The sequence below is a fragment of the Emys orbicularis genome, chromosome 8 (genome assembly GCF_028017835.1).
Source record: "Emys orbicularis isolate rEmyOrb1 chromosome 8, rEmyOrb1.hap1, whole genome shotgun sequence".
Classification (NCBI taxonomy): Eukaryota; Metazoa; Chordata; order Testudines; family Emydidae; genus Emys; species Emys orbicularis.
This window is the reverse complement of record NC_088690.1, coordinates 68,956,749-69,245,106: the sequence shown is the minus strand read 5'-3', so window position 1 is coordinate 69,245,106 and position 288,358 is coordinate 68,956,749. Positions and strand designations below refer to the sequence as shown.

General features: G+C 46.4%; 1 protein-coding gene across 1 annotated transcript; it reads right to left on the bottom strand.

Moving 5' to 3' along the window:
* Nucleotides 1-47,393: 47,393 nt before the first annotated feature.
* On the bottom strand, nt 47,394-268,565 carry TEDC1 (tubulin epsilon and delta complex 1). Its single transcript, XM_065409430.1, has 10 exons — nt 268,443-268,565; nt 266,098-266,176; nt 260,123-260,179; nt 252,883-253,085; nt 203,792-203,962; nt 191,299-191,397; nt 123,047-123,133; nt 103,639-103,851; nt 57,700-58,068; nt 47,394-47,489 (listed from the first exon to the last, which is right to left on the bottom strand). The coding sequence occupies exons 1-10, from the start codon at nt 268,563-268,565 to the stop codon at nt 47,394-47,396; spliced, it is 1,497 nt and encodes a 498-aa protein (XP_065265502.1).
* Between the last annotated feature and the right edge of the window lie 19,793 nt (nt 268,566-288,358).

Below are 288,358 nucleotides of genomic sequence, written 5' to 3'. Positions count from 1 at the left end.
AAAATCTAACTGGAATATTTCATTTGGGGTCAGACTGTCCAAATCCAAAGTTTGTTTCATTCTTCTTCGAGTGATGGTCCCTATGTGTGTTGCATACAGGGGTTTCACACACCATGCGCCTAAGTCCAGAAATCTTTAGTAGGCAGTGTCTGTGATCCACACATGCAGTAGATCTCCTCGTGCTCTGAACTGAGGATATAAAGGGCAGTATGGACCAACGCCTCACCACTTTTTTCTTACCACCGCATAGCCTGAATTGGAATCCCATCTGCACTTCTTTCTTCCTCTTCTGTGAGCCCATGAATACAATTTGTAAACATTTTAATACTTATGTGTATTAGTCTTTTGAGTTAGTTTAGTTACTCCCTGCCCTGGAAAGCTTCTCCCACCAAAGAAGGACCATGCCCAGAGTTCTGGGATTCAAGATCTGTGTCTCCTCCCCGCATTCCTTCTCCATCAGTAACAACCACCAGTACTGCCTTTATTGCCTTGGGGAGGCTTATACTGCCACCAACATCAGCAGTTGCACTCCTTCCCTTCCTGAACTCATGAGGAATGAGTTCCTCCATCTGCAGAAGCACCTCATGGAGCAGGCTATGAGACCTCATTAGGATTCAAGATGGGGAGGCCCCCCTACAATAGCCTCAGATGGTGAGCAGCGCCCCTCCAAGCACAAGCTCCAGAGTCCAAGCAAAAACTCTTAAGCCTAAGAAACTCTCTCATGAGAGAAGGTGACATGAATATAAGGACAGATCTTCATCCAGATCTATCTCTAAAAGAAAGGATCCCTCCCAATCTCGGTCAAAGTCATGTGAGCCCTCTTGCACGGGTCCTGAACAATTAGGTTTGCATAAACCTTCTGTCCAAGAAGGAAAGGCATGAAAGAAGGATCCAATGGTACCGGCTTCAGCTCCACCCCACAAATCTAATGAGTGGTACCCAATGGTTCCCTCTGGGGCATCAATACTGGGATCCAATCCAACAGCTTAGATATTCTCATTTTGGGATCCCCTGAACAGTAGATGACTCTGATCCACTGCCACCCCATTCATGGGCCCCACACACGAGGGAGGACCGAAAACTTTACCTCGCTGGAGGATGCTTTGCCCTACCCATAATCTCTTCTTAGACACATCCCTACTCCCCCAGAAAGCAGCTTGAGGGGAAGAATATCACCCCCGACTCCAACTAATGTCCTCCCACTGGTACCGCCGGTGCTCCTGGTAGAACAGGAACCTATCATCTTCTCAAGTGAATCTGATGCTCCAGATGACACTCCCCCGACAAGCGAAACAATCCCAGTCAGAAGCCATGAACCTGCCACCTCCTTCCGAATACAGGTATCCAGGTACCCACTGCCTTTCATCCTCCCCCTCTGGTCAATCCCTTACTGGGGCCTGTGGGATCCATGCAGCAGAAGACAAGGATCCGTATGGGTATCACACCGATCCTCATCTCCCAGACGCTACCAAACAGCTTCATTAGAAGTTGCAGAGGAGGAAAAGATTGAGTCAATTCTGCCGGTTCCACCAATTCCAACTGGTATATCGCCCTCCTCACCAGATGAGGTGATTGCTTCATCCACCCGATGACCACAGACAATACCAGGAATTGTAGCAGAGGGTGGCCACCAAGTTGCAGATACCTCTTGATGAAGTGCCTATTGGACATCCTCCAGCCTTCTAGCCCTTCAAGGGTGGCCCTTCCAGTTAACCAAGTCATCCTGGAACCTGCCACATTGGTGTGGCACACTCCTGCCTCTTGTGCCCCTACCCTGAAGACAGCTGAGAAATGATATTTTGTACCAGATGAAGAGGCAGAGTTTGTATTCCCCTATCCAGTAGCCAACTCCTTAGTGGTGAAAGTGGCTACAGAAAGGTCCTGGGTGCAGTACTCCAATACTACCCAAACTGACAAGGATTCTAACCACCTTGACCTTTTGGGTAGGAAAGCATTCTCATTGACTAGTCTACAATTCAGAGTTGCTAACTACCAGGCACTGTTAGCAAAATACGATTTCCTTAATTAAGCCAAATTTACAGATTTTAAAGACAAACTTCCCCAGGAAGACAGGCCCAGTTCCAAGACCTCATTCATAAAGGCAAGCTGGTGGCCAAAACATCATTTTAAGTGGAAGTTGACACAACTAAAACTGCCTCTAGAACCGTTGTCACAACTGTAGTCATGAGGCATAAATCTTCGGGATTCCCCAGGGAGGTCCAGAATACCATTGAGGACCTTCCCTTTGATGAGTCTCACCTTTTTAATGCAAAGACCAATACAACTTTTGACACTTTAAAACAACCTTATGCTCCCTGGATATTTACATCCCGGCCCCAAAGAGGAAGCTTCATAAGCAACCCTATAGGCCCAGACCACCTCCTCAAGTGTTCTATCATCAATGCTCATATAAACTCCCACATAAGCAGCAAAGGACTCAAAGACCCAAATATACAGCTTCTTCCAGCTCTACAACCACCACCCGACCCCACCCCACCCACCACACAAGGGGTTCTTTTAATGGTACCAACATTGATGCAATGCCTCATTACTCCCCGAACTTTTGGTGGCTGCTTTACCCACCTTCTCTCAACTGGGAAGCAATAACTACAGACAAGTGGGCATGATATCATCCTCCAAGGCTACACAACTGAGATTATCTCACTTCCAAACCACAAACCCCCTTTCCAGGCCCTTTTCAGGGACCACTCTCAAGAAGAGATTCTGAGTCAAAAGGTAAATTCTCTTCTCCAGAAAGGGGCCCTAGAACTGGTGACCCTTCAGCAACAGGGGTAGGGGTTCTACTCCCTATATTTCTTGGTCCCCAAGAAATCTGGTAGATGGAGATCAATTCTTAACCTATGCCACCTAAATGTATTCATCTGAAAATTAAAATTCCACATGGTCACATTGTCATCAATAATCCCCTCTCTGGAAGATGGCATTTGGCTCATGGGCCTTGACATAAAAGACACTTATTTTCATATAGATATTCACCCATCCCACAGACGTTCCTCAGACTTCTCATTGGGCAGGACCACTTCCAAATTAGATTCCTTCCATTCAGACGGGCTATGGCACCCATGGTCTTCACAAAGGTCCTTTCAGTAGTGGCAGCTTGGATGAACAAACACCTTTCCATATCTCAACCACTGACTTCTGATGGGCAGGTCCCGCATGGAAGTCCAGTTGATAACAGCATTCCTACTTAGTCTTCTGTCTTCCCTAGGAATATGCATCTACTACAAAAAGTCTATTTTGACCCCCACAAGGTCCATAGACTCCACAGGAGAAATCTTGGACTCGACTATAGCAAGAGCCTATCTTCTGAGAGATTCCACATCATGAGCGACCTAATAAAACACCCTCAAACCCTGGGATGCAGTCAGGACTTGCCTTTCCCTCCTTGGCCACATGGCATCATGCGCCCATGTTACACCATTTGCCTGGCTCCATCTCTGCTGCCTACCGACCTGGCTTCAGTCCATCTATTTACCAGAAAAAGACAACATCAATGCCAAAGTAACAATTCCAGCCAAAGTTTTGGTCTCACTCACCTGGTAGACAAAGCTGAAGAAAGCTGGGGTGGGAATTCCTTTCCTCACCCTTACGCCCAAAGCGACTATAGTTACAGATGCCTCCCTATTGGGCTGGGGAGCTCATATGAACGATTGCATCATACAAGGTATTTAAACCCCTTGAGAAGCAAGGATGCACATCAACTTACTAGAATTAAGGGTCATCCATCAGGCCTGCAATGCATTCCTTCCACTCATCTGATCCCTTCATATCCAAGTAATATCAGAAAATATGATGACTGTCTTCAACATAAATAAGCAGGGGGGAGCAAGATCCATTCCCATGCGTGTAGAGACATCGAACTCTGGAACTGGTGTCAGATATCACATCACTCTCTCAGCAGTATGCCTTCCAGGCACACAGAATGCTTTAGCAGACAGTTTCAGCAGACATTTTTCAATAGACCACGAATGGGAGATTCTCGAGTCCATTCTCAATGACATCTTCAATCAATGGGGAACACCATCCTGGGATCACATTGCCTCACAAGAGAACAGGAAACTTCTCCTGTATTGCTCCAAAGCAGCTCTGGTATGAGGCTCGAAGGGCAATGCCCGTCTGTTACTTTGGACATACCACCTCAGGTATGCCTTTCCTCCCATCCCACTGATATCACAAATACTGCAAAAGATCCATCACAGCAGAGCTCAGGTCATGCTCATTGCACCCAACAGGCCGAGACAGTTCTGTTCTCAGACCACCTGAGGATTTTGACCTATCCGCTCATCAATATCCCCCCATTTCTGGATCTGCTGATGCAACACAGTGACACAATCAAGCATCACAACCAAGGGCCACTGCAAATCAAGGCCTGGCATTTGGATTGACATCAGATGTAGAGCACTTGTAGTAGGAAGAGGGCCTGAAACATAAGCCCTTGTATCAGATGCCTGGTATGGGGCCTAAGGCCTGAACTAAAGTAGTGGTCAAAACTTGCTAATATAAAGCAAAGCTAAGTTGTTAGCAAGGGGCAGGCCCTGCTCACAGAATCTGGCAAGAACAGGGCTGATATTGCAGAAACACACATTTCTAAGTAGTTCTAGGCATATATATATGCAAACACATTCCAGAAAGGTGGTACCAGAACACCTCGATACAAGTACATCCCCAATGATAACAGGAACACACTGACCCATCCTAAAGATAAGGTCAGGATGACAGCATGATGGATAGAGATGTTTTGATCGAACCAACAAGTACAAGGTAATGGGTGGTGGTTAGCTACGTCTGAGGGTGGCACCTAACTACGTCAGGGGAGTAATATGTAATTTGTTTGTATCTGTGTATAAAGATGTATCTCAGAGGCAATGTCTTTGTGTGGCTGAGGGGAGAATGGAAAATCCTGCCATTCGCTGAGCTGGTCCATTGTCACAAGCATACATGTGTTAGTGTACCTGTAACCATGGAGCCAGAACATTACAACCGTGCTTTGTCAGCAATAAACCTGACCAAGTTCCTTCACTGAAAACCGAGTCTGGATTTATTGGGCAGTTCGATCAGAGCCTGCTGTACAGGCTATCTGGCCAGAGTCAGTACAGCACACAGAGAGAACACACACACGCAGCCAAACATCTGACCACACTGGTGACCCTGACCGCTGATCTGGTAAATAAGCGAGCTTCCCTCTGTAGGAATTGCATCTAACATGGCGGAAAACTATGTGTTAGGGCAGGGGTGGGCAAACTTTTTGGCCTCAGGGCCACATCGGGGTTCCAAAACCATATGGAGGGCCGGGTAGGGAAGTCTGTGCCTCCCCAAACAGCCTGGCCCCCGCCCCCTATCCACCCCTCCCACTTCCCGCCCCCTGACTGCCCCCCTCAGAACTCCCGATCCATCCAACCCCCCCTGCTCCCTGTCCCCTGACTGCTCCCCCCAGAACCTCCACCGCATCCAACCACCCCCTGCTCCCTGTCCCCTCACTGCCCCCAGGGACCCCCTGACCCTTATCCAACCCCCCTACTCCCCGCCCCCTTACCATGCCTCTCAGAGCACCAGGACTGGCAGCCGCGCCACCCAGCCACAGCCAGCCCCGCCGCCGCGCAGCCTAGAGCACCGGGGCAGGCCGGCAGCTCTCACAGCTGCGCTGCTCAGCAGGAGCTCACAGCCCCGCCGTCCAGAGCGCTGGCAGCACAGCGAGCTGATGCTGCAGGGGAGGGGGGACAGCAGGGGAGGGGCCGGGGGCTAGCCTCCCCGGCCGGGAGCTCAAGGGCCGGGCAGGACAGTCCGGCCTGCGGGCAGTAGTTTTCCCACCTTTGTGTTAGGGAATCCTCTTAACCCCTCCCTGAAAATCCCCCAGGGTTTCATAAGGTATGTAGCCTTTAAATGTAGAATATTGCAAACTATAACCATGGTTGTTAAATGGTTAAAACAACATGCCACAAAATTGGCAGAGCAAGTAACAGAAACAAAGAAAGAGTTAAAAAAGCAGGAAAAGTTACAGAGCCCTGGAATGCTCCCGCTCTCCTAACAGGGCAGCAAGCAGTCCAGAGACAGCAAGCACAGGAACACAGTAAAACTTTGGAAACAACTGTAACAAACCTACAAAAAAGAAATGTGCTGTCCTCTGTTATAAATAATGGTGGTCAACAGCAGGCTTCAGGTAGCTACCCTATGCCTGAAGAATGGGGAAAGAAATGGAAAAAGGTGGCCTTAGCAAAATTAACTCTTAATTAATGGAGCCTGCTCTATGGGCTATCTGGCCAAAGTCAGTACAGCACACAAAGAGAACACACACGGAGCCAAGCATCTGACCACAGCACTCATGCTCAATAGCAGTTCAGTTCATCCTCAACCAGAGCAGGAAGGATTCAACCAAAAATCTTATTCAGCTGAATGGAAGTCTTTGTCTATTTGGTCACAAGACCAGTTATCTCCAGAGTCCACTGGGAACCCTGCTACCCTAGATTACCTACTTACCCTTAAGACGTCTGGTCTCTCTATCAGTTCCCTACAAGTCCATTGGGCAGCAATCAGTGCTTTTCATCCTCCTATTGAGGACCACATCATCTTCACTCATAACCCCATATACATCCTTAAAAAGATTTGTCCCTTTGGAGAGACATTACTGGCTCCAGGGGCACCTCCTCAGCTGATATAAGTTGGCCTAGCTCCTGCTGAGGATCTGGCATCAAGACTCAGACCAGCAGCCCTTCCAAATGGACGGAGCTCTTTCAGAGGCTTGGGTGGAGCATGGGACTAGGGATGTGTGGTGTGGAATGAGCAGAGAAGTGATTCAATTGTAGCTGTAATGAGTTGGGTGAAATGCTTCAGGTTTCTGACCCCGAAAAATGTGACACATTTTTCACACACAAAAAATCCCAGCTCTAGCCATACCCAAGACAAGTCATTGCCACTTGGCTAACTCACTTATACTACATGCACGTGCTGGAAATCTTCCTCCAGGAAATCTCAGTTCCAAACAAGACCCCAATCATGGTCGCCCTCCCGCCCCCGCCCCCAGGTGCTACACATTACATAGCAAGCGCCTGTCCCTGCCCCAAAGAGTTCACAGTCTCAGGGCAAGATGGCACCCTACTCTATGCATAACCCACAGTCCTCTCTGGCATTGTGGCTCCATCTCCAGGTTCTTCTTTATCTCTCATCAGGGCCATCCCTCACCTCACCCCACTGGTGGGCCATTGTGTCCTGCCCACCACAGGAGTGGGGAGAAAAAGGAGGACGGAGGTGGAGCAGTTTTAGAACACACACAAGTGGCTGTTATACCTGTGGCTTTGCCAAGCCACACCTAGTTCCACTTCCCTGAGTACTGGTGCCCCATGTCTTTTTCCTCTGGAGTGTCGGTAAGTTCTTGAAGCAGACAGGTCCCTTGATGTAAGGCCTCAGTTCTAAACCCTATAGCTCCTTCTCTTGGGCTGCCTTTCCTAACACTCTCCCAGCACTCTTTTCTCTGGTGCTGCCTCCCCTACCACATACTGAAAGGCCAGGAAATGGGTGGAGCCTTGACTGCATCCACAGATACTGCCCAGAACAGTTGAGCCAGTCCGAGGTGGGAAATAACCCGCTGCAGGGACAGACAAGGTCAAGGGAAAGCTTTTGCTCAAATAATCTGAAACACATTTACAGCAAACAAAATAAGATGGAGGCTACAAGTGTTGTAAATCAGAAGGTAAACAATGGGAATATTAGTTTAGCAGTCTGCACACTAATGAGAGGTATACGGGTAATGAACAATAATAATGATACTTAGCTTTTAATTACCGCTTTTCATCAGTAGATCTCAAAGCACTTCACAAAGGAGGACAGTAGCATTACCCCCATTTTACATATGGGGAAACTGAGGTACAGAGTGGTGAAGTGACTTGCCCAATCACCCAGTAGGCCAGTGGCGGGAATAGAACTCAGTCTCTGAGTTACAGTCCTCTATCCACTAGTCAACACTGCCTCAAGCACAGTTAGAAGGGATAAAGAACTGCAATCTCCTGGACATATCTGAAATATGGGGAGCTGGTTAGTGTGACTACCACGCCAGCAGAGAGAGAGAGAGTGTAAGGAAAAATGGAGGTGGAATAATAATACAAAATTATATAATTATATTAGAGAAGTCAACATTCTATAGAACATCTGCTCTGGGACATCGCATGAGCATCTGCTGTGGGTGAACTCTTTGGCCTCTGAGTATGGCCAGCACCAGAGTGTGTGCACACTTGCAGTTGTTGGTGAGATTAAGTCTTTTCCAATGCTAATGAATTAGGAGGACTCCACAGTTTATTGGGCAAACTCCGTGTTTCTTGCTCTGCTCTCTTATTGCCTTTCAAGATGACCAATTTTTGAGCAATTGGAAAACTGCAGGGGCAGCATCTCAATTCTTTTCTTTTCACAATGAAAGCCCCCGTTGCTTCATCGGGGGTACCAGGGGCACCCAGCTTCAGCAGAACATCTACCAAAGACTATAGCCCAGACTGTACTCTATTGGGTTCAAATGGAGTCTATCCTCAAACATATTCCTGGGGCAGGCATCTCTGGAAGGGCTTTTCCTCACTACTTGGAGACCAGAGGCAGAGGCAGGGGCTGGAGCAAGGCTGTGAGGCGGTGTGATAAATTAAACACACAATGTTTTTCATTCAGCCGTCCTAGGTACGCTAGAGAAAAGGAAAGCCAGCCCCCTGCCCCTACCATGTACAGCAGCCAGGTCTGTGCTGTTTGGGGAGGTTTAAATGCCCCAATGGGAGGTGGGTGCCTCGCTCATGTGATGACTGTGCTCTCTGGCTACAAACAAACTATTGATACAGCTAAAGGGCCAGAAGCTGGTGCTCAAGAATAGGTTTCACGGACCTTGGGCTTTCAGCACCAGCAAACCCACTGTCATTATGCACTGCAAAAGGCTTGCCCTGTGCAGATCTTTCTACCCACTTTTAACCACTCCCTGAGGCACCTTTGATCATTTTGGCAGCCTATATAGGATGGGATTTAAAAGGCACCTGAGTCCCATTGATTCTCAATGGCACTTCTGCTCCTTAGCCAGCTCAGTGCTTTTGACAATCCAGCCCCAAGACCCAGCCATAGATCGCAGCCCTGCACTGTGGGGTGAAATCCCGGTGTCCTTACTCATGTTTGACTTTCTCAGACAAACTCCCATTGCCTGTGTGCCCCAGTAGGGCCCTAGTGCTTAGCCTCATGTAACTGGAACGTAGGGTTCACTGAGCAGTGCTCCTTTGCAGTGCACCCCATCGCCACCCTCCCGTGCAGCGTGAACACAAACTCAGGAGGAAATTCACCAGGGTGTGGAGACCCTATGCCATGCCCTCTGCATTAGTGACATTCTGAGGCGGGGCTGTGCAGGGGGACACAGCTACAGCTCCATCTCCCTGTGTGTCGCAGGTGGGGGCGGGTGCATCTCAGCACCAATTCCTGTTAGGCTAATATGGAGGAAGCCATTGGGGGTGACATGGGGAAGGACCAGGAGAATCCATCCCTAGGCAAACCAAGTGGCCCATGACCCCTATTGGGGAGGTGCAAAGGGGAAGAAGCCAGGCACCTAGTGGCTGTAGAAGGTGTCTGCTGCTTGCCTTGGGGATAGAAGTGAATTCCATAGTCATGACCCCTCACATAAGGCCCAATTACTATGCAAGGCCAAGTGTAATTTCTCTGATTAATTATCTGTAGTCATTTCTTTGTTAAACACTGACAGCGTGTTGGTGTAGTGGTTCCTATGTCTGCTTTCCCTGTTAAATGCAGGAGTGTGTTTTTAACATACAATATCCTCTCGAAACAAAATTAAATACACAGCACAATTTGAAAGCAAGTGCCTATTGAGTTCTCGGAGCATAAATCACTCACTTTCTATCCCTGTCATGCTGCAGAGAAGGGATAAAGTGCTGCAGACTAGGAATGCAAAAGAAATCTATTGCAGAAAAAAATCATCCCCCCAAATATACATTAGCCAAACCACAAGTGGTTTCTTCAATTTTTCCTTGAAAGTTTCATAGATTTGTGAGCTGATCTTACCGTCAATTGCCCACACAACTCCTGGACTACATTAGGAATTGCAGCAATCAATCTACATTTATAAATCACCCTTCTTGCACAGCACAACTTGCAGCCTGGCACTGAGACACATGGTTAAAAGTATTGTCAGTGACAGACCCAAGGGCCAATGCAGAGCACATGAAATAGATCACAGCACCTTGCACAAACCAACAAGGAGCTGGGGTGTGCAAGGTGGTTCACTTGTGTTGACTTGCCATCTAGAGGGGTCCCCCAGCCTTCCTCATGCCAGCAGTCACTGAGGCAGCACATTCAACCCCTGGGAGGAGGCGTGGTGCACCAAGTAGCATCTGCACATTCAGAAAGAAGTCATATCCAGCCCTCTTTGGTGCCATGGAGAGGATGGCTGCAACACAAAGAGCTCTTTCGGGTAGGTGCGGGACTAGCCAGGGGCCCTGCAGAGCTCTATCCTGGCCATAGGAGCTGAAAGGCTGCAAGCAATCTGAAAGAGCTGCTCCAGCTACTTTATTTGCTCAATTCAGGGCCTTTTCCATACACCTGAGCAAGCCAGAGGGATTAGAAGAGGGAAGGGCTTACTGACTTTCTGGGGCAGAACAGAGCACCACCCTCAGAGCTGTGAAGATAGATAGATAGATAGATAGATAATATGAATATGAACAGATGGACTACCCTAGTTCACCTATCAGCTTGTGTCCATTACAATATTAGTGTGGCGTTCGAGCTGTGGAACTGGGTGACTCATTTCCAGGCGAGTTGAGCTCTGCTCCCAGAGCTGACACACCTTGGGGTCTGTGACATCATTTTTGCAGACGACTCCAACTTGATGTTCAGAGCTTTAATGATTGATGGTTTGTGTCGGCAGGGCACTGACCCCTCTGCCTTGGGGACGAATGACAGAGAAGGTGGAGACGGAGGGGAAAAAGAGGGAGAGCGAATTCACTTTGGAAGAGGTGGATTCTCCATCACTTGGAGTCTTCCCATCAGTATCGGGTTGCTGTTTCTGCTCAAGCTCAACCAGAAGTAATGGGCTTGAGGAAGGAAGCCCTGAGTGGCGTACTCTGGCCTGTGCTATGCCGGAGACTAGATAATCATAATTGGCCCTTCTGGCCTTAAATCCTGCGAATCTCTGAAGATAACAAAGGGAGGAAGGGGCCAGGGTTAAAACGACTCAAGATAACATAACACATGATGTTGCAAATGTCATTCACTGAGGCAATCGGCCCCACGTCATTGAACAATGATTGGCTCTAGGAGATAATTTGGTCCTTATTTTTCACATCACCATGTTCCATAGCTGGGCTACTTTAGCATCATTAATTTTACCTCCTCATACACCTGCTTTAATCTGGGGCTTCTTTTCCCAGCAACATAGCACAAAAGCCATTTGTATTTTCCTGAGCCCCCTGGCAGCACTAACACGCTCTGCATTTCTGCTGCCCTTCCTCTCTCCCTGCACCTTAGCTGACCCCTTCTTCCCCAGAACAAATAGAGCCCAGGCAGCAGCACTTCAAGCATTCTTGGCACTATTTGTTCATAAACTTGCCCTGCTGTCTCAGGAACCTCTTTTCTTGCCTTGGTAAAATGAAAGATGTTGCATTCCAAATTTGGACTTTGGAGGTGCAAATTTGCGCACCTCAAATGCCGCCACAAAAGGCATGTTCTTTAGTCAGTCATATGAGTAACAGCATGCTATATTAAAAGCATGCTTTCTAGGGCAAATGCTGCTTCAGTGGCTAGTCAGAAGCGTATTTCCTTCACTGAGAGACCAAATTAATATTGGTGCCTGGCAGACATAATGATGCTGAGTAAATAACCTGCAATTGAGTTTCATTGTTATGATGCTTTTTGTTGCTGTTTTAGCCCCAAGAGAATGGCAATGAAATGGAAAGAAAGCAAATAGAAATCGGTAAGTGCCTGAAATAAATGTGTGTTTTGAGAGAGAGAGAGAGAGAGAGATTAATACTGAGTCATTTAGGGTGCATAGGAACACAAGAATTGCCAGACAGCATCAGACCCAAGGTCCATCTAACCCAGTCTTCTGACTCTCACAGTGGCCAGCAGATGTGGGGTAATCTTCCCCCCACATTACAATTCATTCAAATTTCTAATAGTTAGAGATTGGTTAAACTCTGAGAAAGGAGGTTTAATATCCCTTCCAAAGTGTTTGTTAGCATTAACTGTTGTAACATCTTACCCATGTAAGTATCCAATTGTTTTTTGAATCATGCAAAGTTCTTGATCTCAGTGATATCCTGTAGCAATGAGTTCCACAGTCTAATGACATTCCACAGTCTAAGAGCAGACAATGAGTCTGTGGGTTTGGGATCTCTAAGTACTGACACATCAGAGAAGCCATAGTAATTCCAGTTAACCAATGGAGTGAGTCTGGATTGAAATTGAATTTGGCTCAGTGCAGTTAAAGCACAGAGATGGAAACAACGTGGCAAAGGGGGACATGGTCTAGTGAATAAAGCCTGGCTAGCACCGTAGCATCTAGTAGCTCCCAGCACGGGCCAGGATGCCATTGTGCTGGGCAGAGACGGGCCCTGTCTCAAGGAGTTTACAATCTAAGTATATGACAAGAGACAACGGCTGGAGACAGATAGGGCAGCACAAGGAAACAATGAGACACTGCTGCTGAGCAGGGTGGGCAGGGCTTTCTGTCCCTCAGCAGCATGACTGCTGTCAAGTTCTTTGTGTTCTGTTCTTGGTACTGCCACAAGCTTTTGTGTGACCTTGAACCATTTGTAACATTGGCCTACGTCCATCACTATCACTGGTTTGAGGGGGCCCAGTTCAATTCTCACAGGCCACCAAATAGCTGCCATTTGGGTGGTTTTCAGTCACTGCTCAGCAGGGCTATTAATCTGTAATCCAACCCAGTTCCCTTTCTGGGCTGATTTTTCTACCTGTGGGTAAGTGCTCTCTGTTTAGCAGCAGGAGGTGTATTTGGCACATCTGAGCTAATACCAGTGCAAGAGGGATTCTACCCTTTTGTAGAATACACAGGCTGGAGGTCAGTCAGGCATTGATGTGCACAGCAGTCATATTAATTTACGGTGTGTTATCATTCTAAAAAGTTGTTTTAAAGACATAACATTATTGCCATACAAGGTGTGATTAGTCAAGTAGAATAGAAGCATCTCCATATGGGAGGTTAACATTACAAAATACACATTAGGGTTTTTAAAATTAATCAGTATAAGCAAGAAGAATGCATTTAAAAATCTAATTTGAAAGCTCATTTACTTTAAAGAACCAGAGCGAATTAATATTAAATCCCAGAGCCATAAAGTCCATAGAGCAAACTGCCATGAGGTGAATGATGGGCGCTTCCTTTCTTTTAAAGAGTCACTTTGTGAAAATGCAGAAGAGATGTCATGATATTGTTACCAGATTTGCCAGTTACTTTGGGGTATGCTTATTTATTAGGGTTACTCTTTTGGGGCGGTGTTATGTAATTCTATCAATGTACTGCTTGTGTCACTTGTGTTCTCATACGAAGCTCTACTTCTCCCTTCTGCAAGTTCCCTTCCAATGGAGCTATCCTGCAGGACCTAGGTTCCCCAGGGCTGAGTTCTTCCAGCCCCAGAATCAGACAAACCCACACACACATTAAGAGAGCACATCTGAGAGGACCGGGTTAATCAGCACTTCCAAGCTGTCACCCTCATATGCCCTTGGACTCAGTAGGCTGGGTCAAACAGCACCTCCAAGCTGTCATTCTCATATGCCATGGGCACCGCACCGGAATAGAGTATGCCTGAGCAGACTGGGTCGAGCAGCACTTCCAAGCTGCCACCTCATATGCCCCAAGTTCAGCACGTCCTTATCCCCACGTTCAGTTACAATTATTTCGGTAGTAACCCACTTGATGAGCAAACCCTACAGGATTTTTGGGCACTGCAGGGATCTTTCGCTTAGGTATGAGAAGCGTTGCTGCAGAGTGAATGGGGAAGCCCAAAAACACCCACGAGGAGTGGGAGAGAGAGAGAGAAGCAACCAGATTAACCAAGACATTTATTTATTGCCAGGTAATAACCATACAGGGGGAGCCAAACAAACAAAACAGTTATAATATTAAATCTAACTTAAATCTGATTATAAAAGTCAGGTTTAGAAAACTATAACTGATCACACAAATCAGCATCAGAACAGAGAGAGCGAGAGCGCTGGATTCTCAATACTCCGTGAAGCTTGAATCGATTGGGGTTCCCAGGTGGTGGTGGTAGCTGAGGGTCCAGAGTGCTGGAGATAGGCAGAGCCCCCAGCACAATCAGTCAGGAGAAGATGAAGTCCCAATGGAACTGATGCAGATTTTGGATCCAGGTATCAGAGCACTTACTTGAGCATGGGTAGGGGTTTTTGTAGGGAAAGAACAATGGTTCAAGGGAGAACACTAGATTTGTTTATGGGTAAACTGATGGCTCAATGGAGAATACCAAAGAATACTGATCATTCCTGACTATGGGAGGTGTTCCTTCGAGGGAGCTCACAATGCAATTAGGCAGCTTCAGTACTTTGGATACCAATAAAGAATTCATTACTAGAATTGGTCTGATAACTACAGTAACTCCTCACTTAACGTTGTAGTTATGTTCCTGAAAAATGCGACTTTAAGTGAAACGATGTTAAGCGAATCCAATTTCCCCATAAGAATTAATGTAAATAGGGGGGTTAGGTTCCAGGGCAGCTTCCCCTACTCTGCAAGCACCAGGGGCGGGGGGTTCAACCTTCAGCCCGCCCACTCCACTCCTTCCCCCAAGCCCCCACCCTTGACCTGCCTCTTCTCCCCTCCCCACCTCCTTCCCCTTTACTTCGCTTGCTGCATCCTGGCTCCTCCCCCCTCCCTCCCTTCTAAATGCCGCAAGCCAGCTGATTGCCGAGTAGGGGAGGGAGGGGGGAGGCGCATCGAGTCCTCGCTCCTCCCCCCTCCCTCCTGCCCGGGGCAATCAGCTGGCTTGCCACGTTCGGGAGGCAGGGGGAGCCTGCGCGCCGAGTCCTCGCTCCTCCTGCCTCCCTCCTGCCTCCAAAACGCCACAAGCCAGCTGATTGCCGCCGGCAGGAGGCAGGGGAGGGAGTGGAGGTGCGCTGAATCCTCGCTCTTCCCACCTCCCTCCTGCCCAGGGCAATCAGCTGGCTTGTGGCGTTTTGGAAGCAGGAGGGAGGGGGAAGGTGCAAGGACTCAGCGCACCTCCACTCCCTCCCCTGCCTCCGGCAATCAGCTGGCTTGCGGCGTTTTGGACGCAAGTGGGAGGCGGGAGGAGCGAGGACTCGGTGCGCAGGCTCCCCCTCCCTCCCCTGCCTCCTGAACGCCGCAAGACAGCTGATTGCCTCTGGCAGGAGGCAGGAGGGAGGGGGAGCCTGCACGCCAAGTCCTTGCTCCTCCCCCCTCCAAAATGCCGCAAGCCAGCTGATTGCCGCAGGCAGGAGGCGGGGGGAGGAGGGAGAAGGTGCTGATCCTCAGAGTCTGCCGGCGGGCGGGAGGCGCTCGGGGGGGAGGGGGTCATAGGGAGGCTGCCAGCTGTGGAAAAAGCAGGCAGCCAAACAACATAAGAGTGGAGCATTGCACAACTTTAAATGAGTATGCTCCCTAATTGATCAGCAACATAACAACGAAACACCGTTAAGCGGGATGACTTTAAGTGAGGAGTTACTGTACTGAGCTGGGTGTGTGCAGGCATGGGTTCATTAACATCTGGAGCAGAGATCCCCCATCATGCAGTGCTTCCCTGCTTTTCTGGTCCCAGAGTTCCGTGCGGTTCTTGCCTTGGAATCTCTGTTTTCCATTCTGTTTGCTAATGCAGATGCCTCCCTGTCCCATCTTTGATGCAAATGAGGCTAGGGGAGTTTCCTTAATCCTGTCACCCTTGTCCGGAGGGGTATAGGTGTGTCTTTCACCGCCTTTTCATTGCTTTTTGTAAGACTTTCTTCTGATCGGCTTTGGTTCAAGCAGAGGCTGGGAGGTGGGGGGAAGGTCTTTCATGAGTCAGACAGGCTGGGTACTGTGCTCTGATTCCCCAAGAACACAGAGCTGACAGGCAACAATATTTGACACCCTCTCATCCTGTATTTCTAAAACCAATCGTGGGTCTTTCTATAACCTTACAGAATAAATGAGGAGGAGACATCATCTTCCTACCTGTCAGGATGATTAAGCACTGGAATAAATTGCCTAGGGAGGTTGTGGAATCTCCATAATTGGAAATTTTTAAGAACAGGTTAGATAAACACCTGTCAGGAATGGTCTAAATAATACTTAGTCCTGCCATGGGTGCAGGGGACTGGACCAGATGACCTCTTGAGGTCCCTTCCAGTCCTATGATTCTCTGTCTCTCTGCGTCCTGTGAAATAATCAGCAAACTTGTATCATTCTAGGTCAGCAACTGTACCTGTGTTATAGCAATTAGAAAACAAAATAAAATACAACACAGTAGAGAATCGATACAGTAAAACTTTGCCACTTGTGAAAATGCATTGAATGTTTGCTATTTCAGCTGGGATGGAAGGAACTGAATGGTAGAAAATCGAGTTTTGTTAGTTTAGCTAGCAAATGAGTTTGGATGAGATAATACTTATGCCAAGTCTTTGGCCTAGCCTCTGCTTGGCATGAGTGTTGTCCTTCCAATTATTCTCTTACATAGATTTGTGCAGCTACTGCTTTTTGCTGACAGGACGAAGGCGATGTTTTGTTACTGCATTGGAAGATTTAGATAAAAGGAAGTAAATTAGTATAACAAATACACAAAATTGTAATGTTAAAGTCCCGATCCTGGGAAAACCAGAGCAAGATGGCATGGAGACATAATGAGATGAAAATAGTGTAAACAGCAAAAGTTGTGTAAATTGAAGCTTGTGCAAACGTATTGTACAGGTCTCATAAGACACAATGCTTAGTGCTGATTGGAGAAAAGCTAATGAATATGTACTGTGGAAATATATAAGAGGCCAAAGGAATGAAATACCAGAGAAATACCAGACCAGAAACTGAAGGAATGAGCCTGAAGGGCCAGACAAAGGATCAGAGGTGCAGGGCTTTCTGGAATCCCAGAACTTGGTAACTTGGGCCCCAACCTGTTTTGTCTTATCTGTTCATTCTTGGGCATAAATATATGTCCAGAAAATGCACATGACAATAATTCTCTCTGAAAATGTGTAAATAAAGGTGAAAATTGATTAAGCCTAGATTGGGTGGACTCGTAACTCCATTTCCCAATTTATACTTCCAGCAAGTCCGTGGCCTGTAAATTCAGGGTGACCCACTCATTCTGGGCACATTCTGCCCTGTTCCTATTCCCCTTCATGAGTACAGCCACAGTAACAACTGGTTGTCATTTATACAGTCAGAATACAGACAATTTCAACCACACACAGTATATGGAGCTGTAGGTTAGCAGCATTATAAAACTGGTGTAGCCTAATTGATGGATAGGTGTATTGTTCATTGACTAATTTCTTAGACTATAAGGATTCCGTCTTCTGAATGGGTACAGCACCAGGAAGATTATTACCAATGTTATTCGAATGAGACACCTGAGGAGCACGTGAGAAACAACTGCAATTTATCACAAGTCCCTTTATTAACAAATCTACTCAGCAGATAAACAATCCCACAAACACTGAAATACCACAGCAGAGAGAGAGTGCAAACCTACGACTGGCGTCACTGTCATCTCCTGCTGTGGTACCCTCAGTCCTTGTCTTCCTCATCATCACCATCTTCATCGTCACCAGCAGCAGGTGTCATCCTGGCATCTCCCACAGCACGCAGGCCAGGACACAACTTTTACGTGTGATGCTGACACCCACTGGGATTCAGACATATTTATAAAGGTTTCAATCCCCTTTTCCGCATTTGAACTTTCACACACTACTACTTTTGCTGTGTCCTGTTTTTCATAAGCTAGCTTGTTAATTCCCCTCATACAAGTTAACATTTACATTATACAATCACAATAACAACTCGTGGTTAGCACATTGCTGATACCTTCTGTCTACCAAAAATCTCCAAAATACGCTCACTATCTTTGACCAGCACATTGCAGTGCATATTTCCGAAATGTCAGCAGTTTAACACACTTCCTTCATGCAGCATTCTCTCTTAGGACATCCTACACTATAGGTCATTGCTATCTTGTGACAATTTATCATCTAGGGTCACTTACTCGTTAGTTGCTTGTTTCACATCTTTCTTTAGGCCTGAGGCCTTGTTTGCCTAACCTAAGTATCTTACTGGCCTGAAGACTGTAGACCCTGGCTTACGAGGCCAATTAATACTTATATTTCACCTTTACATCCTAGATATACCTGATACCTTTTATCCTTGGCTATACTGGCCATCTGGCCTCTCCCCTTTTTTCCTTATTATGGGAATGGGAACCCCCATCCCTCTAAGCCTAGGGTTCTCAAACTTTTTTACTGGGTACCCCTTTCACATAGCAAGCTTCTGAGTGCGACCCCCCTTATAAATTAAAAACACTTTATATATATTTAACACCATTATAAATGCTGGCGGCAAAACAGGGTTGGGGGTGGAGGTTGACAGCTCGCGACCCCCCCCCCCCCCCCCGTGTAATAACCTCGTGACCCCCTGAGGGGTCCCTACCCCCAGTTTGAGAACCCTTGCTCTAAGCAGTCTACCTCTAGGGGTTACATTAGTAACCAAAAAATGAGGGGATATCATAGAAGTTTCAGCCTTACCTCTTGGAGTCCCTCACTCCTGCTCTGATGCACGTAAATCTTGCCACACATGGCAAGAGTGCAGGATTGCCATAAACTAGTGTGTGATATCCCAGCTCAGTGCCATGCTGTGGCTGACACCTGGTGGCTTTGCTAGAGACTCATCTACCTTCCACTTGACACACACACATTGAGGATCCTCCAGTACTCTGTTTGGAAAACAATCCCAGCCTGCAGCTTGCATACCTGGCCCTAGGGCATTGCTCTCAAGTGCAGGATCAAGGGGTAATAGCTATGCAGCAGCCACGAGCCATCTCATGCCAAAAGGGGGTGACTTACACTTCTGAGCTGATTTATTGTTGCTCCTGACTGTTATGCTAAGCCCTTGATCCTGTACCAGGAACCGGGCAGCCGGGGGTGGGGGGGCGGTTTCAGTGTTAACTAGGACGCGGATTCATCCCCATGTTCTTCCTGTCGCTGGGTGATGGAACAGTGTGAGGGCTGGAGGTAGCTATTTCAGTGGGAATGGAAAAATGCCCAACACTTTCTCCAGGGCGCTATGGACCAAGCGAAATAGCACCCAACAGACTATAGGGGAGGCCCTAGTGGCACTGAAATCTCCAGCTTTCTAAGCTGCACACATCCCCAGGGTAATGGGGCTCAGGGCCAGCGGTTCACTATAGTCCCGCATTAGCAAGGCTAGGAGCCATGGTTCACCCAGTTCAATCGCTGGCTCTGAGACCCTCTCCCCTTGGGCCAATCCTTTTAAAGAGTCCCAGGAAATACCCACCCACCTGTCCTGTTGGATCTTTTCTCCCTCCCTTCCCCAACTGACCTATGGACTAATGGGTCACTCCGGGATGGGGAGGGCAGACTGCAACACCTGATACATGGCATGGGAGAAAGTGAAACGCGATAACGCTCCATGGGTCTGTGGCCCATAAAGAGGTGACCACTGGTTTATCTTCAGATGGTCTCAAGGAAGCTCCAGGCAGGGGCTTGTCTCCATGGAGTGACATAAATGGAAAGCGTACTGGACTGGGACTCGGGAGCCCTGGATTCTCTTTCCTGGCTCTGCCACTGATTTGCTGACACACCTCGGTCAAGTCACTTCCCCGCTCTGTGCCTCAGGTTCCCTATCTGGGAAACGGGGCTAATGGCGCTTTGTACAGCACTTTGAGATTGAAGTGGAAAGCATTAGGGCATATCATTAAATCCTCCAGAGAAGTAGGTGATCGTTTGATGCATCTCCTCAGTATTTCTGGGGTAACTCATTGGGGCAGGGAGCGCTGGGCTGGTAGGGACCACAGCTGAGACCCGGTCGCCTTGGTGCTGGCCGTTCTTCCAGAGGCCCAAGAGCCCTCCTGTGGAGGTGGATAGAGATGGAGGCTGGGAGGATTCGCTCCTTCCCCTGGCTGGAGCCAGCTCAGCAGGTGCAGAACAGAGTTCCTCCAGTGGGAGAGAGCATGACAAATGCTGGGAATAACAGTCTGTGACAGTTCATATCCATCAGGGACAGGAGCAGTTACAATTACATAGTCCCGGGCACGGCCACTCCCTGCTTGTCTTGGCGCGAGAGCAGGTAGGGCACAGCAATGCCCATAAAGCAGAGTGCAAAACACTGACTCCAGTTCAGAACTGGCTTCAAGGCATGGGACAAAGCTGGGACCCTCAAACTGCCCCCCAGCCAGGCCAGCATCTGCTACTTGTCAGCAGCCTCAGAGCCACCTGTCACTGGCAGAAACTGAGCCCAAGGCAACTGCCTTTATCTCTCTCACACAGCTGCAGCCTGTCTGTTCGGATCAGACCGGGGCATTGCATGCTGGGATCTGCACTCTGTCGCGCTCCCTGAGCTGGGTTAGGCCTCAGAGCCACTTTGGAAATGGGCTCTGTGGGAAGAGAGGCTGGGTGAAATCTGGCTCCCATGCAGTCCACAGGATAACTTGAGCAGACCTCAGCACAGCCAGGATTTCACTCTTTCTGCACACAGCATGCCTGTCATGGCCATCAACAGCGTGCAGCACTGCAAGAGATCACTGCAGCCGACTGGCCACGGAACAGGCACCACTAAGCTATGCTGAAATGCCCTGCTCCCCAGCACCCTCAAGCCCACTTGTTTGTCTCTTCTCTTGTAGAGCGCAAGTCCTCTGGCAGGGAGTAGCACTTCCTAAGAGTTTGTACAGCACCTAGCACAGTGACTGCACCATCGAGATACAACTAGACTCACCCTCCTGGCTGGCTGAGTGAAGCAAAGCCCTACACTCACCTCAAGGGCCTATCTCTATCTGTCTGTCTACAATGCAATGACATACAAAATCAGCATCTGACCAGTTCCAGCATCCCAGGGCATGTTCTAGGTATCAGTGGGCAGACCCCTAGTGGTTCAGGAGGAAATTGGAAAACCAGAAGAGCCGGATTTTTTAGGAGGGGGGACCCAGGCGTAGCTGGGGAGATGGGCCTGGCTGGGTGTGCACATTGGCCTGTATAAGCAATGAAGTGTGTGACTGTCTATTAATAACACAACCTAGAGCTTATCTAGTGCTTGTCATCAGCAGATCTCAAAGCAGTTTACAAGGGAGGTGTCAGTATCATTATCCCCATGTTATAGATGGGGAAACTGAGACACAGAGCAGGGAAGTGACTTGTTCAAGGTCATCCAGCAGGCCAGTGGTAGAGCTGGGAATCGACGTCACGCCTCCTGAATCCAGGCTCTATCTGCTAACCCGGACCATTTATAATAAAAAACAAAAAATATCTAATAAAAATCTGACCATTTTCTGTCACAGGGGACCCACTTTGTCAGTTTCCCACAAACTAAGCATGTGCCCAGCTCCTGCACTGACTAGGAAGGGAGCTACAGTTCGTTGGGCAGCGATGGGATGACGTTGCCCAGGACTGAGCCGCCAGATGGACAGGCTCCCGTTTTGCACAGCATTGATACTGTCTATAGAACAGGACCACCCCCATATGTGACATAAGCAAGCAGCTTGCAAGGGTGCAGGGGCTGCTGGGAGCAGTAGTTCACCAGCAGAGCCCCAACCCCTGCAGGCATGGTAGCAGCTGCTGTGCTAGTAGTTGAAAGGTGGGCACTGGGGAGAACAGCTGAGGAACCAAACTGCTGCCATCCTATGGCTTACCAGCTCCAGGACAAACAGTGCATGTACATTGGGGGTGGGGGGAGGTGTGACAAACTCATGGCGGGGGAGAAGAAAATGGAGCCCTTAGATTGGCCCATAAACCTTTCTACTTGTCTCCTTTGGGAAGTGATATAAGCTGGAGCTGTTCTCTCAGAACTGGAAGGCGGTAGGATCCAAGCACCAGGCTGAAGGTAGTTAGTGCCTTGTCCCATGCTGGCCAGGAGAGCATGAAAGTGCCCACCGGCATGAAATCATATTGACACCTTATAAGTCCTTCCCAAGGGCCTGGGAGGAGGAAACGGTTGAGGGTGTGTGTTTATTCTCTGTTTTTCCCAAGAGTCAGCGGGAAGAAAAAATACCAGACAGCTAGGAACAGGCTCACAGTAGGTGTGAGTTAGCTGTAGGATCAGAGAAATTCATCATAGGAGTTCTCTCTGGCTGCCAAATTCAACACAGTCTTTCCCAGAGAGTGCAGCTGCAACTTCCTAGAGATTCCTGTGACTTCTTCCCCCAGTATAACCCCCCAGCACACTGCCTCTCCCCAAGGAAGCAGAATGACAATGGGGGAGAGGATCAGACACAGGAGGCAAAGGGATTAGGACAGGCGTGGGCAAACTTTTTGGCCCGGGGGCCACATCTGGGTGGGGAAATTCCATGCAGGGCTATGAATGTAGGGCTGGGGCAGGGGGTTGGGGTATGGGAGGGGATGCAGTGTGCAGGATGGGGCTCAGGGCAGGGGGTTGGGGTGCAGGAGGGAGTGCAGGAGGGGGCTCAGGGCAGGGGGTTGGGGTGTGGCAGGGGGTTGAGGGCTCAGGGCAGGGGGTTGGGGTGCAGGAGCAGTGTGGGGTGCGGGCTCCGGCCCGGCGCCACTTACATGGAGCGGCTCCAGGGTGGCAGCAGCACACAGCAGGGCTAAGACAGGCTCCCTGCCTGCCCTGAGGTTCCCCATTCCCAGCCAATGGGAGCTGCAGGAGGTGGTGCCTGCAGGCGAGGGCAACACGCAGAACCCTCTGCCTTCCCTCCCCCCCCCCCCCCCCCCCCCCGCCAAGGGAGTCAGGGACGTGGTGCCGGCCACTTCTGGCCTGCGGCACCACAGGGGTGGCAATCCCGTGGGCCAGATCCAAAGCCCGGATTCGGCCTGTGGGCTGTAGTTTGCCCACCCCTGGATTAGGACATAGGCCAAGGCAAGCACTGGGAGTGAGGATGGTGTAGGGCAGGAACTGATGATCCATAGCAACAAGCCACAGAGGACTGTTTCTTCCTTTGAACTAACCAGAGGGAGATGAGGCGGTGCAGCGCAGGGTGAGCTTTCGGGAGCCGCATTCACTTTCCCAGGTCCCTGCAGATTGGCAGCCAATACCTCCCCATGGCTTCACTCTCCATCTCCAACTCCAATCACATCAGCAGTAAGTCACTCCAGGCAGTTCCTGCCAAGGACTTGACAGAAGGTCTTGGCTGGCTGAGTCTTGTGCGCTATAACTAGAGTGGGTTTGGTTTTGCAAAGCTAAAAGCTGCCCTGGCACTAGGTCTGGGCTGGGGCCTGGTTTGGGATTTACATTGGCAGCTTATAAACACAACACAATGAATAATTATTATATAGGAATGTAGCACGGATCTAGCCAATCTTGCCCCATACGTTGGGCTGTTCCTTAGCTCTCTGGGGCAGCAACTGTCCTGTTCTGTTTGTAAGGCACATAGCCCAACAGGGTCCTGATCTGGGCTGTGGTTCCTAGGAGGTACGACTTTAATTGGTTGAGCAAGGCATGGCCAGGAAGCCTTACAGACAGAGAGAGGCCATGGGGCTGCAATGGCTTTTGAAATCCGCATTGGAGAATTGCAAAAGTTCAGGGAACCGTCTAGGTATCAATGAGCAGAACCTTAGTGACTGAGGGGTGGAGGGGCTGCCTGGAGTTGGGCAAGGGGCTGGGTGCGCGTACAGTTCAGCATACCTAAGCAAAACAGTGTGTGAACTTCTAGTACAAATAAATAACAATAATAATGATGATAAAGGACAGTTACCTGTTCCGTAACTGGTGTTCTTCAAGATGTGTTGCTCAGGTGTATACCACAGTAGGTGTGCATGCTCGCCATGTGCACTGGTGCCGGAAGTTTTTCCCTTAGCAGTATCCATAGAGGGAGCACCGCTGCGACCCATGGAGTGGAACCTCTATATCGCGCTATAAGGGGAGCTGCGACTCCCCCCCACCCTCGGTTCCTTCTTGCCAGCCAACGCCGACAGAGGGGAAGGAGGGCGGGATGTGGAATACACCTGAGCAACACATCTCGAAGAACGCCAGTTACAGAACAGGTAACTGTCCTTTCTTCTTCGAGTGATTGCTCATGTGTATTCCACAGTAGGTGACTCCAAGCTATATCTGATGGAGGTGGGCAGGAGTTTAAGGGTTACCAGGACAGAGTACCGCCCTACCAAACCCGGCGTCATCCCGTGTTTGGGAGACAATCGCGTAGTGTGAGGAAAAGGTGTGAACAGAGGACCACGTGGCAGCTCTACATATGTCCTGGATCGGGATGTGAGCTATGTAGGCGGCCGACAAGGCTTGAGCTCTCGTAGAATGCGCCTTCACAATAGGCGGCGGAGGAACCCCTGCCAGGTCATAACACGTGCGTATGCATGAGGTGATCCAGCGGGACAAGCGCTGGTGGACACTGGGTGCCCCCTCATACGCTCAGCCAATGCAACAAACAGCTGCGAGGATTTTCTGAACGGTCTGGTTTGGTCCAGGTAAAAAGCCAGTGCCCTACGCACATCTAGCGTGTGTAGGCGGCGTTCCTCATTGGAGGAATGGCACTTAGGACAGAGTATTGGTAGGAAAATGTCCTGATCCATTCGGTAGAAATGCAGGGTGTGGGCGAAGCTGGACTTTATCCTTGTGGAAGACCGTATACGGGGGTTCCAAGGTTAGGGCCCTAAGCTCCGAAACACGACCAGCTGAGGTGATAGCCACCAAGAATGCCCCTTTCCATGACAGGTGGGACCAGGAACACATGGCCAAGGGTTCAAAGGGAGGACCCATGAGGTGGGATAGCACTAGGTTCAGGTCCCATAGCGGGACCGGGGGCCTGGCGTACGGGAAGGCACGATCTAGGCCCTTTAAAAAGCGGGAGGTCATATGATGGGAAAAAAACCGAGTGTCCTTGCACCAGAGGGTGGAAGGCTGATATGGCAGCCAAATGCAACCTGACGGAGGCAGGAGCTAGCCCTTGATTCCTAAGGGACAGGAGGTAATCTAGAATGAGTTGGAGTGATGCGGACGATGGGGAGATTCCCCACTCCCCCGCCCACCTAGAAAACCTAGACCATTTGGCGAGGTACGTCCGACACGTGGACGGCTTTCTGCTTTCCAACAGAATCCGTCTGACGTCCTCCGAACACCTCCCTTCCTCCTTGTCTAACCATGGAGCAACCATGCTGTCAGGTGGAGTGCGGCCAGGTTGGAGTGGAGGATGCATTTCCTCTCCTGGGAGTGGAGATCCGGGCAAAGCGGCAGCCTCCACGGGGGAGCCGCTAGAAGTTGCAGGAGGGTCCCGTACCAATGCTGGCGGGCCCAATCCGGGGTTATGAGGATGACCCTCGACCTGTCTGCCTTTACTTTCTGCAGGACCTTGCCTATTGGGGGAATGGTGGAAAGGCGTAGAACAGTTGGCCTGACCACCGAAGGAGGAAGGCGTCCGAGATCGCCCCCCTTTCTGCTCCTGCCCTGGAGCAGAACTGGGGGCAGCATGGGTTTTGGGCGGTAGCAAAGAGGTCGACCCGGGGAGCTCCCCACTCTCGGAAAAGTTGCCGGACAACCTCCCAGTGAAGTGATCACTCGTACTGGTGGGAAAAAACCCTGCTGAGGTGATCGACTCACACATTGCGTGCGCCAGGTAGGTGAAAGGCTCTCAGGGAGATATCGTGGGCTATGCAAAACTCCCATAGGTCCAGGGCTTCCCGGCACAGGTCCGAGGAGCATGTACCTCCCTGCCTGTTGATGTAATATATCGTGGCCGTATTGTCCGTGAGGACTCTGATCACCTTTCCATGAAGGTGCAGACCGAAAGCTACGCACGCCAAGTGTATTGCCCTGAGGTCCCTGACGTTTATGTGCAGGGACAATTCCGAGGTTGACCATCTCCCTTGGGTTTGAATGTTCCCTATTTGGGCTCCCCAGCCCAGGTCAAAGGCATTCGACATGAGGTCTAGTGAGGGGAGGATTTCTCGGAAGGGGATCCCCTGTAGCATGTTGCTCGGGAGGGACCACCATCGCAGGGCAGCCACTACGCTGGGTGGTATCGTGACAACCTTGTCCAGGCCGTGCCTGGCCTGGGAATACTGGGAGGCCAACCAGAGTTGGAGGGGCCTCATTCTGAGCCTGGCATGTCGCACTACGGATGTGCATGCTGCCATGTGACCTAGGATTTGAAGGCACACCCTTGCCGTTGTCACGGGGAAGGCCGCGACTGAGGTAATGAGACTTTTGAGTGTCTCGAATCTGTCCCAGGGAAGAGAGGCTGTGGCCTCTAAAGAGTCTAGCAGAGCCCCTATGAAATGTATGCACTGAACCGGTACCAACGTGGACTTGGCCTCGTTCACCACTAGGCCTAGACCCGCGCACATGGACAGCAGGAATTCCATCTGGGCCCGTACCTGGGACCGAGAGTTGCCCTTGAGAAGCCAATCGTCCAGGTAAGGGAAAATTTGCACCCCATTCCTCCGGAGGTGGGCTGCTACCACTGCCATGCATTTGGTAAAAACCCTGGGGGCCGTGGAGAGACCAAAGGGAAGGACTGTGAACTGGTAATGGTCCCCCGCTACCAGAAAGCGGAAGAAGCACCTGTGACCCTCGAAAATATGGATATGGAAATACGCATCCTGGAGGTCCAGGGCCGTGAACCAATCCCCCGGGTCTAGGGAGGGGATGATGGAGGTCAGGGATACCATACGGAACTTGTAGCGGACCATAAACCTGTTGAGATTCCGCAGGTCCAGGATGGGTCTGAGCCCGCCTTTCGCCTTTGGGATCAAGAAATACCGGGAGTAAAACCCCTTGCCCTGGAATTCTACCGGTACCCTTTCCACCGCCCCCAGGCTGAGGAGGCGCGCCACCTCCTGGCCTAGAAGGGGGGCATGCTCCGGATCATAGAATCATAGAATATCAGGGTTGGAAGGGACCTCAGGAGGTCATCTAGTCCAACCCCCTGCACAAAGCAGGACCAATTCCCAACTAAATCATCCCAGCCAGGGCTTTGTCAAGACTGACCTTAAAAACCTCTAAGGAAGGAGATTCCACCACCTCCCTAGGTAACCCATTCCAGTGCTTCACCATCCTCCTAGTGAAAAAGTTTTTCCTAATATCCAACCTAGACCTCCCCCACTGCAACTTGAGACCATTACTCCTTGTTCTGTCATCTGGTACCACTGAGAACAGTCTAGATCCATCCTCTTTGGAACCCCCTTTCAGGTAGTTGAAAGCAGCTATCAAATCCCCCCTCATTCTTCTCTTTTGCAGACTAAACAATCCCAGTTCCCTCAGCCTCTCCTCATAACTCATGTGCTCCAGCCCCCTAATCATTTTTGTTGCCCTCCGCTGGACTCTTCCCAATTTTTCCACATCCTTCTTGTAGTGTGGGGCCCAAAACTGGACACAGTACTCCAGATGAGGCCTCACCAATGTCGAATAGAGAGGAACGATCACATCCCTCAATCTGCTGGCAATGCCCCTACTTATACAGCCCAAAATGCCGTTAGCCTTCTTGGCAACAAGGGCACACTGTTGACTCATATCCAGCTTCTCGTCCACTGTAACCCCTAGGTCCTTTTCTGCAGAACTGCTGCCTAGTCACTCAGTCCCTACTCTGTAATAGTGAATGGGATTCTTCCGTCCTAAGTGCAGGACTCTGCACTTGTCCTTGTTGAATCTCATCAGGTTTCTTTTGGCCCAATCCTCTAATTTGTCTAGGTCCCTCTGTATCCTATCCCTACCCTCCAGCGTATCTACCACTCCTCCCAGTTTAGTGTCATCTGCAAACTTGCTGAGAGTGCAGTCCGCGCCATCCTCCAGATCATTAATGAAGATATTGAACAAAACCGGCCCCAGGACCGACCCTTGGGGCACTCCGCTTGAAACCGGCTGCCAACTAGATATGGAGCCATTGATCACTACCCGTTGAGCCCGACAATCTAGCCAGCTTTCTATCCACCTTATAGTCCATTCATCCAGCCCATACTTCTTTAACTTGCTGGCAAGAATACTGTGGGAGACAGTATCAAAAGCTTTGCTAAAGTCAAGGAATAACACATCCACTGCTTTCCCCTCATCCACAGACCCAGTTATCTCCTCATAGAAGGCAATTAGGTTAGTCAGGCATGACTTGCTCTTGGTGAATCCATGCTGACTGTTCCTGATCACTTTCTTCTCCTCTAAGTGCTTCAGAATTGATTCCTTGAGGACCTGCTCCATGATTTTTCCAGGGACTGAGGTGAGGCTGATTGGCCTGTAGTTCCCCGGATCCTCCTTCTTCCCCTTTTTTAAAGATGGGCACTACATTAGCCTTTTTCCAGTCATCCGGGACCTCTCCCGATCGACATGAGTTTTCAAAGATAATGGCCAACGGCTCTGCAATCACATCCGCCAACTCCTTTAGCACCCTCGGATGCAGCGCATCCGGCCCCATGGACTTGTGCTCGTCCAGTTTTTCTAAATAGTCCCGAACCACTTCTTTCTCCACAGAGGGCTGGTCACCTTCTCCCCATACTGTGCTGCCCAGCACAGCAGTCTGGGAGCTGACCTTTTTCGTGAAGACAGAGGCAAAAAAAGCATTGAGTACATTAGCTTTTTCCACATCCTCTGTCACTAGGTTGCCTCCCTCATTCAGTAAGGGGCCCACACTTTCCTTGACTTTCTTCTTGTTGCTAACATACCTGAAGAAACCCTTCTTGTTACTCTTAACATCTCTTGCTAGGATCCCCTCCCGGGGCAGGGGATGGTGGAGGGGGAGTGAAGCAAACTGCAACATGTACCCTTGGAAATAGTGCTGAGGACCCACTGGTCCGACGTTATATGGGACCACTCCACTTGGAAGGCAGATAAATGGTTGCAGAATACAAACTTTATTAACTGGGGGGCTTCCCTGGCAACAGGCCCGGTGGCCCCCCGCAAAGAGTCAAAACTGCCTCTTTCCCAGCTTCTTGCCCTTCGAAGGGCCTGGTCGCAGGGCCGAGCGGGACTGATGCTGTGACCTGCGTCTCTGCTCCCTCGGTCTTTTAGGCGGGGGTTCGTATCTGCCTCTAGCGGGAGGAGCCGAGGTCTGCAGCCTGGGTTTGCCCTTCACTGGCGGGACATATAGGCCCAGGGTTTGCAGGGTGGTGCGTGAGTCCTTCATCCCTTGCAGCGGACATCACTTTGGTCTGCAAACAACGCTTTCCCGTCGAAGGGAAGGTCCTGCATCACGGACTGGGACTCCGCAGACAGTCCGAACAATAGAAGCCACGATGCCCTGCATATGGATATGGCCGAGGCCATTGAACGGGCTGCCCTATTGGCAGCGTCTGACGCTGCCTGGAGGGCTGCTTTCGCTGCAGCTGCTCCTTCCTCAACCAGAGCCCTGAACTCTTTTTTCTTCTGCTCCTGGAGAAGAGGCTCGAACTTTGGCAGGGACCCCCATAAGTTGAAGTCATACTGACTCAATAGGGCTTGGTGGTTGGCCACCCTGAGCTGGAAGCTAGCTGAGGAATAAACCTTCCTGCCAAAGGTATCCAGTCTCCTGGCGTCTTTGTCCTTGGGGGTTGGTGCGTGTTGACCATGGCGCTCCCGGTGGTTCACTGACTCCACCACCAATGAATTGGGTGCCGGGTGGGAGTACAGGTATTCGTGACCGTTAGCCGGCATGAAGTACTTCCTCTCTGCTTTCTTGGAGATGGGCGCCAAGGAAGCCGGGGTTTGCCATAGGGAAGTTGGTATGTTGGCTACCCCCTGGTGGAGAGGTAGGGCTACACAGCCCGGTGCTGAGGACAACAGCACATTAAAAAGGGTGTCCGACAGTTCCTCCATCTCCTCAGCCTGGAGCTGGAGATTTGAAGCCACCCGCTTGAGGAGCTCTTGATGAGCCTTAAAGTCCTCTTGTAGGATGGGAGGCGGTGCCACTATGGTCTCCTCCAGTGCCGGCGAGGGGGCCGGCCCGGCTCCCAGGGTGTCGGGTGGTACCGGTGGGTCGATCCCCAAGTCCAAATCCAGCCGCGGTGCCGTCGGTTCGGTACCCGCCGACTTTTCCCTCTGTCGAGGAGGGGAGGCGGAAGGGGCCTGGGACACTCCGGCCACCGAGCGGGGTCTTGCCTGGGCGGGCATTTGCGGCCATGGTGCCCATTGACACCACTGCCCCTGCCACAGAGTCCCATTCCACTGACCAACTTGGGTGCCGAGCGGCGCAGTGTGCTCTTGAGGGGCAGCGCGACCCGGGGACGGGAGGCTGTGTGCCGATGCTGAGGTCGCCATTGACCGCACGGAACATCTATGACCGCGGCGGTGCCGACCCCGAGACCAGGACCTCAACGACGAGGACCGGTACCCGTCCGAGGTGCTGCTCCTGTAGTCGTCCTGGCGGCCGGAGCTACGATGCTTCGGTGCCGGTGACGCTCGAGGGGAGCTCCGAACATGGTGCCTAGCGGAGCAGGAATTCGAACCCGAGTGTCGGCGACGGTGGCGTCGGGATCTGCTCCGATAGTGTCATAACTATAAAGGGAAGGGTAACAGCTCTCCTGTGTACAGTACTATAAAATCCCTCCTGGCCAGAGACTCCAAAATCCTTTTACCTGTAAAGGGTTAAGAAGCTCAGGTAACCTGGCTGACACCTGACCCAAAGGACCAATAAGGGGACAAGATACTTTCAAATCTTGGGGGGGGAAGGCTTTTGTTTGTGCTCTTTGTTTTGGGGGTTGTTCGCTCTTGGGACTAAGAGGGACCAGACATCAATCCAGGCTCTCCACATCTTTCTGAACAAGTCTCTCATATTTCAAACTTGTAAGTAAACAGCCAGGCAAGGCGTGTTAGTTTACCTGTTTTCTCAACTTGTAAATGTGCCTTTTGCTAGAGTGTTTATCTCTGTTTGCTGTACTTTGAACCTAAGGCTAGAGGGGGGTCCTCTGAGCTCTTTAAGTTTGATTACCCTGTAAAGTTATTTTCCATCCTGATTTTACAGAGATGATTTTTACCTTTTTCTTTAATTAAAAGCCTTCTTTTTAAGAACCTGATTGATTTTCCTTGTTTTAAGATCCAAGGGGTTTGGATCTGTATTCGCCAGGGAATTAATGAAGAGTCTCTCAAGGCTACCCAGGGAAGGGAATTAGCATTGAGAGTGGTGGCAGCTGGTAGTTAAGCTTAGAAGTTTTCATGCAGGCCCCCACATCTGTACCCTAAAGTTCAGAGTGGGGAAGCAGCCTTGACAGATAGCTACGACGCGAGGAGGAGCGTCGGCGCCCCTTGTCTCGGTGCCTGTGCCCCCGGTCGTGGGGTGTGGAGGATCCTCGAGACTCCTGCGCGGGCGAGTCGGCCAGCCAGAGTGGAGGGCTGGCGCGAACTATGGGAGGACCTCGTCGAGCAGGGCGGCGCACGGTCCTCGGAGCGGGGAATGTGTTGCGCCGGGGAGGGCTGATGTGCTCCCAATGGCGGCTTCCCTTGGGACCGGGGGCCCGTCTCAGGCGGTGCTCCCAGCACTGGGAGGGAGAGGATGTCACGTGCGGCCTGTGCAGCCTCCAGCGTCAACAGCATTCTCACCGTGGGAGAGGCACACGCGGACAGGACCGGGCTGCTCCGCTCAACGCGAGTCGGAAGTCTGGGTCCCGAGGGGGAACGTGGGCTGGCCAACTCGGGTCCGGCCTCACCCCTTTCTTTCTCTCGGCGCTGCTGAGTCTTTCCTTGCTTCTTTGTGGGTCAGCAGTGCCGGCTAGTGGAGGGAGCTTCACTCCGCATCGAGGACGCGGTGCCCAGCGCCGAGTTGGGTCGGCGCACCGGTGCTGGGGCCAGCGCTTATTCCATTAGCAGGGCCCGGAGCCGGATATCTCCTCTCCCTCTTAGTTCGAGGCTTGAATGACCTACAGAACCCACTTACGTGGGTCTCGCCCAAGCAGCAGAGACACTGAGCGTGTGGGTCACTTCTTGGCATAGAACTGCGACAGGAGTCGCAGGACTTGAAGCCTGGGGCACGGGACATGCCCCAAGCCCAGACGACTAACTAGAGAAGCTAATCAACTATTGAAGAACTGTACTACTAAGGCTAACTAGAAAGGCTACAGCAAGGCTGGAGCACGAAGTTCCGACTACCTTCACTGGCGGCAAGAAGGAACTGAGGGTGGGGGGAGTGCGCAGCTCCCCTTATAGCACGATATAGAGGCGCCACTCCGGGGGTCGCAGCGGTGCTCCCCCTACGGGTACTACTAAGGGAAAAACTTCCGGCACCGGTGCACGTGGCGAGCATGCACACCTACTGTGGAATACACATGAGCAATCACTCGAAGAAGAATTAACTATTTTTACTACATCACTGATGCTTATGGCCTGATTCAAAGCAAACTGGGTCCATGGAAAGACTCCCAAAGACTTTAATGGGCTCTGGATCAGCTCCTGGTGCCTGGACAGACAGATGTTAACATACTGGATAAATCCAAATAAACATGCATCCCAAGGGAGGAGTGCGTTCCCATGGGGGAGGGAAGAAGAAAGCATGGTGGATTCAGTCCTTACCTAGCCCCAGAGGAGCCAATCCCACCCAGAGGGGGGAAGTTGAGACAAACACCTGCAGTTCCGCAATGGGACAGCAGCTGGAATAGCCAAAGCAGGGAACTTTTAGCTCGCATTACAATGATAATCATAACTTGGAGGAATTGCAGGCTTTTCACAGTTCCATAGGGCAAAATCAACAGCATGGATGTTGCTGCCAGACTGACTAGCTCTGCCAATGCTGCATCCCTCACTCACAGCACTCCAGACTGAACACTGATCAGTGGGGTATGTGACCCCAGTAGCGTAGCTAGGGGGGGTGCAGGGGAAGCAGCCGCTTCCCCTCAGCACATTTTCCAAAAGCGGCACCTTAGTTAGGGGTTACCATGGCGCCAGCGGGCGGGGCCCATGCTCCGCTCTGAAGCTTGGCCTGCCGGGCCGGTGCTGGGCTCCTGCAAGCAAGGGGGGGCAGCACGGCCGGAGGAGCCATGGGGGGGAGCCGCGGGGGCGGCACTGCACGGCCGGAGGAGCCATGGGGGGGCAGCGCGGCCGGAGGAGTGAGGGGGGGCGCAGCATGACATCCTGCAGCACGGCCGGAGAAGCCATGGGGGACGCGGCACCCTTCATAAGGGATGTTGACAAACTGGAAAGGGTTCAGAGAATAGTGACAAGAATGATTCAAACTCTGGAAAACCTGCCTTCGAAGAGAAAGTTAAGAGGTAACATGATCACAATCCACAAGTCCTACATAGGAAGATTTTTAATACCCAAGGGCTCTTTTACTTGGCAGAAAAAAGCAGAAGAGAATCCAATGGTTGGAAGTTGAAGCTAGATAATTCAGGCTAGAAATAAGGTGCAAATTTTAACAGTGAGAGGAATTAATCAATGGAACAACTTACCATGGACTGGGGTGGATTCGCCGTCACTTGGAGTTTTTAAGCTAGGAGGTCAAATGCTTTGTTGCTTATGCAAGCCGAGCTGGCAGGCGATGGGAGAGCAGGAAAGTAATGTCTATCCCTGCCTGAACCTGTATCAATTTAACAGGATACTGCCACTACACATACATTTGCTTGTCTAGTTGCCTAAGCCACTCACCTTCTTCTCACTTCCCTTTGACAGTGCCCATGTGGTTCTGCAAGCAGAGGAGCCTGAACAGCAGCATTGTGACATCAGAGGTAACTCAGCCAATCACCACTCCTCCCTCCAGTAACCCTAACCTTAAACCCTGCCACCTGCCTTCATCATCTCACCCCTTGCCAGAGCCCACTTGATGCTGCAGGTGGAGAAATCCCTCTGCCTGCTGCACCTAATGGGAGCTGCCTAGATAAACAGTTCTAACTGAGCAAAGGTCAGTGACCTCGCCTGAGCCAGGCATAGTGTGAAGACAGCCTCACTCCTACTCAGCCAATACAGCTCCTGAACTGAACCAGCCCCTGCCACCCCCACCCTGAACCCCTGACCCCACCCCACGCACACAAAGCAGCTCAGTCCTGACCTGCAGTTTCATCTGCTGACTCATTTCAATGGGACTGAAGTATGCAAGTGAACTGCGGGGGGAGCGAGTGATGAGGGGCTGTTACCCCTGCAGTCACAATGCTCCTTTGCCCACAGCACCCCCAGATGGGTACTGTATGGAAATCAGGCCTTACCAGTTTTTACCAGAATCCACAGGGTTCTTCCCACTGATGTCTTGAACGTTCCCTGAAACGTTACAGCCAGACGTGCCCCTCCGATGAATGATGGCCGTACTTTGCTCTGTGAATCAACACTGGAAGCCTCTTTCTTAAAAACATGCTCTAACCGAGACTGCAGGAGGTCAGACTCGATGGCCCTTCTGTCCTTAAAAACCCATGAACTAAAATCAATTGAGCTTGGTGTATTTCACCTTTTTAATAACTGCTGCCCAGATACTTTTCTTGTCGGCTAGCTCGGGCCTGGGCTGTTTTAAAACATCAGACTTGGCACGAGATGGGCTAAGGTTTTTGTCTTGTTCAAAGACACTGGCCAACATTTTTTAAAGGGGGGAGGCCTAACGTTAGGTGCCCAAGTCTGTATTTAGGCTCCTAAATAACTGGCCTGGCTTCCAAAATGGCGAGCTTGCTCACACTGACCTAATGGGCTGCCAGCCTGGTGTAATGGGGAGTAGAGGAAATTTGACACTGCCAGCAGGAGAAGGGCTTTGGCTTTTGGAAGGAACAGAGAGACTGAGCAGGGAAGAGATGTGTCCCGGCATGGAGAGAGCAGGAGGGCAACAGCAGTGCTGTCAGTGGAACTCTCTGCAATGTCTCTGCAGCCTCCTGCAGTGCTGTGTGTAGGGGGGCTGGGAGCTGTTTTGACCCTGGGACGCCTGGGACTGTGTGACCCTCCCCACTGCCTAGGCTCTCATGGCAGGCGGCTGAGTCGTGAAGTGGGGGGAAGCGTGAGGATTGGGGTGTGTCGGTTTCTATTTGGGATACACTCCTGGTAAAAGAACTCCCCACCAGGAGCACTCAGAATAAAGCCTGCAGAGGTGAATGCATCCACTAACCACCAGCTCCCCCAGCTCAGGGGTGCAGTACAGCAAGGGCCGGACGCAGGAAACCCAGAGGGAACCAGAGACATACTTGGCTGGAAATAACTACTCCCAATTGCCCTTCTTTACCAGCAGGCACAATATTGTGGGAAGCAGCTATTGCAGATGACTCACTCGCTTTCTGCAAAGTAAGCTTCCCTTGTTTTGGCTTCAAGTAGGTTGATGCTCTGTTATTTTTGGAGGAGTATTTCTGAATATGAAATGCAACCCAGAGTTACCAGCTGCTTAAATATTCAGGGGCAATTTCATTTTCCTAGCAAGATGTTTGAAAAGCAAATAATTTGGTCAGCAGGCACCAATTACAACAGAGAAGCGGGTTAAACAGCAGCCATGTACAAATGGTATTGCATTCAATAGATACACATGAAATATTTACACTTGGACGGCACAGATTCCATTAATAGCCTCCTCCTGGGATACGCTTGGAAAGAGCTCTTCATCCAGTAGTGGTGTTTTTGAGCTCTTAAACAAAGAACATAAACTGCAGGTGGAAAAGCGTAATTGAAGGAGCCTAAAGAAACACTGCATGTTTCCAAGTTCCTAACAGTGGGGCTGGCTGCAGAGGAGTTCCTGTTAACAGGACTAGCTGCAGGCTGCTATCAGCCCAACATCTGAGATCCATCTCAAGTCCTGAATCTTGATATGAGTGACCGGTCAGGTGCTTCTCACCTTCCAAGTCCTCCTGTAGCTTCTGTGTTGTTCATCATTTTAGATAGAGGCACCAACTTCCAAATTAGCTGATCTCCCCATACCTAATCCTCTTTCTGAGAACAGCCAGGAGGTCTCAGCCTCAAACCCAAACAGTTCTGTTTAATTCCATGCTCAAACACATCAGCAACATCTTGGCATTGTTCTTCTCTTCAAGGGATTTTTGCTTGGCTCCTTCTAAACAACTGTTCATAATACCTGCCACTTATCTCAGATCTGGAGTCTTCTCCAGAGACTCTGTTTAGTCAAATCCAGTCTATTCTCTATGACAGTCCATATCCCTCTTCTCCCAAAGCCATCAAAAGTCTTAGTAGTGACACATCTGAAGAAGTGAGGTTCTTACCCACGAAAGCTTATGCTCCCAATACTTCTGTTAGTCTTAAAGGTGCCACAGGACCCTCTCTTGCTTTTTACAGATTCAGACTAACACGGCTACCCCTCTGATACTTGACAAACTTATATGGCCTTGAACAAATCACTTTAACCTCTGTATATCCCTGCTGCCTGACTGCAAAATGGGGATTAGAACACTTCCCTCCTTCACAGGAATACTGTGAGGCTTAACTAACGTTTGCAAAGCACAATAACATCAGCATATGAATGGCGTTGCTTGAATCTTCTTTCTGCTGTGGCAGCACTTTTCAGTGGCCAACCTTTACAAACTTCTGGTGACCCCGAGGAAGTCTTTGAAAACTTGTGGTGATCGGGGAAGGTCCAAGACGATTGGAAAAAGGCAAATAGAGTGCCCATCTTTAAAAAAGGGAAGAAAGAGAATCCAGGGAACTACAGACCGGTGAGCCTCACTTCAGTCCCCGGCAAAATCATGGAGCAGGTCCTCAAGGAATCCATTTTGAAGGACTTGGAGGAGAGGAAGGTGATCAGGAACAGTCAACGTGTATTCACCAAGGGCAAGTCATGCTGAACAACCTGATTGCCTTCTATGATGAGATAACTGGCTCTGTGGATATGGGGAAAGCAGTGGATATGATATATCTTGACTTTAGTAAAGCTTTTGATACAGTCTCCCACAGTATTCTTGCCAGCAAGTTAAAAAAGTATGGATTGGATGAATGGACTATAAGATGGATAGAAATCTGGCTAGATTGTCAGGCTCAATGGGTAGTGATCAACAGGTTGTCTAGTTGGCAGCTGGTATCAAGTGGAGTGCCCCAGGGGTCGGTCCTGGGGCCAGTTTTGTTCAAGATTTTTATTAATGATCTGGATGATGGGATTAATTGCACCCTCAGCAAGTTTGCAGATGACACTAAGGTGGGGGGAGAGGTAGATACCCTGGAGGGTAGGGATAGGGTCCAGAGTGACCTAGACAAATTGGAGGATTGGGTCAAAAGAAATCTGATGAGCTTCAACAAGGACAAGTGCAGAGTCCTACACTTAGGAAGGAAGAAACCCATGCATCGCTACAGGCTAGGAACCGACTGGCTAAGCAGCAGTTCTGCAGAAAAGGACCTGCGGATTACAGTGGACGAGAAGCTGGATAGGAGTCAGCAGTGTGCCCTAGTTGCCAAGAAGGCCAACGGCATATTGGGCTGCATTAGTAGGAGCATTGCCAGCAGATCGAGGGAAGTGATTATTCCCCTCTATTCGACACTGGTGAGGCCACATCTGGAGTATTGCATCCAGTTTTGGTCCCCCCACTACAGAAGGGATGTGGACAAATTGGAGAGAGTCCAGCGGAGGGCAACGAAAATGATTAGGAGGCTGGGGCACGTGACTTATGAGGAGAGGCTGATAGAACTGGGGTTATTTAATCTGCAGAAGAGAAGAGGGGGGATTTGATAGCAGCCTTCAACTACCTGAAGGGGGGTTCTAAAGAGGATGGAGCTAGGCTGTTCTCAGTGGTGGCAGATGACAGAACAAGAAGCAATGGTCTCAAGTTGCAGTGAGGGAGGTCTAGGTTGGATATTAGGAAACACTATTTCACTAGGGGGGTGGTGACGCACTGGAATGGGTTACCTAGGGAGGTGGTGTAATCTCCATGCTTAGAGGTTTTTAAGGCCCAGCTTGAGAAAGCCTTGGCTGGGATGATTTAGTTGGTGTTGGTCCAGCTTTGAGCAGGGGATTGGACTAGATGACCTCCTGAGGTCTCTTCCAACCCTAAACTTCTATGATTCTAAGTCACTTGGTGTCTCTGTGCCTCAGTTCCACATCTGTACAATACGGATAACAGCAGCAGCCTGTCAGAGGCCTGCTTGTGAGGATAAACACATTAGTGATTGTGAGGTGCTCGGGTATAACAGAAGTGGCATCTCAGTTTCACCCATTCTATGCCTGGAGGACACAACAGATAAGTCTCCTGAGGACTGAAATGCTTTAGTTTAACTAAAATCACTAGGCTCAATACCCATATATCTGAGTGAAATGTAATGGCCTCTGATATACAGATCAGACTAGATGATGTAATGGTCCCTTTCTTGCTTTTAATACTCTATGAAAGATGCTCTATGAAAGTATCTAAAATAGATAATTAAACTCACTTTTCTTCCAAACTGGCTGATCTCCTCTGCTATGGATTCTTCCATATTGCTTTCTTTAGTACAATCATCTGAGATTGAGTAGGCTTTGCAGTTTTGGAACAAGTGGATTACACTTACTGGTGGTTAAGAAAATAACAGAATAAAGTCACCCTCAGCAAGGGAAGGACGACTCTTAAGAGGCCCAAATAGCTAGGATTTTCCAGGCTACAAACTTACAAAGGCATCTGTGCTTGTTCCTGTTCTGGTGGGCTGGTCTTGTATTTCTAAACTGCCAGTGAAACAAATTTAAAAGGACCATATCAGGTGCTTAAGACCCTGATATTGTTTAAAAACTTTTAGAAATCTAGTCTGACTAGATATGGTTCCGTGATTATTTGATTCAGTTCAGTGAATAGTACTTTTATATGTGATCTCTCACCAGTGCTGTAAATGGAAAGGCAACAACTTTGACCAACTCATGAGAACCAGAACGCACATCTCTCCACTTTCAAACCTGCCAGTGTGTGTTACAAATAATTGAAGAATATGACCAGTCATTAAAATGTAGAACACCTGGGTTTTGTTGTATGTTGCATCATAATTGACAGGCTATACTTTAACTATAAAACCTACTTTAAAGGAGATTTTCTTACTGTGCAAATTAAATAGAAGAAATCAGGAAGAACAAATTATCTCACTTGTACCCATGAGTTTCCATCACATGATACTCCTAGGGGAATTCTGGTGCCACTGAACATGCGCAGAATTCATGTCCCCCACAGATTTCTTTGCTTCCCAACAGAAAAATGACTTTCTGACAGGGAAGCAAAGGGAAGCTGCAAGAGCAGTCACACACCACTTCCTAGTGGCACAGGTACATCATTTCAAGCACCCAGAGCAGCTGGCAAAGAGGTAAATCACCGCGGGGCTGGGGAAACCCCAGCCAGTGGCTCCTACCCTGAGCTGGGATCAGCTGCTGGTCCCAGCTGCGCTGGAGGCAGGAGAGGATGGGACTTCCTCTTCCCCTGCAAGGAGTGGCTGGGGCTGTGTCAGACCCACCCCTAGAAACCTCCCCCAGCTGCAGTAAGCTCAGCATCCTACCCTGCTTCCTGTCCTCATCACTCGTCAGCTGCAGGGGGAGGGATCACTGTAGGGGGAGTTGTTCCCCCATCTGCCCAACCCCCAGGCATCCGGACCTCCCATACCCAGACACCCCCACCAAGCCTCACTCGATACACCCAACCCACCCACCCCCAGCAATCCATACCCAAACCGCACCCCACTGAACCTCAACTCCTGCATCTGGAGCCCCCTGCCTCCAGACCCCCCCACCCCTGCATCCAGACCACCCTTCTGATGAGCCCCACCCCCCTGCACCCCCGAGCCCCCACATCATTGACTCCCAACTAGTTACATCCAGACCCCCACCCCACCAAGCCCCACTCCCCTCAGCACCCAAACTCCCCCGCTGATACCCCCTCACCCAGACCTCTCCACTGAGCCCCAACCACCTTCACCTGGAAGCCCCTGCAGAGTCCCATTGCCCCTGCACCTGGTACCCCCCCAACGAGCCTCTGTGCATCCAGATCCCCTCACACCTAGACCCCCACACTGAGCTGCCTGCACCTAGATTGTCCCAAACAGAACCCTCTCACCCCACACCTGGATCCCCCCACAGAGAGCCCCTTCACACTTGGATCCTGCCAGGTTGAGCCTGCCTGTCCCACACCTGGTGCACCTGGCGCAGAGGGGCGGGGCCCCAGGGCCAGGGCCAGGCCTTGTGCTGTGTCAGGGTTGGGTGCAGCCTCACCACTGAGTCCGTTTTCCAGGGGTGGGGGTACTCTCCCACCTTCATGTAACCAGTGGCCTGTGCTCCCCACTGCCATGCTGGAGCCTCTGCATTTATTTATTGACAAATAAAACTTGCAGAATTTTAAAATATGATGTGTAGAATTTTTAATTTTTTGGCGCAAAATGCCCTCAGGAGTAACATGAGCTGCCAGCAGGGCTTGAATCCTGGACCTTCAGATCCCCAGCACAGACCACTTGAGCCAGAGGAGTAACTGTAATCTTCTATTTTGTGCAGCCACCAAAGACAGATCTGATGCACACTTTGCCAGTAGGTTACACAATTATTTGCTAGACAGAAGTTTAATACCGGGGATAACAGATCCGAGGTTCTATTTCAGGCTGAAAGGAGACTATGGTCAACTGACAGAGTCAGAGGTTGGGCATGTCTGAAAATTTTACCTAGAATAACCCAAGCACATATATTTGGAACATTCAATCTGAAAAGCAGTGTGGTAGAGTGAATAAGCCTTGAGTCTGCCATAAGAGGCCTGAGTTCTATTGCCATCTCTGCCTAAGGTTTCCTTGTACAACTTCTGCCCTCTCATTTTGCAAAGCAGTTAACAGAGGGTATGAGGCCTTAGCTAGCAGCGAGCAGCGGTCGGCAAACAGGGCGGCTAACAGGGGAGTTTAAGTGGGAGTGAGTCTCATTGGAGGAGAAGGTACCTGTACTTGCGTCTGTCTTTGTGGTGCTTGTGTGTGTAGAGGCCTGTAGGGGCAGTGTGCTGAGCCCCGAGCCCTGATTAGGGGGCGGAGCCTGGCTGATTAGGGGACCTATAAAAGAGGCCTCCCAGCCAGGCAGCGAGCAGCTAGCAGCGAGCAGCGGTCGGCAAACAGGGGAGTTTAAGTGGGAGTTGGAAGGGGAGGCAGGAGGGCGCGGCAGTCGGTGTGCTTTGTTCCCTCAGAGGCTGCAGGCAGAGACCATAGCGGCCATGAGCCAAGCAGCAGGGGACACAATGCAGATGAAAGCATGTAGCAGCTGCGGTATGTATATAGTCCTAGCAGGTGCAACGGATCAGAGGTATGTTTGTATGAAATGCCGCCTACTTGCTCTGTTAGAAGAAAAGGTTCGGGGGTTGGAGATGCAGGTAGAGACCCTGGTAGAGTTTAGAAGGGGGTTTGAACAGCTAATGGAGCAAAGGCAAGGGGTAATTGAAGGGGAATGCTCGGGGGTGCAGGTGGAAGCGGGGGCTATGGTCTGTGAGGGGGGAACGTCAGGAGGACAACAAGAGCAGTGGAAGCATGTGACCGTGAGAAGCAGGCCAAGGAAAAGGAGGGCTAGTGAGGGGGAAATAGAACTCAGGAACAGGTTTGGGTGTTTGGCTAACGAGGAGGGGACGCAGCAGCTGGTAACTGATGGTGGGAGGCAGAGGAAGAAAAGAAGGGCAGCTAGTCCAATAGACAGGGGGGAGGAGTTGATGGAGACAGCACCAATACTCGGCCCCGGGAGGATACAGGGTGGCAACAGGGGGACTATAAGGGTAAATGGAGACAGACAGGACTTACGGCCGCAGGGAACAGGGGATAGACTGGTAGATTGCGCTGCCCCTAGGCAAAGGCAGGTGTATGTGATTGGGGACTCCTTACTGAGGAGGTTAGACAGGCCTGTGACCAGGGCGGACCCGGAAAACAGAAGGGTGTGCTGTCTGCCGGGCGCTAAGATACGGGATGTGGACCTGCGGTTGAAAAGGATCCTAAAGGGAGCGGGTAAGAACCCCTTGATCGTCCTTCACGTAGGAACGAATGACACGGCTAGGTTCTCGCTAGAGAGAATCAAGGGAGATTATGCGAGGCTGGGGAGGACGCTTAAGGAAGTTGAGGCTCAGATTATCTTCAGTGGGATTCTGCCTGTTCCTAGAGAAGGACAGCAAAGGGCAGACAGAATTGTGAGGATAAATAGCTGGCTGAGGGAGTGGTGCTATAAGGAGGGCTTTGGGATGTATGGCCACTGGGAGGCTTTCGGGGACAGACAGCTGTTCTCGCGGGATGGACTTCACCTGAGTAGGGAAGGAAATAGACTTCTGGGAGGGAGGCTGGCTCATCTCATCAAAAGGGCTTTAAACTAGGAACTTGGGGGAGACGGTTGGGAGATGTCCAGTTAATCTCCACGCCAGATTCCAACACTGAAAATGAGGGCAAAGAGATAAGCGCAAATATAGATAGGGGTAGGGAATTGGACACTAGAAGGAGGGGGCGGATGGACACTAGGGGGTCCGTACCAAAATGCATAACTAAGGAGAAAAAGGACAGACAGCATACGGTAAGATGTTTATACACCAATGCGAGAAGCCTAGGTAACAAAATGGAGGAACTGGAGCTCCTGGTCCAAGAAATGAAACCTGATATCATAGGAATAACCGAAACATGGTGGAACGGTAGTCATGACTGGAGCACAGGTATCGAAGGGTATGTGCTGTTTAGGAATGACCGGAAAAAAGGTAAAGGTGGGGGTGTGGCACTGTATGTGAATAATGAACTAAAATGTAAAGAAATAATAACTGATGGAATGGATAAGACAGAGTCTGTCTGGGCAATGATTACACTGGGTAAAAGAACTACTAGAGCCTCCCCTGAGATACTGCTTGGGGTGTGCTATAGACCGCCGGGATCTAGCCTGGATGCGGACAGAGAACTATTTAATGTTTTTAAGGAAGTAAAAACTAATAAGAGCTGTGTGATCATGGGGGACTTTAACTTCCCAGACATAGATTGGGGAACAAATGCTAGCAACAATAATAGGGCTCAGATGTTCCTAGACGTGCTAGCAGATGAATTCCTTCAGCAAGCAGTAGCTGAACCGACAAGGGGGGATGCCATTTTAGATTTGGTGCTGGTGAGTAGTGAGGACCTAGTTGAGGAAATGATAGTAGGGGACAACCTTGGCTCGAGTGACCATGAGCTAATTCGGTTTAAACTAAATGGAAGGATTAACAGAAATAAAACTGTGACTATGGTCTACGATTTCAAAAAGGCCAACTTTAATAAATTAAGGCAACTACTTAGGGAAATAGATTGGGCTAACATACTTAGAGAGCTAAAGGCAGATGAGGCCTGGGATTATTTCAAGCTGAAGTTGCACACGCTGTCCGAGGCCTGTATCCCGAGAAAGGGGAAACGGTTAGTGGGCAGGAGAATTAGACCTAGCTGGATGAGCGGGCGTCTCAAAGGGGCGATTAAGAAAAAACAGAAAGCGTACAAAGAATGGAAGAGGGGGCTGATCGGTAAGGAAACCTACCTTATTGAGGTCAGAGCATGTAGGGATGCGGTGAGAAAGGCCAAAAGCCGTGTAGAGTTGGACCTCGCGAGGGGAATTAAATCCAATAGTAAGAGGTTTTATAGCCATATAAATAGGAAGAAAACAAAGAAAGAGGAAGTGGGACCGCTGAAGCATGTAAATGGAGTGGAGATTAAGGATACTCTAGGCATGGCACAATATCTAAATGAATATTTTGCGTCGGTATTTAATAAGGCTAATGAAGGGCTTAGGAATAGAGGGAGCGGGATAGAGGGGAATAAAGGAGGGGCGATTGACATTACAGTATCAGAGGTGGAAACCAAACTTGACCAGCTAAATGGGACTAAATCAGGGGGACCAGATGATCTCCATCCTAGAATATTGAAGGAGCTGGCGCGAGAAATTGCAAGCCCCTTGGCGATAATTTTTAATAAATCTGTAAACTCGGGGGTGGTACCGATGGACTGGAAAATAGCTAATGTGGTTCCTATTTTTAAGAAGGGGGAAAAAAGTGACCCGGGTAACTACAGACCTGTTAGTTTAACTTCTGTAGTATGCAAGGTCTTGGAAAAAATTTTGAAGGAAAAAGTAGTTAAGGACCTTGAGGTGAATGGCAATTGGGACAAATTACAACATGGGTTTACGAAAGGCAGATCGTGCCAAACCAACTTGATCTCCTTCTTTGAGAAAGTAACAGACCTTCTAGATAAAGGAAATGCGGTGGATCTAATTTACCTTGATTTTAGTAAAGCGTTTGATACTGTCCCGCACGAGGAATTATTGGTTAAATTGGAAAAGATGGGGATCGATATTAAATTCCAGAGGTGGATAGAAAACTGGTTAAAGGGGAGACTGCAGCGGGTAGTACTGAAAGGGGAACTGTCGGGTTGGACGGAGGTCACCAGTGGGGTTCCTCAAGGTTCGGTTTTGGGTCCGATTTTATTCAATCTATTCGTTACTGACCTCGGAACCGAATGTAGGAGTGGGCTGATAAAGTTTGCGGATGACACGAAGTTGGGAGGTATTGCCAATTCGGAGAAGGATAGGGATATTCTGCAGGGAGACTTGGATGACCTTGTAAATTGGAGTAAAAATAATAGGATGAGATTTAATAGTGAGAAGTGTAAGGTGATGCATTTAGGGATGACTAATAAGAATTTTAGTTATAAGTTAGGGACGCATAGGTTGGAAGTGACGGAGGAGGAGAAGGACCTCGGAGTCCTGGTTGATCGTAGGATGACTATGAGTCGGCAATGCGACGTGGCTGTGAAAAAAGCTAATGCTATTTTGGGATGCGTTAGGCGAGGTATTTCTAGTAGGGACAGGGAGGTGCTGCTTCCGTTATACAAGGCGCTGGTGAGACCTCATTTGGAGTACTGTGTGCAGTTCTGGTCTCCTATGTTTAAAAAGGATGAACTGAAACTGGAACGGGTACAGAGAAGGGCCACTAGGATGATCCGAGGAATGGAAAACCTTTCCTATGAAAGGAGACTCGAGGAGCTCGGTTTGTTTAGCCTAACCAAAAGAAGGCTGAGGGGGGATATGATTGCTCTCTTTAAATATATCAAAGGGATTAATACCAAGGAGGGAGAGGAATTATTTCAGCTGAGTAGTAATGTGGACACGAGAACGAATGGATATAAACTGGCCGTGGGGAAGTTTAGGCTTGAAATTAGAAGAAGGTTTCTAACCGTCAGAGGGGTGAAATTTTGGAACAGCCTTCCGAGGGAAACGGTGGGGGCGAAAGACCTTTCTGGCTTCAAGATTAGGCTTGATAAGTTTATGGAGGGAATGGTTTGAAGGGATTATGTGATTTTAGTCAATTAGTCATTAACGTGCCATCGCGGGTAAAATGAGGGTCCGGCTGTAGACTCTTGCCTGTATGCTCGGGGTACTGCTGATCGCCATATTTGGGGTCGGGAAGGAATTTTCCTCCAGGGTAGATTGGCAGAGGCCCTGGAGGTTTTTCGCCTTCCTCCGCAGCATAGGGCAGGAGTCGCAGGCTGGAAGATTCTGTTGTGGGTGGGTCAGCTTTTGTGGCCTGCATCATGCGGGAGGTCAGACTAGATGACCATATTGGTCCCTTCTGACCTTAAAGTCTATGAGTCTATGAGTCTATGAGTCTTAGCCAGTAATAAGGACTATGAAGTCTACAGAAATATGAACAATAGTCAGTGAAGGTGAGACCAAAACTCAGAACCGCGTGACTGCTATCTTAGTGCACCTTCCCCAAGGCCACAGGGTACCTGGATGCTCTCCTGTGGAATGCTGCCAGATTTGGCAGTGCAGCGGCAAAGTCCCCCTTCAAAAGGAATGCTCTGCAAAATCTGGTATGCTTTACATCCAGGCACTTTCACTAGAAACACAGGGCCTGATTCTCCCCTGCCTGGCCCTTTGTGTTATTCACACCTGTGCAGAGGGGCATAAAATGCTACCAGTCAGAAAAAACGGCTACTCAACTTTCGTAACTGTTGTTCTTTGAGATGTGTTGCTCATGTCCATTCCATTGTTGGGGCGTGTGCTCGTCACATGCACCAGTACCAGAAGTTTTTCCCCTCAGTGGTATCAGTAGGAGACCAGCTCTGGCACCCTCTGGAGTGGCACGCATATGCGCCAGTATAAGGGGCGCTGCCGGCTCCCCCCTCCCTCAGTTCCTTCTTTCCGGATCTCCGACAGAGGGGTAAGAGGGTGGGTCATGGAATGGACATGAGCAACACATCTCGAAGAACAAAAGTTATGAAAGGCTATTAACCGTTTTTTCTTCGAGTGCTTGCTCATGTCCATTCCATTGTAGGTGACCCCCAAGCAGTACCATCAGAGGTGGGTAGGAGTTCATGAACGTGTCAATTGCAACACAGCTCTGCCGAAGCCAGCATCATCTCTGGCCTGCTGGGTATTGGCATAATGCATCGGGAACGTGTGCACTGAAGACAACACCATGGCCCTGCAGATGTCCTGTGCCAGAAAAGCAGCTGAAGACACCTGAGCCCTTGTCAAATGAGCCTTCCCTATTGGTGGAGGCACAGCCTGCGCCAACTGGTAACAAGTACGAATGCCGATTCAATTTGAAATCCTCTGAGAAGACACTGGAAGGCCCTTCATCCTGTCAGTGACTGCAATAAAGAGCTGAGTTGATCTGCGGAAGGGCTTGGTGCATTCCAAGTAGAAAGCCAGGGCATGCCTGACATCTAGAGTGTGCAGACATGTCTCCTTTTTGGTCATGTGAGGCTCTGCACAAAACATCGGGAGGAAGATATCCTGGTTGACATGGAGATGCAACACCACCTTTGGCAGGAAGGCCAGATGGGGACACAGTTGGACCTTGTTACCCAAAGGGGACTAAGGCAATGCTTCAGAGAGAAAATACTCGAGAAATGGTAGGGGGGCAGACAGAAAAGGAAAGCCCCTTTTCTCAGAAGAGCAGACTCGGCTCCCTTCCGTGTCTGTCACCGGTGGATTTCGCTTACAATAAGGGTGTCCCTCCCTTCCCTGTGTGATGTAATAAAAATGAAGAAAAGACAAGGTAATACAGTGCAAACAAAGGTAAGTGTATTAAGGGTAAAGGTACAGAAAACTGGGGAAAATGGGGGGAAGAAACACAAACTTAACGATACAGTGATTCAGTGACTGGCTTTATGAGCTTGAAGCTCAGACACACAAAACCTCCCTTGGCATTCAGAAAAACAATAAATGAAACCCCAATACAGAGACCTTTCCTACGATTTAGGCGCAGTGGACACAGTGGACAGGTGCAAAACCCAGGACCTTCTATTTTCCGGCTGATTTAGAGCTTTCGAAGAGGACTACTGGGGAGTCCTGACGACTATTGGATTTTGTCACAGGCGGGGAGACCCTCTGGGATGATGGACACCAGGAAAGCAGGACCCTCCACAGGTAAAATGGATTCAGTTCACTATGGTGGGGATAGTGATGACATGCCTCTCCTTCCTCAACCTCGCTGCGGGATAGATGGTACTCTTCTCTCTAGCTCTGGAGCATTAGGAAGACCCGACCATGCACACGCTGCTGCTGGAATGGACAGTCCTGTGCAGGCTCTGAGCAAGATCTTATATAATCTCTAAGGCGGGAAAAGCTGGTTCAGTCCGGTTTCAGCCAGAGGACTCCAGTGTCTAAGTTGTAAACAAGTTTGCTTACTAAGATGGAGTCCAAGGGTCATAGTTCATATACTCCATATTAAATTCTATTGAAGCCAGTTATTTACTTAACCTTATTTCAAAAATACATTATTAAAATACCTAATTGAACATATTAAACAACACCAACATAAATATATTTTTTATACCTAACAACCTTGTCCTTGTAGAACATCATGTACGTGAAGGCTTTAATCTCGGAAACTTGCCTCGCCGAGATAATAGCTACAAGGAATACAACCTTCCACGACAAGTGGGAAAGGGATCAAGAAACTAAGAGCTCAAGGGGAGGGCCCGTGAGCCTGGCGAGGACCAGGCTGAGCTCCCATTGGGGGACTGGGTCCTGGATCTGCGGAAAGAGAGTCTTTCAAGGCCTTTCAGGAACCTGATTATCATCTCATGCGAGAATACCGATCTACCCTGGATGTGGGGGTGGAAGGCCGATATTGCCGCCAGGTGTACCTGGATCGAAGAGAAGGCAAGGCCCTGGTGCTTCAAGTGAAGCAGGTAATCCAGAATGGACTGTAGAGACGACTGGGTCAGGGAGATATTCTGTTCTGACGCCCAGCAGGAGACTCGCTTCCACTTTTCCAGGTAAGTTGCTCTGGTGGAGGGCTTTCTACTCTCCAAGAGTACTTGCTGCATCTGATTAGAGCAGGCTTGTTTCTCTGGATTCAGCCACATAGCATCCAAGCTGTGAGGTGGAGAGAGGCAAGGTTCAGGTGCAGCAATCAACTGTGATCCTGCGAGAGTAGTTCTGGGTGGCTGGAAAGTGCCCATGGGGCTGTTACGGCTAGGTCCATGAGCATGCTGAACCAATGTTGGTGAGGCCAAGCCGGGACAATCATAATGATCTGTGCCTTGTCCCTCTTGATTTTTCAGAGGATCTTGCTGATGAGCAGAATTGGTGGGAAGGGGTACATCAGTTCTCCTAAGACAGGAGAAAGGCATTGGAAAGCGAACCCCTACTGAGACCTTGCAGACAGCAGAGCTGATGACATTTTCTGTTCTGTCTGATGGTGAACAGGTCCACTTGGGGAGCTCCCCACTTCTGGAAGAGCATCCTGATGACCTCCGAGTGAAGGGACTACTCATGGTGAGAGAAGAAGGACCTCCTGAGGCGAGCCGCTAGCTTGTTCCAGACACTGGGGAGGTGTAAGGCTTCCAAGTGGCTCGCATGCTGAATGCAGAAGTCCCACAGCCAAAGGGCTTCCTGGCACAGAACCAATGAACGAGCTCCCCCTTGCCTGTTGACGTAGAACATGGAGGCTGTGTTGTCCGTCAACATCTGCACCACCCAACCAGACGCACGGGAAGGAACACTCCGCAAGCCAGATGGATGGCTCTGAGTTCCCTGACGTTTATATGTAGCACCAGCTCCTCTAGTGACCATAGCGACCGAGATCCCTTATTGAGATTGGACGCATCTAATATCAGGGAGACTGCGGGTCGCGGGCTTGCAAACGGCATACCCTATAACACTTAGCACCGGGTTGGACCACAACTGCAGGGAGGTAAGTATTCGCATCAGGATCATGAGGAGCTTGTCCAGGTGATGCCTAGCTGGGGAGTAGACCGATGCCAGCCACATCTGGAGAGGACGTAGTCTGAGCCTCGCGTGCCAATAGGCCCAGAGCTTGACAGGTGGCTTGAAACGTCTCGACACTGTGCTGGACATGGACTCTGGAGAGGTCTTTGATGAGCCAGTCATTGAGGTATGGGTAGATCTGGATACTCCAATGTCTGAGGTAGGCCGCCACTACCAACATGCACTTTGTCAACACCCTAGGCGCCGTTGCTAGGCCAAAGGGGAGCACTGTGAATTGGTAGTAGGCAGTCCCAACCACAAATCATAGGAACTTTGTGTCCATAAAATATCAATATGTGAAAGTAAGTGTCTTTCAGATTGAGGATGGCTGAATCCAGAGGAACAAACCTTCCGGATCCAGGGAAGGAATGATGGAGGCCAGGGAGAACATGCAGAACTTCAACTTTCTGACATACCTTTTGAGGTTTCGCAGGTCGAGAAAGGGGCACAGACACGCCCCCCCCTTGGCCTTTGGGATCAAAAAAATAGCGGGAGTAAAACCCTTTTCTGCTCAGGTGTAAAGGGACTTCCTCCATGGCTCCCACCTGCAGGAGGCCTTGTACCTCCTGAGCGAGCAGATGCTCGTGAAAAGGGTCCCTGAAGAGGGATGGGGAACGAGGATGGGAGGGAGGGATAGAAGTAAACTGGAGTGTATATCCCCCTGCTACTGTGCTGAGGACCCATCGGTCTGATGTTATAGAGACCCAGGCAGGGATGAAGGGGGACAAACGGTTGGAAAGTAACAGGGGTGTTGCATCCAGGATACATGTTGGAAGGTCGCCCTTGAGGCACCCTCAAAATGCCTGATTGTTACCCGATTTGCTGCAGGTAGTGCTCGAGTGAGCTGAGGGGGCAGGTTGACAGTCTTGCCGGTGCTTATAACCCTTTTCCTTCTTGCGGAAGAGCTCCAATTGGAATTGGCTCCCAAACCTGTGGAACTGTTGCAGCTTGAACCACTTTCTCACAGGCGCCGGTGTGTAAAGGCACAGAGAGCGCAAGGTAGCCCTAGTGTCTTTCAGGCCATGTAATTTGCTGTCTGTCTGTTCCAAGAACAGTGCCATGCTATTGAATGGGAGGTCCTGGATGGACTGCTGAACCTCCACTGAAAGGGCCGATGACTGTAGCCAGGATGCAGGCTTCATGGAAATAGCCAAAAACCATGGTCCGGGCCACGGAGTCTGCCGCATCTGAGGCCACTTGGAAGCCTCAGCCCTGACCACAGCCCTGCCCTCATCAAGGATCGCCAGGAACTCCTTCCTGCGCTCCTCTGGCAGCGAGTCCACAAACTTGGCCATGGACTGCCAAATGCTAAAATCATAATGGCCAAGCAGGGCCCGATGGTTGGCCACTCTCAGCTGGTGGCTGGCCGTAGAATACATTTTTCTGCCAAAGAGATCGAGCCTCTTTGCCCTTCTTATTCTTAGGCGTTGATCCCGGTTAGTCTTGTCTATCGCGCTCACTGGTTGTTGAAACAACCAGTGAGCTTGGAGCAGGGTGGGTATACAGGTATTAAAACCCCTTAGCAGGGATGTAGTACTTTCTCTCCACCTGTTTGGAAATGGGGGGCAGGAAAGGGGGTTTGCTGCACGGCCTTGATCAGTTTCACCACCCCCTTGAGGACAGGCAATGCCATCCTGCAGGAGGCTGCTGCACTTAACACATCAAACAGGGAGTCAGAGGGTTCAGCCAACTCCTTGGCTTTCAGCCCCAGGTTCAATACCACTCTCTTTAAAAGCTCCCAGTGAGACCTTGCATCATCCTGGAGAACCATGTGGGAAGGCCCCGGTATCGCCTAATCGGGCGAAGACAAAGATGATGAGGGTCTACCAACTCCGCTGCCTCTGCCAAGGGAGCCTCAGCTGAAGCTGGCTGTCCCTGGGGACCTTGCTCTGACTCCGCTTCCAAGTTAGGGGGCAGGCGGGAGACTGTCGCTGACCGTCTTTCACATGCCCCTGAGACTAACCGATGCCACTGCGTCGGTTGGAGAAACTCCCAGGGGTTCCATAGCTGCCATGTGGCCTCAGGTGGCCCAGAGGGAAATGCCAATGCCCCCGGTGGGTGGCCTTGGCCTGCAGGCAGATCTTCCTCCTCACTTTCAGAGCCTAAAGAGGGGGAGACTTGTCTGCGGGACCAGGACAGTCCCGATGCCACCTGTCTACCCCGTTCCTGTCGGCCCTCTCCACGGACCTCTGCCGGGGACCTGCACAGGGATGATGGCTCTTGGTGCCATGACTCTGGTGACCGTTGTCATCGTTTGGCTGATTGGTAATGGTACCCTGGTGATCGACACCTCACGCTTTGAGAGCAGTGCTGTTCAATGGGTCGGGAGTGAGAACGGGAGTGAGAAAACCGACATCTTGGAGACTGTCAACGTGCCCACGGAGATCCGTACTGGCGATCCAGAAACCTGTGACAGGACTCTGGGGACCAGCGTCTCGACCATCTGGAGTGGTGTTGTGAGTTTGGAGACTAACTTGGATGCTCCAGGCACCAAGACTCTGGGGACTGGCAACGTGCCTCCACAGGTCTGTGCCAGACAGCCGGTGATCAACGCCGGGACCCCGGGGAACGCTGCCTAGAGTCCGGGGTACGACGCCAAGCACTCTGACAGGTAAGCCGACCTGTATCCGGGGGCTGGTGGTGCTGTTCAGGCAAGCGCTGGCGGGGCACCCCCTGCGGCAGAGAGCGGTGCTGCACGGATGGAGACCGCTGGAAGGGTCCCAGGGCGGGTATACCCCACGAATGGGGCACTTCACTGGCCGACGTGGGCGGCACCAGAAAGGACAATATGTCCTTAGTGGCCTGAAAGGCCTCCAGCATGGATGGCACAGCCAGGTGCTGAGTGCTTCTGCCGCTTCCCAGGGTGGCAGGCAGGTCTCGAAGAGGGCTCGACAACTCAATGGATGCTGAAGCCTGGCCACCGTCCACAGGGAAGAACTGCCCCGCATGGGTCTTTGCTCTCCTCCGATTTTCTCCTTCCCTTTACGGGAAAGTGAATGCTCTCTCCTGGCCTTTCTTTGCTTTTTAGAAGGTACCGGGGACAGGGATCGGTGCCAGTGAGAGGTCGGTGCCAGCAGTGCGCTCTGCCCCGAGGCTGCAGTGCTTGGAGCAGAGGCTGATCTAGCTGGCTCTGAGGCTGGTGCAAGGGCCGACTCCATAAGGAGCGCTCTAAGTCGAATGTCCCGCTCCTTTTTGGTTTGTGACCTGACGCTCTTACAAATGCGACACTTGTCGCTCACATGGGTTTCCCCCAAGCACTTTAGGCAACTTTGATGGGAATCACTGACTGGCATAGATTACACTGGTCTACAATTTTTGAGAAGTCGTCTGCTTCAGAGATAAAATGTGCTATTTATTATGTATTTTGATGTGCTGAATTCAAATATGACAATTAAAACAACTGATTGGCTACTGTTTCTAAGATATTTAAGTTTTTACATTTTATGTCTATGTATATTGTGTAGATAGTAGAGTTTTAATCATCAATTGTAAACCTAGGTCTTTTCATGTGTTTATGGTTGCTTTACATGATAATATTTCACCTGTCCTGTTTATGTAACACTTTAAAAATCAGCAAAAGGGTTATATAAATAAAATTTATTATGAAACAAAAGGCAAAAAACTATTACGTACATAGTTTAGTCCTATTCACTGTCTACTCGGCGCTTCTTGGCTTGTCTCTTGTATTCATTAAATGGAGCATCTCTTGTCACTGTCCAGCAATAGTCTGCAAGCATTGATGGGCTCCATTTGCCCTGATAGCATTTCTCCATTGTTGCAATGTCCTGGTGAAATCGCTCGCCGTGCTCGTCGCTCACTGCTCCGCAGTTCGGTGGAAAAAACTCTAGATGAGAGTTCAAAAAATGTATCTTTAGTGACATGTTGCAACCAAGGCTTTTGTATGCCTTGAGGAGGTTTTCCACCAACAACCTGTAGTTGTGTGCCTTGTTGTTTCCGAGAAAATTTATTGCCACTAACTGGAAGGCTTTCCATGCCGTCTTTTCCTTGCCACACAGTGCATGGTCAAATGCATCATCTCGAAGAAGTTCACGAATCTGAGGACCAACAAAGACACCTTCCTTTATCTTAGCTTCACTTAACCTTGGAAATTTTCCACGGAGGTACTTGAAAGCTGCTTGTGTTTTGTCAATGGCCTTGACAAAGTTCTTCATCAGACCCAGCTTGATGTGTAAGGGTGGTAACAAAATCTTCCTTGATTCAACAAGTGGTGGATGCTGAACACTTTTCCTCCCAGGCTCCAATGACTGTCGGAGTGGCCAATCTTTCTTGATGTAGTGGGAATCTCTTGCACGACTATCCCATTCGCAGAGAAAACAGCAGTACTTTGTGTATCCAGTCTGCAGACCAAGCAAGAGAGCAACAACCTTCAAATCGCCACAAAGCTGCCACTGATGTTGGTCATAGTTTATGCACCTCAAAAGTTATTTCATGTTGTCATAGGTTTCCTTCATATGGACTGCATGACCAACTGGAATTGATGGCAAAACATTGCCATTATGCAATAAAATAGCTTTAAGACTCGTCTTCGATGAATCAATGAACAGTCTCCACTCATCTGGATCGTGAACAATGTTGAGGGCTGCCATCACACCATCGATGTTGTTGCAGGCTACAAGATCACCTTCCATGAAGAAGAATGGGACAAGATCCTTTTGATGGTCACGGAACATGGAAACCCTAACATCACCTGCCAGGAGATTCCACTGCTGTAGTCTGGAGCCCAACAGCTCTGCCTTACTCTTGGGTAGTTCCAAATCCCTGACAAGGTCATTCAGTTCACCTTGTGTTATGAGGTGTGGTTCAGAGGAGGAGGATGGGAGAAAATGTGGGTCCTGTGACATTGATGGTTCAGGACCAGAAGTTTCATCCTCTTCCTCTTCCTCGTCTGACTCAAGTGAGAATGATTCTGGTGCATCAGGAACCGGCAGTCCTTCTCCGTGGGGTACTGGGCGTATAGCTGATGGAATGTTTGGATAATGCACAGTCCACTTTTTCTTCTTTGACACACCTTTCCCAACTGGAGGCACCATGCAGAAGTAACAATTGCTGGTATGATCTGTTGGCTCTCTCCAAATCATTGGCACTGCAAAAGGCATAGATTTCCTTTTCCTGTTCAACCACTGGCGAAGATTTGTTGCACAAGTGTTGCAGCATATGTGTGGGGCCCACCTCTTGTCCTGATCTCCAATTTGGCAGCCAAAATAAAGGTGATAGGCTTTCTTAACCATAGTGGTTATACTGCGCTTTTGTGATGCAAAAGTCACTTCACCACAAACATAGCAGAAGTTATCTGCACTGTTCACACAAGTACGAGGCATCTCTGCTCACTTTGGCTAAACAGAAATGTGTCCCTTTGCAAAATCAAACACTGACAAATAAGAGAGCACGACACTGTATGATTTCTAGAGCTGATATAGGGCAATTTGTTCAGCAGAGTGATGTAAGCTTCGTTATGATTGCATCATCCATGACTTCTAGGAATAACATGATGCAATTCATATCAGGTATGACGCAATACCAGCTTCAGATTGCATCATTCATTGTTTTGCCTAAAAAGCAAGTACTGTCCAAACCCAGTCATAGATTTATTCATAGATCCAGTCAAAGATGTATTTTAGTCATTTCTGGTTTAAATTGAGATCCCTTCCCTTTATAACTCACTTATCCTCCGCCATTCCCAAGTCAAGGGTCGTATATACTGACCCAACAGCATATCTTGAAAACTAGAGCCAATCAACAATTTTAAGCATCATTTTCGTTCTCAGTGACCCAGAATTAGTAAAGTTTGACTACATTTATTTCAGAAGCATTTTGGCTGTAGAGCAGTGTTGCAGCGGTCACAAGGTTTGAAGCCCAGGGATTGGGGCATGCCCTGTCCCGAGGCTAAGTCTTGTATGAAACTATTTCTAACTTTGGCACTAAGGGAACTAATAAACTCTACAAACTTTCTAATAACTATCCACAAAAGATTCACAACTAGGCACAGTTGAGAAGGTAAGGAGGCAAGGAGACAAGCCGAGGCAAGGAGACGTTCCAGCACCGACACTGGCGGTAAGAAGGAACTGAGGGAGAGAGGAGCTGGCAGCACCCCTTATACTGGTGCATAAGTGCACCACTCCAGATGGCACCAGAGCTGGTCTCCTATGGATACCACTGAGGGAAAAACTTCCGGCGCCAGTGCATGAGGCGAGCACACACACCTACTATGGAATAGACATGAGCAATGAGTTTCATTGCCCAGATGGTCTCAGGTGCAAAAAGTAACCAAATGGCAGCAATGGCACAAAGACAATTAGTTTTTCAGATGATTCCAGTTTTAACATTGCTAGGTGACAGTGCCAGCACCAGTAATAGTGGATTTAATGTTTGTTCTGACAGCATCCCTTCAATAACACAGCTTGTTTGTGAATATGATTTGCTTGTGTCATGCAGTAAATACAGCTGCCCAGGACTCTCTGTAGCTGTTTTTATAGCAACACAATTTTTACATTTCTCCAGAGAGAAAATAATCAGGATCAAGCAGGGCACCCATGCTCTGTCAGTTCCAGTCTAGACTGAAATGGGATTGTCAGGTGAATATTAAAAACACACTGCATTGTAACTACTGTGTACTGACAAATATTTGCAGTTAGGAAATGAGTTCATGTCCTGGTATTAAAACCAGAGTGATGATTGCTAGCTTAAGTGGACAGAAGCGTGGCATACAGCAATATGACAAGATGGGTGAGCAACAGGCTAGAGATGAGCTAGAGCTGCAGAGTGCAGAACCAGCTCTGTGCAGGGCATTTGGACATGGTTCAGTGGGGCGTATCCCCAGGAGAAGAGTTTGAGGGTTTAGTTTAATACAGTCATTCTCTCTACTTCATTGGGGCTCACGCACAGAACTAAACTCTCTCTCAGCATCGGCTAGTTTCAAGGCTGCACTATGGTGAGCGCTGGCAATAGTATGGGCAGAGCCCACGTTATCCTTGCCACAGTAGCTGGATTACTCTATTAGTGCACTCAGGTACCCCAGTACATGGGAACCCAGGCAGCCTCCAGCATGGCTCACAAAGGCTTCACACACCACTGCACCCCACTCTGCTTTGGTCTGTGGGGAATGAGGTGGGACCTCCGTACTGAAGATATTGGTGGCTACACTCTGGCCCACATTATGCAAATGAGGTGCACTCCTGCGGTCCCTGGTAGGTTGATGACATGGCTTTCAGTTGGGCCAAGGCTGGGCACCCACCTCTTGTTCTCCGCTGTCTTACACCTGGCGTCGTCATTGACACATGTGCACAATGCCTGAGAAATGCCAATGATAGTGCGACTCAGCAGAGAATTCAGATCTGGCAGCATTTTATACCAACTTTGCATGGTAGTAAATGACTCCCAAAAGGGCAGCGGAATGAAGAGTCAGCCCTTGCTCCTCTCTCCCAACCTTACTTCATCTCACAAAAGTGATGATGCTAATACAAATACATGAACAAGATGGTGTCCTTAAATGCACTTTTACTTTTGGTTCTTGAGTCACAGGCAACTGTTAATCACCCAAACAGAAGAGCTGGGAGTAATGGACAGAAATCCAAACCAAGGTAATCCTACTGCTCATTGCAATTCACAAATCAAAAGCAAATTGTGTTTTTATTTCTGAAGGAAAATCACAAGAATAAAAGCAGTTTCTTACTGAAAGCAAGCAGAAAGGGATGAAAAGCTAATGTCAAATGAAAGGCTTTACATTCTGGGGGGAAGTCTCCAAAGGTAGACCATGGGGTTTCTTAAAGCCTGGAATTTAAGGCCTTATTTCTATTTTACAGAAGCATTCTCTAGTGAATATATAAATTATATTACTGTGCTTCATAACTGAATACACAGTTTAATAAAAATGGGTGTTTCCCTAGAGAATCTGATCATTTGAAGTGCATTATGCCTGTGAATATAGAAGATGTCACTTTTATTTGCTACTAAGCATTTTGTATCTGTTTTGTGATAATTGTATGTATTCTGTGCCTTGCCACACAATATGGAATTAGCTGAACTAAACAGCAGCCTTTCCTGCACATTTCATTCTTGGTGCTTTGCATACCTTTCAGCATCGAAAGCCGCACTCATCTCTGCTCAGTTCCTGGTTTTTTATTAGTCATAAATACTCTCACTTGCTGATAAATGCTGAATGTAATTAGTATTTCAGTCTGCAGACCTGGCAAATACCGTGTGTCTAGAAAGGGAGAGTTCTGAAAGTGAGCCTGTGCCTGGCAGAAGCATCAGAAATCTAGATGAAGGAGAGATTTAAACCACCCCCCCCAACACCTGCTGCAGAATTTAATTGGTAAGGTAAGTAATAAGGGGCAGCAGACAGAACCATTAAGGGTGCAGTGTTCTGGCCCCAATGCATATTATAAAGAAGTGACAAATTGTGTTTTCAAGGCTGAGAATTAGAACCACATTCAGATCTTCATTTCACCCACCCTCAGGGCACGGTTTATAATATGTCTTCTGATCAAACAGCTCTATTCCCTTGTCCTTTCTTGATGAGAACTTATCTCTTCATAGGTGGGATACAAATCACTCCAACTAGCCCTTCTGCAATCTCATCTAGCTTGTGTCTGCACTCTTCCTGCAGCCGCTTCAGCTCCCTCTTCAGAGTGCCCTCTTCCATTTGCAGTTCACTGATCACCTCTGTGGCGTTAACAACATTTGTAATGGGCTCCTTCGATACCGAACTGAGGAAACCTGTTTTGCTAGCAGAACACTTGTCTTTAAATACCAGCCTGTACAAACCATGCATTCCATTTTTTTTATGGGCACAATGGTATTTAAGATCTGATAGTTTTAGCTTGACAGCTTCTGTTATTGTCCTGACAGCAGCACAAAACTCCCTTTCATCTGGAAGTGTTCTCTCTCTTGATTTGACCTGTAGAGAGAAAAACATGATCAGGCTTATGTGCAGAATTCCTCACTCCAGACACCAATGCAAAATGTCAAGGCTGGAGTGTGCTGTACTGGAAATTCTTTATTTCACGATCAAATGTAGCAAGTAGAAGCAGTGACTGAACTCGGCGTGTAAACCTCTGTGCTTTTAAGAATAAGAGACTGACAGATCTTCAAAGCCCTTGCTCCTCTGATGACTGACATATGGCAATTTCCTCTCCACTCCACTCCTTAGGGCAGTTACAAAGTGTGGGCAGTTTGAGCCTGGAGTCAGATGAGATGTGTGAAAAAATGCGCATGGCCTGTTTCTCCATTCACGCCTGTACAAAGGATGTGTAAAACACTACTATTGTGACAGTGTAGTGGGTAACACCTCTTTTGCACAGGTGTGATTGCACAAGGGGCAGGACAGTGAGGAACCATGTCTGTGGTGAGAGAGCTGAGCCAAAGATGGATTCTCTATAAGGCTTTAATATAGGCCAACTGAGAATATTGTACGAGACAGGGCTGTGTGTGATACTAACTGTGCTGTAACTGGCTGGTGATACAATGATGTGATAACTCCAGATTTGACAGTGGCCAAACTAATACAAGATACATTAATGACTATGGGCCCAAACCTCAAATGGATACAAAAATGAGTAACTTAACTCACATGAGCAGATCCACTGAAGTCAATAATATTAAGTATACTAATCAAGTTACTCAAGCATGTGCTTGCAGCAAGGGGCCCTTCAACTGCAGCTTCAGGCCTCCTGGCACCAACGGGTAAATAAGGACTTTTAGGGAGATGCAGGCAGAGAGTGAATGCCCCTGCTGTTTGCAACAGATCCCCCAAATAGACTATGCATCACAAAACTAACATCACAGCATGTCTTCAGAAATTGCTCACACACTAGGAAAAAAAACATGCAAGACTATGCAACAGTGTCACCTGGTGACTCCTGGCACCCACCGCAAATGGACCTTACACCTCTTATGACCATAGTTTATCTTTGCCATGTTTCATTTGGCTTAATTTCTAGAGTATGTGTTTTGTGATGGGAAAGGAGAGCAGGCAATAGCCCACTGCTCCCCAAGGTTCAAGAGAAGACATTAGTGCTCATGTCTAGAAGAATAAAATTAAAAGGCCTAGACATGCTATGCAGAACTTGCAAAAAATGGGAAATAATAGAATTGTTCAAAGTTGGAGCGAGATCGACCCAAGTGCTTGATTCTCTTCCAGTGCTTGCATCAGTGAGTCATTCAGTATAATGCATTTGGTTCTGCTGTTGAACTCTGTGCCTTCACAAGAGAAGACTCTTCAGGCAAAGAAAAGCACAGCACTCATTTGATGCAAATATCAAATCTTTGCCCTTTAAGCAAAAAGCCTTTTTATAGCACTCCCACCTCAAAGCTAGGATTTTTTTCTCCACAACAAATGCCTAGCAGTTGAGTTTCAATCTAAGTCTCGGATACAGTTACACACACTCTGTGCTCACTGTGGTTTGTTATTCCACAGAGCCCACCTTCAGGAGTTGGGATTACCTATATTTGATTCCGACTTAAGGTGCACTGGCCTAATAGACCAACCACACCTACGAGGGATGGGTTTCTGGAAGAGTGACATTTATTTTCATTAGGCTAGACATCACCACATTCTTTCAGTAGATTATTTAATTACCTTCTGTTTAACAATGTTACTTCAATTTGCAAATACATCTGTATGGTATACAAACTCAGAGTACCTGGTGCCGCTAAACAGTGTGGATGCGAACAGCTACCTACAGATTCATTAGTTCTCGTTACAGATTCCTAACCAATTTGCTAATTGTCTTGCTGCAGGTGACAGTGTCCTATTTTTCCCAAAGGGTGCCCATACCTCAGCTCAATAGGCCGTAAGGGTGTAATGAAATTTGGAAGAGGCCACAAGCAAAAATTAAAAGCAGATCTCTCCCTAAATGCAGTGTCCCCACAAAAGTAGCTGCAAGCATATGCAAAATATTTGAAAACAAGTCAATTTTCAAGTTAAGAAAAAAGTACCAGTGCGGTAGTGGGTAAGGGCAGGTATGTGATACACTCAAACGTGCATGCAGCAGGTTTAATACAAACAAGAGGAAATACTTTTTCACACAATGCACAATTAGCCTGGGGAACGTATTGCCATGGGATGCTGTGAAGGCCAAAACTATAACTGGGTTCAAAAAAGAATTAGGTGAGTTGATGGAGAATAGGTCCATCCATGGCTAATTGCCAAGATGGTCAGGAATGTAGCCCTGTGCTCAGAGAAACCCTAAACCTCTGACTGACAGAAGCTGGGAGGGGAAAACAGGGGTAGAGTACTCCAAAATTGCCCTGTTCTGTACACTTTCCCTGAAGCTCTGGTATTGGCCACTGTCAGAGAGAGGATACAGGGCTAGATGGATCATGGTCTGACCCAGTATGGCCGTTCTTACGGTTCTTAAATTCTTATGCATGATAATCCATTTATCAAATTGCTCTAGGTTTCTTTGTGGAAATTCCCTCCACTTATATCATGTGTATTATAGCAATAAGCTTGTAAGAGTTTCTGGCAGGTTTTCCATCAAGGTATCAATATAGAGAAAGAGTTAAGTTAAAACTCCCCATCCATTGGGGTGTGTTGGTGTCAGCACTATTAATTAACCGTAGTTAATGATTCCCATATTTCTCATTAAAAAAGTGATGTGCATAATGCTACATGTCCTTTGGACTAGACTGAACAACCTTAACTATCATCTAACATAGTTTGGGAACAGAAGTATAAATATTTAAGATGAAACAGCTAACTGTGTTCTGTGGCCACTAAAGGATTACTCCCTGAAGCACATTTTCTAGCATTTATCTAATCTACTTTTAAATAGGTCTGTCAAATGATTAAAAAAATTAATCACGATTAATCGTGTGATTCAAAAAAATTAATCATGATTAATTGCGCTGCTAAACAATAATATAATACCATTTATTTAAATATTTTGGGATGTTTTCTACATTTTCAAATATATTGATTTCAATTACAACACAGAATACAAAGTGTACAGTGCTCACTTTATTTTTATTACAAATACTTGCGCTGTAAAAAATAAAAGAAATAGTATTTTTCAGTTCACTTAATACAAGTACTGTAGTACAATTTCTTTATCTTGAAAGTTGAACTTACAAATGTAGAATTATGTATAAAAAATAACTGCATTCAAAAATAAAACAATGTAAAACTTTAGAGCCTACAAGTCCAGTCAGTCCTACTTCTTGTTCAGCCAATCGCTCAGACAAACAAGTTTGTTTACATTAGCAGGAAATAATGCTGCCCGCTTCTCGTTTATAATGCCACCTGAAAGTGAGAACTGGTGTTCGCATGGCATTGTTATAGCCGGTGTCGCAAGATATTTACATGCCAGATGCACTAAAGATTCATACATCCCTTTATGCTTCAACCAACATTCCAGAGGACATGTGTCCATGCTGCTAATGGGTTCTGCTCGATTATGATGCAAAGCAGTGCGGAACAGTGCATATTCATTTTCATCATCTGAGTAGACGCCACCAGCAGAAGGTTGATTTTCTTTTTTGGTGGTTCAGGTTCTGTAGTTTCCACATCAGAGGGTTGCTCTTTTAAGACTCCTGAAAGCATGTTCCACACCTCCTCCCTCTCAGATTTTGGAAGGCACTTCAGATTCTTAAACCTTGGGTTGAGTGCTGTAGCTATCTTTAGAAAAATCTCACATTGGTACCTTCTTTGCATTTTGTCAAATCTGCAGTGAAAGTGTTCTTAAAATGAACACATGTTGATTCATCATCGGAAACTGCTATACAGACGCCCCCCGGGTTATGCAAACCCGACTTACGCAAATCCGCACTTAAGGAAAAAGTTCCGTAAGCTAGAAATAGGAGTGTTGGGGGTTTTTTGTGCGTAATGATCGGGTATACGTTTCCGACTTACGCAAAATTTGAGTTACGCAAGGCGTTCCAGAATGGAACGCTTGCGTAAATCGGGGAGCGTCTGTAACATGAAATATATGGCAGAATGCAGGTAAAACACAGAGCAGGAGACATACAATTCTCCCCCAAGGAATTGAATCACAAATTTAATTAACACATTATTTTTTTAACAAACATCATCAGCATGGAAGCATCTCCTTTGGCATGGTGGCCAAAGCACAAAGGGGCATACGAATGCTTAGCATTTATCTGGCACGTAAATTCCTTGCAATGCCTGCTACAAAAGTGCCATGCAAATGCCTGTTCTCACTTTCTGGTGACACTGTAAATAAGAAGGGGGGCAGTATTATCTCCTGTAAATGTAAACAAACTTGTTTGAGTGATTGGTTGAACAAGAAGTAGGACTGAGTGGACTTGTAGGCTCTAAAGTTTTACATTGTTTTGTTTTTGAGTGCATTTATGTAACAAAAATAAATCTACATTTGTAAGTTGCACTTTCATGACAAAGAGATTGCACTACAGTACCTGTATGAGGTGAACTGAAAAATACTATTTCTTTTATTATTTTTACAGTGCAAATATTTGTAATAACAAATAATATAAAGTGAGCAGTGTACACTTTGTATTCTGTGTTGTAACTGAAATCAATATATTTGAAAATGTAGAAAAACATGCAAAAATATTTAATAAATTTCAATTGATTTTCTATTGTTTAGCAGTGCAATTAAAACTGTGATTAATTGCGATTAACTTTTTTGACAACCCTACTTTTAAATATTCCAAGCAATGGAGTCTTGAAAATTGTATTCATCCCTCCCCATGATAAATTAAACACCCTTTAATCCTTCTCCCATACTGAGACTGGGCGAAATTCTAGCCCCCTTGAAGTCAATGGCAGAAGTCCCATTTGATTTCAATGAGGTGAGGATTGCACCCAATGCATTTATATCAAGCCTTTCATCTGATTTTAAAGTGCTCTGCAGATAATTAATCTATCCTCTCCACACTCCTGCAAAAGTGAGCATTAGCCCCATTTCTGATATGAGCAGTGAAATCAAGTAGGAAAAGTTCCTTAGAATACACAATGCAGACCCTTTTACTAAGTTGGTCCCTGTGCTTGTTAAGGGGTTTGCTCAAGTACAGAGGGACTTGATTTTGTAAAAAAAATAAAAATAATAATAAAAAAAAACAATAAACAAAAAAAAAACCACCACCCACACACACCACTATCACAAACACTGATGAATCCCAGAAAATATCTTGGCTAAAAGAATGTCTGAGGACCAATTTTCTCACGCAGATTTAAGAACAGATCTGAAAAAATAAAGAATTCATGTGCTATTTGGTCACCCCCCACTGTATGTGATTAAACAATACGTGACGTCTGTACATAGGGAACTTAACAATATAGAATACTGGAGGAGAAAAGCTCCTATTAGTTATATAAAGTGAAGTCCCCAGTAACTGGAGTGTAAATCATGATATTCTAGAATGACAGAATCATGCAGGACATTTGCTGGCCTGGACATTTTCTAAATGGAACACTTGTTTTTTCATGCTCTTTACTAACTAAAAGGAAAGAGTTTTTATTAACTGTTATGGGTGACACATGATAGCCTTACAGGACTTCTTGGAATATCTTGTTCATTCCAGTAGAAAGAGCAATGAATTTCAAATGATTAGAGGAATGTTTAATTTTACTGCCATGATAAAGAGCCTGCTGTAATGACACAGACAACACTATATTCTATCTGCAAATCACCCAGGACAGCAAAGCTGTAACAAGGGAAATGCCCTATATATTTATTAGTGAAGTGCGCCTAAATTCTGCAGCAAGGCCCCTACTTTCTCGGACAGTGTTAAGTGGATTCAAAAAGGGAGGTTTTCAAAGAATTAAATATGAAAACAGATAATGCAACCAGCACAGCACTACTCATGTCATTTATGACTGGTAGGGATTAGGAAGGAAGTTTTGAGTTTTTTTTTGCAATGAGGGGGCGCTAAAGTCTTTGATAATGAGTAGCCTGGGTGGCAAAGTCTATAGCCATGGAATTGCAGAATGCACTAGTTGCTGTCTAGAGATTTTACTGGTTAACAGATATGAAGGTGAGTTGCCTGACCTTAAAGTAGTTTGTTTCTCTCCCTTTTTGCACCTTATGTGCTCAAGGCAATTTCATCAGCCTCCTCCTGTATACTTAGTTAATTGCTGTTCCTTAGGCTCTCAGTGTCTCTCATTAGTCAGCAAATCCTGTTATTCTGGAGTGAAAACAATCTCAGCAGACCACTTTATATTAAACAAACATGTTTGAAGAGATAAGGATCCTCAGCATTTTCAGTCATCAGAATCAGATAAGTAGCTCATCTAGTCCAGAATTCTGTATCCCAAAGCTCTGTCTTTCAATTTAGATCTACCAGCTGTAACTGAAATCCACAATGTGCTATGCAGCACAGTATGACAGCTGCTGTGCATCCTCTCTGAATAAAATAAAGTGAGAATCATAGTTTCTACATTTCTAGAGCCCAGTTCACCCCAAAGGAGTCCAGAGTGTTTTAAAGAATCATACAGTGAATACATCACCTAACAGTGACACTCAGCCACCTCTGGAATGGAGCAAAGCATGCGTTGAACAGCTCACAGTGATACTTTACAAGAGATTAGTATAGGAAAATAGGGAAAGAACAGGTTATAAAATATTTAGGTAAGTTAGATGTTTTCAAGTTGGTAGGACTTGATGAAATTCACCCTAGGGTATTTAAGCTGAAGCCACCTTGGAACTGTTAGTGATTATCTTTGAGAACTCATGGCAGACAGCTGAGGTCCCATAGGGCCAGAGGAGGGCAAACATAGTATCTATCTGTAAAAAGGGGAACAAAGAGGACCTGGGAATTATAGACGAGTCAGCCTAACTTCGATACCTGGAAAGATACTGGAACAATGATTAAACAAGCAATTTGTAAGAACCTAGATGATAATAGGGTGATAAGGAATCGCCAACATGGATTTGTCTGGAACAATTCATGCAAACCAACCTAATTTCCTTCTTTGACAGGGTTACTGGCATAATGAATGGGCGGAAATAGTGGATGTGATATACCTTGATTTTAAGTAAGGCTTTTGTCACAGTCCCACATGACACTCCCATAAGCAAACTAGAGAAATGAGGTCTAAATGAAATTACTACAAAGTGGGTGTACAGTTGTAAAAGGTACTCAGAAGAGTTGAAAAAAGGTACTCAGAAGAGTTATCAACAGTTTGCTGTCAAACTGGGCAGGCACATCTACCAGGTTCCACAGGGGGTCTGTCTTGGGTCCTGTACTATTCAACAGTAGAATAGGTGGAATACTGTGTCCAGTTCTGGTACCCACAAATTCAAGAAGAATGTTGATAAACTGGAGAGGATTCAGAGAAGAGCCAAGAGAATGATTACGGGATTAGAAAACATGCCTTATAGTGAAAGATTCAAGGAGCTAAATCTGTTTAGCTTAACAAAGAGAAGGCTAAGGGGTGAATTGATCAGTCTGAAAGTATCTACATGGGGAACAAATATTTAATAATGGGGACCCTTCAAACTAGCAGAGAAAGGTCTGACACAATCCAGTGGCTGGAAGCTGAAGCTAGACAAATTCAGACAGAAAATAAGGGTAATTAACCTTTGGAACAACTTATCAAGGGATCATGGTGGATTCTCCATCACTGACAATTTTTACATCAAGAGTGGATGTTTTTCTAAAAGACCTGCTCAAGGAATTATTTTGATCAGTTCTCTGGCCTGTGCTATGCAGCAGGTCAGACTAGATGATCACAACGGTCCCTTCTGGCCTTAGAATCTATATTTTACTGCTTTCCTCTAGTCTAGCTTTAAATGATTTTTAAAAATCCACAGCTAATTAAATCTTTTACATAAATATAATCATTAAACTAATGTTAAAATTTGACCACTTCCATTGGGATATTATTCCAAAGGCCACTATTGTTTAGTCAGGAAATGTTCCTGACAGCCTAAACTTTCTCTTCTTAACTTCATCCCATGACTCCTCTATAACCCCTTGTACCACTCTCTACAATAATTCCTCTCCTCTTTTGGTGTTTGAACCCTTCAAATTTTCATAGGTGCTTATTACAGGGACAAAAGGATTGCCATACCGAATCAGATCATCTAGTCCAGCAATCTCTCTCTGACAATGGCTGGTGGAAATGCTTCAGCAGAATGTGCAAGGAGCCCCGTAGCAGACAATTAATGGGATACCTTTCCCAAAATGGAAGTTTCTCCCTACTCCCATCAGTTGGTGGCTAGTTTATGCTTTGAAGCATGAGGATTTATAGGCTTTGATCCTGTCAACATTTGTGCATGTGCTTAACTTTACTACCACAAACAGGACTACTCATGCTAGTAAAGGGAAGCACATGCTTGTTTGCAGGATTAAGGCCACATAGCCCTTCCAAAAATATTTTTATCCTATCTAACATAACTCTGGATGTTCTCATTATCCATATAAATACCCCCTTTTTTAAATATCCTGATAAGTTCTTTTCCTCAAGGTCAGCATGTGGCAATGAGTCTACAGCCACATCATGGACTGTGTTATACTTTTATAATTTTTAAAATTTGCTGCCGTTCATTGAACATTCCCTTGGTCTTGTTGCATTAGAGATGGTAACTAGGAGCACCTGATTTCCTCCTCTAAACCATTTATTATTTTCTCATTTCACCTCTCCTAATATAAACAGTCAGAGTCTTTTTAGTCTGTCCTCCTAGCAATTGCTTAGACAAGCTATACATTTAGCTCTTTTAATCTTTCCCCAGAAATCAGCTCTTTTTTGCAGTGCTTTTCTGAACTCCCTCATTTGTCTGCATCTTACTGGTAATGTGGTGCCCAGAACATAGTGTCTGATCCTGGAGGGTGCTGAGAGATTTCTGAGAGGAGCTGAGCTGCCTCATCAGCATTTATTTAACCAGCTCAGTATGCAACACTGACAGTCATGCAGAAAATGGTTCCTTTTCAGCTAAGCTCACATTCATCCTGCTTTTACTTACACAGAACTAGGTCAACATGTGAGATATCCCGAAGAAGCGCTGGGGATTAGGCACCACCATATGACATCATTTAAATCATTTTCAATAATAAGTGTAAACCTTCCAGCTGCAGAAAGACAAGTTAACATCTCAGCGTGTTCAATAGCATTTCACAAGGTAACCTGAGTACTGAGGTGTGTAGCAGAGCACCCTTTGCATCTCACAATTGTGCACTTGAATGCTGATGCTACTAGTTAAGAATGAAGTTTAAATCTGAGCAGCAATGCAGGTCTTTGAGTTCCCATCACAGGAAAGGACTTGCGTGTGGGTGGCTAGGTGTGGCTCTATTCTGCAAGTGAATCATTGCCAGTTTAAGGGAAGAATATGTAAAACTGTAGTTAGTGTCACGTGCGAGAATAACTGGAGAGCTCTGGGAGAGGACTCACTCCTTTCATTTTTAAAGTGCATTCTCTCTTACCAGCTGAGCCATTCCCAGGACTTTTGCAGCAAATTATTTCAGAATATCAAAATGTTATTGTTCAGAAAACAAACTGCCGCAAGCCGAAAAATAGTAAATGTCCCACCTCTAATGATAATCATCCCCTCATTGTCACTGATCTTCCTCTTACCCCACTGCCTATGACATGAAAAAAATGTATGATTTCCTGTTCAATACATGCATTACAATTGTACTATTTGTCTTTTGTGTGAACAATGATGTAACCCACCGTCTACCCTTCAGGTCTACCTTTTGAGGTTTGATGACATTTGGGGAGTGCATAGCCATTGTATCCAGGGTGGTCATGGAAAAAGTTATTCCCTGATCAACATTAGGGAAGTTGAGGAAGTTAGATAGAGTGAGGCACCCAGCACAAAGTCACATGTGGATAGGATAGGAATTTCCATGGACCACATGCAAACAGCAACAACATCAGAGGTTGTGGACTATGGCCTCACGTCTTTAATCAGAATTCAGAAACAGCAAAGAGCTACTAGGTCGTAGGACTGTTCCTACAGCATATTTAAAAATCCTGAACAATGGGCTTTCTGACATTGCCTTTGGGATACTATGCCATAAGGTACAGGATCCTACCGTCAGAGCCTTCTCATGACATGTAGTTGACAGGTTCACAGTTACAGGCCAGTATTCTGTTTTTTTTTCCTGGGACAGCAGGAACCTGTAGCCCAAAATTAGGCTTGGAAGGATTTGATCATTATTGCTACATGTTGGTAAATGTCGATTTCACTGTACACGCAAAAAACAATGAAAATATTTCCATCCCATAATAAAAATGTACACATAGGCACGGTAAGAAAAAAGGCTGCTTGAGAACTCACTAGAGTTTGATTTAAGGATGTTTACTTTGTATATTTTGATATGTGATGTTGACAATTTGTGTTTTCATGTTATAAAACTTTACTTTTTGAATCACGTCTACTGTCACTAAATAATTGTCTGATCCTCCCCAGAGCGTCCGATAACTAAAAATTTAAAATGATAAAAATAGGAAAAAAATATTTAAAAATAAACATCAATATTATCAGTAAAAAATTACAAAGAAATAAAAATCAAATTCTGCCACATTGGATAGCACTGAGATACTACAGTAAGAGGTGCTCAAGGACTGGGGATGGGTGCACTAAAAAAAGTTAGATAAATGGATGTGGGAGGGGAAGGTGTTAGCGTTTAGGCTAACTTACTGATTTTCAAACATTTGTGTTTAATAACTGCAATGTTCAAATCATATTGGTTTAAATTAACTGATAAGTATTTTCAACATGAATTCTGCCTTCAGTTTGTGTCTAGGAATTTATTTTTCTTTAAAGAAAAGCTTCTGGAATGTTATTTCTATTTCTTATTAACATTATTTTTAATTATTTTCTCAAAAATTATTTTAGAAGAAAATAAAAGAAAGTTCTTACACCTTATAGACAGCATGCACTTCTAAACCAATCTTCCCCATGTGTGTTTAAACCACCCTGCCCCATCCCTCCATTTATATGCAAATACATAAAGTAGTGCCGAGCTGGGGTGAGGGAGTAACAAGATGCGTCACCATGAACAGTGTGCATACAAAAACTTTGGCAGACATTCCACTCCTGCTCATCTAAGAAGCTCTGAATGGCTCTTCCAGACTGCAGACTGTTCATCCTGCCACACTTTTCATCTTCCAGTCCCTAGTCACGGCCTTGCTCTTAATCTTTAAGGCCCTGTAGCGGGGTGGACACCCGCTCCTGCCTGAAAGGGCTTGAAAGCGGCCCTGGAGAGGGCTGCAGCTCTAAAAGCTGGGCTGATTGTGGAAGCGGCCGCAGCTGGGCCTCACCCCAATCAGGCCACAGCTGGCCTGTATAAGAGGCTGGGAGCCAGGAGCTCAACAGTCTCTTTCTGCATTCAGAGAGAGAAGGGCCTGGCTGCAGGAAGCTAGAGACAGGGTACCTGAGTGGAGCAGGGCTGGGGAAAGGCAGAGGAGCTGGGGAGCTCCAGCCTGGAAAGCCTCAGGCTGCGGCCTAGCAGAAGGTCAAGGGGTACTGGGGGTTGCAGAGGGCAGCCCAGGGGAAGGCCAAGGCAGCAGGTCCAAACCCAACCTTGCCAGTGATGAGTAGGCTGATACTGCAGTCTGCCTCAGGGCATGGGGCTAGACGATGACTGGCAGTAGCCCAGACTGAGGCAAGGTGGGGATAGTGGGTGGGGGTTCCCCAGGGAGGGGACACCCTGAGACTGAGGGGTGTATGGCCAGGGGGCAGCACCCCAGCTAACAGGGCACCGGAGTCCAGGGAGGGACATGGGGGCCAATTGGCAGTGGGACACTGGCCTGCAGAGGGCGCTCCGGGCTGGAAACGAGCTAATTCCCGAGACGACCAGTAGGAGGCGCCGCAGGGGTGAGTCCTGCTCCGCTACAGGCCCTCAATAAGCTGGAACCTGGCTACATAGGAAACTGCTTCAACAACCCACCATAACACCTCCATTCCTCTGAGACAAAGGAGCAAAGCGAATTCAGGACAAGGCTTGCCAAAGCCAGAAATACAGGGAGTCAGTTGAGAAGTCCCTGCCTCTGGCATAATCTACAGACCAACAACAGAGTTGGGAGCTAAGCATTTGCCGACCAACTGTAAGAAAGCCTTCCTGCCATAACTAGGGTTACCATATTTCCACAATCAAAAAGGAGGACACGGGGGGGGGGAGCCCCGCCCTAGCCCTGCCCCATCCACTCCCTCCCACTTCCCACCCCCTGACTGCCCCCTGCTGAGAACCCCCCACCCCAACTGTCCCTCTAGGACCCTACCTGTCCCCTGACTGCCCCAACCCTTATCCACTCGTATGGGTGGCAGGGTTGTAGAAATGTTGGTGGTGCCCAGAACCCTCCCCCCCGACCTGCCTAAGGCTCTGGGAGGGGGGTTGGGTGGGGGGAGGAGGTCTGGGGTGCAGGTCCTGGGCTGGGGATTAGGGTGCAGGAGGGGTGCAGGCTCTGGGATAGAGTTTGGGTGCTGGATGCAGGCTCCGGGCTGGGGCAGGGGATGAGTGTGCAGGAGGGGGTGAGGGGTGCAGACTCTGGGATGGAGTTTGGGGGTGGGAGGTGGTGCAAAGGGAGGCGGTGCAGGCTTTGGGAGGGAGTTTGAGGGCAGGAGGGGATGTGTGGGGAGGGGGTTTGGGAGGGAGTTTGGGGATAGGAGGGGGTGCAAGGGTGAGGGCTGTGGGGCTGAGGATGAGGGGTTCATGATGCAGGAGGGGGCTCAGAGCTGGGGCAGAGGATTAGGGTGTGGGGGGATGAGGGTTGGGTCTGAGGATGAGGGGTTCATGATGCAGGAGGGGGCTCAGGGCTGGGGCAGAGGATTAGGGTGCGGGGGGATGAGGGTTGGGTCTGAGGATGAGGGGTTCATGATGCAGGAGGGGGCTCAGGGATGGAGCAGAGGATTAGGGTGCAGGGGGATGAGGGTTGGGGCTGAGGATGAGGGGTTTATGATGCAGGAGGGGGCTTGGGGCTGGGGCAGAGGATTAGGGTGCGGGGGGATGAGAGTTGGGGCTGAGGGGTTCATGATACAGGAGGGGGCTCAGGGCTGGGGCAGAGGATTAGGGTGTGGGGGGATGAGGGCTCTGGCTGGGGCTGGGGATGAGGGGTTCATGATGCAGGAAGAGGCTCAGGGCTGGGGCAGAGGATTAGGGTGCGGGGGAATGAGGGCTGGGGATGAGGGGTTTGGGGCGTTGGAGAGGATCGGGGCTAGGGTGGATGGGCAGGGTAAGGGCAGCCTGTCTTGCCATTAGTGGATGGGGGGCACTAGGACCCGGGGGCAGCAGACAGCAGTTGCTGCCGGCTCTGGCAGTACAAGCAGGCAAGGGAGAGGCAGGCGGGGTGGGACGGGACGGACCCATGGGGGGGAGGATGCGCGGAGGGGGGGTGGCAGGTGGAGGCCGGGGACCCATCCAACCCTCCCCCTTCTCCCTGACTACCCCCCGGGACTCCCCTTACCATGCCCATGTCCACGTGTAGGCAAAACACGCTGCGGGGAGCAGGGGAGGGCTCTGGCTGCTGGAGGCCAATGGGAGCGGCTCAATCAGGCCCAGCCGCCCAACCAGCAGCCGCACTCTGCATGGAAGGGAGGGAGGGAGGGGAGGGGAAAAATCCCGGACCTTTTAACCTTGTTACCAATTCCTCCTGGACTGCTATTTAGAGACACAAAAGCCGGACATGTCCGGGGAAATACGGACGGATGGTAATCCTAGCCGTAACTGAAGAAATTACAGCAACAAGCATGAAAGAAGATGGAGGCAGAAATAAACCTGACAAATCCAGGAAAGGAGGAGAGTAGAGTCCACTAAACAACTCAGTGTAAATAGTATCTGCTGTAAAAATGGTCTCCCTGGAAATACCACAGATAGCTCAGATAGCTATGTGAGGAGGAAGGCCTCAAAAATTATTCTGCTGCAATCAATTTGTGGGAGAAGTGTGATACGGTAAAGTCACAACTTCACATTAATGAGCTGTAAGATATGCACAAAATCATATAGGCTTATACATTTGATTCTAGGTTATATTAGCTCATATTATTTTATGGTTGATTGTTTTATTTCACGAAGCAGAGAAGTATAAAACAAGCAGGAAAGTTCCCTTTGGAAAACTCTCAACCTATTTTCTCCCAAAAATGGTGATGCCAAGCTAATAAAAGCAAGAAACTCTGGTCATAAACCTTCTCTCTCCTGGCTCTCCTGCAGTCACCGCTGATAATTACTTTATTGGTCACCCATAAGAGTTTGTATTTTGCTTTCTAAAATGCTGACCAGATTTTACTCATTCAGGGGCCTACCTCCTGCTCAACTAGCCATGCCTGGAGCTGGGGAGCTGTGTAGGGTGCAGAGCTACTCTGCAGAAGCTATTCCAGCCCATGGCCCATTCAAGGTGGGAAGAGAAGAGATGGCTTGTAAAGCCGCAGATTTCCTCTCCCTCGGTCTAACCCAGTTCCATTCCCTATGCCCTGCCTGGTGCACATGCACAACAGAGTTTGCACTGGTTCTGCTGCACTGGACTCTGCAGCCCTACATGGTGGCCTGCATTTTCCTAAATGCTCATTGATGGGGGGAAATCTCACTACATTGTACCCGAGATTTGACCACTGACCATTTCCAACATTTATTTGAAAGGCAAAATAAAAGCATCATCTGAGGACAAACGTGTGCTGTCAGCAAAGGCATCTGAGAGATGTAATTCTTTTCTCAAGGGCGGAATAATATCATCCACAATTTGCTTGTTAAGAGAGAACTGGTTTTAATTTAAACAAGGGAGTAAAATGGTTGATTAAAACTCCATGCTATCTGTTTAAGCAATAAAAACAAGGTAATAAAAATTAGGCCTTCTTTCCTCCCCACGTCCCCTAACGAGACTTAACTCAAAGCCACAACAAACGCTCTCTCTCATTTGCAGGTTTTCAGTACTGCACAAATTCTGGAATAAGTGTTTAACCAGTAATCTTACTAACACAAACTCCAAGAGCTGAATCAAAATTATTTGAAATCCAGAATATGCTTAGACTTAAGTTAGGCAGTGTTTGTAAAACTTTATCCAAATTCATGTTTTTATTTAACCTTCTGCTCTTACTCATTAATGTTTATGAAGTATATATGTAACCTTTCCTTTAAGGGTTTTTTTTTTAAATACGTTTTGGAACAGACACTGCTTATGATTTCTATGGAACCAAACACTTTGTTATGATTGCTTTAATATTTCTATGATTAACACTTATGAATTTACTCAAATATGTAAAAATATCACTAATTCATGAACTATTTAATTGGTGTGTTCGTGCAATTTATTCTCCAAACACAGACAGATTCAGGAAGAATCCTGAAGAATTAAAAGAAGAACAGGTTACTCACTTTGTGCAGTAACTGGTTCTTCAAGATGCATTTCCCTATGTGTGCTCCACTTCAGGCACATGTACCTCTTGAGCCCTTGATCAGAGATATTCTGTTAGTGTCCAGCCCACAGGTGTCCTGTGACTCCTGATGTTGGATACTGAGGCTATACCGGGGTGCACAGGCGAACCACCCTCAGTTCCTTCTCCACCCAAATGTCCCCTAAGGAACAGTCTGAAGAAGAGGGAAAGGAGGGCGCACCCATAGGGTCACACATCTCAAAGAACCGCACTTACTGCACAAAGTGAGTAACCTCTTCTTCTTTGAGTGTCGTCCCTATGGGTGATATACTTCAGGTGACTTCTGAGCAGTATCCCCAGATGGAGGAGGGAGCTTCACAACAGAGTCCAGAACTGAAGACAATACCAGAACCAAGTCCAGCATCAGATCTGACAGCATGGATCAGGGCATAATGTTTCAAAAACAAATGTACTGAAGTCCACGTAGCAGCGCATCTTATTTCAGGGTACATTCTTCAGTGATGCCGTAGATGTTGCCTGCAATCTGGTTGAATGTGCTATCACTGTGTGGGGGATGGATGTCCGCAGCACTATAGAAAATGATAATGCATCCAGAAATTCATCTCGTAGTCTCTGAGTAGAGATTGAGGACCCCGTGGATCTATCCACGAAGGAAATGAAGAGCCTAGGAGACTTCCTAAATTGCTTGTCCCTATATAAAAAGAAGGCTAATGCCCTTTTAATATTCAGGGTACGTAAACATAATTCCTGTAGAGAACTATGTGGCGTCGGCAAAAACAGTGGCAGATGAATGGATTACGGTGGAACTCTAACAGAACCTCAGGTAAGCATTTCAGGTGTGGACATAAAGAAACCTTATCCTTGAAGAACACTGAAAAGGAGGGATCAGCCATCCAGGCTCCAGTCTCACCAACCCTACAGACCGATGTGGTGGCTACTAAAAAGACCGTTTTCCTACATAAATGCAACAGAGTACAGATTGCCATTGGTTTGAATGGAGATCACATACGATAATTGAATACCAGGTTGAGGTCCCGATTCAGGGTAAGGTTTCTAATCTCCAGATAGAGAGTCCCCAAACCCTTAATAAATTAGACAATACCTGAAGAGCAAATATGGAGAATCCTTCTAGCAGAGAATGAAAGGCTGATATTGCAGCCAAATGAACTTTAATCGAACTAACTGATAACCCTGATTTCTTAAGATCCAACAGATAATCCAGGATGACTGAAAATAGCTCCAAATAGGCAGGTGGCAGTGACAACTCTTCCATTTCTGCAGGTAAGTAGTGTGGGTTGATCTCTTTTTACTATTCAGTAACATCTGTTGTACTTCTCTAGAGCAGGAGGATTCTAACCCCATGAACCATCGAGGAGCCACACCCTGAGCCAGAGAACTATTAGGTTGGGATGAAGCACATGACATGCATCCTGTGACAGGAGATGAGAAATGGTCAAGAGCTTGAATGACAGTTGGACACACAGGGGAAGCAGGTAAGGATACCAAGCTTATTGGAGTCAGGTTGGTACTATATGGATAACTCTGGCTCTGTTGTGTCTGACCTTGTTCATCACCCTTAGTATCAGCAATGTTGGAGGAAACACATAGAACAGACCATTATTCCAAGATAGAAGAAAGGCATCTTCCAAGGAGTGATGGCCAAGACCCTCTCTTGAGCAGAAAAGAGGACACTTCCTGTTCCTTGGAAGAAGGGGAGAGGGGGCAATTGGAGCACGCCACAACACCGCTCCCTGGGGAGGAGACCCAGAACCCACTGGGTGGTGGGGGGAAACTGAGGCACAGAGGGTCCCGCAGGATGCTGGGATAGATCCTGACCCCCCACCAAAAGTAAAGGCGATACAGAGGACGGAAGGCCTGCAGGGGTGCGACTGGTGTGATGACGTGTGGGCAGAGGCGGAACTATGGGGGCAGCCATTCCCCAAGCAATGTACATTTTGCGGGTGGGGGAGGAAAAAAAACCCAGGAGAGGATGCTGGGGATCACCTGGCCAAGCGCGGGGAACTTCCCCAGAGGAGCCCCCGGGCAGAGGGCGGAAGGGCCGAGGTTAGACGGACCTGGTGGTTCATAAGGGGGGAGGTGTGTAACAGGGTGCTGGCCAGGAGGTCCTGAGCCAGCCCCCTGTTAGCCCAGCTCCAATTAAGAAGCATTAATTGAGGCTGGCTGAGTATGCCACATCTAATTGATAGAAGGGAAGCACCTGCGGGCCTTATTAGCCAAGGGCTAGTAGGGCTAGCAGGAAGAAAGTGAAGGGGGGGAGAAAGGAAAGGGAGGAGCCAAGGGCTGTGCGTCCCTGCTTGCTGGAGAAGCAAGCTGTCCCCCAGGTTGCTAGTTTGGAGCAGTCTGTAAATAGAAGGCAGTGGGACCTGGCACTGTAAATAAAAGGCCCTGATGATTGCACCCAGGAGAGGTCTCTGGCTGATTTGTGGGCGCAGGGGTCCAAAAGTGCGAGGGCGAACGGGAGAACCTCATTACACTACATAAGAGCCAGCCACAATGTGGCCCTAAATTAGCTGGTAGGTTCAATAAAATTGGAGAACAGGAGTGCTCTACAATTAGCTTATTGAAGTAAATAAAAGCTGTGCATTACAGAACTGCTCAAAGAAAAGTGGGTGATGCAATGTGCACAAAACTTAAGCAAGATCAATCACCCTTTTCCAGTTATAAACTCTTTAGATTATCCATGACAAACAGGATTTACCTGTATTAGGAATCTAACTTCCTTCAGACACCTATAACTTGTCACATATATTTAGTTGAGAAACAGATAAGAATAATTACTGATCTGGTGTATAATCCACACTTGTTTCAGCTTGCCTATGAAAGAATGTCCCCAATATAGCTCAACTTGGAAACTCTCAGCAAGAGACATACAAATGACATTGTCACCTCCATTGGCTCCTGCTAAATCCTGAATGCCTGGAATGTGAAACTTTGGTTCCTGCTATCATCCCCTCCCTTGTGTGTCATTTTCTTTCATCACTTTATTTCTTCTCTTTCCTCTCTCTCTCATGTTGCCGTTTGTATGATAGAAGTCTGGCTTAGCCAGCCAAGATTGCTGTAAGACTGTGACCAAAGAAGCAACTAAAAGCAATGCCCAAAACAGCTTGACACTGGAATAAGTTTGCGAGATTTTGGAGGCTGAGACAAGACCATATGCTTTGCCTGTTTTTCTCTAGAAGTGAGGCTGCAAGCACACCACAGACGAAAGCTGCATTTTCTGTTCTTTTCTCTCCCCTTTAATGTGTGTTTGGCTTGTTTTGTTTTAAAGAAGGAAGGACTGGACTTTAACAGCAGCAGCAAGAACAGCTCCAGACCATCTCAACTAACAACTTCTCTTCTCCCCCCCACCCCCTCACCCCCCGAAAAAGACAGTGATTCCCATCTTTAATACCATCTAAGAAACTGTCAGACAGGGATTGTTTTTCCCCTGAAAGCTTTCTACTGCTTAAGAGAAAGGGACTAAGGGATATTGTTAAACTGGAAGCCTCACTTAATACTTTATATTTCAACTGCTATTCCTTCTGTTTTTCCTTCTCTTTCTGCATCTTCCATAAAAGAGTAAAGGTTTTTAATGGTGTGTTTGCCATGGTCTGTGTAAACAGGCTCAATTCTCTGTATACAAAACTCTGATCCACATTAACTGTTTATTACTGTATGGTGACAAAGTCATGGTAACAACTTTGACTCTCTGGGTCCATTTATTCCATCAAGATTAGTACAACATACTCACCCAGTAATTTCTGCACCAACCCGATATGCTATAGTTCAACTGGAAGCTATCTTTTAGAAAGGCATACAAACTTGATTTACAGACTACAAGAGATGGAGAATCCTACCACAAACCTAGGTAAATTATTCCAGCAGTTAATTACACTCATGGTTTAAAAATGAGCACCTTGTTTATAGTCTGAATTTATCTAATTTCAGTTTCAACCACTGGATCTCATTATGTCTTTTTCTACTAGATTAAAAAGCCCTCCACTATCAGACATGTCTTCCCCATCCAGGTATTTGTAGATAATGATCAAGACACCTCCTAACCTTCTCTTGGATAAACTAAACAGCTTCTTTAACCCCTCACTCTAGGGCAGATTTTCCAGATCCTGAATCACTATTATCGCTCATCTCTGAGTCTTTTCCAATTTTTCAACAACTTTCTTGATTTTGGTGGGTTTTTTGTGATGTGTAAATATTCCACTGAGTCCTGTTCTGAGTCCACCGTGTATTTCTCACAGAGAACTTAAAAACTATGAGTGGGTAATGGATAATGACTTTTAGTTATTGTCCAGCCTAAAGCCAATCTCTCGAGAAACACTCACAAAAACACACACATGCTACTATAAATCCAAACTGGTTTTCATTTCGGAGAAGAGAGTGAAGTGTGCACTTGTTTCCCAATAAAAAACAAAGCCACAGAACAACAAAAAGGTTGTTTAGGTTGTGTATGCAGAAGAAAACTTCCATGGCTTGATGATAAAGATGATCGCTGAGGGAATGTTGATATAATTATTACTTTCTAGCAAATATTAATGTACAGAAGTAGCAATAAATTTAGGCCCTGGGAATTAATGGGGAATAAATGAAAGGGATGCTCCAAAGCTAATGTTTATAGGGGGTATTATTTGCACTGTAAATTGTGAAGACATTTTAGAAGAGTTGTAAAGCTGAGCTACAGCCACTAATGGAACGTATACAAGCAGCTGCATCCCAAATTTTGCCAGGACTTCCAATTAGTGTAGAATGTATGCATCTCTATCTTATGCATTTTAAACAAGACATTCACTATTCAAAAGCTAGCTCCCAGGTGTCATTCCAAAACAAACTGTCAGGGAAGCTGCAGCATTCCAAAGTACCTATTTTAGCTAAAGCAGAGTCACCATCTGAGCGGCAGCGGACAATGAGAAAGGGATCCTCCAAATACAGAAGAGCTCCATGTAAGCTAGAAAGCTGACACTTTTTGAGAAAAAAATTGTTTAGTCAAAAACCAATTTTCCACTGAAAAACAGTTTGGATGGAAAAATGTTTGAACGGGCCAAATTGGAGGTGAGGGACCTCTCAATCACCAAGATCAGTAGCAGGGAGTCAGGACTGGGGCTTACATCTGGACTGTGAGGGAAAATATTTTGTTACTTTTCTGGGGGAGGGAGGCAGAGGGTTGTGTTTGGGGCTCAGAAGGGTGAGTTTTGAGGTGTCTCTGTGTTCAGGGTTTGTTTGGGTCTGGCTCTGAGTGAAGGAGGATTGATGATATTAAATTATGGATCTGCCAGCAGCCTCACTTTATGTCATCTCTTATGCCAGCCTCAGTGGCCAGGGGTCTTGGATGAGCTGAGTATTGTTTTTCCTGTTAGGGTTGGGGGGGGGGACAACCAGCACATTGGAGTGGGGACTAATTGTCCTATGCTGGGGAGAAAACCTGTGGGGAGGTTTAGTATCTCACAGCAGTGTGAGACCCTGCAGCATTTGGAAGAGATCTGGGGAGTGAGAAGCTGAAGGATTATGGGGGCGAGGAGCTGATTGTGTGCATGTCCATATGTATGCATGACTGGGCGGTGTTGGGCTGGGCGGGTGAGCATGCTGTGTAAGAGACTTTTGTAGCCTGCCCTGATGTCTTCATTCTGGCATCCCACTACAGCAGCAGGGTCCCATAAGGCTGAAAAACACTGCTGGGTGCTGCTGCTAAGGAGGTCCAGTTGAAGGCAGGAGAATCAGTGTAGTTCTGGTTCCCTGAGCCATGTGGAGACAAGGCAGTAAAAGACCATGACCAAGACTTTTAAAAACTGTCCTAAAGTTAGGCTTCACAATAATTATTTGAGCACCTAAAGAAGTGGCCTGTTTTCCAGAAGCGCAGAGAACCCACCAGCTCCCACTGAAGACAATAAGAACTGCTGGGTGCTCAGCACTTTTCAAACACCTGTCACGTTGGGACGAGGGACATGTTCTGATGGTCTGTCCTTGACTGTAAAGGGCACCAGAAGGCCATTACTGTTCTTCTAAAAAGCCACTATTAAGAGATTATTGGGATGTTATAACAAAATTTTAGCCTGGGGACTACTTTAAAGTACAATAGCACGCAACAAGCTGTTTGCCAACTGGGGATTGCTGTAGCACAGCAATACTTTGGAAATGTCCCTGACAAACCACCTATGCTGGGGGATGGCGTAGGAGCCAGTTATGCTAGCTCTGCACCAGCTGGTGACTCCTCCATGCAAAGGGGATCCCTGTCTAGCATGATCTAGCAGCTTTCTGGCTCTTGACACCACCAAATTTGTGCCAAGGGGCTGCAGTGGGAGAAAACCCTTGCTCTACAGGTCCAAACATTAGTCTGAGTGCAGACGGCTCAGGTGAAGATGGAGCATCCCATGTTGAGCTCTGTCTCATTCATGGGTCGCATGATCATATAAAATGAAGGCAACATTAATTTGCCTATTTTGTGAGACCCTCAGTTGGGCAAAATTTATCCCAGGTTACTGTACAAGTCATAATATCGTGTGACAAATGCAAGTAACCTCACTGACTTCAAGGGAGATAGCCCATTGTGTAACTAGCAGCAAAGTCTGGCTCTGTGTGCGCTCATTAAAGATACATTTATCAAAACCAATATATACTAAACTCCATGCCCCAGTTATGATTGACCCTAAACTAAACTTGATTTCTCCAGAATAAATAGGCAAGTTGCCATGTAAAGCCGGTAATTTCACCTTTTCAAGCACCTAACCACTTTTTTCAATTCTCCTATCACAGCATGTGAAACAGTCTATCACTTTCCAAACTTCCCAGAGTAATCAAACAATATGGCATGAAATGATATTTATAAACTGATATTTGCAGTGATCTCCTCCACCCCATACACACCTAAAGCCTTTTAGATTCAAATGACAAAGGTAGAGCTAGAATTTTGCATACCTCACACTCTGGAACCCCACAGAACCTCTCTACCTTTATCTCTAGATATTACATTTTAACTGTGAAAACACAAGTACACTCTGCATACTTCCTAAACAGGCACTAAAATATTTACAATGCCTAATAAACGAGTTCCCTCATTGGAATGGGATTTCTTACAGTTTACTGTTAAATAAAGCTCATCCAAGATTTATTGAAACATAATTTTTCAGCTGTGTTCACATGTTTTATTGACGTGGTCAGTATCCAACTTCTTAGCAAACAACGTGGATAAAATATTAATGTTGGTTATTGATTACATTATAACTGACTTTGGCACCTGAGTCAGCATGCTGCATGTCCAAAGGAGAGCAGCACCATTTGGTAAGCAGGAGAGAAACTTTCACAGACTCACTTGAGACTGCACAAAATAAAAGACAGCACTATGTTTTTAAATGTTTCCTTTTTCCTCCCAAGAAGCCTGTTAAGGGTACGAGTGAGCCCAATGGAAAATGTCAGGGTGGGTAACTTATTTTCAGTTTTACAGCTTTTGAGTGTGTTCAGAATTGGTTTGCAATTTAACTACTAGTGCTTATAGCCCCACTCTCATGTGCTTCAGCATTCTCACTTCAGCTATCTGCACATCAAATTATATCTGCAAACAAAGAACAAATCCTTAACCTTTTTTTACTTTCTTGAACGCCCCAAGCTGGTTAACACTGACTCTCTGTCCTAGCATGCAGGGAAAAGTCAGTTACTCACCTTTTGTAACTGTTGTTCTTCGAGATGTGTTGCTCATATCTATTCCAGTTAGGTGTGCGCGCACGCCGTGTGCACGGATGTCGGAAACTTTTCCCTAGCAGCTACCCGTCGGGATGGCTGTGGAGCCCCCTGGAGTGGCGCCGATATGGTGCTCTATATGTGATCCTGCCGGCCCGACCCCCCTTCAGCTCCTTCTTGCCGGCTACTCCAACAGAGGGGAAGGTTGGGGGGAATGGAATAGATATGAGCAACACATCTCAAAGAACAACAGTTACAAAAAGGTGAATAACCATCTTTTCTTCTTCGAGTGCTTGCTTATGTCAATTCCAGTTAGGTAACTCCCAAGCCATACCTTGGAGATGGGGTCAGAGTCAAGGTATTGCAGACTGAAGAATCACCCTGCCGAAGGCCGCATCATCACAAGATTGATAGACGATGGCGTAGTGCGACATGAAGGTGTGCACCGAAGCCCATGTAACAGCCCTGCAGATTTCCTGGAGAGGTACATGCGCCAAGAAGGCTGCAGAGGAGGCTTGCGCTCTTGTGAAGTGAGCCGTAACAGCAGGCGGAGGAACATTCGCCAAGTTATAACAAGTGCGAATACACGCGGTGATCCATGAAGATATCCGCTGGGAAGAAACCGGTGCACCTTTCATTTGCTCTGCTATGGCAACGAACAACTGGGTTGTCTTGCGGAAAGGTTTTGTTCGATCTATGTAGAAGGCGAGCACTCTTCTAACATTCAGTGAATGCAGCTGCTGCTCTCAGAGGTTAGCATGTGGTTTTGGGAAGAAAACCGGCAGGAAAATGTCCTGGTTACCGTGGAAACGGGATACAACTTTTGGTAGGAAAGCTGGGTGGGGCCGCAGCTGGACTTTGTCCTTATGGAAAATGGTATACGGTGGTTCACATGTGAGAGCCCGTAGCTCAGAAACACATCATGCTGAGGTAATGGCCACTAGGAAGGCGACCTTCCAGGAAAGGTAGAGGAGCGAGCAGGAAGCTAGCGGCTTGAAAGGGGAACCCATAAGACGGGAAAGGACTAGGTTAAGGTCCCTGGCCGGTACAGGGGGCTTCATTGGGGGATGGACTTTTTCTAGGCCTTTCAGGAAACATCCCATGATGGAGTGTGCAAACACAGAACGCCCGTCAGCCCCCGGGTGGAATGCCGAGATGGTTGCAAGGTGTACCTTAAGCGAGCCGAATGCTAGATTCTGGTCCTTCAAATGTACTAGGTAGTCCAGGATGCATGGAAATGAAGCTTGGAGGGGGAGTACCTGCCATTGAGCGCACCAAATGGGGAACCTTTTCCATTTTGCTTTGTACGTAATCCTTGTACAAGGTTTGTGGCTTTCCAGGAGCACCTGTCTCACCAAGTCCGAACAGGCGCGCTCAGCCTGGTTCAACCACTGATCCTCCAAACCATGAGATGGAGAGACTGAAGGTCCGGATGGAGGAGACGACCGTGGTTCTGGGAGATGAGGTTGGGGGCGAGAGGTAGACGCAGCGGGGCCAAGAGAGTGGGGCACCAGCACTGGCAAGGCCAAGCTGGGGCCACCAGTATGACATCCGCCTTGTCCCTGCGGACCTTGAGGAGCACCTTGTGGACTAGGGGAAATGGCGGAAAGAAGTAAAGTAATGGGCCGGACCATGGAATCAGGAAAGCATCTGCGATCGAGCCCAGGCTGTGACCTCGGAAAGAGCAGAAGGTTGGGCCGTTCCTGTTGGTCCACGAAGCGAACAGATCAATTTGGAGAAACCCCCAGCTGCGGAAAACGGAGTGAATAATGTCCAGATGAATCAACCATTCGTGTGTAAGGAAGCGTCTGCTCAAGCTGTCTGCCAGTACGTTCTGAACAGCCCGGCAGGTATGAAGCTTGGAGAAGGATGGAGTGGGCTAAATGGAATTCCCACAGTAGAAGGGCTTCCTGACAAAGAGGAGATGACCGGGCTCCGCCTTGTTTGTTCAAGTAAAACATGGCCGTGGTGTTGTCCGTCAGCACTGCTACACAACTGTTCTGTAAGTGGGGCAGGAACGCTTGGCACGCGAGGCGGATAGCCCTGAGTTCTTTGATATTGATATGCAGGGTCAGTTCTTCTACCTGCCATAAACCCTGAGTTGTCAGGCTCCTGAGGTGCACTCCCCAGCCCAACGCGGCCGCGTCCGTTACCAGGGTCAGAGTGGACTGGGGAGCGTGGAATGGGACTCCGGTGCCCACCATGTGGGGGTCTAGCCACCAATGCAGGGAATCGAGGGTACGTCTCGGAATGGTGAGCACCATGTCTAGACTGTCGCGGCCCAGGCGATACACAGACACCAACCATGCCTGTAGGGGCCTGAGCCTCAACCTGGTATGTTGTACCATGTAAGTGCAGGATGCCATGCGACCCAGCAATTTGAGACACTGCCTCGCTGTGGTAGTGGGAAAACTGCACAGACCGGCAATTATGTGTGCAAGGGCTAGAGATCAGGCCTCTGGGAGAAATGCTCTCACTTCATTTGCATCCAGGACTGCCCCAATAAACTCTATTGTTCGGGTTGGGGTGAGAAAAGACTTGTTGACGTTCAAAATGATGCCCAAGCGGTCGAACGTGTCTCTGACCATTCGCACCTGAGAATCTACCTGCTGGCAAGATCGGCCTCGTATGAGCCAGTCGTCCAAGTACAGGTAGACATGTATGTGATGGCGGCAAAGAAAAGCTGCCATGACCGCCACGCATTTGGTGAAAACGCGGGGGGCTGTGTGCAGGCCGAACGGGAGAGCTGTGAACTAATAGTGCATCTTGTTCACCACGAACTGAAGAAAGCGTCTGTGAGACGGAGTGATTGAAATGTGAAAGTAAGTGTCCTTCATATCGAGGGCGGCGTACCAGTCTCCTGAATCCAGGGAGGGAACCATCGTGCTCAGGGAGACCATGCGGAACTTCAGATTGACGATGTGTCTGTTGAGCTCCCTGAGGTCCAGAATGGGCCGTAGGCCTCCTTTTGCCTTGGGGATGAGGAAGTAACGCGAGTAGAAACCCTTGCCTCTGAGCTCCTGAGGCACCTCCTCCACGGCTCCTAGAGCGAGGAGGGACTGTACCTCCTGAATAAGGAGTTGCTCGTGAGAGGGGTCCCTGAAGAGGGACGGGCAAGGGGGGTGGGAGGGCGGAGTGGAACAGAAGTGGATAGAATATCCAACCTCTACCGTGCGGAGGACCCATCAGTCCGATGTAATAAGGGACCATGCCTGGTAGAAGCGGGATAGATGGTTCAGAAAGGGAGGAGAGCTGACTGGGTTGTGGACTGGTAATCCGTCCTCATGCGCATCTTCAAAAGGTGTGCTTAGGGCCTGGACTGACCCTGACCAGGGTGAGGGTGTGATGGCCTGCGTCGAGAGCATCTGCTCCTCCTACGGGCGAAATCCTGCCTGGATCTAGCAGGGAAGGAATGCTGTTGGGTGGGCTGTGGCTTGAACGGCTTTCTCTGAGTTGCCTGGGTACGCATGCCTAAAGAATCACAGAATATCAGGGTTGGAAGGGACCTCAGGAAGTCATCTAGTCCAACCCCCTGCTCAAAGCAGGACCAATCCCCAATTTTTGCCCCAGATCCCTAAATGGCCCCCTCAAGGATTGAACTTGCAACCCTGGGTTTAGCAGGCCAATGCTCAAACTACTAAGCTATCCCTCCCCCCAATTTAATGGTGTTGCGCGAATCTTTCAGGGTATGCAGTCTCGAGTCAGTCTGTTCGGCGAACAGGCCTTGGCTGTTAAATGGAAGGTCCTGGATCATTTGTTGTACTTAAGGTGGGAGACCCGAGGACTGGAGCCAGGCGTTTCGTCGCATAGCAATGCCAGACGCCAGTGTGCGCGCTGCCGCGGCATCGAGTGAGCCTTGAAGAGAGGTGCGGGCCACTAGTCTGCCCTCCTCAGCAATGGCCCCTAGCTGCGTGCGTGACTCAGATGGAAGAAGCTCCTGGAACTTTTGAATAGCAGACCAAGAGTTGTAATTGTATCTGCTAAGGATCGCGAGTTGATTAGCGATCCGAAGGGAAAGACCACCGGTGGAATAAACCTTTCTCCCAAAGAGATCCAGGCATTTTTGCGCCCTTTGATTTAGGGGCGGGCCCCTGCTGACCCTGCCTTTCTTTCTCATTTACCACATCCACCACCAGGGAACATGGGGCGGGATGGGTAAAGAGGTATTCATACCCCTTCATGGGGACAAAGTATTTCCTTTCAGCTCCCTTGGCCGTGGGGGGAATGGAGGCCGGAGTTTGCCAGATTCTTTTGGCATTAGATTGAATGGTTTTAATCACCGGCAAAGCTACTCCAGAAGGCCCTTCTGGTGCCAGGATGTCCACCATAGGGTCCTCATCCTCTACAACCTCCTCCACTTGGAGATTGGTGCCAATATGGAGAGCGGTGCCGTGAGTTCGGTGGGTGCTGAGAAGTTGGATCTCGCCTTGAAGGAGAGCGGCATTGAGAGAGTGACCGGGACTGGTGCCGTCATGGCGAGCGGTGCCGTGACGGAGACCAGCGCCGCGATGGAGACCAGTGCCATGCAGGAGAGCGGTGCCGAGCCGGAGATCTGCACCGTGCCAGAGAGCGGTGCTGCGAAGGAGAGCGGTGCTGCGGTCGACAACTTGGAGAGGCGCGGTGCCGCAACGGAGAGCGGTGCGCTGAATGACATCGGTCCAAGCGGTCCCGCGAGGTGTCAGAGCACGACCTAGACTTCGAGTGGGACCACGACCTGTCAGCCGACAACCATCTCGAGTGGGAACGCCTCTGAGGATCGGGGCGGCGAGACCACTGCCACGAGTCGGACCGCGCCATGAGTCAGACCGGCACATAGCATACGTGCAGTGCCGGGACTCGGAGCGGCGCAGTGATGCTGGCCTGGGGGCAGACTGTCCAAACTTTGCTGGTTTGCCCCTCGACGGTACCAGGGCTCGGGATACTGGAGGCCTCGAGACCGGGGACACAGGCGCAGTCATTTCAATGAGCCCTCTAGTGGCCTCAAAGGTATCTGGGGTGGAGGGCAGCGTGACCTCCTCCACTTGCAGGGGTTCCGGTGGTGCAGGGCTGCTCGGGGGCCCGAGGGCCCGTGCGGGCTGAGACCTAGTGGAGAATCTGTCGGTCTTAGGGGCATGGTCTGCACCCTGTCCTGGAGGGGCCTCGGTGTCCGCTTCAGGCCTCTGAGGAGGTCCTCCCATGGCCTGTTTTTTACCGGCAGCCAGGGAGTGGGAGCAGTGTCATGGGGAGTGCTTCTGGGCCCCAGGAGATCGTCGAACCCTAGGAGGGCACGCCGAGTCCTTTTGCGGTGCTGTAGACAGCACCGCTGGAGGAGCGCTCCGCACCGAGGCGCTTGGGCCCGAATCTTGTGAAGGGCGGAGAGCAGACTCCATGAGGAATGTCCCTTTCCTTTCTTGTGCGGAGTTTAAACGCTTTGCAAATTTTACACTTGTCAGCCTGGTGGGCCTCTCCCAGACACCAAAGACAGGAGTCGTGGGGATCGCCCATGGGCATAGGCTTACCGCAGGAGCTGCAGGGTTTGAAGCCCTGGGACGGCATGCCCTGGAGCACCGCGGGGCACTCGTTGAAGGGGAAGACCCCCCTAAACTGCTATAAACTATACTTAACACTAGATAACGACTAACAATTAACTAACAATGGTAACTATATACAGAAATGGGAAGATAGCTAGGGAGTAGTGGAGCACTTGATAACAAGAGACCACCGTTCCAACAACCGTCACTGGCGGTAAGAAGGAACTGAAGGGGGGCCAGGCCAGCAGGGTCATATATAGAGCACCATATCAGCACCACTCCAGAGGGCTCCACAGCCGGCCCGACGGGTAGCTGCTAGGGAAAAGTTTCCAACATCCGTGCACGCGGCACGCGCACACACCTAACTGGAATAGATATGAGCAAGCACTCGAAGAATGAGCAGGATTCGATCAGGATCCTCTGAGGAATGTTTCTCAACAATAATTTTCCACATGATTTTAGAATCATAGAATCATAGAATATCAGGGTTGGAAGGGACCTCAGGAGGTCATCTAGTCCAACCCCCTGCTCAAAGCAGGACCAATTCCCAACTAAATCATCCCAGCCAGGGCTTTGTCAAGCCGGGCCTTAAAAACCTCCAAGGAAGGAGATTCCAACACCTCCCTAGGTAACACATTCCAGTGCTTCACCACCCTCCTAGTGAAATAGTGTTTCCTAATATCCAACCTAGACCTCCCCCACTGCAACTTGAGACCACTGCTCCTTGTTCTGTCATCTGCCACCACTGAGAACAGCCGAGTTCCATCCTCTTTGGAACCCCCCTTCAGGTAGTTGAAAGCACCTATCAAATCCCCCCTCATTCTTCTCTTCTGGAGACTAAACAATCCCAGTTCCCTCAGCCTCTCCTCATAACTCATGTGCTCCAGACCCCTAATCATTTTTGTTGCCCTCCGCTGTACTCTTTCCAATATTTCCACATCCAAGCTAGGTCCTAAGCCAGGTTAGCTAGGTGATCAACCTTGATTGAAGAGGAGGTATGTGTGTTTGATCAGAACCACTAGGGTATGTCTGCACTGCAATAAAACTCCCATGGCTGGCCTAGATCAGCTGACTCAGGCTCACAGGGCTAGAAAAATGCAGTGTAGATGTTTGGGCTCGGGCTGAAGCCCAAGTTCTGGGACCCTCCCTCAGGGGGTCTTACCCTCCCACTTCACAGGGTCTGGGACCCTCCCACCTCATGGGGTTTGGGCCCAAGCCCAAACATCTACACTACAATTTTATAGCCTTGCAGCCTGAACCCCATGAACCCACATCAGCTGACCCAGGCCCGCTGCAGGTGTTCTACTGCAATGTAGACAAACCCTAAGAAAACGAATGGCAGAACCTGCTGTTAGGAGAAAGTTGTCCCATTCGTCATTCTCTCCCCATCTTCTGCCCTCCTACCAGCACAGCGGAGCACATGATATCCTTAAGAAATGACTGGCTAAGTCTGCTGTATGTTTTATGTACATGTTTATCAATTTCCTTCCTAGAAATATTGGGAAATGAGTCACAACAATTAAACCAGGGACAATGTACCAAAACACAAGAGCTTTGGAACAACAATTAAGGAATTTCTAAATCCATTACTTTATACAGGGCCAAACTCTCTGCTAACACAACTCCACTGAAACCAAGGGAGTTATGTCAGCCGAGAATTTGGCCCAAAATTTAATTTATATTAAAATTGCACATAAAGCAAAGGTCTCCTTTGCTGTGCTGCTGCCCATGTCCTCCATTGCTCTCTCAGAGGCCTTGGCTACACTTGCAGATGTACAGCGCTGTGAGTTAAACCTGACTTCGTGCAGCTGAGTAGGGAAAGCGCTGCAGTCTGTCCACACTGATAGCTGCCCAGCGCACTGTCGTGGCCACATTTGCGGCAATTGCAGCGCTATTGGGAGCGGTGCATTATGGGCAGCTATCCCACAGAGCACCTTTTCCCATTCTGGCGCCGCGGCTTGTGGGAAGGGGGCGTGGGTGCGGGGGATTCTGGTCCTGTCCCAATGCCCCGTGATGCATCGCTTCGCATCCCAGAAATCCCTTTGTTTCCGTCCACCTTTGGCGCCATCTTTCAACGGTTTCTGTGCAGCGCAATCTGTCTGCGGGAAATGGAGTCCGAACTGCTGAGGCGTATGCTGACGAGTCTCGCCAGCATGTCACGTTTGGCTGTTGAACTATTCCTTAAGATCCAAAGTGACAGTGAGAGTGAGGAGTCCGACGATGCTATCGAGCCGCGTAACGCGTACGACACGAAATTGCTTGTGGCATTCACGGACATGCTCAGCACCGTGGAACGCCGCTTCTGGGCTCGGGAAACAAGCACCGAGTGGTGGGATCACATCGTCATGGAAGTCTGGGATGACGAGCAGTGGCTGCAGAACTTTCGGATGAGAAAAGCCACTTTCATGGGACTGTGTGAGGAGCTCTCCCCCACCCTGCGGCGCAAGGACATGAGATTGAGAGCTGCCCTGCCGGTGGAGAAGCGGGTGGCTATTGCAATCTGGAAGCTGGCAACTCCAGACAACTACGGGTCGGTCGCAAACCAGTTTGGAGTGGGAAAGTCGACCGTTGGAATCGTGTTGATGCAAGTTTGCAAGGCCATTAATCGCATCCTACTCAGAAGAACCGTGACTCTGGGTAACGTGCAGGAAATAGTGGATGGCTTTGCACAAATGGGGTTCCCTAACTGTGGAGGGGCGATAGATGGGACGCACATTCCTATTCTGGCACCACCTCACCTAGGATCCGAGTACGTTAATCGGAAGGGGTATTTCTCTATGGTTCTCCAGGCGCTTGTGGATCACCGTGGGCATTTCATTGACATTAACACAGGCTGGCCTGGAAAGGTGCATGACGCACGCATCTTTCGGAACACTTGGCTGTTCAGGAAGATGCAGGCCGGGACTTTTTTCCCAGAGCGGACGATCACGGTAGGGGAAGTTGAAATGCCCATTGTGATCCTTGGAGATCCCGCTTACCCGTTAATGCCGTGGCTCATGAAACCCTACACAGGGAGCCTTGACAGCAGCAAGGAACGGTTCAACTACACGCTGAGCCGGTGCCGAATGACTGTGGAGTGTGCCTTTGGCCGTTTAAAGGGCCGCTGGCGATCTCTGTATGGGAAGCTGGACTTCGCCGAAAACAGCATCCCCGCGGTTATATCCGCGTGCTGTGCCCTCCACAATATTTGTGAAGGGAAGGGTGAAAGCTTCACTCAGGCATGGACCTCCGAGGTTCAACACCTGGAGGCTGAATTTGCACAGCCAGAGAGCAGGGCTATTACAGGGGCCCAGCGCGGGGCTGCAAGGATTAGGGATGCCTTGAGGGAGCAATTTGAGGCTGAAAACCAGCAGTGATATCTGGTGCCCTGCACGGGAGTGAAGTGCAGTAGTTCCAATCTTTAGGAATCAGTGTCTGCTTAGCAGACAAGCAGACTTGCAGTGCCTGTTTAATTCCTGAGCTAAGGAGTCTTTTACTTTATGCAATAATAAAGAATGTTTTCAAAGCCAAAGAATCCATTTATTGAAAAGAAAAAAAATTTATTTATTGAAAAGAAACAAGGGGGTGGAGTGGGGAACAGTACAATCACAGATTCGCGTATGTCCTGTCTGGTGTGCTGTGCAGTGAGTGCTGCACTTCAGGATAGCTATACTGCATGGTGATGGGTGTTGAGTGCAGAGGGTAAGGGTCGTGGTTTTCAGGGCTGGGTGGTGACGATACTGGTGTTGGAGGCAGCGGGTGGCGTGAAGAACACGGAAGTTGGGGAAAGTGGGTTGGAGGTGACAGTAGGGCACAAAGGAAAGAGGTTTGGGACAAGGGCTGTGAGGGGGGTGGCGTTTCCATTTGCGGTACTGCTCCTCTTTCTGCATGGCTACCAGCTCCTGGATAGCATCTGCTTGGCGCTCCAGGATGCTTATGAGCCTATCAGAGCTTTGCTGCCGGTGCGCGGTGCTTTGCTGCCGGTGCACTGCGTTTTCCTGGCGGATCCTGCTTTCTCTCTCCCTCCAGTCCTGTGCTTTCTCATTCTCTTTAATAGATTGCCGCATCACTTCTTGCAGCATGTCTTCTTTGCTTTTTCGCGGTCTCTTCCTGAGTCTTTGCAGTCTCTGAGCAGGCGATAAGAGGGACGGCTGAGGTCTCAAGGTTGATGCAGCTGTATAGGCAAAATGCAACATTTAACAGAGGCAGCATTGTTTATACCAGACAGAGTAATGATTCCCCCCACACTTAAGGAGTAGAAAACACACAGGGTCTACACAATAGCATAATTTTCCCGTCCGAAACAGAGCACACATATCCCACAGGAGCCTCAAAATGGTGAGTAAGGGGGACTGATTGTTTCAGGGCTGCACTATCCTCTGGGTTTCTGTGCCTTGGGGAGAGCCAACAGCTTCAGGGGGCACCTACACTGAACACTGTCCCAACATTTTCCACAGGAGTTCGTCCTGGACGATATCTCGCTGCTGAGGGTGACCTGGGAAGCAAGGGAGGGTCTTCTACTGCAATGCGGCTTCCGCCCTGGCCCATATGCAGCTTGCCTGTGTGCAGCAATGGTCTCCCCGCCCCTCGCGGCACAGTGGCGCGGACACGTTAGCCTGGCTGGGACAAGGACCACGGTGGCTCTCCCGATAAACCTGCGCAAGCGCATTGCACACGTTCTGGATGAGACATTCGAGGAGATTACCGAGGCCGATTACCGCGATGTGATAAACCAAATAAATGCACTATTCCGCATCTAGGCATGCATGCCTAACCCTCCTCTCCCAAAGAGCCCGCACCAAAAAAATTCCTTCCCGAAAAAAAAAATCGCTTACCGGGAACCTGCTCTTCTGTTTGTCCTCCACCAAGTACCGGCCGCTGCGACTGGCTACCTTCCTCCTGGCTCGAGAAGAGCTCCTGGCTTCATGGCTCCAGGGATTCCAGGGTGTCTCCATCCGGCCCACCACCATCACTCCCGTTTTCCTCCTCCTCCTCCCCCCCCCACACCGGCTCTGAAGTGTCCATGGTGGTGCTCGGAGTGGAGGTGGGGTTAACCCCAAGTATCGCATCCAGCTCTTTGTAGAATCGGCAGGTCGCGGGGGGAGCACCCGAGCGGCCGTTTGTGTCGCGGGCTTTGCGGTAGGCACTCCGCAGCTCCTTCACTTTAATCCTGCACTGCAGGGCGTCCCAGTCATGGCCCCTTTCCATCATGTCCTTTGATACCTTCCCGAAGGTATCGTAATTCCTACGGCTGGAGCGCAGCTGGGACCGTACAGCTTCCTCCCCCCAAACACTGATGAGGTCCAGCAACTCGCCATTGCTCCATGCTGGGGCTCACTTGGCGCGTGGAGGCATGGTCACCTGGAAAGATTCGCTAATAGCACTCCACACCACGCCGGGCTGAGCAAACAGGAAGGGGATTTTTAAAATTCCCGGGGAATGTAAAGGGTCGGTCACATGGTTGGTTACCTGAGGCCAGGGCAGTAGAGTTTGAACTGATGACCAGAGTGGCTAGAACAGGCATTGTGGGATACTGCCGAATAATTCTGGAGGCCATTCACAGCGCATTGGGCGGCCACACTGGCGCGGCAGCGCAATACTCGCTATTCCTCTCGGAGAGGTGGAGTACATGCAGCGCTGCAACCACGGAGATACAGCGCTGCAAATGCCTTGCCAGTGTGAGTGACAGCGCTGGGGGAGCCTTTACAGCGCTGTAACTCGCAAGTGTAGCCAAGGCCTGAGTGTTGTTGTTTTTTCCTCTTGCCTCTGGGTTTTGTTCCCACACCTCCATATCTGAGGCCCGGCCAGTCAAGCATTTTCCAGAGTGCCTCCTGTAGCACCAATAGTTCTTCAGTTCCATTTTGCAGGTGTACTTGGTCTTACCTCAGCGTAGGAGACTGGACTTCATGACCTCTCGAGGTCCCTTCCAGTCCTACATTTCTATGATTCTATGAAAAAACTCAACCGACAACTGCTTAGTGCTCCAGATGGAGGTTTTTAATTACCAAGTGGAATATACAAGCGCTCTGGGGCTATGGTGAAATGGGGGGAGGGAGTACTGAGGAAATATCCTGACATGCTTTGAAGTTTTTAACTAGCTTTTTTCCCCAAATGAAGTGCAGCAACAGGCTTCCCCCCAGCGTTCTTGCTCCTTCCTGCACCCCAAGTGGCTTGTGTCATTAACTATTCATTTTGCTCATTTACTTTATATCTTCATATTTGCAAAGTCCCGATGAACTATACTAAATGGCACAAAAATCAAAGAAAGAATGTTTACTTCAAAATGGAAAAGAACTCCAGACAAACATTCTATTTTAGAGTCCTCTGGTGAAGGCTCAATCATGGCTTTGCCCTGTTCATGGGCCCTGTTTATGGGGCAGCATGGAAGCAAAGTCACAGTCTACTCCCCAGCTCCCTACTGCTCCAGGGGGAGGGGACGTACCCTGGGCCAGCCCTACACCTGGCGCAGGGCATATCCCCCAGTGTGCAAGCACGTCTGTGTTGCCCAGTGCACATGTGGGAGCAGAGTAGTCCCCACCCAACTGCATAGGAGTGGTGGCTCTTTGCAAGCTGTTCTCCTCACCCCATAATGCAGATAGCTGGCACTTAAGGTGAAATTCAGACTCCACCTCAATAAGACATTTAGGATGAGGCTGCAGAACCATTTTATCCCTGTGGAACACTGGAGCATCAGCCACTGGAGCCTGAGTCTCACCTACCCCCCTTTATAAACGATACAGGATCAACTTTGCATCCCACAGACATGAGAGCACCACATAGCCATCGGTTCTGTATGGAAGATAAGGCTCTTCAAAATCTCTTTATTTCAGATTATGCCAATCCTACAGCAGGGTGCTCTGCTGAGATGGCTGCTACAAGAAGTCTGAGGGAATGCAAAAACTATTTAGATGGTGTGAGACACAATAAATCTGACTATTACTATTAGACCATGCCAATGGAGCATAATAAAGCCAACTTCCATATAAGGGTCTACATTTCCTCATGGAGGTACCTTGGGCAAGTCACATCACCTCCCCATACCTCAGTTTCCCCGATAGGTGAATGGGGATAATGATACTGACATCCTTTGTAAAGCACTTTGAGATCTCTGTATGAAAAATGCTATACAAGAGGTAGGTATTATTACCCCAGATCAGAGTTAATCCACGTTCCAAGTCAAGGTGTCACTCAAAGGATATCTGAAGGGGTAGGGAAGTAAAGAGGATATGACAATGAGAGTGCCAAAAGACCTGAGAACCAATATTGGTGAGCCTGCGTCGGGGTTTCTAAAATCACTTGAGCATTTTCTTGTTTGATCTTTCAATTACTCAGTCGAAGGTACTGGAGGTAAGGCATAATAGGGTCCAGAAAACGGGAGCCCAAAAGTCTGGATCTAGCCTGAATGTCAAAGAAACCCCAAGCTATTCCACCATGACGTCAGTACTGCGACGACCTCAGAGACTGCACATCAAGCCACAACATCAGACACATAACAGGCTGTCCTTGGGCATGTCTGGATACTTGCCTCAGCTGGAAGCTGATCTAAAACAGACAGTGATTTATTATAGGAAATAAAACCATAAAGACCCTTGGGAAATGACTTCTTTTCAAGGAAGATCAAATACTGAGCAAGCCAGGCAGAAACAAACACTATGCTGTCACAAATGGAGCACCTCTCAAACACCAACTGCTTCAACCTGGAGCATGGTGATGAGGCCCGGTCAAGAATGGAATAGCCCAAAGCCAACTGGAACAGCATCCTTATTCTTTGTATTGGAGTAGTGCTTGATTAAGTGGGTCCCCAAATAGGACTGGAGTCCTACTGTGCTAAGCACTCTACACACACAGAGCGAGAGGCAGTCCTACCCCAAAGAGCTTGCAATCTCAACAGCCAAGACAGACAAAGGGCAAGTGAAAGAATGGATTATCGTCACCCTTTTACAGATACGGAAAGGAGGCACACAGAGATAAAATGATATGCCTAACGTCTGTCCGCAGCAGAGCTGGGAAATGAACCCAGATCTCCAGAGTCCTAGTCCAGTGGTTTAACCACAAGGCCAAAACATGTCAAAGATGCACATCTTATTTTAAAACAAACACAACAAAACAAAAAACGGCACCGTAATCCCATCTCCCACTGCCCCGGTGGCCCAGCTATCCTGTGTTACAATTGCTAACCAAACGTTCTATCCTTATTCAACCCTGTGCACCCAAAAGAGAAAGATGCACCACCATCATTGCTGCCACCTCTCCTTGAAAGAGGTGAAAAATAAAGATTACAGAGATGGTGCTTGTGTGACTGAACCTCTCAACAGGAACAGCCTCTCTTGTCCCAGTTATCCTGTACAGGTCCAGCCTCTCCCCAGCAATCCCATGGAGAGAAGGGGGTTGTAAAGAGTTCTGTGTGTTGGAGACAGGCTTTACCTTTTAATAATGCAGCAATAACACTGCACATTAGCAGAAGACAGAGTGGCACTCAGTCAGTGATATACATAGATTAGATTAGCTAGAAATGGGGTCATCATGGGGAATTAACGGTGCTTTAATGGGAAAAAACAATTCTTTGCACTCGATGGGCACCATCAACATGGGGAAACTGACCATGTGCTGAAATTATTTTCAACAACTGATTTTAAAATGGTTTCCACTAGCACATTCAGAGCAGTGGGACATGACACAGCTCTGCACTCAAGAGTCCTGGAAATATCACTTTCCAAAACATATTGAAAAGATCTGTCCAGCCAGCCCCCTCTCCAATCCCAGGTCACTTCATAGATCACTGGTTTCAGAACAAAAATGGCAAGTTCCCACCACACCTTCCTGTACAGTCCTAATCCTGTCCTTGGATGCATTTACATGAGTTCTTCCAAACTCACCTGCTTCCGATGCTCCCCGGAGCCAAATGTGATGAGGAGGGCCCCAGACCTCAGCAGAGAAGATGATGCAGCAGTGTTGTAATGTCACCAACTCAGGCCTTAAAAAATTTTGGCCCCGGGGGCAGCAGGAGCAGGTGAGTCTGGGAAGCTGATGTAAATGTATTCAGCGACAGGATTAGGAATCCACAGGAAGGTATGGCAAGGAGGGTTGGATATTCCTTGGGTTTGTATGATGGCAGTATTCTCTTGTTTGTTCCCCAGCCCTGGGAGTCACCTTGGCATGGCAGCTGGCCTTCTCTGCTATTTCACTTCTGAAACAGACAGCACTAAAGACTTCTGCCTCCATCACAGCTGCATGTGTCTGTGTAGAATATTCAAAGTAAAAGGGAGTGATAAAATAAGTAATTAAGAGGTTCCAGAATGGGCACCACTACTTATAACAATACAAGTAGTAGTCCAGAAGAAGAGATGGTCATATTTGGGGCATCTTTTAAGAATGCCTGATTATAGGCTACCTAATCAAGCATTTCTTTGGTGACCCCAGGGCAAGAGATGGCGAGGCCTACCTAGAGCACACTCCATAGCACAATGTGCGACAATCCGGTTCTCGGGAGGAAGGGGGTAATTACATGGGATGTCCAGTTCCAACCAATGTCCATGTGTATCCATAATAAGGAGCACGTTCTGAGACAGATTAAATGAGGCACAGCTCTTGGGCTTGTGGGATATGCAGGGGCTCACTACACGAGCTGACCTTCAAGAGATCCAGTCAGCGCTTACACTAGTTTATTGCAAGTGGCCCTATTCCACAAGGCCCTATTCTTCCTCCCTGCTATGTAATGAGACACCTCTCAGAAAGCAAAACCATCAATCATAGCAGAGGGAGGCCCACCACCAACTCAACCACTCAAGCGTCAGCAGGTTTCACTCACTGGACTTTTGGAAGCAGTTGAGGAACTTAGGGCTGCCACCTGCACCTTAGAGCCATGACTCATGCCATTACATTCCATAAAATATTACAAAGAAGAGGCAAAAGAAAAGAAAATATACATTGAGAGATAGACCTCGAGAGAGGAAAGACCCAGCAGATACTGTTCCGAATGAGCAAGCTGAAGAAACAGGAAAAATACAAAAGCACAACTACCAGTAGCCCTAGATGATACCTGAACTGAATGGGAATATGCACCACAATGTAGACAAAGAAAGTAGTGGGTTCCAGTGCTCCGTACAGTCATGGTTGAAAACTTATGGCATGGGCCTGGAGCAATAATCTCTAGTATACTCATAAGCCTCAATATTTAGATCCATGACTGGGCAAGCATGCAACCACAATGGGTTATATGGAGGGGTGTATGCAACTTCACATGAGCAGATTTATTCAATGCGAGCTCATCCTCAAAGGAGACTCATTAGTAGCAGTACAGCATAATTATAACCATAACCCCAAGGGATTCTGGCTTGACTTGGACTGCTGAGGAACACGGAAGACTCCCAAGTTGCAGCATCACATGCCTCACAGAAACTCAGCAGGCTGTAAGTGTCTATCTGAATAAAACTAAAGAAATTATCATCCACAGCCAAACATCCTTCAATGTTTCAACATGCATTTCTGAATGTTTAACTCAGCTTGAAACCAAATCCCCTCTCAAATTGGGGAGTAAATAATAAATGAAATGCTCAGAAAAGAAAAAACAAACAACAATTTCTCCTTTGGAATAAGGACATTTCTGCTTTTACAGTTTAATTTATTTCTCAGCTGAGAGTCATTTTTAAAACGTAGTCATTTCATACAAGTTTTTGATCCTTTGCAAACCCTGAAAATGTCTCCAAAGAACAAAGTTTTTGCCTGATTCTAGATGGAACAGAATAAAGCCGAGAATTCATATCACATTTCTGGCTGCACGGGTATGTTTTCTCTCTCCCCTCCTTCAAGTTTCTGAACCCATTACTCCCTCACACACAAGTATCAGTAAAACTGTCACATCAGTCGAGGTGGCAGAAGTATGCCAGTTGGTATTTATGCACAGAGAAATTCTTTCAGAGTTTGGATTGATTAAAATGTCATTCCAACCACATGTTCAAAGAAAGAGCTGCAGGATGACAAAAACTTCTCACCCAAGAGATAGTTTTTAATTTTAAAAAGGGATTTAGGTAGGGTTACCATATCTATTAAATAAAAAAAGAGGACCCTCCACGGGCCCTGGCCCCGCCCATTTCCCCACCCCAACTCCACCCCTTCCCCGCCCTAACTCCGCCCCCCCCTCCTTCCCACTCCCAGCCACGGGGAAAGGGCTGCCCGAGCGCTACCGGCTTCACGGTTTGCCGGGCAGCCCCTGCGCCCCCGGCCGGCGCTTGCCCAGCGCAGCTGGAGCCCGGGAGGGGAAGCGCCCAGCTGGGGGCGCAGGGTCTGGAGGCTGCCCGGCAAACCGTGAAGCCGGTAGCGCTTGGGCTTCGGGCAGCCCCCTTGCCTCCGGACCCTGCGCCCCCAGCCGGGCACTTCCCCTCCCGGGCTCCGGCGGCGCAGGGTCCGGAGGCATGGGGGCTGCCCGAGCGCTACCGGCTTCGGGCAGCCCCCATGCCCGGCTCTTAAACAGAGCCAAAGAGTCAGGGGAGGAGCAGAGCCGCGGAGGCTCTGCTCCTCCGCTGACTCTTCGGCTCTGTTTAAGAGCCGGGCTGCCCGAGCGCTACTGGCTTCGGGCAGCCCCCGTGCCTCCGGACCCTGCGCCCCCAGCCGGGCACTTCCCCTCCCGGGCTCCGGCGGTGCAGGGTCCGGAGGTATGGGGGCTGCCCAAAGCCCGTAGCGCTCGGCTCTTAAACAGAGCCGAAGAGTCGGGGAGGAGCAGAGCCGCCATTTTCCCGGACATGTTCGGCTTTTTGGCAATTCCCCCCGGACGGGGGTTTGAGTGCCAAAAAGCCGGACATGTCCGGGAAAAAGAGGACGTATGGTAACCCTAATTTAGGACAAATCATTTTAACTAAAAGACCTGCTGTGTGCAAACTAACTAAAAAGTCAACCATATGAGTAGCTGAATTACTTTCTATGTCACAATTATAATCAGCCAACAAAGAGCTGGTTTTCTGATGAAAAGCAGACATCACATCATAGCAGTGACATTACTATTCACTGAGAAATGCCTACAGTCAGCTGCCAATAATTTTTTGTTCTAGAAAGCCTTTTTCAGATGCTTATTCCTTTGCTAATCTTTTTTTACTTTGGGGCTGAAGTTTGGGAAGTTTCTCCTCAGGTTTTTCTTTTTATTTTGAAAGTTTCAGCAAAAATCTCTAACCCTTTTCAAGAAGGAAGAGAGTGGGGAAACATACTTTTGCATTTATTAATAAAAAGCTTGGGAACTTTAAAAAAAAAGACCTAAAGATTCAATGGGAGGTGACAGGAAATTGAAGTTTACAAAGGAAATAAGCTATGAAAGTTGGAGATGTGCCTTTAGTGGTTGGATGAAAACCGATTTTCACGTGACTGAGATACAGTGGTTCAAATAGCATACTTGTGGATGCACACATTTTTGTCATACGATACAATCTAAGCAAGTTGGCACAAGGCTGTAATAAAGGTGTGACACCCACCCATGGGAGTCTTCTTAAGAGATCCAAGATTATTTCTGGCCTCTTTAACCCAGGACCGGCCCATATCCAAGACAGATCAGTCAGTATCCACTGACTCCACTGGCTACTGTACATCATCTCTTTTCTGACACATCAAATTCTTCATTCTGTAGTCTTTTTTCACAAGAATCTCATTTCTTCTGGGGAAGAGGTAGAAGATTGTTTGAGTGGGGGCTAGAAAAGGCTCTGCATTCAGCATGCTTGCAGGAATAAGATAGACTGAGGGGAGACAGTATTTTGCATATACACACACCTATCTCATAGAACTGGAAAGGACCCCGAAGGGTCATCGAGTCCAGCCCCCTGCCTTCACTAGCAGGACCAAGTACTGATTTTGCCCCAGATCCCTAAGTGGCCCCCTCAAGGATTGCACTCACAACCCTGGGTTTAGCAGGCCAATGCTCAAACCACTGAGCTATCCCTCCTCCCCTGACAGCTGGGAGGACTGCTATAAGAAAGACTGATGGAGAATCATCTGACCTTCTGCTTCCCGAAAGGTGCTGTTATTTAGTATTACAGAATGGTTCTTTGTAGGATGTGGAAGGGGAGGCACTTCTGATAAACCATCCTTTTAACACCACATCCTGCTGCACTGCCTTTGTTTCAATGGTTATACCTTCCATTACATTCACTGAATCTCAGATATACTGCAATGTATGACCAGGACATCAATCAAGTACACAAATTCAGGACATTTATTTCAATGTGCAATTAATGATTCCTTACTTTTTTCTTTTATAAAAGCAAGGAAATGAAACCCCAAAAGTTACATTAAAGCAATAGGAGAGATGAGATTTTAAACACGCAAAGTTATTAAGGCATTAATATGATTTAATATGAAGGCAGTATTTAACAGCATTTATGGTAATATACACAGAAGTCAGAGTTTACTGGAATTTTATTTTTTGAGTGTTCAAAATCTCAGCGCTCCTATTGCTTTAATGTAGGTTTTCCCATTCAACAGAAGAATGCTATTGGTTGGCCAATGCAATCACAGCTTTAGAAACTGTGGGTCAGCCCGTACAAAGCAGCCAAACAAAGGGAAAGAGCTAGGTCTACCCCATGCAAAACTACAACCATCTCCCCTGCTTCTTGATCCCACATGACACTCTCTCCACAGCTGCTCTCTCCTGTGGTGACCTCTCCTCTCACACCCATCATCCCAAATGGTCCATGTACCTGTTATCCATATATCAGCCACTTCTACCTCACTCCCTTGAGCAACACTCCATTAGCCTCTATTCTCCCCATGCCCTGTTGTCTTTCACACTGCAGTTTTTCCAAACAACTTCTTCTTGGATTTTGATTGCTGTCTCTTCCTCTCATGACAGTCATCCTTCATGACTTCAGCTTCCTGTCTGACACCTCAACATCCTGTCTTCCTCACTCTCACTCCCTCATTTGACCTTCAACTCTGGATCAACCCCACTTGTCAAAAGGGCCACTTTATTTAATCTATTCGTTACTTTATTTAATCTATTCGTTACTGACCTCGGAACCGAATGTAGGAGTGGGCTGATAAAGTTTGCGGATGACACAAAGTTGGGAGGTATTGCCAATTCGGAGAAGGATCGGGATATTTTGCAGGGAGACTTGGATGACCTTGTAAATTGGAGTAACAATAATAGGATGAGATTTAATAGTGGGAAGTGTAAGGTGATGCATTTAGGGATGACTAACAAGAATTTTAGTTATAAGTTAGGGACGCATAGGTTGGAAGTGACGGAGGAGGAGAAGGACCTCGGAGTCCTGGTTGATCGCAGGATGACTATGAGTCGGCAATGTGACGTGGCTGTGAAAAAAGCTAATGCGATCTTGGGATGCGTTAGGCGAGGTATTTCTAGTAGGGACAGGGAGGTGCTGCTTCCGTTATACAAGGCGCTGGTGAGACCTCATTTGGAGTACTGTGTGCAGTTCTGGTCTCCTATGTTTAAAAAGGATGAACTCAAACTGGAACGGGTACAGAGAAGGGCCACTAGGATGATCCGAGGAATGGAAAACCTTTCCTATGAAAGGAGACTCGAGGAGCTCGGTCTGTTTAGCCTAACCAAAAGAAGGCTGAGGGGGGATATGATTGCTCTCTTTAAATATATCAGAGGGATAAATACCAAGGAGGGAGAGGAATTATTTCAGCTTAGTAGTAATGTGGATACGAGAACGAATGGATATAAACTGGCCGTGGGGAAGTTTAGGCTTGAAATTAGACGAAGGTTTCTAACCGTCAGAGGGGTAAAATTTTGGAACAGCCTTCCGAGGGAAACGGTGGGGGCGAAGGACCTCTCTGGCTTCAAGATTAGGCTTGATAAGTTTATGGAGGGAATGGTTTGATGGGATAATGTGATTTTAGTCAATTAGGCATTAACGGGCCATCGCGGGTAAAATGAGGGTCCGGCTGTAGAATCTTGCCTGTATGCTCGGGGTTCTGCTGATCGCCATATTTGGGGTCGGGAAGGAATTTTCCTCCAGGGTAGATTGGCAGAGGCCCTGGAGGTTTTTCGCCTTCCTCCGCAGCATAGGGCAGGGGTCGCAGGCTGGAAGATTCTGTTGTGGGTGAGTCAGCTTTTGTGGCCTGCATCATGCGGGAGGTCAGACTAGATGACCATATTGGTCCCTTCTGACCTTAAAGTCTATGAGTCTATGAGTCTATGAGTCTTATCCATCCTTGTCTTCATTACACCTCCCCTCACCATTTCTGAATACCCGAGTTCCCCCTCTACGACCACCACCAGATCCTTAACACACACATCCCCTGATTCACCTACCTCCACCTAGCCTTGTCATGAGCTCCAATCCATCAACTTCTAGGACTTCTCTTCCACACTCCCACCCATCCCCAGTTCTCTCATCCCTCTCCTCAGCAGTCAGAAGTCCAATCCTTCCACTAAACCTGATTCCTTTGCCTGTCCCACCACCAAGTCCATCTCATTAACCCCACAACCTTGGCTCACCCCAATGTCCTGCTGCTCCTGTGCCACTGAATGCTCCTGGAGAAAGTCCCCTGGCCACAAAGACTTCTTCCACTTCAACTGTGTTCTCTTCTCCTTCAGTTCTACTGTCTTCCTCGGCAAGCAACACTATTCCTCTCTCACTGACTACCACTCAATTCCTGTTACCTCTTCGCAACCTTCCACTCCCTTCTGAAACCTGCCTCCTTTTCAACTTCCTCAGCCATCTCCAGGAGACTCCCTCTCAGTGAAAACTGACAAGACCTGCTGTGATAAATGAAGTGGGAGTAGCTCCCTTTTATGGACACCCAGCCAGCCAGTTAGCTATTAAATTCCTCTTAGTAGCTGTTCTCTATTTGCTTTACCTGTAAAGGGTTAACAAGCCCACAGGTAAAAGAAAAGGAAGTGGGCACCTGACCAAAAGAGCCAATGGGAAGGGTAGAACTTTTTAAAATTGGGAAATAAACTTTCCCTTTGTCTGTTGTTCTCTCTGGGCTACAGGGACATGGAGCAACAATGCTATACGCAGGAATGCTGTGTAAGGTTTGAACCAGGTATGAAAAATTATCTTCCAGACCTAGAAGGAATTACTGGAAGGCAGGGAATGTTTAGAAGATGTGATTGGGTTTATTTCTGTTTCTTTTTAAGGCTTGTGGACTCCTCTATGCTAACCCCAGATGCTTTTGTTTGCTTGTAACCTTTAAGCTAACCCCCAAGAAAGCTATTTTGGATGCTTAATTTTTGGAATTGCTCTTTTAAAATCTAGCAAAAGCCTAAGTTCCAGATGTAGTTTCTTCCTTTTTGTTTTTAATAAAATTTACCTTTTTTAAGAACAGGATTGGATTTTTTGGTGTCTTAAGAGGTTTGTGCATATGCTGTTTGATTAGCTAGTGGCAACAGCTAATTTCCTTTGTTTTCTTTCTCAGCTTTCCCCCCCCCCCGGGGAAAGGGGGGAGAAGGGCTTGAAGGTACCCCACAGGGAGGAATTCCCAAGTGCTCCTTCCTCGGTCCAAGGGGTTTTTTTGCATTTGGGTGGTGGCAGCATTTACCAAGCCAAGGTCAGAGAAAAGCTGTAACCTTGGGAGTTTAAGAAGACCCCCACCTTCTGCACTCAAAGTGACAGAATGGAGATTCAGCCTTGACACCTGCCATGATCTCCCCGAACTTTTCTCTTTGATTAACCTCACCTCCTTTGCCACCATCACAAACACTATGGTTTCCCATCTGCTGTCCTCTTCTTCCCCTCCATTTGGCCCAGTGATCCCATCCTCTCCTGCCTCCCTCTCCTCCATAGTCACTATCCTTTTACTACTCCCCTCACAATGCAAGCACATCTGTCTGGTTTCAGAATGTATTGTCACTGGCATAAGGATCACCACATCTGCCTGGTTTCTGAACATAACCTCATGGGGTGGGGACTGTACCTTATTTTTTGTTTGAAAAGCACCTAACACTCTGGGGGCATTATCTGAAACAAGTAATAAATAATCATAGTAAGAGTCATAGGAGTTCTGGGGTGAGAATCAGCGCATGGTTCATACACAGTAGTAGTCATCTTGTGAGGTATTTTCCTTAAGTCAAGAAATAAATACAATCCTTACCTTTTCATACCATGCTGACTTCTTGCAATTTACTAGCTCATGCAGTCCATCACCTAGAGTCACTAGATCTTTGGTCAATTTGTCAATTTCTCCAATAATATTGCTAGCACTGTGGCAACACAAGTTAGCATTTGGCAAAGTGTTTTTCTCTTTACAAACATCTTCTGACTTGAATGTATTTGCATCTTCATCAAGGGTATCTAATACAGTTTCCTAAAGGAAAAAATACATGGTAAAAGTTCATTAACTTTATAGCACCAACCGGAAATAATTTGCTTGCCATGTATTTCTCCAATATTTAATTTTAAGAACTTACTGTGAATTGACTGTGGTGATCTCAAACACAGTTACTCCACATATTTAAAAAAACAGTACTATTATTGAACAGAATCTGCTCAGCTTCCTAATAAATACATGTTTTAATGTATTTCTAAATTAGCAAACACCCAAGAGAGAGGAAACTGCCTACTGTAAGCTATACTGCACTGCTGTTATTGAAACCAAACACAATCCATGGAATGTAAGATGGTCACAGCTCAGTGCTCCAGAAGCTCTGAACATGGCCTCCAGAGATCTGAGGAAGGGGTGTTCTCTTTATGACCTCTATGTTCAAATGTCAGGACTAGAGGGAGATTTTTTTATATATTTAAGGATTATTAATATAATTACTGCACTCAAAGTGAGTAGTGATTATTTCAAACTCTGGCCTAAAACAGTTAACCTGTTTTGTCTTAAATCTTACCCATGCAAGTATCAGTTTTGAATTCAGTGCACATTGGCTATCTTAGGCCATGTCTATGTTACAGGGACTATAATAACATAGCTACACTGTCATAGCTATACCAGCATAACTCTATAGTGTAGACACAGCCTACAGCAATGGAAGGGGTTTGTCTGCTGCTGTATGAACCCCACCTCCCAAAGCACTGGTAGTTAGGTCAATGGAAGCATTCTTCTGTCAACCTAGCTGAATCTACACTGGGAGTTAGATTGGCATAGCTACAGCACTTGGGGCTGGGGGGATTTTCCACACCCTTGAGTGCTGTAGCTATTTAAATGTAGACCAGGCCCGAGGATTTGTCCTGCAGCTCGTCAGTAGTAGCAGCAGCAGCAGCAGAATAGCACCTTCTACATAAAGTAACAGGCAAGAGTGAAGTGCTATAGCCCACCAGACCAGAAGTATGAGGTAGACGAGGCTTTCTTCAGACAATTAACAGAAGTTTCCAGATCACAGGCCCTGGTTCTCATGGTGGACTTCAATCACCCTGACATCTACTGGGAGAGCAATACAGCAATGCACAGACAATCCAGGAAGTTTTTGGAAAGTGTTGGGGACAACTTCCTGGTGCAAGTGCTGGAGGAACTAACTAGGGGCCGTGCTCCTCTTGACCTGCTGCTCACAAACAGGGTAGAATTGGTAGGGGAAGTAGAAGTGGGCAGCAACCTGGGTAGCAGTGACCATGAGATGGTCGAGTTCAGGATCCTCACAAAAGGAAGAAAGGAGAGCAGCAGAATACGGACCCTGGACTTCAGAAAAACAGACTTTGACTCCCTCAGGGAACTGATGGTCAGGATCCCCTGGGAGGCTAATATGAGAGGGAAAGGAGTCCAGGAGAACTGGCTGTATTTTAAAGAAGCCTTATTGAGGGTGCAGGAACCAACCATCCTTATGTGCAAAAAGAATAGCAAATATGGCAGGCGACCAACTTGGCTTTACAGAGAAATCTTCGGTGAGCTTAAACACAAAAAGGAAGCTTACAAGAAGTGAAAACTTGGACAGATGACTAGGGAGAAGTATAAAAATATTGCTTGAGCATGCAGGGATACAAGTACTGTAGTGTATCGGGGGTAGCCGTGTTAGTCTGTATCCACAAAAACAACAAGGAGTCCGGTGGCACCTTAAAGACTAACAGATTTATTTGGGCATAAGCTTTAGTGGGTAAAAAACCCACTTCTTCAGATGCATGGAATGAAAATTACAGATGCAGGCATTATTATACTGACACATGAAGAGAAGGGAGTTACCTCACAAGTGGAGAACCAATGTTGACAGGGCCAATACAATCAGGGTGGATGTAGTTCACTCCCAGTAATTGATAAGGAGGTGTCAATTCCAGGAGAGGCAAAGTTGCTTTTGTAGTGAGCCAGCCACTCCCAGTCCCTGTTCAGTCTGTTAGTCTTTAAGGTGCCACCAAAGTACTGTAGTGCAATCTCCATCTTGAAAGTTGAATTTACAAATGCAAAATTATGTACAAAAAACCTGCATTCAAAAATAAAACTGTAAAACTTTAGAGGCTACAAGTCCACTCAGTCCTACTTCTTGGTCAGCCAATCACTCAGACAAACAAGTTTGGTTACAATTTTCAGGAGATAATGCTGCCTGCTTCTTTTTTACAGTATCACCTGAAAGCAAGAACAGGCATTCGCATGCCACTGTTATAGCTGGCATTGCAAGATATTTACATGCCAGATGCGCTAAAGATTCATATGTCCCTTCATGCTTCAACCACCATTCCAAAGGACATGCTTCCATGCTGATGATGAGTTCTACTGGATAATGATCCAAAGCAGTGCGGACTGATGCATGTTCATTTTCATCATCTGAGTCAGATGCCACCAGCAGAAGATTGATTTTCTTTTTTTTTTTGGTGGTTTGGGTTCTGTAGTTTCCACATCAGAGTGTTGCTCTTTTAAGACTTCTGAAAGCATGCTCCACACCTCGTCCCTCCCAGATTTCGGACGGCACTTCAGATTCTTAAACCTTGGGTCGAGTGCAGTAGCTATTTTTAGAAATCTCACATCGGTACCTTTTTTGCGTTTTGTCAAATCTGCTGTGAAAGTGTTCTTAAAACAAATGTGCTGGGTCATCATCGGAGACTGCTATCACATGAAATATATGCAGAGTGCGGGTAAAACAGAGCAGGAGACATACAATTCTCCCCCCAAGGAGTATAGTCACAAAGTTAATTGACGCATTATTTTTTTAACAAGCATCGTCAGCATGGAAGCATGTCCTCTGGAATGGTGGCCAAAGCATGAAGGGGCATATGAATGGTTAGCATATCTGGCATGTAAATACCTTGCAACGCCAGCTACAAAAGTGCCATGCGAATGTCTGTTCTCACTTTCAGGTGACATTGTAAATAAGAAGCAGGCAGCATAATATCCCATCAATGTAAACAACCTTGTTTGTTTTAGTGATTGGCAGAATAAGACGTAGGACTGAGTGGACTTGTAGGCAATAAAGTTTTACACTGTTTTGTTTTTGAGTGCAGATATGTAACCAAAAAAAAATCTGCATTTGTCAGTTACACTTTCACGATAAAGAGATTGCACTTCAGTACGTGTATGAGGTGAACTGAAAAATAGTATTTCTTTTGTTTATCATTTTTACTGCGCATATATTTGTAATAAAAAATAAGTATATAAAGTGAGAACTGTGCACTTTGTATTCTGTGTTGTAATTGAAATCAATATTGAAAATGTAGAAAAACATCCAAAAATACTGAATACATTTCAATTGGTATTCTATTGTTATAAGTATGATTAATCGTGATTAATTATTTTAATTACAATTAATTTTTTTGAGTTAATCGCGTAAGTTAACTGCGATTAATTGACAGCCCTAGTTTGTTGTAAAGAAATCGTTGATAGCGCAGAACTGAAGCAATCTATCACTTTACTCATTTCTTAATTCTATTCCTTCTTTTCCCTTGACATTCTCCCAGTCAGTGTTATCACTCCCAATCTTGGCATTAAAGTCCCCCATTATGAAGAAAACCTCTAGATGGGGTTCATGAAATGTCTGCTTGAAGTTCAGTATAAAACTCGTTTATGGCACTGTCTTCTGCATACGTTGCACCTGCATATGTTGCAGGTGTTTTATAGTCACAGGACCATCTTTCCCCAGTAGTTTAATGCTCCTTATGTGTGAAAACATGAACCTACAGCTTTTCAAAAAGCTGTAAGCTTTTTCTGATAAAATAAAGGCAACTCTGACCAAAAGCACCCCTGTATTCACACCCTTCACACTATTGTAATAATCTTTGTACAATATATGTCTTGTGAGGTATCATTTGAAAACTAATAACTCACTGGTCAATAACAGCATGGTGAAAAGTATGTAGCAACATTACGTGTAAAGTTATGAAATCCCCCTGTATGATGTAATTAGCACATGTTCAAATAAACACAGGCCTGACTCAGCAAAAGTTGTTAAACAGATCTATCCAGGCCGGATTTCCAATTACTCACAGTAGACTCATGCTTAGGGACGCTGGTGTTTTAGGGGTGCCTAAAAATTCAAAGTTTGTTGCTCCTGGGTCCAGCAGGGGGGCGGGGCCGGCTGAGGGGGAGACGGCCCCATGCAGTCCGGCTGAAGCGTTCCTGGCAGCAGGGAAGGCGAAGCAGCCTCCTGTGGCAGGGGAAGAACTCAGAGCAGTCCAACGCAGGGGGCCCTGCTGGGCAAGTGGGTCCTGAGGGAGCCCGGCCTGGGCAGGCCCTGCTCCTGCTCCAGCCTAGCTGATCGTGCCGCTCCTGAAGGGCCATGGCAATCCCTGACTGGCCCCGACCACACTGCCGGTTCAGCCCAGCAGACACAATCATCTCCCAATGGGGCCGGTGAGTCCAGCTGGGGGGCAGAAGGGTGCGGGAGAGTGGGTCTCTAGGGAGGGTTGGGGGGGGGCCACTGGTCAGTGGGGGAGGTCTGTGTGTGTTGGGGTACTGGGCAGTGGGGGGTCTAGACGGGGCACTGGACAGTTGTGGTGGTGGGACTGAGTGGTGGGGTGTCTAAAAGTTAGAAGTGGCGGGGTAACCCCATTGCCTGCGGTGGCTTGGCGCTCCAGGCTGCCACCAGGCAGCAGGAGCGGGACCCCCGGAGCTCTGAGCCCCTGTGGGCGGGGGGAGAGGGGAGTGCGGAGTTGGGGCCCCCGCAGCTGCCCAGCCACCCAGGGGTGCTTAGGGGCTCGCAAGGTGTAAAGCCGGCCCTGGATCTATCAAAAACCAAGGCATGTCTGTTTACCTCAATTTACATATATGTAGTAAACATGGTCCTCAAGGCAGCAGGGAGAGGAGTTGGCAGGAGACCAGGCAAATTTGCATTTCAGCAAATACAGGTGAAAAGAAAAAACACGGAGCCTTCTTCGCCACTAGACTCCATGTCACCTTCTTTACTGTTTGAATAAACTTCGTTTGAGGGGTAGCCCTCAGAAGAATCCACTTCAAAAGTTCACTGAACTATAAAAGAAAGGAGCAGAAAACATAAAGAGCTCTCGCTCTCTCTCTCGTGCACCTTAGAAGACGAAGGAACCAGCCCTCTGACTTTGGGGGGAGATCCTGACCTGAGAACTGGTCAGCCCTTTTGTTGGGAACCTGTGGTAAGGATTTTTACCTTGAACCAATTCTAGCTTCTTAAGTTTTAGCTTCTAGGAATCGTCTTATCTTTATTTTTCTTGTAACCCTTCCTGACTTTAATACCTTATACTTGTACTCACTTAAAATCTCTCTCTTTGTAATTAAATAAACTTGTTTTATTTTTAATCTAAACTAATCCATTGTTGTGTTTAAACTGATCTGTTTGGTAACTCCAGCTAAAGAAGTAAACTGTTGAATATTGGCCCTTTAGAGGAGCAATGGACTATTAATATCTGAACTGCCCAGGAGAGGGTGGGACAGTGCAGAATACACATTTCGGGGAAATTCGGGATTGGTAGTGTGTTGGGATCACTCTGCAGGCAGTTACCAAGAGTGGTGGAAGCCAGAGTGTGACTGTAGAGTTGCTGACAGGCTGATGGGGTCACAGTTGCTGGACCAGGTCTGTGGCTATACACATACACTCAGGAAGTGACCTGCATGCTCTTAGACTGTTAGTGAGCAGCCCAGGTTGGGAACTACAGCAGCAAAGCATTGTGAGGCACCGACGGTTGAGGGGCAGGCGGTGACACAGCCTCTCACTTCGCACGCCGGAATGTGACAAATGCCTTCTCTGTGAACACTGTCTATCTTTTCAGGATAAATGATTTTACAATGCTTTATGGAGAATTCGCTACTTCCAGTCCAATGCAGTTCACAAATACTGAGAATGTCTATGGAAGAGGATGCAGCTCTAGTTTCAAGTTCACCAATTAACATTCTTGCTTTGCAGTGTAGTTGTAGCCATGTCGGTTCATATTGCATTCTCAAATTCCATGTTCCGATGTACATTCATTTTGGTACTGTGCAATCTGTTCATTCCTAGCAAACTTTTCACAACCGCCAAAGTTCCCAAACTGCTGGCATGGACCTTTTTAGGCTGGGCGTCATCTGAACCAGTACAGATGTTGTTTTGATTTTTCCTCATTTTGTCAGTTTCTTGGCTTAAGAGAGTAACCTAGACTCCCAGCCACCTCAAGTTTAGGCAGCCCCTCCTATTAGTTACCCACTGAAGGTGCCCATGAGAAGACTGGAGTAGGACATTGGAATTGTGGCCTGGTCTAATCCCCCACTCCCACTTAAGGTACCATGGGGTTGGCCCTGCCAGTTTTGACCCACCAGCAAGATCTGCTAGGAGGAAATCCACTCAACCTTTAAGGTGCCACCAGACTCAACCTTTGCAAACCCAAAAACTTATCAAGAAGAAAAAACGGAAGCATATCAAGAACATCTGAAAACTGAAGACTACCCTCAGTAGAAAAACAAATGCAGAAAGCTCAGCAAGGAACTAAAAGGAACGCTCCAAAAGACTACAATTGAGAGGCTTCAGAGAAAAGGCTAACAGCTTGAAAAACACTTTCAAAAAAGGAACATAAGAGGATTTTTTCAGGAAGTTAGATTACTTATCAACCAAGTTAACAAGTAAGATATAGTAGATAAAGATCAAAAGAATATTTTCATCAGCTACTGAATGTGAAAAGTCAAATGGATGCAACTTTCCCCTGAGACCATCAACTGCAAAGACAACAACGAAAAACATATAGTGGAAGCAGAAACTGAAGCCACAATCATGTCTCTGAAAAACAACAAGGCACCTGGTCCAGATGGTATACCGCCTGAACTGTTAAAACATGGCGAAAAAGGCACCGTCATGCTCCTTTGCAAACTGTGCAACCTCAATTGGAGGAAGGTTGAAGTACCTGAATGCTGGGAATGCTCAACCAGTGTAGCACTCTTTAAGAAAAGTGACAATTGTGAAACAAGAGTACTGACAAACCAACTGCAGAAAAGCTGCAAACATTTGAAATGAGGTGCCTGTACTGTACCCTAGGTGTGACAAGGCTATATAGACTATGAAATGACATTTACATTAAAATTTTAGAGTTGAAGTTTTCCATGCTTGGTCTCTGTTTGACAGCAAAAATCCTTTCAGGCATTTTTAAGTGCTGAAAGGGTTAAAAAAAAAAAAAAAAAAAAAAAAAAAAAGGTTACTTGTCCTGTTCTTTAAAAAAAGACCCCATTTGTCCTTTGATATTTAACTCAAAAGCGATTGAAATCTGAATTTTCCAAGTTGACATGGAAATAGTCATTAATAACTAATTTTAGTAATGCTGTCCAATAATATCTTACTAATATCTGTATTTTGTAATATCTGCTTTATTACATTTAAAAAGTTATTTTAAAACAATGTTACAAACATGTGAAAATGAAGAGCTGAGATGTGGCAATGGAAAATCCTCTAAGCTGCTAGCTAGCTGCACACTGAAAATGAATGCAGTCAGTATGCATGCACATAGAGGAGTTCACTGCACAGCTATTTTGTTACAGAAATGTAAAAACAGCAGCTGAAGCAGGAGGAAATGAAAAGTTTGAGAGGCTTAATCATTTCACAGCAACAGGTCTCCAGCAAGTCAGCAGCAGAGCCCACTTGGATCTTATGTGCCTTGTGTTTTGCTGTGTGGAGCATGAAGATACTTTGGAGATTAGTACTGCATTCTATGAAGGATGGACGGATTAGAGAGAGGCTTGTGGGTGAGCCCTTCAAACCTGCTATAGGAAGATTAGAAACACCTTGGTAACTGCTGAACCCAATTAGCACCAAACCAGGTTGCTAAGACCCACCAAAGAAACCTGGGCTCATTTTTCCAGGTCTTTTATATTCAAACATAATGATGCTGCTTCAGCCATTAATGTGCTACAGAGTGTGCTCTAGGGCAGTGGTGGGCAAACTGCGGAGCGCGACTCCGAGGGGGAAGAGGAACGTTCAGAAGGCAAGCATCAATGCTAGGCAGCTGGTGCCAGCCCCACACAGCGGGCCCAGCCCCCATGGGGCCAGGGAGGGAGCACCATCTTCACCCCCCTTACTCACCTCAGCGGGTATATATATATATATATATATATATATATATATATGGAGATATACCCATCTCATAGAACTGGAAGGGACCTTGAAAGGTCATCGAGTCCAGCCCCCTGCCTTCACTAGCAGGACCAAGTACTGTCCCTGACAGTTTGTTTGTTTTGCCCCAGATCCCTAAATGGCCCTCTCAAGGACTGAACTCACAACCCTGGGTTTAGCAGGCCAATGCTCAAACCACTGAGTTATCCCTCCCGCCCCCGGTAACCCAGCCTGTGGGTCAGTGTGTCACACTGATTTTCACTCCCAGCAGCCTCCACTCCCAGTGCTGGCTCCACCCCCAGAGACCATCGCACATACCTTCCCCCACCCCGAAAACCTGAGGGAAGAGAGGCAGAGGCCAGGTATTGTCCCTGTCCTACCAATGCAGCCTGGCTGCAAGGTAGAAGCAGTCCACTGCTGAGGAAGCCTTGGCGGTGCAGTCATGGAGGCGGGGCACGGACAGACTCTGTTAAGGATAAGGGAGGGTGCGACTGGAAAAGTTTCACACCAGTGCTCTAGGCTGGCCTATCCATCTCTTGTATTGGAGTCACCAAAGAAATGATTTTTTAGGTAGCCTATAATCTGGCATTCTTAAAAGATGTGCCAAATATGTCCAGCTCTTAGACTCATAGACTCATAGACTTGAAGGTCAGAAGGGACCATTATGGTCATCTAGTCAGACCTCCCGCATGATGCAGGCCACAAAAGCTGACCCACCCACTTTCCCTTAACTCAGCTGTTGAAGTCTCCAGATCGTGATTTAAAGACTTCAAGTCGCAGAGAATCCTCCAGCTTGGGACCCCTGCCCTATGCTGCGGAGGAAGGCGAAAAACCTCCAGGGCCTCTGCCAATCTACCCTGGAGGAAAATTCCTTCCCGACCCCAAATATGGCGATCAGTAGAACCCCGAGCATACAGGCAAGATTCTACAGCCGGACCCTCATTTTACCAGCGATGGCACGTTATTGCCTAATTGACTAAAATCACGTTATCCCATCAAACCATTCCCTCCATAAACTTATCTAGCCTAATCTTAAAGCCAGAGAGGTCTTTCGCCCCCACTGTTTCCCTTGGAAGGCTGTTCCAAAATTTCACCCCTCTGATGGTTAGAAACCTTAGTCTGATTTCAAGCCTAAACTTCCCCACAGCCAGTTTATATCCATTTGTTCTCGTGTCCACATTAGTACTGAGCTGAAATAATTCCTCTCCCTCCCTGGTATTTATCCCTCTGATATATTTAAAGAGAGCAATCATATCCCCCCTCAGCCTTCTTTTGGTTAGGCTAAACAAACCGAGCTCCTCGAGTCTCCTTTCATAGGAAAGGTTTTCCATTCCTCGGATCATCCTAGTGGCCCTTCTCTGTACCCGTTCCAGTTTGAGTTCATCCTTTTTAAACATAGGAGACCAGAACTGCACACAGTACTCCAAATGAGGTCTCACCAGCGCCTTGTATAATGGAAGCAGCACCTCCTTGTCCCTACTAGAAATACCTCGCCTAATGCATCCCAAGACCGCATTCGCTTTTTTCACGGCCATGTCACATTGCCGACTCATAGTCATCCTGCGGTCAACCAGGACTCCGAGGTCCTTCTCCTCCTCCGTTACTTCCAACCGATGCGTCCCCAGCTTATAACTAAAATTCTTGTTAGTCATCCCTAAATGCATCACCTTACACTTCTCACTATTAAATTTCATCCTATTACTAGGTCATCCAAGTCTCCCTGCAGGATATCCCGATCCTTCTCCGAATTGGCAATACCTCCCAACTTTGTGTCATCCGCAAACTTTATCAGCCCACTCCTACATTCGGTTCCGAGGTCAGTAATAAATAGATTAAATAAAATCGGACCCAAAACCGAACCTTGAGGAACCCCACTGGTGACCTCCTTCCAACCTGACAGTTCACCTTTCAGTACTACCCGCTGCAGTCTCCCCTTTAACCAGTTCTTTATCCACCTCTGGATTTTCATATCGATCCCCATCTTTTCCAATTTAACCAATAATTCCTCATGCGGTACCGTATCAAACGCTTTACTAAAATCGAGGTATATTAGATCCACCGCATTTCCTTTATCTAGAAAGTCTGTTACTTTCTCAAAGAAGGAGATCAGGTTGGTTTGGCACGATCTGCCTTTCGTAAACCCATGCTGTAATTTGTCCCAATTGCCATTCACCTCAAGGTCCTTAACTACTTTCTCCTTCAAAATTTTTTCCAAGACCTTGCGTACTACAGATGTTAAACTAACAGGCCTGTAGTTACCCGGGTCACTTTTTTTCCCTTTCTTGAAAATAGGAACCACATTAGCTATTCTCCAGTCCAACGGTACCACCCCTGAGTTTACAGATTCATTAAAAATTATCGCTAAGGGGCTTGCAATTTCTCGCGCCAGTTCCTTCAATATTCTAGGATGAAGATCATCCGGTCCGCCCGATTTAGTCCCTTTTAGCTGTTCAAGTTTGGCTTTCACCTCTGATACGGTAATGTCAACCCCCCCTCCTTTATTCCCCTCTGTCCTGCTGCCTCTATTCCTAAGCCCTTCGTTAGCCTTATTAAAGACTGATGCAAAATATTCATTTAGATATTGTGCCATGCCTAGATTATCCTTAATCTCCACTCCATGTACATTCTTCAGCGGTCCCACTTCCTCTTTCTTTGTTTTCTTCCTATTAATATGGCTGTAAAACCTCTTACTATTGGTTTTAATTCCCCTCGCAAGGTCCAACTCTACACGGCTTTTGGCCTTTCTCACTGCATCTCTACATGCTCTGACCTCAATAAGGTAGGTTACCTTGCTGATCCCTCCCCTCTTCCATTCTTTGTACGCTTTCTGTTTTTTCTTAATTGTCCCTTTGAGATGCTCGGTCATCCAGCTAGGTCTAAATCTCCTGCCTACTAACCATTTTCCCTTTCTTGGGATACAGGCCTCGGACAGCTCATGCAACTTCAACTTGAAATAATCCCAGGCGCCATCTGCCTTCAGATCCCTAAATATGTTAGCCCAATCCACTTCCCTAAGTAGTTGCCTTAATTTATTAAAGTTGGCCTTTTTGAAATCGTAAGCCTTAGTCACAGTTTTAATTCTGTTAATCCTTCCATTTAGTTTGAACTGAATTAGCTCATGGTCACTCGAGCCAAGGTTGTCCCCTACAACCATTTCCTCAACGAGGTCCTCACTACTCACCAGCACCAAATCTAAAATGGCATCCCCCCCCGTCGGTTCACCTACTACTTGATGAAGGAATTCATCTGCTAGCATGTCTAGGAACATCTGAGCCCTATTATTGTTACTAGCATTTGTTCCCCAGTCTATATCTGGGAAGTTGAAGTCCCCCATGATTACACAGTTCTTATTAGTTTTTACTTCCTTAAAAACATTAAATAGTTCTCTGTCCGCTTCCAGGCTAGATCCCGGCGGTCTATAGCACACCCCAAGCACTATCCCAGGGGAGGCTCTAGTAGTTCTTTTACCCAGTGTGATTATTGCCCAGACAGACTCTGTCTTATCCATTCCATCAGTTATTATTTCTTTACAGTTTACCTCATTATTGACATACAATGCCACTCCCCCACCTTTACCTTTGTTCCGGTCATTCCTAAACAGCACATACCCTTCCATACCTGTACTCCAGTCATGACTACCGTTCCACCACGTTTCGGTTATTCCTACGATATCCGGTTTCATATCATGGACCAGGAGCTCCAATTCCTCCATTTTGTTACCTAGGCTTCTTGCATTGGTGTATAAACATCTTACTGTATGCTGTTTATCCTTTCTCCCATTAGTTATGCAATTTGGTACGGACCCCGTACTGTCCATCCTCCCCCTCTTCTTATGTCAAATCCCTTACCCCTACCTATATCTGTGCTTATCTCTTCACCCTCCTTTTCAGTGTTTGAATCTGGCGTGGAGATTAACTGGACATCTCCCAACCGTCTCCCCCAAATTCCTAGTTTAAAGCCCTTTTGATGAGATGAGCCAGCCTCCCTCCCAGAAGTCTATTTCCTTCCCTACTCAGGTGAAGTCCATCCCGTGAGAACAGCTGTCTGTCCCCGAAAGCCTCCCAGTGGCCATACATCCCAAAGCCCTCCTTATAGCACCACTCCCTTAGCCAGCTATTTATCCTCACAATTCTGTCAGCCCTTTGCTGTCCTTCTCTAGGAACAGGCAGAATCCCACTGAAGATAATCTGAGCCTCGACTTCCTTAAGCGTCTTCCCCAGCCTGGCATAATCTCCCTTGATTCTCTCTAGCGAGAACCTAGCCGTGTCATTCGTTCCTACGTGAAGGATGATCAAGGGGTTCTTACCTGCTCCTTTTAGGATCCTTTTCAACCGCAGGTCCACATCCCGTATCTTAGCTCCCGGTAGACAGCACACCCTTCTGTTCTCTGGGTCTCTTCTTCTGGACCACTTAGAATCATAGAAGATTAGGGTTGGACGAGACCTCAGGAGGTCATCTAGTCCAACCCCCTGCTCAAAACAGGACCAACCCCAACTAAATCATCCCAGCCAGGGCTTTGCCAAGCCGGGTCTTAAAAACCTCTAAGGAAGGAGATTCCACCACCTCCACCACATTGGATATTAGGAAAAACTTTTTCACTAGGAGGGTGGTGAAGCACTGGAATGGGTTACCTAAGGAGGTGGTGGAATCTCCTTCCTTAGAGGTTTTTAAGGTCAGGCTTGACAAAGCCCTTGCTGGGATGATTTAGTTGGGGATTAGGTCCTGCTTTGAGCAGGGGGTTGGACTAGATGTCCCTTCCAACCCTGATATTCTATGACTCTCCCTAGGTAATCCATTCCAGTGCTTCACCACCCTCCCAGTGAAATAGTGTTTCCTAATATCCAACCTAAACCTCCCCCACTGCAACTTGAGACCACTGCTCCTTGTTCTGTCATCTGCCACCACTGAGAACAGCCGAGCTCCATCCTCTTTGGAACCCCCCTTCAGGTAGTTGAAGGCTGCTATCAAATCCCACCTCACTCTTCTCTTCTGCAGACTAAACAAGCCCAGTTCCCTCAGCCTCTCCTTGTAAATCATGTGCCCCAATCCCCTGATCATTTTCGTTGCCCTCCGCTAGACTCTCTCCAATTGGTCCACATCCTTTCTGTAGTGGGAGGCCCAAAGCTGGACGCAATTCTTGTTACTAACATACCTGTAGAAACCCTTCTTGTTACCCTTCACATCTCTTGCTTACTGCAACTCCAGTTGTGTTTTGGCCTTCCTGATTACACCCCTTTCTGTATTGTTGTAGGTAATGATGCCCGTTCTAGTGCTTCTTCATTACTTATTTTATCAGTCCCTTTTACTCTGAATATTCTACGCAGACACTTACATTGAAAGCTGTTAAGTTTGTGCTGGTTTGACTTATTTTTCCAGGACTCTACTCCATGTTGGAGATGTTTAGGACATAGCTTCTAAAGATTTTAAGTTTGGTGTTTTTGCTAATCATATTGGACTTTCATACTGTGTTAAAATTTTTAAATACAGCATTTGATTCACCTATGCTGTCACCAGTATCACAAATTATGCTACCCATATAATTACATTTATTAACAGTTTTCAAGGCTTCTCCTTCCAAGTATATAAAATCATCAGTAGGTAAATTAATTTTAATAATTTCCATCTTTGATTTAGTGATAATAAGACCTATTCGTTTGGTATGGTCTTTAATTACACAATCACACACTACTATTTTCCCCAAAGATTGGGAGTTCAGTATTTAAATATTTAAGGCAAAATTCTAAGCCAGGGCTTTATTTAGTCAAATTTTAAGTAATCTAGACATGCTGATTTATATATAGTTACTTTTTTTTTACAGCCCCCCTTCCCAAATTTAACATTTTTTTATCAACAGCTCCTCATTTCTCATGGCTGATTATCCATATTCTATAGTCCACCCCACCCCCCATTTTTCATACTAGAATTTTAGAAAGCATTCAGTAGCAGAGCTATTTTAGAAACCTAATTAATTTAATCTCCCTCACTACTGAATGAGCCTAGTTCCTCTCTAGCATTTTTATACTGATAGATTTGTAACAGCCATTCTTAAACCCTTTGGCAGCATTAACACATTTTGCTGCCCTTTTCTTGCCCCTACAAGCCTTAACTGACACTGCATAATCTCATTTAGTTCCCTCCCCCTTTCTTCATTTCTAGGACAGTTTCATTTCTAGGTTCACGACTTTGAGCAGCCCTGCAAGAGGGTATGTCAATTAAAAACCAATGGCTGGCCCATGCCAGCGGGCTTGGGCTAAGGGGTTATTCAACTGAGGTGTAGACTTTTGGGCTTGACCCCGTGAGGTGGGAGAGTCTCAGAGCTTGGACTGCAGCCCCAGCCCAAATGTCTACACAGCAATTAAATAGCCCTTTAATGCTGAGCCCCATGAGCCAGAGTCAGCTGGCACAGGCCAGCCACAGGTATCTAATTGCAGTGTAGACATACCCTAAGTGGTCACTTATTCCAAGAATTCTCCATTTCTGGGGAAGTTTAGTCTGTTGCCCCTTGATCATAGTACTTTTTAAAATGCTCCAATCTTCTTCCTCACTTGTGAGTTCTAACACTTCCTCCTCCCAATGCTCCATGCTCACTAACTTGTTTAATTCCTCACAATATATTTTTTTGAACCTAATCCCTTTGGAGGGCTATGTCCTGTAAACCTATTGCTCGCCACGTGTCACTGATACTAAGATTTCCTATTAGTCTCATACTTTCAGTTCCTCTCTACTAGAACAAAGTGTTTCAAGTTAGCGTCTCTATTTAAAATTTGTATTAAAGCTAACGTTAGAAAAATTATATAATACATAGGTTGAGAAACGAGTGTCTGTACATCTGGGTATAGTGTTTAGATTATCCACAAATACAAAGTTTGTTTTTAAAAGTCATATGATACATAGAGTACATAATCAGCAATAACCCAAATTTCGGTGAATAGATTTAACAATACAGTTTAGATATTAGAATCCAAGTACTCCGGTACATCACTCATGAAAAGTGTACAAAGATTTGGTTAAGCAAAATATATCAATGAATGAGGATTGTCCCTCAGTAATTGACAATTAGGTAGGTTGTCCATTTAGAAAATACAATCCATGAGGAAAGTATTTCAGTTACTTTCCTGACTGTGCTTCTCAAAATTGTGCTCTATAACGATTAGAAAATACACTTGTTTCATTAGAACTACTCCTCCAACTCCTCTTCCCATTCTAAGCCTTCTATTATTATTTTACGACACCCAAGAATGTGTTTGATGTCTCATACATGTACAACCTTTGCTTAGACTACACACAAATTTATGTAAATTTCCATTTGTGAAAATCATCACATCGTATTTCTGTTAGGCCCAGTACAACAATTTAGGATATCCTGCCTAAATCCTAATCTGGACCCTGCCAAATTCCAGATGTTTCCTCAGAGAACTCTACTGAATTTAGAAGCCAAGGGGCATAAGAATTAGTAAGGCATGACAACCAGGCTCGGACTTCTGCTATCAATGCTCTGCAAAGGAAGGACATTCCTCCTTGGACTTGCATGGTTCTCACAGAAAAATCAGGAAGAAAGCAGGCTCAAACATTGATGAAGGCAAACACAGAATGCTAGCTGTCACAGAGAGACTTCAGCACAAGGAATTCTTACAAACTTTTGTCATTACCATTAAAAATGGAAAGAGACCAACTTCTCTTCTGTCACAGACCCGTAACTCACAAACTGCTTCCATCTGGTCACAGAACTCAGCCATGCTCACTGTGCTGCAAGGAACTATCAAACCATTTCTCAAAGATCCCTTGCATCAGGACAGACTCTGGGGACACCAAGTTCAGCAAGATGAGCACTGGATCAACACCACCCTACTTCTAAGAATTCATCCCACTCAGACAACAAGATGTTCCTGAAGTCAAAACACAGTCCAGGCCACCACCTGCCACCCTAATGCAGGCCAGTCCTGGCCAATGAAAGGGTTGAAAACATCTAGTATTCCTGATTACAGGGATAGTCAACATCTCCTGTGAAGAAGGGAATCTATCACTCCAGCCAACACTTAAGATACTAAAATGCAACCCCAGCAATATCACAAAACACTGCCCACTGTTTTTGAGAAAGCTGTCTGAGAAGCTGGCAAAGAACTGACTTCAACTTGATTTACCAGTTGCCAGCATCCTAGATCCTTCTCAACATTTCAGGCCAGGGCACAAAACCAAGACAACCGTGGTTGTTCTGGTGGATGACTTCCTCTTGTCATCCAAGATTCTGTAGATGTCCCTCTGGAATATGACACAGCATTATATGCTGGCTGATGGTTCTATTTGCCCCCTCCAGTTTTCTCAGTGCCTGGCCAAAAACAGCATCTGGAGTAAGAGCAGTTGCTGAAAGCTGGACACTGGCAAGACAGAGGTGATACTGATGGGGACAAGAAGAAACTTACCTCCTGCACTCCAGTCATTAACTGAGACCACAGTCTCGGTGATGTTCTGGACTCCACGTGCTTAGAGCATGCTGGTGAGCTCAATATATAAATCTGCTAATGACTGGTTACATTAGAAAGATAAATAAACCTAAAATGGTAAGTTGAAAGGTGTGAGGGGCTGGGTAGAAAACTGTACTAGAGCAAGAGACAAAGAGAATAGAATATATTTTTGTTGAAATGGAGTGTACTCCAGACCTTTCTCATAGGGCTTCTGCCTCCATGCTTGGGAGTTCAAGGGTTCTGAAAATAAGATCTTCAAGTGGGCAGATGAGATAAAGCCTGGAGACAAAGAAAGGAAAGAATAATGTGACAGCCAGAATCCAAGAGACTTGGCTGGTCTAGATGACTGGAGAGCAGAGGCATTCATTGTAAAAATATTAAATAATCTTGGAGTAAGGAAGCAGTTCAGGGAATCTGAACAAAATGTAATTACCATTCCCCACAGTGATCAGAAGAGCTGCAGGTTACTGTGAGGGAACCATTCAGTCCATCAGCTCAGCACACAGCCACAGTAAAAAGGAGAAATCAGAAAAGGAAGGTTACTCACCTGTAACTGGAGTTCTTGGAGATGACCTCTGTACATCCCCAGAGTGGAAATGTCCAGAGATCATCTCAAAGAACTAAAGAGTTATAATAGCAGACGGACCGAATATAAATCAAGGCAGTGAGACTGTTAGCCTAGCCCTAAGGTATGTAGACCCCGTAGAGATAATAGGTGCAGTTCTGCACACTTCACAGAAAGGGGCTGACAACACAGATTATACTAGTTGGAACAATGATAAAGAAAGGTTAAGGAATCTGAGTTTATGCTCACTGGTAAAAGGTGGTCTCCAAAATATGAAAGGGATTGATACAGTTGATAGAAATATATTTTTATACTGATGATTTAAAAAAACTAGAGGATGTAATCTAAAAGTTGAGAAAACTATACACAAGAGTAAACAGGAAATCAGATAGAAGTATCCCATGCAAGTGGTGATAAACATATGGGGAAAATTCAGCAGGAAAAGTAGCTGAAACAAGCAAAGAGACACTTTGACTTGCTTCTTAAGGGGAAAATGGAGGGGTCAAATGAAAACCACAGTAGCGTGGAATTAAGAAACATAGAAGCACTTGTTTTCTGAACCAGACAACCTTTTTCTAATGCAAAAAGTTCTTATGATAATTCTGCTAGATAGTTACAACATGGGTCAAAATACATCTTATCTGGGTTCTTTAGTATGTTCTACAGCATTCAAGAACAACAAAAACAGAAAGGAAAGAAAACAGAAATTGATCCCACAGACTGAGAGAAAATACACATTTCCAATTAGGAATGATAGTGTGTTAGATTCTCAAATAATGATGTACTATTGGCCAGTATTTATTCAGGACCTCATCCAGAGAGGTGCAGAGCCCATCCTATGATGTTCACAGTACCCTCCACAACCAGCTCAGCGCCTCACAGCAGCAGGCCCCTGGTGAGTAGATCAAAACTCCATAGCAACTGCAGTTACAATTTGCCTGATCTGAACACTTGCTTGTATGATTCTGGATCTGTGCCCATCCTAATGCTGATACTTTTCAGAGCAGCACAATAATAGAGATAAATAAAGCACCAGCTATTATAGAAACAATCACCTTTGCTGACAACACACACATGCTAGTGGGTTTTTAAATATTTTTCAAGACAGGTTAGATGATTTTCTACTCCTTTATTTTGCTTTCTGTATAGAACAAGGTACACTGGCAATTAATGGTCCTGCTTCTACAAATTCTGTAAACTCATTTTGTTAAATTGCTGTTTTTTAAGAATTACTTTCAGCAGCTGTAAATGGGTGAAAGTTTAATACAGAAGTGAGATGTATAGAAGTCATAAGATGCATAGAGGAAGGCTTATTGATTTTCTTATGATCATTCAACACAGTTCAAGGGGAAATCTGCAATTTCAACACACTGTCTGGCTGGAACAATGAAGTTGTTTGAAATTTCAACTGCTTACAAATTTTGTTGACTTTGAGTCTGTAATAAAACTTAAAGTTCCTCTTCTGACTAGCCATTTAATTTATAACAAAATGTGATTGCTATGTTTTCTTAAACATAAAAGATCAGGCATTTCCATTTGTGATAACTGTAGATGCTTGAATTCAGCTTCTCTTCCCTCCAGTTTCTTAACTTGTCTTAGTAAGTCCAGGGGCGGCTCTAGCTTTTTTGCCGCCCCAAGCACGACAGGCAGGCTGCCTTCGGCGGCATGCCTGCGGGAGGTCCGCCAGTCCCGCGGCTTCGGCGTACCCGCCACCAAATTGCCGCCGAAGCTGCAGGACCGGCGACCTCCCGCAGACATGCCGCCGAAGGCTGCCTGACTGCCGCCCTCGCAGGGACCAGCAGGGTGCCCCCCACGGCTTGCCGCCCCAGGCACGCGCTTGGAGCGCTGGTGCCTGGAGCCGCCGCTGAGTAAGTCATACAACAGAGGCTAGAATGATGAGGGAGATCTAAGAATATGTCCTTTAATTTAACTGGCCTCATCTTCAAAAGGAAGTTGTATAGGTTGTTGACAACATTCACTTTTCCAAATATATGGGAAGGATGTTTGAGGAGCAGCCAGTTGTTTGTTAGATTTAAGAAAACTGCACCCTTAATATTTAGTTTGATTCATTACCATCCAGTGCCAATAAACTGGTTCCAGTCGTTTCCATTCCAGAAAGGCTTCTAATCGAGAGGTTTCAGACTCCAGTAACTGCAACAACTGGGGAGGGGGGAAAAAAGAAAAGAAAATCAAGTCCCATTTAGTCATCTGTGCAATATATAAGGTGCAATTTTTAAAGCCTGTTTGGTCTGAATAATGAAGGCTACCCAATCACATACCAGGTTCCACTTCTTATGTCGTACACATTCATCACAGTCACCTTATAGATTGACATTTACAGGTAGAACATTGGTTTGCTAAAGATATAAGGATTTAGAATATATATAAACTTGTCTGGATGTATACATCCCACCCTACTCTAACTGCAAACAGGAATGCTTCTTCCAGAAGGCAATGGGGTACACAGTGAGGAACAGAGTCCTGTGTATCCAATACTCCAGCAATTTCTTCCTTCTGACTATATGCTGCTATGACTGGGGCTTGCACTATACATTATTTAGTGGGAAGCAATGTAAATCCCAGCTATGCAAATATGGCGTGGAACTGAAGAAAAGCTTTTCCTCACATCTATAATGCATTCCAGTCCCCAGCCATACAATTACCATAATCCCCATATACACATTCGTGGCTTCACATGTCAGTTTGAAGGGATCAAGACAATACAATTCATATATAAAAAGGTCTTTACTCATGTAGATCCTGAAACCTCATGTGCTTCTTAGATACCAAAATTAACACCACAGCTCAGCCACACTCCACACACTGCTGCTAAAGTGGTCACTCCCACATTTGGATCAAACCATGTCCCCCACTATTCTTTGAGTCTGGCCAACATACCAAGTTTCGATCCCGTCTCTTCTCTTTGAGGTCATGCACAGCCGTGTCCCAGCCAACATCTAGAACCTGATCTCCTATTGCATCCCCTCCAACTCCACCATTCTAGAAACCATGTCAACACTGACATCCAGTTATTTCTACTTCTCCCATCTCTGTGCCTTTTTCCACACTGCTCCTATGCACAGAATGACCTCAGAATCTCAGGATGCCAAGCCCATCTCCCTGCTCCTTATCCAAATCATTTAGAAACATTCACTTCTCCTGCAGTGTCCACAAATAGTAACTGACAAGGAGGAATTCTTTCTGAAATGTTATGTATAGCCAGATCATCTCCCTCACTGCTCGTGTTGCACAAGGAGCTCCTCTACCATAGTTCCTATTTGTAGGCAATGCAAGAAGTGAGGGTTTTTACAAATGATTTTTAAATTGTGTATACCTAGAGGGGGAGAAAATAAATATCACCAGATTCTTCCCCCCATTTCAGATTGTATATGTATATAATGGCCTCCATTTTCAAAAGGGGAAACCTAACTTGAGTCAGTTTAGAGAGGAGTGGAAATTACTGTGCACCTTCCCTCAGGCTACTATGGCAGCTTAAGCTGGGCACACAAAATTAACAGTCCCTTTGGAAAATTAAGATGAATATACAAAGTTGGAGACAGAGATCCCAAGAATGGCTAGTTATACAGCAGTACAATAAAGAGATTCCAAAAACTCTTCTAGCCAGAACAAGATTGATGGGAAAACAGGAGATAAACAGAAGATAAGTAAATTATGTGCAAGTGCCAAAGTCACTCACCAGCTTTGTGATTAAAAAAAGGGCATCGGGGTAAAGGCCATTATTCAAAATGAATGAGTCCATGCCACTATGGCATCGCAGGCAAGTTTTTGAAGAACTCCAAAAGCATTTTTCTGTCATGATTTCAAAGATGAAGATCAAGACTGGAGCTCTAATTCAATCTACTTACTGCTGACATAACTGTTTTCAGCCAGCTTTGTGGCTTTTACTTACTTTGTACTGCAACGGCTACGAGAACTCAAAAACAGGAGTTATTTGCTTTGCTATTTTACCCCTCAGAAATAATCTGAAGCTGATAGAATGAGGGGAGGAAAGGCACCATGTTAAAATAATTGCTACAAATTACTGAATGCTAGATCTAAAACACGTTACACACTGTTCATGCAAACAACACAGGCTGATGTGTACTTCTTTACTGTTGTCAGTGACTGCCAGTTACAGGATTAGCAGGGATGTTAAAGGCGACCTGCAAAGAGAGAGGGAGGAGGAGAATTGGACTTCTGCCCCTTTTGCTGCAGTATGACAGCTAAAGAGGGGCTGAAGGTTGGGGGGGCGGGGATCTTTGTTCATTTGGGTTTTTCTTTTTGTTAAAAAAACCTTAGAAATATCACACGTCAACTCTGATCTTTCCTAGTTTGGCTGAAGGAACTATGGATATTTCAGAAGATGTATGTTATTAGCTCTCACACCTTAACAAGAGCATTGAGCCTTCACCAAAGGCTTTCTTTCTCCAACATGTTAGTCAGTGGAACTAAATATGGGTTAAGTAAAAACAAAGCAACTTAATCAGTCTGGCTACTAACCTCTTCCCCTCCTCATTGCTCAGCTGTCACACACTTAGCTTGTGTGCTTTCATTTCCCACAGTTCTCCCCATAATCCTACAGTCTTCAGGTCTGGTTAGGACTTGAAATTGTAATGTAAAGAACAAGCAGTATTTTTTAAAAAAACCCTTCCATTAGTCATGTGAAGTAAGAAACTACAAAAGTGACTGCTTTTCTCATGTTCTTGTTTTAACTGGTTTTATTCAACTCAATTAGCACATGGGAAGCATTCATTTAATTCACCACAGGTCAGAGACAACTGTTCACTTTTCACCAATGTGCTGCAACATTTGAAATGTCTGTAACAGCCACCAACTCTGTGCTAGACGGCTTATGCCATAAATCAGTAATGGGGTGATTACAGAGCTAATCCTAGGGGGATGGTATTCAAACCCACTGGAACGTTCAGTGACAGGCGACTGGCAGCGTCCAAGATGTTAGTTTCCATCCCTTGAGATGGTTGTCACTATTTCTGGGTGGCAGGATTCTGTTATCCTTTTCACAGCTCTTGCAGGTTTATGAAGTTATTGCAGCACAGAGACTAGAGGGAAGCATAATATAAGTGGAATCTCTAAGGTGGAATCTCCATCCTTAGAGGTTTTCAAGGCCTGGCTTGACAAAGCCCTGGCTGGGATGATTTAGTTGGGGTTGGTCCTGCTTTGAGCAGGGGGTTGGACTAGATGACCTCCTGAGGTCTCTTCCAACCCTAATCTTCTATGATAAGCTAATGTTCTACAGATATCGGTCACATCTTACTGCAAAAATAAACAAACAAAAGCTAGTCTGTTTCCAAAAAGGTTTCTTCTGGGTCCAAGGTGCCACTAATCCAGACTCATGGGCTCTCTCCTGGTGCCCTAAGTTTCAGAGGCTTTCAGTCACACATACCTGCCCTCAGCAGGCAAAGACCTCCCTGTGATGGGATGTGCACCCCACACCAGCCCTGATAGTATTCATGAGGGCCTGAGAGGTCAATTAAGTTACCTGGCATCACCTGAGGGTATGTCTACACTACAAACATAAGTCAACCTATATTAGTTCGACTTATAGCCACCACAGTAATTACTGTGGAGGTGCATGTCCACACTACCCTCCTTCTATCAGTGGTGCGCATCCTCACCAGGAGCACTTCCACTAACCTAAGAGGGGTAGTGTGGGGAGCTGAGAGCCCGGTGTCTCAGATCCGCTGGCAGCTCTCTACTGGGAGCCTGGCTGCCCCACAGGCTCTTGGGCTCTGGCAGGCTGCCACTCCCCCCTCCCGCATTCCCCACTGGGAGCTGGGGGAATCCACTTCTCACCCCTGGAGAGTGGGTCCAGCTGCCCCAGCTTCTTGGCCACCCACCCACCCACTCCCACTGGGAGCTGGGCAGCCTTTTCAATTTCACAGCTTAGTCCAAAGCCACGGGGCTGGCTCCCAGCTAGGAGCAGGATCCAGCCGCCCAGCTCTCCACGGGAGCAGGGGGCAGGTGAGCTCTAGCTGCCCAGCTTTCTTGTCAACTTCACAGCTCCTGCCAAGTTATCAGAAGAGAGATTGTCGGAGAGCAAGCTGAGAGCAGAAGGGGACACCCGATGCCACGAGATCTACTTTCCAGATCTAGACATGAGGCGACGCACTACTGTTGAGTGGGAACCCTGTTACCCTGTCATATCAACCAAATTCTCAAGGCCTCCCTCCCCCAGCTCTAATGCCCATCTCTCTCCAAACAGCATTTTGTATCTTCAAAGCCATTTGCCAACATTAAGTAATTAATGCTAACCACATCCATTTGAGGATGGGATTTTCAAGGGTCTCTTATCCTCATTTTGCAGATGGGGAAACTAAAGCCTAGATATGCTGTTGCTTTGCATCTTTCAAGAAGATGCAACTTTCCTCTTACTGCCCCCAACACAGATTAGGTTATGGTTTAATGTGTGATGAGCAATCTAGTCCTCTACTCCTCAAAGCAAGTGATCTATTTAGAAATAACTCTAGAAGATCAAAGTCCTCCATTTGAGCAAAGGACCGATGTGTTTATCCTTTCTAATAAAACATAAAGGCTCTAATGTCTACGGGAGGAGGAGCATTCACTGTCTCTCATGATCAAAGGGAAACATTACGTAAAGCAAATTTTTGCTTTGAATGGAAATTGGGAGTGAAGCTTAGGAACAACTTAGAAGATTGTCTTTCTCTGTGTGCAAAACTGGGATAATGCGAGTCTCATAAGAAAATTGCTATTTTACCCAGCTTTCTGCAGAAAGTAACTGCCTCAAACGACTTACACTGAAAGACAAAGTAATGCCAAATTCCAGTTACCAATATCTGTTGCAAAATAATTCTATAATGGATGTTGAAAGCAAATGCTTATCAATAACTTCTTCTCTAAGCCCTTGTTTAAAAAAAAAATCTATCACTTGTACAAATGACTTGTCATGCAATAGAATCATAGAAGATATGGGTGTGACGGGTTGGATCACAGAAATCCCCTTGGGAGCTGCCACCTGATGTGCCTAGACTACCTCTGCTCCTGTTTTCCCTGCCAGCTCAGGACTCCAGCACCCTTTCGTGCTGAGCCAGACTCTCCTGTCTGCTCCAACAAAGACCCAGGGTCTGTATTACTTGCCCCAAAGCTGCAGGCTTACCTGAAAACAGCTCACAGAAGTGTGCTTGTCTTTAGCACTCAGATGCCCAACTCCCAATGGGGTCTAAACCCAAATAAATCTGTTTTACCCTGTATAAAGCTTATGCAGGGTAAACTCAAATTGTTCACCCTCTGAGAGAGATATGCACAGTTGTTTGCTCCCCCAGGTATTAACACATACTCTGAATTAATTAACTCTTCTCTTCTGCAGACTAAACAAGACCAGTTCCCTCAGCCTCTCCCCGTAAGTCATGTGCCCCAACCCTATAGTTCAACCAGCTTCTGCAAGTTGCCCACCTGAATTAAAGTTGAAGGCAACTTCAGGTATATCCACTCAGAAGCTATCCCACAGAGAGAATTCATCTGGTAGTTTCATTATTTGACCTTGACTATGAGAGAGATCTCTGCAATTGGAAGAGATGCCTATTTGTATCCCAGTATACACTCGGGCCAGAGAAGAAAGGCGACATGGAGACTGGTAGTTATGTCAAAATCACCCTTTTATCCACTTTTATCCACTAGGAAAACATGCAGATATCATCTCATATCAGTCAGATCACTATGCAGATAGCACATCTATCATGTTTGTAAAGCCAAAGCTACATCCACATTAAATAGCTCATCCCAAACACGGTAATAAAACTTGTATACTACCCCACATTACCATGCATTCTGTATATGCCACCTACTTTACAAATGAGTCCAAATTTTTGAAAATATTAACAGGACTGTGTATTCCTCCACTTATACAGCCGGGTGCCTCAGTTACAATCATCTGACCATTCTTGGAACCTGATTCTGAGAGGCAAACACCCTCAATTCCTGCTGATAAAGCTCAATGGATTAGTCCCTGAATGACTCAGTTTCTGTGTATTTGCAGAATCTGGTTAGGCCACACCACCATGCAGAATATGAGCTGCTGTTGTTTTGTCTTCCCTGCCCTGCAGAACATCCATAGAGGATAGTTTTTGCCTGTGTGGTGGAAACACTCTTCCATGTGATAACTTACTTACCTTCTGTATGTTACTTACCTTCTGTAACTGTTGTTCTTCGAGATGTGTTGTTCACGTCCATTCCACATTAGGTGTACGCGCGCCGCGTACACGAACGTCGGAAACTTTTTCCCTTAGCAGCTCCCGTCGGGCCCGCAGGGTCTCCCTTCCCGCCAGAGCGGCGCCCCGCCCTAGCGTATATATACCCCTGCCGGCCCGACCCTCCCTCAGTTCCTTCTTGCCGGTGACTCCGACAGAGGGGAAGGAGGGTGGGAAGTGTAATGGACGTGAACAACACATCTCGAAGAACAACAGTTACAGAAGGTAACTTCTTCGAGTGCTTGTTCACGTCCATTCCACATTAGGTGACTCACAAGCTTACCATTGGAGGAGGGTAGGAGTCAAGGAATAACTGATTGCAGCACCGCCCTGCCAACCATCGCGTCATCTCTGGTCTGATGGTGGATCGCGTAGTGGGCTGTGAAGGTATGCACCGACGACCAGGTGGCTGCCTTGCAGATCTCCTGGAGCGGAACCTGCGCCAAGAAGGCCGTCGAGGACGCTTGGGCCCTAGTAGAGTGAGCCCTGATCTGAGGTGCGGGCATGTTGGCGAGCTCATAGCACGTGCGTATGCAAAGCACGATCCACGCCGACAGGCGTTGCGTCGAAATGGGCTGGCCCTTCATTCGTTCCGCAATGGCCACAAACAGTTGAGTCGATTTGCGGAAGGGCCTGGTACGGTCCAGATAGAAAGCCAACGCCCGCCGAACATCGAGGGTATGCAGGCTACGATGGCTTGGGTCCGGAAGGGGCTTGGGGAAGAACACCGGCAAACAGATGTCCTGCCCCATGTGAAAACTCGTGACCACCTTAGGGAGGAATTTAGGGTGAGGTCTAAGCTGCACCTTATCCTTATGAAAGACAGTATAAGGAGGCTCCGAGGTAAGGGCCCTCAGTTCCGATACCCTCCGAGCCGAGGTGATGGCCACGAGAAACGCGACCTTCCACGAAAGGTGCATGAGGGAGCAAGAGGCCAGGGGTTCAAAGGGGGGCCCCATGAGCTTAGTGAGGACCAGATTGAGGTCCCATGGGGGTATAGGTGGGCGAGAGTAGGGGAACATCCTCTCCAGCCCCTTGAGGAATCGGACTACCGTGGGGTTGGAGAACACGGACATCCCCGATTCCCCCGGGTGGAACGCCGATATGGCGGCCAGATGCACCTTAATAGAAGCGGGGGCGAGGCCTTGACGCTTGAGGTGCAGCAAGTAGTCCAGAATCAGTGGTATCGAGGCCTGCGAGGGCTGGACGTGCTGAGGCTCACACCATAGGGAGAAGCGTTTCCACTTGGCAAGGTAGGTCGCCCTTGTGGAGGGCTTCCTACTACCAAGGAGGATCTGCTGGACCTCCTGAGAGCACCTGTGCTCCACCTCACTTAGCCAGAGAGAAGCCATGCCGTGAGATGCAGCGATGGCAGGTTCGGGTGGAGCAGGCGACCTCGGTCTTGTGTGATGAGGTCGTGATGGAGGGGGAGGGCTATCGGAGAGGTCACGGACAGTTCTAAGAGAGTTGTAAACCAGTGTTGTCGTGGCCACGCCGGGGCGATGAGAATGACCGTCGCCTTGTCCCTGCGGGTTTTTAGAAGGACCCTGTGGATGAGTGGGAACGGGGGGAAGGCATACCGCAGGCTCCCGCCCCACGGGATTGCAAAGGCGTCTGCCAGAGAGCCCGGACTGCGGTTCTGGAAGGAGCAAAACTGCGGGCACTGGCTGTTGTCCATGGTGGCAAACAGATCCACCTGGGGAAACCCCCACCTCAGGAAGATTGAACAGAGAATGTCCCGTCTCAGCCTCCACTCGTGCATGAGATAGGATCGGCTGAGACGGTCCGCCAACCCGTTCTGGACCCCGGGGAGATATGCAGCCTGGAGGTGTACTGAATGGGCTATGCAGAAGTCCCAGAGGAGGAGCGCCTCGCGACAGAGGGGAGAGGACCGGGACCCGCCCTGCTTGTTTATGTAAAACATAGCGGTAGTGTTGTCCGTCAGAACTGTCACGCCGTGCCCACTTATGGTGGCGTGAAAAGTCTGGCAGGCGAGGCGAACCGCCCTCAGCTCCTTCAGGTTGATATGAAGCAATTGTTCCTCCCTGGACCACAAGCCCTGAGTGCGCAGGTCCCCTAGGTGCGCCCCCCAACCCAGGTCCGACGCGTCTGTCACTAACGTCAGAACGGGTTGTGGGGCGGTGAACGGGACCCCCACACAGACCTGCTGTTGATCGAGCCACCAACAGAGGGCGCTCGAGACCCGAGCTGGGATCGTGACTACCATGTCCAAAGGGTCGCTGTTGGGGCGATATACTTGGGCCAACCACAGCTGCAGAGGCCGGAGCCTGAGGCGGGCGTGTCCAACTACGTGGGTGCATGCCGCCATGTGCCCCAAGAGTTGTAAGCAACGTCTGGCCGTGGTCGTGGGGAACCTCTGAATGGAGGTCACGGCCTCCTGGATTGCCAGGAAGCGCGATACGGGAAGACTCGCCCGTGCCGCCCCCGAGTCCAGGACTGCCCCTATGAACTCCAGTCTCTGTGTGGGGACTAGCGAGGACTTGGGCACATTGACCAACAGACCGAGTTCGCGGAATACTCGCAGCGCCAGTGCCACGTGGGCGCGAACCTGTGCCTCTGACCGGCCCGCCAGGAGCCAATCGTCTAGGTACGGGTAGACGCGCATCCGTCTTTTTCGAAGGAAGGCCGCCACCACGGACATGCATTTCGTGAAGACACGTGGGGCCGTTGCCAGGCCGAAGGGCAAGACCGTGAACTGAAAATGACGCTGCTGGATGGTGAAGCGCAGGAACCGCCGGTGGGCCGGGCGGATGGCGATGTGAAAATAAGCGTCTTTCATATCGAGGGCAGCGTACCAATTCCCCGGATCCAGGGAAGGAATGATGGTACCAAGGGAGACCATACGGAAACGTGGTTCTTGCAAGTACTTGTTCAGCTTGCGAAGGTCCAGGATAGGACGGAGGCCCCCTTTGGCTTTGGGAATGAGGAAGTATCTGGAATAGAACCCTTTTCCTCTGAGGTCTGGAGGAACCTCTTCCACCGCCCCTACAGCGAGGAGGGTCTGTACCTCCTGCATGAGGAGTTGCTCGTGAGAGGGGTCCCTGAAGAGGGACGGGGGCGGTGGGTGGGAGGGAGGGGGCGAGGAGAACTGGAGGGTATAGCCTGACTCTACCGTGCGCAGGACCCAATGGTCTGATGTTATACGGGACCAGGCACGGGAAAAATGGGACAGGCGGTCCCTGAAACACAGGGGAGGATCCGGAGAGGAGATAGGTACGCTGTCCTCGATCGCACCTTCAAAATCCCTGCTTATTTCCCGGCTGCGGCTTATTGTTGCCCTGGTTTTGGCCTTGGTTAGGCGTGTTGCGCCTACGTCTATTGTCTCTGCCCCGCCTACGGTATGGTTCGTGCCGAGGGCGAGGCTGGTACTGCCTCTGTGGAGGCTGCGGTTTAAAGGGTTTCCTCTGTGTCACAGGGGTATGCATCCCCAAGGACTTGACGGTAGCCCGCGAGTCCTTGAGGCCATGGAGCCTGGCATCCGTCTGCTCCGAAAACAACCCCGTACCCTCAAACGGAAGGTCTTGGAGGGTGTTTTGCACCTCAGGGGGAAGACCAGAAGCCTGCAGCCACGCTGAGCGCCTTATCACCACGCCGGACGCGATAGTCCTAGCGGCCGCATCGGCCGAGTCGAGTGAGGCCTGTAACGAGGTCTTGGCCACCGCCTTTCCCTCGTCCACTAAGGCCGCAAACTCAGGTTGCGATCCCTGAGGCAAGGCATCCTTAAATTTAGACACCGATGCCCAGGAATTAAAATTATGTCTATTGAGGATCGCCTGCTGGTTCGCGATCCGCAACTGGAGGCCTCCCGACGAGTAGACCTTTCTACCAAACAAGTCCAATCGTTTCGCCTCCTTGGCCTTGGGGGCTGGGGCCTGCTGGCCATGCCGCTCCCTCTCATTGACCGCCGAAACGACCAGCGAACATGGGGCTGGATGGGAGAAGAGGAAGTCAAACCCTTTGGATGGGGCAAAATACTTCCTCTCGACGCCCCTTGCCGTCGGTGCAGAGGAAGCGGGCGTCTGCCATACAGTCTTATAATTCGACTGTACCGTCTTTATAAGTGGAAGAGCGATCCTGGAGGGACCCTCCGGGCTGAGAATGTCTACCATGGGGTCCTCCTGCTCAACCGTCTCCTCCGCCTGCAACCCCAAGTTGAGGGCCACCCGTCGGAGCAAGTCCTGGTGTGCCCGGTGGTCAATCGGGGGAGGGCCGGACACTGTTGTGCCCGCCACGGCTTCATCCGGTGAGGAGGAGGAGGTCATGGCCTTTTGTGTGTCCTCGTCCTCCTGCAACTCCTCCTCGGCGGGACGGTCCTCCGGGTTGCGTCCCCTGGCCCCGGTCAGGGACGGTGCCGGGCTCGGTACCGAGTCCGTTCTCTCCCTGTCAGGCAGCCTAGAGACCGTGGCCTCCGCACGGGAGGCAGTGCGGTGCCGTGGGGAGCGGGACCGGTATCCTGAGGGGCCCGATCTCGCGGTTCCGGACGGAGGGCCTTGCTGATGATAGGCCCACGGGGTCCAGAATGGCCAATGTCCAGGATGGCTCCGATGTGGTTGCCACGAGGCCTCGTGCTCCCTAGCGGCATGCACTCTGTGGCCATAGCTACTGGAAAGGCCCGAGCCCTCCTCCGATGCCAAGGACGGCGATCTAGAGGGCCACGGCGGTGCCGTCGGGCGGTGCCGTTCCGGCGTCGGGGAGCGGCGTCTTCTAGAGCGGGACCGCGAGAGGCGCCGCGTAGACCTGGATCTGGATCGGTACCCGCCATCCCGGGACCGGGAACGGCCGCGAGAGCGCGGTCTCGGGAACCTCGAGGTCGACTCGTCCCGGTGCCTGCTCGAGCCGGGCTGCTGGGACGGTGCCTCGCTCGCGTCTGGGCCTGGCTGTTTGGCGGCCCGTTGCGCGGCGGGAAGCCGGGAGTCCACCGAGGCGGAGCTCGACCGGGACCGGCGCCGTGTACGGTGCCGAGATGGCGACCGTGACGGGCGCATCATCGCCGGCTTGCCCTTGGATGGCAGTCGCGGCGGAATGTCTTTAGCGCGGAGGTTACTTTCGGAGGACAATTCAATGAGGTCCTTTGCTGCCTCAAATGTGTCCGGGGTGGAGGGCTGTTCCAACAGTTCCTCCAGCCCTTCCTCCTCACTCGACGCGCTTATCCCGGGGCTCGACGGGCCCTTGGGCGCCGGAGCCACTGGTACCGGGATCGGTGCCGGGGCCGTAACGGCCTTGGCGGCACTCGCGGTCTTCGCCGGTGCCGGCTTCTTATGCGGGGAACGTCCCCTGGTCTTAGGCTGGCTCTTTGGTCTGGCCGGCGAAGAAGAACGGTGCCGTGTGTGTTCCCGTCGAGGCGGCACCATAGGCTTAGGCTGTCCTGCCGGCGTCGGGTCGCGGACCGATGCCGGGGCACTCCGCACCGATGTCGACGGCGCCGCGGAAGAGGAGGGCTGTAACGCCGCCTCCATGAGGAGCTGCTTGAGACGAAAGTCTCTCTCCTTCTTGGTCCTAGGCTTAAAAGCCTTACAAATCTTGCAGCGCTCCTTTTGATGGGCTTCCCCCAGGCAACGAAGACACGAGTCGTGCGGGTCGCTCAACGGCATAGGCCTGCGGCACGTGGCACAAGCCTTGAAGCCTTGGGCGTGCGGCATGCCCCGCCGCCCAGGGCCGGTGCCGGGGTCGCCCAACCCCTATCACAAAGCGATTTAGGCCTTTGTGAAGGGTAATCAACTACTATTTACACTAAATCTTAAACACTGAACTGTTAACGAACTGATAACTATCACTAATTACTATGCTAAGGGACACTCTCAAACGAGAGATAGAGTTGTTCCAACGTCGCCACGGGCGGTAAGAAGGAACTGAGGGAGGGTCGGGCCAGCAGGGGTATATATACGCTAGGGCGGGGCGCCGCTCTGGCGGGAAGGGAGACCCTGCGGGCCCGACGGGAGCCGCTGAGGGAAAAGGTTTCCGACGTTCGTGCACGCGGCGCGCGCACACCTAATGTGGAATGGACGTGAACAAGCACTCGAAGAAGAACCATGCAGCTAAATCAGTGGGTTCCCTCACACCCAGAATTAGGGCTACATGCTCCTCGCCACACACTTCCACTAATGAGGGGGGAGTAAAAAGCAGTGTACCTGGCAGCTGAGGGCACAGAAGGCAGAAGTGCCAGCTCCAGACACCTCTCTCCCCCCCCCCCACACACACACACGTACACAGAAGACATTCCTGCAGGGATCAGGTTTTCCAGGCTGGAAGAGCACAGGAGGGGCTGGATCAGTTGCTCAATAAGCTTCAGATACTTGGAGCATCCTGGCACAATCTGTGCTGTCTGGGTTAGAATTAACTTGTGCTGGTTTCTCTGCCACACACTGACCCTTGGGGGCAGTATAGATGGTGGAATCACACAGCAGCATAGCTCTTCCGGTATGGAAACAAATAGTTAAGAAGCATTGCACAGAGAGCCATAGCTTTCCAAGACTGAAACCATTGTTCATTATGAAGAAAGGAGAATGTACATCAGCTGCCACTGAGGTAGAAACTCCAACAGTGGGGACTCAGTTTCCTAGGTTCTTATGTAGTAGTTATTTTAGTCTGGTTATTTGAAGCCTACTTGTACTTGTTTTTGGTTGTGCTGCCTATTAATCTTTTTTGTGATAGTTATTGTTACACCGCAAAGCATTCCACTGCATGCAAAAGGCATTATATAAATCAATAGTTAATAATTTGTAGGATAATGCCTCCTCTTGGTAGGCTGGGTTCCAGAGAGCTCTGCTGCAATAAGTATTTAATTTCTGGTGCAAATAGATCATAATAATTCATCTACTATACTCCTGGCAAAAAGGTTTTCCCAGATACTGGTCTACCTAAATATTTTTTTAAATCACATTTGTATTTTCAATGAGAGCACAAGACAGACTTTCAGAAGTAAGTGGTGTTTCTCTGCTCATCAGAATAGCATCACTGACTGTTCTACTGATTCATCATGTATTTAGATATGGGCAAGTTTACCCTTAAAATGCTGCATCGGTGCTGCACCACTGTAACGCTTTAATGAAGATGCTCTACGCTGACAGGAGAGAGATCTCCCATCGGTGTAGTTCATCCACCTCCCTGAGAAGCTCTCCCGCCGACATAGCGCTGTCTATGCGGAGGGTTAGGCGATATAACTATATTGCTCAGGGGTGTGGATTTTTCAAACCCTTGAGCGATATAGTTATACCGATCTAGGTCTGTAGTGTAGACCAGACCTATAACTGCAGACAGAAAAGTCAAATGAGATTACAGATGATCTCAAACCTTACTCTGAGACTCAAGCACTCTTGAACTTTGTGGCTCTGGCCCTTTTCTAGTTAAGATGTGAGTATAAGGTCCTGAAAGCCAAGAAATTCAACATAAAAGTTCAAGTTAAAGAAGTGTCAAGAAATTGGTAAGCAGATAAAAGCATAATAGATCTCCTATTTGTTGGATGAGAAATTTAGCTTTATTCAACTTGAATTGTAGATATGTACAATAAAGACACAAAATAAAAAGCTAAAAGGCACCTGTCTTCAGCAAGGCAAAAAAAAAAAAAAAAAAAAAAAAAAATTTTGGAATTAGCAGGCTAAGCCATTTTGGACCTTTTATGAACCAAAAACAGCAGCACATTTTTCAATAAGTCAGTGAAAGTGATTCTCTCTCTCTCTCTGGACACAGATCCATGGGGAAGAGTGGTTCTACTCCAAGACCAACAGCGGTATACTACTTTTGAGAAACAGCAGCCAGAGGAACAACCCACATGTTATGGATTGATTGCTGAATCCATTCTTTTAGGAGAAAGTTCCTTTGTGAGCTCTATGCAGGTACTAGGCTTCCAGACATCATAAAACTTGAAAGAAAATCATAACGACTTGGAAAATGGAAGAATTATAGACTAATTTGATTACTAGCTGCTTGTCTCATTCTTACATTCAGAGACCTCAGATGAAGAGAGACATATCCAGGCTCTGAAGACTGGGCGGTCTGTGCTTTACAGGAAATGTTAATTTCCCCCCCCCCCCAATCTTAGTTTCCCCTAAGAAGGGTTTTCAAATTCTGAGAAGGCCCCATTTGAAATATCCTCAACTGGCCCTCTCTGTCTTCTCTGTCCCTAAATAAAGATGGAACTGTTCTACTTCTAGACTAACAAAAGCTTTGTTTAATGGACAGTCTAATTCTTGGTGCAGACTAAATTCAAGAGGACACCAACTGGAAGCAAAGGGTCCACTTCTCTTCTCATCTACCAGTTTTATGCTGTTGACTTCAGAGTTATTCCTTTCTTACATTTTCATGAGCAGAGAATCTAGGATGACCAGAAGCAAGTGTGAAAAATCAGGACAAGATTTTTGGGGGATAATAGGTGCCTATATAAGACAAAGCCCCGAATATTGGAACTGTCCCTATAAAATCGGGACATCTCGTCATGCTAAGAGAAGCAAAACCATAGTTAAGAACTTAAGTGACAAAAATGATCTTTATAAAACATAATTTTATATATGTGGAAGGGTCCAGAAAACAGCTGTTTAAAATTAAACTGAAAGAAACTGCAATTTAAAGTGAGCAAGTACAAAATGAAGCATTTGGGATATAAAAACTGTAATGCAGCCTCCACAGTGATATGCAATGAGCTGCAATGTACTGACTAGTACAGGAACTAACAGAGATTCATGAAGAGATCATTTTCTCTCATTTTGACTTAAGTTTGCTCCAGTGCCATCAATTACCTTCTCAATAATTATAGTAAAATTTAAATACTGTAGTGCATATTAAACATACGTGGTAAGGAGCAGAAATGTATGGAGCTGGGATTTGAATTTTAATAGACATGATCAAGTCGAATACGTAGCACAAAGTACATGGGAAAGAAAGAATACACTGCTCTACAGCCAAAATGCTTCTGAAATAAATGTAGTCAAACTTTACTAATTCTGGGTCACTGAGAACGAAAATGATGCTTAAAATTGTTGATTGGCTCTAGTTTTCAAGATATGCTATTGGGTCAGTATATACGACCCTTGACTTGGGAATGGCGGAGGATAAGTGAGTTATAAAGGGAAGGGATCTCAATTTAAACCAGAAATGACTAAAATACATCTTTGACTGGATCTATGAATAAATCTATGACTGGGTTTGGACAGTACTTGCTTTTTAGGAAAACAATGAATGATGCAATCTGAAGCTGGTATTGCGTCATACATGATATGAATTGCATCATGTTATTCCTAGAAGTCATGGATGATGCAATCATAATGAAGCTTACATCACTCTGCTGAACAAATTGCGCTATATCAGCTCTAGAAAACATATAGTGTCGTACTCTCTTATTTGTCAGTGTTTGATTTTGCAAAGGGACACATTTCTGTTTAGCCAAAGTAAGCAGAGATGCCTCGTACTTCTGTGAACAGTGCAGATAACTTCTGCTATGTTTGTGGTGAAGTGACTTTTGCATCACAAGCGCAGTCTAACCACTATAGTTAAGAAAGCCTATCACCTTTATTTTGGCTGCAAAATTGGAGATCAGGACAAGAGGTGGGCCCCACACATATGCTGCAACACTTGTGCAACAAATCTTCACCAGTGGTTGAACAGGAAAAGGAAATCTATGCCTTTTGCAGTGCCAATGATTTGGAGAGAACCAACAGATCATACCAGCAATTGTTACTTTTGCATGGTGCCTCCAGTTGGGAAAGGTGTGTCAAAGAAGAAAAAGTGGACTGTGCATTATCCAAACATTCCATCAGCTATACGCCCAGTACCCCATGGAGAAGGACTTCCGGTTCCTGATGCACCAGAATCATTCTCACTTGAGTCAGACGAGGAAGAGGAAGAGGATGAAACTTCTGGTCCTGAACCATCAATGTCACAGGACCCACATTTTCTCCCATCCTCCTCCTCTGAACCACACCTCATAACACAAGGTGAACTGAATGACCTTGTCAGGGATTTGGAACTACCCAAGAGTAAGGCAGAGCTGCTGGGCTCCAGACTACAGCAGTGGAATCTCCTGGCAGGTGATGTTAGGGTTTCCATGTTCCGTGACCGTCAAAAGGATCTTGTCCCATTCTTCTTCATGGAAGGTGATCTTGTAGCCTGCAACAACATCGATGGTGTGATGGCAGCCCTCAACATCGTTCACAATCCAGATGAGTGGAGACTGTTCATTGATTCATCGAAGACGAGTCTTAAAGCTGTTTTACTGCATAATGGCAATGTTTTGCCATCAATCCTAGTTGGTCATGCAGTCCATATGAAGGAAACCTATGACAACATGAAACAACTTTTGAGGTGCATAAACTATGACCAACATCAGTGGCAGCTTTATGGCGATTTGAAGGTTGTTGCTCTCTTGCTTGGTCTGCAGACTGGATACACAAAGTACTGCTGTTTTCTCTGTGAATGGGAGAGTCGTGCAAGAGATTCCCACTACATCAAGAAAGATTGGCCACTCCGACAGTCATTGGAGCCTGGGAGGAAAAGTGTTCAGCATCCACCACTTGTTGAATCAAGGAAGATTTTGTTACCACCCTTACACATCAAGCTGGGTCTGATGAAGAACTTTGTCAAGGCCATTGACAAAACACAAGCAGCTTTCAAGTACCTCCGTGGAAAATTTCCAAGGTTAAGTGAAGCTAAGATAAAGGAAGGTGTCTTTGTTGGTCCTCAGATTCGTGAACTTCTTCGAGATGATGCATTTGACCATGCACTGCGTGGCAAGGAAAAGACGGCATGGAAAGCCTTCCAGTTAGTGGCAATAAATTTTCTCAGAAACAACAAGGCACACAACTACAGGTTGTTGGTGGAAAACCTCCTCAAGGCATACAAAAGCCTTGGTTGCAACATGTCACTAAAGATACATTTTTTGCACTCTCATCTAGATTTTTTTCCACCGAACTGCGGAGCAGTGAGCGACAAGCACGGCGAGCGATTTCACCAGGACATTGCAACAATGGAGAAACGCTATCAGGGCAAATGGAGCCCATCAATGCTTGCAGACTATTGCTGGACAGTGACAAGAGATGCTCCATTTAATGAATACAAGAGACAAGCCAAGAAGCGCCGAGTAGACACTGAATAGGACTAAACTATGTACATAATAGTTTTTTGCCTTTTGTTTCATAATAAATTTTATTTATATAACCCTTTTGCTGATTTTTAAAGTGTTACATAAACAGGACAGGTGAAATATTATCATGTAAAGCAACCATAAACACATGAAAAGACCTAGGTTTACAATTGATGATTAAAACTCTACTATCTACACAATATACATAGACATAAAATGTAAAAACTTAAATATCTTAGAAACAGTAGCCAATCAGTTGTTTTAATTGTCATATTTGAATTCAGCACATCAAAATACATAATAAATAGCACATTTTATCTCTGAAGCAGACGACTTCTCAAAAATTGTAGACCAGTGATATAGGCCAAAATTTTCCACAGGAACTAGTGATTTTTGGGTGCCTTAACTTGGCACCCAACTTGATTAAGAAACTAGAACGATACAAATTAACATGGATTATAAATTGGCTAATTGATAGGTCTCAGAATGTAACTGTAAACAGGCAATCATCATCAAACGGGTGTATTTCTAGGGGACTCCTGCAGGAATCGGTTCTTGGGCCTACACTATAACATTTTTATCAGTGATCTCGAAGAAAACAAAAACATCACTGATAAAGGTTTGCAGAGGACACACAGATTGGGGGAATGGCAAACAATATAGATCACTGATACAGAGCAATCTGCATTGCTTGGCAGACTGGTGCAATCAAAAAATCTGTGTTTTAATATGGCCAAATGTGAAGTTACACATTTGGGAACAAAGAATGCAGGCCATACTTACAGGATAAGGAACTCTGTCTTGGGAAGTGTTGACCCTGAAAATGATTTGGAGGTCATGGCGGATAATCAATTGAACATGAGTTACCAGTGCGATGTTGAAGCCTAATGGGCTAATATGATGCTTGGATGTATGAACAGGAGAATATCAAGCAGAAAGATATTATCTCTGTATTTGGCACTGGTATGACAGCTACTGGAATATCGTGTTCAGTTCTGGTGTCCACATTTCAAGAAAGATGTTGATAAATTGGAGAGGGTTCAGAGAAGAGCCACAAGAATAATTAAAGAATTAGAAAGCCTATAGTGATAGACTCAAGAAGCTCAATTTATTTAGCTTAACGAAGAGGTTTAGAGGTGTCTTGATCACAGTCCATAAGCACCTACATGGGGAACAGAAAACTGATAACAGACAGCTCTTTAATCTGGTGGGTGAGGGAATATCTTTTATTGGACTAACTTCTGTTGATGAGAGAGACAAGCTTCCACCCACAGAAGCTGGTCCAATAAAAGATATTATCTCACCCACCTTGTCTCTCTAATATCCTGGGACCGACATGGCTACAACTACACTACATAGCTCTTTAATCCAGTAGACAAAAATATAACAAGATCCAATGGTTGGAAGTTGAAGCTAGACAAATTCACACTAGAACTAAATTGCAAAATTTCAACAGAGAGGGTTAACAACTATTGGAACAATTTACCAAGGGTTGTGAGAGACTCTCCATCACTGGCAATTTTTAAATTAAAATGTGATGTTTTTCTAAAGGATCTGCTCTAGTTCAAACAGGAATTAATTCAGGGACGTCACATGGCCTGTGTTCTGCAGGATGTCAGATTAGATGATCACAATGGTCCCTTCTGGCCTTATAAGAATCTATGGCACTTTAGCAGCATGATTTTCAGACAGTGCTAAGCACCCACCTTCTGAATATCAGGCCCTTTCAAAGATGCATCTAATTGGGCACCCAAATCACTATTCATTTTAGAAAATTTTTGCCATATAGTTTAAAAGGATATTATCAACTTAAATCACAGCTCAGTCTGGAAATTTGTTCACATTCTTTGCTACAAACAGCACCTACGTAGCAGAGATCAGCTAAAAACAAATAATTTCTCTGCTTTTCCTCAGTTTATTGCCTCTGTGCTTTTAACAGCACTTCATCCACAGTCAGTTTTACCATTTTCCTGGTAAAGTCAGTTTTCCCTGTTTCTGTGGGTCTTTCACACAAGAAAAACATTTATAGAAATTGGCAGGGTGCTCAAGGGCAGAAACTACTTCTAGCTCATTTTATGGACTTGACTGGATTTGAAATTAATGGTGCCTTTTAAATTATTTCCATCTACAAGTTCCCTAGCTTGACTTGTACACTTGCTTGGTTTGTGGGGTGGTGCTAGCCACAAAAGGGATATTTCCTCGGTGTGTGGGGCAATCACAAAGCTTAGCAGAGGGGATTTCATTACAGTCCCCTTTCATTAGTTACCTCCTCCTCACCCAAGACCTGCTTGTTTGTCTCATCCAAGTGTTGTGCCTTGTCTTTGAGGCCTGATCCTGCAATTTACAACACATGGCCGACGGCTGCACCCACACAGAGCCTGTAAGACAGAGGGCTAACTCATCAGGCCCCTGCACCAGAGAATACTCTCCAGCCACAGGATTTCTGTCGCTGTTCCTCCAACCTTCCGTTTTCTTTCTTCAAAATAAAAGCTAGTTAACTCAAGTCCACCATATCGATCATGTCATTTCCCCCTGACCTGGTGTCTTCTGCAAGACCCAGCCTACTCCCTACAAGATTACACTCCACAGGCTGTCTGTCTGGGAGTCGTATATAAACTGGGGACTCCTGCAAAGGAGTCCTCCGATTCCCTGCTTCCTTCCCCAGCAACTGAGCTCTTGTTGGCCTTTAATGAGGAGCAGGTCAGATAATCTTCAAGCTATCATTGGATCCCTCGCCCACAGCATCATCTGGGGAGGCCGCTGATTAGTCACAGGAGGGGCTGGGTCAACTCCCTTAACGGGCAGCCACTCTGAGACAGAACCCCACTGACTTCAACAGCGCTCCACCTGGGCACAGCAGAATCGGGACATGGGCTGTCATATAGCATCTAGCATAATGGGCTAAGGCTTTTGGGTACATCTGTAATAAAAATATTAAACAATAATAACCATGTTAACTGTAACAAAAAAAAAACGAACAATAAGGCATGCATTCTGCTCCAGAGACTTGATAATAGAAAGAGCTACCACTGGACACTGATGTTAGATGATAAATAGTAAAAGAATTATCCTCGGATAAAAATTGGTGTGATGTTGCCAATTTAATAGAAAACCAGCCATCCCTCCACCTCCCCCACACTACCTTCAAAATAACAGAGTAACTATCATGCATGTAGTTATTTTCACACCTTTTTAAAATGTGCATTATTAACTTGACAGACTAATCACTTAAAATCTGCTACAGCCTCCTTTATGTCAAGTCATCTATTATGGAGCTCTTAGTACAGTCCCCTTAAATTAAATGATAAATGTATTTTGAAAAAATCCAAAACCATTTACAGAACATGAGTAATGGCTGATTTTCTAACTTTAATTCCTTGGCTACTTAATAAACAATCAAAGATACCTGCCAAAAGAGCTAAGTCAATGTTATGGGCCAATTACATGCAAAATTTAAATTGTAAAAAGCCATAACAGAGCTACTACTCTGAGTTGTCCATTTAGTCCCAAAGTCCCAGGATATAATTTAGAGAACTGGATGGTAATCAGATTGCACTGCTGCTCCCTAAGATTCCTATGCAAGTAGAATGATTTCCTATCAGCCCTGACTTTATAGTCAACAAGAATATTAGTCCTGAGGGACTTCAATGTCCAAGCTAACGGTTATCCCAGTTCACCATCTAGACACCACATGACTTTCATAACCCCATGTGGTTTCAGGCTCGGCTCATACCAGTGGCCACACTTTGGCACTTACCGTTGCAATAGGACTGGAAATTAAAGGTATATAGATCACATATTTGGTAATTGCTTCCTTTAGGCAGAAGTCAGGTGCTAAAGGCAAAGATTGGCCTCCTAGGTCTCCTAATTAACCATAGTATAAACACATTACATAAGAGCTCTGCAATGGCTACTACTTGCTTCCAAAGGCAGTTAAAGATGTGATCAGGATCTTTAAAGGCCTTAATGTTCTAGAACCATGTTACCAGGAGATCACTTACCCAACATTTTGGTTAAGATGTACTGGGTTGGACTAGCAGAGTTCTTAGAATTCCATTGCCCAACACTGGCAGTAAGCAAGTACTTCTCATTTGTAAGCCCCCACTTACGGAACTTGCTCAGACCAATGGTCTGCCAGCGTCCAGGTTCGGAGATCTTATGTTTGTTGCCATTGGTATTTGAGTAACCATCTCAGCAGGTCTTCTACAGTTAACTGATTCTAACTAATTTGTTTCAGAGGGAGACTTTTATAATATGCTGGTATTAATTTTTGACACAACGCCCAGATTCTATCATGCTGGGTGTTACATAAAAAGAATAAGGACAAAGAAGCATATTGGATTTCAATATACCTCTACCCATATGTCTGTCTTTGGCAATTGTTAAATCATGAGCACAAATGGTCAAGATTTTCTTTATTTCATATGCCAACTTTCAGCCCAGAATATTACTGTAAGGTGGAGAGAAACACATGTTAATAACAAGAAACAATGACAAATCCTTGACTATAACGACGCCAACAGGAGATGCAATCTCTGCAGACTGTATAAACAGGAAAATATTTTCAGCCATTATGCCAGTAAAGCATGCTTGGATAATCAGCTGTTCACATCAGTCCAGATGTTTGATGCGGAGATTCTGCTTAGATGCAAAACCTGACTCTTGCATTTCACTGATAGTTTCATATAGTGTAAGAAATGAATCTAAGAAACTATCACTATACAGTTCAGCAATTTATGGAGTCAGTGATGAACCACTGCATCATTTTTCAGGGACCAGGAACTCTACACGCTTGGTCAATAAAATGTGCTAAGTAATAATTCATCACAGAAGCTTACCTTAAAAAATTGATGGTGACTGGAGAACTGCAGCTCTATTAACTCTTTTCTTGTCTGGGGATGTTTAGCTGGAGGCAATATTAGTGACAAATTGCAGCCTGGGGAAATTTTCAGATCAAGGTATAATGCCACAAGGTAGAATGATTTGCTTTAGTGTTGTTATATAATGCTGCCAGTTCTTCCAATGGGACACTAATTGCAGCCAGAGGCCACCTTGCTTAAAAAATATCTGAAGAAATATTTTAACACTAAAACTGTCAGAAGTCATAAAAAATAAAGCACCCGTCCCAAGATGTGGCACTCGGAAAGTGAAACTTGAGTGCAGAGTTCATTATGCAAATGCTTGGAAACTCAGTGTAGCAAACAAATACTCTGTCTATAGGCTGAAGACCTCAAGTATTACGATAATGCTACCAACTAACTGACCTGCAGCACTCAGGGTTGCTGCAGATATTTTTCCTTTAATGATATATAAATATGCACGCACACCCCTTCTGCCCTCAGCTGCCCTCCTGTGTTACTTTTTTCCACATCTATGCTTCTTTGGAGTGTGAGTTGCCTTGCATCACTTTGGAAGTGGGTTGTTAGGAGATCTGGGGGAGTTTTGGTGGTTGGGTGATGTGGCAGAAGTAGAAGTGGACTAGTGTCCGATAATGGAATGAGAGAGGGAGTAGCAGCAGAGGAGGAGGAGGAGGAGAGGACTGGCAGCAAGCACAGAGTGGGAGCCAGAAAGTGGAAATAAGTTGTTGGTAGTTTTAAATGCTTAACTCTTGATCCAGAAGGACAAGCACACACCTTATCCTTAGGATTCTAATATCCATTTTATTAGCTCCCCTGCACTGGTCACCACCTCTGCTTCCTCGCCCCTCTCCACTGCAGGTCAGAGCCATTCCCCGCTCCCCTAGACCCTTTCCTTCCTTCCCAAATCATCAAAAATGCCCAGCACTGCCCAGGTACACAGTGAGCGTCACATCCTCTTTAGCCTGGCCTTCAACTGCTTTGTGGCTCTGGGACAATTTTGCTTCATCCCCTGGGTCACTGATCCCTTCCTCCAGGGCCCAACCCTCCCAGAAGCAGAAAAAAAGATGGACTGAGAGTGAAAAAGAGTAGATGAAAGGGAAAGGAAAAAAGTGGATATAGGGAGGGGGGGACCCACCACCACTCCAGTTCCTTCTCAACCACGAAAGTCCCAAGGAAGAGACTCCTAGGCAGAAGGGAAGTAAGTGGAGTAGTGGAGCACCCATAGGGACACACATCTCAAAGAACTCCAGTAATTGTACAAAATACATAGCCTTTTCTTCTTTGAGTAGCATCCCCATAGGTGCTCCATATCAGGAGATTCCCAAGCAGAACCTGCATCGTGGAAAACGATGCCAAGGAAGTGGATTCAGTACGGATCGTAAGACAGCTTCACCCAAGGCCACATCAGTGCTGGAGACAGGCATGAGAGCATAATGCTGGTAAAATGCATGTGGCAAAGAGCAGGTGGCTGCCCTGCAGATGTCTGGGATTGGTACATTTTTGAGAAGGGCTACCAAGATAGAGTGAACCCTGATGGAATGAGCAGTAAGTCTTGGAGGGGCAGGAACTCCCCAGGCTTCCTACTACGACAGGACACAACCTGCAACCCATTTGGACAGTTTCTGGGAGGAAATCAGTTATCCCTTCATTTGTTCTGCAGTAGAAACAAAGAGTTTAGAGGATACCCAAAGGGGCCTAGTCCTGTTGAGGTAAAAGGCAAGCGCTCTTAACATCCAGTGTATGGCAGCTCACTTCTTCTCTAGAAGAGTGAAGCTTGGGGGGAAATACTGTTAAGTGAATCTACTGATTAATGTGGAATTCAGAAGAGACTTTAGGAAGGAAGGGAGCTATAGATGTACAGTCATCTTATTTTGATAGAACACCACATATGGTGGGTCCACCCTCAAGGCTCCAAACTCCCCTAACCCCGGCCAAAGTAATGGCTATGAGGAAAAAGGTCTTAAGGGACATATGAAGGAGGAAACAACTCCCCATAGATTTGAATGGGGATTTCCTCAGAGCATTGAGAATTAAGGTGAAGTCCCATGGCAGAGTTGGTTCCTTGATAGGAGGGAAGAGGTTGAATGGGCTTTTGATATATCTTGCAGTGGTGAGTGGGCAAAGACTGAGAACCCTTTTATGGGAGGATGAAAAGCTGTGAGGGCAACTAGGTGAACTTTGATGGAGCTCAGTGATAAGCCTATGGTCTTTCAATTCAGCAGGTAATCGAGGCAGTGATCCAAAGAGGATTAGACAAGAACTATAGCTTGGCAGTTGCACCAAGCCTGGAAGCGTTTCCACTTCTGTAGATAAGTTTTTCTAGTTGTGGGCTTTCTGCCATTGACTTATAAACTTTGAACTTCTGGAGACCAGACATTTGGAAGTGTGCGCCTCAACCTATGAGAAAGGCATCTGTGGTGATGATCCTTGTGGGAGGTGGCATAACAAACAGAACTCCCACAGAACCGGTGAGTCTGTCTGCCAGTTCAGAGAATCGAGGACCTTTCAAGGTACAGACGCTCATTTGGACAGACTATCTCTTGGGGGTGTCGATGGTTTTCAACTATGCTTGAAGACACCGAGAATGAAGTCTTGCTAAGGGAGTCACAAACATACAGGCTACCATATGGCCCAGAAGTTGCAGAAAAGCCCTTGCAGTGGTTTGTGGACTCTGTTGGATTGTAGAAATGAGGTTGGACATTCGGCTGAATCTGACCCCGGGTAAGTATGCTTTGGCAGAAGAGAAGTCCAGACTGGCCCTAATGAAGTCTATACATTGTGTGGGTGTTAGGGAAACTTCTCCACATTGAGACAGAGACCCAGAAAATGAAACAGAGACAGGACCTTGCTGGCTGCTGACTGCGCTTCAAGAAGTGAGCAGCCTTTCAAGAGCCAGTTGTCCAGATAGATATCATCGTCTTTCCCTATCTGGCAAAAATAGATTGCTGAGGCCAACAGAATTTTGATAAAGACCCTTGGAGGGTGGAGAGACCAAAGAGTAGGATGTCATACTGGTAGTGGTCCTTGCCTACTATGAAATGTAGGAAGCACTTGTGTGAGGGATGAATGGCAACATGAAAATATGCATCCTGAAGGTGGAAGAAAACAAACTAATCTCCCACATTGAGAGAGGGAATTATTGTTGCTAAGGTCACCATTCTGAACCATTGGGAGTGGACAAAGGTGCTTAAAGTCCTGAGGTTCAGGATTGGTCTTCACCCTATCCCTTTCATCTGTACAAGGAAGTACCAAGAATAGAACCCTTTCCCAATGAACTGTGGTGGGACAGGTTTGACAACCCCAGAGCCAAGGGAGTTGTACCTCCTGTTTTAAGAGGTCTTCATGAGAGGGTCTCTGAAGAGGGACGGAGAAGGGGAGGCAGTAAGAAACTAAATTGGATGGAATAACCTGTGGAAATTACTTCTAGGATCCAAGGTCATGTGCTCCTGAGTGAGAGGTAGATCATGAACCTCAATCAATGAGTCAAAACAGATGTTTTGAATATGTCGCTGGCTGGAAGGTTACTGAAGAGGCGGCCCCTTTTTTAGGAAATCTAGACTTCTTACTGAGGGTTCAGCTGCTCTCATGGACTGACGATGGACTGGGTGAGGCCATCTGCGATCTGCTAGATTTTCTTTTTGTCACAACTGTATAGATGCCCAGAGATTGTAGTGTTGCTCTGGATTCCTTAAGAGAATGGGGGGGACCCATCCGTGGTGTCTCTCAACAACTTGGGGCCTTCAAAAGAAAGGTCCTCTCCAGTATTTTATACTTCCCTGGGGAGACTGGAAAACTGCAGGCAGGAAACTTGGCGCATGACTACTGCCATAGCTATGGAACATGTAGCTGTGTCAGCAGCATCTAGCAAGCCTGGAGAGATGCCTCGGCAACTACCTAACCATCTGTAATCAGGGCCTAAAATAGTTCTCTTTGATCCTGAGGCAAGTATTCAATAGACGATGGAATTTTCTGAATAGTCTGTGAAGTCATATTTAGCCATCAGGACTTGATTGGCCACTCTGAACTGCAAGGAGGCAGAGGAGTAACTCTTGCGGCCCCGTTCCAATCATTTTAGCTCTTTATCAGATGGTGTTGAACGGCATCCATGTTGCGTGTTCCATTCATTAGCAGTCTCCACCACCAGAGAATTAGGAGTCAAGTGGAAGAAAAAATATTCTGAGCCAGGGGAGGGAAGGGGGCTGTAATACTTTTTGTTGGATTATTTACATGTAGGTGGGACAGTGACTGGAATTTGCCATACCACACATGCAGGAGTGAGCAAAGCTTTATTGATGGGCAAAGGGATCTTGGTCTGAGGAGTTGAATGAAGGATACTCAACAAGGAGTGCTAGGTTTCTTGAATTTCCTCTAACAGGACTTGTAAGGTGTCTAAGTGGCAAAACTTGGGGCATCAGCTGATGTTCCTGATACAACCTTTTCTGATGCAACCCTGTAGCAAGAGTCGCCATAAGGAACCCACAGGCTCCACTAGGCTCTTGTGGTGGGGCACAAGGGATTGGTGCAGGACCCCAAGGTCATCCTTGCCACGGTAATTGGAAGTACTTCCATGACGAGGGCCAGGAAAAAAAAACTGAGAGCCCAAAATGGGCAAACAAGGAAAGAGGGCAGGGGAACTCCCTGAAAGCATGAACTTGTGCTAATAATAGCAAAAAAAACACGTAACTAAGAAAATCTAAAATGAAAAAGGTATAAGAAAGCAAGGTGTAGAGAGCCGCATGGCTCTGCTAAGGGACAATGTGATGCTCCATCTCAAACTGCAGGCAACTGAGAAGGAACAGGAGTGATGGCGAGTCCACCCCTCCCTATATACCCTTGTATCAGGGCATGAGGGTGTCTCGGACACAAGCGCAGACCCTGCTGACAAAAATCTCCGATCAAGCATGCACAGCCACATGTATATCCTGATGCAGAGCACCAATAGGGGCACTACTTGAAGAACTGACTCATATTTCAAGGGATAATCGCCATGGGATCAGTACTGCCCAGCTGGCCAGGAGTATCACCTCCCTCAGAAGCATCAGAGACTGGCCACTGCTAGAGACACTAGGAGTTTGCATACTCTGGTTCTGATGCCAGTTACTCACTGCAACCCTTCATAATTTTACACATATCAATCATACCTCCTTGTGTCTCCTCTTCTTTGATGAATGTTTGACACTGTTTCCCACAGGTTTCAGTAATTACCATGGCAATCCATGCATTATGTAATAAATCTCTGGAAATGCTGAAAATAATAGTGTATGGAATTTGGAAGAAAATAGCATAGCAATCTGCCTGCCACCTTCTGAATAGGGAATTGTTTCAAAACTCATACCCAGAGACAAAATCTATTGTTCTCACCACACTCTCAGAGTGGGGCGGGAGCAGTCAGTATCAGACACGGTCATTGCTTTCTTACATCAACTGCAGAGGAAGTGTTTCTCCTTCTTGTGCTGAAGTGTGAGGAGGAGAAACAACACGAATTATGAAAGGTTATTTGTTTTTATTTTTAATTGTTTCCTCAATGAAGAATCACTCTCTTTCTCTTTGGGAGATAAATTGTGACAACTCAGTTATCCCATGCCATACGTATCTATCATTGCTTCAGTAAAATCCGTAAAGAGGATTTTGCCATGTAAACTGACAGAACAAACAAATAGGGAACAGTTTTCTCCTAGCTCCATAACCTTCAACTCACCGTGTGTGAGGCGGCTGGTGCTTTATCTCAGAAAGCCTATCTGAAATAAAATGAGAGAAAAAGGACAGTTACCTGTTCCGTAACTGGCGTTCTTCGAGATGTGTTGCTCAGGTGTATTCCACTATAGGTGTGCGTGCTCGCCACGTGCATCGGTACCGGAAGTTTTTCCCTTAGCAGTATCCGTAGTGGGGGAGCACCGCTGCGACCCCTGGAGTGGCGCCGACATATCGCGCCATAAAGGGGACTGCGTGCTCCCCACACCCTCAGTTCCTTCTTGCCAGACAACTCCGACAATGGGGAAGGAGGGTGGGACGTGGAATATACCTGAGCAACACATCTCGAAGAACGCCAGTTACGGAACAGGTAACTGTCCTTTCTTCTTCAAGTGATTGCTCATGTGTATTCCACTATAGGTGACTCCAAGCTATCCCTGATGGAGGCGGGTAGGAGTGTAAGTATGAAATGTCAAGGGTTACCCGGGCGGAGCACTGCTCTACCAAACCCAGCGTCATCCCGTGATTGGGAGACGATCGCATAGTGCGATGAGAAAGTGTGGACAGAGGACCACGTAGCAGCCCTACAGATGTCCTGGATAGGGACATGAGCCACATAGGCCGCAGACGAGGCCTGGGCTCTCGTCGAATGCACCTTCACGATAGGAGGCGGGGGAAGTCCTGCCAGGTCGTAACAGGTGCGAATGGATGAGGTGATCCAGCGTGAGATCCGCTGGGTGGAGACCAGTCGCCCCCTCATGCGCTCGGCTGAAGCAATAAAAAGCTGGGGGGACTTCCTAAATGGCCTGGTTCTGTCCAGGTAAAAAGCCAGCGTTCTGCGCACGTCTAACATGTGCAGGCGGCGTTCCTCGTTGGAGGAATGGGGCTTAGGACAGAGGATAGGGAGGAAAATATCCTGGTCCATGTGAAAAGCCGGCAAAAAGGGTGAGGGCGGAGCTGAACCTTGTCCTTATGGAAGACCATGTAGGGCGGTTCAGAGGTAAGGGCCCTGAGCGCGGAGACCCAACGGGCTGAGGTGATAGCCACTAGGAATGCCACCTTCCAGGAAAGGTGGGACCACGAACACGTGGCTAAGGGCTCAAAGGGGAGCCCCGTGAGGCGGGAGAGCACCAAGTTCAAGTCCCAGAGCGGGACTGGGGGTCTGGCATAAGGGAACGCCCGATCTAACCCTTTCAGAAACCTACCCATCATGTGATGTGGAAAAACGGACATGCCCTGCACCGGGGGATGGAAGGCCGAAATGGCCACGAGGTGCACCCTAATGGAGGAGGGCGCGAGACCTTGAGTCCTAAGGGACAGGAGGTAATTGAGGACCTGTTGGATAGGTGCAGAGGAGGGAGAGGAACCTCTATCTCTTGCCCACCTATAGAACCTATAACACTTAGCCAGGTAGGTCCGCCGCGTGGAAGGTTTCTGACTTTCCAGCAGGATCCTCCTGACCTCCTCAGAACACGTGCCCTCCTCCGCATTCAACCGTGACGCAGCCACGCTGTCAGATGGAGCGCGGCTAGGTTGGGATGGAGGAGACGTCCTGCCTCCTGGGAGAGGAGGTCCGAGCGTAGCGGCAGCCTGCAAGGGGGGGCCGCTAAAAGTTGCAGGAGGGACCCGTACTAATGCTGACGGGCCCAATCCGGGGCTATGAGGATCATCCTCGCTCCGTCTGACTTCACCTTCTGCAACACCTTGTCGATTAAGGGGAAGGGCGGGAAGGCGTACAACAGGGGCCCCGACCATGGGAGCAGGAACGCATCTGATATCGCCCCGTCGCCCTGCCCCGCCCTGGAGCAGAATCGAGGACACTGTCGATTCTGGGCAGTGGCGAACAGGTCTACATGGGGAGTGCCCCACTGTAGGAACATCTACCTGGCCACGTCCCTGTGAAGGGACCACTCGTGCTGCTGGGAGAATACCCTGCTCAGGCGGTCCGCAAGAGAATTGCTCTTGCCCGGCAGGTAAAACGCCCACAGGAGTACATTGTGGGCTATACAAAACTCCCACAGGAGCTGGACTTCCTGGCATAAGGCCCTGGAATGCATACTGCCCTGCTTGTTGACATAGTACATGGCAGTCATGTTGTCCATAAGGACTCTGAGTACCCTCCCTTGGATGTGCTGGCGGAACGCCACATAGGCGAGGCGAATGGTCCTGAGCTCCCTGACATTGATGTGGAGGGCTAATTCCCCTGGAGACCACAACCCCTGGGTCCTGAAGGGCCCCACGTGCGCTCCCCAGCCCAGGTCCGAGGCATCCGACACTAGGTCTAGTGAGGGAGGAGGGTCCCTGAAGGGGATACCCCGGAGCATGTTGCTCGGAAGGGACCACCATTGGAGGCCTGCCACCTCCCTGGGCGGCACTGTGACCACCATGTCCAGGCTGTCCCTGGCCTGGGAATACCTGGAGGCCAGCCATAACTGGAGGGGCCTCATTCAAAGCCTGGCATGTCGCACTACATAGGTGCATGCTGCTATATGGCCTAGGACCTGAAGGCACAGCCGTGCCGTGGTTACCAGAAAGGCTGTGATCCGGGCAATGAGAGCTTTGAGCGTCTCGAACCTGTCCCTTGGGAGGGAGGCCAAGGCTACCCGGGAATCTAGCAGTGCGCCTATAAAGGTTATGCGCTGAACTGGGATTAACGTGGATTTCTCCTCGTTTACCAGCAGGCCTAGGATGCCGCAGGCGTCCAGCAGGTAGCTCATCTGCTGCTGCACCAGGGATCAAGACCGGCCCTTGAGCAGCCAGTCATCTGAGTAGGGGAAGATCTGCAGCCCTTTCCTCCTGAGGTGGGCTGCAACCACCGCCATACACTTCATAAATACCCTGGGGGCCGTAGAGAGGCCAAAACGGAGGCCCATAAACTGGAAGTGGTCCTATCCCACCAGGAAACAGAGGTAGCGCCTGTGACCCTCGAAAATGTGGATGTGGAAATACGCATCCTGGAGGTCTAGTGACGTAAACCAATCCCCCTGGTCTAGGGATGGAATAATGGAGGCCAGGGACACCATGCGGAATTTGTAACATACCAGGAACTGGTTGAGATTCCGCAGGTCGAGGATGGGCCGAAGCCCGCCCTTCGCCTTGGGGATGAGGAAATACCTGGAGTAAAACCCCTTGCCCTGGTCCTCTCAAGGCACCCTTTCCACCGCTCCCAAGGAAAGGAGGAGTTGTACCTCCTGATGGAGGAGGAGGGCATGCTCCGGAACCCCAGTCTGGCACCCTGACGGGGGGCAGTTGGGAGGGGTTGCCACAAACTGGAGCCTGTACCCTTGGGAGATGGTGCTGGGGACCCATTGATCCGTCGTTATACTGGACCATTGGAGTCGAAAAACCGATAAACGGTTGAAAAAAGGCAACTTTATTAACTGGGTGGGGGGAGCACTGGCAACAGGCCCGGTGACCCCCCTCAATAAGTCAAAAACGCCGTTTCCCGGGGCGCTTGCCCTTCGAGGCACCAGGTCGCTGGGCCAAGAGGGATTGGCGTTGTGACCTCTGATCCCTCTGCCACTTAGGCGGGGGTTCATATCTACCCCTAGCTTGTGGAGCGGGGGGTTGAGGTCTGGGCTTGTCCTTTGCAGGTGGGACGTACAGGCCCAGCCTCTGCAGGGTGGTACGGGAATCCTTCATCCATGCAGATGGGTATCAGTCTGATCAGCAAACAGGGCCTTGCCATCAAACGGCAGGTCCTGCATTATCGACTGCGATTCAGAGGAGAGCCCCGAGAGGGAAAGCCATGATGCTCGCCGCATGGAGACAGCTGTAGCCAAGGAGCGAGCGGCCGTGTCCGCCGCGTCCGAAGCAGCCTGGAGAGCCGCCTTGGCCGCGGTCGCCCCTTCTTGGACGAGCACCCGAAACTCCTTCACCTTGGAGTGAAGGAGGAAGAGCTCAAACTTGGGGACAGATCCCCAAAGGTTAAACTCGTAGCGGCCCAGAAGCGCCTGATGGTTGGCCACGCGGAGTTGGAAACTCGTCGACGAGTAAGACTTTCGTCCGAAAGAGTCAAGTCTACGAGCATCCCTGTCCTTGGGCGTGGGCGCAGGCTGATCGTTCCTCTCGCGGTGGTGGACCAACTCTACCACCAGGGAGTTAGGGGCTGGGTAAGTGTAGGAGGTACTCAAGACCTTTTGCAGGGACGAAGTACTTCCTCTCAGCCTTTTTGGAAATAGGGGCAAGAGAGGCCGGCGTTTGCCAAAGGCCAGCGGTGATATTGGCAACTCCTTGATGAAAGGGGAGCGCCACATGCCCTGGGAACGAAGAGGCGAGGACATTAAAAAGTGTGTCGGAGGGCTCCTCCATCTCCTCGGCCCGGAGCTTGAGGTTGGCTGCCACCCTCCGAAGCAGCTCTTGATGGGTCTTAAAGTCCTCTTGCGAAGAGGGAGGTGGTACCGCAACCAAATCGCCCTGCGCCGTCGAGGTGGAAGGTACAGCACCTTCAACGGCAAGTAGCACCGTGGGTTCTACTTCGGGGTCCGGTGCTGGAGCCGGCATCGGGGGATTGGCACCCACAGCTCAATCCCGGTACCGCGGCGACGCGGGGCGGCCCTGGGAAGCTCCCGCCACGGAGAGAGGACCAAGGTGCGCCGGAGCCTGAGGCCACGGCGCTAGCTGGCACCACTGACCCTGCCATGGCACAGCCTGGAGTAGAGGCACGTCAGCCGCCGGAGGTGCAGGTTGGTCCGGCGGCACAGCTCGGCCCCGGGATAGACGACTGCGCGTCGACACCGAGGTTCGGGAAGAGTGAACGGTGCCGTAAGAATGGCTGGAACGGTCACAGTAGTGACGGCTCCTGCCCCGGGACTTCGACCTGGAGGACGATATGTAAACGTCCGAGGAGCTGCGTCTGGACTGTTCACGGCGCCTGTGGGCCCGCTGCCTCGGTGCTGGGGAATGTGGGGACGCGCTGCGAGCCTGACCTCTACGGTGCCGGGTCCTGGAGTGGGAGCATCGGTGCCGACGGCGTCGCGACCTGTTCCTCTCGGAGTCGCTGGAAGAAGAGGGATGGTGTCGCCTCTTTCTTCCTGCACGACGGCGCTCAGGACCAGAAGAGTGGGAAACGCTCATGGCGGAGTCATGACGTGGGGTCGATGTGCGTTGTGAAGCCCTGCTAGGTGCCTCAACCCAGGAAGGTGCTTCAATCTCCGACTCCTCCGGGGAAGGCTGGCAGGCAATCAAGGACAGCTTCCCGCGGGACCGGGAGCCCGAGTGCTGCGGCGCCACCGGCACCGGAAGCATCAATATATCACGCGCGGCCTGAGCTGCCTCTGGCGTCGAGGGCATGCACACCTCCGGAGAGGCTCGCGCGGACGAGACTAGACTACTCCGCTCAGCGCAAGTCGGAGGTCTCTGTCCCGATGGGGATCGTGGGCTGCCCAACTCGGGTCTAGCCTCACCCCTAGTCTTTTCCCGGTGCCTCTGCGACTTCCCCGTCCTCTTAGCTGGGGAACGGTGGCGGGACGTCGAAGGTGCCTCACTGCGCACCGAGGACGCGGTACCGGGAGCAGATTCAGAGTGGCGCTCGGGAGGCACTTCGCTGCGTGCCGACGACGCGGATCCGGGCGCGGTGCCGGCTCGACGCGCCAGTGCCGGGGCCAATGCCGACTCCATTAGAAGCGCTCGGAGTCGGATCTCACGCTCCTTCTTCGTTCGCGGCTTGAAGGAGCGGCAGATCTTACGCTTCTCACTAATGTGAGACTCGCCCAGACAGCGAAGACACTGAGAGTGTGGCTCGCTTCTGGGCATAGAATTGCGACAAGAGTCGAACGACTTGAAGCCTGGGCCACGGGGCATGCCCCGAGCCAGGCACTAACAGAAGAAAAGTTCAGCAAAGAAACGGTTCAGTGAACTAGATACCACTAAGGCTATAACGCTGCAGCCAAGGCTGGAGCAAGTTCCGACTACCTTCACTGGCTGCAAGAAGGAACTGAGGGTGGGGGGAGCACGCAGTCTCCTTTATGGCGCGATATGTAGGCGCCACTCCAGGGGTCGCATCAGTGCTCCCCCACTACGGATACTGCTAAGGGAAAAACTTCCGGTACTGATGCACGTGGCGAGCACGCACACCTATAGTGGAATACACATGAGCAATCACTCGAAGAAGAATGTTCTTGTTTTTAGAGTCACTTTTTAAAGGTGACCCAGGCAGACAAACCAGGAAGAGCAAAACGTTTTAGTATGATGAGCTGAATGTCCCAAATAACCATGGGAACAGTAGCCTTCTCAACGCAGCTCATCCATTCTGCAAGTCCTACAGCTCTGACCCCTCTCAGGTCACCAACTCTCACGGAGTGCAATGTCCCAGCATTCTATCTGCTCCACTCCTGGCTCCGCACTGCCGGCTCCGCACCCACCCCCAGCTGTGGCCTCAGCCCCATTACCCCATCCGTGTCCCCCCCTCCTGAAGTCACAGCCCAGCTCCCGGCCCTGGCTCCAGGGAGGGCGGACAGGAGTAAAGGGGGGGCACGAGGTAAAAAGTTTGGGGACTACTGCCCTACAGGTTGGCTGCAGCAGGGCACCATCAGCAGCAAAGGGCACTGAAACCACTAGAGGGCAGCACTCTGTGGCAAGGCTGGACTTCAGGACCTAGAGAAGCAATGAACATAGGATAGCTGTGTCTGCTTGATGAACTGAGAATGTCTTTCTGACCCAGGTAATTTGAGACATTCAGAACATTATATAACACCTTCAAATTCAATCTGACCTAAAGCTTCCAGGTTTTTTTTTTTATTAAAACAGCCACCATCAAACCCTAATGGTATGGTCATTCCATTCCCTTGAGTTTTTCCTATTTCAGCCTCCAGGCCACAAACAATGTTTAGGTTTTAAGGCCCAATGGGTAACTTAATACACTGTGCTTATATTTCACCTTTTCTTTATAATCACAATGTTTAATTTATCACATTCAGGCACAGTTTTTTCCCCTGCTTATGTCTCTTAGATTTTTTCCTATCTTCCTTATTGGTCATCCTACATTTTAATTGAATCCTTCATAGATTTTAAGGCCAGAAAGGATCATTCTTGTCATCTTGTCCAACCTCCTGCATAGAAAAGGCCACTGATTTGCATCGCACATAAAAACACACAAGAAGTCAAATCAAAATGTAGTTCTGATACTCTGTATTGAAAATTTTGAAATGAACCTTCATATTTCACAGCTTATTGCTGGTGTTTGTGACAGATGGGAGACCTGGGATGTGTAAGGTGTTCAAACGTCTATATTGAAACATCCCAGACAGGCATGGACTTTTGTGACGGTAAGTATTAGGTGGGTTTCCTGGGTGGTTAATTCAAGTTCCACAACACTGGTTATGCAAAAACCCAGTCTTTTGAAGCTTTGCCCTGAGAAGAGAGCCATTGATCGGTGTTTACCCATTACAAGAGGCCAAAGATCAAACACCCAAACTGTATAAAGAAATGGCTGGACTGTCCCAAAGAGATTCTGGTTCTTGATCTGAAACCCAACATGAACTCATAACCAAGAAAGCAAACCCAGTTCAGGAGTTTGAAAGACTGACACCTACCAGAGCCCTAGGTTGGAGTTGGGGTGAACTCTGGTAGGCTTTGGTAGTATGTGTGTAGGTTTGTTTATTGTTCTTTATATATTTTCTCTATCATGATTTTGCCCTACGAATAAATGCAGGTTGCTTTGTGAAGGCTGGCTGGTAAAACTTGTGTACGCGGTTATAGAGAAAGGTTACTCACAGGTGCTGGTTCCTGGTCAGGCCTGCTGGGAAATCGCAGTGAGGGGCAGCAGGACTGCAAGCCTAAACGTCTAGTGTAGAGGGACAATGGCTTGGGAGCCTGAAATCTTAAGTGGGTGCCCTCTAGAAAAACAGGGAGGGGGGGATTCAAAATTGCAGTTAACCCTGAAACTGTGACTGTGTTACTCTCACACCAACTAAAATAATTTGTGATGTGTATATACCATGGTATTTTACCCTTCTCCTCATAACACTCTACCCCCTCAAGAGAGAGACAACTATCGGTGCCTAAGTTTGTGACTAGTTATAAAATCTACTCATGTACAACAGTGATAGATTACCTCGTTTAGACCTACTGCATGCTCTGTTCCCACCCTCCATAACTGCATGGCTCCATCCAATGTAAATGCGTACATTATCTACTGATAGCTCAACAAGTTAAAAGCAATTTAACGAGAGAAAACTGGCATCGACTGACATTTTCCAGCAGTGATGGTAATGAATTTTTTATTACACAAATAAATATAGTAAAAGAACATTATAAGGGTGGCCACAACAAGCACTCAAAAGTTAGGAAATGCCACAGTTAAGGTTGCTCATGCATATGCAACATGATAGTGTCTTTAATTGTATGATCACATATTGTTTTTTACATAGGATCCCTGCTTCATTAAGTGCACAGGCTGCAGGGGGCTCACTTAATGAGCAGGTATTCAAAATTTTGTTTTCTCCTCATTGTTCGGTGTGCGCCCTCAGGCCTTATTTACTGCACATTATTCAACCCCTGATCAGAAGACAGGATCATTAATTTCCTACAGGCTTTTCTATGGGGCTCAATATAGCATCTGAGTGCTTCACAAACAAGTTAGTTCATATCTTCACAACACACTTGCGAGGTGAGGTATTATCCTTATTTTACAGATGGGGATTTAAGACATTGAGAAATTAAGATAAAAAATTCCACTAAACTTGGGACACCTAGGAACTCATTTCAGAGTTTTATCGTTTTAGGTATCCTATATGCATCCGAAGAAGTGGGCTGTAGCCCACGTAAGCTTCTGCTCTAATAAATTTGTTAGTCTCTAAGGTGCCACAAGTACTCCTGTTCTTTCTAGGAACTCATTTTTCAGAATACTTAGCATTTCTTCCCATCAACTTCAGTTGCAGCTGTGAATAACAGAGACTTGCAGGGGTGGCTCACATGACTGAAGCACTGTCATGGATGGGTATAAAGTGTTCAGGAAGGACAGGCAGGGGAGGAAAGGTGGAGGAGTTGCACTGTATGTAAGAGAGCAGTATGATTGCTCAGCGCTCCAGCATGACACTGGAAAAAAGCCTATTGACAGTCTTTGGGTTAAGTTGAGAAGTGAGAGCAACAAGGGTGATGTCGTGGTGGGCGTGTGTCGTTGACCACCAGACCAGGAGCATGAGGTAGACAAAGCTTTTTTAGGACAATTAACTGAAGTTTCCAGAACACAGGCCCTGGTTTTAATGGGAGATGTCAATCACCCTGACATCTGCTGGGAGAGCAATACAGCAGTGCACAGACAATCCAAGAAGCTTTTAGAGAGTGTTGGGGACAACTTCCTGGTGCAACTACTGGAGGAACCAACGGGGGCCGTTCTCCTCTTGACCTGCTGCATACAAACAGGGAAGAATTGGTAGGGGCAGTAGAAGTGGGTGGCAATCTGGGCAGCAGTGACCACGAGATGGTTGAGTTCAGGATCCTGACAAAAGGAAGAAAGGAGAGTAGCAAAATATGGATCCTGGACTTCAGAAAAGCAGACTTTGACCCCCTTAGGGAATTGATGGACAGGATCCCCTGGGAGGCTAATATGAGGGGGAAAGGAGCCCAGGAAAGCTGGCTGTATTTTAAATAAGCCTTACTGAGGGCGCAGGAACAAACCATCCCGATGTGCAGAAACAATAGCAAATATGGCAGGTGGCCAGCTTGGCTTAACAATGAAATCTTCAGTGAGCTTAAACACAAAAAGGAAGCTTACAAGAAGTGGAAACTTGGTCAGATGACTAGGGAGGAGCATTAAAATATTGCTCGAGCATGCAGGGGTGTAATCAGGAAGCCCAAAACACAACTGAAGTTGCAGCTAGAAAGGGATGTGAAGGGTAACAAGAACGGTTTCTACAGGTATGTTAGCAACAAGAAACAGGTCAGGGAGAGTGTGGGACCCTTAATGAATGGGGGAGGCAACCTAGTGACAGATGATGTGGAAAAAGCTGAAGCACTCAATGCTTTTTTTGCCTCAGTCTTCACAGACAAGGTCAGCTCCCACACTGCTGTCCTGCACAACACAGTATGGGGAGGAGGCGAGCAACCCTCAGTGGTGAAAGAACAGGTTAAGGACTATTTAGAAAAGCTGGACATGCACAAGTCCATGGGTCCAGATCTAATGCATCCGAGGGTGCTGAGGAAATTGGCTGATGTGATTGCAGAGCCATTGGCCATTATCTCTGAAAACTCGTGGCAATCGGGGGAGGTCCCAGACAATTGGAAAAAGGCAAATATAGTGCCCATATTTAAAAAGGAGAAGAAGGAGAACCCGGGGAACTACAGACCAGTCAGCCTCACCTCAGTCCCTGGAAAAATTATGGAGCAGGTCCTCAAGGAAACCATTTTAAAGCACTTGAAGGAGAAGAAGGTGATCAGGAACAGTCAACATGGATTCATCAAGGGCAAGTCATGCCTGAACAACCTGATTACCTTCTATGATGAGATAACTGGCTGTGTGAAAATGGGGAAAGGGGTGGATTTGATAGATCTTGACTTTATCAAAGCTTTTTGATATGGTCTCCCACAGTATTATTGCCAGCAAGTTAAACAAGTATGGATTGGATGAATGGATTATAAGGTGGATAGAAAGATGACTAGATTGTCGGGCTCAACGGGTAGTGATCAACGGCTCGATGTCTAGTTGGCAGCCGGTATCAAGCGGAGTGCCCCAAGGGTCGGTCCTGGGGCCGGTTTTGTTCAACATCTTTATTAATGATCTGGATGATGGGATTAATTGCACCCTCAGCAAGTTTGCAGATACACTAAACTGGGGGGAGAGGTAGATACGCTGGAGGGTAGGGATAGGGTCCAGAGTGACCTAGACAAATTGAAGGATTGGGTCAAAAGAAATCTGATGAGCTTCAACAAGGACAAGTGCAGAGTCCTTCACTTAGGAAGAAAGAATCCCATGCACCGCTACAGGCTGGGGACTGACTGGCTAAGCAGCAGTTCTGCAGAAAAGGACTTGGGGATTATAGTGGACGAAAAGCTGGATATGAGTCAGCAGTGTGCCCTTGTTGCCAAGAAGGCCAACGGCATATTGGGCTGTATTAGTAGGAGCATTGCCAGCAGATGGAGGGAAGTGATTATTCCCCTCTATTCGACACTGGTGAGGCCACACCTGGAGTATTGCATCCAGTTTTGGTCCCCCCACTACAGAAGTGATGTGGACAAATTGGGGAGAGTCCAGCGGAGGGCAACAAAAATGATTAGGGGTCTGGGGCACATAACTTACGAGGAGAGGCTGATGGAACAGGGGTTATTTAGTCTGCAGAAGAGAAGAGTGAGGGGGGATTTGATAGCAGCCTTCAACTACCTGAAGGGGGGTTCCAAAGAGGATGGAGCTAGGCTGTTCTCAGTGGTGGTAGATGACAGAACAAGAAGCAATGGTCTCAAGTTGCAGTGAGGGAGGTCTAGGTTGGATATTAGGAAATACTATTTCACTAGGAGGGTGGTGAAGCACTGAAATGGGTTACCTAGGGAGGTGGTGGAATCTCCATCCCTAGAGGTTTTTAAGGCCCGGCTTGACAAAGCCTTGGCTGGGATAATTTAATTAGTGTTGGTCCTGCTTTGAGCAACGGGTTGAACTAGATGACCTCCTGAGGTCTCTTCCAACCCTAATCTTCTATGATTCTATGACCTCCTCAAATTGGGCACCCAAAAAATGAGGAACACACAATTAGTGATTGTCATTGTTACCAGGCTAACTGCATTGCTGTCCTTTCTCAGCGTCTCATCGCATACCTCCCTCCCCCCCGACAGGCGTCAGGTCTCAGTCCTTTACTCCTGCAGGGATCAACCATGACTACTCCAGCAGGTCCAGTTACATTAGCTCCTGCAAGCCCTTTTTCTCTGTGACTGTAGATGTTTGCAGTGATACAGAAGCAGCTTCTTCAGTATAAAGCATCATTTATTTATTCCTGAAAGGTGGAAAGCGTTTAGAGCAAAACGTAACTAACAACAGCAGAAAGACTACACGTATGGTTATTACATTTCTGCAAGCTCCCCTCAGCCCAGTTAACCCTCACACCTTCCAACTTCCACAACGAATGAGGCAGGAGTCCTACAGACAACAGTCTGATTTACTATACAACCCTGATTCATTCCCAGGGCATGTCCATCTCTGTGCACTAAATGATGTGGGAGGTATAGAAGACAAATATCCTGGAATATATGGATAATAACTATCACTTCCTCCCAGCCCTCAAAAATCAGAAAAACAACACCTTTGTTTATCCCAAAGTAGGGTCCTTCTAGCTCTGACCTCCACCTTGAAATAAAGTCAATAAAAAAATGTAATGTGAGACAAGTTGTCTAAGGGCCACAAATAAGCTAAGGTTTGAGGTTCTACTCCTCCAAGAATAGAAATTCAGATGCCTAAAAATAAGACTACTGTTAAGTGCCCAGGCAAGAATCTCTCATAATTTATATATAGATGAAAGTTTTCAGTCTAGCAAAAAAGAACCTCAAATGTTGCCAAGCAGAGAAACATGCTGCTGACCTATGCAAAGTGGACGATTACACTGCTCTACAGCCAAAATGCTTCTGAAATAATTGTAGTCAAACTTTACTGATTCTGGGTCACTGAGAACGAAAATGATGCTTAAAATTGTTGATTGGCTCTAGTTTTCAAGATATGCTATTGGGTCAGTATATACGACCCTTGACTTGGGAATGGCGGAGGATAAGTGAGTTATAAAGGGAAGGGATCTCAATTTAAACCAGAAATGACTAAAATACATCTTTGACTGGATCTATGAATAAATCTATGACTGGGTTTGGACCGTACTTACTTTTTAGGCAAAACGATGAATGATGCAATCTGAAGCTGGTATTGCATCATACATGATATGAATTGCATCATGTTATTCCTAGAAGTCATGGATGATGCAATCATAACGAAGCTTACATCACTCTGCTGAACAAATTGCCCTATATCAGCTCTAGAAATCATACAGTGTCGTGCTCTCTTATTTGTCAGTGTTTGATTTTGCAAAGGGACACATTTCTGTTTAGCCAAAGTGAGCAGAGATGCCTCGTACTTGTGTGAACAGTGCAGATAACTTCTGCTATGTTTGTGGTGAAGTGACTTTTGCATCACAAAAGCGCAGTAGAACCACTATGGTTAAGAAAGCCTATCACCTTTATTTTGGCTGTAAAATTGGAGATCAGGACAAGAGGTGGGCCCCACACATACGCTGCCACACTTGTGCAACAAATCTTCGCCAGTGGTTGAACAGGAAAAGGAAATCTATGCCTTTTGCAGTGCCAATGATTTGGAAAGAGCCAACTGATCATACCAGCAATTGTTACTTCTGCATGGTGCCTCCAGTTGGGAAAGGTGTGTCAAAGAAGAAAAAGTGGACTGTGCATTATCCAAACATTCCATCAGCTATACGCCCAGTACCCCACGGAGAAGGACTGCCGGTTCCTGATGCACCAGAATCATTCTCACTTGAGTCAGACGAGGAAGAGGAAGAGGATGAAACTTCTGGTCCTGAACCATCAATGTCACAGGACCCACATTTTCTCCCATCCTCCTCCTCTGAACCACACCTCATAACACAAGGTGAACTGAATGACCTTGTCAGGGATTTGGAACTACCCAAGAGTAAGGCAGAGCTGTTGGGCTCCAGACTATAGCAGTGGAATCTCCTGGCAGGTGATGTTAGGGTTTCCATGTTCCGTGACCGTCAAAAGGATCTTGTCCCATTCTTCTTCATGGAAGGTGATCTTGTAGCCTGCAACAACATCGATGGTGTGATGGCAGCCCTCAACATCGTTCACGATCCAGATGAGTGGAGACTGTTCATTGATTCATCGAAGACGAGTCTTAAAGCTGTTTTACTGCAGAATGGCAATGTTTTGCCATCAATTCCAATTGGTCATGCAGTCCATATGAAGGAAACCTATGACAACATGAAACAACTTTTGAGGTGCATAAACTATGACCAACATCAGTGGCAAGTTTGTGGCGATTTGAAGGTTGTTGCTCTCTTGCTCGGTCTGCAGACTGGATACACAAAGTACTGCTGTTTTCTCTGCGAATGGGAGAGTCGTGCAAGAGATTCCCACTACATCAAGAAAGATTGGCCACTCCGACAGTCATTGGAGCATGGGAGGAAAAGTGTTCAGCATCCACCACTTGTTGAATCAAGGAAGATTTTGTTACCACCCTTACACATCAAGCTGGGTCTGATGAAGAACTTTGTCAAGGCCATTGACAAAACACAAGCAGCTTTCAAGTACTTCTGTGGAAAATTTTCAAGGTTAAGTGAAGCTAAGATAAAGGAAGGTGTCTTTGTTGGTCCTCAGATTCGTGAACTTCTTCGAGATGAAACATTTGACCATGCACTGCGTGGCAAGGAAAAGACAGCATGGAAAGCCTTCCAGTTAGTGGCAATAAATTTTCTCGGAAACAACAAGGCACACAACTACAGGTTGTTGGTGGAAAACCTCCTCAAGGCATACAAAAGCCTTGGTTGCAACATGTCACTAAAGATACATTTTTTGCACTCTCATCTAGATTTTTTCCACCGAACTGCGGAGCAGTGAGCGACGAGCACGGCGAGCGATTTCACCAGGACATTGCAACAATGGAGAAACGCTATCAGGGCAAATGGAGCCCATCAATGCTTGCAGACTGTTGCTGGACAGTGACAAGAGATGCTCCATTAATGAATACAAGAGACAAGCCAAGAAGCGCCGAGTAGACACTGAATAGGACTAAACTATGTACATAATAGTGTTTTGCCTTTTGTTTCATAATAAATTTTATTTATATAACCCTTTTGCTGATTTTTAAAGTGTTACATAAACAGGACAGGTGAAATATTATCATGTAAAGCAACCATAAACACATGAAAAGACCTAGGTTTACAACTGATGATTAAAACTCTACTATCTACACAATATACATAGACATAAAATGTAAAAACTTAAATATCTTAGAAACAGTAGCCAATCAGTTGTTTTAATTGTCATATTTGAATTCAGCACATCAAAATACATAATAAATAGCATATTTCATCTCTGAAGCAGACGACTTCTCAAAAATTGTAGACCAGTGTTACATATTGTGAGTGAACCAAGGTCAAGAGACAGGCGAGGAAACTGAGTTTAAAGCGGTTATGAAAAGCTTGCTGTGTCACTGGGACCAATTTCTTTGATTCCCCAAATAAATCCAAGTCACATGTTTTCACCCCAATTTATAAAGTGTGCATTTGTCCGTCGTATTAATCAAATACCATATTGTTCCTTCAATGTCTTTCACCCAAAATTAGAAGCTGTACGTTTATCTGCCTTAAGAATCAGATAAACAATCTCTCTATGTGTGGATATTGTCTCTTGTTCCATTATAAACCCTAAGGATGTGAAATGAAAGGTATAGTCAAGGAACGTATGGACTAGGTGTCTACTAAATTTAGAGGAACTACTATAAGGGATTTTTATTTTACTTTCTAAATTATTGTTGCACTACAGAAGTGACATGAACAGCATAGCACAAGGAAAGGGGGATATTGAAAGATATAAGCACTTACCCAGGGTACAATTTTGAATTGTTAAAAGAAATTGCTTAAAGATGAGGGACTCCAATTAATAGCCTGGGCAATATAAGAAAATACAGAATTACAATCTCTAAAATGAAAGAAACATAAAAACCTTCCAACTGACAGAAACATCAAAGAAATTTTCTAAATGCCGACACCATCTACTTATATCAACAGAGGCAGCAGAGAAACAGAGAGCTGAAATCTAAGAGCTGTGAACCAGTGTCCAATAGGAAATAAAAGGATTGCCATCCTCCCACTAACCCTGAAAAATAGTATAAAACCTGAGGCCACTGTGTGGGACCCCAGAGTTTGTTGACCACTGGGAGGCCTCTTTCCTCCTCCAGGGTTACAGGACTAAGTGGAGTTGCTGAACCCATCGAAGAAGCTGCAAAACCAGAAGTGCTATGGACAGACTCTCCCCTATCCCTGGCCTGAGAAGAAGTGGTGAGGCTTCATTTCAGAAAATGTATTTCACTTTTTGTTCTTTAAAATAACTAACTGAAAGTTCCTTGGTGAGTCTATGCTCTTTCTGGCAAGACCTGAGGGAATGGTATTTTGGATTTTTACTAATACTATATGCATGTTTATAAGTCCAAGTACATTGACCTATGTAGCAGAGTGTGGCAGGGCCCCCTTGGTTTCTGCCTCTGCTAGGTTCACAAAATCACTTGGAGACCCTGGGTTTAGTAACCACTGGTGCACTTTATTCTCAGGCTTGTTCCCACCACCGTTTCAACATGTACAAGTAGCCCTTCACTGTCTGCAGGCAGGAGGGAGGGGAGAGCTACCTGCTTCCTGCTTCCACTCCCTTACATTATAATTCGTAAACTAATGCTCACTGCAATCAATAAAAAGGGGTTATCCTAATTAAATTCTATCCCTGTTTTGGTTACAACACATTTCAAATTGGGAAATCTAGTTTGTCAGATTTCAGTTTTAAAATCTAACCGGCACCTCAGCAAATTCATAGAATTGGCTCCCCCTTTCATACTTAAAGAAAGACAGGGGCTCTTTGGGGAAAAAACAGCAGGTAGTTAAAGACTACCATAATACATATGCATAAGGCAGCTGAATTAAGGTTGCACAGGCAATTTCATCATGGGGCATCGTATTGACACACACTGTTCAGCAGCAGGATTAGAATCTTTAGATCCAATGCACAGAACTCTGCCACTTAAGCTAATGGAGTAACTGATAGCAGTAGTAATTTATTATTGTTAGAGAATGAGCAGGCTGACCCATCTTGTACAATTAGAGGCAGTCAAGTTTCAATGGAAACCCCTTATATTTCTTTAGTGATTTTGATTAAATTATATTTACAAACCGTCTGTGAGAAAAGGGCACATTTTCCTTCAGAATAGCTGTAAAGGCTCCTGGGGACAAAAACATAGTGGTGGTAGTAGCCACTTAACCCCCTTGTATAATTTAACTACCAGGATTCCACCCAATGTGACTGTAACGAGTTGCACATATATTTACATTTACATAACTGGGTTTTATTCTTAAACCACAAACTTTTTTTTTATGACATTAAACTGTTACTCTACCATTTTTACAACTGTTACCATTTAACATTTCCACAACTCCCAACTGTTTACTTCCCTCCAAACTTCCCCCAACTGTGTAGTATTAATTTTTACAACAGCTACTTGTAACTCTTCACTTACTTTAAATTGCTTACTTTTGCATTTAATTTTTTAAGGTGGTACATTTTGCCTGTAATGACATAGCCACCCTGCAACACACAGCTGCCTCAACCTGTGCTTCCTTTACCTTGAAATTATTTTAAAAGGCAGTAAAACATTTGTTTCCATGGTCACCCATAGACGTTTTACTTTAAAAATTTCAATGGAATTTCATGTACATTGGCCAAACCGGACAGTCTCTACGCAAAAGAATTAATGGACACAAATCTGACATCAGGAATCATAATACTCAAAAACCAGTGGGAGAACACTTTAACCTGTCTGGCCATTCTTTGACAGACCTGCGGGTGGCTATCTTAAAACAGAAAAACTTCAAAAACAGACTCCAAGGAGAGACTGCTGAGCTTGAATTGATATGCAAACTAGACACAATCAACTCAGGGCTAAATAGGGATTGGGAATGGCTGAGCCATTACAAACATTGAATCTATCTCCCCTTGTAAGTATTCTCACGCTTGCTTCTTATCAAACTGTCTGTACTGGGCTATCTTGATTATCACTTCAAAAGTTTTTTTTTTTCTCTTTTTTTTCTCTTACTTAATTGGCCTCTCAGACTTGGTAAGACAACTCCCACCTGTTCATGCTCTCTGTATGTGTGTATATATATCTCCTCAATATATGTTTCACTCTATATGCATCCGAAGAAGTGGGTTGTAGCCCACGAAAGCTTATGCTCTAATAAATTTGTTAGTCTCTAAGGTGCCACAAGTACTCCTGTTATTTTTAATGGAATGAAGCAGACTTCTGTCACGCTTTTGAAACCATGTGTCCATGGGTGCAATATATACTTTACTAGTGAGCCCTGAAATTCATTAAAGGTCAATAACTATAGGATTTTTCTAATTAAATCTTTAAAGAAATTATTTAACAGTGGGAAACAAAGTTAAGCAAAACAGTTACTCTCTCTTAGGCCTGGTCCACACTAACCCCCCACTTCGAACTAAGGTACGCAAATTCAGCTACGTTAATAACGTAGCTGAATTCGAAGTACCTTAGTTCAAACTTACCGCAGGTCCAAACGCGGCAGGCAGGCTCCCCCATCGATGCCGCGTACTCCTCTCGCCGAGCTGGAGTACCAGCGTCGACGGTGAGCACTTCCGGGATCGATCCCAGAAGATCGATTGCTTACGGCCGGACCAGGAAGTAAGTGTAGACCTGCCCTCAGAAACATTAAGTCAGAAAAGCTGCAACTAGAAAAAGTTTGGTAAAAAGTAGGAGAATAACTCTGCAGAAAGGAGTCTATCAGCTCTGAAGCTTAGCTGCTTTGGCTGCAAACTTTAACAACATCACAGTGAGAGGGTGCTGATTTGCTCAAGTCCCTCAGTCAAAGTGCTGAGCTTACCAAGTCCATGAAGAGCTCACACAGTGTCTGATCCACTGCCTAATAAAGTCAAATGGTAACGCTCCCACTGATTTCAGCAGAAACCAGACTAGCACCTTCATCCTCACAGAAAAAAACTGTAGCAAATAACTAAAAATAAATTATCAACAAAAATTCTAAAAAACATTCAAAGACAACTGATCTTATTGAGAGCAAAGGAATGAAACAAAGTGGAGACACAAGCCAAGCCATTTGTGAAAATATGATGTTCCAAAAAATTGAAACATTCTAACAAAAATGGGGGGGAAATCATGTTTTTCAAACTTTCACATCTCTGAAACACCTTACCCAATTAATCTGAAACTGTCCCCACAATTTTCTTTTGGCAGAACGCCATCCACAAGAGAATTTGAGGTAATGTTTAAAGAATTTGAAGTGGGAAGGGGGGAAGTTATCAAAGGGGTCTTAAAGTAGAAGGCAAGTTACAATATAAACTATGGATCAGTTATGATAACACTATAATACATGAAGTGATAAAACTGTGAAATTAATAGTGGCAGTGGAGGAGTGAAGAAACAGTTACCTACCTTCTCGTAACTGTTGTTCTTCGAGATACGTTGACAGAATCATAGAATATCAGGGTTGGAAGGGACCTCAGGAGGTCATCTAGTCCAACCCCCTGCTCAAAGCAGGACCAATTCCCAACTAAATCATCCCAGCCAGGGCTTTGTCAAGCCTGACCTTAAAAACCTCTAAGGAAGGAAATTCCACCACCTCCCTAGGTAACCCATTCCAGTGCTTCACCACCCTCCTAGTGAAAACGTTTTTTCCTAATATCCAACCTAAACCTCCCCCACTGCAACTTGAGACCTTTAGTCCTTGTTCTGTCATCTGGTACCACTGAGAACAGTCTAGATCCATCCTCTTTGGAACCCCCTTTCAGGTAGTTGAAAGCAGCTATCAAATCCCCCCTCATTCTTCTCTTCTGCAGACTAAACAAGCACAGTTCCCTCAGCCTCTCCTCATAAGTCATGTGCTCCAGACCCCTAATCATTTTTGTTGCCCTCCACTGGACTCTTTCCAATTTTTCCACATCCTTCTTGTAGTGTGGGGCCCAAAACTCGACACAGTACTCCAGATGAGGCCTCGCCAATGTCGAATAGAGGGGAATTATCACGTCCCTCAATCTGCTGGCAATGCCCCCTACTTATACAGCCCAAAATGCCGTTAGCCTTCTTGGCAACAAGGGCACACTGTCGACTCATATCCAGCTTCTCATCCACTGTAACCCCTAGGTCCTTTTCTGCAGAACTGCTGCCTAGCCATTCGGTCCCTAGTCTGTAGCAGTGCATGGGATTCTTCCATCCTAAGTGCAGGACTCTGCACTTGTCCTTGTTGAACCTCATCGGATTTCTTTTGGCCCAATCCTCTAATTTGTCTAGGTCCGTCTGTATGCTATCCCTACCCTCCAGCGTATCTACCACTCCTCCCAGTTTAGTGTCATCTGCAAACTTGCTGAGGGTGCAGTCCACGCCATCCTCCAGATCATTAATGAAGATATTGAACAAAAACGGCCCCAGGACCGACCCTTGGGGCACTCCGCTTGATACTGGCTGCCAACTAGACATGGAGCCATTGATCACTACCCGTTGAGCCCGATGATCTAGCCAGCTTTCTATCCACCTTATAGTCCATCCAACCCATACTTCTTTTAACTTGCCAGCAAGAATACTGTGGGAGACTGTATCAAAAGCTTTGCTAAAGTCAAGGAATAACACGTCCACTGCTTTCCCCTCATCCACAGAGCCAGTTATCTCCTCATAGAAGGCAATTAGGTTAGTCAGGCATGACTTGCCCTTGGTGAATCCATGCTGACTGTTCCTGATCAGAATTGATTCCTTGAGGACCTGCTCCATGATTTTTCCAGGGACTGAGGTGAGGCTGACTGGCCTGTAGTTCCCCGGATCCTCCTTCTTCCCTTTTTTAAAGATGGGCACTACATTAGCCTTTTTCCAGTCATCCGGGACCTCACCCGATCACCATGAGTTTTCAAAGATAATGGCCAATGGCTCTGCAATCACATCCGCCAACTCCTTTAGCACCCTCAGATGCAGCACATCCAGCCCCATGGACTTGTGCTTGTCCAGCTTTTCTAAATAGTCCTGAACCACTTCTTTCTCCACAGAGGGCTGGTCACCTCCTCCCCATACTGTGCTGCCCAGTGCAGTAGTCTGGGAGCTGACCTTCTTTGTGAAGACAGAGGCAAAAAAAGCATTGAGTACATTAGCTTTTTCCACATCCTCTGTCACTAGGTTGCCTCCCTCATTCAGTAAGGGGCCCACACTTTCCTTGACCTTCTTCTTGTTGCTAACATACCTGAAGAAACCTTTCTTGTTACTCTTAACATCTCTTGCTAGCTGCAACTCCAAGTGTGATTTGGCCTTCCTGATTTCACTCCTGCATGCCTGAGCAATATTTTTATACTCCTCCCTGGTCATTTGTCCAATCTTCCACTTCTTGTAAGCTTCTTTTTTGTGGTTAAGATCAGCAAGGATTTCACTGTTAAGCCAAGCTGGTTGCCTGCCATATTTACTATTCTTTCTACACATCGGGATGGTTTGTTCCTGCAACCTCAATAAGGATTCTTTAAAATACAGCCAGCTCTCCTGGACTCCTTTCCCCCTCATGTTATTTTCCCAAGGGATCCTGCCCATCAGTTCCCTGAGGGAGTCAAAGTCTGCTTTTCTGAAGTCCAGGGTCCGTATTCTGCTGCTCTCCTTTCTTCCTTGTGTCAGGATCCTGAACTCAACCATCTCATGGTCACTGCCTCCCAGGTTCCCATCCACTTTTGCTTCCCCTACTAATTCTTCCCTGTTTGTGAGCAGCAGGTCAAGAAGAGCTCTGCCCCTAGTTGGTTCCTCCAGCACTTGCACCAGGAAATTGTCCCCTACACTTTCCAAAAACTTCCTGGATTGTGTGTGCACCGCTTTATTGCTCTCCCAGCAGATATCAGGGTGATTGAAGCCTCCCATGAGAACCAGGGCATACATGGTATGCGTCCTGTTCCAGGCATTCCCAGTGCAACTGCCCAGCTCTATCCAACAGTGCAGAGTCAGTACGTTCCACACAGCTCACTCCAGCTCCCTGGAGCAGGTGCATAATGTCCAGAGGACGAAGATCACTGGTCCATTTGTTCCCATTGTTGTTTTCCAGCACCGGAATTCCCTCAACCTTCTTTTCTGGAACCCCCTTTCATCTCTGCCCCTCCCAGTGCTATTGCTTATGGAGTTTAATGGAGGGGCGTGGTGTGCATAGGTCAGTCTGGGGAAGGTACTGCTGGAAGGCTGGCTTCCATATGAGGCAGAGCTAAGGTTTTGCCTGTAGTGAACATACTTGTGGCAGTGGTAAGGGGTGTGTCAGTGATGGGGGGGGAGGAGTAGAGGATTTGTACTGTTGGGGGCTTGTCGTTACTGGATGTCTGCCAGGTTTGCTGTGCATGTGCAGCTGTAGCTCTTTCATAACCAAACTGTTCTGGGTATTAATTTTTGATAAATGTAAGATGCAAAAATACAATTAGTTATAAGGAGAGAGATTGTGTCCTATGGTCCAAGCCTTCTCCCTGTGAGACTGGCATGAAAATCATGAGATTTTTAACACCTCCCCCCCCACACACACACACGTATGTCTGAATTCTGATTTTGGAGCTGGGGGAGGCTGCCCTTTGTGGGATCACTGCCTGTTCAAACTACTAGCTTCGATGCACAAACATGTAACCCACCCCCCCATCTTGGCTGCTCAGCGGGGCAATTCCACATGTCCTCTCCTAGTCCCTGGAGTGGAGGAACTGCTTTTGTGTTCTTTCTATCCCTCACCCCATCACTATCCTGCCTCCTCCTGCACCTGCCCCTCCCAACCTTATCCCACCCAGTTTTTCACATTATCTCCCACTGCTCCTCCATAGTTTTGTTCAATGAGGGACAAAGACTCCACCTCCAGCCAATCAGATTTAGAACTGTGCTTAGCCATGGAACACTTCCAGATGTCCACTAGGCAGTGTTTGTTGTGGATTGCAATAACAATTAGTGGGCCCCAGAACCCAAGAGGACAGCTAGAATTTCTCTCACTCCTCAGCTCTTGGGGTATATTTTGTGCCTGGCCTGGACTGAGTCCATGATATTTTTTTATTCCAGAATCGTAAAACTGTCTGTAATCTTGGGAACTCAGTTTCTAATTTAGTCCAGCCCCAAATGCCTCTGACCCCAAACCCCAGCATTCTCCAAAGCTTTGTGTCATGTTAATAACAACTCAGTGCATTTCCCATGCCCCTGAGTGTCAGGATAAAAATGTAAGTTGTTAATGTTCCCTGCTTCTCAAGTAGGAAATCCCAACTATCAGTGGAATCTGGGCTGACTCCAATACTCCCAACCCTGACAGTCACCTTTTTCCTCTAGCTTTTAATAGCTTACTGGGGCCGGGGATGGGGGAGGAGTAATATTTTTACTTTTCACTCTCATAACTCAGCCCATTAAAACAAGACAGTGGCTTGGGGTATGGAACTGGGGCATGGAGTCATTCACATTCATCTCACTAACCAATGAAGCTCTTTCCAGCTAAGTGGACAGGTGCCATCATGACAACTGGCACTTATTGGCCCATTGTTGGCAGTGTCAACAGAGGAGACAAGAGCCAAATAGGCCGTAGACCCTCCTGGGCAGAGCTGAGCCACAGTTTCAGGGGCTCACACTTCTGCTGCCTGTGTTGGACCGGCTCTGTGGATCATTAGAGAGCTGCCATCTACAGGGCTGACAACATTAAAAACTGCAATAGCTCCAAAAAAGACAGCTACCCAATGGAAAGTCACCTGAAATAATTGTTGTAAGCCAGGGATCTGTTTCTTTAGTGACTTCATTCTGCAATCAGGAAAGGGAATTGCATCCTGATGCTGACCGGAGATGGGGGAAATGTAAGGCTGAGGGGACCCTGGGCAATTGTTTCTGGAGAGTTTAATGGGACAATTGCAGATCCTTGTCTTTCCAACTACATGTGTACCTAAAGTGACACAATACGTTTATTTGATATAGTGCCTTTCATGTCCCAAGACATTTTATATTCTTAAATAAGGCAATTGCAGCTATGAATAATACACATCAGCAGTAGGAGAGTGAGATTTAGAGGCCGAAGCAGCAGAAAAAGATTCTTTCAGCTGGGCTTTGAAAAGATAGGGCAAGCTGATACTGCAAAGCAAAACAGTGTTGTAGGAACTGCAAGCAAGAAGGTGCTCATACCCTGAGATCCAAGTCTCGGGCACACTGCCTTTCAGAAAGAATCTGCCAAATCTATGTCCCTAACTACTGCTCTACCCAGGAGACTAGTATCCACCCAGAACCACACACAGAAGATGAGGAATCCTGATAGTCAGCATTCTACTGCTGTCTAGCAAACAGTTGTGCATTGTGTGTGGTGTCCTCCTCCAGTGGTTTGTCCACACAGAGACTAACTGTCCATCTCTGCTGCCATTTACTCCTTTAGCTCAAGGGGCAGAGGATATTGTGTGTGTATGTATTTAAAAATCCTGGGTTCAAACTGACTGTCTCCGGGGGTGCGGGGTATAGTATGCAGGATCAGGCCTTACATTAGTTCTGAATGGGATCCACTCCTACTCATTTATCAAACAGCTAATGAATGTAAATAATATCAATTCACAGGTAACAGCACATGAAAGAGGAGTGAAATTACGACTGGTCTTTTTAAAAGAAAACCTTGCATTTCCATTGAGGAATTATACCAAAATACAGTCCCGATTCTACAAGAATCTACATGGGTGGGACTCTATGCTCACAGGGGGCCATCCTGAACTCAGGCAGGTTCTTCCTGAGAGCCAAGAGGCTGCTCCTACGGAGTTTGGTGCACGATCAGGTGCTAAAAGACCGGCTGTGTTATGTCATCTGATAGCTGAAGCTCCTCCAACAACTGCTGTGAATTACGAGTAGTATTTTCAAAGGACCCCCAGGTCCCAGCCAGGATCAGGGTCCCAGAGCACTAGATGCTGTACATACACCTAAGACAGGTCTACAATGAGAACTTTGGTCAGTATAGCAGTGTCAGGTCAGGGGTGTACTTTTTTTTTTTTTTTTTTTTTTGGTGACATTTCTATCCTGGCACCCGCCCAGTTATGCTGGCATAAAAGTCCTTTTGCTGATCTAGCTTCTATCACTCACTCACTCGTTGAGCCCGACGATCTACCCTGCTTTCTATCCACCTTATAGTCCATTCATCCAGCCCATTCTTCTTTAACTTGCCGGCAAGAATACTGTGGGAGACCGTACCAAAAGCTCTGCTAAAGTCAAGGAATAATACATCCACTGCTTCCCCCTCATCCACAGAGCCAGTTATCTCCTCATAGAAGGCAATTAGGTTAGTCAGGCATGACTTGCCCTTGGTGAATCCATGCTGACTGTTCCTGATCACTTTCTTCTCCTCTAAGTGCTTCAGAATTGATTCCTTGAGGACCTGCTCCATGATTTTTCCAGGGACTGAGGTGAGGCTGACTGGCCTGTAGTTCCCCGGATCCTCCTTCTTCCCTTTTTTAAAGATGGGCACTACATTAGCCTTTTTCCAGTCATCCGGGACCTCTCCCGATCACCATGAGTTTTCAAAGATAATGGCCAATGGCTCCGCAATCACATCCGCCAACTCCTTTAGCACTCTCGGATGCAGCGCATCCGGCCCCATGGACTTGTGCTTGTCCAGCTTTTCTAAATAGTCCCGAACCATTTCTTTCTCCACAGAGGGCTGCTCACCTCCTCCCAATATTTTGCTGCCCAGTGAAGCAGTCTGGGAGCTGACCTTGTTTGTGAAGACAGAGGCAAAAAAAGCATTGAGTACATTAGCTTTTTCCACATCCTCTGTCACTAGGTTCCTTCCCTCATTCAGTAAGGGGCCCACACTTTCCTTGACTTTCTTCTTGTTGCTAACATACCTGAAGAAACCCTTCTTGTTACTCTTAACATCTCTTGCTAGCTGCAACTCCAAGTGTGATTTGGCCTTCCTGATTTCACTCCTGCATACCTGAGCAATTTTTATATACTCCTCCCTGGTCATTTGTCCAATCTTCCACTTCTTGTAAGCTTCTTTTTTGCGTTTAAGATCAGCAAGGATTTCATATCCATTCCAATTAGGTGAGTGTGAGCTGCATGCACAGTCGCCGGGAGGTTTTTCCCTAGCAGCACCCATCAGGTTGGCAGTGGAGCCCCCTGAAGTCACACCTTCACGGCACCCTATAGGGCCCTGCCAACCCGCCGCCTCTCCAGTTCTTTCTTGCTGGTTTACTCCGACAGAGAGGAAGGCAAGTGGGTTTGGAATGAATATGAACAACACATCTCGAAGAACAACAGTTACAAGAAGGTAGGTAACCGTTTCTTCTTCTTCTTCGAGTGCTTGCTTATATCAATTCCAATTAGGTGACTCCCAAGCCTTACCTAAGAGGTGGGGTCAGAGTTCATGGAATTGCTGATTGAAGCAGCGCTCTGCCGAATGCTGCTTCATCCCTAGCATGCTGGTGATAGCATAATGGGAAGTGAATGTGTGCATTGAGGATTTCCTGGTTCACGACCTGGGCCAGAAAGGCCGCTGAAGATGCCTGAGCTCTGGTGAAATGCACTGTCAGAGCAGGGGCAGGAACCTTGGCTACAACGTAGCATACCTGGATACAGGATGTGATTCAAGAGGATCCTCTGGAAGGACACTGGGAGACCCTTCATCCTGTCCGGCACCGCGACAAACAGCTAGTTCAACTTACAGAATGGTTTTGTTCATTCAATATAAAAAGCCAAAGCCCGCTGAACGTCCAGGGAGCAGAACCTCTGCTCATGGCTGTTGGCATGAGGCTTCGGGGAAAAGACTGGGAGAAATGTGTCTTGGTTGGCGTGGAAGTTGGAGACCACCTCAGGAGGAACGCTGGGTGTGGTCGGAGCTGCCTTGTCCTTGTAAAAGATGGTATAAGGAAGGGTCAGATGTGAGGGCTTTTAGCTCAAACACCCTTCTGGCTGAAGTTATTGCAACCAGGAAAGCCACTTTATATGATAGACAGAGCAGTGAGCACATTGCCAAGGGCTCAAACGGAGACCCCATCAGCCTCGAGAGCACCAGGTTAAGGCCCCAGGCTGGGGATGGCCACCGGATCTGAGGGTATAATCTGTCTAGTCCTTTAAGAAAATGCCGCACCATCGGGTTAGCAAAGATGGAGAGGTCAGCCTTTCCTGGGTGAAACGCCGAGATGGCAGCCAGGTGAGCCTTTATCAACGAGTGTGACAGACCCTGCTGTTTCAGCTTAAGCAGGTAGTCCAAGATAAAGGGAATTGAAGACTGAGTCGGAGGGATACAGCTCTGCGAACACCAAATCGAGAATCGCTTCCACTTGGCTGAGTAGGTAGCCCTGGTTGAAGGTTTTCTACTACCAAGAAGAACTTCTCTATCATGGTCTGAACATGCGATTCAGTCAGAGATTCAGCCATGAAGCTTCCAAGCTATGAGGTGGAAAGATTTGAGATTGGGGTGCTGGAGCCGTCCATGATATTGAGTGATGAGATCTGGAACTAACAGCAGGGTGACTGAACTCCACCAAGAGTTCCATCAACATGGTGTACCAATGCTGGCGCGGCCTCCGAGGTGAGCCCCCCACCCCACTGCAATTGTGTTGATGAGCAGACAGAACGAGAGGCGTGGTTTGGAGATCGCAACCCCTATACACACCATGCGAGGGTTGAGCCACCACTTCTATTGTGGTCCTGTCTTGGCTGGCTTTGGTATGGGTGAGGTGCAGGGTGAGGCCTAAAATGCCTGTGTTGGGGGGCCGGCGTGTGCAGTCCCAACAATCTCAGAGTAGCATGGGAGTCTTTCAAGCTATGCAGCTTGGAGTCCGTCTTCTCTAAGAATAACATGGCCCCCTCAAAAGGGGGGTGTTTTATTGTCTGTTGCACCTCCCAAGGCAGGTCCAAGGCCTGTAGCCAGGAACAGCAATGCATTACTTTGCCTGATGACATGGCACGAGTTGCTGCATCTGCAGAGTCCAGCGCCACTTGTAATGATGTCCTGGCCACAGCCTTGCCCTCATCTACAAGGGCAGAGAACTCCAATTTCAAATCTGGAGGAACCAGCTCAGTAAACTTGGATACCATGTCCCACGACTTAAAACTGTATCAACTAAGGATAGCCTGCTGGTTAGCGATACGAAGTTGGAGCCCTCCGATGGAGTAAATCTTCCTCCCGAAGAGGTCCAGTTTCTTTGAGTCCTTAGCCCGCGGGGTGGGCTCTTGCTCCCCTGCCTCTCCCACTCATGGACCACTGCCACTACCAAAGAGTCCGGTGGGGGATGAGTGAATAGGTATTCATACTCCTTAGAGGGCACAAAATACTTCCTCTCAACCCCTTTTGCTGTAGGGGTCAGGGAAGCCGGAGTTCACCAGAGGGTCTTCATGTTTTCCTGGATGGTCTTAATTAAAGGAAGAGCCACCCTAGAGGGACCCGCCGGTGACAGAATGTCCACCATTAGGTCTGAAATCTCAGTGACCTCCTCCATCTGGATACCCAGATTCTGTGCCACCCATCTTAGCAGCTCAAGATGGGCCCTGCTGTCCTGTGGAGGAGGTCCTGAATAGGTTCCCGCCACTGCCTCATCAGGCCAGGATGACAAGGATGCCCAGGCCAGTGGTGTCCCCTCCTGTAAGTCCGGCTCCTCATATTATCCATGGGCTGCCACACCCGAGTAGGTGCCATCCGCGGTGCCGTGAACTGCGGTGCTGTCCGCGGCACCAGAGCTGACAACGGTTGCCGAGGCACAGGAAGGAACCCTGCTCTGGGGCCTCGCTTGGCCCTCAGATGCAACGAAGAAGGATTGGCCAGAGACTGACTCCTCGGACGGGTGGTATGCCCACGGAGTCCAGAAGGGCCATTGTGTCGGCGCTTGTAGTGGCATCTGCCACTGCAGCCATGGTACTGGAGGGAAGGTCTGGGTCATGTCCGGCCTCTGGGTGTGCCCCTGTCCTCTGCGCCCACTCCTCCTTGATACATATAAGTCCGCGTCAGAGTCGCACACCGAGGAATTGGACAGCGACAACCAAGGCGGCACGGTGCCAGTCGGTGCTGGGGCCGGTGGAGATGGTGAGCGGTGCCATGACATCAAGGGTTTACCTGTGTGGTGCTGGGGCCTTCAGGGCCGATGGTCTCTTGGGCACTGGTGAATGTGGGTCCATCAGGGCTATAAGGTCCCGGGCCGCCTCGAAAGTCTCTGGGGTAGATGGAAGGTCCAGAGGATCCTCCTGTCCCTCTTCCACTGGCGCCGGACTCGACAGGTCCGCTTGTGGACCCAGAGTCGATGGTGCCATTTGTTGCACCACTGGAGAGGAGTGGCCCAGCATGGGTCGCACTCCCAGAGCTGTCTCACGCTCCGGCGCTCGAGAGGGGGAGCACCCCCTGTCAGTCTTCCTGTGCCTTTTATGAGGCACAGGTGACTGGGAGCAGTGCCGAGACTCAGTGCGCGGTGCTGTCTTCAATGCCGGGGAGTGCTGATGCCGAGGGTGTCAAGGCTGATTCCCCACTCTGGCTCTTCGAGTGCAGAAGGTGGGGGCCCGCAAGGATTCTAAAAATTAATACTGGCCACTCCAGGCTGGTATTAAACTCCCAAGGCCACAGTTTCTCTCTGACCTTGGATGGGTAGATGCTGCCACCACTCAAGTGCCAAAAAAAAAAAAAACAACCCTTGGGACCCAGGAAGGCTCACTTGGGAAATCCTTCCTGTAGGGTACCCTCAAGCCCTTTCATCCCCCCCTCCAGGGAAGAGCTGAGAAAGAAACAAAGGAAATCAGCTGTTGCCACCAGCTAATTAAACAACATATGCACAAACCTCTTAGGGACACAAAAATCCAATCCTGTTCTTAAAAAAGGCAAATTTTATTGAACCCCCCCAAAAAAGGAAATACATTAGGAACTTAGGCTTTTTGCTAGATCTTAAAAGAACAATTAAAAAAATTAAGCATCAAGATAGCTCTCTTGAGGTTCAGCTTAAAGGTTACAAGAAAAACAAAAGCATCTGGGGTTAGCACAGAGGAGTCCACAAGCCAATAAGAAATAAACAGAAATAAACCTAATCGCATCTTCCTAGACATTCCCTAATTTACTTACATATTTGGGGTTTCAGATAAGCAATCTTTAGGTATGATTTGATGGTTTTTTATACCTGGCTTTCAGCTTCTTACAGCATAACTGCTCCCTGTTCCCCTCTTTTCCAGAGAACAACAACACACAGACAAAGGGGAAGCTTTTTCTCAATTTAAAAAAGTTCTAGCTCTCCCATTGGCTCTTTTGGTCAGGTGCCCACTCCTTTCCTTTTACCTGGGGGCTTGTTAACCCTTTACCGGTAAAGCAAGTAGAGAACAACCACCAAGAGGGATTCCATAGCCAACTGGCTGGTTGGGTGTCCACAAAAAGGAGCTTTCCCCCCTCTCATTTATCACAGAGGGTCTGTAGCCCAAGAATCGGGGCTCCCTAATCCTAATCGAAGGCAGTGTGCTGTGTACTGACTCGGAGGAGCCCGGTGCCGGATCCCTTGGCTCGACTCCGATTGCGGTCGCAGGGCTACCTCCATCAACAGGAGCTTTAATCTATGGTCCCTTTCCTTTTTAGTGCAGGGATGAAAACTCCTGCAGATCTTACACCTGTCTGTTTGGTGGGACTCACCCAGGCACTTTAGACAGGTTGTGTGTGAGTCGCCTTTGGGCATCAGTTTTTGGCAGACCCCACATGGTTTAAATCCATGGGACCGAGACATGCCCCGGCCCCAGGGGAAGGGAAAGGAAAAACGGGGAGAAGAACCCCCTATAACCACTAAGACATATCTATCTACACTACAACTATCTAAACTATTTACAAGAAAAAATAAGCGAAAGCTACTATGGGATCACTCGACAAGCGAGAGAGGGAGCGTTCCAACAACCGACACTGATGGTAAGAAGGAACTGGAGAGGCGGTGGCTCAGCAGGGCCCTGTATGCGGCGCCATGAAGGCGCGGCTCCACTGCTGACCCAATGGATGTTGCTAGTTGCTTCCAGCGACTGTGCACACAGTGCTCACACGCCTAATTGGAATCAATATGAGCGAGCACTCAAAGAAGAATAGAAGAACAATGAGGGCCAGGTCCTCCGTTAGCGTTAATTGGTGTAGCGCCACTGAAGAAAAAGGATCTATGCCAATTTACACCAGCTGAAGATTTGGCCCTGCATCTAAAAGATAACTAGCAAAGTATGTCCTTCATACAATGGCTGCCAAAGTATTCCAGACACCACCTGGGTGGTGACAGTGCACTATACAAGTATCTTCTTTCAGCAACAGAGAACTTGCCCCAGAATCATCATAATTCAGGGGAAAATAAGTCTCTTGGTCTATTTTACACACAGCATAAAACTCATGAACTAAATTTGACTACTGAAATATCTTGGCTGGGATTACAGAATGGACATGACATTTCCCATTGGCATCCCTTCACCTTCAGAGATGTGTCTGTTGGTTCAAGTGCATCTAATCAAATTGAAAGGCGAGTGCCGTATATTAACTTGACGGTTCCCTGATAAGTCTGTGTGTTCCACAGACCTATGGTGAAGGTCACAGGCAGCCCTGTGGGCCAGAGCATGTCCTTGTGGCAAGTCACTTAAGCGATCAAGGACTGGGCTACTAGCAAGTGTCAAGAGAGTTTGCTCTGGTCAGTTTCTTCCTGACACCCCTTTTTTTTAATACCTAGCTGCAGCTTACAATGTCCTTTGGCCAGTGGGAACATTTCATTAATGTCACACTCACCCAGTACCAAGATAGCATGTGGGTAAAACTGTAATTATTCCATTTGCCTATTCCATTCGCATCTGAGGGCTTGTCTACACGAACATTTCATTTTTGGCAAACTGGGATGTTAATCTATTCCTCATTAGCCTGCCACAGACTAACTGCTCATGTGGATCCTGAGCTTGAATCAGGACTAATCAAACTAAACAGGACAGATGGTTAATGTGCATCAGCAGGGTCCACACAGACAGTCTGCAGCAGGCTAATGAGGGGTGAATTCACACCCCATCTTGCCGTGACCTAACTGTTCATGTAGACAAGCCTTCAGGTAGCCAATTGCTTAGAATCCATTTCTGGCGACAGTCCAATACTATGATGAGGAGTGCCACTATAAGAACCAAGACAGATTAGATTAGTGGCCTTGCTTTAGCTGCATTGTCTTGGCATCGCTTCCAGGAGGTGGTGCTTTTACATGATAGTAGCAAGTGCACAAAATCTATACACAAAATGTGTGCATGGAGCCTTTGCATGTGCTCAGTCAAATTTTCAACCTGCCTGTGTACAGTTAAGGAGCTTTGAAAAATACACATCATATTATATACACAAGTGAACATGCCTACAGACAGCCCTGTGCACGCACACATGACTGTGAAAACGTGCCTCAGATATCTCACAGCTCAACCGTTAGAAAGGGCTCAATCTATCATTGCTGGAAACCGCACAAAGCAAAACCATTCCTAACAACAACAATCTGAAGGTATGCTGTCCAGCTGAAACAGAAGCTCTTTACTCAATTGCAAAAAATCAATCCACAGGTAACTCATTCACAGAAAGAAAAAGAAAAAAACACTGTAAACAACCAATCTGTAACAGCTACCTGGGACACCTGCTTTTTTCAATGGAAGTGGTCAGGAGATCTAGGAACCAGAATAGACTTATCCTAAAACTTGCTTATTATTCAATCCCTTTTAACTTCCCAGTTTTGATGAGAATTACAAAATCCCACCTGACTTACGTAGACCCTATGCACAATGCACATATGCTGCTTACTATAACATGTGAGTGATCTGTAAGGATTGACTTAACAAGAATTGGGAGAGCTGAGCCCTCCCAAAAATCACACCCTATGAGATTAGATATTTGTACGTACTCCACTGCACTATTAAAAAAAAAAAATCTCAACTTCTTAGAGTTCTTCCTACAAAGAAAGATGTGCACTCATGCCATGACATTGGATTGTTCATGGGCACAGATTTGTTTATGTGTAGAACCTACATGAAATCAGATAGGTTCATTCATTTGCCATCAAGATCTGGAAGTTAAATACTTACATCAGAGGTTCCTTAAATTAAGGACTTGTTTACATAGGAAGTTAATGCAGAATAAGGTCAGGTGTAGATCTGAAGTGAAATAGCTACTTGTAGCAGGAAAGGCTGCTGGCCTAGTAGGGAAGAAGGGAAGGAGAATTTGGGGAACTACAGACCGGTCAGCCTCACCTCAGTCCCTGGAAAAATCATGGAGCAGCTCCTCAAGGAATCCATTTTGAAGCACTTGGAGGAGAGGAAGGTGATCAGGAACAGTCAAAATGGATTCACCAAGGGCAAGTCATGCCTGATCACCTTCTAGGATGAGATAACTGGTTCTGTGGATATGGGGAAAGTAGTGGATTAGTGGATGTGATATATCTTGACTTTGGCAAAGCTTTTGATACTGTCTCCCACAATATTCTTGCCAGCAAGTTAAAAAAGTATGGATTGGATTAATGGACTATAAGCTGGATAGAAAGCTGGCTAGATCGTTGGGCTCAACGGGTAGCAATCAACGGTTCGATGTCAAGCGGACTGCCCCAGGGGTTGGTCCTGGGGCCGGTTTTGTTCAACATCTTCATTAATGATCTGGACGATGGGATGGACTGCACCCTCAGCAAGTTCGCGGATGACACTAAGCTTGGGGGAGAGGTAGACACGCTGGAGGGTAGGGATAAAGTCCAGAGTGACCTAGGCAAATTGGAGGATTGGGCCAAAAGAAATCTGATGAAGTTCAACAAAGACAAGTGCAGTCCTGCACTTAGGACAGAAGAATCCCATGCACTGCTACAGGCTGGGGACCGACTGGCTAAGTGGCAGTTCTGCAGAAAAGGACCTGGGGATTACAGTGGATGAGAAGCTGGACATGAGAAGGCTAATGGCACATTGGGCTGCATTAATAGGAACACTGCCAGCAGATCGCGGGAAGTGATTATTCCCCTCTAGTCGGCACTGGTGAGGCCACATCTGGAGTATTGCATCCAGTTTTGGGGCCCCAACTACAGAAATGATGTGGATAAATTGTAGAGAGTTTAGCCGAGGGCAACGAAAATGATCAGGGGCTTGGGAGACATGATTTACGAGGAGAGGCTGAGGAACTACTGGGCTTATTTAGTCTGCAGAAGAGAAGAGTGAGGGGGGGATTTGATAGCAGCCTTCAACTACCCGAAGGGGGGTTCCAAGGAGGATAGAGCTAGGCTGTTCTCAGTGGTGGCAGATGACAGAACAAGAAGCAATGGTCTCAAGTTGCAGTGGGGGAAGTCTAGGTTGGAAATTAGGAAACACTATTTCACTAGCAGGGTGGTGAAGCACTGGAATGGGTTACCTAGGGAGGTGATGGAATCTCTATCCTTAGAGGTTTTTAAGACCTAGCTTGACAAAGCCCTGGCTGGGATGATTTAGTTGGGGTTGGTCCTGCTTTGAGCAGGGGGCTGGACTAGAGGATCTCCTGAGGTCTCTTCCAATCCTAATCTTCTATGATTCTTATGGTTTATGCTGGCCTAGTCATTCCAGAGGGGGGCCCCAGTTGGAGCCTCAATTACCCCCTCATGCTCTCATTGCTTCCCCAGAGTTCAGTGACTGCAAAGGAGTGGGGGGGGGGGGGTGAGAGAGAGAGCGAGAGAGGCGGGACAAGATAGGGGGACCTGGGCCCACCACTCTACCAGGTCCTAACCCAGTGCCTTACGAGTTTCTCAAAGTGTCCAACCCAGTTACTGAACTACCCCAAATTATGTTTCCCCCGAGTCACTTCCTACCAGTCTGGAGCTCCTTAGTTTGGGGCATGGTCGCTGATTTAGCAGACTCTCCTCAGTCTTTTGGGGTATGTCTACACCGCAATTAAACATCTGCAGCTGGCCCATATCAGCTGACTCAGGCTTGCAGGACTTGGGCTGCAGGACTGTGAAATTGCAGTGTACACATTCGGGCTCAGACTGGAGCCTGGGCTCTGGGACCCTCCCCTTTTGTGGGGTCCCAGGGCTCATGCTTCAGTCTAAAGTCAATCACTTACTCAGTTATACAGTCCTGCAACCCAAGCCCCACAAACCCAAGTCAGCTGACATGAATCATAGAATATCAGGGTTGGAAGGGACCTCAGGAGGTCATCTAGTCCAACCTCCAAATACCAGCCACGGGTATTTAATTGCTGTGCAGACATCCCCTTAGTGTCCTGTTCAGTCAATCTATTTTAGGGCTTTCAATTCCCAAAGAAGGGGAGGAAATGCAAGTCCCTGCCGTTAGAGCAGTCTTCACAAAGCTGTTACCACTCCTGGCACAGCTCTCAGCATTAGCCTTGCTTCCTGTTGCCACATGCAGCTCATTCCCCACTTTCCTGCACTATGAGTGTCCTTTGAAACTGTTCCTCCACTGAGAGCATGCCTTGCACCTGTTGAGGGGCAGAGCCTCCCTAGCCCAGTATTGCTCTATGCCATGCCCTGGTTTAGTGTGGGGCCTGTAGACCCCATCACAAAACTGGACTTTAAAGTGGACTAAGCTAAACCTCACAATGGCACTCTTAGGCCTGGTCTACACTGCCGCTCTAGACAATGTAAGTTATGTCATTCAGGGGTGTGAAAAATCACCCCTATCCCCCCAGCGACATAGCTTATATCAACCTAACTTGGTATCTACACTGCACTATGTCGGTGGGAGAGCATCTTCCGCCTCTCGGGGAGGTGGAGTTCTGAAGTCAACAGGAGAGCATGCTGCTATTGACTTCAGTGGCACTGATTTAGCGTGCCAGTGTAGACAAGCCCTCAGTGCAGAATGAGCATCCACCCAAGGAGTCAATGTTAAACAGCCACTGCTCTTTAAATCCACACCCAAGCTTATTCTGTACTAACTTCACACGCAAAAAAGCTTTAAGGAAAATACCTTTAAAATAGAGAAATGTTTTGGTCAACATGTGATGAGTATAAATATTTTCATAACAAAATTCTGAAACCAAATGACAAGCTATTCACATCTAAGTGTTAATGAGTTTCTGTTAAGGTTCATTTGGCAGTTCCTTGCCATTATTTATTTGCTGTATTTGATCTTGCACACAGTAGATTGATTTACTGGCATTTAAAGGTGACTGCTTTACTTATTACTTTAACAATTACACTGATCTCTCTATTGCCACCAGCATTTTACCAGTGACCTCAGTTCTGCTTGCAGCCTTTAATCTTTCAAAGCAGAACAAAACAAGATTGAGTTCTACACATAAAACAGTGAGAGAGAGAGAAAAGGTGTGGGTGGGTGAGTGGGTGGCAGTAAATGGGTTGCTTTTTCCTTAAAGTTCATTGATCTCTGTGTGGTCACACTTGTGATGAGAATGTTAATTGAACAGGTCTGAAGGACAACATATATTTTATTAGCGCGAAGTAAATCACCAGAGATAGTGACAATGTAATGTAGAACTAAAACAAATTTCTTTTAGACATGTTATAAGAATGGGCTTACATTGTCTTTCCAGGTATGAAGGATTATCATGTTTATCCCACATCACGGCCAGTGTCCTTATAGGCAGGAAATGAACACAACCACTCCTTCAGAGACAATGCTGCTACTGGAAAATGAGAGGCACCCCTCTGCCTCATGCTACATAGGCTATGGTTCTTGGGCACATGGTACTTGGAAGACCCGCAGCACTCCAAGACTATCATCGCCCACAGTGACAGAGGCCAGAACCCTGAATCAAACCTGGGACGTCACAAGACAGTGAACAGCAACCACTAGCCCAAAAACCTAAAAAGACACCCAAGACTCTTATTGCTATTTATCGCTTAGAGCCTTAGATTGTGCCAGAAGCATGCCAGGAGCTTTACAGACAACAAGATAAACTCCCTGATCCAATCAGCTTCTGAGTTCAACAGATGACACACGAGCAAGGGCAGACACAGGCTGTCTTCACCACCAGGCAAAGCTCTGGCATTTCTTTGGTGAAATGCTTGGCACCTGTCACCACGGGCTGGCAACAGCAATCAGCTCGCAGGGCCCTCGCCCTTTATGAGGAAGGAGAGGAGCAGGGCTGAGTGCTGGAATCTCTGCTTATGCACCACACAGCAAGGGGGGGGGCATACAGAGGTACTCTTGACCCCATCTGCTGCTCTCAGCAATGGCTGCCAAGCAGGGAGAGTGCAAGGATGTTTCGCGTCCTAGGCGAAACTTCCACCTTGCGCCCTCTCCCCTCCCCACCCCCTCCCCGCCCTGAGGTGCCCCCCCGCGGCAGCTCCCCACCCCCCCGGCCCGGGGAGCCGTGCGGCAGCTCCCCACTCCAGCTCACCTCTGCTCCGCCTCCTCCCAGAGCCCTGCGGCACCTCCCCCGCGGCAGCTCCCCACCCCACCGTCGCCCTGAGGCGCCTCCCCCCCATGGCAGCTCCCTCCCCCCCCCCGCCCGGGGAGCTGTGCGGCAGCTCCCCACCCCAGCTCACCTCTGCTCCGCCTCCTCCCCGACCACGCCGTCGCTGCTCCATTTCTCCCACCTCCCAGGCTTGCGGCGCCAATCAGCTGTTTGGCGCCGCAAGCCTGGGAGGGAGAGAAGCAGAGCGGGGCGGCGTGCTCAGGGGAGGAGGCGGAGCAGAGGTGAGCTGGAGCGGGGAGTTCCCCTGCGTGCCTGCCCCCCCCCTTACTTGCTGCAGGTGGCCCTCCCTGTGCCCCCCTGCCCCAGCTCCCTCCGCCTAAATGCCGACGACGACCGGGGCGGCCGAAGATCCGGCCGCCGCAGTCGCCCCCGAAGAAAATGCCGCCCCCCAAATGCTAGTGCCCTAGGCGACCGCCTAGGTCACCTAATAGGTTGCACCGGCACTGCTGCCAAGGCATATCCACAATCAACTAACCCAATAATTTACATGCCAGAGAAAGTCAAAGCAGTCTCTTGATGCAGAGGGTATTTACACTCTCTTCCAGCTGCCAACAGGAATTGGGTGTGTAAATCCCCTGGTAAATGGTGAGGACACACTGTTATCCCCTAAAATCCAAGCATTCGATATTTATAAAGTACTTTCCAATCCCAAAAACACAGGAATAACTTCACCAACCAGTGAAGTACTGCCATCTCAGGACTGAACACATAATTTAACAGATCACACAAACTCTACCCAACCACTGACATGGGAAGTGAAAAACAATATCACACGCAGTTTAAATTGCAGGAGACATTCGTGTAAACAGAACACAATTAACCAAATTGGAATATGGCTTAATCCCTGACTAGTGAGAAAGTGGCAAAGATTCTATTACAAATGGAAAATTCTCCTATGAAGCCTGCACAGAAAGTCAAGACGACATAAGAATAATGGTTGGTAAAGTCCATGTATAAAACTATGACAAAAAGACTTTTATAGCCAAAAACCCAAGAGATGGTAATTTTAAACAAGTGAACATGAAGGGGGTTACATGACTTTTCCACTTTTTAACATCATAGCTATCTGTATTCTATCACATTTTGTCTCTCAGAATGAAATCTCTTGTTTTATTATCGGTCAGAACAAGTTCTCTCACGGGAAATCTCCGATGAAAATGAATTATTGGCATCAGTAAAAACCAGCCCAATGTTCTTTCTATAGTAGCTAATTTCTGACACTTTGATCCACTCTACATCTGTGTCCGTTGAATGATACCCAAAACAGGAATTTATTTATAATACCATCTACCAACGAGGTACATTACAATACGACAAACTGATATGCTGCCTCTTTTTAGTGATCCGTAAAGCTAGTTATTTAAGGTGACATTAATAAAAATGTCACATTACTTTGAGAGAAAAACAAATTTCACAAACTTCATACCAAAACTATTTGGCAATACACAGGTTAACTTGTGCTGCTTGCTGTCTGCACTGGTATTTGAAACTCAGATGCTTTAAGGACACAGAACTCAAGTAATAATCTTTTAAAAAAACCAATAATATTGCAAATCAAAGGCTTGATGCTGGCCGACCAGGTTCCCGCTCATGCTCATGCCAATTCACTTGTGTATTAGTACTGATCAAAGTGATTGTTAAATATATAAGAATATATTTGATGTTTAAACTTCATAGGATGTTGCATGCATCGTTTTCATTTATCTGTATCCTGTTAGAATGTAATAGAAAACATCTACATTGTATATACCCCTGTAACTAAATAACCCTTCCTAAGAGAAAGAAGCCTTGTGTAATGTAAATGAAAAACTTTAACACAAAATACCAAATCTTGCGCATTTCAAAGCAAGCGGTCATTATATGTGATGATCAGAGATCAAAGACTCTAAATGCATTCTGCTCTCTCTGTCATCAAAGAAAGAGCCCATGTGGGTAGCCTGTCAATTTGTTGACACAAAGAAAAGTCCATCATCTCTGGACTGTTTGGATTCTAACAGAGGAGAATAACTGAACAAGAAGATGGAGATCAAGAGAGTTATTCTGGGTAGCCCTGAGACACTTTTGGGAAACTAGCAGATTACTACATCTCTGCCACCATTTGCAATTAAAAACTGTTACTCACATGTACATATATTTTACCTGCTTTAATCTCTAAAAACTCTCATTTCTTTTTCCTAGATAATAAGCCTTTAGTTAGTTTACTACAGAATTGGCTACAAGCATTGTCTTTGGTGTGAGATCTAGGATGTAAATCTACCTGGGTGAGTGACTGGTCTCTTGGGACTGGGTGTAGCCTGGAATATTTGTGTTTGTTGGTGTAAGTGACCATTTATCACATAGCCCAGCTTGCCTGGGTGGCAAGACAGACTGGATTGTGAAAGGGGACTGTCTATGATTCCATGGTAAGACTGTTACAGTGACCCAGTAGTTCACATTTGATACTGGCTTGGTGAAATCTAATTATAGAACATGTCACCAGTTTGGGATGTCTGCCCTTCTTTGGACAGTCTGTCCTGAGGTAGGCACTCACGGTCGTGAGCCACTCCAGACAGTGTGACAAAAGGTATTTCTGTTAATTTTCATAGAGCATTATTTTGCTCACTGCTTATAACAGCCAGTTGGAAACTTGATATTTGAAATGGTTCTGCCTTGGCAACTGCACACTAGTTTGTTACTGAAGAGCTGCTCAAAAGTACTAGGCAGCTAGCTTTTTGCAGTTACACTGAAACCTTTGTTTTGAGGAGGAAGGAGAGACACAAAGAATTACACAGACTTTGCAGAGACAGGACAAATTTTAGGTCCCTTGAAAGTACAGAGCATCAGCCTTCACCAGGACTTCCTACGTATGCAAGTTTGTGATAGGATAATGAAAGGGACATTCAAGGTGTTAAAAGCTTCATAGCAGATTATCCTTAGAACATACTTATTGTCGTTCTGAACCAGTTACAGCAATGAGTAACAAAACTAAAGCCCCCATTTATTATAGATGGGACTCCCCCGGGCCCATAAATGTCCTAGAAACACAGAAGTCACAAACAGAAAACATCTGTAGTCACCTACTCCCATATTTGTTAATAAAGTGATCTGGAGATTTTCATTATAATTTTTGTCCTGCCTTGTCCTCATTTGTTCAGGTACAGGCAGCTGATCAGTTGCGTCGGGAAAGACTTCCATGCTTAATTTCCACTATCTCAGAATGCCTATAAAACTTAGAACAAGAGGAATTCCCAGAGCTGTCTGATGCTGGAAGCTCAGCATCTAAAAATGGGCAATCCAGCATGGCAGTTAAAGATGAAAATATGTTAGAAACTGCCTCATTTTCTGTGGAATGTAGACCAGTATGTGTATAAGGACTGTTGAGCATCAGAGTACAAAACATGATCGAGTACCACAGCATTACCTGTTTGTAGCTATCTGGTTGTCTAATGAGATTGGTTTCTGTGACAGAGAAATGACCGATGGTCTGATCCATATGACAGCCACTAGTGTAAGAATGAATCTGAAACAGACAAAATTAGATAAACAGATATAAATAAATATAAACAGACCAGGTCGTTAATGACTGAAAGCTGGTACTATCTGAAGGCTCCTTGGCGGCTTGCATGAAGTGAATTGGTGGTCATGACCCAATTCCCAACAGACAGGTACACACACAACTGCCACTTGCTGAATCGGCCCTATTTGTGACAGTGTCCTAGAAACCAAGGCTGAATGACCCTGCGGAGTGAACAACCTTCTTACTCATAAAATGGTCTCACTATGTCAGCAGTGTTAGCCAGGTGGCATGCGGAAGTTTCCACTGTTGCTGCCTGGTTTAAAGTCAGAGGGCTTCACTTCCCAAGGTGTTTCAGGGTCTAATACTTTTACCCCATAACAGAATTCACCTAAAATATTTGTAAAGCATTAAAAAGTTATTAACACATTTACACACATACCTGTTAGAGCTATACACAATGTATAGCTTCTGATCTCTTCCCTTAATGCAGAAAATGCCATTAGGTATATTAAATCTTTGCTGTAAATCATAACTAGCTCTTTACTGATGCTGCCAGAAACTTGCCCCAGCTGTTTTGATGATCATCATCAATTATATGAGGAAGAATCTTCCCAAGTTAGTCAGGGGAACAATAAAAAGCAATTCCCTCTATTCAATGCTGATCCCTTTGTTACTGTAATAACTGCAGCTGTCAGACAAGATACTAGTGCACATTTGTCATACAATCTTTCACATTTCATTAATATTTCTGTCCACATGACATGAGAATGTTAGTTGCTTTTCTTCCCTTGTTCTAATATTACTATTATCATGCACTTAGGGATTGACAAATATTTTAAATTGATGATTAATTATCCTGTCTCCTTGAAACTTAACATGATTCTGGTATTCCTTTTTCAAAACTCACTTCTGGTGGCAATCCTCTGGCACAACACACAGGTCTGTGCGGAAGTTTTTAAAAAAGAAACAGCTCCAAATGCATTTCTCTCACTCTAAATCATGTCGCTGCTGCTTCCTTCCCTTTATTCAGTTCTGGACTCTCCTCCAGCCTGATGTATTATGGCACCGAATCCTTAGGCTTTCTGGAACTAGGATTCAGATCTGACCTCTCATCAATCAAAAGTCACGTCAAAGAGATCTTAGGACATAGCGACGTGAAGGACATCAGGGTCTTCAACCAAGTCGGAGTACTTGATTGAAATGGACCTAACATTGGTACCATTGTAAAGGGTCAAAGCAATTCCTTCATCATGAAACTTTAAACTAGGTTCGACGGGGACAGGTGAGCAAAGCCCGCAGGTAAGTGGGGAACATGGAGACCTGGGAGATGGGTCAGAAACGAGAGGGAGTGTGGGCTATATTGGCAGAGAGAAAGGAGGGTCAGGACAAAACTGGGAGGAAAGATCAAACCAGTATCTTAGATGCCTATATACAAATGCGAGAAATATGGGTAATAAGCAGGAAGAACTGGAAGTGCTAATAAATAAATACAACTATGACATTGTTGGCATCACTGAAACTTGGTGGGATAATACACATGATTGGAATGTTGGTGTGGATGGATACAGCTTGCTCAGGAAGGATAGACGGGAAAAAGGGAGGAGGTGTTGCCTTATATATTAAAAATGTACACACTTGGACTGAGGTAGAGATGGACATAGGAGATGGAAGTGCTGAGAGTCTCTGGGTTAGGCAAAAAGGGGTAAAAAACAAGGGTGATGTCATGCTAGGAGTCTACTACAGGCCACCTAACCAGGTGGAAGAGGTGGATGAGGTTTTTTTTAAACAACTAACAAAATCATCCAAAGCCCAAGATTTGGTGGTGATGGGGGACTTCAACTATCCGGATATATGTTGGGAAAATAACACAGCGGGGCACAGACTATCCAACAAATTCTTGGACTACATTGCAGACAACTTTTTATTTCAGAAGGTTGAAAAAGCTACTAGGGGGGAAGCTGTTCTAGACTTGATTTTAACAAATAGGGAGGAACTCGTTGAGAATTTGAAAGTAGAAGGCAGCTTGGGTGGAAGTGATCATGAAATCATAGAGTTTGCAATTCTAAGGAAGGGTAGAAGGGAGAACAGCAAAATAGAGACAATGGATTTCAGGAAGGCAGAGTTTGGTAAGCTCAGAGAGCTGATAGGTAAGGTCGCATGGGAATCAAGACTGAGGGGAAAAACAACTGAGGAGAGTTGGCAGTTTTTCAAAGGGACACTATTAAGGGCCCAAAAGCAAGCTATTCCGCTGGTTAGGAAAGATAGAAAATGTGGCAAAAGACCACCTTGGCTTAACCACGAGATCTTGCATGATCTAAAAAATAAAAAGGAGTCATATAAAAAATGGAAACTAGGGCCAGGTCTACACCCAGCCGCTAGTTCGGCGGCTGGGAATCGAAGTTCTGGGTTCGATTTATCGCATCTGGTCTGGACGCGATAAATCGATCCCGGAAGCGCTCGCCGTCGACTGCAGTACTCCAGCTCGGCGAGAGGAGTACCGCGGAGTCGACGGGGAGCCTGCCTGCCGCGTGTGGACCGCGTCTGAACCGCGGTAAGTTCGAACTAAGGTATGTCGACTTCAGCTACGTTATTCACGTAGCTGAAGTTGCGTACCTTAGTTTGAATTTGGGGGGTAGTGTAGACCAGGCCTAGGACAGATTACAAAGGCTGAATATAGGCAAACAACACAGGAATGCAGGGGCAAGATTAGAAAGGCAAAGGCACAAAATGAGCTCAAACTAGCTACGGGAATAAAGGGAAACAAGAAGACTTTTTATCAATACATTAGAAGTAAGAGGAAGACCAAAGACAGGGTAGGCCCACTGCTTAGTGAAGAGGGAGAAACAGTAACAGGAAACTTGGAAATGGCAGAGATGCTTAATGACTTCTTTGTTTCGGGCTTCACCGAGAAGTCTGAAGGAATGCCTAACATAGTGAATGCTAATGGGAAGGGGGTAGGTTTAGCAGATAAAATAAAAACAGAACAAGTTAAAAATCACTTAGAAAAGTTAGATGCCTGCAAGTCACCAGGGCCTGATGAAATGCATCCTAGAATACTCAAGGAGCTAATAGAGGAGGTATCTGAGCCTCTAGCTATTATCTTTGGAAAATCATGGGAGACGGGAGAGATTCCAGAAGACTGGAAAAGGGCAAATATAGTGCCCATCTATAAAAAGGGAAATAAAAACAACCCAGGAAACTACAGACCAGTTAGTTTAACTTCTGTGCCAGGGAAGATAATGGAGCAAGTAATTAAGGAAATCATCTGCAAACACTTGGAAGGTGGTAAGGTGATAGGGAACAGCCAGCATGGATTTGTAAAGAACAAATCATGTCAAACCAATCTGATAGCTTTCTTCGATAGGATAACGACTCTTGTGGATAAGGGAGAAGCTGTGGATGTGGTATACCTAGACTTTAGTAAGGCATTTGATACGGTCTCGCATGATATTCTTATCGATAAACTAGGCAAATACAATTTAGATGGGGCTACTATAAGGTGGGTGCATAACTGGCTGGATAACCGTACTCAGAGAGTTGTTATTAATGGTTTCCAATCCTGCTGGAAAGGCATAACGAGTGGGGTTCCGCAGGGGTCTGTTTTGGGACCGGCTCTGTTCAATATCTTCATTAACGACTTAGATATTGGCATAGAAAGTACGCTGTGACGTTATTGATATAATCTGGGACCATATAGATCATTGTTGCAACCAAGGTCCTGTAGTGGCACCCAAATCTTGTATAAAGGGGGTCAAATGGGGTGTCTTAGACAAGGTTATGGTTTACTGGTTATGATTAGGCTGTCTATATGTGTGTATCAATTTTGTAGTTGAAGTTATGAATATTGGCTCTATACTGTCTGTATTTCAAACTTATGCTATGCTGCTGGGTGACATCCCAGACAAACTGGTGTTAGCTCTGCCTAGCCTGCTTGATGGCCCATTAAGGACCATCAGCTATACAATGGACCCATTGAGAGAAGGCAAATATGCCTTGAGACTCAGCAAAGTATGCAGGAACTTGCCCATGTGACTCCAGACTCCATTTTGCTGTAATTTTCCACAGTAAGGACAAAGAGGTGTTCTTACACCTGGAAAAGACTATATAAGGCTGATGCCTCATCTCCATCTTGTCTTCAATCCTGCTTCTTACCTCTGGAGGAACTTTGCTACAAGCTGAAGCTTTGAACAAAGGACTGAGGACCCATCCCAGCTGGGGATGTATTCCAGAGACTTGATTTGAACCTGCAGTTTATTCTATCGCTGCTGCAAGCCTGAACCAAGAACTTTGCCATTACTGTATGTAATTGATTCCATTTAACCAATTCTAGCTCTCATCTCTATCTTTTTCCTTTTATGAATAAACCTTTAGATTTTAGATTCTAAAGGATTGGCAACAGCGTGATTTGTGGGTAAGATCTGATTTGTATATTGACCTGGGTCTGGGGCTTGGTCCTTTGGGATCAGGAGAACCTTTTTCTTTTACTGGGGTCTTGGTTTTCATAACCATTTGTCCCCATAACGAGTGGCACTGGTGGTGATACTGGGAAACTGGAGTGTCTAAGGAGATTGCTTGTGAGACTTGCGGTTAGCCAGTGGGGTGAGACCGAAGTCCTCTTAGTCTGGCTGGTTTGGTTTGCCTTAGAGGTGGAAAAACCCCAGCCTTGGGCTGTAACTGCCCTGTTTGAGCAATTTGTCCTGAGTTGGCACTCTCAGTTGGGTTCCGCCAGAACCGCATTGTCACATACGCTTATTAAGTTTGCGGATGATACCAAACTGGGAGGGATTGCAACTGCTTTGGAGGACAGGGTCATAATTCAAAATGATCTGGACAAATTGGAGAAATGGTCTGAGTTAAACAGGATGAAGTTTAACAAAGACAAATGCAAAGTGCTCCACTTAGGAAGAAAAAATCAGTTTCACACATACAGAATGGGAAGAGACTGTCTAGGAAAGAGTACGGCAGAAAGGGATCTAGGGGTTATAGTGGACCACAAGCTAAATATGAGTCAACAGTGTGATGCTGTTGCAAAAAAAGCAAACATGATTCTGGGATGTATTAACAGGTGTGTTGTGAGCAAGACACGAGAAGTCATTCTTCCGCTCTACTCTGCTCTGGTTAGGCCTCAGCTGGAGTATTGTGTCCAGTTCTGGGCACCGCATTTCAAGAAAGATGTGGAGAAATTGGAAAGGGTCCAGAGAAGAGCAACAAGAATGATTAAAGGTCTTGAGAACATGACCTATGAAGGAAGGCTGAAAGAATTGGGTTTGTTTAGTTTGGAAAAGAGAAGACTGAGAGGGGACATGATAGCAGTTTTCAGGTATCTAAAAGGGTGTCATAAGGAGGAGGGAGAAAACTTGTTCACCTTAGCCTCTAAGGATAGAACAAGAAGCAATGGGCTTAAACTGCAGCAAGGGAGGTCTAGGTTGGACATTAGGAAAAAGTTCCTAACTATCAGGGTGGTTAAACACTGGAATAAATTGCCTAGGGAGGTTGTGGAATCTCCATCTCTGGAGAAATTTAAGAGTAGGTTAGATAAATGTCTATCAGGGATGGTCTAGACAGTATTTGGTCCTGCCATGCGGGCAGGGGACTGGACTCGATGACCTCTCGAGGTCCCTTCCAGTCCTAGAATCTATGAATCTATGAAAGCCTAAAGACAGTTTTCCTGGGCTCTTGGGCAGAAGGGTACACAGATTAAACAGGACTTAGAAGAGCCCCTCCAACAGGCATCAGGAACAGGGCACACATTTACCCAAAATAGACATTTTGCTGCCATAGAAGACCTGGTATTTAAACTCTGCCTTCTGGGCTAACACCTTCTTGGGGAGGTAACAGACCCACAACACACAGGGCCACAGAACAAGTTGAATCCCATAAGATGGCACAATGGCAGGCATTACATATAAAATACACTACCATAGGCCTCCTTTTTTAACACACTATAAAGGAGGCTTATGGTAGTGTATTTTATATGTAATGCCTGCCATTACTACTAAAGCCCAACATCAGGCTGAAAGAGGGAAAAAATTGCAAGAAAAATAAATTAATCTTGGGGGACTCAGAGTCGTTTTTAAGCTGCTAGTGAAAAAAATGGGTTGGAGTGGCAAGAAAGTAGCTCTTCATATAACCTTGCTCTAATGAGCGCTGCGTTTCAGAAGGTTCCAAGCTCTCTGCTGAAAGCATGTGGGGAACATGTGCTGCCACAGGAACTGCCAGACCAAATGAGGCCAGGTCCACCCAGCCCAGCATCCTCTGACAGTAGCTAGCACCACATCTTTCAGCAGAAGATACAAGAAATTCTGCAAATGCAGTTATGTGATAACTTGTCCACAAGGGAAAGTTCCTTTGGTTGAAGCTGGTTTATGCTCTGAAGCATGAAGGTTTATATAACCCTTTCAGTACACTTCTTTTAAATATTTACTACTATAACTAAATAGTCTTGTGGTCTAGTCTGTATAGATGTCCAAACCTTTCTTGAATCCTGCTAAGCTTTTGACCTCAATAATTTGTGGTAAGAATTTCCAGAGGCTAATTGTGCATCATATGTGAAAAAGTATTTCCTTTCATCAGGTTTAGGAACGATTGAAGGTCTAGAAAAATCTGCCTTACAGTAATAGAGTAAAGAAGCTCAATCTATTTCGTTTATCCAAGAGAAGTGGAAGGGGGGCTTAATCATTATCAAGAAGAACCTACATGGAGAGAAAATATCTGACAATAGAGGGGTCTTTAATCTAACAGACAAAGGCAGAACAAGATCCAGTGGCCAGAAGCTGAGCCCAGAAAAATTCAGACTAAAAATAAGACACTTTTTTTAAAAACAGTGAGGGTAACTAACCATTGGAATATTTACCTACGGATATGGTGGATTCTACATCACTTGAAGTCTTTAAATCTAGATTGGATGTATCCTTATAAAAGATGCTCTAGCTCATCCAGTTATTGGGATTGATGCAGGAATGGTCTGATGTAATTCCATAGCCTGTATTATACAGGAGGTCAGACTAGATGATCATAACCCTTCTGTCCTTAATAATGTGCAACATTGCTCCTTTCAGTTTTGCTCATTTCCCTTTGTCCTTGTATTATGAGTAGGGCCCTAACAAATTCACAGCCATGGAAAACGTGTCACGGACCGTGAAATCTAATCTATAACCCTGCACAGGGCTCCAGCTGCTAGTCCTCTGGGGATGTGGAGGGAGATGACTTCCTCTTTCCCTGCAGGGGCTGCCCTTGGGGCAGGTCACACCCACCTCTGGGATCTCCTCCAGCTGCAGGAAGCTCCACGGTTCAAGCAGTTGCCTCCCCCCACACGGGAAGGCAGGGGGCTCCAGCTGTCATCCCCCCAATGGGGCAGGAGACTGCCAGGAAAATGGGACCTATGGTAACCCACCCCTCGTACCCTGTGACCCTCACTTCTCTGCTTCTGCTGGCAGTGGCACTGGCTTTACAGCCGGGCACCCAGCCAGCAGCCTTCCTCTCTAGCTGCCCAGCTCTGAAGGCAGTGCCACTGCCAGCAGCAGGGCAGAAGTAAGAGTGGCATCCCATGACCCCCCTACAATAGCCTTGTGACCTTCCCACCCTTACCTTTTGGGTCGGGACTCCCACAGTTACACCACCATGAAATTTCAGATATAAACATCTGAAAACATGAAACTGACTAATTTTAAAAACACCTGGTTGTGAAACTGACCAAAATGGACCCTGAATTTGGTAGGGCCCTAATTATGAGATACCACATTTCCTCTCTAAAGGTCTGTCTATACTGAAATCCAAAGTATGTGACTGCAGCTCAGGTAGACAAATGCATGCTAGCTTTAATCTATCTAGCATGGATAAAAACAAAAGGAAGCTGCAGCAGCATAGGGTTGAGCGCCAGGCATTCTAATTTACCAAGTTTATATCTTAACTTTCTCACACTGGTGTATAAATAGACAGTTATATTCTGAGCAGGTGCCCAATTTTGTAAATCCATGATCTGACACCTCATTGAATTAACAGAATTTACCTCTGTGATCACAACTTGCCCCTCTTCCAGTTCAATAGCAATTTCTGTCTGAGCTTTTTACCAGATATAGAGATACCTCACAATACCAAACGGAGAATCATCATGTTTTCCTGAAATTCAGGAAAATTCTGATATTTCTTTTCACATACTTATTCTGGCACAAAAACAAAAAAAATCAGTTTTAAAAACAATTCCATATAAATTTACAATGGACACACTTAAAAAGTCCTTTCCTGCTTTAGCCATATTATGGTTTCCAGCAATATTTCCTATACCTAACATGCAGAACACTGCCAGAATTACTAGTATCTCTAAAACCAGAATGAACTTAAAGTGCATACCCAGAGTCTGTTGAATGACACTCCAAACACAGAGACTAGCCTGTCAGAACCAGTTTGAATTAACATACTGAAATCTGTAGAAAGTTGCCACCAGTGTGCTAAAACTATAGATCATTATCAGCCATAATAAATTCTGTTCAATATTCAAGATACATATCCTCATAAGTTATTAAACACAGTGAGTAAAAGCAATAATTATAACTTTGTAGAGCCATCATTCTGAAAATCTGTCAGTACAACAAAAAACATTACACCCCCCCCCTTTGCATGTGGTGTCTGTGGTTTCATACCATACCACAACAGTAAGATCTCATATACAAATCATATTAGGTAAGCTGAATTTTCAAATGGAATTCCTCAAAAACCTCAAACTTTTTATAGATGGCAGCTTATTTTAGATGATAAAAACTATATTAATGCAATGGTATGGCATATTTCCGCATCCAGAGGGGCCAGGAAATATACAATCATGGTGCACACAGCAGCTGCAACTTGACCCTTTTGTGCATATATAGTGTTTTCTGTGACCATGTTTAACTACTAAGCATTAATATATATATGTAATAGAGCACTGTTACAAGGCATTTAGAACTTTATCTTTCAATTATCCAGAACACAGCGCACTGTTATTGCTACTCTGCACTTAACTCACACTGTAGTGCCTAGGTATCAGAGCACATGTAATATCATTAATGGTTATGCACTGAATACTAGGGCTCAAATCCATCCTTATGTAAGCAGAGTCAGGATGAGCTCTACCCTGACATCTGGTGGTGAATTATGGCGAGTGTGGAAAAGAACTTCAGGGGCTGATCTTGTTTGCATAGGCACACCCACCCCGCCTAGCATGAGCCCACGGCAGCCCAAAATGGTCACTTTCGCAGCTGTGGGATCCCCAGTTTCTCTGTTATTGGGGCAGGAGGAATAAAGTGTTGTTACCCTGATTATGTGAATCAAGGACAATGAAACTGTTTTATGACAGAGGGTCTCACCATCACCTAAGTAGCACTCACTAGACAAGGGACATGGGTTCCAAAACCCAGTGAATTGAGAAAGGTTGGGGACAGGTATGTGTACCTGATGGTGTGGGCCTGGAACATCAATTACACTGCCTCCTCTCCCCACTGTTGAATAACAAAGCTAATTTTGATTCCATTAGGAGTTTAGCTAGAGGCTGCTGAATTGAATTCACTTTGGGCTAATGGTGCACCAGCACTGGGGCTCCCCTACTACAAGCTGAAAACACTAAAAGAGCTAAAATTACTGAGCTGAGATCACTGAGTGCTGTGTTAACTAGTGGGGGAGCCTGAAGATATATTGCTAAGCGGCTGGCAGAGCGGAACAGTTTGTGGGACGGTTGGAGCAGCCCACGGAACAGCGAGCGGAGCAGTTTGCGGGGACAGCTGGAGTGGCTCACAGGACGGCTGGAGGAATGGAACGGCTGGTAGAGCAGAGCCGTTCCGTGGTGAAGGCTGCAGCAGAACTCCACAGAGAGGCGGGGCAGTCGGCCTCGGACCACGTAAGGTGTCCCTTAATACCCTGTGTGCCCCCCGCATTTCCACCCAGGCTGGGGGGGTAAAACTCTGCAGAAAAACTTTTGAACTCTGGGGCAGCACTGACCAGGGACAGAGACTTTTGGGCTGTTGGACTTTGGGGTGATTGGACTTAAGACCCTGAGGGGAAAAGGACATTGCCAAACTTACTTGGAGGTGGGTCTTTTGCTCATGATTTGTGTTATGAATCCTGTTTGTGGTGTTTCCCCAACATAATGCCGCATTGTTTCCCTCCTTTATTAAAAGGCTTTTGCTACACTCAGACTCCGTGCTTGCAAGAGGGGAAGTATTGCCTCCTAGAGGCACCCGGGGGGTGGTATGTAATTGTCCCAGGTCACTGGGTGGGGGCTCCAGCCGGTTTTGCATTGCGTTATTGAAACAGAACCCCTAGATACTGAACCCGGCCCTTGTTGCTGCCAACTCAGAGGGGCAGAAGGGTTACACTTACATGCATGCAGCTTTAACGGCAGCTCTGTACACACATCAGAGAGCAGAAATTGGCCTATCATCTTCAAAAATATGTACTTCTATCCCCAGGGACCTTAGATTTATATCTGGCCAGTTTACTTGTGAAATCATAGACTCATAGACTTTAAGGTCAGAAGGGACCATCATGATCATCTGGTCTGACCTCCTGCACATTGCAGGGCACAGAACCTCACCCACCCAGAACCTCCTATAATAGGCCCATAAACTCTGGCTGAGTTACTGAAGTCCTCAAAACATGATTTAAACACTTCAAGTTAGAGAGAATCCATTATTTACACTAGTTTAAACCTGCAAGCGACTCGAGCCCCATGCTGCAGGGGAAGGCAAAAAAAACCCATGGTCTCTACCAATCTGACCCAGGGGGAAATTCCTTCCCAATCCCAAAGATGGTGATCAGTTAGACCCTCAGCATGTGGGTGAAACAGACAACTGGGAAATATTTCTCTGTAGTGACTCAGAGCCCTCCCTATCTAGTGTCCCGTTACTGGCCATTGGAGATATTTGCTGCTACGAGTTGCAGATCACCCATATGCTATTGTAGCATCAGTCACTTTACTGTCACCAGCTGTGCAGAGCCTTTATGACGGTGAAAGAATTAGTTGGATTCTCTTCTGACTTGCATATCAACAAAAAAGTTATTCTCTTGAGACCCAAGCACAATCTCTGTTGGGGGTGGTGCTGGACAGTACAAAAAACAAAAACAAAAAAAACAGCTTGATTTGCATATCCCAATTTGACCCTGCAATTCCCAGGGGGAGAGGGGCTGGATGAGAGTTCCATTCTAGTTCCACACCATGAAGACACCTTTGTAAGTGGCACCATTGTTGTGGACCTCAGTACAGAGGTCAAAGACTTGAATCAGCCATGAAGCACAAATTGCCCTCTTTCGTTCCAGGTCAGGATTGAGCCACATTTACAATGGGCAGTGTGTAGTAAAAGTTCTTCACTGCTGCACACGCAGTACCTAATCAATGCTACATGAAGGACTTCAGTCTCCAGGTTTTCAGTCAGGCACCTTCCACTAGTGATAAATTCATTTAAAAAACAAAATAAAAACTCATTAAAGTCTTAAGATTGTAGTGCCATATATAGTCATTAAAGCTGAGAAGGCATCTTCATTCAAACCCTCTTGTTCTCACTTTCAGAACTTTCTGATAAAAGCTTCCCTTTGGGCTGCAATTTCTCAAGCTCATTTATAGCCTCAGAGACTTTGTGGAGGTTCCCAGTGGCTCTATTTCAGTTATCCAAGTATATGAAAAAGGTCTTTCACTAGTGAAAGTATTTTTAGATATTTATTTTTCCGTCCATGGCCATCAATGCTCCCAACTGGGAGTTGCGGCTCTAAGACTTCCCTTCTACCCATACAGGCAATGATGCTCAAAGCTGTTTGCAAATTTCAGGTGAGCATGCAAAAATCAAGCTTAAAATAGAAAATAACCTGCAACCTTGACTGTGCAGAGGCTACTGCCACTCTGTGATTTGGAATTGCTTTAGCTTTCCTGGTTTAAATCAGACTTTCACTACTATTTTAAGAAGAGGGGGATTGTATTTAATTTTCCAATTCTTGCTACTTTTGATGCTGAAGTTGTGTCCAACACTTTGAATAAAAAACTGAGAGGTGGACATCTTGCATTACATTTCTGCGCGTCTGTATGAGTAACCTGCACTTCTGCCCTGGCCAAGCAGCTCCCAATTAGGAGGACATGAAGAACAAGCTCAGACATGTTCTGATAAATACAGAGGGAACCTACGTTGGTGGGGAGGATGGTGAATATGCCAAGCTGCAAGGGAGAGCCACTCAAAGATTATAACCTTGTGGCCATGGTACATAATCCATCGGTTTTTTCAGGATTTTGCATAGAGGATTGAAGAGGGATATATTTGTATTTACAGGAGTAGATAAAACACTGTACAAAACTAGTGAACCAGTGTTAATTACAGACCTGGGATTTACTGGTAGGGCATAAATAAGAAACAATTCCACTGTGAGTCAGAAGAATTTTTACCTTATGCAAGAGTTTACATTGCTCCTGATGGTCAACGTGCAAACTCCGCCACTGGAACCGCAGCCTGCCAGTTAACCACTGGAGATATCGGACATCTACTTCTCTTTTCAAACAAGGTTCGAGTGCTATTTCGGTCCTGTCCTTCCAGCTGTTAGAGAGATTATCTTCACACTAAAAGCAGAAGATAGCAACAAAATGGTTTAAATCTTTGTCTACATTTTCAAGTCATTAAGCAGTAGATAGCAGACAGGATGAATAGGACAAACACCAGCCAAAAAAAATAATCAGCACCAGAAAAGAAAAGAATCCCCTGAAAACGAGTCATAAATGTTGGAGAGGTAGAGGAGTAATAGGACCTTTCTGCACCTATGGTGGGTATGCCCTAAAATAATAGTATTTTGGAGGAAAGTAAAAAGAATTTTGAAGGTAACTAAAGACACGCTACCCACAGAACCCATAGTGATTCTACTAGGTTACAGCCTTAGAGGCCCAGCTAGGGTGAGGTTGGCTGAAGTGGAATTAGGGGCCCATGAACCCTAACCCATAAGTCATCCTTTTATCCAGAGTGACTCTACTCCTCTACATAGACTTCTGTGAGGCCACTGCCTCGTGCTTGTATCCTGAATGACCAAGGGGTGATTTTAGTGGAAATGAGATTTTTATCATTTTCCAACTTTCACCAAAATCAACAGGGTTCTGCCCACTGATACCTAGAACATGTCCTGAAACTGATCAAATGTAGTTTTCAAAAGTTATCACATTACATAGAGACAAAAAGAGAAACGCCATCAAGTTGTGTGTAAAGCCTCAACTTCGCTCGGCCAAAAATACTATCAGGCAAAAACGTTGCATGGTTCCTACCTGATGGGCTGATTGTCCCTTCCTCCCTGTCTCTAAGGCAGAAGCTTTCACATGAAAACCAAAGAAACCACATTTAACTGCATGCAAGGAAACACCCAATTCTCCAGGATAGCACAGTGCATTTCTATGAGAAAAATTCTTTGGAAGATAAAGCTTTTTCCATCCAAAATTTGTATGCAGTGTAGTTGTTGAGTATCTTGAGCAACAGGAAAACCAGAAAGAAATCAATTATCTTCTGTCTTATGGTCAGTGTGGCAACCTCCTGATTAAGTATTGCACCCTGATGTCAGCCCAGTCAGCTAGAGGAGCTGAGTCAGTGACCTCACAAAGAGACTTGTGTCTTGCCCTTCTCAGCCCTTGCAGGCAAGCTCAGCATTTTCTCCAAGCTCTGTTTTGCCTTCTACCAAAAGAAAAGGAGGCAGCAGCTAACAGAAGATTATTTCAATCCATCAACCTCTGTGTTCTGGATCCTGTACATGCCGCACTGTTCCACCTCTACATACGTTGAAAGAAAAGTTAAAGTCTCAGCTTTACCGGGGGAGCATTAGCTGGTGACCCTGGGATCCTGAATGCTTCCTGCACCTGGAGAGGTAGGTCAAATTTTGAATCTATGATGATTCACTTCCTACAGTTTCTTTCTGCAAGGGAGGTTGGCTGCACTCAATATTTCCCTCATCCTTGCTTTGTAAATTAGCAAGGATCAGAACCACTAACAGACCATCAGGGTTTATTTAAAAAACAAAGCTATAAGCAGAAAGAATCTGATGGCTGTGTTTGCCCAGCCCTTTCCTCCCCAGGTAACCCCTCTTAAAGGAACAGAGTCCACAACCTGAAAAAGGCTGAAAAAGAAGAGGGGAAAATGATGAGACACCACCCTGATTTCCTCACCACTCCAGCCTGGGCCTGGAAAGGTGCAACAGGAGGAGAAAACAAGATGACCTTGACTACAACTGACAGGAATGTGAGAAATTAAGAGCACCACAGGCCATTTTCCAGAAGCAGTTGGCTGTCTCTCCATGCTCCCGCTTTGCATAGCCTCCTTGGTGTGTGTGTGTTTGGGGGAGGGAGGGAGGGAGGAAGAGCTGCAGGGGTTTCTTTAGCCCCATTATTTTCCCTCCCATCCCACGTCGATCAAAAGTTCTACCACCACAGGAGACAATGCTGCCACATGTGCTCCATGTGGGTGTGATAATTCTGCCACCTACCCCTTGCTGCAGGGGTCCCTGTGTGCCTGTGATTACTCTGCTACTGTGTGGGCATATTCTGCTGCCCCCCTCATGCAGATGAGGACTGTGCCACATGTCCATGAGATCTTTCTGACTCATTTCAACCAACACAACTGCAGCATGCAAATTAACTAGGGAGGAACGATGATTGATTATCTCTGATGTCACAATTACAATGCTTAAGAAAGACTTGAGCTTTTGACATGGCCTGGACTAATGGTATAATTAGATACAATAATCATTAATAATTTTTCTTAATTACAACATAAATTCTTCAAATGTAGATTATTCAAAGCAGTAATGAAGATGTGTGCATATGAGAATATTTGCGCCTTCAGAAACTGTGGTTCTGTACCTGAAGAGAGCCCCTCCACCCCCGCAAATGATGTCACCCCAAGATAAATTTCTTTAAAGGGGGCCATTTTAAAGTGTCTCCTGCTGAAGTTAAGACCCCGTTTCCAAAAAGCACTTAAGCAGGTGCTTATATCCCACTGACTCCAATGGAATTTAAGCACATGTGCTTTCCTGAATCAGAGCCTTCAATATTAACAAGTAACATCTTGTAAAAAAATTCAACTGGTCCATGATGGGTGAATGTATTTTCAATTTCAGGCCTAAACTAAAACTGCAAATCGTAAAAAAAAAAAAAAAAAAAATTTTAGTCCTGTCTTAAATGTAAATTTCAACACAATCTTAACAGGTGAATTAACCACAACGCAAGCCTAACTTAACCTCATCTGCTAAGATGCCCCCGTAATACTGTACAGGTGTATATTTATTAATAAACATGAAAAAAAGCTAGTCTGACTGCATGGCGACCTACTAGTACTGTGGGTCTTTCCCTTGTTCTGTTGTTCAATTATAAGTGCTTACTATGGAAACAGACAGACAATGTCCCCATTTGCCAACAGGGAAATGAGGTCACCTTCCCTGGATCCCCCTTGTCCAGAAGTTCAAGGCTGTTGCCTCTTTACTAAGTAACTTTGGCAAACACATCTAAACAGAACAGCAGCCTATGGCTCACATGGTTTTGCCAATGTTAGCAGAGGCTACTGAACTATGAAATTGTATAAAAACAGCAGTGCAGTTCATAAACTTGACAACACAAACAATTAGCTTGGGGAACACCCACAGCTGTATATAACATAGTAAAGCATCAAATGTATATGCTACCAAGGAGCTATATCCTCAAACTCACTGGGTTACAAACATTATACTAGATTCTGCGTTCCCTGTTATTTACTGTTCAAGTCTTTACAAAGGACCTGTATTAGAGATTTCAGAACACCACTCATGATGCTCCCAGGAGGTTTACCTCAGGAAAGAATGGTATTAGATTTAATTGCCTTGCAAGTCCAGTGACAGAAACACTACATGGAGCTAAATGTTATTGTAGCAACCTGTTTTAATAATATTAAAATAAGGAAGCCACTGCATTTTTCAACAGAAGCTTTCTATTCCTAGTATTTATTTCACACCTCCTTTATGAAATGTCTAGGCCTGCTATGGAATATGTAGCCTGACATAAGTAAACACCAAAAGGAAGAGAGCCCTTGGATATTAGACTGTGACCTCAATTTCAGTCCCATCTCTACAATCTAGGGTTATTTACTGCTCTCCCACAGAGAGAAATCACTAAAATGCTGACCCCAGCTAAAGCCTTTGCTTCTAGTATCACTATGCATTTATCTATCTAGCAATAGACATTCATGCAAATTCAGTGCTGTATGCTGAACGGGCAGAGCATTCTGTCACCAACACAGAAAACATAGCAAGAGCAGCCACTCAGGACTCAAACTATCCTTCCCCAAGCTGAACTGCACCAAAACAGCACTGGGAAACTTCCCTTCAATCACATATCAGAAAAGCTCTTTTCCTATAAAATGAAATGTTTGATATAATGAACATTTGTCTTTATTTACTCTGATGGATGCTCAGGGAAAAAAAGACTCATTCACCCAAACTATGGAATGATGCCGCTTGTGTACAGCACCTAAGTTGCATCAAAGCACGTCAATCCCCTCACCAGAGCTTTTAAGTCTTCTCTGATTGACCAATACAGCATTTGTCCAATCCTTGTATACTAGACTATCTAGAAATAACTGGGATGCCTGTGATGAGGGCAACTGTCCAACAGAATCTCAAATGAGGTCCTTAGTCTCACCTCATTTAATATTGCACTTCTGGAGCATCTTCTGCCTCAAAACGGAAGGTGCTGTTACAGGCCTCGTAGTCTATTTATTGGTGGGTTCACATAAACACACACAACCCTGGAAAAATGACAACCGGCACTTGTCCATTAAACAAAAGATCCCTATCTGTGTCCTGCTGTAAGCGGCTCACCTCCTGTTACTGGAAGGGCTATTCTATTCACACAGAGAGATACAACGCAGGCCCTCTCAGGATTACTTTCTGCACCAGAGACGCTTCCCATATGAAAGGAACCATGCCCCTTTTAGGGCTCTCTGGATGCCAAGGAACATTTATAAACTACTGACTTGGCTGGATCTAAATATATTTTGTGCCTGCACAACACATTATTAAACCTCTGTCAGTAACCACAGGCAGATAACAGCATGTCACCCCAGGCAGAAGTCTAGACATGCTTTGGATCAGGACCTTGATTTTCTTTGTAGTTAAAAAAATCTTTACAATGATAAAAACATAAGCCACCTCAAAAGCTGGACAGGCCCTAATGCTTTAAACCATCGTAAATGATTACAGCAGCATGAGCACTTAAACTGGCAACAAAGTACAGTGTCACTTATGAAACAACTTCAGCCGTCTTTAGTCCTTAAATGATGACTGGTGACTACTGATGAGTTGAAAGGTGACCACTTAATAGATGCATATTTAGATTATTGCTCATGCATGTACTTAGTACTAATGAACACTCACACTTAATGACTTTGCTGTGCTCATGCACAGTAACCAATTATTAATTGGCCTAGCTGATATCCAACTGAACTGTTTTCACATTTTGCCATGGAAATTCTTCTCAATCAGAATGATTTACATGCCAACGTTTTAAAGTTCAGCCATTCAAGTTTCGCAGGAACGTGTGTGACAATTATTTTAAAAAGGAAACATTTTTTCCCTCCATTCTCCCTCTGCTCAAAAATGAATTTTGCTCTGTTACCTCCCTTCCCCACCAAAAAACCCTCACCACACCATTGGGAAGAGACAAAGCAGTCCTCTTTGTTCTATGGAAAATCAAAGAACAATGGTGTTACTAGAGCAGGCTAGAAGAGAAATAAAACAACAAGGCCTTAAATTATATAAATTGTTCATCACAGAACAGATTTAAAAATTTTATTAAAGTTAATGTTTAAAATCAAATTTACACAAGTTAAGAGGGAAGGTATAGTACATATGGGGTCAGGCTTGCGTTATGAGGGATTACAAGTGTCGGTTACAAGATTCATAAGATATATACATAGTACATGACCAGGACAGACTCAGATTGGGGTGCGGGAGTTTTTAAGATGTCAGTGGATAAATGATCTCAGGTACGCCACCCATAGAATTTATTTAGAGTCCAAGTCAGTATTGGTATAGTGAATAAGTACATGGGTGGGGTGCGTCCCTTGCTTGGTCAGGAAAGGAAGGAAGTGGGTTATTTCCCTGACTGGCGGTCTGTACATTTCAACATGGGCAAATATATTTGCAGTCAGGCAATAATACACGATATGGGAAGTGTTTCTTAGTGCTAATTATTCAAGCTGGGCTGCTAAGAGATTGGTGCCCTGGCCCTGAGGTGTAGGACTCTGGGATTGTCATGCCCGTTATCTATACCTTGTCCCAGTGGGCCCCCTAATCAAATGCTGCCCAATATCCAACTCTGCATTACCTTTACTTTTCACACTGGAAATTGTTGCAAAATACAACAGATTCAGGGAGATCCCAAGGGACTCGAGGTAATCTGTTTTACAATACACTGTTGTCTGCAGCACTTCACAGAAACCTCTGCATTGTGTGGCAGCACCACATTTTCCTGTAGTTTTCCTTACCTTTTTAATTCACAGATACCACATCTTCATGTTTCCACAGCTTTTCCATCAATAAACCTACTGTGCTGGTAAAATGGCATATTCTACAACCCCATCCTCTATAAGCAATGGGAAATTCAAAGACCTCTGCTCTCCGCATTGCTGTAAAAAACAGGCTGAGATGCTCTTTTGTGACTGTGAGCTGCCATCTGTTGGTGAGTTAAGGAATCCAAGGATATACCTATACCTATCTCATAGAACTGGAAGGGACCCCGAAAGGTCATCGAGTCCAGCCCCCTGCCTTCACTAGTGGGACCAAGTACTGATTTTACCCCAGATCCCTAAGTGGCCCCCTCAAGGATTGAACACAACCCTGAGTTTAGCAGGCCAATGCTCAAACCACTGAGCTATCCCACCCTCCTGGGATAGCTGCCTCGTTCTTTTGCTACTGGCTTTACACAGTAAAGGTGCAGAATTCATCCAAAGGTGAACTCTCTGCTCCCATATTCATACACAAACAACTAGCTACCTCCTTCAGATACCACCAGGATGGATAAAAATCAATTTTTTGTAAAACATCAAAACAATCGGATTTTTTTGATAAAATCCTTTTTGAAGAAAAAAACCTATCTAAACATAGTTTTAATTAAGATACATTATAGCTCAAAGATATCTCCAATAGTTCATGGATTAGGGACCCAATCTTATGGGGGTCACGGGGCTTCTGTATAGATTATTTAGGTTAATCTTTCTATCTTACCCAATGGGACTCAGTACTCAGTCCAGAAGATACCAGAAGAGATGCTTAGTTTTGCAGTTCTCAAACTGTGGATTTGTGTCTCCAGAGATAACATGCTTGTTAACAGCAAAAATGTTTTTAAATAAATCAATAAATAATATATAGAGGTGAGAAATAAGAGACCTCAACCCTATTGTCCCTCTGCAAATTTGTGTACACAGAGTCAATCCCTTACCTCTCTCCAAAAGTGCAAAAAGTTTCAAAAAGTTCAATGAATAGAAGATTGTTGGGGGCGGAATAGATCTGGACAAGGAGAAGAAGTCTGGAGATAAATGTGAGAAGGGAGAGACAGGCAGTAGAAACAAAAGTGAAACTGTTTGAGCAGCATATTCGAGAAGTCTTGAGGTCTTTCTGAGTGTAGCCTTCATTGTTTTGAGATCTACCATCCTATTCTCTCTCTAGAAGGGAAAACCTATAATGGCAGCAGGCCGTAAAAGAGACCCAGTTGGGGAATATTTTAATGAAGTTCCTCTACCTGTGGGTAAGACAAGCATGTGTGCATAATGCAAACAGTGCAAAAAGAAATGCAAGACCTGGTTGCCCGAATGAAACAACATCATGAGAAATGTTCCTTCTCAGGAGGAAGCTGCGTTGATGATGATGAAAGGAACATATCTGAACATGCAGGATCTTCAGGATGGTAAACTTTTTTTTTTTTTTTTCATACTTCTTTCTTAAGGACTGCCTGTCTTCCTTCTGGACTATTCTTGAATTTTCATGTTTGAGCAAAAAATATAGTTGTTACTCTATGGTACTATTATTTTAGATGCAGTTGTGATAAAAAATAAATAGGCTGAAATAGGCAAATCTTCCTTTTACAATTTCAGTAAAGTAGTACTGAGTGTCAGTGAATGCAATGAGTAATACTAAATGAGCAGTATGGTAATAATAATTAAATAACTGCATTTACTTATTTTGTTTAGGAGAATCCATCTGCAACATACAGGATTCTGAAGACTATCTACCTTCAAGATCACCATCATTTTCTATAGTTTCAGAGTTACATCATGTATGTCACATACCCACAGTATATCACCTGTAGCAAAAAGAAAACAGCCATAGGTAACAGAGTGGTAGCCGTGTTAGTCTGTATCAGCAAAAAGAACGAGCAGTACTTGTGGCACCTTAGAGACTAACAAATGTATTTGGGCATAAGCTTTCATGGGCTAAAACCCACCCACTAAAAGAGGAGGTTACTCACCCTGTGCAGTAACTGACGTTCTTCGAGATGAGTGTCCCTGTGGGTGCTCCACTCCAGGTGTTGGTGCGTCCCTGCGCCTTTGCTCGGAGATTTTTTGCAGCAGTACTCATAGCGGCCATGGATGCTCAGAGGCTGCCCCCCGCTGTGAGTCTAGGTTGATAGTATGCATGCGTGGCCGGTCTCCTCAGTTCCTTCTCTACAACGGAGGCCCCCCAACTCCGAAGTAGAGGGGGGGAGGGTGGGTAGTGGAGCACCCACAGGGACACTCATCTCGAAGAACGTCAGTTACTGCACAGGGTGAGTAACCGCCTCTTCTTCTTCGAGAGATGTCCCTGTGGGTGCTCCACTCCAGGTGACTTAAAAGCCGTGTATCTTAAGGAGGTAGGGACTTCGGATCTGATAGGAACGCCGTGGATAGTACAGCCCTGCCCAAACGTATGTCAGATAGAGGGCCTTGAGTAAGGGCACAGTGTTTAACAAATGTGTGCTCAGAGGACCAGGTGGCTGCTTTACAGATATCAGCCAGGGGAACTTTGCGTAAGAATGCTACAGAGGCAGCCAAAGATCTAGTGGAGTGTGTTCTGATGCCGTCTGGAGGTGTAACTTTCTTCATCTGATAGCACAACCGGATGCACTGAGAAATCCAGTTCGAAAGTCTCTGGGTAGAAATAGGCGTACCTTTGGAGCGCTCCGCAATGGAGACAAAATGTCTGGAAGAATTTCTAAAAGGTTTGGTTCTATCCAAATAGAAGGACAAGGCCCTGCGTACATCTAGTGTATGCACTGAGGCTTCGAACGAGTTCGCGTGTGGTTTCGGAAAAAAGGTCGGTAGGTGTATTGGCTCATTAATGTGGAATGACGAGTGAACCTTTGGAAGAAATTTGGGGTGTAATCGGAGGGTAACCTTGTCTTTAAAAAATAGCGTATATGGTGGGTCTGCCATAAGAGCTGCTATTTCTCCTGCCCATCTGGCAGAGGTAATTGCCACTAGAAATGCTGTTTTCATCGAGAGGTGTAAAAGGGAGCACGTGGCTAGGGGTTCAAATGGTTGTTGAGTTAGGCAAGACAGTACTAGATGAAGGTCCCACGGGGTGGTAGGTGGTTTAATGTCTGGGTATAGGGTTTGGAGTCCCTTGAGGAAACGCTTGGTGATAGGATGAGTAAAGACAGACGTGTCATCAATTCTGTCGTGAAAAGTTGTAATAGCAGCTAAATGGACCCTGATGGAGCTGAAAGAAAGGCCGGATTGCTTAAGGCCCAATAGATAGTCAAGTATGAGCGAAAGAGATACCGACGTGGGACAAAGTTGTTTAGCGGAACACCAATGTGTGAATCGTTTCCACTTTCGTAGATAGGTGGTGCGAGTAGATTGTGTTCTGCCATGTAGGAGCACCCTTTGAACTTGTTCAGAGCAATCTAGTTCGCTTTGCGAAAACCATGTAGGAACCAGGCTTTGAGGTGAAGCATGGACAGGTTGGGGTGGAGAAAGCGGCCGTGTTGTTGTGATAGGAGGTTCGGAATGAGAGGCAAGGAGATTGGTGGTTGAATCGACATTCTGGTGAGGAACGGAAACCACAGTTGTCTGGGCCACGACGGGGCAATTAGGATCACCTTGGCCCGGTCTGTTCGTATTTTTATCAGGACCCTGTTGAGAACCGGTATTGGGGGAAACGCATAGAGTAGGTTTCGGTGCCATGGGATCATGAATGCGTCTCCCAGGGAATGTTTGCCCAGTCCTGTTCTGGAGCAAAAATTGGGACATTTCTTGTTTTTTGTAGTTGCAAAAAGGTCTATGGTTGGGTAACCCCAAGTACTGAATACGTTGTGAATGGTTTTCTCGCCTTTCTCCCACTCGTGGTCCTATGGGAAGCGTCTGCTTAGTTCGTCCGCTGTGGTGTTCATTACTCCGGGAAGATAGGCGGCCGATACCCGGATGTTGTTCGCAATGCACCAATTCCAGAGCTTCATAGCCTCTGTGCACAGCGAATGTGATCGAGCTCCTCCCTGCCTGTTTACATAAAACATGCATGCAATGTTGTCTGTCATTATGCGTACGTGATGATTCTTGATTAGTGGCAGGAAGTGACAGCACGCATTGCGAATAGCTCGAAGTTCTAGGACATTTATGTGCAGGGAGGTCTCGGTTGACGACCATAGCCCCTGTACTGTGTGGTGAGACATGTGTGCACCCCAGCCTGTCAGAGATGCATCGGTGGTCAGGATGAGTGATGGAGCCTGCTGAAGAAAAGGGACTCCAGAGCAGAGGTTGGAGTGAACTGTCCACCAGTGTAGAGAATCTTTGACTCGGACAGGTAGGGAGAGAGTCTTGTTTAGAGAGTGCACATTCGGTCTGTAAACCGTGGCCAACCACGCTTGGAAGCACCTCATGTAGAGGCGTGCATTCTGGACGACAAAAGTGCACGAGGCCATGTGACCTAGTATTTGTAGGCAGTCTCGGGCAGTCACCTGGGGACTGTAGCGAATTTTTGTGGCCAGTTGGCTTATGGAGTTGAAGCGGTCAGGTGGGAGAGATGCCAACCCCGTCCGGGAGTCGAGGTCTGCTCCTATGAACTCCAGGTGCTGGGTGGGGCGCAATGTGGATTTGTTTTTGTTTATTTGTAGGCTGAGAGATAGGAAACAATCAACGGTGAGCCGCATGAACCGGAGAGCTTCGTTGAACGTTGAGGCTTTGAGAAGGCAATCGTCGACGTAAGGGAATATTATGACCCCTTGTTTCCTGAGGTAGGCAGTGACTACGGCTAGGAGCTTGGAAAAGACACGGGGGGCTGTGGACAGTCCAAAGGGGAGAACCCTGTATTGAAAATGTGTCGAGCCGAGGGTAAATCGAAGGAAGCGTCTGTGGGCCGGATGTATAGTGACATGGAAATAGGCGTCTTGTAGGTCGAGGGCAGAAAACCAATCGCCCTGCTCCAGCGCTGGGATTATGGTGGTGAGTGTAACCATCTTGAACTTTTGCTTTTTGACAAATTTGTTGAGCCGCCTGAGGTCGAGGATTGGTCGCCATCCGCCATTTTTCTTTTCTGTTAAGAAATAATGGGAGTAAAAACCCTTCCCTTTGTGTCGTTCTGGGATGATTTCTACTGCTCCCAGATGAAGGAGATGTTGCACTTCTTGGAGGAGTAGCTGCTCGTGAGAGGGGTCCCTGAAGAGGGACGGGGAGGGTGGGTGGGTGGGAGGCAAGGAGAGGAAGGGGATGGCGTATCCAATTGTAACTACCTCTATGACCCACTTGTCGGAGGTAATGTTCTTCCATTGGTGGGAGAATGGTCATAGGCGGTGTCCAAAGATAGGTGTGTTGGCTGAAGTGGGAACGCTGTTTTCTAAACCCTCGACCAAGGCTTCAAATCTGCCTATTAGTTGGAGGGGGTTGAGGCGCCCCTGCAGAATTGGGACGACGACGCTGGAATCTTGGTCTTTGACGTTGTTGTTGTTGTTGTTGCTCCTGTGGTCTATGGGAATGTTGTGTAAATGCGGGATAGCGTGGACGTTGGTACGGTTGGTATCTATATTGCCGTCTTCTGGTCATAGGTGTCTGGAGACCTAAAGACCGGAGGGTTGCCCTTGATTCCTTCATTGAATGAAGCACGTCGTTCGTGGTAGAAGCAAAAAGTTTCTCACCGTCAAAAGGGAAGATCTTCAATGGTGCTCTGAACTTCTCGAGGAAAGAAAGAGGAGGAGAGCCATGAACCCTGTCGCATGACTACTGCTGTGGCGGTCGATCTTGCTGCAGTGTTGGCTACATCGAGGGCCGCGATATGCTTTGTCCCTCGGAAACCAGAGCTGTGAATTGTTGTTTTTTCTGTTCTGGAATGTCGTCAATAAAATCCATGAATTTATTATAGTTTTTGTGGTCATATTTTGCAAGGACTGCAGTATAATTAGCTATACGAAACTGTAGGGTCGAGGATGCGTATACTTTACGACCAAAGAGGTCCAAGCGTTTGCTGTCCTTGTTGGCTGGGGTGGAACGGGAATACTGTTGTTTGGCCCTTTGGTTCGCGGCGTCTACTACCAATGAGTTTGGTGCCGGGTGGGTAAAAAGGAATTCAGAACCCTTTGGAGGGATAAAGTACTTCCTGTCCGCTTGTTTACAGGTAGGTAGGCTTGTAGCTGGAGTCTGCCAGATGGACTTAGCGGGTTCTAAAAGGGCTACGTTGATTGGTAATGCCACCCTAGAGGAAGAAGAGGGCTGTAGGATGTCCGTTAGCTCATGCTGTTGCTCAGTGACTACCTCCAAGTTAATTCTCAAGTCACTGGCAACTCTTTTAAAGAGGTCTTGGAATTTTGCGTAGTCATCCGACGGTGTTGGAGGAAGGGGAAGTAAGGCTTCTTCAGGCGTTAGCTCCGGCTCTGCTGGAATAGGAGCAGGGCTAGGTTTATCCTGGAAGTGTGACTGTGCTGCCAGGTGTCTCGTGTCACTGGCAGATTCGTCAGGTGGTGGTGCTAGACCGGTGTTGCGCCTGGTCGAATTGCCATAGCGCACGTATTCTCGAGGGTACGATGCCCATGGTGTCCAATATTGCCATGGTGGTGGGTAGGGCATAGGTGGTGCCATCCAGGGGTTCACCCCCCAGGAGGCAGGATCCTGAGAGTAGGATGAAGTAGTTTTCTTATAACCTCTATTGACTGGGGTCTGGGAGTGGGAATCTTGATATGGAGAAAAAAACTCCCTGTGGATCAGTTTCCTCCTCACTGGAGGAAGGCTGCTCAGATCCTGACTCAGGCATTGGAGAAGAACAGGCATTCATCAGGGGAGACTGCAGGATAGGTGATACCAATAGATCTGCTGTCTGAGTAAATTGAAATGGTGAGGCTCCTGCGTGAGGTGAAAGCTGTGCAGGGGGAGGTTGCCGTGCAGGAACATTCCTCTGAGCAGGGGTTTTGCCTGTGATCTCCCTGTCAGTCTGCTCCGCGGTTGTCGGTGCCGCGGTCGGTGCCGGGCGGGCAACATCAGCCTGCAGGGGATCAGGCATGTGCCATTATGTGCCATAATAGAGGCAGGCAACTGAAAGCCTGATGCCTCGGCACCGGAGCCTCGCGCCGCCGCCGCAGCCTCAGGCGGCTTTCGCGCGGTTCCTGAGGAGCCCGGCTCATCAAAGTTGCTGAGGCGAGAAAACACAGGCAGGAAGACCGTTGATCTGCCTGAAGAAACCTTGTGCCTCATAACCTTCTTTGGTGAAGAAGGCTGTCCCTTCTTTGTAGATTTTTTCAGTTTTTTTGAGGCGGGGGGGCTGTGGCGGGTAGCGGAGCCGGATTCAGCGCCTGGGTCTGAAACTGACCCGATAGACTTTTGCAGGAGGAGCAGTTTAAGTCTAAGCTCCCTGTCCTTCCGTGCCCTGGAACTGAGTTTACAGCAGTGGACACATTTTTGGGGAATGTGGGCTTCCCCCAAACATTTTATACACTTTGAGTGGCCATCTGATAGCGGGATAGCCTCCTTACATGTAGAACAGCGCTTGAAGCCTGTGGAGCCCGGCATGGCCGAAGCGGCTGCGGTTGACAGAAAAAAAGTTTTTGTTTGTTTTTTTTGTAACAGATAAACGAGGTAATTAACTACACTAACAAAGAACTGACAAACTAGTTACTAGAAGGGTAATTGTAGCAAGAGTGAGGGATTTCCTAACGAGTCTGCTGAGCTCCGTCTCAGGCCGGGGACGGTAGAGAAGGAACTGAGGAGACCGGCCACGCATGTGTAGTATCAACCTAGACTCACAGCGGGGGGCAGCCTCTGAGCATGCATGGCCGCTATGAGTACTGCTACAAAAAATCTCCGAGCAAAGGCGCAGGGACGCACCAACACCTGGAGTGGAGCACCCACAGGGACATCTCTCGAAGAAGAACCTCCCTCGTCACTCAATTACAGACCTAAAAGTTGCAATTCTCCCACAAAAAAACTTCAAAAACAGACTCCAACGAGAAACTGCAGAACTGGAATTAATTTGCAAACTGAACACCATTAAATTAGGCTTGAATAAAGCCTGGGAGTGGATGGGTCATTACACAAAGTAAAAACTATTTCCCCATGCTAATTTTTCCCCTACTGTTACTCACACCTTCTTGTCAACTGTTTGAAATGGGCCACCCTGATTATCACTACAAATGTTTTTTTTTCTCCTGCTGATAATAGCCCACCTTAATTGATTAGTCTTGTTAGAGCTGGTATGGCAACACCCATTTTTTCATGTTCCCTTTGTAAATATATCTTCCTATTGTATTTTCCACTGCATGTATCCGATGAATTGGGTTTTAACCCACGGAAGCTTATGCCCAAATAAATTTGTTAGTCTCTAAGGTGCCACAAGTACTCCTCGTTCTTTTAACCATAGTTAAGTTTGTGATCAGAACCAGCAAAAAAGAGGGAATTGATTAAAAAATTGCCCGGTTTGTTTATGCAACAAACTCTCCTTTCCATATGATTGAAAACCCACACTTTATTTACATGGTTCAGTCATTGAGACCAGGATACAGTCCACCCAACAAAGCAGATATTGGAGGCAAATTGCTGGATAGCGTGTATGAAAGAGAAATTGAGCAGTGTGCAACAGGTCTAGAGCAGGGATTGGCAACCTTTGGCATGCGGTTCGCCAGGGTAAGCACCCTGGCGGGCCAGACCCATTTGTTTACCTGCCGCGTCCGCAGGTTCGGCCGATCACAGCTCCCACTGGCCGCGGTTCGCCATCCCAGGCCAATGGGGGCTGCGGGAAGTGGCACGGGCCAAGGGATGTGCTGGCCGTGGCTTCTCACAGCCCCCATTGGCCTGGAGCAGTGAACCACAGCCAGTGGGAGCCACGATCGTCCGAATCTGCGGACGCGGCAGGTAAACAAACCGGCCCGGCCCGCTGGGGTAAGCCCCCTGGCGGGCCGAAGGTTGCCGATCCCTGGTTTAGAGGATGAAATTGTTAACCTGAATCTTGATGGGTGGAGCAATGTCCACAATGATCCTGTTGTATGTGCTTGTGTGACAACAGAAGAAGGGAATGTCTTCATTACAGAAACAACTGATACATCAGGAAATACACACACAGCAGAATACTTACAAGAAGTAGCAGTAAAAGCTATAACAAACTGTGCAAAAAAATTCGAAGGTCTAATACGCAGCTTGGTCACAGACAATGCTGCAAATGTATCAAAGATGAGAAGAAATTTAGGAGAGAGAGTGAAGAGAGTCCCAAACAAATAACATACGGTTGCAGTGATCATCTGATGCACCTTCTAGCCAAAGTCTTCAGTGTTCCAGAAATAAAGGCTAATGTTGTTGAAATTGCAAAATATTTCTGTAACAACCACTCTGCAGCAGCTGCTCTGTAAAAAGTGGGAGGAACCAAGCTAACTCTCCCACAAGACGTGTGATGAAACTCAGTAGTGGACTGTGTGGAAGAAACAAACTCCACTCTCAGGTTGGAAGCAACAAAATCAGAGACAGCTTTATTCAGGACATGCAATTGCAAGGGAAGAACACAGCTGACAGAGAGCATCTCTGCCTCAGTTTCTCCAAAGTACAAGCAAAATAACACAAGCGTTTATACCTCTTTGTGACGTGCATTAATTAAAAACATCTGCATTTTATTTAGGCTATTTCCTATCTATTCCAGTATTTTCTCACTTTCTCTTCTCAAACATCGTTATCTCAAGGCTAGGTCACACTGACTATTCTGCTGTTTTCCACTCGCTTCTGACGTGAGCCCTGCTAAGACTTGACAGAACAGTTGCTCTGTCTCGGACACTTAAATGGCTGCACTTAAACCCTCTCTTTCTTTCCCTGCTTCCACACTCCCCGCTTTTGTGCTTCCTTTAGCACAACTAACATTCTTAAACCTCCAATTGCATCAAGCCTTGTATTTCTGTTTCTAGCTCAGGAGGATCAGAATCAACCCTATAAGTCTTAATTGGATATAATGATAATGCATGATTAGTGTGAACATGAAAGGTATTTTTGTTAGTACATCCCTTACAACAACAACATATTCTTAGACTAAACAAAAGCAATACAAGCATTAATGTCCCCATTGTAATAATATGCTGGGGTTGTTTCATTACCTTAATTACATAGCACATTACATCATAATTAGTACACAAAGTAGACACTCTAGACTCAGACTCATAGACTTTAAGGTCAGAAGGGACCATTATGATCATCTAGTCTGACCTCCCGCATGACGCAGGCCACAAAAGCTGACCCTCCCACTCCTGGAATAATTCTCTCCCTTGACTCAGCTGTTGAAGTCCCCAAATCATGATTTGAAGACTTCAAGTTGCAGAGAATCCTCCAGCAAGCGACCCCTGCCCCATGCTGCGAAGGAAGGCGAAAAACCTCCAGGGCCTCTGCCAATCTACCCTGGAGGAAAATTCCTTCCCGACCCCAAATATGGCGATCAGCAGAACCCCGAGCATGCGGGCAAGATTCTCCAGCCAGACCCTCATTGACCATTGTTACCAATTACCAGCGATGGCACGTTATTGACCTATTGACTAAAATCACATTATCCCATCAAACCATCCCCTCCATAAACTTATCAAGCTTAGTCTTCAAGCCAGAGAGGTCTTTCGCCCCCACTGTTTCCCTGGGAAGGTTGTTCCAGAACTTCACCCCTCTGATGGTTAGAAACCTTCGTCTAATTTCAAGCCTAAACTTCCCGACGGCCAGTTTATATCCATTTGTTCTCGTGTCCACATTAGTACTGAGCTGAAATAATTCCTCTCCCTCCCTGGTATTTATCCCTCTGATATATTTAAAGAGAGCAATCATATCCCCCCTCAGCCTTCTTTTGGTTAGGCTAAACAAACCGAGCTCCTCGAGTCTCCTTTCATAGAAAAGGTTTTCCATTCCTCGGATCATCCTAGTGGCCCTTCTCTGTACCCGTTCCAGTTTGAGTTCATCCTTTTTAAACATAGGAGACCAGAACTGCACACAGTACTCCAAATGAGGTCTCACCAGTGCCTTGTATAACGGAACCAGCACCTCCTTATCCCTACTTGAAATACCTCGCCTAATGCATCCCAAGACCGCATTAGCTTTTTTCACGGCCACGTCACATTGCCGACTCATAGTCATCCTGCGATCAACCAGGACTCCGAGGTCCTTCTCCTCTTCCGTTACTTCCAACCGATGCGTCCCCAGCTTATAACTAAAATTCTTGTTAGTCATCCCTAAATGCATAACCTTACACTTCTCACTATTAAATTTCATCCTATTACTACTATTACTCCAGTTTACAAGGAGATCCAAATCTCCCTGCAGGATATCCCGATTCTTCTCCGAATTGGCTATACCTCCCAACTTTGTGTCATCTGCAAACTTTATCAGCCCACTCCTACATTTGGTTCCAAGGTCAGTAATAAATAGATTAAATAAAATCGGACCCAAAACCGAACCTTGAGGAACTCCACTGGTAACCTCCCTCCAACCTGACAGTTCACCTTTCAGTACGACCCTCTGCAGTCTCCCCTTTAACCAGTTCTTTATCCACCTCTGGATTTTCATATCAATCCCCATCTTTTCCAATTTAACCAGTAATTCCTCATGCGGTACCGTATCAAACGCTTTACTGAAATCGAGGTATATTAGATCCACCGCATTTCCTTTATCTAAAAAATCTGTTACTTTCTCAAAGAAGGAGATCAGGTTGGTTTGGCACGATCTGCCTTTCGTAAAACCATGTTGTAATTTGTCCCAATTGCCATTGACCTCAAGGTCCTTAACTACTTTCTCCTTCAAAAATTTTTCCAAGACCTTGCATATTACAGATGTTAAACTAACAGGCCTGTAGTTACCTGGGTCACTTTTTTTCCCCTTCTTGAAAATAGGAACCACATTAGCTATTCTCCAGTCTAACGGTACCACCCCCGAGTTTACAGATTCATTAAAAATTATCGCTAACGGGCTTGCAATTTCTCACGCCAGTTCCTTTAATGTTCTTGGATGAAGATCATCCGGTCCGCCCGATTTAGTCCCGTTAAGCTGTTCGAGTTTGGCTTCTACCTCGGATACGGTAATGTCAACCCCCCCTCCTTTATTCCCCTCTGTCACGCTGCCACTATTCCTAAGCCCTTCATTAGCCTCATTAAAGACCGATGCAAAATATTCGTTTAGATATTGTGCCATGCCTAGATTATCCTTAATCTCCACTCCATCTACAGTCTTCAGCGGTCCCACTTCTTCTTTCTTTGTTTTCTTCCTATTTATATGGCTATAAAACCTCTTACTATTGGTTTTAATTCCCCTCGCAAGGTCCAACTCTACACAGCTTTTGGCCTTTCTCACTCCATCTCTACATGCTCTGACCTCAATAAGGCAGGTTTCTTTGCTGATCCCTCCCCTCTTCCACTCTTTGTACGCTTTCTGTTTTTTCTTAATCACCCCTCTGAGACGCTCGCTCATCCAGCTCGGTCTAAATCTCCTGTCTACGAGCCGTTTTCCCTTTCTCGGGATACAGGCCTCCGACAGCTCCTGCAACTTCAACTTGAAATAATCCCAGGCGCCTTCCGCCTTTAGATCCATAAATATGTTAGTCCAATCCACTTCCCTAACTAGTCGCCTTAATTTATTAAAGTTAGCCCCTATAGGCTGTATAAAAAGCATGTTTTTCAATTTGATATATATTCTGAAGCACATGGATTTGACCCTGTAAGTCAGAAATTTTCCGAACCTCCGGTAGGAGTGAGCATAAATTTTGAAACCGATCGGGTATCAAAGTGGTCCAATTAAAAGAAATCTGATACTTAAGGTCTAATTGTTGGGCTTTGTCTGCTGGCCAATAAATAATGTGATTTCCTGTGGCCGTGGTGAGATTAAAATACATGTCTAGCAAAGTGGTGGCTTTAACATATACACAGCTATCATTAGCTTGGAACAGCAACTGTCCTGTCAGGGTAGTTCCTTGTCCCATACCTTCCCAACAAACTTTGTCAAACACTGTGACAACTTCCCCTTGCTTCAATTTCCTTACGCACTGAAGCTGCAGGGGTTCTCAGGGCCATAATGTCCACTGAGTCCCTATTCTAATCCAAATATCAGGTGTTATTCCAGGAGCACTAACAACAATTTGGCTAGGCATACCAGGTGGTCTAATCTCCCAGATGTCACGGTGAATAATCCAGTCCCACATGCATCCTCCCCATGTACCCGACAGGATTCAGTATCTGGGAATCCACACCCCTCCTACCGGCCCATATGCTTGGGAGGAGCATTGCGAGTATATACAACTCCATCCTGAAAATCTCCAAGTGTGTCTCCATGGCCACAAATCAGATGGCATTCCTGAGGTATCTGTAAGGGCAGTAGGCCACACCTCATGCTCGAGATCACTCTGAATGGCCATCAGCTGGTCATTCAGGAAATCCTGAATCTCTGAACATGCCAGATCCCACTGCAATTCCTTTCCTGCCTCAGTGATCTTCAATACCATCTCTGCCAACAGCTCCTGAGTTACTGAACTAAGGGCAGAAATAACATGTAATTCACCAACTCCAGCTTGCACCTGGGTCAGCTGTGCTCCAGTAATAAGACCAGTGGCCTTTTCTAGTTGCCCTAATTTCTCATCATGTTGTTGGCCCTTAAGAATATTCCAAATTGCTGCTGCACTATTTGCACCATCCCATAAGCCTCTTTTCTTCCTAGAGACGTGTGCCCTTTGCTGTGCTAGCCAAATAGCAGCCCCCTTTGAGCAATTTGGATACATGAAAGTGATTTGAAAGCTGGATAGGGGCAGGGTAAATTTCCCAGTCCCTAATGTGGCATTTATTATTGTTATTAGATATCCTAGTACATCTCTCTTTGGTACAGTACCATACCACATCTGTTATTTAACTGTTCTCAGGTACTTTCAAGAGGCATTAACATTAATAGCATAGGAGGGGTATATTGTAATATGGTACAGGTTAGGTTATTAATTACTGGGACCATCTCAATACAAATAAAATTTCCAGTGGCAGAGCACTATATCAAGAACTGGCCTAATCTGATGACAGTCTGTGACAAAATCGTGAAAAAATAGATGACACTGTCACAGCCAAAGTTCTCAACATTGGGCTTAAGACAAATGTTGAACACATGCGGAGTACCCTGAAGCCCATTTCTGTAACCTTGAACAAAATGCAGGGAAATAGCTGTTTTATTGCTGACACTGTTGAAATTTGGAAGGAACTGATTGAGATCTTAAAAAGAGAACTATGCAACGACAGAGTTAAATTACAAGCATTAAAAAAACAAATGGGACAAGCACTATCTCCAGCTCATTTTCTTGCAAATATTCTCAATACTCGGTACCAGGGTCAAACCTTAATTGCTGAAGAAGAAGAGTTGGCTATGACATGGACATCTAGCAATCATTCTTCTATAATGCCAACTATAATAAACTTCAGAGCTAAGGGTGAATCATTCAAGAAATATATGTTTGCTGATGATGTTTTAAAGAAAATCACACCAGCGAACTGGTGGAAGTCACTTAAGCACTTGGATTCAGAGACTGTTGAAGTGATAATCTCACTTTTAACAGCAGTAGCTTCTTCTGCTGGTGTAGAAAGAATATTTTCTTCCTTTGGACTAATTCATTCCAAATTGAGAAATCGTTAGGGACCTGAAAAAGCAGGAAAGCTTGTTTTTCTTTTCCAGATTATGAACATATCGGAAAATGAAGGTGAAGACGACTTAGTTAGCTGCAGAAGCCAATATTTTAAATTCCTCACGTTGACCTGGCTAATATAGTCGATTTAATTTGGGTTTTTTTTTTCTTTTTTTAATATTTCATTTAACTATTTTACTTTAAAACAATTTTAACAAAAACCTGATTTTAAAAAACTTGAATGTTTAACTAAATTCAAAAATTCATATGCTTGTTTTGTTAAAATATTATATGTTTCCTGTTGAAGAAAAACATCCAGAATACATAGCGTTGTTGTTTTAGTTAAATAAAACAATTTAAATGTCTGTCTGGTGATGTTCTCCTCCTAATACAGCATGGCAAGAAAATCCTCCAAGTATTAATGATTAACCTGTTGAATTGGAGATAGTTCACCTCCCAATGACTTCATAAATATCTGCTTCAATTACCTTTGGTAAATGAAATAACCAAACAATCCTTCATTTTCTGATATAGCTGTAGAACTAATCTGAAAAGTTTTCAAAATAAATCACTTTAAAAATGTATAGTGTGTACTTTCTAAAAATGAAACCTACATCTATCTCTGAGGTGTGAATAATATGTATTAAGGTTATAACAACCAACAAGTATGCACTTTTATGTAGAAATCCATAATTAAATCGAGTCTTCATACAGGGTATATTAGGGTTTATTTACATGTGAAAGTCAATCTGGAATAAGGTAAAGTGTGAATTTAAAGCAGATTAACTATTCCTGATTATCTCCATGTGTGAACACTCTTATTTCATAATACAGGAAAGTTAATTCAAACAGGGAGTTAGGCCTGGTCTATTCTAGAAAATTAGGGTGGTTAAACTATGTTGGTCAGGGGTGTGAAAAACCCACATCCCTGAGTGCGGTTGTTATGCCCATCTAAATGCCTGTGTAGACAGCATTAGGTCAACGGAAAAATTCTTCTTCAACCTAGCTACCACCTCTTGGGGAGATGGATTACCTACACCGATCGGAGAACCCCTCCCATCAGAGGATACAGTGTCTACACTGAAGCACTACTGTGGCGCAGCTGTGCTGCTGTAACATTTTAAGTGTAGCCAAGCTCTTATATAATCAGCGCCCCTAGAAGCTACCAAGAAAGAAGGCCAGTGGTGCCCTATAGCTGCTCTCACTTGCACTGGGAGCTGGTTCAGTCCCCAGCAACCAAAGGACTGGAGGAATAGTAAAGTTGGTTTAGGACTATGTTTGCCTCACCCTTACACATGCTGAGTTTAGGATTATACTCTCAGATTTCACCAAGATAAAGGATACTGCCACCTTTAAAGTCCCTCCCTCCCACCCTCCACGTTCCCCATATGCTCCTCTCCCAGCAAGAAAAGCCGAGGAGAGAGTGCAAATCCTGCAGCATGTGCTGAAGGTCATCAGATCTGGGTTTGGACAAACAAAGATAGCGAGCAACTTTCAGAACCACTGAATCAATGACATCTCATTGAGAATGTGCTATCACCAACACCCTCACAGTTAAAGTAGGGAGCTACCTTGACAGCCTCTGACAAATGCATCTTCCATGGTATCACAAAGGAAGAAAGGTAATCTCTCTAAATGACAAGGCCTGTTTAGGGCTTTATAGACAATCAACTGCTGGACAGTGCAGTACACAAGGTGTCAGTGAAACAGGCTCTCTGCAAAAAACACTGCTTAATAAGCAGGCTTCTGCACTCAGCCCTCTTTGCAATTCCTGGGTAGTATGATGATGCAACCCCATGCAGAACACATCATGTGTAACTTCAGATTCAAGCAACACTGTGCATATTTGAAATTCCTGGATTACACTGCTCTACAGCCAAAATGCTTCTGAAATAAATGTACTCAAACTTTACTAATTCTGGGTCACTGAGAACGAAAATGATGCTTAAAATTATTGATTGGCTCTAGTTTTCAAGATATGCTATTGAGTCAGTATTTACAACCCTTGACTTGGGAATGGCGGAGGATAAGTGAGTTATAAAGGGAAGGGATCTCAATTTAAACCAGAAATGACTAAAATATATCTTTGACTGGATCTATGAATAAATGAATGACTGGGTTTGGACAGTACTTGCTTTTTAGGCAAAACAATGAATGATGCAATCTGAAGCTGGTATTGCGTCATACCTGATATGAATTGCATCATGTTATTCCTAGAAGTCATGGATGATGCAATCATAACGAAGCTTACATCACTCTGCTGAACAAATTGCCCTATATCAGCTCTAGAAATCATACAGTGTCATGCTCTCTTATTTGTCAGTGTTTGATTTTTGCAAAGAGACACATTTCTGTTTAGCCAAAGTGAGCAGAGATGCCTCGTACTTGTGTGAACAGTGCAGATAACTTCTGCTATGTTTGTGGTGAAGTGACTTTTGCATTACAAAAGCGCAGTATAACCACTATGGTTAAGAAAGCCTATCACCTTTATTTTGGCTGCCAAATTGGAGATCAGGACAAGAGGTGGGCCCCACACATATGCTGCAACACTTGTGCAACAAATCTTCGCCAGTGGTTGAACAGGAAAAAGAAATCTATGCTTTTTGCAGTGCCAATGATTTGGAGAGAGCCAACAGATCATACCAGCAATTGTTACTTCTGCATGGTGCCTCCAGTTGGGAAAGGTGTGTCAAAGAAGAAAAAGTGGACTGTGCATTATCCAAACATTCCATCAGCTATACGCCCAGTACCCCACGGAGAAGGACTGCCGGTTCCTGATGCACCAGAATCATTCTCACTTGAGTCAGATGAGGAAGAGGAAGAGGATGAAACTTCTGGTCCTGAACCATCAATGTCACAGGACCCACATTTTCTCCCATCCTCCCCTCTGAACCACACCTCATAACACAAGGTGAACTGAATGACCTTGTCAGGGATTTGGAACTACCCAAGAGTAAGGCAGAGCTGTTGGGCTCCAGACTACAGCAGTGGAATCTCCTGGCAGGTGATGTTAGGGTTTCCATGTTCCGTGACCGTCAAAAGGATCTTGTCCCATTCTTCTTCATGGAAGGTGATCTTGTAGCCTGCAACAACATCGATGGTGTGATGGCAGCCCTCAACATCGTTCACAATCCAGATGAGTGGAGACTGTTCATTGATTCATCGAAGACGAGTCTTAAAGTTGTTTTACTGCATAATGGCAATGTTTTGCCATCAATTCCAGTTGGTCATGCAGTCCATATGAAGGAAACCTATGACAACATGAAACAACTTTTGAGGTGCATAAACTATGACCAACATCAGTGGCAGCTTTGTGGCGATTTGAAGGTTGTTGCTCTCTTGCTCGGTCTGCGACTGGATACACAAAGTACTGCTGTTTTCTCTGCGAATGGGATAGTCGTGCAAGAGATTCCCACTACATCAAGAAAGATTGGCCACTCCGACAGTCATTGGAGCCTGGGAGGAAAAGTGTTCAGCATCCACCACTTGTTGAATCAAGGAAGATTTTGTTACCACCCTTACACATCAAGCTGGGTCTGATGAAGAACTTTGTCAAGGCCATTGACAAAACACAAGCAGCTTTCAAGTACCTCCGTGGAAAATTTCCAAGGTTAAGTGAAGCTAAGATAAAGGAAGGTGTCTTTGTTGGTCCTCAGATTCGTGAACTTCTTCGAGATGACGCATTTGACCATGCACTGCGTGGCAAGGAAAAGATGGCATGGAAAGCCTTCCAGTTAGTGGCAATAAATTTTCTCGGAAACAACAAGGCAGACAACTACAGGTTGTTGGTGGAAAACCTCCTCAAGGCATACAAAAGCCTTGGTTGTAACATGTCACTAAAGATACATTTTTTGCACTCTCATCTAGATTTTTTTCCACCAAACTGCGGAGCAGTGAGCGACGAGCATGGCGAGCGATTTCACCAGGACATTGCAACAATGGAGAAACGCTATCAGGGCAAATGGAGCCCATCAATGCTTGCAGACTATTGCTGGACAGTGACAAGAGATGCTCCATTTAATGAATACAAGAGACAAGCCAAGAAGCGCCGAGTAGACACTGAATAGGACTAAACTATGTACGTAATAGTTTTTTGCCTTTTGTTTCATAATAAATTTTATTTATATAACCCTTTTGCTGATTTTTAAAGTGTTACATAAACAGGACAGGTGAAATATTATCATGTAAAGCAACCATAAACACATGAAAAGACCTAGGTTTACAATTTATGATTAAAACTCTACTATCTACACAATATACATAGACATAAAATCTAAAAACTTAAATATCTTAGAAACAGTAGCCAATCAGTTGTTTTAATTGTCATATTTGAATTCAGCACATCAAAATACATAATAAATAGCACATTTTATCTCTGAAGCAGACGACTTCTCAAAAATTGTAGACCAGTGTTATCAAATAAACTTGCAAATTCAAATGAATGGTGAATGTGTAATGCCTAAAATATAAGCCCTTCTCATCATTTCAACAGACATATCAAGACGACTATGCCTTGAAGCATTTGTTAAAAATTGTAAGAGTGTATTCAGTACATCAGACAAAAGTAATGCTATTTATTAACCACATTTCTTTCAATTTGCCAAAGGCCCTTGTATTCACTGGATAAAGAGTCTGAAATTCTGAATGAAAAAATCTGAATTAGTAATAACTGTGTGTGTACGTGAGAGAGACACACAAACAAGGTGAGTAAGGGAATATCTTTTAGGACCAACTTCTGTTGGTGATGAAGACAAGAGCTCTTCCTCAGATCTGTGAGGTGTGTCTCTAGAAACATACGCCTACCACAATGGGGCCTGATCTCAGCTGAGGGTACATCAACACTAAAATAACAAAACTAAAAACTTCACGGCAACGACTGTCAGAGCTTGGGTCAATTGACTCGGACATGCACTATGGGACTAAATGTAGTGCTGTAGACGTTCACACTTGGGCTGGAGACTGGGCTCAGACCAATCTGCTTTGGTGGATTTCAGAGCCTAGGCTCCAGCCAGAGTGGGAATGTCTATGCTGCTATTTTTAGCCTTGTAGCAAGAACCTGAAGGTATGTCTACAATGCAATCAGACAACCTCAGCTGGCCCGTGCCAGCTCACTCGAGCTCACTGGGCTCAGGCTAAGGATCTGTTTAATTACATTGTAAATGTTCAGGCTCCGGCTGCAGCCCAAGCTCTGGGGCAGTGGCTCTCAACCTTCCCAGACTACTGTATCCCTTTCAGGAGTCTGATTTGTCTTGTGTACCCCCAAGTTTCACCTCACTTAAAGACTACTTGCTTACAAAATCAGACATAAAAATATAAAACTGTCACAGAACACTATTACTGAAAATTTGCTTACTTTCTCATTTTTACTATATAATTCCAAAATAAATCAATTGGAATATAAATATTGTCCTTACATTTCAGTGTATAGTATATAGAGCAATATAAAAAAGTCATTGTTTGTATGAAATTTTAGTTTGTACTGACTTCGCTAGGGCTTTTTATGTAGCCTGTTGTAAAACTAGGCAAATATCTAGATGAGTTGAGATGAATTATTTTTCAAATAGAATTCCGTAACAAAATCAGTGCAAAAAAAATCTGAGCAATTTAAAACAAATACATTAAAAACAATAAATTAATGGAACAGAACTTAACAAAGAGAAAGAACATTCATGTCTATTTTACCTGCACATATAGCAACTGGGGCTGTCACAAGTGTATGTGAAGCTGTGGTTGTCCTTAATGTCCTCCGGGATGGAGTGGTAAAGGTAGGGATGTGGCCCCTGATGCCATGTGGAATGCTGGAGGAGGTGCAGGGGGAGGTGCTGCAATGGAGTTTTCCGTGAATTGTTGAACCTGTAGGTCCACAAGAGTCTGCAGCATTTGTTTGCTGCTGGAGAAACCCCATTATGTCCTAGTGCATCTCCCTCTCCTTCTCCTGCTGTGTCTCCTGGGCCGTTTTCCTGTCTGCTCTTTCCTTCCCAGTCTGTCTGCAACATTCACCCTCCAGGCCCTTTGCTCACTGTCGGATGCAGCCCTGACTTGCAGGATCTCACTGAACAAGTCATCCTGAGGCCTCCCTTTTCTCCTCATCAGACTCCAGCATTCCACCGGTGTGGAGCAGGAACCCCTCAATGCCACAATGGCAGCAGTTGCAGATAAAACACACACAGGTACCATTGTCGGTACAGTCACAATGGAAAGTGAAAGTTATGATTCAGAACTCCCTTTCCTTGCTCACGTTTTAAACCAGACATGCTTACTGACACTTCTGATTCAGAGAGCTTGTGCATGGCATCACTCGCAGCTCCAGCCATGGTGAGCATGGCCTGCTGGGGTGAGGGAAATGAGGAAGGAGTTGCTCAGTTGCATGAAACTATGAGTATAGGGCAATGGCACTGAAAACAGGCACTATTTTCCACAGGCCATAGTGATTTTAGCAGATATTTCACTACTGAGAACCACCAAGGCACAGAGAGTGCAGCTGCTTCTGGCATCCCAAAGCTGCTCGGGCCCATATGCTGCTATGCCTATGTACTGCAATGGTGTTTGCCGATGTTATCACTGACTAGTGTAGGAAAGTGTCCTACTACAGAGGAAGAAATAAGGTTGCAATTCCTAGAAACCTTCGGGAGAGTACTGCAGTGTAACCTCCATGAAAGTTTCATAGAGATCTCTCTGGAAGATACAAGGGACAATCCTGTATAAACAAGCTGCTCTGCATGGTCCCCCCTGCCTAATCCTACAGAGGAATGTAAAGCAGATAACAATGTTACTTATCTTTGCTATATCGCTACCTCTTCTAGTACTAGTAAATTAATGAAAAGTCAATAGCTGTGTCTGTTAAACTGGAGGCACCATCACTACATCATTGTAATGGGAAATACAAATCCATGCTTACCCGAGCTTCCTTCCCCTGCTTTGGGCTCGTCCATGCTGATCTGCTGGGACTGACTGGACTGTGGTGGAGTCTCAAACAGGTCCTGGCTCGCGACATAGTTTAACCCCCTGCTAGCAGGTTCCCCATCCTCTTCCTCCACAGTCCAGGGGCCTGTGACTCGGGTTCCTCAGAGGTAGCCACAGTGTTCTGTGGAGTGCAGCTCTTTGTAAAAGCAGCATGTCTACAACTTAGCACGGAATTGACCGTAGGCCTCCTTGGCCTTCTGATATGCTGCAGCACTTCCATCGCTGTCACATAACAATGGTGCTGATACCTGTCGTACCTCTTCTCCTGCATCCCCCGTACAATCTGCTCGTAGATGTCCACATTTCTGGGGCCGGTCCGCAGCTGTGCTTGCACAGCCTCTTCTCCCCACAGGCCCAGGAGAGCCAATATCTCCTGCCTACTTCAAGAAGGAGCACGTCTGGAACCTGGAGCCAGCATGGTCAGCTGGCCAGTTGCACAAAACAATGGAGAGATGCTAGGTATGCTCGCCAAGCCGGACAATCAGGAAAAGGCATTTTTAAAGGGTAGGGGAGAGCCTTCTGGTCTCCATGAGCCTGGGCAGTGGAATCCACAATTCTGACAAGAGCAGTCAGAGCCAGGCATTGTGGTACAGCTGCTGGAAGACTGTTAGGGTCGATATAAGTAACAGAGTATCTACACTCAGACTGAGTTGACTTAGGTGCATCGACCATGGCTCAATTCTGCTCTGGGAGGTGATGTTACTGCATTGGTGGAAGACAAATTTAAGTGTAGACACATGCACAACTGGGTCAATACAATGTAGCTTACTTCGACCTAACTTTGTACTGTAAACCAGGCCTGAGTTTATTTGGTCTTGCTGGGGAGAAACAACTATAGCTGCAGGAGGCATAAATTCAGTGGTATCACTAATAATTTCTTATTATGAGATCACAAAGAGGGATCTGATTTAAGATGTACAGTAAGAAGCAGGAGCTGATTTAATTGACAAAACCCAGATCCAATGTCCATGCAAATTTCCCTAGTAATAAACAAGAGAATAAACACCACTATCACCCCCTAAAAACCAGCAGCAGCTACACACACTTAAATTAGTTTCCATTTTAGAGATGATACTGGTATCAGCAGTATTCCTCATTGTAAGCATAGCAAATACATAATCACACAGAGTACAGCTATTATTTACACAAGTCATCATTTATTTACAGAATGGGAGAAAGTTGTGTTTGTCACTTCCTAAAACACAGCACTAGTAATTAGGTTGCTGTGAAAGTGAGATTTATGTGCAATGATCAGGGCCGGCTCCAGGCACCAGCTTAACAAGCAGGTGCTTGGGGCGGCCAAGGGAGAGGGGCGGCACGTGCGGCAATTCGGGGGCAGCAGGTCCCTCACTCCCTCTAGGAGCGAAGGACCTGCCGCCACCGCCAATCGCGGCTTCCCCTCCCCCCCCAATTACCGCCGCCGGTCACGATTGCTTTTTTTTTTTTTTTTTTTTTTTTGCTTGGGGCGGCAGAAATGCTGGAGCCGGCCCTGGCAATGATTACATAAATTGAAAGCTATCATCCTATTTCCATTATATATTTATCCTGCAGTATACTTTAAAACTGTTATGATCTGGCAGAGACTGTAATCGGGATTCTAAATATCTTTGCTGGTTTTTATTAAACTCACTACACCCAAGAAACTTAAAACATCCCAGGCCTGATTTGCACAAGGCCTAAGCACACACGACTTCAAATGAAGTTATGGGGAATTATAGCTACTCAGCACTTCTACAAATCAAGCCCCTATTCTTTACATTGGACATAGAAAAAACCCATTCTTCTTGCACACAGTGACTGAATAGGCAGCAAATAGCTTTTGCCAGTGCTGTACATCCCCAGCTGAGCCTGCAGCAGCAGTGATGCTAAGATATGCATTCCAAAGACTGCAGTGAGAAACTATGGTGCAAATTCACAAATAATTAAACAAAAAAGCCATGTTAAATTTTCCATATTTAGAAACAAAAGGAAAAAGTCCAACAAATGGACAACACATTTTTAAAGGCAAATATTTTTATTTAGAGAGATTGTAAACAATACAATTTTTTTAAAAACCTGATAAATTTGAATATTGGCTGCTGCACAGAAGTGGCAGCACAAGGGTCCCAGAAAATTCTTGATCTTTCAAGGTGACTGTCATGGACAGATGGATGCCCTGAAGGTCTAAAGCAGACACCTGCCTTTGGAGAACTTTTACAATAAATCCGACCCACCTTTCATTGTTCTCATGTAGTGGTAAAGCACTTAATAGTGTTCCATTAGTAAGCACTTACTACAATACAGTAATGACGTAAAGTGCATCAGCAACATGAATGAAGGGAACGAGACAAGACTAAGGGCATGCCTACACTACAATCTTAAGTCGACCTATGTTAGGTAATTACTGCAATGGCTGATGTCCACACTACCCTCCTCCACTCAGTTACCAGGAGTGCTTCCACTGACTGAAGAGGGGCAGTGTGGTGGGGCTAAGAGGCAGGGCTCTCAGCTCTGCACAGCCCCCCACCGGGAGCCCAGCTGTCCCCGGGGGCTTCTCGCCTCGCAACTCCCAGCCGGGGGGAAGCCACCTGGGGGCTTCTCACCTCTAGCTGGTAAATCCTCACCTGGAGTCGGCTTCCGTGCTCCTGGCAGGGAGCAGAGACCCCGTGGGGAGCGGGGAGCCCAAGCAGCAGCCCAAGCCAGGAGCCTGGGTGGCAGCCCAACTTGGAGCGGAGACCTGGCAGCAGCTGGGCTGGGGAGCCTGGAGCTGCTTTCTTGTCAATTTCACAGCTACAGCAGAGCCATTAAATTGACAGCCAACAGCCAATGTGAGGAACCCAATGTCTACAGGGACACTGCATTGCCCGAACTACACCAACATAAGGCATATGCCTCTTGAGGAGTTGGAGTTATTATGTCGGTGTAGTAGGGCACTTACATCGGCGGGAGCAAGGCTGTAGCAGAGGCACTGAAATAGTTAGGTCGACATAAGCTGCCTTTTGTCGACCTATCTGTAGTGTAGACCAAGCCTAAGTTAATGGTTTTCTCTGAATGATTAGGTTTCTGTTTTGCAGTTTAAAATATTAGATGAAGGATAATACATCATCTCCAACACACACATCAGGCAATCTCCGTCTCTGGAGATATTTAAGAGTAGGTTAGACAAATGTCTATCAGGGATGGTCTAGACAGTATTTGGTCCTGCCATGCGGGCAGGGGACTGGACTCGATGACCTCTCGAGGTCCCTTCCAGTCCTAGAATCTATGAATCTATGAATTCATTGTTATGTTCCTCACTGCAACTCAGCCACATTGCTCATATGTAATATGTAATATGTATTTTATACTACTCCAGGGACACGCATTTTCTCTCATATCGCTGTGCAGAATTATGCTTGGAAAGGTTTACAAATCCCCCAAAATTTGGTAATGGTCCCACCAAAGCATTTCTAGACCTTGTTAGAAGCTGGTAGTTTTTGAAAACAAATGTTTAGTATTAATGGTAATGCTTCTTTTTTAATGTTCATGGAGGAAATGTTTAATAATTTAATAAAAAAGGTAATTCTCAGATTAAAAATTACATTAGGATGGAGTTAAAGCTGAGAATATATCAGGGGGGAAAAATTACAAGAAACAAGCATTACAAAGCCAGAAAATTCAGAGATCAGGTTAAACTTAAAAGAAATCCAAAGTTAAGGTCTGCAAATGCTCAGTTAAGGTATCAAATTAACACTAACTCATCCGCTGTAGTGACTCCCTGGGGGGGGGGGGGGGGGAAGAGAGATGGTAATCAGAATAGTGTGATTTTATGAACTATTAAGGCTAGCAATATGTTTTAAACCACTACAAAGCTAGAACTCACAGCATGTGATGCTCTGGTGATGCTCTGCATGTGCACTAGTAAAAGTTACCTTAGTGGAAACAAGCATAAAGATTTCTGAAAGTTTGTACCAATTTCTAAAAAATTTTGAAATATGTCAAAAGTCTAAGTCTATGGCAAATTTGATTTCTCAAAGAAAACCTTGAAGTCTCTCAAAAAAAAAAAAAGCACCACACGAGAAAAAATGCAGACAAAGTATCTGAAAAGTTCTGCAAGAAGAAAACATTTTCATGACCAAAAATTCACTTCTGGGATGAGAAAACAAGTGTAAAGTAGTCTCAGACCAAATGGAATTTTTTTAGACATTAAAGAACACCTGAAAATAGGATCTTGAAATGGAAGTGCTTCCTCAGCAAGAACGGTACTGTGCATTTAAGTCGGCAAGCTGCTGAGAACTCCGGCCAAAACCAGCTACACACTTTAACATGTGCTTAGCTAGAAGTACATGTGTAGTCCCAGTGAAATCAATGGAGTTACAACCACAGTAACCAGGAGAAGAATCCAGCCGTACTATGTTTATCTTAAAGTCATAACAGAAAGCCAAGAACAGCAGCTACTACTGCTTGTTCAAACAGAAATAAATGTAAGTTTAAACATTTTGCACATAGTGACAAGCCCATCTAGGGAGGCAGACATTAAGAGCCCATCCTGTCAAGGGAAAAAAGCAGTTAATCCCTAATTAATCTACAATGACAAATCTTCTAGATTTTAGAATTAAATTCTGACTACTCTACCAGAACAAGCTATGTCTGACTCACAAATAAGATCTGAAGCCCAGTAAATAGCTCATGATATGCCAAACACCATACATATCAAGAGCCAATTATATTAATTCCGTTCATTTGGTCTCAAGCTATTGCTGTATGACTCTTCCTTCTTTGCGGTTTCTTAGCAACACAATTTTGCTCTCATTTGCAGTGGATGAAAATGGCTAAATATTTCCACAGACTCCAAGGAACATCAGACCAATTATTTGAGACACTGGTGTGCATGACACTTTCCAGACAAACAACAAAAACTCCACAAGGAGTTTACAAACTAAGGCCCTAATCCAGCAAAGATTTACGCACATGTTTAACTTTAAACACATTTATGTTTTTTCAGGATCAGGACCTAAATGATTTCTAACACAATAAGCTAAGCAGTGGAGAGGGGCTCAGGGAGGGTTATAGCCAGTAAGATATTATGAGGTCTGCTTATTGTGTGTGCTGTCATATATATAATCTTTTATAAATTACATTAAAATTTGAGGCAGTGGCCAGTAATGATCAGGATGGCTAGCAACCAAAAACGCAACAAAGCTGATGTTTAACTGCTACAAAATAAAACCAGTAAGTGACAGAGGAAAAAAAGAGCCAGTTCATTTCTGTTTATTATTTCATGTTCTGGATTTTTGGTTTCTGTTATCACTTTTTAATTCACCATCTTTGTATATGTGGGATTTTCCACAGCACCAGCTAACATGGAACCAAAATGAATCACAGTGCGTGCCATTCTCTGATTAGCTATCCAGTGGTTGCTACTGGGATGTAGTACCAGAAGCCCCAGGCTCCCCTCCAAATCCCTGGAGGGAAGCAGCCTTAGCACACTTTCATTTATAATTCCATTGTTCTCTGCCCTGAAAGCCACATGGCTTTTCTAGGGGCTTTGGGATTTTTGTTTTTATTTTTAAACCTAGAAGAATTTGCCAGAGAACTCTTGCAAAACCAGAGACTATGATATCACAACATGAGAGTGAAACCCCAAACTGAGAAGGGAGGGGATTTTCCAGGAGACTGTTTAAAATCCATGACTTGTTTTTGTTAAACCCTTTCACCTTGTGAAAGATTCAGCCTTCATCATTATTATTATTATTTATTTGTATTACCTCAGCCTAGGAGGCCCAGTCCTGGATCACAATCCCATTTAAGCTAGACACTGTATACACACAATAAAAAGATGGTGCCTGCCCCCATGGGTTTACAATCTACCCCTACTCTCTACATCTGAGGGCTCAGAAAGCTTACCTCCCCGATTCTCTAGACCTCCGAGGAGCTTTCAAGCAGAAACTGGAAAGACAAGACTTGATATTTGGGATATTTCTATCATAAAGACAAGCAAAAAGAACTTTTCAAACCTCCTTTATACACAATAAAGAGCAAGTTGTGTCCCCTTTGCCCAACTGCTCTGCCTCACAAATGGGAAGCGTCTGGGAACTAGAGGATCAGAATTATCAATGATTTCAATGCTTTTGATGCAACTGAAAACTCCTCTGTGAAGAGCACAGGAGCTATCTGTGGACATGTCAACACTAGAAGCACTTTACCAGTATAGCTATACCCATATATTATATTATGCTGGCAAAGCACTCCTGGTATGGACACAGCTTATATAGCCAAAGCTGCCCTTTTACAGGAATAGCTTACCCCACCACCCTCAAACAAATCTAGATATCCCAATTAAAGTGCAGTTTTGCTTTTATAATTAGGTCCACACTAGGGATTTCTATCAGCACAGCTACATCAATCAGGGCTCACAGCTCTTCATACTCCTGACCAATACAGCTATGCTAGTAGAAGCCTGTAATGTAGACACAGCCTGTATTTTTATGAATATTGTGGGAACCTCTATTTGATTATGAGTGTGTGACTTCTATAAAGAAGCCTAAGGGTAACTCAGTTCTATGGGGCTCTGTAAGACCACAGGAAGGCAGATAATGAAGGTGAATTAAGCCCAATCTCCAATACTTGATGAGAAAGATAACCATCAGTACCAATGGAACTGGCGGATACAGCTTGTAGTCTTCCTCATCTATAGGGTCAGGAGGAAGTTCCAGTTGCTCTCTTGGACAAGAGAGGTGATGTGACACCCTATTAGATATCACAGTGCCTGGATATCATGCACAGGCATTTCATGGGCACCAACAGGAAGGTCAAAGATGGGTTGTGGAGGTCCCCAAGGGCTGGGGCACCTCCAGTCCCAAGGAGTGTGTCCTGATTTGGGTAGGAGATGCTGGTTCCAGGAAACTCTTGACCTCCTGTCTGGACAGATCTCACTTGATGGAAGCAAGGATGGTTCCTCCAGACTATCTGATTTTCCAATTATACGAAGTTCAAATCTCGCTCAATTGGTAGTGCCAATGGTTCTGTCAAAGTAAAGTCATGGCTAGTAGACGGGAAGGGGGTAGACTTCTCCCAGAGCCAGTGTCTCTTGGTGGAGTCAAAATCTCCCTGGTGAGGGTCAGTCCTGACAACCAATGCAGATCCAGGAGAACAAAGACATTCACTGAAGTGGTATATCTTTCCATTCTCCTTGGGTCACCCACAGTTTTGTCAGCCCATACAGACAGAGCTGAAGTAGGAAGGTTCTGAGTTGGCAGATCCATAAGGGACTGGGACGGTACCCCCAGTGGCTAAGGTTCCTGACGGATGCTCTTTGTTTGTACCAGCAGATCTGGACAGTACTGCTAGCAATGGCACTGCCAGTGCAGAGTCCGGTAGCAGCGGAGCCTTGCTCCTATGCACCTTTCTATCATCGACATCCTAAGTCTTTGGAAGATGGGCATGAAGACTTGACCGACCTGGAAGGGGTGAGGGAGGGATCTGTCCTCTTTGGAGTGGACTGAGAGGGGGATCTGCTCTTGTGCTTATGAGACTGTGCCCTGCTCTCCTGCAGAAATCCTGAGAGGGTCCACAGGTGTAATCTCCCACATTCCTGCATCAGGCTTCATGGTAGGAAATGTGCTCTTTGATGACTCTGGATAATGTACAGCAGGGTTCATCCAGCCTGGGTCTGATTGAGGCCTCATAGCTTTCTCCATGAGGTGCTTTTTAAGACAAAATGCTTGCACCTATCAGGTCCAGCTAAGAAAGGAGCAACAGATGCTGCACCTGGCGAAGATATGCACTTCCCCCAGGTAGTATAGGCAGTGCTCGTGGTCATCACTGATCAGGAAGGTACAGAGACAGCAGATGTAGCTTTTCAAGCTTGGTATACTGTGCATAATCTAATTCCCATACAGTAAACTCCTCACTTAAAGTCATCCCGGTTAACATTGTTTCGTTGTTACGTTGCTGATCAATTAGAGAACGTGCTCATTTAAAGTTGTGCAATGCTCCCTTATAACGTTGTTTGGCAGCCACCTGCTTTGTCCACTGTTTGCAGAAAGAGCAGCCCATTGGAGCAAGCTGGTGGGGGCTTGGAACCAGGGTGGAGCGGCAGCCCCCCTATTAGCTCCCCGCTCCCCTAAGATCCCTGTGCAGCAGCCGCCCAGCAGGCTATCAATTGCCGGCAGTTCAACTGTCCCTCCCCCACTGCCATGTGCTTCTCCTGCCCTCTGCCTTGGAGCTGCTCCCAGGAGCCTCCTGCTTGCTGAACAAGAAGGGGGGAAAAGGGGTGCTAATGTCAGGGTGTCCCCCTCCCCCCTGCTCCTGCCCCCCGCTTACATTTCCATAGTGCGGGGGGGGATGTGGGAGGGAGCTTTCTGGCAGCAGCGGCTGTCTCAACTTGCTGATCTACTTAAAAAGGCAATGTACTTAGAGTGGGGTCAGCATACTTAAAGAGGCAATGCGCATCTCTCTCTCACACAGAGTGTGTGTCTCTGTCTGCTATGCTATCTCCCCTCCCTCCATTTGTGCTGCCTTGTAGAGTGTGAGGCTACATTAACAAAGTGTTAACCCTTGAGGGCTCAGCTGAGTGCTAGTTCATCATTTAGCAAGTAAGGCATTCCCTGGGAAATATCCCATCCTCTTCCGCCCTCTGACTTCACCACCTCAACCAAGCTTCACAATTATCATTGCCGTGTACAGTATTAAATTGTTTAAAACTTAGTGTGTGTGTGTGTGTGTGTGTATGTATATATATATATATATATATATATATATAGTCTTTTGTCTGGTGAAAAAAATTTCCCTGGAACCTAACCCCTCCCCCCCCCCCCATTTACATTAATTCTTATGGGGAAATTGGATTAGCTTAACATCATTTTGCTTAAAGTTGCATTTTTCAGGAACATAACTACAACGTTAAGCGAGGAGTTATGAGCCAGAGGGATCCCCAGGGTGGGGATTCTAACTATCCACTAGCTATACTAATAGAACCATTAACACTAATTGCACTAAAGATAAAACTGATAAACTTTGAAATATTTACAGGTTTGAAGACAAAGGAGAAGTTCTGTACACTAAAGTTTCTAATTCAGGCCATGCAGCAGTAAGAAGGAACTGAAGAGGTGGTCGGTCCACCCAGCACTACTCCATGGATCCTTGATGCAGAACACAAGCAGAGCAGGGGCACAGATACGGATCAACGGACACTGCTTTCAAAAGTTCTCAAGTCTCAGGTGCATGGAGCACATGTGTACCCATAGTGGAATGCACAGAGGGACCAGTTCTCAAAGGAGGCTAAGTTTACATAAGGCAATATGCTTTAAGCCTTAAAGTTCTTGTTATTTTTAACCTTTTCTCTGTTTGTGCTGCTCCTATGATAAATAAAGCAGACGGTTTTGAACAAGCTGATTTCTGTCACAACTTCTGGAGAAGATTCCATAGCAGGTGTCAAAAACAGATATGGTTGGTCAACATGGGGTACTGTAGACTGGTGATCCAGTCTAAAAGTGAGGTGAATCAGAGTTCCACTCAGAGAGGTGCACATATAAGTCTGCCAGTTGAAAGAAGTACCCAAAAAGAGTACAGATGAAGTTCACCCCAAACCATAACATCCTCCTGAAGAGAATAATTTTGAAGTTTCTCTCCCTCTCTCGTTGAATATTAGCTGTACATTTTTAGAGCTGGAATAGTTATATGCACTGATTTATCAAGACAGTTCTTGTCCACAGTACCCATTGAAGTCACGTGTTCCTTTTTTATTGCTCATGATGTTATTTTGAATAATGTCAGACCATTCTCTACATGCCTAATAGATGGAATTTTAATTCTTAAAATTATAAATAAAATCAGAAGAGCAAGCCCACATGGATTCACTCCACACAGTTGCTCAAGTGAGCAGGACTTGTAGGAAGAACTTTGCCCATCTAGAAATGATAAGAACGGATACAGCCAGGGGGAAGAGATTGGACATAAGGAAGGGGGGGGGTGGATACTAGACTAATAGGTCATACTGGCGGTACGGTGGCCGTACCAAATTGGATAACAAATGTGAGAGAGGCCAAACGGCATAAATTAAGATGTTTATACACCAATGCGAGAAGCCCAGGTAACAAAATGGAGGAATTGGAGCTCCTGGTCCGAGAAATGAAACCAGATATCGTAGGAATAACCGAAACGTGGTGGAACGGTAGTCATGACTGGAGTACAGGTATGGAAGGGTATGTGCTGTTTAGGAAAGACCGGAACAAAGGTAAAGGTGGGGGAGTAGCATTGTATGTCAACAATGAGGTAAACTGTAAAGAAATAATAAGTGATGGAATGGATAAGACGGAGTCTGTCTGGGCAATACTCACACTGGGTAAAAGAACTACTAGAGCCTCCCCTGGGATAGTGCTTGGGGTGTGCTATAGACCGCCGGGATCTAGCCTGGATATGGACAGAGAACTCTTTAATGTTATTAGGGAAGTAAATACTAATAGGAACTGTGCAATCATGGGAGACTTTAACTTCCCGGATATAGATTGGGGAACAAATGCTAGTAACAATAATAGGGCTCAGATTTTCCTAGACGTGATAGCTGATGAATTCCTTCATCAAGTAGTTGCTGAACCAACGAGGGGGGATGCCATTTTAGATTTGGTTTTGGTGAGTAGTGAGGACCTCGTTGAGGAAATGGTTGTAGGGGACAACCTTGGCTCGAGTGATCATGAGCTAATTTGGTTTAAACTAAATAGAAGGATTAACAAAATTAAATCGGAGACTAAGGTTTACGATTTCAAAAGGGCTAACTTTAATAAACTAAGGCGACTAGTTAGGGAAATAGATTGGACTAACATATTTATGGATCTTAAGGTGGAAGGCGCCTGGGATTATTTCAAGTTGAAGTTGCAGGAGCTGTCAGAGGCCTGTATCCTGAGAAAGAGAAAACGGTTCGTAGGCAGGAGATTTAGACCGAGCTGGATGAGCGAGCATCTCAGACGGGTGATTAAGAAAAAACAGAAAGCGTACAAGGAGTGGAAGATGGGAGGGATCAGCAAAGAAACCTACCTTATTGAGGTCAGAGCATGTAGAGATGGAGTGAGAAAGGCCAAAAGCCGTGTAGAGTTGGACCTTGCGAGGGGAATAAAAACCAATAGTAAGAGGTTTTATAGCCATATAAATAGGAAGAAAACAAAGAAAGAAGAAGTGGGACCGCTGAAGACTGTACATGGAGTGGAGATTAAGGATAATCTAGGCATGGCACAATATCTAAACAAATATTTTGCATCGGTCTTTAATGAGGCTAATGAAGGATTTAGGAATAGTGGCAGCGTGACGGATGGGAATAGAGGAGGGGGGGTTGATATTACCGTATCCGAGGTAGAAGCCAAACTCGAACAGCTTAACGGGACTAAATCGGGCGGACCGGATGATCTTCATCCGAGAATATTAAAGGAACTGGCGTGAGAAATTGCAAGCCCGTTAGCGATAATTTTTAATGAATCTGTAAACTCGGGGGTGGTACCGTTGGACTGGAGAATAGCTAATGTGGTTCCTATTTTCAAGAAGGGGGAAAAAAGTGACCCGGGTAACTACAGGCCTGTTAGTTTAACATCTGTAATATGCAAGGTCTTGGAAAAAATTTTGAAGGAGAAAGTAGTTAAGGACCTTGAGGTCAATGGCAATTGGGACAAATTACAACACGGTTTTACGAAAGGTAGATCGTGCCAAACCAACCTGATCTCCTTCTTTGAGAAAGTAACAGATTTTTTAGATAAAGGAAATGCGGTGGATCTAATATACCTCGATTTCAGTAAAGCGTTTGATACGGTACCGCATGAGGAATTATTGGTTAAATTGGAAAAGATGGGGATCGATATGAAAATCCAGAGGTGGATAAAGAATTGGTTAAAGGGGAGACTGCAGCGGGTCGTACTGAGAGGTGAACTGTCAGGTTGGAGGGAGGTTACCAGTGGAGTTCCTCAAGGTTCGGTTTTGGATCAGATTTTATTTAATCTATTTATTACTGACCTCGGAACCGAATGTAGGAGTGGGCTGATAAAGTTTGCGGATGATACAAAGTTGGGAGGTATGGCCAATTCGGAGAAGGATCGGGATATCCTGCAGGGAGATTTGGATCTCCTTGTAAACTGGAGTAATAGTAATAGGATGAAATTTAATAGTGAGAAGTGTAAGGTTATGCATTTAGGGATGACTAACAAGAATTTTAGTTATAAGCTGGGGACGCATCGGTTGGAAGTAACGGAAGAGGAGAAGGACCTCGGAGTCCTGGTTGATCGCAGGATGACTATCAGTTGGCAATGTGACGTGGCCGTGAAAAAAGCTAATGCGGTCCTGGGATGCATTAGGCGAGGTATTTCTAGTAGGGATAAGGAGGTGCTGGTTCCGTTATACAAGGCACTGGTGAGACCTCATTTGGAGTACTGTGTGCAGTTCTGGTCTCCCATGTTTAAAAAGGATGAATACAAACTGGAAAGGGTACAGAGAAGGGCCACTAGGATGATCCCAGGAATGGAAAACCTGTCGTATGAAAGGAGACTCGAGGAGCTCGGTTTGTTTACCTTAACCAAAAGAAGGCTGAGGGGGGATATGATTGCTCTCTTTAAATATATCAGAGGGATAAATACCAGGGAGGGAGAGGAATTATTTCAGCTCATTACTAATGTGGACACGAGAACAAATGGATATAAACTGGCCATCGGGAAGTTTAGGCTTGAAATTAGACCAAGGTTTCTAACCATCAGAGGGGTGAAGTTCTGGAACAGCCTTCCGAGGGAAACAGTGGGGGCGAAAGACCTCTCTGCCTTTAAGACTAAGCTTGATAAGTTTATGGAGGGGATGGTTTGATGGGATAACGTGCTTTTAGTCAATAGGTCAATAACGTGCCATCGCTGGTAATTAGTAACAATGGTCAATGATGGGATATTAAAAGTTACTACAGAGAACTTTTTTCCGGAGGGTCTGGCTGGAGAATCTTGCCCGCATGCTCGGGGTTCAGCTGATCGCCATATTTGGGGTCGGGAAGGAATTTTCCTCCAGGGTAGATTGGCAGAGGCCCTGGAGGTTTTTCGCCTTCCTTCGCAGCATGGGGCAGGGGTCGCTTGCTGGAGGATTCTCTGCGACTTGAAGTCTTTAAATCATGATTTGGGGACTTCAACAGCTGAGTCAAGGGAGAGAATTATTCCAGGAGTGGGTGGGTCAGCTTTTGTGGCCTGCATCATGCGGGAGGTCAGACTAGATGATCATAATGGTCCCTTCTGACCTTAAAGTCTATGAGTCTATGAGTCTATAAATGCTGATGAACCTCGGACACAAAGGAAGGAGAAGATCAGACGAAGGGAGGGGTGTCTCAGGACTTTTGTTGTCTTCAAAAATCTGTAACTCTCAGAGTAAAGTCTCTGTGGCCAAGAAATTCCCTTACCAAGTCTGTGTTCCTTGCTTTCCTACCACATTGTCCCCAAAGGGACGAAATTAGAAGTCCAAAGTGCCCACAGCCTAGATGGAGACTGGAGGGAGTGTTCAGGAGATCTTTGGGGAGCAGTGCCCCATGTCCCAAGGAAGGACATTGGGCAAGAAGTCTGAGCCCAGGAGTGTGCTCTATGGCTAAAAACAGTGACAAGACTCTACCCTGACCTAGTTGGCTTGGAAGTGCATAGGATCCAGAGACTGGGTCCACTCACATCTCACTGGTGACCATGCAAAAGAGTACCAGGCCAGGTTGTAACACTTAGCACTGGTCATTTTAAATTCAGCCTCCGTGTCCTTTGATGCTAAGAGCAGGGAGTTTATTTGGAGTAGGTGTGTAAGCGTGGAGGGAGAAATCACCTTTTATAGAATCATAGGATTGGAAGGGACCTTGCGAGGTCATCTAGTCCAGACTAAGTATTATCTCTAGACCATCCCTGACAGGTGTTTGTCTAACCTGCTGTCAAGGCTGTATCCCCACTTTGAACTTTAGGGTACAAATGTAGGGGCCTGCATGAGGACTTCTAAGCTTAACTACCAGCTTAGTTCTGGTCCGCTGCCACCATTCCCTACCCTGGGAAGCTTTTAGAAAACCTCTCACCAATTCCCTGGTGAATACAGATCCAAACTCCTTGGATCTTAAACAAGGAGAAATTGACCCTTCCCCCCTCCTTCCTTTCACCAACTCCTGGTGAATACAGATCCAAACCCCCTTGGATCTTAAAACAAGGAGAAATCAATCAGGTTCTTAAGAAGGAGGCTTTTAATTAAAGAAAAAGGTAAAAATCATCTCTGTAAAATCAGTATGGAAAATAACTTTACAGGGTAATCAAACTTAAAGAGCTCAAAGGACCCCCCTCTGTCTTAGGTTCAAAGTATAGCAAACAAAGATAAACACTCTAGTAAAAGGTACATTTACAAGTTGAGAAAACAAAGTAAATCTAAGACACCTTGCCTGGCTTTTACTTACAATTTTGAAAATAAGAGAGACTTGTTAGAAAGATGGGGAGAACCTGGATTGATGTCTGGTCCCTCTCAGTCCCAAGAGCGAACAACCCCTTCAAACAAAGAGCACACACAAAAGCCTTTCCCCCCCCCCCCAAGATTTGAAAGTAACTTGTCCCCTTATTGGTCCTTTGGGTCAGGTGTCAGCCAGGTTACCCGAGCTTCTTAACCCTTTACAGGTAAAGGGATTTTGGAGTCTCTGGCCAGGAGGGATTTTAGTACTGTACACAGGAGAGCTGTTACCCTTCCCTTTATAGTTATGACACGCCCCCCAAATCACAGATAGTGTTGGACGTTCGGTTCCACACTGGCTGTGATTTCTTCCTGGAGTTCTAGGAGAAAACAGAGTTAACAAGACACATGTACCTTTAGACATACTACTGATTATATAAAAACTAACAATATGTTTCATTCCAAGAACAATTGTTAACCAGTTAACTCTGGGAAACTTTCCCGGGAGAGTGCATCAGCCACTTTGTTAGAAGCTCCCGAAATGTGTTGTATTTCAAAATCAAAATCTTGGAGAGCTAAACTCCACCGAAGACGTTTTTTGTTATTTCCCTTGGCGGTATGAAGCCACTGTAGCGCAGCATGGTCTGTTTGTAGTTGGAAACGCCGTCCCCAAACATATGGGCGTAGCTTTTCCAGCGTGTACACAATGGCGTAGCATTCCTTTTCGCTGATTGACCAGTGGCTTTCTCTCTCAGACAGTTTCTTGCTGAGAAACACGACAGGATGGAATTCTTGATCCGGTCCTTCCTGCATTAAAACTGCTCCTACGCCCCGCTCGGACGCATCTGTGGTTACTAGGAACGGTTTGTCAAAGTCTGGGGCCCTTAGCACAGGGTCAGACATGAGTGTTGCCTTAAGCTGGTTAAAGGCCTTTTGACACTCATCAGTCCACTGAACTGCATTTGGCTGTTTCTGGTTAGGTCTGTCAGCGGGGCGGCGATTTGGCTGTAGTGTGGTACAAATCGCCTATAATATCCGGCCAAGCCTAAGAAGGACTGGACCTGTTTCTTTGACTTTGGAACCGGCCACTTTTGGATAGCATCCACTTTGGCCTGTAGGGGATTTATAGTTCCTTGACCCACCTGGTGCCCCAGGTACGTCACTCTGTTTTGGCCTATTTGACACTTTTTAGCCTAACAGTTAGTCCTGCCTGCCGGATGCACTCGAAGACTTTTTCCAGGTGCTCCAGGTGTTCTGTCCATGAATCAGAAAAAATGGTCACATCATCGAGGTAGGCAACTGCAGATTCTCCCAATCCCGCTAAGAGACCATCTACAAGTCTTTGGAAGGTGGCGGGTGCATTTCGCAACCCGAAAGGGAGTACATTGAATTCATACACCCCTGCCTGGGTGACGAAGGCGGACCTTTCCTTAGCGGGTTCATCTAGTGGTACTTGCCAGTACCCCTTGGTTAAGTCTAAAGTAGAGATGAATTGGGCATGTCCCAATTTCTCCAATAGCTCATCTGTGCGTGGCATTGGATAGTTGTCAGGACGAGTTACAGCATTTAGCTTACGGTAGTCCACGCAAAAGCGTATTTCCCCATCTGGTTTGGGAACTAGAACCACTGGAGATGCCCATGCACTGCTAGAGGGGCAGATTATACCCATCTGTAGCATGTCCTGGATCTCCCTTTGTATAGCAGCTTGGGCATGAGGTGACTCCCGGTAGGGTGGGGTTCTAATTGGGTGAGCATTACCTGTGTCAATGGAGTGGTATGCCCGTTCGGTCCGTCCTGGAGTGGCTGAGAAAATCGGTGCAAAGCTTGTGCACAGCTCCTTGATCTGCTGTCGCTGCAGACGTCCCAGGGTCGTGGAGAGGTTCACCTCTTCCACGCCACCATTCCTTTTTCCTTCGTAGTAGACACCTGCAGGCCACTCCGCGTCATCTGTTTCCTGGGCTGTAAACTGGCAAACGTTTAATTCTCTGGAATAAAAGGGCTTAAGAGAATTAACATGGTATACCTTAGGCTTTATGTTGGAGGTGGGGGAGGCTATGAGATAGTTAACAGCTCCTAGGTGCTCCTGGACCATGAATGGTCCTTCCCACGACGCTTCCATTTTATGGGCCTGGAGCGCCTTTAAGACCATGACTTGGTCTCCTACTTTGAAGGACCGTTCTCTGGAATGTTTATCATACCAGGCCTTTTGCTCTTCCTGAGCATTCTTTAGGTTTTCTTTAGCAAGGGCTAAAGAGTGTCGGAGGGTGCTTTGTAGGTTGCTTACAAAATCTAGAATGTTAGTTCCTGGAGAAGGCGTAAACCCCTCCCATTGTTGCTTCACCAACTGTAATGGCCCCTTAACCTCGCGGCCATACACAAGTTCAAATGGTGAAAACCCTAAACTGGGATGTGGTACCGCCCTATAGGCAAAAAGCAACTGCTGCAACACTAGGTCCCAATCATTGGAGTGTTCATTTACGAATTTACGTATCATGGCCCCCAAAGTTCCATTAAACCTCTCCACCAGACCATTGGTTTGATGGTGATGAGGGGTGGCAACCAAGTGATTCACCCCATGAGCTTCCCACAGGTTTTTCATGTTCCCTGCCAGGAAATTAGTTCCTGAATCTGTAAGGATGTCGGAGGGCCACCCTACCCTGGCAAAAATGTCTGCTAATGCCTGGCACACACTGTTAGCCCTGGTGTTGCTTAAGGGTACAGCTTCCGGCCATCGGGTAGCAAAATCCATGAAAGTCAGTACGTACTGCTTTCCTCTGGGTGTCTTCTTTGGGAAAGGACCCAGAATATCCACAGCTACTCGCTGAAATGGGACCTCAATTATGGGTAGTGGCTGGAGAGGGGCTTTAACCTGGTCTTGGGGCTTTCCCACTCGTTGGCACACCTCACAAGACCGGACATAATTAGCAACGTCCTTGCCCATTCCCTCCCAGTGGAAGGACTTCCCCAACCGGTCTTTGGTTCTGTTCACCCCAGAATGGCCACTGGGATGATCATGGGCTAAGCTCAAGAGCTTTACCCGATACTTAGTGGGAACTACCAACTGTCTTTGAGGATGCCAGTCTTCCTGGTGCCCACCAGAAAGAGTCTCCTTGTATAAAAGTCCTTTTTCTACAACAAACCGGGATCGGTTAGAAGAGCTGAGAGGCGGTGGGGTGCTCCGTGCCGCCACCCAAGCTTTCTGAAGGCTGTCATCTGCTTCCTGCTCGGCCTGGAACTGTTCCCTTGATGCTGGAGACATCAGTTCCTCCTTGGACTCTGGACTGGGGCTTGGTCCCTCTGGAAGCGATGCAGGTGCTGGGGCTGTTTCCATTGACTGTGAACCGCTGTCCGCTGGTGCACTATGTGATATTTCAGGCTCTGGCTGAGCCTCTTGGGTAGGGTTATCTGCTGCTTCCACCAGTTCAGACTCGCTGGTGCCCTCTGGCATTGGAGTTGTAGACGGGCTTGCAAGCGCTGGACTCAGTGCTGGCAATGGTTCTGGTGCTGGTTGCGTTGCCAGTTCCGGTTCTGGGACTGGCTTTGGCTGGGTCTCTGGGATTGGATCCACTACGGCTGTTGCAGTCGTTGGCAGGGGATCCGGTTCCACCACCTTTGTTTGGGTCTCTGGTAACACAGACGGGGCCCTGGTGGACGGCTCAGGAACAGGGATGGGGGTGGAAGCTTGCTTAGCCTGGCTGCGGGTGACTATTCCCACCCTCTTGGCTAGCTTCACATGGTTGGCCAAGTCTTCCCCCAGCAGCATGGGGATGGGATAATTGTCATAGACTGCAAAAGTCCACATTCCTGACCAGCCCTGGTACTGGACATGCAACTTGGCTGTAGGCAAGGTTACAGACTGTGACACGAAGGGTTGAATTGTCACTGTAGCCTCCGGGTTGATGAGTTTGGGGTCCACTAGGGATTGGTGGATAGTTGACACTTGTGCCCCAGTGTCCCTCCAAGCGATAACCTTCTTTCCGCCCACTCTCAAGGTTTCCCTTCGCTCCGAGGGTATGAGAGAGGCATCTGGGTCTGGGGATCTTTGGTGTGATTGGGGTGTAATGAACTGTAATCGGTTGGGGTTCTTGGGGCAGTGAGCCTTTATATGCCCCAGTTCATTACATTTAAAACATCGCCCTGCTAAGGTATCACCGGGGCGATGTTGGTGGATGGAGACTGGTGTGGTGGGGTGAGAAGGCGTCTGGGGTTTCCCTTGGGATGTGGGTGGGGCCTTGGGTTGTCCCCGGTGGTAAGGTTTTGTTTCGGCTTGCCCCTTCTGATATTCGCTCCAACTGCTACTAGCTTTTTTCTTTTCTGTCACCTCCACCCATTTGGCTCCAATCTCCCCCGCCTCGGTTACAGTTTTGGGCTTCCCATCTAGGATGTACCTTTCTATTTCCTCAGGAACACCCTCTAAAAACTGCTCCATTTGCATTAGGAAGGGCAACTCTTCCGTAGATTTAACATTTGCTCCTGATATCCAGGCATCCCAATTTTTCCCAATGTGGTAGGCATGTCGGGTAAATGACACATCGGGTTTCCACCTTAGGGCTCTGAACCGGCGACGGGCATGCTCAGGTGTTAGCCCCATTCTGATTCTGGCCTTGTTTTTAAAAAGTTCATAACTGTTCATGTGTTCCTTAGGCATTTCAGCCGCCACCTCTGCTAAGGGTCCACTGAGCTGCGGCCTCAGCTCTAACATGTACTGGTCTGCAGCGATGCTGTATCCAAGGCAGGCCCTTTCAAAATTTTCTAAGAAGGCCTCAGTATCATCGCCTGCCTTGTAGGTGGGGAATTTTCTGGGATGGGAAGTGGTACCTGGAGAGGAGTTGCTAGGATGGTCTGATGCATCCTGCTTAGCCCTTGCTGCTTCCAGTTCATGCTTCCTTTCTTTTTCTCTCGCCTCCTCTTTGGCTTTTTCCAGCTCCATCTCTCTCTTGTGGGCCTCCTCTTGGGCCTCCTCTTTGGCTTTTTCCAGCTCCATCTCTCTCTTGTGGGCCTCCTCTTTGGCTTTTTCTTCTCTTTTATGGGCCTCCTCTTTGGCTTTCTCTTCTCTTTCATGGGCCTCCTCTTCAAGTTTTTTAATTTGAAGCAGTCTCTGATGTTTTCTTTCATTTTCTTCTGCTTCTAGTTTGGCCAGTTCTATTTTGTTAGCTACTTCTTTGGTAGTCATTTTCCTGTTTTCTTGTGCTGGGTCACACCCCTCTGCAGTTGACTGAAACTGGGATGTACTTAGCTCTGGCTGCTGCTGAGTTAACAGAGACTTTTTAACAAGCTACTCCCGAGGATGTAAAAAGGAAAAAAAAAAACAATTCAGCTTGTAAATTGCCTTTACCAGTCAAAGTTTGCTCGCTTTGAACCCTTCTCTTAACAAAGGCCCTCGTTAAAAAAAACTTAACACCTCTGCCTTCAGGCAAGGAGAGATAAGATATGCATCTACCTTCAGCTCTGCTTTCCAAGCAGCTAGAAGGAAAAAATAATCTCTTACTGGCTTTTGGCTTTAAAACGAATCCCACCGCTCTGCCACCATGTCAAGGCTGTATCCCCACTTTGAACTTTAGGGTACAAATGTAGGGGCCTGCATGAGGACTTCTAAGCTTAACTACCAGCTTAGTTCTGGTCCGCTGCCACCATTCCCTACCCTGGGAAGCTTTTAGAAAACCTCTCACCAATTCCCTGGTGAATACAGATCCAAACTCCTTGGATCTTAAAACAATGAGAAATCAATCAGGTTCTTAAAAAGAAGGCTTTTAATTAAAGAAAAAGGTAAAAATCATCTCTGTAAAATCAGTATGGAAAATAACTTTACAGGGTAATCAAACTTAAAGAGCTCAAAGGACCCCCCTCTGTCTTAGGTTCAAAGTATAGCAAACAAAGATAAACACTCTAGTAAAAGGTACATTTACAAGTTGAGAAAACAAAGTAAATCTTAAGACGCCTTGCCTGGCTTTTACTTACAATTTTGAAAATAAGAGAGACTTGTTAGAAAGATGGGGAGAACCTGTATTGATGTCTGGTCCCTCTCAGTCCCAAGAGCGAACAACCCCTTCAAACAAAGAGCACACACAAAAGCCTTTCCCCCCCCCAAGATTTGAAAGTATCTTGTCCCCTTATTGGTCCTTTGGGTCAGGTGTCAGCCAGGTTACCCGAGCTTCTTAACCCTTTACAGGTAAAAGGATTTTGGAGTCTCTGGCCAGGAGGGATTTTAGTACTGTACACAGGAGAGCTGTTACCCTTCCCTGTATAGTTATGACACCTGCTCCTAAAAATCTCCAGTGATGGAGATTCCACAACCTCCCTAGGCAATTTATTCCAGTGCTTAATCACCCTGACAGTTAGGAAGTTTTTCCTAATGTCCAATCTAAACCTTCCTTGCTGTAATTTAAGCCCATTGTTTCTTGTCCTATCCACAGAGGTTAAGAAAAACAATTTTTCTCCCTCCTCCTTGTAACACCCTTGTACATACTTGAAAACTGTTATGTCCCCCTCTCAGTCTTCTCTTTTCCAGACTAAGCAAACCCATTTTTTTCCCATCTTCCCTTATCTTCATTTCTTCATTCCCCAACTTATTTCATAACACTCAGGCAGAGTTTAGAGAGTATCATGTGCTAGACCTTGTATGTGAAGTAGAGAATTTTAAATGGAAAGTTATCAAATGTTATTGGTCTGTGCAATTTGCTTGGCCACCGTTACAGATTTCCCAGTTTCACCAGATACAGCAGATTCCCAGCTAGCCTTAGCTCGCTCCAGAGCACGCTTTCTGCACAATGACATCTTTTTATTGGTGGAAGCATAACAGTAAATCTCACTACTCCCTCAGGAAGGCTGAAAGCTCATTAGTTACTCAATGAATAGGGATAGCTACTATTAGGCACCCAAATATTTCTTAAAATGCTATTTGCCACTTCCTGGCATATTCCACACACCGAGAGAGACCTCATACAGCCCACCCCTTTGCCTAAATTGTAGGAGAACCCACAGGTATGGTCTAGAAAGGGAAAATCCAGAAACCCATAATACACACAAACTTGCCATTTTAAATCCTACTATTGTAGCAGATTAGCAATTGATGGGGTGGAGAGGACAAACAAAAAACCTACTCACCGTGCACACAGAGGCTTCATCCCCGATTTTCACTCTATTCAGAGTCAGTAGCCGCTCCAGCAGGCTGATTCTGTTTAGGAGCCAGGAAAATGCCAGCAGCAACTCTCTGCTACCCTGTGAGCCATCGGAAGGGAGCTGATAGAATTCTGGCCTGCCATAGCCGTGGTACCGTAACACTGACTTTACAAACCTAATTTGGGTGCCTGGAAAGTAGAAAAGCAGGAAAATGTGTCACATTGCACTGCCCACCCTTTTCCAGGAATAGCTGCTTCCTGGAGAAAATTAACCAAATTTCGTGTCATACTAAGGGTAAGGGAGACTGATGTTCTCTGGTTAGGCATGAACAGATACAGTACAGGCAGCAAGAATGCAAGCTTCCCCTATGCTGCCCCACCCTGACCTGCAGGAACCACCTCTATAGAGGGGATTAGAAATTCAGTCTCCAGACCCATTCAGACCTTGGCCTCTCAGAGACTAACAAGGCCAATTTGCAACTGGCTTGTGGTGGGTGCCTTTCCTACTAGCCACTGGGCTCAAACCCACCCCTGCTTTCATATGGGCCACCAAACACGCTACAAAATGGCAACTGTTTTAGGTCACTGTTGAACTGAGGTGGATCAAAACCTAGAAATGAAAATTTCCACAGCCTACTACAAATCTCTGAGCACCAGTGAGCAAATAAGCATCATACATACAACAGGCACACCAGGCTGCAGAGACTGCATTTTGTGCTCAGCTATATTCTCTTCCGTGGTGAAGGAAAATGGATTTTATTTGACAATTGCAATGTGACCTGAAGAAGAGGTTTGCTTAGCTTGAAAGCTTGCCTCTTTCACCAATAGAAGTTGGTTCAATGAAAGATATTACCTCACTCACCTTGTCTCTCTCAATTACAGTGCAAATACTATGGATTGTAAAGCAAGTGTCACTTCACTAGGGGAGAAAGAGAAAAGGTTAAACCAGCGAATAAAGTTTCTTCCCTTCCCAAGTGAAGTGTTTCAATATCTCCAGGTTGTTTCACCACAAAGCATCAGTAAACCCAAACCCAGGGCCCCACGTAGTCAGTGCTTAACTTCCGTGTCCTCTATCACATCTGTATATTCCTCATTTACCTATTCCTTGTCACTAGCATGATAAACTTCTTGTCTGGTCACATGCACTGTGAGCTTTTTTCCCTGTATGCTGTTGACTAATGAAGCTCAAAATAACAATGCCTGACTTCCAAAGAAAAAGCACAAATGGAAAGAGAAACCTGTGACTCTAGAAAGGTTATTTGTTAATCTTAAAAAATAATTCCTTGAGAAAAAGCGTCTAACCACATCACTTGAGCTCTGAAGTGTTAAAGGAGTTTTGCATGCTAGAGGCAACCATACAAAGCTAAGACACAGCCACTGGAAGTCCTAAGCTTGAACGTACTCATTACACTCGAATAGCATTCATTACACTTCAGCAGCAGCACATCACTTAGCAGTAGTCACTGGCAGGAGCTGGTAAATCTACACAGGCAGTAAGCCCATCCCATTTCGGCAATGGGAACATAAGTACACCTCTACCCCGATATAACGCGACCCGATATAATGCAGTAAAGCAGCGCTCCAGGGGGGTGGGGCTGTGCACTCCGGCGCATCACAGCAAGTTCGATATAACGCAGTTTCACCTATAATGCGGTAAGATTTTTTGGCTCCCGAGGACAGCGTTATATCGGGGTAGAGGTGTAAATACTTTGCTTCGACTGAGTGACCTGCCTCTGGCAAACTGAAGCAGTGTTGTTGGGAGCCACATCCAGCCTTTCCTAGCCACAGAGGGGGTAGGATCCCCGAAGAACCCCTCACTCCACAATGCATCCAGAATAGGAGCACTCTTGAAGATGCAGCATGTATAACATGTATAACTGTTGTTCCTCAGCACAGGCTAGGAACAGTACCTAAGCACATGGGTGTGCTCCATGTGCAAATGCTGGATGGACATAGGCTCCTCACCATAAATACAGATCAGAAAACAAGACTGTGAGCATGACTAAGCAGGCACCACAACCTAGCCCAACACTGTTGTCTTGTGGCAAGGACAGAACTCCTGACGGAGCACATCGCAGGGGCTTAATCGGTTTTAAATCTAGCAAATTTCTGTTCTACAGCCACAAGAAGGGGACCACTTGTCCCAGCAGCCCCTGGAATCACTCTCTCTGGATTGCAATAGATACATTATCGGATTGCTGCATTTTTGGCAGCGTGTGTGAATATGAACTTTAATGGCTTGTCCCATGCTTTGAGGGGGCCTGTCCATGTGTGCTTTTCAAATAAACTCATTGCAGGTTGTGTTCTGAATGCCCCAAATAATCACAGGTAGAAGGGGCATTTTTTTCACTTCTTTAACTTCTTGAATGTCTTCCCATTCTATGGAACTCTCTAATCTCCCTCCTGACAAAGGAGCCAGGCTTCTGGGCCTAGGGGTTTACAACTCCTTTTACCACTGTGGATTCAGAACAGGAAAGTAAAGGCCAGCTCCTCAGATGATGTAAGTCAGCACAGTTCCACTCAAGTCAATTTAGACCAGCCAAGGATCTGGGGCCATGTGTTTGTACAGGACTTTAGCTCTTGCTCTCACTCTCTCTCGTATGTGGATCAAGTGGACAAGGTGGCAGGTGCAACGATGGACTCCTGAATTTACTTAGCATGTTAGACTCTCTTTCTCACCAATGCCTCCATTCTGTAAGAATGTAATTTTCAGCTCCTTGACCATCTATCCACAGTAAAGGGCCATTAGTGCTCTTGTCCCAATGTGTGTGAGCTGCCATTGCAAAGAAGCATTAAGAAATCAGCCATGGTGTCCCACTGAAATTTTCATAACTCTGAACAAAACATTATGGTTGTTCTTTCAGACGTTTACAACTGAACATTGACTTAATACAGCTTTGAAACTTTAGTATGCAAAAGAAAAATGCTGCTTTCCTTTTTTTTTAGTAGTTTATGTTTAACACAGTACTGTACTGTATTTGCTTTTTTTTTTTTGGTCTCTGCTGCTGCCTGATTGCGTACTTCCGGCTCCAAATGAGGTGTGTGGTTGACTGGTCAGTTCATAACTCTGGTGTTCTACTGAATTTGGCTGGAGCAAACACTAGGGCGAGCACAGATGTACAAAGGACCAAAGACTCCCAATAGCTTTTGTATCAAGGCAGTACAGGAAGAGATCTTCATTTTCAGGTATTCCAGGTATATCAGCCTATGGTTGAGTTTTACTCCCAAGTATGTGACAACTGAATGGAATAGCAGTATCTGGCCTTGGACACAGATCAACATGGGTTGATTGGCAAGATGATTTTTAGATGGAAGTAGATGCCACTGTCTGGTTCATTGAGAATTTGACCACTCATTTCTATCAATGGCGACTAAGTATACATGTCGTGGATGAGATAGAATTCAATCCCATAGAAGTCAGTTCCAGTGTCAGCAATACAGATGTCATCAGGATTCACACACTTCTCGGCCTGAGTTTCAGAAAGATCACGTGTGTATATATTGAACAAAAAGGGAGCCAGCACTGACCTTTGTGGAAGACTATTGCAGAGATGTGTAAGGTGACTGATTTTATCCCCAACTCACAGAATGAAGCTGCAATTACTGATCATTTCTTGGATGAACCACACCATCGGGCTACAAGGAATGGCTTGCAGCAGCTTGGCAATGCCACACACACTGTCATAGGCTACTCTCAGATCAATAAGAACTACACCAAACTTCTTTCCTTATACAAATGCATCTTCTGTATCTTGAGTCAGACAAAGTACCTAATCTCGAGTGCATCATCCTCTCCTGAACCCAGCCTGAACATGAGGCAGCTACAGATCAAATATCTCATTAATCCACATCAGGATTAGTCTCGCCATCAATTTGTAGGTAACACACAGCAAAGAAATCTGTTGGTAGCTCTTTGGATCTGTCAATGGTTTCTCTGGCTTGGGAACAGTTACGACCTTCATGCTGCATTAGGCTTTTGGGATGCTACAATCCTGGGTACAGCAATTCACCAATTGAAGAAGCCAGCTTTTGGTGACTGGTCCAAGGTGAGAGAAACGTGGAGTGGATGTTACCTGGATCATGAGCCTTGTTAGGCTACAGCTGATATATAGCCAGGTCAAGGTCTTCGTCAATAAAGGAGCCATCAGATGTAGACAAGGGACTTTAGCTGAAATACCATATTGAAGACAATACTCCTGGAACATTTTAGAGCTATGTGGCAGTTGTTTATAACTGCCTAGCCCTGTTGATGAAAAAAATGGGCATCAGCTAACAGTGACAGCCCTACCAATACCACATGACTGCTGTCTAGATAGATTGAAAGGGAAGGAGTTTGCCTAACCAGAGAAAGGTTTTAGCTAATTATTCTACCGTTTTCTGTGTTGTCTTCTCATTTTCTTTATACATTTGTCTCTCACACAAAATTAATTGCTGTAACTGTGGTAAAGGGTTTTCATAAAGAGAAAATGACACCAAATTGGGGAAAGGTTAGCATTTGCTTCCTTTTTCCCTAAAATAGAGCAGCACATAATGGTCATTATCTGGAGGTTGGAGACCACCTAAGAATTTACATGTTGGAAAAGGGAGAGAACACAAAGCGGTAAAGCTAGTGGTGGGGGCAGCCAGTCCTCCATTTTCCTCTATCAGGCTAGAATAAATAAAGACAGCTTCTCCAATGTAAGAGATCCAGTGACAGGGTGGATTTGATTTAAATCACTAGTCAGGAAGACTCAATTTAATCATGGATTTCTACATAAAAGTATATTCTTGTTGGTTGATATAACCTTAATACATATTCTTCACAACTCAGAGACAGATGTAGGTTTCATTTTTAGAAAGCACACACTATACATATTTAAAGTGATTTATTTTGAAAACTTTTCAGATTAGTTTTACAGCTATATCAGAAAATGAATGATTGTTTGGTTATTTCATTTACCAAAGGTAATTGAAGCAGATATTTATGAAGTCATTGGGAGGTGAATTATCTCCAATTCAACAGGTTAATCATTAACATTTGGAGGATTTTCTTGCCATGCTGTATTATGAGGAGAACATCACCAGACAGACATTTAAATTGTTTTATTTAACTAAAACAACAACGTTATGTATTCTGGATATTTTCTTCAACAGAAAACATAATATTTTAACAAAACAAGCATATGAATTTTTGAATTTAGTTAAACATTCAAGTTTTTTTAAATCAGGTTTGTTTTTGTTAAAATTGTTTTTAAGTAAAATAGTTAAATGAAATATTTAAAAAAAAAATTAAATAGACTATGTCAGCCAGGTCAACATGAGAAACTTAAAATATTGGCTTCAGCAGCTAACTCGGTCGTCTTCACCTTCATTTTCCTGTTTGTTCATAATCTGGAAAAGAAAAACAAGCTTTCCTGCTTTTTCAGGTCCCTAACGATTTCTCAATTTGGAATGATTTAGTCCAAAGGAAGAAAATATTCTTTCTACACCGGCAGAAGAAGCTACTGCTGTTAAAAGTGAGATTATCACTTCAACAGTCTCTGAATCCAAGTGCTTAAGTGACTTCCACCAGTTCACTGGTGTGACTTAAAACATCAGCAGCAAACATATATTTCTTGAATGGTTAACCCTTAGCTCTGAAGTTTATTATAATTGGCATTATAGAAGAATGATTGCTAGATGTCCATGTCATAGCCAACTCTTCTTCTTCAGCAATTAAGGTTTGACCCTGGTACCGAGTATTGAGAATATTTGCAAGAAAATGAGCTGGAGATAGTGCTTGTCCCATTTGTTTTTTTAATGCTTGTAATTTAACTCTGTCATTGCATAGTTCTCTTTTTAAGATCTCACTCAGTTCCTTTCAAATTTCAACAGTGTCAGCAATAAAACAGCTATTTCCCTGCATTTTGTTCAAGGTTACAGAAATGGGCTTCAGGGTACTCAGCATGTGTTCAACATTTGTCTTAAGCCCAATGTTGAGAACTTTGGCTGTGACAGTGTCATCCATTTTTTCACGATTTTGTTCACAGACTGTCATCAGATTAGGCCAGTTCTTGATATAGTGCTCAAAACAGTCCACTACTGAGTTCCATCGCACATCTTGTGGGAGAATTAGCTTGGTACCTCCAACTTTTTACAGAGCAGCTGCTGCAAAGTGGTTGTTACGGAAGTATTTTGCAATTTCAACAACATTAGCCTTTATTTCTGGAACACTGAAGTCTTTGGCTAGGAGGTGCATCAAATGAGAACTGCAACCGTATGGAATTCGCTTGGGACTCTCTTCACTCCCTCTTCTAAATTTCTTCTCATCTTTGATACATTTGCAGCATTGTCTGTGACCAAGCTACATACCAGACCTTTGAATTTTTTTTCAGTTTGTTATAGCTTTTACTGCTACTTCTTGTAAGTATTCTGCTGTGTGTGCATTTCCTGATGTATCAATTGTTTCTGTAATGAAGACATTCCCTTCTTCTGTTGTCACACAAGCACATACAACAGGATCATTGTGGACATTGCTCCACCCATCAAGACTCAGGTTAACAATTTCACCCTCTAGACCTTTTGCACACTGCTCGATTTCTCTTTCATACACTTTATCCAGCAATTTGCCTGCGTCATCTGTTCTGTTGGGTGGACTGGTCTTAATGACTGAACCATGTTAATGAAGTGTGGGTTCTCAATCATACGGAAAGGAGAGTTTTTTGCATAAACAAACTGGGCAATTTTTTAATCAATTACCTCTTTTTGTAATCTGCTCGTTCTTATCACAAACTTATCGATGCTTGTTTCTGGATGACGGAGATTTTTTTTTTTCTTTTTGCTACAGGTGATATACTGTGGCTATGTGACATACATGATGTGACTGAAAACTGTCATTGGCAGATAACTCTGAAACTATAGAAAATGATGGTGATCTTGAAGGTAGATAGTCTTCAGAATCCTGTATGTTGCAGATGGATTCTCCTAAACAAAATAAATCAGTGCATTTATTTAATTATTATTACCAGACTGCTCATTTAGTATTACTCATTGCATTCACTGACACTCAGTACTACTTTAAAGGTGAAATTGTAAAAGGAAGATCTGCCTATTTCAGCTATATATTTTTATCACAACTGCATCTAAAATGATAGTACCATAGAGTAACAACTATATTTTTTGCTCAAACATGAGAATTCAAGAATAGTCCAGAAGGAAGACAGGCAGTCCTTAAGAAAGAAGTATGAAATAAAAAAAAAATTACCAACCTGAAGATCCTGCATGTTCAGACATGTTCCTTTCATCATCTTCAACGCAGCTACCTCCTGAGAAGGAACATTTCTCATGATGTTGTTTCATTCGGGCAACCAGGCCTTGCATTTCTTTTTGCACTGTTTGCATTATGCACACGTGCTTGTCTTACGCACAGGTAGAGGAACTTCATTAAAATATTCCCCAACTGGGTCTCTTTTACGGCCTGCTGCCATTATAGGTTTTCCCTTCTAGAGAGAGAATAGGATGGTAGATCTCAAAACAATGAAGGCTACACTCAGAAAGACCTCAAGACTTCTCGAATATGCTGCTCAAACAGTTTCACTTTTGTTTCTACTGCCTGTCCCTCCCTTCTCACATTTATCTCCAGACTTCTTCTCCTTGTCCAGATCTATTCCGCCCCCAACAATCTTCTATTCATTGAACTTTTTGAAACTTTTTGCACTTTTAGAGAGAGGTAAGGGATTGGCTCTGTGTACACAAATTTGCAGAGGGACAATAGGGTTGAGGTCTCTTATTTCTCACCTCTATATATTATTTATTGATTTATTTAAAAACATTTTTGCTGTTAACAAGCATGTTATCTCTGGAGACACAAATCCACAGTTTGAGAACTGCAAAACTAAGCATCTCTGCTGATATCTTCTAGACTGAGCACTGAGTCCCATTGGGTAGATAGAAAGATTAACCTAAATAATCTATACAGAAGCCCCTGGACCCCCATAAGATTGGGTCCTAATCCATGAACTACTGGAACTCATTTACAAAACTTTTCTTAAACATTACATGACTATATTGTCTCATACTATAGAATTAGAATTTATAATCCCTATACCATGATGAGATATCTTTGAGCAATAATGTATCTTAGTTAAAACGATCTTTAGATAGGTTTTTTCCTCAAAAAGCATTTTATCAAAAAAATCCGATTTTATATATTTTTTTTAAATAATTGATTTTTATCCACCCTGCTTTTAAATGTATTTAACTTTGCAAACACCCTTGTGAGGTTGGGGGAAATGCTATTATCCCCATTATACCAATGGGGAAGACTAAGGCATGGAACATAGGAGCCTAAATACTTTTGAGGATCTAGGCCTAAATGACTTGCCCAAGATCTCATGGGGGAATCTGTGGGCGAGCAGGGAAATACTCCATCATCCAGAAACAACCATAGATAAATTTGTGATAAGAACCAGCAGATTACAAAAAGAGGTAATTGATTAAAAAATTGCCCAGTTTGTTTATGCAACAAACTCTCCTTTCCAAATTGAGAAATCGTTTCGGACCTGAAAAAGCAGGAAAGCTTGTTTTTCTTTTCCAGATTATGAACAAACAGGAAAATGAAGGTGAAGACGACTAAGTTAGCTGCAGAAGCCAATATTTTAAGTTTCTCATGTTAACCTAGCTGACAGTCTATTTATTTATTTTTTAATATTTCATTTAACTATTTTAGTTAAAAACAATTTTAACAAAAACAAACCTGATTTTAAAAAACTTGAATGTTTAACTAAATTCAAAAATTCATATGCTTGTTTTGTTAAAATATTATATGTTTCCTGTTGAAGAAAAACATCCAGAATACATAATGTTGTTGTTTTAGTTAAATAAAACAATTTAAATGTCTGTCTGGTGATGTTCTCCTCCTAATACAGCATGGCAAGAAAATCTTCCAAATGTTAATGATTAACCTGTTCAATTGGAGATAATTCACCTCCCAATGACTTCATAAATATCTGCTTCAATTACCTTTGGTAAATGAAATAACCAAACAATCATTCATTTTCTGATATAGCTGTAAAACTAATCTGAAAAATTTTCAAAATAAATCACTTTAAAAATGTATAGTGTGTACCTTCTAAAAATGAAACCTACATCTATCTCTGAGTTGTGAAGAATATGTATTAAGGTTATAACAACCAACAAGAATGTACTTTTATGTAGAAATCCATGATTAAATCGAGCCTTCCTGACTAGTGATTTAAATCAATCACCCTGTTTAAAATAGTGTGAGATGTTCATATACCATGGCAGTGATGACCAGATAAATACCTAAGATAGATAGATGCACTCTGCCAAAAGAAGAGCATGATACTCAGTGCAGAATAAGAGAGAAAAATGCTCCTTATATAAATTTGTTAGTCTCTAAGGTGCCACAAGTACTCCTGTTATTTTTGCGGATACAGACTAACACGGCTGCTACTCTGAAACCGCTCCTTATATAGCAGATAACGCTAATTACTGCAGTACAGTGCCTGTTTTTTGGCCAATGCTTTACTGAGGTACTTCATTAAGGTAAGGGAATTTACACAGAATGGTTCTGTTGATCTTTATAATAAACCCCTCTCAGCATGTACATTTCACTTGAAAAAGAAAGTTTAGTGAATACGGGCCAAGCTGTGATACAGTACTCATGTTGTGCCCTTCTGATTTAAGACGCCTGCAGAACCCTTCCAATGAATTACAGCTTTGTATTCAACAGAGAACTACACATTATTCTGAGTTTATGCATACTAGGAAGAAAGAAATGTGAGTCAAGACAAGGAATGAAAATGGATGCATTACTTCATGCTCTCAGGCAAAAACCACCTGTAGAGATGCCACAAATCAGAGTTATTAAGGAAAATTATTGCTGCAGAAAAAGTTCTGGTTTGACAGGTAAGAATGAAAGAGATACAATAGCTACAGAACTCTTTATGGCAGTATCAAAACTGCTACACCAAAAGATAACTGACATGTCAAAAGGCAGATCCCACTGGCATTTTAAGAGCGTTCATGCAGACTGAAAGCTAATGGAAAGAGCAGTATGAAGGTACTGGCCGTGACTTCTTCATTAAAGTTAATGCCAGAGTTCCAGTACAAGGCTGACTTTGACTCATTCTCTAACTTTCTTGATGAAGGAACTATGATTCTGAATTTTTGGTGTGTGTGAACTTTTCCCCCCAGAAGTTTAGGATAAGAAATAATTATATAGAGAAAGAGGGAAAATATTCTCTTCTAAAACAGGATGACTTCCAAGATTTTCCATCCACTGAACACTGGGGGGATTTGTTGGTGTGTGATTTGGTTTTAGTTTGGGGGTTTTTTGCACAAGTTCATTAATTTTAAAAACACTGTCTGTAGTACCTAATACTTTCTAGATGATTTCCCAAATCTGAAGTTATGCACCATCACTCATTAAAAATATGACACAATCTTTTTCTATATGAAGTACAAAGTGACCATTGGTCACTCCATAATTATGATTGTTTAAAGCAGGAGTTTGAGTCCTCCCTAAAATGAACATACATAGTGAAAGTGACTTGAAAACCCATATGCTAGCTCACGAATTGGGGTATAGTTTATAGTATAAATTTGAGGGTCATTTAATCAAAAGGTTTCAGAGTGGTAGCCATGTTAGTCTGTATCAGCAAAAACAATGAGGAGTCCTTGTGGCACCTTAGAGACTAACAAATTTATTTGGGCATAAGCTTTCGTGGGCTAAAACCCACTTCATCAGACGCATGGAGTGAAAAATACAAACAGTATAAATATTACAGCACATGAAAAGATGGGAGTTGCCTTACCAAGTGGGGGGGGGTCAGTGCTAACGAGGCCAATTCAATTAAGGTGGAAGTGGCGTATTCTCAACAGTTGACAAGAAGGGGTGAATATCAAGAGAGGGAAAATTACTTTTGTAGCGCTAACGAGGCCAATGCAAAAGGATTCCCAAGCCAATCTCTCTCCAAAGTGACCCGTTTTTAAAATTTGGAAAGTCTATCGCTTTTCTGGAACACATACTGAATAAAAAAACATGGGCAGAAGCCACAGGATACTTGTATCCTTGGGATACCCTGCAAGAGCTAGTGTCTGGAACAATAACCAGTTCCAAAATCTAACAACAGAAAATAACTAGAGTTTGTTTTGGTCCTACAAGTGATGAGGATTGCTGAGATTTCTGGCAATGTGCACAGACTCCAGGTCAAAACTCAGAGAGAGTGATCTCCCAGAAAATACTTTTAGTCTAAAAGGTGCACTGGCCTGGGAGCCAGGAGACCATGAAATCAAGTCTCCTCCTCCACTGACTGCTTTTAATATTTGTGTGCTCTTCATAACTTATACTGACCAAGGCCTGATACTCCTGCTCTAGGGCCAAGGAATTATTATTTTCCCTCAATTTTACAGATAAGGTAACTGAGAAGTTACACAAAGAAGGGAAGGATGGCCCAGTTGTTAGGGTACTAGTCTAGGTCTCAGAGACCCGAGTTCAATTCTGCTACAAACTTCCTGTGTAACATTGGGCAAGTCACTTAGTCTTTCTAAGTCCCAGATTGCCATCTGTAACATGGAATGTTGTGAAAATAAAATACATTAAAGATTAGGAGGCACTGAGATACTGCAAAAAATGGAGGCTACATAATAGAACACTGGTCTTGAATACGGCAGACCCAACTTTCATTCACTTAGCCATTCGATAAATGTGTTAAATCTGTATGCTTAGCTATCCTGCCTGTACCACTGCTTTAACCACTAAACCAGACTGCTTGAAATCAAACCGGAAAGACACTCCAGGAATCCTAATTTCCAAAATTATACTATTGTCTAGCAAAAACTGTGCAATTCACTAGCAAAGTGTGTGTCAACTTTCTGGTTAGAGGTCCATCATGTGCATATGAAGATCTCAAGTTCAGAATCTGCCAACAACCAATGCGGAAGCAATCACTGTTCCACATGATGGCATTTCTTTTTTCCCAATTTAATATTTTAAAAGTCCAATCAGCCTGTAAATTAATAGATTAGAGGCCAAATTATGTGCTCAGCTATGCTTTCTGCATGTCTATCCCTATCAAGCGTGCAAGAGACACAGCTGAATTGCCTTAGCACATAGGTGCACATGGTGGAACTTCAGTGTAATGTCTGTGCATAGCAACTGAAGCATCAGGAAAAAAAATTATGATCCTGTGATTAAGGCAGTGGACTGGGAACCAGTGTTCAATTCTTGGCTCAGCCATGGACTTCCTGAGAGATCTTGGCCAAGTCATTTAATCTCTCTGCTTCAGTTTCCACAACTGTAGGCTACTTTGGATCTTCAGAAGCCTGACAAGCATAGTTTGACTCATGGAGATTTAAGGAGCCAATTTTGGCTGGTTTGGGGCTGAGAAAACTTCTAAGGCTGTGGAAGGATTCCACATTCACATCATCCCTGCTCCAGTGAAGTGGCACACTGTAGGAGGTCACTGGGGGATATCTGGGGAAGGCATAGACCTGGGGACTAGCACTGTGTTTGGAGTAATGTATATTTAAATAGCCAACAGTGATTAAGCTCTTCCCTTTGACAAGATGGTAAAAAAGCCAACCTGTACGCAGGCCTTCTCTGCGACATGGTTCCTGATTATAGCTGTATTTTACATCCTCTCTAAAGTACATACACATAGTGGATTCCTTCTTTACTCCGAGACTTGGCTCCACAACACAGGCTGTATAGCTCTGAGGCACAGTTCATCCATTATAATCCACAGCCCTAAGGTAGGATTTAATGGCACTTTACTGTGGAGTCAAGTGTCATGTTTAGAAGGAGAAAATAAGAGATTAGAGAGGAAGTAAACCTGTTTTCTGTAATTATCTCTGAGTATTCTGGGGACTTGTAAAGCCAATGCAGAGTGTAAGTGCAACTGCAGTAACCTGTTAGGTAAAATGCACCAAACAAGCAAGAGCCTACAGCTGATGAGAGAACATCCAGCTTGCCCGACTGAAACCTCATTAACATGGATAAAACAAGCTCAGTATGAATCAACAGGCTCTGATGAACAAATCCATCTTCACATCTTTGATGCAAGAATTAGGGTCAATAGGATAAACTAAGATGTTCAGAATGGCGTCTGAAGCCCGCAATGCTGGGCTGCTGAGGAAGGGGAGCTCTAAGTCCAACTCAGGTCACTCCCAGAAACTGAGTCAAACCTTACAAGCACCGGGTGAGAAAATACTTTATTACCTATGGTATCAGGCTCAGTCCATCCTCCGTCATGGATTTGCTTTAGAAGAGAATACAGCAGCCTCCAAATCTGCAAACTCTATGAAAGATCAGAAAGGAAACATCAGCATTCAGAAGAGTTGCCATGTATTTGTCTTTAATTACTCAGCACTGGCCATTACCTGGAACAACACAAGGTGCCCACTCAGCAAGAAAAGAGGGGAAAGGATAGGCAGGTACTTGTATTGCCCTGTGCTTCCTCAGATTAATGGCAATAACATGAAGATTGTGCATTCAGCAAAGGAAAGTGTTACAGGGTTGTTGACTGCCTGGAACAATTGGGCACCTCTCTCCCACAACAGCACTGCTTCTAAAAAGGCACAGCCACATACAGCACACTTTATACTTACACTTGTACCAGTTCGTTCTGGGATGCCTGAAAGAAATGTCCTATAATGCTGCAAAAGCAGGGGCTTTAGGGTAATTTGTAAACACCAGGCATTGCATTGTGGGCTATTATTATGAGAACTAGCTCAACCAATGTAGTTAGAAGCTAGGATAGCACGGTTACAGACTATGACAGTTTAAGGCAAGCCCTCCTACAAGGAACTGCAGCCAACATTTGTAAAATGCCTAGACAAATACAAAACAGCCTATATGCAGAGATAGGTCAAGGCCTTTCCGCCAATATAGTTTCCAAAGCCCTAGCACAGAGGGGGCCTAAGATTATTCAGGATAAGGGGAGGGAATTATACTCTGAGTGACCAGCAGAATGTGCTACACACCAGAGGGAAGTGTCAAGCTTCAATTCTGCGGGGGGGGGGGGGGGGGGAGAAGAGTAGAAAATAGAAGTTTCCAGGAAATTCTCCAAGAGCAGGAATTTTTCAGAGCTTCTGAACAAGATTCTAAGCAAGAGAAGACATGGAAAGAGATCATCCCACCGAAAAGAAAGGAAGGGCAGCATGGAGACAAGGGAGACTATTTTGCTCTTGGATTTAGAAGATTATTTCCCTCTAATGTAAATGGAAGTTGATCATGCACATCTGGCTGTCTGGGCTTTTTATTTCCCAACATGGGGGGAGGAGGAAGCTGGAATCATTACAGGGATGGCTGACGTACCATGACTAAAGGGCCTCAGGTGGGTTATGAGGGGTACCTTCATGGTGGGAGGTGAAGAGATAACACTACAGAATCAAGGCTTCAGAGGGAATGTGACTGTCAGGCACGGGAGGGGGGAAGGGTATGCTTCCCTAGATTTGAAAGGTAATTCAAATTAAGGTAGGGTGTGAATTTAGAGCACCAGAACTATTCCTGAATAACTCTGTATGTGGAGATTCTTAGTACAGAATAAGGGCGTCCACACATTGAGTTATTCAGCAGTTATTCCAGAATAACTCCATGTGTAGACAAACTCTTAGGAGTTGACATTACAGGGATCACAGCAGAGGGGTGCCAACGCTACCAGGTGGTGACAAGCTAGTGAAGAACACCATGGAGTGCTGGAGGGCACAGATACACAGAGTTGTACAGATTAGCTATACGAACAGTATGGAGGCATTATTTTAATGAGAACTAACGAGTAACATTGAATATTCATACAGCACCGTCCCATCCACACACCTTAAAGTGTTTTATACTGCTCACTGACTGTTATTATTCCTCCTTTACAGCAGGCAAAACTGATGCACAGACCTTGTTGCCACTGGGGATTTGTTCCAACCCCGCTCACTGGTGTAGCTGCCCAGTGCAGACCCTACTACAAGCAAAGCTGTTACAAGCCACAATTTGCACCACTGCAGTGTGACCTGGTTGCACACTGGGCTGAGTGGCAAACTGTGCTTATATCAGCTGCACCTGTCTCACCAGGGGCTTGCAACTGGGCAGCTATGCCAAAGGCAGGAATACCCAGCATGAAGAAAGCCTGAGAGCACAGGAAAGTTGCCTAGGGTCCCACCACAGGGAGTGATGGTATGGGAGAAGAGATGACATTACAAGGGTAAAAGGAGAAGTAGGCATTAATGTTATGGGGCAGGGGGGATGCTGTGGGGTAGCGGGGGCAAACCCAGGAGGTAGAGGGATTCTATGGGTCAGTAAGGGAGGAGGGGTATTGCTATGGGACAGGGGCCACCGAGAGGAGATGGGGTGCTGCTGGGGTGCAGTGAGGGGGCACTGTCAGGGGGCAGTGGTGTTGCTATGGGGCAGTGGGGGCGGGAGGGCGTTGCTATGTGGCAGGGAGGGGCCAGTGATGTTGTTTTGGGGCAGCGGGGGCGTTGCTATGGGCTAGTGGTGATGCTATGGGGCAGAGAGGGGACAGTGCTGTTACTATGGGGCCAGGGAGGATCGGTCCCGGCTTCCCCCGCTCTCACCGCCTCGGGCCGGTCGAACTTGGCGAGGCGGAAGGTCTCCGGGGCGGGCCGGCTCCCCGGCGGCAGCACCCGGCACAGCGCCCCGATGGCCGCCGGCAGCGCCCCAGCCCGGCCCCGCCACATCCCGCTTCAAACTCCGACACTCGCCGCGCGCCTCCGCTCAAACGGCGCCTCCACGCTACTACGCCGGTGCACACGGCCCGCCTCCCAGGGCGCATGTGCAAGGTGGGCGTGCGTGCGCAATGGACAAATGAAGCCGCGCGGAAGCCGTCGCCCTCGCCTGTATCCTCAGTAATGCCCTCTCCGGGAGCACGTGGCCGCGTGCTAGGCTCCCAGCGCTGGGCCAGGCTGCTGCGCGCTGGTGCCGCCTGGCCTGGGACTGGCAGAGCCAAGCAGCTTGGAAATCCCGCAGCAGGGCTCTACCGGGTCCAGCCCAGCGCTCGTTGCCAGGCTGGCCTCTGCTGCCGCCCTGGAGGCTAGACATGTGCAGAGGGCTGACCCAGAGTCTGAGCTCAGGTTACCCCAGCAGTTGGGACTTTATGTAGGGCGAGGTAGGCAACCTATGGCACTCACACTGCCCGGATCCTGGCCACCGGTCCGGGGGGCTCTGCATTTTAATTTAATCTTAAATGAAGCTTCTTAAACATTTTAAAAACCTTATTTACTTTACATACAACAATAGTTTAGTTATATATTATAGACTTATAGAAAGAGACCTAAAAACGTTAAAATGTATTACTGGCACGCAAAACCTTAAATTAGAATGAATAAATGAAGACTCATCACACCACTTCTGAAATGTTGCCGACCCCGATGTAGGGCATAAAATGGCAGGAGACTGGCACTAAAATCACCAGAGTGGGCACCCGCCCAAGGTCTCTGGGCCCCACCACGCTCCAAACATTTATTGCTGTGTGACTTGGCAGGTTCCCACCAGGAGCGGACACAGCTGTGCAGCACCTTGTTGCTGGGACTCGAGAGCTGGGGGCTCTAGGGTCACCAGATGTCCCGATTTTATAGGGATAGTCCCGATTTTTGGATCTTTTTCTTATATAGGCTCCTATTACCCCCCACTACCTGTCCCAATTTTTCACACTTGCTGTCTGGTCACCCTAGGGGGCTCCTGCATACTAGTCTGTCCAGGGTTTCTTCTTCCTACACTAGCACGTATGTTGGTATAACTTATGTCGTTCAGGTATGTGAAAAAACACCCCCGAGCGACATATGTTTCACCAACAGAAATGCTAGTGTGGACAGCACCATGTCTCCCTCTGACAGCTACCGCTGCTCATTGGGAGTGGTTTAATTGTGCTGACGGGAGAGCTCTCTCCCATCAGCATAGGGCGACTACCCAGGAGATCTTACAGCAGCGCAGTTGCATCGGTACAGCTGTGCCACTGTAAAGTCTGTAGTGTAGACATGACCAAAGATGCTGATGTGTTTCACTCATCTGTCTTGTGAAAAATGTAGCTATTTTGACATTTCATCTCAGTTTAGGACATAGTCAAATGTTGAAATACCAGAATTGCATGTTGGACAGGAATTCTAATTTTCAATCAGCTCTGAGGGGACAATAAGTAACCAGAATCAGTCATTTAAACATTCACATAGAAGATAACGCAGTCTCAGGCTAGCATCCTAACTCCCTGGACAATTCTTCTTTTCCAGTGCTCCTTCTTATCTATCCAATGGCCACACAGACATAAAACATGTTTTAGAATACTAATAGGAATCTACCAGGATTAGAACATGGCTACTTAGCTAGCCCACATAAGCAAGGAAAAGATACACTATAAATAACATTTGAGCCACAAACAAAAGTTGTATTATTACAGGATTACTTTTATTGTGCCTGATCCTGAAAACATTTATGCATGGGAGTAGAGTTGGCTGAAATGGCATGTGAATAGCTTTACTTAGGCAAGGTAGTTCCATTGATTTCACTGAAACTACTTGACCAAGTAAGTTACTTACATGTAGAGCTGTTGGGAAAATTTAAAAAGAAAGAGATTTTTTTTTTAAATTGTTTCCATTTTGTTGGGCTCCAAAGGGACCCGCATCTCATTTTTCAAAATTGTATTAAATACTTTTATCAAGAATATCTTTGGACCATTATGGGAATTTTTTGTTTGTCAAAATCCTGCTTCTTTTTGAGTAAAAAAATGTCAGTTACTCTATTGATAATGTTTAGGATCAAAAAATCCCTTCAAAATGTTGACAAAAATATTACTGGGAAAAAATTGGAAAAAGTCAACATAATTCACAGAAATTTTAATTTTTAAAAGGGAAAAATAAAAATGTCCAATTAAAAAGCTTTTTGGTCAAAAAATTTCAGCTGTACTCCCCTGCAGACGTTTGCAAGATTGGGCCTAAAAAACATGCTCTATGTTAGCCCCCACATTCTAACCCTGGTGGATACCCTGGGTAAAACATAGTTTATGTTTGGCCACATAAAACAGGGGGCTGGACCTTGCAAATAAAGACACAATGCTGATATCTGTGAGATAATGAGTGTAATTGTCCAACTCCCCTTCTGCCAAAAACAGCAGAACTCTGGAAACGTTTCCCTTTGAACTAGCCAGACTGATCTGGGGATTTATGAGCTTGTTCCCCCACCTGCTCACATGAACACCTCACTGAGCACCCTGGTCACTTGTCACATGAGAAGGCCCCTTACCTCCTTGCAGGGACTTGTCTGAGCTCCTCTCTCTCTGCTCTTGCCACTTCTTTATATTTGCATTTTGTCTTTCCCTCCCTTTCTCTGTTGTGTCCCAATGGCCGAGACACTGAGCATCAAGCTGCCCTGCTTTCACTCCGGCACTATGCTGACCTCACCCTGACATCACAGTGCTGGGCTCTGTGCAGGCAGGATGATGTCATGGTGCTGAGATGAGACAGGAAGCTGCTCCAGAAAATGTTATGAGGTGGGGTCCCCAAAAGCAGCAGCTCCTGGGACAGACTCAGAGTCCTATCCCCCTTCCTGCAAAAGCCCAAGGGAGAAGGGACTGGCACACTTTGCTCACAGGAGACCCAGGGCTGCTCTACAGATGCCCAGTTCCATGAGCTCATGCAATAAGCAGGAAGAACTAGATGGGCCACTCGGAAATGAGCAGAGTCTGACCTAGTGGAGGCACAACTGAAAACTGAGTGGGGGGAATGCTTGTCCATATGGCCGGTACAATCCCCGAAGGGGAGATAGAATGGGAAGACCAGGCAGAGGGGGGCATTTTACATCAAAGGGGTTTACCAAGTCAGTAAGACACAATGGAACGGTGAGGAGCAGGGGTGGGAAAATACTTTGGACAAAGCAGAAACTGAGGTGGCATGGACTTAGCAAGAGTGAAAACTTAAATACTTTACTACAGCAACATTTCAGAGAACTAGCTCTACTGGAAGAACACACTTCCAAGCCTAGAATTAAACTGCAACTTGCTCCCACTTTTGAGTTTCCTCCCCCATCTACATCAGTGAGTTGAACATAGAGGGTAGTTGATCTCTGTTGAGAAAGAAAGAAGGGAGTAGATTCTGCAGGTCAGCTCCATGATGATGATCTCATTGTCTAGCAGACATCACCCAAAACTGAAGCTTGGTGGGAAGCCAGCAATGCAACTTAAAAACAAACCAGAGATGACTGTGCAGACAAGTTTGCGCTGGTTTGAATCACCCTGCAGAGAGAGAGAGAGCTCATCTTAACTTGCTTGGCCCTGTCTGTTATCACTTGTGTCATGATGAGTATAGGTGTGTGGCTATTGTGCAGCTGAAAGCCACTCAGATTAGCACAGAGCTGTGTAATCATTGTGGTTCCTTCTGTAATGTGCACAGTGCAAATGTTTGCTTATTCTAAAGACAGATTTTAAAATAAATTGACACTAGTTCCAAAGGGCAGGCACTGAGCTTGAGAGAGCCACAGGACTCTTCTCCATAAGGCTGAGCATTTGACACACTTTAGCAAGGGTGTCTTTCTCTGTTCTGAATATCGTTGAATCTGATTGAGGCTGTTGGCTCTGTTTTTCTGGAGATCAGTGTCTTGCAGGAATACTTCTGCCTGCAATGGAGCTGTCTGTCCACTGGGGGTCATGATTGTTCCAGGCAAAACAAGCTCCAGAGCAGCCCGACCCAGCCCAGCCAAACACCAGTTCTGCATTGAATGGAGTCAGAGATCCCTAAATAATGGCCAAGCAGTGCCCTGATGCTGTGCTGGAGTCAGCATGACACAAAGATACACAGTGTGGGTGTCAGACAGGGGATCTGACAGAGCCTTGGCTGGGTGAGCATGGGTCAGAGGTGCCAACACTGCGAGAGCCAGAGGTTGACGTTGCACTCTGTGTGAGCTGCATGGCAGTGAACTGGTTCAGACAGAATAACTGGAATGGGTTACCTAGGGAGGTGGTGGAATCTCCATCCTTAGAGGTTTATAAGGCCCAGCTTGACAAAGCCCTGGCTGGGACGATTTAGTTGGGGTTGGTCCTGCTTTGAGCAGGGGGTTGAATCTTCTATGATTTCTATGAACTCCCTTCTGAAACTAGAGCAGTTCCCATCTGGGTGCACAACTGAGTTGCACCAGACTTCCATGGAGTTAACACAGGAGTTAGCCTGCATTGTTGCTGGAGAGCTATGTGGAGTTCTGTCAGCAGAAAGAACTTTAGCTCTGCCCTTCAGTGACACCAGTTTCCAGTCTTCTTTCCTTTTGCGTATCCTTCATCCCTTTAGTCATGCAGCTGGTTTGCAGAAGGTCCCTCCGATATTCTAATGTGATATTTAAGATCAAGAATGTTTTCTTAGGGCTAGCAGAAGTTGTCAGGCACAGGCAGTTTTAAAGTTTGAAAAGCCAGTATATCACTGTCGATTGTCCATATCACTCCCATCCTCATCTTCCCTTTGTCATCTGCTCTTTGTAAGGTCCTGCAAAAGTTTGCATTCAACAGCTGAAGAATTTGTACAGACTTGCATGTAGAAATCGGTCAACGCTCGGCTGATGCGGCAACTCATGGTGTCGGACACCATCAGATGGTCAAAAGACATCTACATAGAACACATCACCAGATATTGGCAATACCAGGAGGGATGAGCTGGAGTGCCGATGAGAAGTGCAGTGGGGAAAGTAACTGAAATACCTCCCTGATAGATGGTATTTTCTAAATGGACAACCTACCCTAATTCTCAGTTACTAAGGGACAATCTTCACTCATTGATATATTTTGCTTTCCACAACCAAATCTCTGTACAACTCTTCATGAGTGATGTACCCGAATACTTGGATGCTAATATCTAAACTATATTCTTAAAAGTATTCACCTAAATCTGGGTTATTGCTGATTATGTACTATTTGTATCATATGACTTTTAAAAACAAACTTTGTATGTGGAGGAATAGCTCAGTGGTTTGAGCATTGGGCTACTAAACCCATGGTTGTGAGTTCAATCCTTGAGAGGGCCATTTAGGGAACTGGGGTAAAAATCTGTCTGGGGATTGGTCCTGCTTTGAGCAAGGGGTTGGACTAGATGACCTCCTGAGGTCCCTTCCATCCCTGATAATCTAGCACTATACCCATATGTAGAGACACTTTTCTGTGTATTATATAATTTTAACATTAGCTTTAATAAAAAAAAATTATATCAGTTGTATGCATGATGCCTTGTCACAACACTAATTGTTATTCTTCATGTTGGCACTATACAACAAGAGGCAATATCTTTGGGGGAGGTAATATCTTTTCTTGGAACAACATCTGTTGGCTAGAGAGACAAGCTTTTAGCTTCACGGAGCTTTTCTTCACAATGATGTTCTGGACCTCGGAGGGTTGTTTATAGAGATAGTTTTGAAAATTTCAAAACTGAGTAAGGGACTGAAGATGGGCATTCATTTCAATGGGAGTGGTGTGGCCAAACCCCCAAACATAATGAATCTGCATTTACTAATACTTCTATAAGTGGCGGGTCACAGAATCTTTATGAAGATTGGTGAATGGTGCCTTCATTATCACCTGTTTGTCCAATCAAGATGTGAAAAGTATCTGTATTATTCAGTGGACTTTATAAGGCTGTAAGGGTATGTCTACACTACGAGAGTACTTCGATTTTAGTTAATTCGACTATGTGGAATCGATATTACAAAGTCGAACGTGTGTGTCCACACTAAGGACAGTAATTCGACTTTGTGAGACTTTGTGAGTCCACACTAACGGGGCAAGCGTCGACATTGGAAGCGGTGCACTGTGGGCAGCTATCCCACAGTTCCCGCAGTCCCCGCTGCCCATTGGAATTCTGGGTCGAGCCCCAAATGCCTTCTGGGTAAAAAAATGTGTCGAGGGTGCTTTTGGGCGCCTGTCGTCATCCGTCCGTCACTCACGCCCTCCCTCCCTCCCTCCCTGAAAGCGCCGGCGGGAAATCAGTTCGCGCGCTTTTCTGATTACTGACAGCGCGGACGCCACAGCAGTGCGAGCATGGATCCCGCTGCGACCATCGCTGCAGTTGTGGCAGTTCTCAACGCCTCGCAGCTTCTCCTCCACCTGTACCAGAGGCAGCTGCAGATCAATCATGAGAGGAGGCTACGGCACCACCGTGACGGCATGAAGTCGGACACTAGCTCCGACCTCTCTGAGAACATGAGACCCAGCGCCCAGGACATCTCGCTGTCACTGGGTCTTGTTGATACTGTTGAACGGCGATTCTGGGCCCGTGAAACAAGCACGGACTGGTGGGACCGCATAGTGCTGCAGGTCTGGGATGAATCCCAGTGGCTGCGCAACTTTCGCATGCGGAAGGGGACTTTCCTCGAACTGTGTGAGTTGCTGTCCCCTGCCCTGAAGCGAAAGGACACCCGGATGCGGGCAGCCCTGACTGTCCAGAAGCGAGTGGCCATAGCCCTCTGGAAGCTCGCAACGCCAGACAGCTACCGGTCCGTCGCTAACCACTTTGGTGTGGGCAAGTCTACCGTGGGGGTTGCTGTTATGCAAGTAGCCAGGGCAATCGTCAAGCTACTGCTATCTAAGGTAGTGACCCTGGGAAACGTGGAGCTCATCAGAGATGGCTTTGCCGAGATGGGATTCCCAAACTGCGGTGGGGCTATAGATGGGACTCACATCCCTATCCTGGGACCGGACCACCAGGCCAGCCAGTACATCAACCGAAAGGGCTACTTTTCCATGGTGCTGCAAGCACTGGTGGACCATCGGGGACGTTTTACCAATATCAACGTTGGATGGCCTGGCAAGGTTCATGACGCTAGGGTGTTCAGGAACTCTGGTCTGTTTAGACGGCTGCAGGAAGGTCTTTACTTCCCGGACCACAAAGTAACTGTTGGGGATGTGGAGATGCCTACAGTCATCCTCGGGGACCCTGCATACCCACTAATGCCCTGGCTCATGAAGCCCTACACTGGCGCACTGGACTCAGGGAAAGAACTATTCAACTACCGGCTCAGCAAGTGCAGAATGGTGGTGGAGTGTGCTTTTGGCCGTCTCAAGGGGAGATGGAGAAGCCTACTCACTCGCTGTGATCTCAGCGAGACCAATATCCCCATTGTGATAGCTGCTTGCTGTGTGCTCCACAATTTGTGTGAGAGCAAGAGGGAGACCTTTATGGCGGGGTGGGAGGTTGAGGCAAATAGCCTGGCTTCTGATTACGTCCAGCCAGACAGCCGGGCGATTAGAAGATCCCAGCGGGACGCGCTGTGCATCAGGGAGGCTTTGAAAGCCAGGTTCCTGACTGAGCAGGGTCTCCAGTGACTGTTTACTTTGTGGACACAGATGCTGAACCTGCCCCCGTTTCTTTACCCAGTTACTGTTGACTATCCTTCCAAGTTACATACCCCCTTCCCCACCTTCCCAACAAATAAAATCTGTTCCGTTTTGTTAATGAACAAGGTTCTCTTTTTTACTGTTTTCGCGGGAATGTTTTAAACCGGGGACGCAGACTGTGGCGGGGGGCGGGTTTAGTGTTTTGATGCAAATGATGCTTCTAAACTCCAGGAATGACAGGCTCCGCAGTGCTGGATTGGTTGTTTCAACGCAGCCTGCCAGCAGTCCTGGGCGGGACTGCATGTATGTGTCGGCCAAGTGACTTTCTGGCAGGGGGCGGAGGGTAACAGATCCCCTGCTGCGTGGCTCTGTGATCCAGGATAAGGACCGCGGCATAAGATCTCTAACTGCCCTCCCCCGCCACAAAGTCACAGATCAACCCCCTCGCACCCCAGAACATGAAAACCGCCTCCCAGACTGACCAGGGTAACTGGTGACTGTACTGTGTATGTGTCCTGATGCTGGACCTGCCCCCGCCTCTGTAGCCTGCTACAGGTGACTGTCCTGTCCAAGTAACAAACCCCTTCCCCCCCTTCAGACAGAATCCCCTCTAAAAGACACTCTCGGAAACAGTACTTAACAGAAACAGATGTTTTATTATGAACCGCACATGAAAAGGGGGGGGAGGAAACTTGGACGTGGGCTAGTGTGAGATGGGTAGGAAAGGACTTTTCAAACTTTGGAACGAGAGCCTTCCATTGCTGCAGCAGTGTGCAGGGGCCGACTGAAAGTTTTAACGGCCCTTGCCGCCCCTCCTTCTTTGGACTTTTGGTGAGGGGGGTGTGGGACTTGGTGGCGGGGGAGGGCGGTTAGAGATAGACAGCAGCAGGGCTCTGTCCTCCTGCCTCCGGTCTTGCAGAACATCCACTAGGCGCCGGAGCGTCTCCGTTTGCTCCCTCATTAGTCCAAGCAGGGTTTGAGTAGCCTGCTGGTCCTCCTGGCGCCACCTCTCCTCCCGTTCCATGACTGCTCTGTGCATTTGTGACAAGTTCTCCCTCCACTGTGTCGTCTGGGCTGCCTGCTCTCGTGAGCAGTCCATAAGTTCATAAAACATGTCTTCACGCGTCTTTCTCTTCCTTCTCCTAATCTGCGCTAGCCTCTGGGAGTGTGATGCCAGGCTGGGTTGGGAGACAGTCGCAGATGTGTCTGTGGGAATGGGAAAAAGGGAGTAAATTCCTGAGACAGATAAATGAAGTTGCTAACAAAGAACATAGTCTTTCTCTGTGAACAACACCATGCACTGGACCTTTCACATGCGCACTCAGGACAAGGTCGAATTTTCGGCCCTCGCCTTGACTGCCTGGGGTCCTGCAGTTGCGATCAGAGAAGCGTTGCAGGACACCTCTACTTCTGTTGCAGGAAAACATGGTAAGCCATAGACTTGTGGCAGCTTAAAAATGTAATAGTAGCACTGGGCTCCTTTCGCACTGAATGCAAGGCCACTCTCTGCTGGCAGCAATCAGGGAAGCATGAGCTCTGCCCCTGTCCCACCACCTTGCGGCTGTCCCCGGGAAAGATCCCTGTATGCTGCCCCTCTGCCGCCTCCACCGCGTGGCTGTAAAGCAGTCCCAATACTAACATTCCCCTCCCTAATTTAAAGCAGGGCGTCATGTGTGATATTACACTGATGAGGATCTCGGAGACCGAGAGGGGAAGGATGCTTCGTGAGACCATGCAGAGGCCAGGGCCGTATGCCGCCATGCTGTGCCATGCAATGATCCCGGACTACCTGATGGACTCATGGCGTGGGAACGTGTGTTACCACGGGGGACCGAACAAGATCGCCCTGCCGCGGAACCTCATGCGCATGCTTGAGCGGTACCTCCAGGAGAGCTATGCCGAGCTATCCCAGGAGGACTCTCTGTCCATTCCCGGGCACATTGACCGTCTTTTCATTTAAGTGCAGCATAAGGGACTACAGAGTGGAGCGTCCTGTGGTGGCCTAATCATGAATATCCGGACATTATTTGATTTTCTATACATAGTTAGGACTAAATAGTTGACTAAGCCAACTAAATCATGAACAACAAATTACTAATATAGTTAATATTCCTGTTTTGTTATAAATAAAAGTTTCTATGTTTAAATGAGTGACTGAAAAGCCCATTCTTAACAATATAAATATTCCAGTTATGTTAAAATGAAATGTTGAGATGTTTAAAGCACTCACTGCTTGATCCTTCCCCTGATTCGGTGTCCGGGGTAACGGCTGTGGACGGTTGGTAGGGGATCTCGGTAAAGGTGATGAAGAGCTCCTGGCTGTCGGGGAAATCAGCGGTGCAAGCGCTGTCGACTGCCTCGTCCTCCTCATCTCCTTCCTCATCTTCCCCGTCCGCTAACATTTCCGACGAGGAACCGGCCGTGGACAATATCCCATCCTCGGAGTCCACGGTCAGTGGTGGGGTAGTGGTGGCGGCCGCACCTAGGATGGAATGCAGTGCCTCGTAGAAACGTGATGTGTGGGGCTGGGATCCGGAGCGTCGGTTTGCCTCTTTGGTTTTTTGGTAGCCTTGTCTCAGCTCCTTCATTTTGACGCGGCACTGCGTTGCATCCCGGCTGTATCCTCTCTCTGCCATGGCTTTAGAGATCTTCTCGTAGATCTTTGCATTCCTTCTTTTGGAGCGCAGCTCTGAAAGCACGGACTCATCGCCCCACACAGCGATGAGATCCAAGACTTCCCGATCAGTCCATGCTGGGGCCCTCTTTCTATTAGATTGCACGGCCATCTCTGCTGGAGAGCTCTGCATCGTTGCCAGTGCTGCTGAGCTCTCCACGCTGTCCAAACAGAAAATGAGATTCAAACTGGCCAGACAGGAAAAGGAATTCAAATTTTCCCGGGGCTTTTCCTGTGTGGCTGGTCAGAGCATCCGAGCTCGAAGTGCTGTCCAGAGCGTCAACAGAGTGGTGCACTGTGGGATAGCTCCCGGAGCTATTACCGTCGATTTCCATCCACACCTAGCCTAATTCGATATTGCCATTTCGAATTTAGCGCTACTCCTCTCGTTTTCGAGGAGTACAGAAGTCGAATTTAAAAGAGCTCTATGTCGAACTAAATAGCTTCGTGGTGTGGACGGGTGCAGGGTTAATTCGATGTAACGGCGCTAAATTCGATATAAACTCCTAGTGTAGACCAGGCCTAAGTATGGCTAAAGTCCCTGCAGTAACCACAGGTTTATCGTGGTTCCATTTTAACATTTCTGGTCACCGACTCGAGGAAACTGATTTTTAAATAGAAATTAGTTGTTTCATCATTTTTTCTTCTCAGGTCACAAAAGTCTCATCAGGAGGCCATACCACTCTCCTGTCCTCAGTGTGTCCTTAACCCAAGGGCTGCATGAGTGGGAAGGGTGGTCTGGAACATAAGGCACTGGATTGGGACTCAGAAGACCTGGCTAAGCCACAGATTTCTTGTGTAACCTTGGGCAAGCCCTGTAATTACTGTGTCTCACTTCTCCATCTGTATAATGGGCCTAACATTCCCCTCTTTCACAGGTATGCTGTGAGGATACAATCCATGAATAATTGTGAGGTTCTCAGATACTACGGCAAAGAGAGCTATATGCAGACATAAACATAGATTCAAGATTTGAAGGATGGTCCTGGGCCAATATCCTGAACCTCGGCACCTTTCTTTGTTGAAGCCTCTGCTTACCAGGGCAAGACACACACACTGGGTCAGACACCACATTGAGAAAGAGCCTTCGAAGTACTGCAGGCTAGCATCATCACACAGACTGGTCTCAGTTGGAGGCCTCCGGAAATCCCAAGGAGCTCTGCTTTCTCCAGAGAGCTTGGGGGAAAGACTCCAGGACAGGGAGAGATCACTATACTACCCCTACCACTCTTGACCTCTGAACATCAGTGTGTCTCGTTTCTCTTCTTCTAGACAGGTCCAGTCACAAAAGACTATGGTCTCCACACACCAAGAAGGCGCCAAAGGGACAGGGAACTCGACACTTCCAGTAAACATTAAGAACAAGGAGAGTGGGAAGGGAAAACTGTCAGCAAAGCACTGAGACAATCAGTGCACCAAGAGCCAAAGAAATATCGACCTTCAAGGGCAATGACCAGGCCAACAACCTACAGCTCAGCAAAATCGCAGATGCATGTGAACTGCAGTGGCTGAAAACCCTCCTCTCCTTGCAGGCACTGACATCTCAGAGCCGTCGATAAAAGGAAACTGGCGCTGAGAGGAGGCACACCAGGGAACTGCAGTGCAAGCCAAGCAAGAGCTACAGAATCACCCTCTAAATCAAAACCCAAGTTTGCAGGGACAGCAGGGAGCTGGAGCCAGCCTGAGAGGTTGCAGCGCTGATTGGGGGGTCAGATGCTCCTTAGCTGAACACAATCAGAAAGAAGTGACTGAGGGAGCAGGGGCAGGGGCTGTTGGACCAGAACACAGGGCAGGGGCTCAGCTCCTGCCCAACCACCAGTGCTTCACAAGGGTAGAAATTCTAATAGTCAGGGAGCTTTGGAACTGTCTGCCACTGGAGACCTCAAACAAAGTTGATACCTGTGTGATGAGACCATCAGAGAAGCAGGGGGCAAGCCCATCAGAAATATGAGAGCCTGGTTATGGTTGGAATAAAATGCAAGATATGTTTTCTCAATCAGGCTTTCCTCTAAGTACATTTGGTCTTGAGGCTGCTTTCCGGAAAGCCACATCAGCTGCTGCAGGAGGCCATGGCACATGCTCCAGTTCTGAAGAAGTTGTTTGGCACCTAAAGCGCACCGGACTATTACAGCGATAAATGCTTCTCACAGCCATAATGAAATCAACATGCATCATGTCCTCCTGGTCCAGTTTTCCAGTTACCGGGGGCTCTGTTGTGATTGTTAAACAGAATGTGGCTCTCTGACCTCACTCTGTGTGCTGCCCCCAGTCACAGATCTGGAGATTGTGGCCAGTTGAGGCCTGACACTGGAGCACATTGCTCCCAGAGCTGTGTCAGCACACCACCCAAGCGGGCTGGAAAGAGGGATTTTGTGAAAAGCCAAGCACCGCATCACCATCAGAGTCAAAATCACTGATGTGAGGATCCACCCCCTGCAGGAGTTTGGATAGCACATGGAAAGGGTTCCCCTTGGCAGAAGCCGGATGCACTTGCTGAATCTGTCTGGATTAGGAATATCATGTAAACAGTAGGGATATTATTACAGCAGGAGAACAAGGGTGGGTGCCACACACACCTCATCACAACCGTGATCTTGTCATGCCCTTGAGCCGCCTCGGAGAAGGGGTTTTGGTGCTTCAGACATTGCCACTGCTCTGTGGATACTAGAGAAGGGCTCTCCATCCCGCTGTTTACTCCTGTGATAAATGAAGGGGAGGGGTAGCTCCCTTTTATGGACCCAGCCAGCCAGTTAGCTATAAAATCCCTCTTAGTAGCTGTTCTCTACTTGCTTTACCTGTAAAGGGTTAAAAGTCACTGTGATGCATAGGTTTCCATGTGGTAGCCATGGTAAAAGGAAGTGAATGGGCACCTAGCCAAAAGAGCCAATGGAAAGGCTAGAAATTTTTAAAATTGAAACAAGACTCCCCTTTTGTCTGTCTGTTGTTGTTCTCAGAGAGAGGCAGACAGGGCTGTAACTATGCTGTAAGAAAATTGGAACCAGGTATGAAAAATCATCTGTATCATACCTAGAAACTACTCATTTGAAACCCCAGATATGTAAGTAGATCAGGAAATGTCTAGGAAGACGCGATCAGGTTTATCTCCATTTATTTCTTTATGGCTTGTGGACTCCTCTGTGCTAACCCCAAATGCTTTTGTTTTGCTTGTAACCTTTAAGCTGGACCTCAAGAACGTTATTCTTGATGCTTAATCCTTGTGTTTTTTTTATCTAGCAATAGCCTGAGTTCCCACATGTATTTTCTTTCTTTTTGTTTTTAATAACATTTACCTTTTTTAAGAACAGGATTGGATTTTTGTGTCCTAAGAGGTTTGTGCACATATTGTTTAATTAGATGGTAGCAACAGCTGATTTCCTTTGTTTTTTCTTTCTCAGCTCTTCCCCCAGGAGGGTGGGGGAGGGCGAAAGGGCTTGAGGGTACCCCACAGGAAGGAATTCCCAAGGGCGCCTTCCTGGGTTCTCAAAGGGGTTCTGCACTTGGGTGGTGGCAGCATCTACTCATCCAAGGTCAGAGTAAAGCTGTAACCTTGGGAGTTTAATACAAGCCTGGAGTGGCCAGTATTAATTTTTAGAATCCTTGCGGGCCCCCACCTTCTGCACTCAAAGTGCCAGAGTGGGGAATCAGCCTTAACAACTCCTAGCAATGTATGGATTTGCTCTATAAGAAGATGAAGGAAGGAAGCACACAGCTCTGGCAGTCATTTCCTGCAGCACTGTAGGGCAAGGCAGCCTCGGGGAGAGATATAGAACTGCTTTATAAATGCTGATTGCAGACACCAGTGGGTCAGTCAATAATTCAAGTCTAGCCCCTGGAGGAGGAAGGATGTGTTTGAGAATGTTGAAGCCATGTGCACACTGTAGAAACACCATAGGTGCTTAATTGGAAGTGCTGAAGTTGCTAGGCAACTGGGGTTCAGGACCGTTTCTGTTCTCAGCTCCCTTTTCCTCCCGGTGTGGTACAGCAGAGCCTGGCAGCTGTAGTGACTGCTTAGAATCTGTTTGTTAAGTGGCACTGGCTTTGGTAAGATCTAGTAACCAAGGAGGTGAGAGGCAGCTGTGGTACACAGCAGGCAAGCAGTGTACACGCTTCCCTCTCTCTGCCTCAAAACAGGCATCCCTGGAAAGGACCCTGTGACGGGTTGGGTCACAGAAACCCCCTTGGGACTGCCACCTGATGTGCTGAGACAACCTCTGAGACCGTTTTCCCTGGCAGCTTGGAATTGCAGAACCCTGCCTTGTTGAGCCAGACATGCCAGTCTGCTCCAACACAGACCCAGGGTCTGAGCCACGTCCCCCCAAAACTGCAGCCTTAACTGAAAACAGCTTCGAAAGTGCTCCTGTCGCTAGTACCCAGATACCCGGATCCCATTGGGATCCAACCCCAAATAAATCTATTTTACTCTGTATAAAGCTTATACAGGGTAAACTCATAAATTGTCCGCTCTCTATAACACCGATAGAGAGATATGCACAGCTGTTTGCGCCCCCAGTAATTAATTACTTACTCTGGGTTAATTTATAAGCAAAAAGTGATTTTATTTAAGTTGTTCAAAGTAATAACGGACAGAAAAAAGTAAGTTACCAAGCAAAATAAAATAAAACATGCAAGTCTAAGCCTAATACAGTAGGAAACTGAATACAGATGAAATCTCACCCTCAGAGATGTTCCAGTAAGCTTCTTTCAAAGACTAGACTCCTTTCTAATCTGGGCCCAATCCTTTCCCCTAGTACAGTCCTTGTTCCAGCTCAGGTGGTAGCTAGGGAACTTCTCATGACTGCAGCCCCCTTTGTTCTGTTCCACCCCTTTTTATAGCTTTGGCACAAGGCAGGAATCTTTTGTCTCTCTGGGTCCCCACCCCTCCTTCTAAATGGAAAAGCACCAGGTTTAAGATGGATGGTCACATGTCCTGTGAGACCCCAAGCCTTCATTCTTCCTGGCCTGACTCACAGGAAGGCTTGCAAGTAAACAGAGCCATCTATAGTCAATTGTCCTGGTTAATGGGAGCCATCAAGATTCCAAACCACCATTAATGACCCACACTTTGCATCATTACAATAGGACCTCAGAGTTATATTTCATATTTCTAGTTTCAGATACAAGAAAGATACATTCATACAAATAGGATGAACACACTCAGAAGATTATAAGCTTTGTAATGATACCTTACAAGAGACCTTTTGCATGAAGCATATTCCAGTTACATTATATTCACACTTATAGCATATATTCATAAAATCTTTTGGAGTGTAATGTCATAGAATATCAGGGTTGGAAGGGACCTCAGGAGGTCATCTAGTCCAATCTCCCTCAGGGCCAATCCCCAGACAGATTTTTACCCCATGTCCCTAAATGGTCCCCTTAAGGATTGAGCTTACAACCCTGGGATCACCAGGCCAATGCTCAAACCACTGAGCTATCCCTCCCCCAGACCCCACAGCAACACTTACAGAGGCCATCTCCCCCACCCCTGATTGTTGTACTAGCTGAACAGGTCACCATCAGTAACCCACACACTGCTCAAGGAGGGGAAATATCCCTTTCAAATATTACTGTTTTCAAATGGGGAAACTGAGGCACAGATGGAGTAAGTGACTTGCCTAATGACGGGCTGGGAATTGGTCTCCTGTAGCCTAGTCCAGTGCCCAAGGCACTAAGCCATCCTTCCTGTGCCCCACAGCTGCTGCCACCTTACTGTCAGCTTTTCCATGGACTCTGTGATTAGCTAATCTCATCCTGTGTAACAGCAGGTGGATCACAAAGGTGAAGGCAAGACATGAGGAAGGGATGGGGGAGTTGGTAGTTAGAAAAGCTAACAGAAGGAACCAGGAAATGCGATATTTAGATTGGGTCCGACCAGAAAAAGCCAGGGGAGGGCAGGGCTGACAACAGGAAAAGGATGACATAGAAAATAGGCTGGTGTTGCATCCCCCTTCTGCACGTTTGTTTAATGTCTGTTTAAACTCTAACTCAGTCTTACCTGCCAGTAAAAATGTAACCTTTGCCCTACAGAAATATTATTTTGGTGCTTTGCACAGTCAGGTCAAAAAGGTTCTAAGTAAGGAAAATTTTGTCACTTAATTTGCAGACTATTCTGCATCCTCGGTCATCTCCCTGCTGGAACGTACCTCCTGCTCATCAGTCTCAATTTTCCCTTTCTTAATTTCCTTGCATTACTTGCCCTGTTAGTAATAGGTATAAGTTAAGGTATGGTGAGGTGATTTCCATATCTGACAGCTAGTACCTGCACTTCTGAAGTCAATGGGAGCTTTGCCAGACTGCAGGAGCAGATCCTAAATTCCAGGTGTGATCTGACCACAGCTATACTGAAAGGGATTATTACCACCAGCCCTTCCTTGCAGCAAATGCCCCTCAGATGTGCTGCCCACTATGACTCCAGCATTAATTTCACCATAACCTTCACAGACTTTTCCTACCAATTTTTTAATCTTCTCCCCAAACAGCTGTTTCCTCAGATGTTCTTGGCCCCTATGCCATTAGCTGCATCGTTCCAACCTGAGTCTCATTCTCTGCTCCTGCTTCTAGTTTCCCAAGTCAACTCTACTCGTGCCCCTCAATCCTGACCTGCAGCCCCTCCTGTTACTGCAGATAGGAGGCAAGCCAAGTCTCTGCAGCTGTCTGTCCAAGCTGCCAGATAACATCATTATTATGGCGGCGCCAGTCACAGCTGTAGAGTTAAGGCTAAGTTTTGAAGCAGGGATTCACCCTCTGTGTTCTATTTGAGGATTGTGCTGTGTCTGCCTGCACGTCACAGCTCCTGCTCTCTAAACACAGAATGAATTTCCTGGGAATTTCTGTGTCAATCCATTAATTGGTTTATAATTAGTTTCAGGTTAGTAATTTAGTTTAAAATTAATTTATAAATGGGTCCTTTGGGGACGATAGCTGCCAGCCTTTGGTCCCAAATGATCTCAGTAAGGGGACACAACAGACTCTTCAAACTTCCCAGGTAGCTGAAACTCACTAGACTCTCACACACTGGCTGCATTTGAAGAAATTGTTTTAGGATTCATGGGTCCCTCCTGAGATCTGAAAATAGAACAGGGAGTCAACACAGCAAAGGGACCCCTACTCCACACCCCCAAGTACAGCCCTTACCACATTCTTCGTGGTGCTCACTGGTTCCCATTGCCATCCACCTGCGGAGCAAATCAGACCCTTCTGACTCCATTGCAGTAGGTAGGGGGCAGAGGGAACTTGCTAGTTCTGCACTGAACAACCTGAAGGGATGTCCTTTTTGCCTGAACTCTGGCACAGACTACTTCTGTCCTGAGCTCCTAGATGGACACTCAAAGGGAAGCCATCTATTTAAGCACAAACAGCAAGAAAAGCAGCAAAGGATATGAAATTTAATGCAAAAAAACAGTACAGAAGAAATGACTGAGAAAAGAATGAAATTACGTTCCTCTTCCTGCCCACACCACATCCTCCTGCCACTGCCTGTCTGCCGAGGCACTGCGCTGGAGTCATGCTAAAGAACTGGGCCACTGCAACTTGCACTGGTCTGAGGAGCCATGCAAGCTGCAACAAAGAATCACAGAATCATAGAATATCAGGGTTGGAAGGGACCTCAGGAGGTCATCTAGTCCAACCCCCTGCTCAAAGCAGGACCAACACCAACTAAATCATCCCAGCCAGGGCTTTGTCAAGCCTGACCTTAAAAACCTTTAAGGAAGGAGATTCCACCACCTCCCGAGGTAACCCATTCCAGTGCTTCACCACCCTCCTAGTGAAAAAGTTTTTCCTAATATCCAACCTAAACCTCCCCCACTGCAACTTGAGACCATTACTCCTTGTTCTGTCATCTGCTACCACTGAGAACAGTCTAGATCAGAGGTCGGCAACCTTTCAGAAGTGGTGTGCCAAGTTCACTGTAATTTAAGGTTTTGCGTGCCAGTAATACATTTTAACGTTTTGTAGAAGGTCTCTTTCTATGTCTATATTATATAAATAAACCATTGTTGTATTTAAAGTAAATAAGGTTTTTAAAATATTTAAGAAGCTTCATTTAAAATAAAATAAAAATGCAAATCTTATCAATTTAGTGTGATCCTTGCCTGGAATCCTTGTCTGGGGTTCCAGCCACTAGGCCCGCTCAGCCCACTGCCGGTCTGGGGTCCAGCCACTGGCCCTGTTCAGCCCGCTGCCAGTCTGGGGTCCAGCCACTGGCCCTGTTCAGCCCGCTGCCAGTCTGGGGTGCTGGCAGCACTAAGCCTGCTGCTGGTCTGGGGTTCCGGCTGCTGGCCCCTTGCCAGTCGGGGTCCCAGCCGTTGCAGGTCTGGGGTTCCGGCCACCGGCCCCGCTCAGCCCGCTGCAAGCTGAGGGAATGGAACCCCAGACCGGCAGCGGGCTGAGCAGGGCTGGTAGCTGGAACCCCAGACAAGGATCCCAGGCCCTGCTCAGCCCGCTGCTGGTCTGGGGTTCCATTCACCCAGACCGGCTGCGGACTGAGTTGGGCCGGCAGCCGGGATCCCAGACCGGCAGCGGGCTGAGCCGCTCAGCCCGCTGCCGGTCTGGGGTTCCATCCGCCAGCTCCTGCCAGGCGGGATCCTGGCCGCCGGCCCCCCTCAGCCCGCTACCAGCCTGGGGTTCTGCTCACCCAGGCTGGCAGGAGGCTGAGCGGGGCCGGCGGCTGGGACCCCGACTGGGAAGGGGCCGCACCCGGAACCCCAGACCGGCAGCAGGCTGAGTGTTGCCGGCACCCCAGACTGGCAGCAGACTGAGCCACTCAGCCCGCTGCCGGCTGAGTGAATGGAACTCCAGGCTGAGCATGGCCGGCGGCCGGGACCCCGGACAGGCAGCGGGCTGAGCGGCTCAGCCTGCCACCACTCTGGGGTTCCGGCCACCGGCTCCTGCCAGCCAGAGTCTCAGCGGCCGGCCTGCTCAGCCCACTGCCGGCCTGGGGTTCCCTGGGGGTCCCCAGGCCAGCAGCAGGCACTGAGTGGGGCCGGCGGCCAGGATCCCGGCTGGCAATGGGGCAGCAGCCGGAACCCCAGAGCGGTGGTGGGCTGAACCGCTTAGCCTGCCACCGCATGCCATCAAAAATCGGCTCGCATGCCACCTTTGGCACGCGTGTCGTAGGTTGCCGACTCCTGGTCTAGATCCATCCTCTTTGGAGCCCCCTTTCAGGTAGTTGAAAGCAGCTATCAAATCCCCCCTTGTTCCTTTCTTCTGCAGACTAAACAATCTCAGTTCCCTCAGCCTCTCCTCATAAGTCATGTGCTCCAGCCACCTAATCATTTTTGTTGCCCTCCACTGGACTCTTTCCAATTTTTCCACATCCTTCTTGTAGTGTGGGGCCCAAAACTGGACACAGTACTCCAGATGAGGCCTCACCAATGTCGAATAGAGGGGAATTATCACGTCCCTCAATCTGCTGGCAATGCCCCTACTTATACAGCCCAAAATGCCATTAGCCTTCTTGGCAACAAGGGCACACTGTCGACTCATATCCAGCTTCTCAT

Bases quoted from the DNA above. Each gene is read 5' to 3' on its own strand.
- TEDC1 (XM_065409430.1), bottom strand. From the start codon at position 268,565: ATGTGGCGGGGCCGGGCTGGGGCGCTGCCGGCGGCCATCGGGGCGCTG. The intron at 266,177-268,442 runs GTGAGAGCGGGG...GATCTTTCATAG, and splicing joins AGTTCGACCGGCCCGAGGCG to AGTTTGCAGATTTGGAGGCT. The intron at 253,086-260,122 runs GTTGGTAATTTT...TCTACTTTCCAG, and splicing joins TGAACATGCAGGATCTTCAG to GCACCCAAATTAGGTTTGTA.